Source organism: Myodes glareolus, chromosome 15, assembly GCF_982192425.1.
Source record: "Myodes glareolus chromosome 15, mMyoGla1.1, whole genome shotgun sequence".
Taxonomy (NCBI): domain Eukaryota; kingdom Metazoa; phylum Chordata; class Mammalia; order Rodentia; family Cricetidae; genus Myodes; species Myodes glareolus.
The window spans coordinates 11,609,620-11,897,977 of NC_142040.1; the positions used below are offsets into that span (position 1 = coordinate 11,609,620).

At 38.7% G+C, this 288,358-nt stretch overlaps 1 protein-coding gene and 1 pseudogene across 18 annotated transcripts; both read left to right on the forward strand.

The window, feature by feature from the left end:
• The first annotated feature begins 26,166 nt into the window (after window positions 1-26,166).
• On the forward strand, window positions 26,167-174,610 carry Mef2c (myocyte enhancer factor 2C). 17 transcript variants are annotated; one of them, XM_085676883.2, is made up of 12 exons: window positions 30,204-30,307; window positions 30,951-30,995; window positions 83,548-83,743; window positions 99,921-100,124; window positions 133,576-133,719; window positions 141,116-141,302; window positions 143,444-143,491; window positions 160,264-160,436; window positions 161,956-161,979; window positions 162,860-162,989; window positions 163,567-163,702; window positions 169,868-174,610. In XM_085676883.2, exons 3-12 carry the CDS (start codon window positions 83,690-83,692, stop codon window positions 170,187-170,189), a joined length of 1,422 nt encoding a protein of 473 aa, XP_085533009.1. In that variant the 5' UTR covers window positions 30,204-30,307; window positions 30,951-30,995; window positions 83,548-83,689; the 3' UTR covers window positions 170,190-174,610. The 17 variants fall into 17 exon arrangements, with proteins under 17 accessions (XP_085533015.1, XP_085533009.1, XP_085533010.1 ...); XM_085676884.2 differs by having other exon boundaries at window positions 30,206-30,307; window positions 83,551-83,743; XM_085676885.2 differs by lacking the exon at window positions 30,204-30,307 and adding an exon at window positions 35,992-36,070 and having other exon boundaries at window positions 30,717-30,995; window positions 83,551-83,743.
• Window positions 174,611-215,968: 41,358 nt separating this feature from the next.
• Window positions 215,969-229,326, forward strand: LOC125414075 (uncharacterized; annotated as a pseudogene). The gene is made up of 5 exons (XR_014997096.2): window positions 215,969-216,037; window positions 216,415-216,532; window positions 220,822-220,950; window positions 222,744-222,794; window positions 226,217-229,326. The product of XR_014997096.2 is annotated as an uncharacterized LOC125414075 (transcript).
• The last annotated feature ends 59,032 nt before the right edge of the window (window positions 229,327-288,358 follow it).

A 288,358-nucleotide genomic window follows, 5' to 3' on the forward strand; every position in this document is an offset into this window, starting at 1 on the left:
AGTCTAAGTCATAAGGTATCAAAATCAACCAAGGTAGAAACAACTATCAATACTCAGGGAGGAGGTGAGCAGTAGTATTTATTATATCTAATTTTATGATCTAATACATCGCAAAGTAGAAGGAAGGCATAGAGACAGACTCCAGGACTCCAGCTGTGAATGAACAATAACATGAGAGTAAAAACACTGTGTCTAGACCACCATCTTCACACAAGAAAAGAAAATCAAAATCTCTAAATACAGTCGCGGTTTACAGTGACTGATGGATTTGGCTGTAAGTGGGATCACAAAATTGAGCTTAAACATTGGCATGGGAGGAAGGTGCATAGGGCTGGCGTCCATTTCTTTACAAGGTCAGAGTTTGCTTGATACCCATGCAGCTTTTGTTCTAAAATTGACATTTCAAAAATATTTAGGAAAAACAAAATTCTTTTCTATGGAAAAAGCCCATTGGTTTTTCATTTATCTTATTTTTATCGCTTAATTTATTTCTGTTTTAAGAGTTTTATTGTTTAAATTGTAAAACTAAAGGGATTGTAAACTCTAAGTTAGTGAGTGAAAAGATTAGTTGGACTTTTGCATGATTCAACTACTAAGTCACTCTGTAGACCATGCTGGCCTTGAACTCCAAGAGATTTGCCTACTTCCAAGTGCTGGAATTAAAGATGTGCGCCACCGCCCTCTGGCTAGAACTGTGTTGTAATGGATGCAAAATACAAGCAACTAGCTTTTACTTCGTAAAGTACAAATTAATAAAATTTTAAAAGGTAAACTTGCGTACAATAGGTCATCATGTTAAAAAATAAAAAAACGTCTCCAGTTCCTATCAAATGGTAAATATTTTAACAACCTTTTAGAACTTCTTCCAGATCCTTCCAGCTCATCAGAGGCCTTCCTCCATCTTAATAGTGAACTAAGTAACAACTTTCACAATGAAGATTTAAATCATTTTGAATTGGTTACTAAACTGAGAGTGAAGCTCACAGACAAAAACTCTTATGCACGTGTTATAATCTCCTACCAGGGAGACTCGTGCCGGGCTAAATGCTCCAAAAAGATCTCCCCAGTCAGCTGACCAACCACACAGCAGAACAGACTCACACACCACTCATTCTCAATCCATAGTAGATATAACGTGGAGAAGGGAGGATGAGTTCCAAAAGGAAAAAAAATTTAAATTTGTCAGCCTGCACATTACAAGCACAAGCATTCATGGTTTGTGAAACTTAGAAACAGCCTAATAAAAGTCAGAGGCAGCTAACTGAGTTGTTACAGTGTGACAAGAGCATGAATTCACATTGGTCTTTTCCGTTGCTTGCCAATAAGACCAACAAAACCCAAATCAAGTTCTCCTACAACAGTCAGAAATAATATGATTTTTATTGAGTTCCTGAAAAGAAAAACTAAGGAAAACTCAAAATATGTGACATTTTGTCAGCCAATTAAAATCAGCAACAGTACAAATGACAACATATGTCCAAACCCATGGCATGTACGTGTTCATCTCTACACACAAAGGCCATTGCTAAGCGGGAGAGAGCAAAGCTTTGGGTTGTTCATTCTAGGGGTAGAATAGGACCTAAATGAGCAAGACTTCTGTGTGTAATCCCTGACTCATTGATATGTGAAACTGGACTGGATCTTATACTTGCATTTGATTGTGTTGTGAGAACACAAGCCTCCAGTTAGCTTTCCATGCACCTTCTTATGACTCCATGTGCCTTGGGAGGCTGAAGTATTCTGGGCACACAAAATTAGGGCTTGCAATTTGTGTTGCAAAAGTAGAGTCAGTGTAGTCACTTTGCTGGTCTGGTGCTGAGACTATAACTCCCTTAGTCAGAAGCACAGCCTAGTGGAAAGTTTGAAGTGACAAAAGTGCTTATATACCTGAAAATTGTGTGTGTGTGTGTGTGTGTGTGTGTGCATGTGTGTATGCGTATACATGTGTGTGTGTGCCTACGTGTGTGGGCATGTGCACGCGCGTGTGTGCATGCATGTGTGTGTCTCTGTGTGCACGCACATGTGCATGTGTGATCATGTGCGTATGCATGTGTGTGTGCGTTAGTGCATGCTTGTGTGTGTATGTCTGTGTGTGTTTATTTGTCAGTTCATGGAAAAGAGGCCACGAATTTGAAAAAGAGCAAGAAGGGGTAAATGGGAGAGTTTGGAGAAAGTAAAGGGAAGGGAGGAGTGATGTGACTATATTATAATCCGAAAAAAAATCAAAGAAACAAGTTTTTAATTAAAAAGAGCAGATATAGCATCTTTCAACTTGGAAATCGGATAAGGTATTTGTTCAAACTTGGTTATGTGCTATTTACTGGAGGTTCCTGTGTGGGAAACTTTATCTCCAGTGTGATAATTTTGGAGTTGTAAGAACTTTAAAAATATAGACCTGGGACACTATAAAATCACAGGGACTACGACATTCTGTGTGCATGGTTTGGTAGGGAGAAGCTGAGGTCAGTTATCAGTTAATGCCCAAGAGAGGGTTGCTATCAAAGAATGAGTCAATTTCTCGCTGCTTTCTGGCTTCCTGCCTCACATGCATGCACTTCTTCATGTAATGGTTTTATTTCTACCTCTTTGTCCCATTGCCAAGATGCCAGAGGATCACTGTCATAATCCTTCACCCACCAAAATCATGTCCCAGATAAACATCATTATAAGGTCTGTAACAGTAGGTAATTTGTTATAGAAACACAAAACAAATACAGTAGTCTTCACAGTATTCTATCCACTACTTCTTAGCTATTATTGGGGGGCATTGTGATTGTCAGTGCAGTTCTATCTGCCAAAAATTATAATTTTTGATAGATAGTTATTCCACATAATGAAAATTTTTAGAACACAAAACAAATGTGTACCCTAGTCTGGGTTTCCAAAATTAGTATCATGCAAATATTCAGACCAGAACTTGAAACTGGTTTAAGCCAATAAGCAAACTCAGCCTTCTCCAGTTGTACATCCTCCTATTTGTACTGGCGTATGTATGCGGAGCTCTGTGTAATTTGATCACATGCCTAGCTCCAAGCAACAGCTGGTTTAATCCAAACACTTAACTGAATCATTACTTCAAATTTCCTAACTCTACCACTAATTCTACCCCATTAACTCCCTTCTTCCAAATGACCACTAGTGTTCTTCATCCCTATAAGTATGTTACTCCACAACCATTGTACTAAATTAAAACATGTTAGCTTGATACATATTAAGTTGAAGTAATACTGTGCATTTTTGATGTATTTATATCAATGATTAATAAGAAGGGTTAGAGGTGTGACTCGGGGGTACTAAGCTTGCCAGACATTTGTGAGGGCCCAGGTTTCATCCGAACATGCAAAGATAGAACTGTAAAAGCACATGAATTCCAGCCATTTTCTTTAAATATACCTAAACTAAGTGTCATGCCAACTGCAAAAGGCCCCCCTCACTTCAAGAATATCATTTTCAGGGGCCATTTCCAAGACAAATAATTATAACTTCGTGGACTGTTAACTGATTATAGGTTTGGCAAGATGGAATGTTCAATGTAACCATGTCAAATTTTATCATTTGGGGTATCATAGGAACTTTCAAAAACTTTTTCCTTAAAAGACACACACAAGCAAACTCAGACAGAACCAAGATGAGACAACTGTAGCATCTGCCCCCAATGTATTGAAAGTCCAGGAGGACATTTTGAGACACTGGCCACCATCAGAGGACATTAAGAGTAGTTAATTACACACAAAACAGATTTTTAAAAGGCAGGGGAACAAAATAAATGTTCATTTTTTTTCTAGAAATTACATCTTCAAGGAAAGCCTTTTTATCTTCCTGGAAAAATTTCTTCTAATAAACTAAGAAGAAACAGAAAGAATTATATCAGTATTTTGCAAACCTTAAGGGATACATGTACAGAAGCAGTGAATATTAACATCTGACATCACAAATAATATTAGATGTATGTATGAAAATATCATAATTAAAACCAATTTTTATAATTAATAAGTGCTAATAGAAATTACAAAAAGGGAATCAATATCTTTCCTACTCTGCCACAAATTAATATGATCAAGTTTTCAACATCTTAATTACCACTGAAAGATACAGCAGAAAACAAAGGAGCTTCTTCAGCAGCTTCACAGAAATACATCAATATGAAATACCCAACAGCATCAAAAATGCTCTTTTCTCGGCAAATAAATAAAAAATAAATATATGCCTGTAGACTAAAGTAAAAGAGGCAAACCAACCAATCATAAGATATAGACCATATTTGTGTTCTGCTTTAAGTAGTAGAAAATATTTTTAAAAAATTTTAACAAAAGTAAATGTGAAATGCCGGGTCACATAGTTGAAAATACAAAGATATAATGACTTTTTAGATATAACCAACTTTTTAGATATGGTTAATTTTATAATTAAAAGGTATTAATCATTAAAAGGTTGCCTACCAAATTATTAACTGATGAAAATATTTTATATTTGAGATCAGCATCCAAACAACTTACAGTGACTATAGACTACTAAACAGAGAATAAGGAAGCAAAATGTGAGCTGGTAGTTGATAAAGATAGATGATATATCTGACTCAAGGTTGTTACGCCAGTACCTCTAATGGCTAGTGGTCTTGGGATTGTCGTAGCAAAAGGGTAAAGTTATTCCTGTGTAAATCAATACATGACAAATTGAGAAGGCCTTTGAGGAATCAGAAGTCATAAGTGCATACTTTTCTGAATGAAAACAATTCTTTCAGACATTTTTATATAAAATTTTACTAAATATTGAATATGGATTCCCTTAAAAGAAGCCCCCCTTTCTCCACACAGAACAATGACTGCTAAGTAAGATTAGGCCTTCTTGAGAGAAAACAGATTAACCAGTAAAGTAGGTGGGGCCAATAAAAGACACAGACACCTAAAAAGATAATTTTAAAAATTGTGTTGACAAATATGGCTGCTAGGTGTCTTTATTTTCTATAAGGCCTGATTTATGAGAAATCTAATAGAGAATATGCATGTTATAAAACAGTGTCCTTGAAATATTATTTGTATAATTCAATTTTCCATTCTTGATAGTTTTTTGGTATTACCTTCACTTTCAACTCACACATTTTAGTTTGAGTATTGAGCCTAGGGAGAAAGATCTTTGGAAATATTCACAAATGTTTTGGGGCAGGGGAAGTGACTTAGTGGATAGAATGCTTGTCCAGCAAAAATGAGGTCCAAAGTTTGGATCCCTGGAACGTATTTAAATGCCAGGATACAAGGCAGCCCCCTCTGTCATTTAGAGGCAGAGGTCGGACTCCTGTAACACTGTTGACCCAGACTTGTCATAACTGACCATCTTCATTTGCGAATTGTCCAGCCTCAGGAAGTATAGTGAAAAACATCAAGGAAGACGAAGTCATGGCTTTGGACCTCCACAAACACGCGCACATGCACTCCACACAAGACATAAGTGAAAACTTAAAGGAGAAAATTTTCTTAAAGTCAAATAATTTATTAAAAAGTATGTTTTCTCCATGTTTTGCAGTGAGAGGGGCCTCTGAGCAGTTTTTTCAAACTTTTTTCAAAAACAAAATTCTCTTCTGATCCTGTCCACCTGAAAGGACATGACCAAGTACAAAAAGGTTCTGAAAAGATGACTTAAGTCACTAATTTTATAACATGTTTCATGATTCTTCTATATATAAGAAGCCCTCAAATGTAAGTTGACAGATTGTTTTAAATCTATGCAAAGTTCAGATGTGAATAAAAGTTTGCAATTACTTGGCATGTGATAAGAAGATATTAAAATTATTAATAAGACATAGTGTATTACTTTCACTGAATGCCTAAACGGCCATGGAGATTTGAACCTTGATGCATCGTTTGAGAGCAGAATCAGCTATGGAGGAGGTAAGTGGTCAGTATCTTTGTAGACTGATTACATATATGGAATTCTTTGCAAAGGATGTATTACAGAAATTGTAACTGAACTTCTCCAAATATTTATCACCATAGCTAGAACTTTCATTAGAGTATCTTTTTGGTATAGTAGTGTTCATAATGGTCACTTTAAAATCTGCTACCCAGGCATATAAAGCAGTATTACGATGTCTTTCCATCAACAATATTAAAAACATTCATCTCTGGTAAATATTATAAAGAAGTTTCACTGTAATGCTGATCTAAATACTAAAGTAAATGGAAGAAATACTGTTTTATGAAAGATTACCAATGATTTAAAATCTTTACAAAGGGGTATTTTAACTTCTGATAAAAAAAAGAATCTTTGAAATTTTAACAATATCCTGATAATGTTTCTTAAAATCTAACTAAATAGAGTGTGCTGAGGAGTTCCATCCAGAGAAAACATTCATCTGGCGATGGATGGAGATAGAGACAGAGACCCACATTGGAGCACTGGACTTAGCTCCCAAGGTCCAAATGAGGAGCAGAAGGAGGGAGGACATGAAGGAAGTCAGTATCACGAGGGGTACGTACACCCACTGAGACAGTGGGTCTGATCTAATGGGAGCTCACCAAGGCCGGCTGGATTGGGAGTGTTGAAGTATGTGATCAAAATGGACACTCTGAACGTGGCTGGCAATGAAGGCTGACTGAGAAGCCAAGGACAATGGCACTGGATTTTTTTTTATTCTACTGCATGGACTGACTTTGTGGAAGCCTGATTTGTTTGGATGCTCACCTTTATAGACTTGGATGGAGTGGGGAGGACCTTGGCCTTCCCACGGGGCAGGGAACCCTGACTGCTCTTAAGGCTAGAGAGGGAGCGGGAGGTGGAGAGGGGGAGGGAAAAGGGAGGCGGGGAGGAGTTGGAAATTTTTAATAAATAGATAAATAAATTCAACTAAATAAACATCATTTCTCTATTACGCAGTAATGGTTTTTGTCATGGTTCCTGGTAGTTGACAATGCATTATATGACATGAACTAGAACTGTACTGTCCAATATTATAGTTGCTAGTCATGTGGACTCAGCAATTGCAATAAAATACATGCAAAATTTGCTTCCTCTATTCTATAGCCAGAAGTCGCCGATGATCACAGTATTAAAAAGTGAAGACACAAAGGATTTAAAGCATTGCTGAAATTTCTATTGATCAGCATTAGTTAATATTAGTGAGATCACTACCAATGGACAGAAACTCTGAAATGTGGGCTATTTTTCTCTAAATCTCCTTGTTGTTAATATTGAAGTCTAGGAACACATACGTTAAAACTGCATGCATAGCATCTTAGTGTCGGCCCCTTTTCTCTTCTCTGTCTGTGAATGAATCTCAAAACATTCCTTCTTTTCTAGAAAATGAAACATTCCCTCTCCTCAGACAGTCTTCGATGGTTTGTTCACCACAGTGATCTAGGCTAACTTTTTCTGCCTCACACTTTATGCACTCTTATTCTGCAGCTAGTCTGTGTCAGACATCAATACCTCTGACCTCAGACTTTGTACTTGTAAATTTTTTCACTAGAACAAAAACTAACATAGTTGTTTCATAAGTTCAAAATTCTTTAGGTCTCTTCAAAATTCCAGCAACTTCTTTATGCTAACATAACTGTTCCTGTATTTTTAATTTAGAAAGGTGAATTTTGTTACATTTAAAAACATAAAAATATAAAAATGTATAAAGAGTATATTTTGATATAATTTTATGATAAACTGAACACCACTATGAAAATAGTGTGGAAAACTCAACCATAAGGGCTAAAATGGATGTGTTTAAATGGAACTCTTGAAAGCCATGAATAAAAAATAGCATATCTGTATTTAAAGAATTACATAAGTCATATAGTTTATCTATAAGATAACAGATTCTATAATTATATTTCATTTTAAATTTTAAGTATTTTCATGAAAATTATAGTACAATGCATAATATTATATATAATTATATGTACATAAATATAACTAAATAAATATCAGAGTCTAGTTGTATAGTTATATCATATTAGAAGCAATATTATTTTAAAAACAGATAGTGCTTGTTTTAATTTTGGTGATTATTTTAAATATATATACCCGCAATTTTTAAGAGACTGAAATCCATACAAAGAAATGGTTAGTAGAAGGTTCATCTTCTTTTCAGGTATTTTAGCAATGACTCTTTCTCCAGACTAACAATGTACTTATTATTGTAGAAATAAATTTCCCCATTAGATTTCACAGCTCTTAAGAAATTAGCACACTACATTGTCTACAGACATATTTGCAAGGAAAGAGAGGAAGGTGGGGGCACTGGAGGAAAAGGAAGGAGAGAGGCAAGGAGGAACGAAGGAAGGAGGGAGGGCAGAGAAGGGAAGTAGAGACCTAACTTCCCAATCTTTCTCCACATAGGTAGTTGGCTCCTGGTCACTGCACTTACTTTCAAGATTCTTTGATGGAGTTAAATACATAACCTCATTTTGCTCACTTGCTCATTTTTCAAGCAAGGCTGAAGCCAAATAAGCAGCTGTTAGCATTCAGCAGCAAAGCCCTGTTGCAGACTTTGTTCATCTTGAACATTTAAGAATGTTTCATTCCACTTTGGTTACTGCTCCTGACACAAGGCCTTTGAATCAAGGCTTAACAAATACTAATGGGTCATGGAGAAGTTTGAAATGCAGCTCATTAAGATTCTGAGGAGCTGTGTTGTACGTCAGAATGAGGCCTGATGAAGAGGTTGGTACTAAACACATAATTTTATGAAATATGAGGAAACATAAGGGGTTTGTTATGACGCACATAACAATCAAGGACCTGTTTCTTTTTAGCAAGCTCCTAAAAAGTCCCACCCGTATAATTATTAAATAAAAACACTCACTTATTCAATACTCAGCTAGCTTTTAAACTCTGAATAAGAGAAGTACACAGTGAGAGAGGTACTTACATGGTTTCCTTGGATACTGGATGATGCCATTCAGGTCTATGTTTTATCTGAAAGTGGTGCCCTGCAGAGAAATGAGGCTTGTTGAGTGGCTGTTTATACATAGTAAGTAAATAGGAACCTTGTTTATTTTACAAAGCATTTTTTATTTTGACCCAGATTTTTTTTTTTTTATCGTCGCACCCAAGCCTTGTAAACAGCAATAGCATGGTAGAACAGGTACTTTACCCAACTCCCATTAGCGGCACTAAAGAAATCATGATTTTCAAAGTGGAAGCTCCGAAGCGTTTGTCCAAACATGCTCCTCCTTAGCGTGCTTCCTACAGCTGGACTGTTATGTTTGTGCCAGATAAATCTGTGAACACTGCCTGTCTTTTCCTTACAGCAGGATTTACTCTAAGCCCTGAAGCAGAAATGAGTCAAGAAATTTACCTACCAACAAATGGGAAATGTCCTTACCTTAACTAATCAGGAAAGAATCGCAGCCATGGTGAGCTTCACACATGAAGGGTGTCTACAGGCCTGCATTTCCATTCAAAGTGGTGTGGTGGCATCCTTGGTTCCCAGTACTTTAACTGCCATGACCATCTAGTTTGACTCCAAGTCTCCTGGAGCCACATGCTTTCTAACTTGGGAGGGTGATTAATCCTGCCTCTGTGATAAGTTTTAACCTTCTAATATTTCTTTGGACTGAGGAGAGAAAATGACCTGTAGTAAAGAATGGCAACTAACTTTAGTGCTTAACACAGCTTAATAATCTGAAATGAAGTGAGCGTGTGCTATGTTTCCATTAAAAAGTTTCTAGCCACAATTAATTGAACAAAACCTTGTCTTGTTCCAAGATTATTCTTGGAAATGTAATTTTAAAGCCTGTGTGAAATGAGGAAAGTTAACTTTTTTTATACCATATGAAAGCAATTTCATTTTTTAGGAATGATTTTGGATAGACTTCCGATTGGATATTTTCCATTGGAACTAACAGTGTATAAGGTTGCGGTGGGGGAGAGCAGTTCTGTGTTCTTTTGCCAGCACTGACAAAGGTCTGGTTGTCAATGATACCTTTACAGCTAAATTTACCCCAGAGTGACATGAACAGGTGCTCTTGGGCCTGCCAGACACTTGTGCAGAGGGATCACGCATCTCACCGCTTGACGACCAAGGGGGCAAAGCCTCCGTCTTCATAGAAAAGGAGAGGAGGCAAACACAGCCCAAACTGGGGGGTTTCTCTTCAAAGCCAGCTGGTCTGGCTTTATTCTACAGGAATTTTTTTACCTGCCAGAGTTTGGACAACAAAGCCCTCAGCAGGTGCTGAAGGGCACAACTTCCTGGGGAAGCAGAACGGCACTGGTGAGTTTTGATTGCCAAAATATAATTTTTCTAATCTCTAAAAGTTGGTTCTGTTATCTTAGAGCAGACACTGCTAAGGTACCTGTGTTCACAAAGCTGGTGAGAGCTCTGAAATCAGACCCAACTTAACCAACTGGAGGTTTGCTTGGTACACACAAACAGCTGTTAACATTTGATGATTTTTGAAATTATAAAATGATAATTTTGTAAAAGAATAATTTATAGTTTCAATATTTCTCTCTGATTACTATTCTGAATGTGTGAAGACAGCGAGTGCATCACACATGCTACATGAGGCTACATCATAGCACTTTAGTTTCGTTTTAATCTACTTCTCATAATCTTCTTTGAATAAAATGTAAGTTTCCAAAAATTTTCCAAAATCAAATTGTTAAGTGGTACATGTTCTTCTCAAAAAACCCCATGTGTTATTATTTAAATGTGTGCACATCATAGGAATATGATTGGAATATAGAGCTAGTTTTATTTAATATACAGTTAAATCAACTAAGTGAACAGAAAAATTAATAATTAAAAGGAACAACATTTTTCATTATTTTAGAAGGATTTTCTTATAAGAATAAAATCTTTAGAATAGATGATCAAGAGAATAATACAGAGAGTTTTACATCATTTATTTCCAAAATTAGAACATTTATATATTTTGGTTATTTTTTATTTTGTGAATTCAAAAGTTGGGTAAAAATATTTTTTCAGAACAGGATTTTAATTAATGCAAAAGAAGAAAAAATGAGACCACATGTTAGGACATATTTTTAAAAAGTGATTCTATTTCAAGGACTCATTCTTTTAACTATGCTTCACAGCATTTCTCTACAAATTGTTGTATTATAGCAAATTGAAAACATTTATTTAAGCAAGGAAGCAGCTCAAAGCTAGGGACTATACATAGCAAACATATGAAACCATTTTAATAAGTAAATTCCATATTCACAAGCAACATGGGCTAATGAATGTAAAAGACACAACAGCATACATTGATCAAGAATGCTATAAATTATTATGCATTAGAATCAATTTTCTGGGCTGTGGGGGGTAGGATTGGTACTTAAGAAGAGAAAAGCTTCTACAAATATAAATTACTAAGACTATGAAGCAAATGTTTTATTCTGATGGTGCCATAAATAATTTTCAATCTACATGTTTAATACATATTTGTAAAGTGGGAAAAATATAAAAACTGGCTTTTGTTAATGATTATCTTATCTAAAACATTTTTAAATCAAATATAGTTTGGACATGATATAAAGTTATAAATACTTTTTAAACAGGCATGATTTCCCTTTAAAAATATAAAAAATAGTTTTAAATTACCAGAAATGGACTACGTAACCAAAAACCAAATACTTAAAAAAATAGTCTCACCTAAAAACATTTCTTGAATACATATTTTTTAGAAATTAAAACTCAAGTTTCCTTTAATTTTAATTTAATTTTAATTTAACTACCAAGTATTACATACGGACTATTCTTCTGGTTACCACAGCATATTTTTATTTAGGTGGACAGTATTTTGTGAGCTGCTGCCACAGGGCCTTTGTTGTAGTTTGTTGTTGATTCTGACACAGGACTCACTAGATCCATTGAATTTTTAAAAAATCTTCCCCAGCCTCTTAAAGGAGACATGTGAAACGAGCTCATTTTCCTGGTTTGTTAAATGCTATGTTTTTAAAGAACCAAAGCACTTGATTTTGAAGGTGAAAACTATTACAACTCATACACGACATAGGTCTGCTTCAGAATTGCACTTAATAAGTTTTCATGTGCATTAGAATTGGATAAATTTACCCCATTGTCAATAACAAACACTCAAACAGGAATAAAGAAAAAAAAAGTCTGCCAAACAACTGTTTATGTCTTTCTATGGGTAGAACAAGCTATTTAAAAAATGTTTGATAGAGTTTGACTACCCAAACTATCTAAAACTTATCCTTTCCATTGTACCAGGAATTCAGGCTTTGAAAATTCCATGTTTTCTTTGAATTATGGAAGCCATCCATACGTCTCTACTACCATGCAGTGATATGTGTGTCCTTCCTAACAAATCTTCAACACTAGGTCACAAAAAAGTGCCAACTCTTTTAATGTATCTGAATCAGTTCCTTTCGCAAACCTTAGCGACAAATGTTGGATTGAAATGACAGTGACTCATACCTGCCCTATGCATTTAAGGGATTCCTTGAAATACATCTTCATAATGTAAAAGATAATTATTTCAGTGGGGGAAAATTAATCATTCACCTGCTTGAGTGGCTACTCAAAAGGCTTTTTTGTTCATTTTCTGTATTTATAAGAAGGATACTGGTTCTCCCAGTAATTAACAGTAATTAGTAAACTGCATGATGACTGACCATCTACTTAAGTAAAAGAGTTTGCTTGTAAGTATTTAAAGAAACAAAAAAAATATTTTCGCAGCTTTATATGTATCTCCTCATTGACCAGACACCTGACTGGCAGCTGTCTTCTGTCCATGGGCCAGATGTAACTCAGTAAAGATAAAAACGGCATATTACTCATCCCTGTTGATAATACCTGGTGCCAGGAAGTTTGCAAATCCAAATACCTGGACTATAGACAGGAAAAATAGAAGAGGATCACCCCTCTGCCTAGCAGTCTGCTTCCATCACAGGTTTATTTTCAATTCCTTCCTACTTGCCGAATTTCTCTTCATGTCTATACATGTTTTACATGTGGAGAAAGTTAATTTCCTTAAAGGAACTTTCAAAGGTGTGAACACACGGATCAAAACACTAAGCACTCAGTCAATGCTATCCCCCTATCAAAGATAGGTGTCTCTCCTTGAATCACATTCATTTTGAGCTCAATAAGTAAGTTCATAAAAGTCACAAGAGGAAGGCTTTGAAGCTCCAATTTCTCATTTTAAAAAAATTCCATAAAATAATAGAATTGAAACTAACTCAGTCTCAGTGTGAGTAAGTGAACACAAATTTGGACTTGTCTCTCAGTTCCATGTTCAGTTTTCTTTGACTTCAAAAATGTGGACAATCAAACTACCAAACCAAAAGAATCACATGGGAAAATTATGTGAGTTTAGCTACTTTCTAGTCTTTTTTCAGTAAGTAAAAATATCTATACAGAAATGTATATATGTATAGTTTACGAAAGTATGGTACAATATGCTATAAAAGCATTAAGAACATTAATGCATTGAAATATGCCCATTTTGAGCTTTTTTAGAATCTTTTCATCATTCAAATGGATTTGCAAACTAGAAATGCCAATATATTTGAAATAAAAGAATTTTTAAAATCACAATCATAGGCTTTAGAAAATTAATATAGAAATCAAAAGTTTAGTCTGGTCTTTCTGAAAGATTGGAGAAGAATTAAAAATACTAAATATACTATAATATAAGCATATGTATAGTACACAATGCAGTATACTAAAAAACTGATTCAGCAGTTAACTAATATGTGTGTAAGTGCTAATTAACAAACCATAGTGTAGATCAATGGCTTCATCGTCACAATCTCAGAGGTCACACTATTCAATAACATTTTATTAATGTAAGTATTTGACATCAAGTCAAATAGTATTGAGTATATCAACTACTATTGATATATTTGTTGATAATCCCATACAAGAAACTGGCCCAATCAAGATTTAAAAATGTAAATATTCAAACAAATACTCATTTTCTGCCCTCTAGAAAGGAAATTGTTTAAGTTAAGCAATACTTTTTGATACTAAGGAATGTATCTTATCCTTGAACTTTAAACCAGTATTCACAGGTAGGAAGTGGAGCTTTAACACATAGACAGACAAATTACTGAAACAAAATTGGGGGAAACATAAAATATAGATATCAGATATGGATAAAAACGGTGGTTACTATTTCTCTCCAAACGATTATTTTAGAGTAATCAATAGTTCAAATGGGGCCATTTAAACTAAATTTTATATCTTTATAAATTATATATATATATAAATGTTATTTGCTTGTCTTATTACGTTAATCAACAGATCACTTAGCAATATTCAATAACAGCATATAAATCAATTGCAAAAAAATTATTCCACAAACAACATCCACTTTAAGTTACTATTGAAAACAGGGGCATCGAAAGAAACTACACAAAATTGTATCTTGCATCTCAAAGCAGTTTTTACGGAAGTGAATTGTCCCTTGTCTGTTTCGAAAGGATAACAAGTATTTCTCTCTAGAGCTGATGAATATGGTTCAAAGAACACCAGGACGGAAGTGGCAGATCAGAGTCCTCGGCTCTGTTTCACTGCTATGTACTTTTGTGACTGAAAAGAAGTCACTTAATCTCTGTGACACAAGTAAATGGATTAGGGCTTTAGGGTTAGTTACACACAAACCCCAAGGAAAGAACGTACAGCTAGCCAGGAGAGTATTCTCTCTGCTTCACGGGAGGTGTCCCTAAAGGACTATGGGCCATTGTGGAAATCTTAGCTACAATGGCATGTCCTGTCTTCTCCATGTAAGTACTCCTAATAAAGGAAATCCCAGACCAGCATTGAGCTGCAAAGTTAAAGGGCAAAATGAAATCATTCTGCAGAGCATTACTGAGTAAAGCACCTACGAGGGTGCCCTTTGTTACATAACGTGAGAGGTCACATCCTCAACACCACTACTACATGGAGCTCTGAACTTCAGTGTGCATGCTCACAGCAGAATTGGATGGAAATCCAATGGATATTTAACATTTTTAGTTTCATGAAATGGAAGGAACTATTTAAATTAAAAAAATAGTTCTATATAAATGCTATAAGTGAACATAATGCTTAATATGTAAGACAAAAACAAAGAATAAGACATTGCAGCAAGAAACAGGGGCATCAAAGAAGTCCCATTCTGAAGTGCTGAAGATGTCTGAGCTCAAGGGAAACGAGTGGCAGCAGCTAGATACGGAGGGAGGTTGGGAAGATGAATGGCACCAGTTACGTATGAAGGAAGATTGATGACCAACCTGTTGCAGAAGTTGGTGATGTTCTGAAGGTCTTTTGTGGTTTCTGGACAGGCAGAGTTAATTACCAAAATCACAAGAGCATCTGAAAGTCGTCTTACTGAGAGACCCTGTGTACTCAGTCACTGGAGACAAGTGCCCGTCTCATTTTCAGGAAAAAAGAACCTGGCAGTAGCCAGAGCATACACCCCTGCGTGCTGCTCATCGGTAATGCTAAATATCCCTAAATTAGATGCCCACTTCACAGTTTTTGAGGGCCCCATTTTCCATTAAAGAAAAGATTAGTTTTTTCATTTGGATATATTAAAAAGTAGACTGAACCCAAGTAAATTGGATCCTCATTTGATACCAAGAGGTCAGCCTTGAAAACATTATACAGACTGAGATAGGTGATAATTAGAAATGTGATGTGTATGTGTGTGCGTGCACATATGTGCACATGCATATGTGTGTGTGTTCGTGTGTGCATGCTGAACATGTGTGTGTACATATATTCATGCAACAATAATTAAAGAAAAAGAGGCTATGAATTTGAGAAAGGTATTCATGGGAAGGCTGGAGAAAAAGAAGAGGGGAAATGAAGTGATTATGTTTCAGAAAATAACAACTATATACATAGATACACACACTAGTAGATACATAGATAGAAAAAAGAAAATGAGGTTCCTGTACTGCTTAATTGGCTTCTTAGTGAGCAATTTACAATGAGCATTGTATGTGTAGAATGTCTTTTTGCTTGCTTACAGTTTGAACCAAATTGGGTGTTTTGAGGCAGGCTCTTGCTAAGCAGTCCTGACTGGCCTCAAACTCCAAGTAATACTCTTGCCTCAGTCTTGCAAATGCTTGGATTATAGGCAAATCCCATCATACCTGATTTTTGAGGATACTTTTAAAATGAAGATTTCTTAACTGGGCACAACAGTTCCCAGTTACAAACCCAGCACCCTGGAGGCCGAGACAGACCTCCGTCAATGTATGAGGGCAATCTGTTCTACAGCAAGCTTCAGCCCAGGCAGGGCTACACAATGAGACTCTGTCTCAAGTTTTGTGCTTTTAAAAGAAAGAAAGGAAGAAAGAAAGGGAAGGAGGGAGGGAGGGAGGGAGGGAGGGAGGAAGGAAGGAAGGAAGGAAGGAAGGAAGGAAGGAAGGAAGGAAGGAAGGAAGGAAAAGAAAAAAAGAAAGATTAAATAAATTCTAAAAGGCAGTTTTCTTAGAGAGTGGATTCATGGACCAGGATTGGTTCAGACAGTCAAGTTTCAACCCTTGCTGATTCTGAGGCCCTTGAACAAAGCTGTCATCTGAGATGGTCATATCCTCTTAACCTTCTCTAGTGCAATGTTAGTTCTCATGTTCCAAAGCAGCAAGAAAATCATGCATGGTGATCCCATGTACTTAGAGACCAACAGGAACATATGGCTATAGCTATAAACATAACTTTTGTTTTTAATCATTGTCTAATAAGTTAAGCATATAAGCATATAGTGCTTAAGTAGTTGATTCATTTTTTTTTACTTGAATTGGCCAATGATAACTGTCCCCCAAATTAGCAAAGCCTTGGTTTTACTCAAGACCCGAAATAATTCAGATTTAAGTATGACCAAGTGACTTCTGCTGATTTTTTAAGAAAGTTATTTTGGGAAAATAGGATAGACAGTGATTACTCTAAGTATGCATGTATGTATCCACTAACTATAAGAATATTCAGTTAATCATTGCTGATCTGGAGAAACTACAGGTTTAATTCTCCTCTGGGTGAGTTGTTTTATAGCCCTAGGCTACAGAGACCAGACTCTCACAACTATGTGAAGTTGAGTTAGGAGTGTATGGATGGTGAATATAAATCTTTCACAGATAATAGTTTCACAAGCATGGTTTTTGTTCATTGCGAGTCATCAGTATAGTTATGAATAACAAAAATGATCATATTATTTATATGATTTATATATAAAATTTTTATTTGTAATTTATAAGCTCTTTGTAGTGGCAATTCATTCTGTGGTGATTTTTAAAATAATGCAAAAAATTGCAAGTATTATCCCACAGTTCTAAAAGAAGCATCTGATTTTACACAGAAAAAAATGATCAGCTGTTAACATGAGAGCAACTTTATTGTATAGACAGCTGAAAGGGATCACCAACAGAAAGTGAAGGATGGAGTAAGAAAGATCAAAGGGATAAGTGGGACAGGGTGGAAAGAGAAGAAAAGGTAGAGAATATGGAAATTATCAGTTGACCATCTATTGCTAAAGACGTCAAAAGGAACAAGAAAGCTGCGAAAAGTTCTCAAGTAGTGCTCAGAAACATTTTCTTCAAACATTCCCTTGCATGTCTGGAATTCTTCAGAAAGATGAATATTGCTATTGCTACAAAACCCGTTCATGTGACATAGCTCTCCATCGTTACAGAATGTGAGCATGCAAAGTTGCAAAGTATATGTTCTTGCTTCCTCTGTAGATATAGAAAGAGATCTGTGATTTTTGTAGAGGAGATAGGGAAAAGGTAGCACAAACTTTGTCCTCTGAACCGACAACACTCCCAAACACCATGTCCTCCATTCAAGAAGAAATACATACTATCTTATAGAGGGTTCTTAAAATTCCTCCAAGACATTACATTACATAATTTTGCTTCTGGTGGCTTTTAATATAAGGGAATGCACGTGAGGAAAGCTGAAGGATAACATAGACACTAAGGCACGAGAGACACGAGTGTTTGTTCAGTGGGTGTAAAACTCATATGCAAAGATAAAATGAGGCCAAAGCAACAGGTAGAGGAATTTGCAGAATCTGGGGGGAAGCACATGAATTTCCAAGGAACTGACAAAGAACTCGTCTTCCAACCCAACATTTTCAGAAGCAATAAAATTTCTTCAAGTCAGAGCCAGCCTTCCCATGCACTTTCCCCTACTTCTGTGTGTACAATTAAGTGCCTGGCAGTGGGTGGGACTTGAGGCGTACAGAAAGCTTGCCCTAAAAACACCTCTAGAAACACAGCAGGAAACTTATGGACTCTGCTAGAGAGTCTTTCACATTAAAAAGAAAAAAAGAACAAAACAAATTTTTTCTCTTAAAAGTTTAAAAATATTTATGTAAAGAGGTTGCAGACGTCGAGGGGGTGTAGTGGATAAGGCAGGGAAGCTGCAGACTCTCATAAAAGGCCATCTGTGAGAATTCTGGGGCTTAAGGGGATGCTGCGGAATGGAAGGACCTTGTAAGTCACATCAGTAGAAGGCCAAGAGGAAATAGAGGCCCTCACGAAGGAGCTGTTATTGATTTTCAAACTGCTGCTGGCGAGCCAAGGTGAAAGAAGGGCAAGGTGAAGGTAGGTGAAGGGAAGGACGTTAGGCGAAGACAAGTCTCAGTGACATCACAAAGCTGCCTGCACACAGGTGAGATCCCTGACTCCTAGGGAGACCAAAGCTTAGACAGATGAAAGTCACTCGTCCTATGTACTTAGGCTCAGACTCATAAGTTTAAATGTTAATAAGCAATAAGCAATTTACAAGATTTCTGAGATAATCAAAGTATATAATCATGGATCCTTACTCTAGACAAATACCATCACTTCCAAGTATCTAATAAAATCCAGTATGAATACAAATGAAAACTCTCTGTGAAAATTAATTTCTCCAGAACATAGACAAATATGTTATCACCCAGAAAGTATAAAGTATCTTGGTATAATACATTTTTTATTTTACTCAACATAGTAGCATGGATATGTTTTACTTTAAATATTTAATTATAAAATAACTTTTTGAAGTATGAAATGAGAGAAAAGAATACCTGCTTTAAAATACCATTAAGTAACTGATAGCAATGTGCTTTTCAGAGGCTTGTGGAACAGGAGCGCTTGAAACTGAAATAAAAAAGTGTTTACTGAGGAATTCCTGTAGCCTAGGCAGAAGTATAACTTCATATCCTTCCCTCAGCAAACTGACTGCTGGGGGTCCTGGCCTCTTCTCGGGACCCTGTGATGGAATCTCCAGTCCACTTACCTTTTTCTGCCTTTGGCACACCTCCCATAATATGCAATCATTAACCAGCAGCACCGACCTGTAAACATTTTCAGATTTGGCCGGTGCCCCACATCAAAGCTTTGTCCCCAAAGGCTGTGCATTTCTATCAGGAATGTGCATGAAACTATAATTTTCTAGCTGTAGTTAATGTCTGTTTATTGTCCAAATATCAAATATTTGGGGCTTAATAATCAAATCTTAGTTTCCACCTTGTTTACTACCTGTGGTTTGGATTAACTACTTTTTAATTTTTATTTCTGTATTTGTTTACTTTTACATCCCAACCATCGTTTCCTTTCCGACCTCTCTTCCTAGTCCCCCCACACACACACCTCCCTTCTTCCTCCACCATCCACTCCTCCTCTGTTTCTTTTCAGAAAAGGGTAGGCTTCCCGTAGATATCAACTTGTTATGTCATATCGAGTCACAATAAATCTAGGTACATCGTCTCCTATCAAGGCTGAGTGAGGCAATCAAGTATAAGGAAAGGGTCCCAGTTGCAGGTAACAGAGACAGAGACAGACACTGTTCTCACTGATAGAAGTCCCACAAGAAGACCAAGAGACACAGACAGCTGTAACATATGTGCCCAGGTCATGGTCATATAGGCTCCCTGGTTGTCAGTTCAGTCTCTGTGAGCCCCAGTGAGCCCGGGTTATTGGATTCTGTAGGTTTTCTTTGGATTTACCTTTAACAAAAAGCGTTCAGACTTAACAATGAAGACTCTCCAGCACCAAGATGCTTCTTAGAATTACTAAGCAAATATCCAAGGCAACATTCAATAGCTTCAAGCAAAAACATCTGTGAGGGGCTAGTGCCCTGGTACAACCTCTGTGAAGTAGGTAACCTGCAAGTAAACATAATTTTCTGAAATTTATTCCAGTTGTATGAGTCCAACTATAAAGGTGTATCAAAGCTAAGAACAGAGTTTTGGGAATGAATTAAGTCTGATTTTGTGTCCTTTGATGTTTGTGGGCTATCTGGGCAAACAAAGTCATCTAAGCTTTCGTTTTTAATATCTATAAAATGGAAATAATAACAAAAGCCCTTTAAGAAGTTGTTGCTTGGATAAAAGGAATAATGTTCATAAACTAATTAGTACAAATTTAAAAATAGCAAGTGGCCATGAAATATGAAATACTTTGAATTGTCTTATTTGTTTATATATTCTAAGAATGCTGATATTTTGCATATATATCACAAGTATTACGCTTAGATTATAAACACAATTGATTTTAAAGATTTAAACATAAATTTAGCAAAGTAATATGTAATCATGTTCATTGGTTTGTGTCTTTGGCTCAATGAATAACCCAACAAGCAGACTGCTTTTAATTACTGGTTTAAGTTTTATTTTCTTCCTTTTGTTTGTATTTTAGTTTTCATTCTCACCCTATTCAAAATAATTTAGAAAAATTTCACCCCAAACAATGTGAATTTTCTTTCTCTTTGGAAAGTTAGAATATTAACATAATTATGGATGTACTTATTTTAAATCTTTACAGAATTATCATATATTGAAAACATAGTTTTATATATTTCTTTCCATCTTAACCAATAATTTTAATCTGCTTTACTTAAATTTTTAGACTATAAGTAAGATATTTTAAAATAATGACCACTATTCCCTCCTCTCTAGACACTTTTCTGTGATCTTAATAACTAATGTTGCGATGAACACCACGTATAAAGTCTTTCAGTTCCTGAGCCTGTATTCCATTCCAGACTTTACTAAAAGTCCAAAGTGACTATGGCTTCTGTTTTTCATGTTCCATTGCCCTATAATGCAGTACTAATATCTACCACACATGCAACAGAACACCGACTCGATCAAACGTTCCATGAGTTCCCCTTTCCCAGGAGGCCTGAGCCCAGCCCAGCCCAGTTGCCATAGATGGCCATCAGACATTTGGAATGACATCAGGAGACAATCTGAGCAGGCACTGCCCTAAAGAATTCTGCTAGCAGGAGACTGGAGATATCAATGTCTTCTTGGCCGACAACTGCATTCCAAAGGTCAGCTGAGGTGAAGGGAGGATGGACTTGGAGTGTCCAGTGCCTTTTCAGCAGCCAGGCAGATACTAAGCAGAAAGCAGTCCAGATGAGGGCTAAATGTAGCCTAGAGACCACACACCTGTGAAAAAGTCAACATGACCCAGTAAAACAGAATTTTATGTCTAAAGAGGTTTCCACTTCTTCAGAGGTAAAATTCAAGACCTGTTCTTTTCCTGAATCAATCCTCTTGTCTCTGATGACCTACTTCTTTTTTGATGACAGCCACAGTGGAGGTGAATAGGAAACGTAGTCCTGGGGAAGAAGAAATTGTTCACACAGAATTGCACAATTTGTTTCTCATTCCTGGTGCTTATTGCATAGAGGATTCTCATTCCTAGCAGCAATGCATGGAGAATATCACACTAAACTCAACATTTTATGTGTAAGGAAGCTCAAAATGATCAATTCCCGTACAGTACGGGCAGTTGGCTTTGGGCTACACTCTCCTCGGGATCTCATCATCTACAGCGAGGCTGAGACCTTCTGTTTCATCTACAAAGAACTGAGGTATTTCTTGTAGGGCTTTGGATTTCAAGTAGCATGAGAAGAATTCTATCTAACATGAGCAAATGGTAAATAGAGAAGAGAAACAGATGATGACTCAACTGTGGATCAATCCAACATTCAAAAGAATTATTATTTTAAAATTAGTTCCCATTTGTAAATTTGCTGATACAAACAAAAAACACTTTGATTAAGGGTTAATTGCCATTAATGTGCAGAATTAATATCAAAACTAATCTCAACTAACAGCAAAAAAAATGTAGAGAGCAAGTGCAGCAAAATAAATCACCTCACTCCTTACCGAAGCACAAAGTGATGCTCAGCCTAAAATGCCATAGCACCTGCTGCTCATTTACACACCCTACGTAGCAATCCTTGTGATTTCATTCTGCTTATGTCATTAACATTTCTGAGCAAACCCCATCTTGTGAAATCAGGGAATTCAATTTCTTACCAAATTTGAGGAAGATTATACTTTGTTAGCAAGTCTCACCTCAGATAACATCTTTTTCTTGGACTTTAATATTCCTTCTTATCTCTTATTCTAAAAGTACAATGCCAGTTCTGCCTAAGTTTTAAGCATAAGTAGGCAGAGTACTAAATCCCAATTGCTCTCTTTGAAAAAGCATTATGTGCTTCCTAGATAACATCAGTAATACAGTTTAGGTTTGGGATGCAGCATCATTCTTTATTCCTCAAGCAGCTCATTCTTTATTCAATGGAATTTTCTCTGGGATAAATCCTCAGAAGTATTCTCTCTTGTAAAAGGATAATTCTGCCTAAAATCTGTCAAGACACCTTTGTGTATAGGCAGTTTGCTGGGCCTAGCCAGTCATGGTGTACTAGCCAGTAGCAAGGATCCTGGGCTCTATCAGAGACTTGAGCTTCTTTCTAAATTTACAGATATGGATCACTGAGTTAGCCTCTCTGTTGTTGACTTGCCTTCCTTACTAAAAAACAACAAAACGACGTATGCGTTAGGTGTTTCCCAGAATCTTTCTCAACATAACAGACATTAAAACTCAGACTTGAAAACTATTTTGCACTATGTAATAGCATAGTGCAGAATGTCTTAAAATCTGGCTGGTTTCAAACACAAAATATTTTGTTTTGTTTGTTTTTGAGACAGGATTGCTCTATGTGGCCCTAGCTGTTCTGGAACTCCCTCTGTAAACCAGGTTGGCCTCGAGCTCAGAGATTTGCCTGCCTCTGCCTCCCAGGTGCGGGGATTAACTGCATGCACTCCCACCGTCCAGCAAGCAGACCGTTTTTAAAGCCTGTAGTCTAGTTAAAAACTTTGCTGCAGTGCTCTCAGTATGACTCCATGTAGGAGTGGTAAACACAAATATATCCCTGCCTCCAAGTTTCCACTGAGCACGTGGACCATCAAGCAGTTAAAATATGGATACTGTTGAGTTTTCATAAACTTGAAAAGCCACATGTGTCTAGCAGCTACCCTATTCAGAGCAGTCCTCAAGAAGGGGACACACACGTTTACCCTTTAGAGGTATACAGACAGTGAGCTCCAAAGCCTTTGATGTGCTCTTCCTACCATACTGTACAGCACCCTAGACAAAGGCCATCATCAGAGTCTCCATTTCCCAACGGTTGTTTTTGTAGAACACCCCAACACTGATTCCAAGTGGTAACATATGAAAGTTGTGCAAGGAAAAGGAAGTTTTCTTGTTTGGGTATGCTGTTCATTTACTTTAGCATTCCACTTCTCTCTCTACTTGGTGAGCTTTACTATGCCAAGAAGCATATATCCACAGAGGTAGCTTAACCGCTGAAGTTAGTGGTTGGCTTTTAGGTTTCTTTTTTCTTTTTCTTTTTTTCTTTTCTTTTCTTTTCTTTCTTTTTCTTTTTTTTTTAAAATACTTCTGTAGATCCCAAGTGCTTAGGGTTTAAATCCAATTCTGGGCCCTGATCTTTTCTTATTGGTCTATTAGATTTGTTAAAAAAAAAAAAAATCCGGGACGCTATAGGACAGGGAGGCTGGACCTGTCCAAAGCCCCTATTTCTCTCCCAGGATTGCAAAATGCTTGATGCGCATCGGGTAACCAGAAACGTCGACCTCGTGCCAGCACTTTGTGCTCTGTGGGGGCGGTGGGCTCCTTTTGCTGAACCTCGGTGACTATGGAGATCAGACAGGGCTCATCTCCAGCTCCTTGGAAGAAATATTCTTGGGATCCTAAAATCCAGATCAGCGGAGAAACTCCACCAGCGCCGCCACCACACGTTTCCAAAGCACACCCACTGTCTTGGCGCCCTCCTCCATTCCTCGAGCCCTTCATGCTCCATCTTTATCAGCAAGCCACCGGTCTCTTTCCTCCTAGCCGAGACAACTCCTCTCAGCCGAACGCAGGCCGGCACACCCCTTCCTGTCCCGGGCACAGACAGCACGCCCAACCCCCTGCGCAGCCAGGCCCAGCAGGTCCGTCGGAGGGCCCGGCCTCCTACGCCCAGTCCGTGGCGCACTCACGTGGCACACTCGCGCACCCCCCTCCACACACACACCCTAGCAGCCTGGCTGCTCTGGAAACGCGCGGGGCAAAGAGTCCCCACCCCCTCAGCTCCGTCGGCCACGAGAAAAGTGGGTGGGAGGAAGTAGCGACCCGCGAGAAAGAGCAGATAGGAGAGAAAGCCAAGTCGGAGGGGAGGACCAGCAGTAACTGGGTGGTGTTGCGGCTGTTGCGCCTCTCCAGTCCGCCCAGCCAGCGGGTCCGCTTTCAACACAAATCAGCCAGAGGGATTGCTGCTCCCTGCAATCAATAACTCAGTCGAGTGAGCTGCTGAAACCAGAGGCGTCCCTCGTCTGCTCTTTAAGGGGCCCTGCGGCAGACTGAATCCCAGCCCTCTGCTTTCCAAACAAAGAAGTGGGTACCAAAATGCCGGGCGAAATTTTTAACCCCAAACTTTCACCGCATCCCCTGTTAGGGATCTTGTAAAATGAAAGAGCACAGACCTAGTGAAAACTCTAGAAGAAACGGTTAAAAGGGGAAGTGTGCAGACTCACTCCTTAAATTTCAGGTCTCTTGTGATATTTCAAGAAATGGAGTAGAACCAGTGTTTCAATAAGTATTTAACAATGGCGAGAGTAAACGTAAAGTCCCGTTAAATTTAGCTGTCTCTGTGGATTCTTTCGGATGAGCCACAAACTTAGAAGTAAATTACCTAGCAAGCCTTATTTGGGCTTACTGATAGAAGAAATGTATCTCACTTTGTAGAGAGAGTTCGGGTGTTTTGTTTGTCTGCGTATCTTTCAGATTTTGTTTCGTGAAGGGCAGAGTGGCAAGGTCCTGGGAGATGTATCATGATCCCCACTTAATATACATTACAGGCGAGCAGAGCTGAGAGAAAGCAACTAGCCAGAGAACTTGGCACTGTCTGAGAACCGGAGCAAGTTGAGATTTAGGCATTAATGGGCCTGGGTTTAAAGGCCACAAATTCAATGAGCACAACCCTCAAACAAATCCTGCCCAAATTCTTCATTTCTATAGCTGCCTCTGACACGATATGATCAAAATAAACCATGTGATGGCAACCCAGAAGAATAGTTTTCTAAATGACTCCTCACTGTGTGCTCAGATACATGGGAAAAGGCCCTTGCGATCTGCTGCGTCATAGTTGGTCCTTTGGGGGGACTGCTCCTGTTCTGAACCCAAGGAAAGAATCATAGGTGTACCACAGTCATGGAAAGCTAGTCTGAGACAGAGTACAGTATAGCTAAACACGACTTGGAAGAATAGGTATTGTTGCTATAGAATCCATGCACAGGACTGAACCCACCTCAGTAATCTCAAAGCATTTGGCATGGCCCTTCAGGCAACGCCTAGAATGAACCTTTTCACCAACTTAGATGTTATTACAAGTAACTCCCAGTTTGATAGACTTTGTTAGCATGAGAAATGGTGGCTTTTTATTTTACTTTTGTTCTTGTGATTCTTCATCAGATATAAAATGAAAGGTACAGACATGAAGAGAAATATAGACTCACTGTCTATGAGAAGAGGCATATAACAAACCCTTGCCTGGTAAACCAAAACCTTCCTGTGTTCCAGATCCTATGTCACACTCAGTGCGCATGCTGGATGGTCTGCTTGGGTAAAGCTGTCCTAGTGAATTTGTGAAATGTAGAAGTGTGCCATCATTTTATTTAAAAAAAAAATCATGGGTACTATCACAGTGGATCGTTTAAATTCTTTTCTAGCTAATGTAAATTATTTGAGTTTAAAATAATAAGTTTCATTACTTTAGAAGTTTTTAAATCATACCTACCTGAATCCACTTTAATGTCAGCTTTAAAGAAAATAACTTTTTCCTATACTTCCACGTTTTTAAGGTGCCAAAACAAGAGTTGCAAGCTGTGAAGTAAGCACTAAGGAGATGAAGCGGAACATGGACTGCAAGGCTGTGGCAGTGAAGACGGTGTAGGTGGTGAGTGTTCGCGTTCATCCTTTACCACAAACTTCCCATAGAAGTCAAAGCACCAGTGTCTGCATGTTAAAGTATTTAAAATACTGGCACACACGGCAGTGATGCAGTTGACCATTCTCGTCCTCAAAGTATCAGCATGCTGCCTAAGCCCATGTCAGCATCTGAGGCCCACCTTTGCAAGTCTCTACTACAACTAATCTGTTTCCTGGCAGTTACACACACCATCACAGGACAACTACAAAGAGGTTAAAATAGGTTTTGTGTTGTAGAATTTAAATCTTACCATGCTTCTCTGATTTTTTCTAAACCTTCATGTTCAATGATATTTGTGTTGAAAGTATTCTGGCTGAAGAACAAATACTGTACACTTGAATAATCTTAAGGGGTAGATTAATCTATATCCTTTCTTCATCTCAGGGTAGGTTGCTGTGGCAACCGCCCCAGCTCACTTTAAAATAATTTTTTAAAGCTCACTTCAAGAGCTACACCCAGCGTGGGCCAGGCTTAAAAGCAGGCAGACCCAGTGCACAGGGCGCTCGTAGACTGAGTGCTGCTTTAATGTAGGGAAGCAGAAGAAAAGAGGGTGGAGTAAGATGGCACAGACCAGAAATTGGAATGTTAGCTTTTTCTAGAGCTGAAACAATCGCCATGCTCTATGTAACTTTAGTTGTTTCAATGTATTGTTAAATAAATCCTTGGAGAGGTAGCTAATGTGTATTTATATTTACTATAAAGCACTTATAATAATTAATGTAAGGAATATTGGTGATTACACACACACACACACATACACACACACACACACACACACAAACACACACAGAGAGAGAGAGAGAAAGGGTTCAACAGCACACCAATCCCAGCTATCATTTCACTCTTTTTTCTTAAAAGAAAGTTGCCTTTTATTAACTAAACAAATCCCTATATTCCCACTGATATAAATGATATAATAATTCTTTTTTTTCAAGCACAGAACTAAATTGGAGAGCACATATAACCGCACAAACAGAGGTCTAGAAAGGATTTATCTATTAGTAAGACAGTTTTTGTATTTTCTGGTTAGATATCAAGCCATAAGCAAAGACCTGGTGCGTGCTGGGGATGTTGGTGTTCAGTCACTGAGACTCAGCACAGACACAAATCCTGAAATTGGATGATAGAATTCTGAGTCTCCCAGTACCTAGACCAACCTACTTCCTATACAAGAAAGTATTCTGGTCCTCACCAAGTCCCATTAGGGAACAGGAAACCCCAGTTAGAGTAAATTTATGTAAATAAATTATGCAAGGCTGAGGTGATTTAAAGACAAATACAAAATACCCTCTGGATCAACCACCTCATGGATTACTGCTAACTAATTTTAAAGCCCAGGTAACCGTCTACTGCTTATTTCCATCAACTTCTTCCCTTCCCCTAGAGTTACACAGGCTTATGTGAAGGTAACTAATGCTAGTTTTAACGTAGGTCACACATAGTTAAGAAGCTAAATATACTTCTTAAATATAAGGGGGGAGATATTATATTTTAAAAGGCAAACTGTAATGCCTTCCAGACCTAAAGTTTCAAATCATCCTCACTTTCAGCTTAGCATTCTTTTGAATGTTTACCCTATTGTTGATAAATATGAATTTGTTATAATGTTTATTACTAAATAACTCTTTGACATGCAAAGGGGTCGAATAAAAGTTTCATTTTGAAGGAAAATAAATCTAAAACTGAAATATACTGTGAAATACCCTCTATAATGAACTACAATAACATAATTGAAATTCATGTATTAACTGTATCTGCTTTTTCCTGTAACATAGGCCATTTCAGTTCATTACATTAATTTAAAGTACTATGTAGTAAGTTCCCATGGTCCTTCATATGGTTTGTTCAGTAAGAATCTTTGGAAACCTCAGAAATGATCTAAATTTTCATTTACATCACCCTATCTAGATCCCCCTCTGTATTCAGCATCCTCAAACATCAGAGGCTCTACCTGTAAAGAGGCTTTACATACTCACGATAGTCACACACTTGCTATGTGAATGGCAAGCACAGCATAGTATAGGTACTAATTTGCAAAAACAGCAAACAAACAAAAAGCCACTATGTTCCACTTTGTGACAGTTTGTCATGCTTTCCTGGGATAAAAGTAGCTCTACTAATTAATAGTCACACTGTAAGGAGCCATACACTTGAAGAGAGTTCAGATGGAGCTTAGCTTGCCTATAAAGTCAACTTCTGCTTTCAAGCGTTGCCTTTGTGGGTGTCTAGATGTTGAAGTCCACTCTTGGAGAGAACCTAGAGGCTTCAAACAGCCTGCACAATGAGACAAGAGGCCTTTGGAGCCACATTGTCCTCCTGCAGTTAAAACAGTCCTCTGCAGGCCTGCTGAAGAAGTTACCAGGAAATGCAGCCTCCTAGGGTTAAACACACAGTCTTGAAAGGACGGTTTTTTGAAAGGAGGGTTTTTGGTTGTTCATTTTTTTTTGTTGTTGTTGTCTGTTTTGGATTGTTTTTTTTTTGTTTTTTTGTTTTGTTTTGCTTTGTGGGACTTTTTTTTTTTTTGAAAAAACACCTTTAGTTAGCTAGCTATTTCACCGAGGTACCGTTGTATATCTTGTATTTTCTGTGTTATGGTCCTCTGTGAGCTTTCTCTTCCTCCAGGCATAATATTAAAAAAAATTAAATTGTTTTGAATGTTTTAAAAATCTACACTACCCCGGCATGCAATCTTATCTTGTCTTGTTTGTTTGTTTGCTTTGGGGTGTGTGTGTGTGTGTGTGTGTGTGTGTGTGTGTGTGTATGTGTGTGTGTGTGTGTATGTGTGTGTGTGTGTGTGTGTGTGTATGTGTGTGTGTGTGTGTGTGTGTGTGTGTGTGTGACACCAGTGGATATATTTCATCTTCAGCCTTTTGAGTGTGGTGTAGTTGACTAGGGTAGGGACGAACCCAATTCCTTTTTTCCTAAGTATCAGTTGTTTGTTAACCTATGTTTTCGCTATGGAAAAACATTGAGCAGCCTTAACCCTTAACATAAGTATTCTTATCAGTCTCCTGCTACTTCCTGTGCAGCTGAAACTCTTCAGGATAAGTGAAGTCATCCGCTATCAGCCAGGGTAGCCTAATGCATTTGGGAAGTTGGTTTGGTTTACATGTTAATGACCTGGATAAAGTCCAGTGAGGTGTGGAGGAGACGCTTGAGGGAAGGAGAGGGGGTTGTCCGAGGAAGCTGTCCCCCTCGGTAAATATTTCCAGACTGATTCGAAAGTTCATGGCCCTGCGATAAAGTCGAGATTTCAAATACTTGTAATTATTTTATTACTAATATCGGAGAATCCTTTCGGCTCACTTTCTAGCCTACCTCTCCGGGTCTCAAGACCAAAAGCTTTGTACAGTCTGGGAGGGCAGGAAGCGCACACTGGGATCGAGACTTGCAGACATCCTGGATCGTGGCTTTTACGCGTGAGTAACGGAGGCGCGCGCGGACCAGAGCAAGAATGAAGTGGCTACCGCGAATCCAAAGCGGGGAGGGGGGAGTCACTAGAGCAGCTCTTAGGGTCGCGCTCCTATTGGTCAGAGGAAAGATCTCGACTTCAGAAGGACTTTCCTGCTGGCTGGCTCGCAGTCTCCCGGGGGAGCAAGCGCGCGCGGCAGTCTAGCGTCCCCTGCAAGCGTCCTCCGCGCGTCGGGGACAGAGGAAGGGAGCCGCCGCTCCCCGTGTTGTCTTCCCTTTCATGCAATAAAGAATTGTCATTAGGTTTGCGTATGGCATGTGCCATTACCCCACCGTAAAACTAAAATTAGCAAAATGTCAGGAATGGAAAGATTGATTCACCAAGATGCAATTATCATTTAAAAGTGCTTGATTGAGGTACTGATGTTCAGTGATTTATTCTGCATACCATATACATAATTAAAGTAGTGTAGTGGAGTAATTTATCAATCTAGTTGAGACTGGAGGGGTGAGGAGGGAGCTGCAGTATGTTTGTTTTATTAAAATGCTGCGAGGTCTAGTCCCGCCCCCCTTTTGCAAGAGTGAAACTGATGATTTCCCCAGCTCGCGAGGAGAGGCAACGGTTTGGGCTCGTAGGGATAGAGAAACGGAAAGGAAAAGGCAGCGCAGGCAAAGGCAAGAATAAAATGAAATGGGGAGGGGTGCGCACTGGCGCGTACGTGCTGCTTAGAACCCCAGCCCCGTGTGCTCGGTGTTGCTTGCCACCCCCGCGTCCCCTCCCAGTATCCTTACATTCCCCCCCATTCCCTCTCCACCCCCCCCCCCCTCGCTCTTTTACGCGACGTTTCTAAGCCTGTGTGCTGCTCTCCTTTTTCCATTCGTCTTCTGTCACTTCCTTCCTGGATGCAGTTTTCTGGACGAGTCTGGCTACTTTTAATCCCACCGGCCCCAGAGAACCACTTTCTCCTCCTCCTCCTTCGCTTCCTCCACCTTCCTCCTCCTCTTTCTCCTCCTTCTCTTCCAGCGGCTTCAGTGCACGCGCGAATGCGCGATCCCGTGCGCGCCTCCCCCTCGCCCCCCCCACCCCGCGCGCATACACGCACACTTCGTCTCCAGCTCTCTGCTCGCTCGGCTCGCAGTCACAGACACTTGAGCACACGCGTACACCCAGACATCTTCGGGCTGCTATTGGATTGACTTTGAAGGTTCTGTGTGGGTCGCCGTGCCTGCAGCTTTGAATCAGGTGGAGAAGCACTGCAAGGCTGGATGAAGTAAAGATTATCGTTATTTTTTTCTCTTTCTCTCTTCCTCTTTTAAGAAAGGAAAATATTCCAAGGACTAATCTGGTCGAGTCTTCCTTCATGTAAGTACCTCTGACATTTCTCGAAAAGAATAGAAATAGCCTGGGTATTGTCTCTGAAATCTGCACCAGCCTCCTCCAAGCAGTGGGTCTATCCCAACTCCGTTTTGCAAGGCTTAAGTTGAGGCTTGTTGTGCATTCTTTTCTTTAGATTCTATGATTTCCTTGTGTGGCTGAAAGTAACTTTTTAGATAGTAGTATCTGTTTGCCATCCGTTATTGAAATCACATCTGACTCGTTCCTGTCAAATCAGTTTGTTTAAAGTTTCATGAAGTTAGTTCACGTCATTAGTTTGCTTGATAGGGTGGAGAACGTGGAGCCTGGTGGATTTTAGAATTTCACAGACTGTTCTGTGACCTTGAAGTAGAAGTCTTCAAATTTAGCTGTTAGTTCTCTGTGGAAAGATGTTCCTGTGAGTTGCCCCCAAGATTGCTTTTCCCTGAGTTTGGATTCTGAGCCACTAGATCCTCTCGGGATGGCTTTAAGCTCCAGCAGGGCTGCCTGCCAGAGGCCACCTTTGTGCATCCTCTTGCCTCACCAAAGTGCTGGCTTGAGAAAGCTTAATTGGTGGGGACCAGAAGCAGTGCCCTGGCCATGGTAGTCTACGCATTTCACAGTTCGTGTTTGGATTTCAGCATGTGCACTGCTGTTTAGATCAAGGAAATATTAAGCTATTTAAAAACAAACAGAACTGAGTCCCTTAGCCCGCCTTCTGTTTGGACTTCGGATGAAAGTTACCAAACTAAGTGACAAAGTTAGCCATAAAGGAAGTCTACAGAGACGGACACATTGCTTATTGTATTATTATGTATTATGCAAGTGTTTGAGTTCAATGCTAATGTTGTTTCCTCTCCAGAGCAAGGCCACTAATTCTTAAGGGAAATTTCATACCTGAACCATTTTGTACTATTCTAGATGTACAGTCATTTTTTGTGGAAAGCCTTTTCCTCACATTTTTGAAACAGATGTCCTATAAAAAATACTTTGTATGTAAATGCCGACCCTGTAAGTAGAATCAGTCTCTCTGCCGGTTCTGTAACTGGTCCTCAGTGGAGAATTCATTGCTTTGACACAAAGTGTGCTTTACTATTGTTAATCTGATAGTAACTCTAACAGGAACTGTCTTAGGAAATACTTGATGACTGCACACGCTTTCTACACGCTGTAAAGAAAACTCTCGTTGCCTTTCCATGCCAGTCCAGAAGAGTGGATAGGCTCTCTGTCAGTGGCACCTTGCAATGAAGTTGTGGTTACAAAGTAAAGATATTTATGTGGGGAATAATAATTCCCCTCCCCGGAGACTTGCTAAGACATGAAATGTGGCCACCTGTGAGTCAAGCTTAACCTTGTAGTCATACCAATTTTAGCCTTAAGTGGTTCAGCAATTTTCAATTTACAGCTAAACTATCTCATTTAATTTTTAAAATAATGTCAGTTTGGGCTAGTCTTAAGAAGCAGTTCAGCATGTATCAGTTTGGTACAAGTGGAGTTTTGTGCCCCAATTGATTCAATTACAGAAAATGCAGGCAATAAACTTCATTATCATCCTCTAGTATAAGGATGAAATTAATCATTAAGTTTAGAAGTAGTCCCAAAGCAAGTGCATGGTAGGTAAAATGAGATGTCCCTATGTCCTATCTTAGGAAAAAAATTCCTTAAGTCAATGAGTTTTATACTACATGAAGAGTAAGATATTTAATCATGAATCAGATTCCAATCTTGATTCTAAAAGTATTCATAAAAACATACTTTGCACATAATTTTTTGTTTAAAATTTGATTCCCCAGTCAAGTAAAATGGACAATAGCTGAAAGTTATCTTTGCTTCATGCTGTGCTGAACTTTATTTTTTTAAAAAAATGCTATTCTTACTAATATGATTTACACAGCTTTGGAATGTGTTGTGCAGTTCTCATATGCCTTATTAAAAATAGTATTTTACTTCATTCATTAATTATGCTATTTACATCTTGGTTGTGGTGCATGTGAACGTATCAGAGGATAATATTAAGGCATGCCATTTATTTCATCTGAATGTTTTTTGATATTTGTTGATGTAACAAATGGCCATATCATAATAAGAAACAACTTTCCTCCCTTTAAAGTTAACCATGGATCTTAACTTTCCGGGGCACAGACACTAAATAACCAGAGGAAACTTCACTCACAAAGACTTGTTGTAACTTGTCTTATTTTTTTCTTTATAAACAGGCTTATTTTACAAAATTTTGGGGGAATTTATTCATTCCTTTAAGAAAGTAACTAATGATTCCTGAAAATTGATTCCTAAAACCAGTATATTCTATAGCTTTCAAATACCTTTCAGTTTTCTCCTTGGCCTTCACCTTACTCAATGAATAAGCTGAATTGCATACAATTATGCCTTTCTAATAAATTATTCATTGTATAGAAATTTCTTTAATAGAGAACTATACTATATCACTCTTTGGTAAAGGTTAGAATTATCTTTTAAAACTTTCCTTTGTTTATTTCTGTATATTTTGTGGTCTTTATTTCCCAACTTTATGCAATATATTTTAGCCTATGAAATCTCAGAAATTGACAAAAATGGGGAAATAGCTTTACAGTAATAACTGTACTACATAACAAAAAATAGTTATTAAGCACAGAACCAAGGTTTTCACGGCATGATTCAAAGCAACGTGGAGAAATTTAATGTGCAGTTAAGGTTCGCAAAGTGGACTGCAAAAGGATTACTAATTAATTGTTAACTTTTAAAATAACATCTTTTAAGAAAATGTTTCTCTAATGAATGTCTCGCTTAGAGCAGCATACGTATTTCTTTCATATGTATAGAGTAATGGTTTGAACCAAATGAGAGGTTTTCGTTTCTGTCTCTGATGCTTAGCCAGTATGCTACATGGGGAAGAAGAGCTGACTCTGACCTCATTCTCAGTACTATACCTATATCCCATGGACACATGAATGTCCCTGCATCTTCACTGAGATCTGTTACCTTTGAGAAATCCAGTCAGATTACAGAGCAAGTCACAAAACCGAAGCATCAACAGGGTACACCTTACAAAAGGCAGATTACACAGTTCACGTGCTATTCTGATAGGGCAGAGATAAAAGCCGATTGCTGAGGAATGGCAAGACACTCTGATTCCAAGTGATTGCTAGATAAGTATGCCACAGCCCTGTTGCTTCGTCATTATAAAGAGCAATTCAAACAGTGGAAAATTCGGTTTTTAAGTAATAGGCTTTCAATAGTGCAGTAAAAGGAAGTATGTTCCTTTACGTGCTTTTTTGTTGCTTAAATTTTAATTTCCATCAATTCTCTATGAACAGGCACCAAGTTGTCTTGGTTGTGTGAAGGTTACCATAAAGCTTAAATGCATTAGACTATTTCAGAAGAGTTGTGCAGAATGTAAAGCGGAATTGGCTAGAAATAAAATATCCTCATGGTACTGAATAATTGATCAGAATATACATAATTGTCAATATCCAGTATGTTTGTTGTTCTGTTACCAAGTATATTTTTAATCAAAATGAATAGTTATATAGTTATGAACCAATACATCCAAAATGTATCTTTATGGGTGTTTATTGGTGAAATAATATATATGTATATATGTCTATTTTATAAATGTTATATAAACATCATTCTTTATGACAAAATATAATGGCTTGAGATTTTGTTAGAATATAATTTTGTTTTACCTGTAGCATTTTTAAAACTCAAACTTCATACACATCCAATACTTCAGTAATTTCTTCTTTCTTCTAAAATTGAAGTCCTTTTACCCTTCTGATGCCTCCTAGTGTCTCACACAATAAAACACTAATGAGTCATCCATAAGTGTAAACATTGCATTTTCATTGCCTACATATTCCGTGATACATAAAATTAATATTTATGTGTTTAATTTTCTGTGCATTACTATAATAAGATCGGATGCTGTAGTGAATGAGATGTTTCATCTGTGGACTTGTGACACATATTGGTTTACTTTGACTTTAACAACATTTTGCTAAGTGCAATAAGTTTATACCTTCAGTTACAAGTCATATAACCTTTCCTTATATTCACTCTATTATTGCACATGAAAAAAAATAGTAGATCATCCATTTTGTGGACCTGAAAATTATATAGCTGAGTTCATCATCAAAAAGACGATAAAAGGATAGTAAAAGAATTCATCCTTTCATTAAGAAAAAACTCCCTCAAGAGATCCCAACTTTTGTGAACTCCATGTATTCACATGTGAATTTCTATGTGAATGCTGCATCGGAAAGATTTTAAAAAATAAGAGTAAAGATTAGTACACAAACTTCCACAAATGTGGAGTATTGTTTCTTTTAAAATAGAAAAAAAAAAACACGTTGTTAGGGAATAAATGACTCTGTGTGATGGAAGGGAGGCTAATTAGGACATAATTTCTCATGGCTCACAAAGTGCTTTCATGAGACAGATAGTAGTAGACATCAACTTCAGAGCAAGTTTTCTGTCCTTAGTATCAGAGCAAAGACTAGCGGTATTCTTGCATAACTATGACTTCTGGCAGCTCTGATTCTATCTAAGACAAATGGTATTTGAATTTGTGATTTTTTTTCCTTTAATATGGTTAAGAAAGGAGCCATTCCCCTTATAGTTCTAAACTCAAGTTCAAAAGCTTGTAGCATCTGTGGGCCTGCTCCTTAGCTGTCACAGTGCATGTGTACAACCATATTCACTAGTACACTGTTTGGAGGACCAAAGTGTAAATACTAGATCTGAGCTTAGTTAATTCTGTACACACACACACACACACACACACACTCATGAGAGAGAGAGAGAGAGAGAGAGAGAGAGAGAGAGAGAGAGAGAAGAGGGAGGTGGGGAAGGGAGAGGGAGTTCTGCTTTAAAAATACACAGAATATTAGCAAATTTTGCTTATGGATTATTTTGTGTTAGTTAGTGATACAGTGTTATTACAATTCTTTGCTTGTTGGAAAATGTTCAAAGAATGTAAGGGGGTGTTCTCCTTTCATTTAAGGAAGCAAACATCTAGGAAGGGGTGGGCCTTTCCCACAGGAGCCGAATTGCTTCCCTTGGAGAATTGAAGTGAACATGCGGTATGTAAGAGAATGGCGCGTGAGAAACAGAATGATTTGTAAAGATTTGTTCTAGTTAGTGAGCAAAGAAAACCATCAAGATTCTTCTTCCCTGTAAACCAGCTCCTGTTGCTGGTTTAATGTCCAGTGCTTCAGCATAGAGGACCATGAAACAACAAAATTGACATTTCCAGTGTTCATGCCCACAACTCTGAAGTACACTCAGATAATTTTGACAACTACCATATTGTGCACTAGTAGGACATAAAAATAAAGGGCGCTGAGACATCTATTCCCGAGCCCCACTGACAGAGTATATAGATAGCACCAGCGTGCCTTTATTCTTTTTGTCTGTTAAGAAAAATGTTTATGCCAAATAATACCGTAGTAAAATGTAAGAATATTGAAAGATAATATGACATAATATTATTTTACACTTCCTTGCTCTCACTGTGCAGAAAAAGGCACATTCATACTGAGGAAGGAATTTATGCTACCTGATACATAAATCTACAGTTTAGATTCCTTGGCAAAACAAGTGACATTTGCTCTCAGTGTTAAATATCTGCTGTACATTGCTGCTTTATTCCAGAAATCCAATTTCAGGATTTATTTTATTTTTAAAATAAAACCATTGTAAAATGATTCAGAGTACATGTGAATATAATTTTCTGAGGACATTGTACATGAAATCAGTGATATGGCAAGCAATAAATTCAGTAAACTTATTTTAAAGAAAATCTGTAGGAATCAGTATTCTTTAATAACATGCACATTGGAGAGACTTTATTAATTCTTAATGTAGAAAATTTGAAATGAATGAAGCAGTGGTGTTCATCCTGCTTACTGAATGACAGTGCGAATCTTCAGTAATGGTTTAAATAAAGTTCCTTCAACTTGTTTTAGCGTCTGAAGGAAGCGACCTTTGAAGCAGTCCCTAGTGGGAGCCTTCTCTCCCCAGATTGCATCCTGAGCATCACGGATTGTCTTCCTGCATCCTGTGATAGATAACATACATATGAAGACATTGTACTTTGTTTTAGGATATTGTGGGCTTGTAGCATGTTGAATTTTAAGTGTTAGGCATGGTCCTTTGTTAGAGGATGTGAAGTGCTTAAAAGAAACAAGCCTAAAACTATGTTTAAAAAAAATGTATCTGTAGTATTTTCAGCAAGTTAAAATGGTAACAACAGAAAGCAGCCATTTCCCAAACCCCAAATATTGATGCCTTTCACTTACGTATGCTTAGTTTTTATGAAATTAGACAATAGATTTGTTAATATAAGTAACTAGGAGAGAATAAGGAAATTTTCCTGGTAAGTAATAAATTTGACTTTCATTTCTTATCTCCTAATTAATTGTTGACCTTGTGTAAGGTATATAACAAACTATTCTAGAAAGCAGATGTTATTTTTTTCATGCAACAAGATGGATTGGGATCTCTTAATAATAATAATTTTAAAGGTGTGGTTATTTAGCTGAAATATTCAGTGGAACATTTTATTTTTAGAAATCATGGTCACACAAGGAAGGCTTTATAGGACCAAGTACCTAATTGCAGTCAAAGATCTCTTTAATGAATGAACACACACAGAAGAACACATATTTTAAGAATATAATGGCCCTGTATTTCTTTAAATTGCCACACTTTTTATATCAGTACAAAACATATGTGTCTAAGCAGATGTTTTAGGTTATATCCATCGTGTAGGTGAGTCAGTAAATGTACAATTTGACTTAAATGCCTTTGTGGGAAGGTAGTTTGAGGAGTTTAAAAAGAAAAAAAAATGTAAGCCTCCAGTTACTATAGTTTCAGCTCTTTCTTTTTTAAAAACAGTAATTACACTCAGGATAAAGAAGGGAAAATAAACTCTTTTAATTCTTTTTCACATCCACACAGTTCCTGAGGTAGAGCTGGTATATTTTTGTTCTTGTGTATGCAGGGCAGGTACTGGCAACCAGGCTAAAAAATGAAAACTTTCTGGCTGCAGACCAGGTACAGTGCACAGCGCCACACGATAAGCTCCCCTCCTCTGTCTCGGAGTGATTTCAGCCCTAAGTCATGTCCTTTTCCTCTAGCGTAGGCTGACGGCAGAGGGCCTCCTTCCTGAGCAGGGGCTTTGGGAAAGGACAGGCGCAAGGTTTCCCTGCTTCATCTTGCGAACTCTGCCTCTTAAAACACTAAAATGTGAACTGCAAAGTGGATTCAGTATGCTTCTTTTCTGTTCCCATATAGCAGTTCAGAATGCATAAAACAATAAATGTACGTTAGAAAATGGAACTGCCTCCTTACTCCCTGCTTACATACTATTTGCAGGCCTGATCAGAAACCTGTGGGAGTTTTTGTTGTTGTACAAAGAAAAATATAATGTTTAGTTTCAGTGAAGCTTATGCCTGAGATTGCTGATAGGCCAGATCATTTTGTGATTCAAACTAACATCAAAGATTTTATTTCTGCTCATGTCAGGAAATAACAATTCTTCACCACAATATGTGATGCTGCTGTGATTTTTATTGATAAGCATTAACCTTTTTAATAATTATTAGATCAAAATACAGAGTACAAGAGGGAAAATATGTATAGGTAATTTTACTAATATCGTGTTAAGTTAAGTTGATTTCTAAATTTCTGTGTTTATAATCCTCTCCCTTGAAACTGGTCTGAAATGTCTACTTCTCTTTGGCACATAAAGTAACAAATGTTTAAAAGTAGCTTTTAATTGCCAGTTCCACTTTGAATGCTTTACCAATGGGCTTCTTTTCTTTAAAACCTATTAAAAATAATTTCTAGCTGCCAGAGTAGTGAATTCTCATTTGTGAGAAGTGGAGTCTGATTATTGCCAGCACACCTTTCTAAAACAAGCCTTCACCTTTGGAAATATATTAAATGAGACCCTTCAGGAGAAAGTGGTGCTGCATAATAGATATTTGTTCCACTTTTATTTTTAAGCTAAGTTATTGCTTTCACAATGTTCTAACAGGGTATAAATCTTAATTTAGTCAGTAACAAACTAAACCAATAATAATTATCTAAATAACATTGACTGAACATTTCAGTAAGGAAATATAACTTTATGTTCCTTTAAAAATAGATAAATCGAATTATTTTCATTTCAGTTAAATATCAAGAGCAACTATTTTTCTCTTAATATCAATGCATACATGTTTTAAACAAAGTGTTAAAAGATTTACGTAATAGATCTTTTCAGAAAACCAAGAAGAATCTGATGAGACTATCTGTGGGCCAAGCCCTCTAACAAAAGAGAAAAAAAAGATTGAAATTTGATGCATATATTATGAATATAAACAGGAGTAAAAATGATACTTATTGTGTTAAGAATTAGACATCCCATTGAAAATTGTGTGAACCTTTCACTTTGCTTTAAGTTAAAATATAATAGGAGATTTCTTTGTTTTCTTAGGATAGTCCCAAATGTTATGAAAGTTTAAATCACCTCCCCTGATAAACATTGTTCACCCACTGTCAAGTTTCAAGTTTGGAGATTTTAAAGTGAACTATCTTGCAAGCTATTCTTGATTTTAATGCCAGAACCTCTTTAGAGTTGCTTCTAACAGGTAGTCTGGTCAAGCATTTTAGAGATTTTAAGCTATGTTAACCAAGAACTTCGTCAAGGTGTCTGATTTCTATCCATATTTGAGGAGACTTTCTAAGCGGTGGTCTTTTTGTAAAGGTTTCTGTGATCAAGGACATAGAATCTACATTGTAGATCCTCTCCGCTTCTTTTTTAACTGTTTAAGTTAACAAAGGAAATAAGTTAACACCTGAAACAATTCTACAGTTCTTACAATTGTTTCATTTGTTACAATTCTTACATTTGCTAAATTTATAAATGTATAAATCCGGATCTAATTCCATCTGGATTATCTTCCTTCGCTAGGCGAAAGTAGCAAGCATGGTTGCTTGAAAAAGCCAAAGTGTGCAGGATCTGACTTACCGGATTTATTGGAAGCCCAATAAGTTTGTTTAGGTTAGTGGTTAAGGAACTAGTTACCTACATTTTTCTCTCACACTTGTACTTTTCTCTCTTTTTATGAAGTAAAAACAATTTCCATAGAGATGCGCATAGATTTTCAAGGGCCTGCCTAAGTTTGTCAGTTCCCAGGGCTGGTTGCTTGTGGCTCATTGGTCCAAACAGATCGACAATGTCTCTTGATCTGGCCAGAGTGAGAGAGAGCACTGTGAGCCGTCTCCTTCTTTTCTTTCATCTAATAACTTAAGAAACAGTCTTAAGACTTCCTCACTTGACCCTTCTTTCCATTTTTTTAAATATTTATTATTTTTGGACCCTGTCTGATCTTCCTTATCGAAAAAATAAGTCTTTTGGTATTGTGGAAGCCCGTGCACTTTGAACTTGCATTGACTACCCATGTGTGACTGTAAAACAGGTTCAGGTGTTAACTTATTTCCTTATACTTGAAGTATTGGTGTGGTTCATACACTGGTGTGGTTCATACACTGGTGAGCTTCAACATAGGACAATATTATGTTACAAGAGAGCTCCATGTACTGAGCTTGAAAAAAGTAAGGACTACAGGAGAGTATCTCTGTCAGAAACTACTGTGGTTTTAAAGTCAGTGGACGGCACGTTCACAACAACAATGAACACTTTCTTAAGCTCTCAGAAGAGGCTATATTTATGTATAAGCTAAAACAATTTAACTGCTTCTGTGAGACTCTATGAAGTCTTAGGTTAGATCTCAGGTGTGTGTGCATGTGTGCACACGTGTGTTGATGAAGTAGAAAGTGGAGGTGAATGAGAGCGGATTAAATCGGAGGCACAAAGCATCAGAGAAATGATGATGAACCTGAAAGAAAGAGAAAATCATTTAAGCGAACACAAAGCATTTAAAGAACCTATTGCAATGCTTATTTGCTGTTCCGTAATTACACACGCACGCCACTACATACATTGTGCGCCTCTAAACTGTGGCACATGATGATGAAGAGCTACAGCCCCAGCAGGGTTAAAAGTCTGTCTGGCAGGTCACTGGCTGTAGTTGAAAGCAGGTTATCTCACCTCCAGAAAAGCCCAGGTCAGCATCTGTAAAATGGGAGCAATAACATCTAGCTCCTGAAGGGTCTCTGAAGGCCCTGTGCACAGAAACATTATGCAGACATATAATGAATGCCCAGTAATTATTAAATTGCTGCAGTACCACTCTATTTTAACAATTTTATATCCAACTAATGAAGATCTCTCAGAAATGCTCGGATGAATAGTTTTTTTGTTTGTTTGTTTTGTTTTTTACTTTTTTTCCCCTGAAATATCTTTATATTATTGAGTTATTGTCAGGTCAAATGTTTTGTCTGGACTCTATGTTGGGTCAACTTTAAGGACTATTAAATAAAATATACCTCTTCCTCCAGGAAAACCAGAATCTTCACAGATCAGATGTTATTTTCAGAACTTAAAATGGGACCACAGGAATAAAAGTAACTTCATCCTTGACTGTTACAGGGCATTTATTGCAAGTTTTGACTTTAATAGACTATTGCTTAATAGTAATAGTTTCAATAGGATTTCAATCCAGAAAAGGTGGCTGATGCACAGAGTTGAAGGTGCTCTGTGCAAACAGGCTCTATGAACTTTGTAGTTTTCTGTTTGTCTAAGCCAGCACTTGCCTTTAGGGCTCTACCAGCATTTGTTTACCTTGCTTTATAATTTGACTGTATGTGGTATGGTAATAGAATTCTTTACAAAGAATAAAGAAGTGGTATTGAAGTCATCTTCATGTTCCTTCACAAGCATGCTCACATATAGTATGTATCACATATAACCTGGTGAATAAATGTTTGCTCAGAAAGATAAAATGTACTTTTATTTGACTAGTTAAAAATAAGTAAATACATTTCTACTATTCTTATTTCCTTGAGTGACTATTAATTCTGATTACAGTTTACGTACTTTAAGGCAATGAACAAATGAACTTAATTTAGGTATTTTCACTCATGTGAGAAGAAATATAAAGCGCAGAAAATGCAGAATTTTACCAAGGACTTGAGCATTTGACATATAAAAGATACATTTAGGAAATTTTGATAAATCTCAGAATATTTCTGGTGCAAGAAACTACTTGCTCTCTTTTGTTGTTTCAGTATTCACTTATTTTCTCAAAAAAAAAATCTTATTTTGATGGTAGATACTGTTGACAAAGCCTTCCCAGCGTATACAGCCAGGGGAGTTACGTCTGCTTGAAACAGTTCTCCCACGTTTGAATAATGACCCTCTGGTGTGCACCTTGCATTTCAGCTTTCTTTCCTAACCTTGTTTTAATGCCTGGATAAAAGAGTGCTCAGCGCAAGGAGGACTTGCAGAGTGGACTTCCCTGTGGTAAAACAGCATGGACAGCTCCCAACACTGCAATCAAGGGCGCTTCTAAAAGCTTTAATTTAAAAATAATAATAATAATAATAAGTCTGCATGAAGATGATGGAGCCCTCTAAGGCATATGGGCTTAGAGAATTATTCCCATCTGCACCCCCTCCCCCTGCTTAGTAGCCCTTTCCAGGGTTATGATTACTGGAAAATGGCTGTTAATCACCAGGATTTTTTTTTGACTGCAGCTGCTTCAGTCAGACTCCTAATCTATTAAACAACTTTGTCTCCAGTTTAAAATTTGCATTGTATACTGTATAGAATAAATTTTCATTGTAATCAGAGCATCCAAGAGAACTTCCAGATATGATTTATTGCTAGCGATGCATTTGTTTGTATGTGTGGAGTTCTCTTCTGCCATTGAGCCAACTGTTTAAACAATACTGGGGTTGATCAGCGTAAGATGAATATTACAGCATTATCAAGTGTAAGCACCACTTACGATAGTCACATTTACTGAATATTTGAGTTCAGGCATCCTTGGCACTTGACAGTATAATACGCACACAATTTAAAAACTTAACTCAGATATTAAAATTTTCACTTGAACCTGAAAGGCTTTTTGAAGTTCAATGTTCCTGTAACAAACCACTATGTGTCTTTTGCAACCCTTGTGCTTATTACATTTAACATAATTTTAATAAATAATTCAATGCCAGAGTCAATATTTAGTACTACGAAAGGACGAAACAGCACTAATTTATAAAGGATCCTTTTTAAAGCACATTTGTACACGCAAAATTGACAGGCTACAAGAAGTGGTTGGACGATGTTCATCATGTTGGAAAGAATGTTTCAATTAAAGTTGAGCACTTTCTCTTCCAGGTCTTTTTTTCTCCGTTTTTTATTTGCTGTGCCAAGGTATCCATGTGCGTTTTTCCTCTGTCATCTGGCTGGCTCCCAGCAGATGCACACAATCTGTCCCGCTGTCACACACAGGGCTCGCTTTATGAGAAGAATGTGTCAGAACATGCCACTAGAGTCACTTTTGCAGGGTTTTTTAAAGAGTAACTGAGAATATATGCATTGCCCTAGTTTTATTGTACTCATCCCTTAAGATTTCTAAGAAACTTTTAGACTAGACTAAAGGCTTTCTTCCAGACATTTTTAACCAAATATTTACTTTCTATTAAAAAGAAAATCGTAGAAGTCCACAAATATCTTTAATGATTAAATGTAAGAGGATATATTAATAGGAATGTTTCAAATAAACCAAAGATGATTTTGGCAAAATTATCAAATTTCCAATTATGTTATTTCCTGCATAATGAAATACAAATCTACTCACATACTAGACTTGGATCTACAATTCTAATAAGTAATAGCTTTGTTTAAATTATTCTTTGATAGAATAATAAAGAGACAGTCATAAATACCAACTGTTTAATCTAACAGATAACATCATTAAATTAATCTCAAGTGGTTAAACTATCAAATAAATTCGCAACTTTAGAGAGACTCATCTTGCAAAGACCGTTGCAATATTTTGTTTTATATACACTCACATTTCAAATATATAATAAGCAATCTTTTTCTGAGTACAGCTCTTGTTCACTAAGGTTTTTTGCCTTCTCCTCTTATAAAAAAAAATTCAGGTTTGTGTTGTCTTTACTGAAAATAGTTTCTCTACCTTTATATAAATTCTTAAAACTTGAGTAATGGGCATTGCGTACATTCCTAAATTAATGAACTTAATTATATAACAGGATTTTAAGTTTTATGTGTATATGCTACATATACATCCTTATGCAAATAATTTCTGGACATATTTACATTTTTAAAGAGTTTGCAATACTAAGTATATTTCATAATTAAACACTCAAAAATAACTTGAATGCTAACTTTAAGTTATTAAAATAATTTCTGACTTGAGTAACAACTCAAATCTCAGGGAAATCAAACTTTAAAATTATATGACCTAAAAGTATAGATTAAAACTGTATAGAGGAATGATAATATAGATAAGTGTTGATAAAATACATATTTAGAAAAGCTAGCTCTAGGTCTTTTGCACAGGAAATTTTAGAAAGTACACTTCAGGTGTACTGTGTCAGAAGTCTTGTATATCACAAAACTGATTCCATTCCATAGATAACTCATGCAGTATAAACTACAATGTTTTAAAACAGTTTTGCATATTTTAACAAGAAAATAACTTCCAGTTGGAACTCATTGGCACTGCTGTTGCAGCATATAAATTAATTACTAAATTATCTCTGTAGAATTAAACTACACAACTGTTACATTTTCTCAATTCTTAAAGTAAAAGGAATCCTAGTGTAACATATTTAAAATGATGATGTGTGCAAGTCTATCCTAATTTGATTGTATAATGTTTTTGATGAGCAAGCACATAGATTTGAGGTGAATCATAAAAGCCGGGCACAGTGACACGTGCATGCTATTCAGAGGTGAGGCAAAGGATCTCAATTTCAAGGTCAGCCTGGGCTACAGAGCAAGACCCTGTCACGTGAGTCATTTGGTTTTCCCTTCTAACATTTTAATGTAGCCATAGTTGTACATATCACATAATCTCTAACTAATTTGTGGGCGCTTGCATTTGGGGGGTTTTGGTGGCCCTGATATTTATGTCGGTACAGAGAGCTGAAAATCACAGGAAGCTAATGAGACGACTTACACTGAGTCCTACTGTCCTTTCTCTCCACCTGTTGACAGTGGGGTGGAACCTGAGGCTAGACCAGCCTGACGCCCTGCTGCTGGTGCTGAGGAAGGGGTTGTGTAGACACAGGCTAACTACAATCTTTATTGTTGGTACAGTCTGAAAAACAAAATTATTTCAAGACCAAACTCCATGTGCAAATTTAGTCATACTGAATTGTTAATCCTAAAACCTTCTACACATCACGCACTGCATAGAAACAATCTTAAATGTCATTAAGGAGAAAAAGTTTACTCCTTTTAACATGATTCACAGGAGTTGAATATTCACAAATAGGTTTTGCCTTGTGAAATACGGGATTTTCCAAAAGAGATAAGCCTTCCTTTGAAAAATTAATGCCTTCCTTATAAAGAAGTAATCCGATTTCTAATCTTACTTGATTTTTAAAAACTAAAGCAAGTATACTTTCCAATGTAAATTTCTTTCTGGTTACTGGGGGAGATGAGCTTTGGAAGCATTTCATCTTAAAAACACTTAGTGTTTTGTGAGTTGCTTCAAATTCCAACAAGGATGAGTCCTCAACCTTCAAGAAGGATGTGAAGATGGTCTTTCCAGTGAGGATAGGGATACCTTTCTTTGTGGTTAAGATGTGATACTTCATTTGCATTTGCTTAGTCATGTGTCTTTTTAGAGCAAAGATAGATCATTTTATGAAACTGTCCCCAAAATATGTATTATTCATAGAGTAAGAAAGTTATCAAAGTCTCTCCCATTGCATACATGCGTCAAAGACTCTTGCTCCACGGCTAATGGTGCGCTGGACAGCAGTGACCAAAGGCTTTCCACTCAGCTCTCTTTCGAGAACGTCAAGACAGTTGCATTTTTTTTCCATCTGCACTGACATATGTTGCCCAGTTGGTTTTCAATACTTGTTGGCTTGGTTGTATGAAGTAGGACTGATCTATAAATATAACTGATACTTTCAACTGTGACTTAGGAATTCTGCCTCTACTTTTCTCCACTGTCCCTACCCAACAGTTAATAACTCTAATAACTCGGGTAACATTCAGGATATGTGTCAACAGTTTGCATTGTTAATTTACGAGAACCGTGTATTGCAGTTGTTGTTGGCAGTAAATATAGTAGCTAACAATTTTGGAGACCTTACTCATAGGAACTGTGATAAGATCTTAAAACGTTGTAAATTTATTAGCTTATTTATTCCTCAAAACTTAATACATTCTACTATATTGTACATTTATCATATTCAGGTGAAGAAATGGAGACGAAACCATTCTAAATAACTTGCTTAAAATTACCCAGTAAGGGCAACGCAAGAACCTCCACCCCACATGGTCTCCAGTGCCTATTCTCTTCCACACTGAGCTAAGATCCTACACACATCATATCTGTTAGGTAACAAGGAAGGACTCAACTATTCCTTCTGAATTTTCCATGACTGGTTACAGAAAAGTATTCAGTAATTTGAGAATAACAGAATACATATGTTTGTGTTCTTTCTGAACAGAAGAGAGATGAGCATTAGTTGGATGTATCGTTCTATATTGTTAACTTAAAGGGAGAAAATTACTGAATATTTGATAGGCCTCTTTTTGCAAGCAGTATCATATTACTGTTTGTAAAGTGCACTTTCCAGTTACAGTATGAAGCTAGGTAAAGTGTGAGCAGGCAGCTTTTCATCATTGTCTGTTGATTTCTATTTGGTTTTCATCCATTGGGCTGTTTCCTTTTTAACCTTCACTTGCAGAAATTACTGTAATCTATATAGTTTTTATTTAGGGATTTGAGTTAATAGACAAAGTTTTACTGGATTTTAGATGAGCTTCAGGAATCATTTAGCTAATTTAATTAGTGCAGTGCATATTCTGGAAAGTTCAAGTTCAAGCATACCTTCAAAGTTTTTCTTTGTAGTTCAAAATCCTGAAACCAGTGTTAGAATTGAGACAAAGTGATGGCTTAAGATAGGCGTTGCTATATATAAAAGCTAATGCATATACTTTATTCATCAAATGTGGCTTTTAGATTTTAAAAAAAGTATTTCTGGGCTCAATAAAGGAGCTTTAACAATGGAAAGGGAGGCTGTTTAGATTTTGTTTTGTTTTGTTTTTCATTGTTAGGGAACAGTATTAATTTTCTTTCCTCTCACAGTTTCTTTGTAAAGTATTGTCATAGTTTTGAATGGAAGTGAGGACAGAGCCTGGTAGAGGTCAAGTGGCACTCAGATATCTTGAAATTATCAAATGTATGAGCATGGGACTCATAATTGATTGCTACCACACTTTTAATGCCATGTGTTGCCTGCCTGATTCCCACATCTCCCATTAGCAACTAAATTTGATTCTGCTTTGTTTCTGTATAGAAGAGAAAGAATTGCCTGTTTGGATTACCATGAAAACACCAAATAACTTATGTCCTTGTATTTTAGGACGCTATTATTAGAAATGTCTTTTGGCTATTGTGTATTATTTGAGAATAACTTGCTACAGGAATAAATAGCCCCCTCCATCACTCCGGTGCCTGCTGACAAGAGGAACTCGGCCTTCTGTGTGATACTGCCTCTCTGGTCAGCACTCACTCTTTATAACAAAACCACTAAAGCATGTAGTTGCCTCTGTTTTCTAGCACAATTTGGGGTATATGATTTGACTTCATCTTTTTTAGGACTTCCCAACTATAATAGACACTCTTAAGTTGCCATGGAGCATCAAATCTATTTTTGTAATTTATTTGAATTCTAAATATATAGAAAATAGGTATTTATTATAAATGTCTTACATTATTTGGAACTTGAGGAGATAGCCATGATGTTGGACAATTTTATAAAAGATAATTATGTTATTAGTAATAGTTTCAGAAGCAGACTGAGATATGTGTTAATACTGCCTTTTTAAAGGTGTTTTCATAATGTTTAATTGTTCAGGGACTAAAACCAACAATTTCTCACAAACAGAGTCATTCAAAATATGTGTGACAGAGTTAGTCTTGGACGTATGTTAATTAACAAAGGCAGAACATTGAGTTTTTCTTGTATCGTTCATTTAAGTAATAGGGTTTCAACCTGTACTAGATGAGAAGCTTTTCAAACACGTGATACTCAGATCCCACCTCCAGATTTGGATTAAGCTGAGCTGCCATCTGGGCATTGTGGGTTTGGAAAGCTGCTTGGGTGCTTTTCATGTAAAGACTGGCTTAAGAATTCCTAGTTAAAGGATAAATGTGGATTTTAAGCAAAGGCATGCAACGCTCTCCATTCTGAGATTTACATAAAAAAAATAAACATGGTCGTTTGGGCTCTGCCCTTAAAATTGTATTCTTCAGCACTTGCTCGTAAATGCCAACTTTGAACGTCTTGGTCAGTCTGTGCTTTCAGAGGTTAGTGGGGTATTAGAGACACAGATGTGGCTGATGACAACTCTGTCCCTGAGAAAGCCAATCTCATGAGCAAATGAAAATGCCAAGTGAAATTATAAACTTGATGTGCTCAACACTGTAGTACAGGTTACATGAAAAGTGAAGTCAGTGCTGATGTGATGAAGTGTTTTTTCTCTCAGGGTCTTCAGTAGAGAAAGAGACACCGAATGTGAGATTTAAAAGATGAAACCAAGACCTGGCGGTATTCTAGAAAAGGGAGTTTGGGCAGCTAGTGCCCGCTGAGAAAGCAAAGGATTTCTTGTGGTTTTTATGGAAGGCCATATTCTCAATTATTCTTTTCCATTTTGAAAAACTGCTCGAGCCTTGCCTAGGACTTTGGTTTCATTTGAAATTTCAGGGAACTAATGAAACTGTGAAGAAGGACCAGAAGTAGGACAAGCTAGGCTAATCCCCTTTCCATTCTCTGGTATGCCACAAAACCTCCCTGTTGGGGATCTGGAGCTAAGTTGGAGGACTGGCTCCTCGCCTCCCACTCATGCCCTATTTCCTAGACACAGCTGAAAGGAAGGATGCCGAGCCTGGTCCTCCTCTGCAATCCCTGCGTCGTCAAAGGATATAGAACAGGTTATGAATAAGAGAGAGGAGCACCAACAGAGAGATGCCCCAAGGATTCTTTATAGAAAAAAAACTCAACTTTTATCTCATACAAAAGTAATTTAAAGAAAAAAAAAACTTCAGCCAACATTTTCCTTTTTCTTTTTTATTCTAAAGAAATAAATACAGTACTTGAAAGATATGTTATCTTTGGGGAAAGGAATCTTGTGTAATTTAAAAGAACACAATTGAAAATATGCTGATGGAAGGGAGTATGTCCTTTTATAAAGTTAATTCAATTTCTTAATGCTAGATATTCTTTTTAATTTTTTGAGATTATAATGTAATTTTATAATTCTCTCTTTCCTTTCCTCTCTCTGGAACCTCTCATGTGTATGCTCTTGTTTTTAAAATTCTTGGCCTCTTTTTCTTTCACTATTGAGATGTATTATATCTTATATTACTATTAGTCTGCTACATATTCCTAGATATATAAATACACTGTGCACTTTGGCATTGGATAATCAGTTGGTGTGCTCCTCACTAGGGAAGATCTTTTCTCTTGCTCTCAGCATCCCTTAGTTGCCTCAGGTCCTTTGCATAGAGTTGAGACCTTGTGAGCTTCCCCCTTCAATGTTAGCGTGTCTATGATGTCATCCCGGTTCAGAATAGATTTGTGCAGGGATAATGGGAAGATATCATGGTTGGGAATAAATCTTTAACAGCAAACTGTGGATTTAAAAGATACATCGAATCTGATTAACTGGACTTGCTTAACACATATTACCAAATATAAATACAAAGTATGTAAGTACACACATGTAGACATATAAACACAATAATGTTGTATAGGTCAAATGAAAAGACTTCACAACAATGTTATCACAGAATGTTTTATTGTGTTATAATGTTACCACAAAGCAGACCTGTTTGGAGTTAAGACGGGTTGCTATATACAGTGGAGCAAAATCCCAGCTTTTGGTTCCATCTACTACAAAATATCACCACCACACACAAGATACAAAATACCCATTATATAAATCCAGTTACAACTGGGAGAGAAGTGAGGAGTTCGGTAGCACCCACTGATGGCTGCATTTCTCCGAGACTGTAGTAGAGAATTAAACTACCTTTAAAAGACTGAGAACATTTTATGTTTTGTTTTGGTTTTTTTTTTTGGAGAATATAAAATGTAGTGAATTTGATCTCAGGTAGATGATACATTAATATCATATTTGTAATCAGGAAGTCATCACCTTGAACAAATTAAGTATACAGCCTGAAATCAAATTACTGTATTATTAGAGATTTACAAGTCAGTAAATATCCTAAGATAAGTTTTATTTTTTTAATATTGTTGGAAATCCCCCAAAAGATTCAATATGATCCAAGTGAAAACAATTCATTTTGAAGAGACTGACAGGTCCTGTTTCTTGCTGGGTGGCAAGGGGCATACTCATCAGGACTCTACGGAGAAAGTCAGCGCTTTCCATCCTTGTCACTTCAGAATCCGTGACACTGTCCAGGTGGACTGGATATCTCATCACATACAAAAGCTGAAAAACTCTTCCAGGTGCATCAGCTCACAAATGAAGAGACTACTGGCTTTCTCAGTTCTGGGGAGATACTGCAAAACCATGCCAGCCATCAGCTGCTGTCTTCTTAATCAAGGGTCATGCTAAAGATTTCAGAGCCAGTTTCATGTTTGGCTACCTGGAAAATTTCTTAGGAATCATCAGATCCAGGGCTGGAGAGATAGCTCAGCTGTTGAAAGCTCTGGCTAATCTTCTAGAGTACCCAGGTGTGATTCCCAGCACCTGCATGGCAGTTACATGGCTATAACTCAAGTGGAGTGGGTCTGACTCTCTCATACAGACATTCCTGAAGACTAGACACCAATGTGCATTAAAAGAAAAAAGCACTATCAGGAACTACAAGTCTGAATGCATTGATCTGAGATAAGTCTATGAATCAGTATTTTTTTTTAATGTGACAAATTAGAATACAAAGGCAGAGTTAAATTCTTTGTTAATAGATCTTTCAAGATCTCTAAAATGTTGAAGCATCTTTGAACCATAAAATGAAATACGTTTGGGACAATAGTATTACTTCCCTTTAACTGTAGAATTTGGAAGAAAATAAAATGAGATCTTAATTTATAACAGGAGAATTAGCCGTTCCATAGACTTTTCCCTTCCCAAGTTTATGAGACCAGCTGCACCATTCTAGATTCTAAATTATTGGCATTTCTGAAGATGAAGTAACAGGGGAAGTGATGAACTTTATAAATAGACTGCCTAAAATATTTGCCATGAGGGGTCAAGATGTAGGCGAAGCTGGAAAAAGACTTTAGCTTGGGGATTAGCCAGAGGCCAACAGTTGTTAAATTCTCTAAATTTCCTTAAGAAAGAGAGTAAGAATCCCTTTAAAAACATTTGTTTTTCTCTCCATTGTATAGTCAATGAAACTGAGAAGCAGGATGGGAGTGGAATAAAAAAAAAAAAGATACTTTTAGAGCCAAAATTTGATCGTCCCGACCACAGCAGATTGGAAAGTCCACCTCAATTGTAATCGTGCAGGGATGCCCTGGATCATCTTGATGACACGCACATGGTGAGACTCACATCTCCAGATCATGGCTGTTGGCTCTGTTGTGCAGACCTGTTCTGCTGTCTGAATCTGACTGTCCAGCCTGGCTGCACAGACATGGCCCGGGGCTGTGTCTGGAAGGTATGCTGTAGACTAAGGCATTTGAAAAATACAAACAAAACATCCTGTGTTTTGGCAGTTTCTAAAAACAAAACAACAAAGCACATTTCATTTTGCTTTCTGATGCTGGAGTAACGGGAAAGGATCTGGGGAACAGATCGTGTAGCACAATGACTAACAGGCAACGTTGCTGTCTAGAGCAAGGCTAGTGCAAACCCATGTCCTCCCCAAAGGAAGAAACAGAGACACCTAGGGACTCGTAGCTCATTCGTGTACTCACCTGCCATATGATCTGATGGGTTGGTTCTTTCTCCAGCTATAAGAATAGGGAAGACAGTCAGGAGGCTCTCCATTCATCCCGCAGGAGCTTCACAGCGTCAGTGTTGGATCCACTATTAAAAGCAAGGTTTCTCATTTATGTAAGAGTAACTGTTTCCCTGTTTCCTACCTACAAAACTCATTTCACTGGTATTTTTTGCTGTCGCTATAGTTTTGCAGTGGCTATCGTGAAAAACCCATTTCTGTTACATAAAGGAAATTCTTGGTTTTTTTTTCTACTTGCAGAAGGAATTTAACAAAATGTTAAGACCTATATGATTTTTAAAAAACTTTATCATAACATTGACTTGCAGAACGTTATTGTTGGACTTATTCCTAAAGAAACAAATTCCTTTACAGCTGAGGGCCTTGTTTATAAATACCCATTAGCTAATATATCTGCGGCGTATCTCTCAAGAGAACATCTCTTTGATGTATATGATTGATTATCAGTGAAGTTTCTATTATTGGCTTTTCATGAAATAAGGTGTCTGTGGTTGCATAACCTGCTGTTTGCTGGGGCTGAAGAGAGTAAGCGGCAGCCTTGCGGTAGAGAAAACTGAAGTTGCCGTTACTTAGCACAGGATGTGCAAACAGTGTTATCCTCTGGTTTTCTTATATGCCAGTTCTGAATTCTTAAAAATCAGAAATTTAAAAGCCTGTTCTGTACTGAATGAAGAGCCATGAGTGCACATTCAAGCCGGGTCTTCGGATTCTTTGTGTGACTTACGTTGTCATTTTAGTGTCTATAGTGTGTAGTATGGACTGGACTGGACCACTGTGTACTAAGCAATGCAGTCACAGCCCAAATGATGAATATATTGTGTCATACAATGTTTTACAATTAATGTAGTATACGTGGAATTTATTTTTCTTGGAGACAGTTTTTAAATGGATGATATGATTTCACATGTGCACCATAGAAACCTCATGTACACCTCAGATAAAAGCTCAAAACATAATAGGGAGCCATACTAGTTCATTAATATAAGTAGCTGAATGTATGGTTCAGATTTGCTTTTATTGATGCTATTAGTCAGAGATCTCTGACACAAGTGAGTGGCTGGAAAGAGAACAGTTTCTAGATTTCCAAAGCACACTCTGTGGACCCCAAACTTCAGAGCACCGATCTCTTAATATCAAACTCCCACCAGAGCATTCTGCCTGGTGCACAGGTAATGCCTACTGGAGTCTTAGGATGGCTACTATGGAATTCGAGTTCTCTTAGTTGATAATGTTTTTACACTAAGCTTTTTGTGTTTCTTAGAGCAGACGTACAGTGGTCATTACTCTAAATGTTTATTAGTTTTCCTTAGTTGACTTGTCAGACATGTGATGAAAAGACTTTTCTTCAACATCTAACTGAAAAGCTAAAGAAGAAATGCAAAGGGGACCAGTGAAGGGATGAGCATGTGCCTGGGAAGGGTGGAACTTACTTACCTGCTCTCAGGTAACTTCAGCATCCTTCTCTGCTGTACTCTGCAGCCTTAGCTGTGTGCCAAGTAATTTCCTGACCTAGTCCTCCAAAATGTCCCAGGTAGATTTTGAGATTCATTGCCCATAGTCCACAAATTTAAACTCTGCCATGCACATGGTAGATACACAATAAATGAGGGAGCAAGTACATTGCAACCCCATCTTTCTAAGCTCTGTGGGGTTTTATCCATACTGGTCTCCAGAACTGTGTAGAAAGGTGATGTGGCTGCATGGGCATATCACTGTGAAATGAACTGAATGAGAGAAAAACAGGTTTAAGAGGAACTTTGATTTAGAAATGCTTGCAGGGGGTTAGAAAGTGATTTGTGTATGGGTGAAGTGACTTGTGTAAGTAGAGCAGTGGATGGAAGACTGAGATCCTGACTTGCCAGGGACCAATATGTATATGTTGAGTTGACTTGAGTTAGGTGTTCGTGTGTTGGATTTTATTATCAGGAAATGTCTCCATTTGCTGAAATTAAACAAATAAAAAAAAACAATGTTTTGTTGAATAGGTTATGAGTCTAACAGCAGCACTTCGTGAGTTTAACCAAAGTGCTCTTATTAGTGTTTGATTAACTTATTTTTAATGAATCTTTATGACTTTTTTCTTTGCACTATATTGCTTGAACCATTTGAACATGCTCTCAACCACTTCACAGGAAATCTGAAAGAAAGGAATAAAAATACATATGATGGGAAGTGCATTCTCATATACTGAGGTTTAAGTATTCATCACCCCAAAATATTTTATTCTTTTGTATTGAAAAATCATCCATGAACAGCTAATAGAAAAACCAAAAATTATTTAAAAGAAATACATAATTTTTATAACTGCTACCACTTCCTTAAGAATGGAGATGATGTTTATCTAAAACATGAAGTAATTTCTGAAGGAAATAAAATATTTTCCAATTACTAAACTTGAAGACTGGACATACCTTAAATTCTTTTAAAGTCTTCTATATTGTATTTTCAAACATTGATTAAAAATGGATCCTAAGTCTGAGGAAGGGTTTGTTTTACTTTGTCTGGTCTTCAGGGTTCCTCAGCTATGACAACCCCGGGGCCACAGTTCTCCCCAGGAGTCTCCCACCCTTCTCAGTTCCTTCCTGCTCCTTGAGCCGCTTGGGGGAGTGGTTCATAAGCTATTCTAGAATGCCTCAGTCCGTTCACATGGATACTAAAATTAGAATCAATCTCAGTTTTCTATAGCACAAAAGCAAAGCCCTGAAGACAGTTGTGATTCATTGCGCTCCCTTTTCATATCACAGTAGAAATAATGTCAAGTTCTGTAGCTTCAGTAACCACGATACTTAAGGATTGAGTGAAATGGTCTATATACCGTAGCGCTATAAAAGGAAAAGGCAGTTTAATGAACATTGTTCTTAACCCCTATTGTATTGCCAGCTCATTCAGCTTGGGGATTACACCTTATTCATCTTTGTTTTCTCTCCCATCTAAATGGGCCTGTTATAATAGTTGTTCTGTAATTGTTGAGTTAAGTTGAAGCAAATGAATGAAGGATAATAACTGTCCTAATTCAAAAGAGAGAGGCCTGGAAGAGCAATTGAAATCCTTCTGTTATGAGCCTTTTCCCTGTGGAGCTGGATTTCCCACATCTAACTTTGGCAAGACTTTGTGTACACGTACACCTATTATATGGTGCTTACTGACCTATAACTAGTATTAAAATTAGTATTTAAAGTGTCTTTATCAGCTCTTTGGAGTACAGAGGTTGCGTTATATTCATTTTTCTATTCAGGATATACAAACTGGTAGGTTAATAATCTCTCCGCTAATAAACTATCTTTTGCGCCAGCTCTAAACGCGTGGCAGGCTGAACAATTTTTCTCGTAACTGCTCTGCGAACTTGTAGCAATAAAGACCATGGTGTACCCTTAAAAATCGCTCATAGACTACAACAAAATGTGGCTCTTCTCTGATTACAAAAAGCTGCTAAATCACTTGTAATCACATGGTAGATATTGCTTCTACACGCGTCTTGAATAATGATTTTGCCTTTCTTTCTCGGAATTTCTTCTACTTAAAAACTGTAAGTTATCATGACTCTTGTTTATGTCACGAGTAGAAGTCATGAGATTATAGATGATGGATAGATAGATAGATAGATGGATAGATAGATAGATAGATGGATGGATGGATGGATGGATAGATAGATAGATAGATGATAGATGGATGGATGGATGGATGGATAGATAGATAGATAGATAGATAGATAGATAGATAGATAGATGATAGATGGATGGATGGATGGATGGATGGATGGATAGATAGATGGATGGATGGATGGATGGATGGATGGATGGATAGATAGATAGATAGACAGACAGACAGATAGATTCATTTGGAAACATGGTCTATGTTATTGGCCCCACTGGGAGTTTAAACTTTGTCAAATCTTTTCATGTAAGTTGCTTTTTATGTTTTGTGTTGATTATCGAAATTAAGGAATTCCAGTACAAAGAAGGAAGGCTTGTATCTCTTGTCAACCCTTTTTGTAAATCGTGCCCTCTGTGTATTCCACAGTTAGCATCCGCAGATGGTGAGAAGAAAGCTCAAAATGATAATTAAATCTGGAAGTCTTACTCTTCATGAGAAATCTTCGTGACACATTTGTTTTAATGATGTTGTTCCCTAAAATTATCATCACTTGTAATTTTCATAAATTTCATTTATTCAGGCAGTTTCCAGTTACCTGCTCTCATTTATATACTAACTTACTACTGTTTTGAAAGTGTTGCCTTGTGTATCTAGGTATTATGTAACTAACAGAATATTTCTTCTTATTAGTTCTAATGGGAGATAAGTTAGTTACCACATCAACGAAAATGAGTTCAGTAAGTGTCTCTTGTTCACCAGGAACAAGTCCAGCCCAGAAACAGTATCAGTAGATACTGCTGTCAGCTACTTGAGAACAGCATACACACTCTTATTATCACTTGGGAAATTCAATGATTAGATTAAAGTCTTTGTTTAAAATTTTTTCTTGTTGTATAGTACACTTATTTCAGATAATGGATAATATAGCCAAAATCCAGTGCTCAAATAGACTGAATATTCCCTCAAACTATCTTGTGCAGAAAAGGACTTTAAAGCATGATAGTACTTTCTTTAACCAGTCCGTTCATGATCTGTATCTCAACTTCCATCTCTGCTACTGATACATTTAGACTTGTGTTTTTCTTGTATTTTTTAATAGAAGTAGATTTAAAATTACAATTCTGAAAAAAAATTATTATTCTGTATAGAAAAGAAATAAAGTGTAAGGTTAAAGGACATGAATTTTAACTGTTAACCAGTATTGAACATATACTTTGGTATACAGATCTAAAATTGTTTTAGTCATAATTTTATATCTAATATAATAATGATGTAAGCTATTTTTATCTTTAATATTTTAATGCTCAGAATGTAGAACATTCCATATATATGAATGCCCATACTTCACTTTCAGTGATTTAATTCCTACTCGTTATTATGGAAGGTTACAACTTAAAGTGCAAATGTATTTTGATAACTTGCTTTTATTAAAAATACTTAAAGCATTTATGGATTGTGTCTGATTGTATTGATTGCATTATAAAGCTTCAATTAATAATCATCTCAGTACATTTGGATGTAATGAATACTTTAGCCTATTTGATATACTTAAAATAGATTCCATAATCTCAAGTACTTGTGGCAAATATTATATTCTATTCACATAAATGTAAATATCTCAAATTATTTTACTGTATGAAATATGAAAGTTTATGTTTCTAAATATTGATGTTTTATGCTTTAAAGTTGCCAGCTTTAGATGGAAACGTTTTTAAAAATTATGGCTCATAGAAATGCTTCATATATTTAAACAATAATGATTAACAGGTGGAGTCCACAAATAGAAAATTTTAACCAATCCTGGAGATAGATGTTTACACCAAGAAAATTCACGTAATCTGTAAAACCCAGCATAGGCTGTTCCACAGAGTGAAGTTATGGAGCCTTTACTGAGTACCGAATGAGGCTGATTGGCATCAGTAGGAGATAAAACAAAGCCATGGAACATCATAGCAAAAAAAGAAAAAAGAGAGAGACAAAAGAAACACATTCTTCCTGGACAAATTTTTAGTTCTTCCTTGTACATACAAGATCTTTGCTTGTATGTGCGAAGGCTGCTCCGCCACTCAGCTTTTCAACGCTCTTTTTGTTTCTGAGATTCTGTTCATTTTATTTTATGTGTATAGGTGTAGGTGTTTTGACTGTGTTTGTATCTATGGACCGCATGCATTCTGTGCACTCAGGGCCCAGAAGAGGTATCAGATACTCCGAAACTGGAGTTACAGTTGAGAGCTTCTGTGTGGGTACCGGAACTCAGTCAGGGTCCTCGGGAAGAGCCGCCAATGCTCTCGACAGCCGAGCTGCGTCTCCAGCACTGTTCCCATATCCTTGTCTTTCTCTCCGGGTGCGTTCATAATCAGCCAATAGTTTTTTATTAAGATGTTGGAATTTTTTTATCATGACAAGAACAGTAGGCACTGGAATAAACCATTAGTTTCCAACTCTAGAGATTCATGTTTCCCATGACCAAGAAGAAAGAGAAATTCTCTTTGCCAGAGTTGCCTCATCTGTAAATTGAACATGATGGTGTACAACAAGGTCTTACAGGGATTAAATGGGTCCATATGCACAGAGCCCCTCACTGTGTACAAGGATGGCTAAACTTGCTACCCTTTAATGGTCAGAAACTGGAAACATCTCAAAATTACCAGAATAATACTATATTATCTTAAGAACCAAAAGCATTAAAGTTTTATGCTTTTATTTTATATTTCCAAAAAGTACTTATAGTGGATTCAAATGATTTCAATTAAAATCATTAAAGATGGTACTAGGAAATAGATTTATTTATTTCTGGCAGTTTCTGAGTTTTGAAATGTTGATCCATAGTGAGCAATTGTTTTCAGTTGTATTTATTTTTATTTTATGTATATGGATGTTTCGGTTGCATGTATGTCTTTGTAATACATGATACCTGTTATCTGTGGAGGCCGGAAGAGGGGGTTGATCCTTTAGAACTGAATTTATGAGTGGTTGTGAAACCATCATATGGATGCTGAGGATTGAACCTCGGTCCTCTTGAAGAACAACAAGTGATCATAACTGCTGAGCCATCTCTCTAGCCCCAATAGTAAGAAATTTCTTGAAGGAAATTGTAATCTGTCTCCCTGAAGCATCAGATAAAACTTGAAAGGGAGGGGCCAGTCTCGAAACTTACTGACACAATGTTAAATATTTAGGCATTTATTAAGTAATGTTAGTGTATTTATTTTTATAGACTGGGCCTTGGAAAACATTTTGTATTAGTCTATCTAATAACCATGTTAGAATATTTGCTATGGGTATATGATCCCATGATGTATGTATTTTTACCAAACAATTCCTTTTTAATTATATTGATTTTTATTGAGCTCTACATTTTTCTCTGCTTCCCTCCCTGCCTCTCCCCTATCCTTCTACCCTCTCCCAAGGTCCTCATGCTCCCAATTTATTTTGGAGATCTTGTTTTTCTCTCATTAGATTATATCTATGTATGTCTTTCTTAGGGTCCTCATTATTGTCTAGGTTCTCTGGGATTGTGATTTGTAGACTGGTTTTCTTAGATTTATGTTTAAAAACCACTTATGAGTGAGTACATGTGATAATTGTCTTTCTGGGTCTGGGTTACCTCACTCACATAATGTTTTCTAGCTCCATCCATCTACCTTCAAAATTCAAGATGTCGTTATTTTTTTCTGCTGTGTAGTACTCTGTTGGTAAATGTACCACATTTTCCTTATCCATTCTTTGGTTGAGGGGCATTTAGGTTGCTTCCATGTTCTGGCTATGACAAACAATGTTGCTATGAACATAGTTGAGCACATGTTCTTGTGGCACAATTTTCAATATGATACAAGGGAGTGGCAAAGTCCATGGATGGTGTCTTGGTGAATGTGAATCTTAAGCTTTAGATTAAACATGCGGATTTATGAATACATTTTATGTTCGAAGTAGTTGATTTTGAAATAAGCAGTTTGAAAATCCTTTATGTTTATCATGATCACCTTAATAAAAGGTACTTTATGGCACGGAATAACATTCGTCAGTTAAGGAAGTCTAACACTCCCTCATGGCTCACATAGAATTCTATATAACTGGTTCACTGATGTGGAGATTCTCTTAGGAACGTCTCACATATATTGGCACAGCGAACAGGATTTTTATACCAAGTAATGCCAGTTTTTAGTCAAAATCTAATCTTTGGGTTTTTCATCAGCTTGCTCCCCTCATCAGCGTATGAAGGATGTATTTTCAATGTCGGAAAGCATGTGTGCCATCATTCTAAATGACCGTCTGGCAGTAGCGGGTGTCCCTACTGTGAAGGAAAACGAAGCTGGCTTTTCCTTTACAAGGTACTTTGCGTTCACTTAAGGTTACTCTGCATTCCAGAGTGTAAGAGCTGTTACATAAGTAGAAAGCTACACTCTGCTAAATATGTAGAGATGACTTCTTTTGTAGTGAGATAGATTTGGTACTCTCTGGAGGGCAAAGAAGGGAGTCATGAGGTTGTGGCCTGCCTGAGTGACATTTCTCTATCCTGCCTTTAAAAGCACATGTTTGGCCCCCAAACACAGGTCATTAGCTTTAAATCAGACAGATCATGTCAACCACCTTTTGGAAATGTCTTATGAATGACAAATTATTCTATCTTCATAAAAGTTTTGATAATAAAGGAATAAAAATCTTACATAAAGTATTCAGTGTGGACTTCAGTTGCCTCACTCTCTGACTCATATGAATCAATAGCTTTAATTTTATAAAATGGGATTTATTGGTATGGTAAGTTCTTAACCATATATGTTGTGTACGAAATTTATTTGAATCAAATTTTTGTAATTTAGACAACCTTTGTGTGTATTGAAACCAGATTTGAGAAACTCTTTTGGAGTGCTTGTGTGAGCTAATATTATCAAAACAAAGTGTACGTGTAGCTGGCAAGCAGAGCAGAAGTAGTGATCTGAAGTGAGGCACAGATGCTACCTGATCATGTCTTCTAACTAACTAGATTTCTCCAGAGCCTGCTCAAGTTCTAACTAGAGGTCCTGAGATTACTTTTGAAACACGTTTGTTTTAGAAATGAGTTGCCAAGTGAGAGAAAGAAAAATGGTAACAGAGGAAGTTGGCATGGAGAATTGTTGCTGCACTCAGCTCCTTTGATCTTTTTCTAAATATAGTTTTAAAATGCTGTCCAGGTCAGCTGATGTCAGCAGGCGCCTTTCACAACTGAGTCCCTTCTCAGTCATTCCAGCCACAGTTTAAATGAATGTGTGTGGTACCAAGCAGCTGTATTACAACAGCAAATCAGGAGTTAAAGTTGCCAGTCCTCCAAATATTTTTTAACATTGTGCTAATCTCAAGCCAGGACTATGCTGGTATTTTAGGGCTGGGGCAGTGAATTTTTAATAGCGATGTCTCTTACTATCATGTCTTATTATAATGTACTAGAATATCATTTATTCTTTGATGGAGTGATTTATTCCATTTAAATATAAGCCCTGCAAAGGAGATGTGTTCATCTATTTTCCCTCTAAGAACATAAATATGTCTGTTATACTCTAGTCAGTAAATGAATTCAGAAGCCAATATGCCTACATGTTCAAATTTCTTCTGTAAATGATGAATAATATTGATAAATGAAAATTACAAATCTGCAATAGAGCCTAACTATTGAATACTGAATCATTCTGTTACTAACTCTGCGTTGCAATGACATTTTCTAGATTTATAAAAAAAAAGTCATTCCCATATTTTAAAATATTTTGTGTCTTTGCAGCAATGTAAGCAAATATGAATTTGAGGAAAGGTTCACAATGCAGCCACATATAATTCCCCTTAGGAATCGAAATGCCTTTCTCAAAAATAGTTCAATCTTTAAAATGTAGTATTTAAAATTTTGCTTTCCTGCCAGACTACGTACAGTCCACATGCTTGCTTCAATCAAAATAGAAAATCAGTGGAAAGGAATTCTTCCATCCGTATTTTTAAAAAACACCTTCATTCACCTTGATTGTCAGTGCACATTACGAAGCTGGTCATTATGCAGGAAAGACAGGAAGGCAGCTCTAACTCACGTGACTGACACACACCAAATGTGGCCATTAATACAAGTTGGCAGTGACCTTGGAGGCAGAACAAGCAGCCTCCTTGCAGAAATAAACTGTATTTTGAACGATATTTCTCCCATGTTGAGGTCTTCTTAGAACTTTACTGATTAATTTTCTTTAGTTCCCACACAAACATTTATAAAGTTATCCCCATACTGATTTTCTTCTCTCCTTGTTGCCTCATCTGACGGCTCACTGGAGGACACTCTTGCTCTCGTTTTTCTATCTCGTGGGGAAGTGTCATTTGTATTTGGTGACACTTTCCAAAGAATAGAGTTATAGATCTACAGCCAAATATTTTTTTATGCCCTTCATAATCAAAATTCCAAAGATTAGAAAGCACACATGAGAAAGGCATAGACAAATAATTTAATAAAACAATTACTGTTAAAAGGTTAATGTTTACCTGATAAAAATTCCTAACACCAAGGACTGGGGAGATGGTTCAGTCAGTGAAGTTCTTGCTTCCCTAGTTTGACAACCTGAGTTTGAGCCACAGGCCGCATGGAGACGAACTCAGGCTTATAATCCCAGCACTGGGAAGCACAGGTAGACAGAGCCTAGAGCCTGCTATCAGCAAACTATTTTAATTGGGTGGGAGGAGGCTCCAGGCCAGTAGTGATCATCTCTCAAAAGTGGGGTGCATTTTTCTGAGCGTAATGCATGCATGCACACTCACATGATCACACAAATCTTGATAATTTATCACTCCAGGATTTACGTTATATGTAATATGTTTTCTCAAACTTCTGAAATATTTGCAGTAAAATATCTAAATACATCCTTTTGTGCTTCAGATGAATATATCACATAGGCCTAGAATTGTGATGCATAAAAGACTTGGACAATAATGTGATCTTTTTAAATCTACTATAACACACAAGTTAATCATAGGTCAGTGCTGAAAGACCTACATCATAAATGTTGGTTTAAGTAAAAAGACTGAGCAAATTAGGGTTCCTTCCAGTTGTTCGTACATCCTATTTCTATACTGGAAATGACCAGTGACTATGAAGGGGGAATGTGTCACACTAGTGTGGGTCCATGTAAAAGCTACTCCTTCCTGAGTCATGGGGGTTGTTTAGTATTTTGAACCAGCTGTTGACAATAACATTTACAGGTGCCACTGCATTGGAGCATAAGATAATTGTTCATTCCAAATATTGGCACGCTTTCAAAATTAATCAATTGGTACAATTAAAGCAGAGTCACTGGCCACTGACATATTTTAGTATTCCATGTATCAGAGTGATGCTTGCAATTAATGGGTCATTTCAGGCGCACCATGTGGATTATTTTCACAGAGTACCTTTGAGAATTATTTGTTAAGAGAGAGACAGAAGTAGATCAGCTCAGATCCCTACAGCTCTTGTTTAAAGTCCTCTGTGAAGACAGGCTGAACTGTTTTCCTATGCTTCAACTGCTATGACACACGCTGAATAGAAGGTTGGAGATATTTTATCCCTGGATATGAATTGCAAGTGAATGGCGATGACTATATAACCTATAACTCTAACCCTATGGCTAGAGTGATGGTGCATGACTGTAATTCCAGGAGACTAAAGCAAGAGAAGGCCAGCTTGGCTTGCATACTGATTTTGAGGCTAGCCTGTACTACAAGGCATGACCCTGCCTTTAAATGGATGCCCAGAAGGAGACACTGCTACCGATAACACTTTAAAACCATGTACCACAAAAATAAAAGAGTTGACTTGAATAGGCTGTATTGTGTTCAGGAATTCCATTTAAACCATAGAAAAAGCTGAATTTGCTTGGATATTTTGGTATGTTCTGTTTTGAATCCAATTTCAAAACTACGTTTAAAAAAAAAACCCAAAACTAAATAGAAAACCCCTCTGATCTACTGAGAACCAAGCTTTTGAGTTTTCCTCTCAGACAGAAGCACAGATTATAGGTTCACTTGAATTTGAGATCCATCACTTTTAACTGACTGAGACCTCTGACACGCAGGCTTTAAGTACAACGTCAGAATACACATCCTGACTTGGAGCAGCATAACAGAAGGAAGGGCCAAGAACTCATTAGGTTTCCTCACCTCAAGAGCCAGATTTTAGTATCTCTGGGGTGAAAAGTTGGACAGGTTGCGTATTGTCTCCATGCTTCCAGTTCTTCAACAGAAAATGCTAAATAGTATGAGGTGGCCGTACGAATTTATCCAGATATCATATCTAATTATAATAGTAGAAAGTGTCCTGAGGATATGATCATTCAGTGTGAACACTACAGCAAGGATGAAGAAGAATTGTTTCAGAGAAATAAACTGTCAAGCACAAATTAGGATAAAAATGACAAAATTGTATTCTTCCTTCTTGCCTGTGTTTTTAATCTGAATTTGGATTTCTTAACATAATAGTCTAGTGCAGAAAGTCCTGGCTATTTGGCAATAGATCATAAGTTATGATATCTTTACTTAGACACATGCATATTACCTAGTTACTATCTTGCAACTTGTAATAAAGAGATTAAGTGTTGTAAAACATTAAATTCCCAAACTGAATTTTGAAATTAAGGAAATCACAACTTTAATATAATTGAGTACCAGATTTCTGCCTGATAATTGATTTTCTTGCAATGTGTCAATAGAATTCAAGAAATAGAAACTGTTTTCTTTTTTAGCTTAATTCTAAAGTATAGGGTTTCACTGGGGGGAGAAGGTTATTAAAGTTAATTGGTATATACATTTGCAGTATTTTTAAGGGGTAGGGAACCTGCTTCTGTTTAGGTGTGTGAGCACAGAATAAATTTAGAAGCTTAGGAAATGGCAAAGGGCTAATCAAACAAGAAACTCAAATGAAAATCCTTTTCTTATTATAAGGACTCTCTCTCTCTCACACACACACACACACACACACACATACACACACACACCACGGAAAACAAACTGGAGAGCTTTTGCAAAATAATGTGTCTAAATTTTAATAAGCTGAGATCAGTGTCTCAGCACCACATGAACTGGAAGCTTGTGAAATACTGGTATATGCTCTATCTCCATCATTCTCTCTCCTAGGTAGGGCAGGTGAAGGACATCATGTGTTTTGAACAATGGCCACAGTGAGCATCGCCGTGTGTACACTCCTGTTCAGATGCCTCACTGTCAGAAATCTACACTCCAGTAATTTCAATACTTCTGGAAAAAGAATCTCTAATAATGCAGGAATTTTTATCACTTATTTCCATGCTATTTTTTTAATTTCAAGGTATTTTGTCCCATAATTCTATGCAGTTCATACAATTCTACTGTGCCATGATGCAGCGATAGTATGAGGTCATTTCACTGCCTTAAAAGGTGAAAAGCAAGTCAAGTAAACTTGACTTATTGGGTTCAATGGAATTTGTAACTTGGAATATCACCTTTTTCTAAAATGATTACTATTACTTAGACTTCCATACACAATATGAAAATTTTATCTAGACACATGACATTCTGATAAACACGTAGCTACACAGATATTTTCTGTTTTATCTCACTGTTTCATCCTCCTGAGAGTTTTTCCAACACATTTAATGAAAACTAAAATTCTGACAAAAAAATCGTCACTGTATTTCCCACTTCTTTATTTACTGTAATTTCACAGCTTATTCTGTATTCATAAATTCTCGAAAAGGATTTTTCTCATTGTGTATCTTTTACTTTATTTTTTATGTGATTGATGTCTGAAATTGCACTCAATTGCTATCCACTATCTTTTATTATAAGATAGTCATTGATCACTAGCTCTCATCTGAATATAATAAAAATATTTAAATATCATTGTCACTCAGTTACACAACATCAGGAAACATGAAGTCACATAGTCCTTCATGTATTCCTCTCTCTCTCTCTCTCTCTCTCTCTCTCTCTCTCTCTCTTTCTGTCTCTCTCTCAGTGAAGCTGAGACAAATAGTTTTCATTAATAAGTTTTTCATCAAAACTGGTGATTAGCCAAGGTTTCCCAATATCCTAGGTTCCGAGTCCAGGCACAATTAGAGCTATGAAGATCCTGGCTGCAGAAAAGATGCACTTTAAGAGAACAGACTTTGGGATTTAAGTGTATTACAGGATGCCCTTAGAAAACTTAGTGTGGAGCTTAAAAGATGGCAAAGAGACCAGAGGAAACTATAGATTAGATCAGAAGCCTTACAAAGAAAGGAGCTGTTGGGTTTCTGGGGTTGGAACTGAATGGAAGTGGAAATAAAACAGAATTGTGAGAAAGGGAAGAATTAGCATGCAGAAGGTGCGTATTCTAAGACATAGTAAAGGCTTGAACTCAGGTGAAAACAGGAAACTGGAGATACTTTTTATAACTGTACTTAGTTTTACCCAAAGCACCAACAACGCAAAGTGTTTTCCTCTTCATCATGGACGGGAAATAAGCACAGGTAGCGCAAGAACTGTGAATTCCGTGAGAGCAAAAACCTCTGTCCGTTCAATCTTTCGTGGACCACACAGAACAATCCCTACAACATAATTACTCTAAATATAGCACTGAATTAAGGAATGACTAAAGTGTTGCTTTAATTTTTCTTCACCTTTATTCCTCAGTACCACGAACTTGTGTTCGTGGTGACATGAAATCTATTGTGTGACCAGTGCGCAGAAGCAAGAGGCACTGTGAATTGAGGAGCGCATGCAGTTCCTCCTGGGCAGGTTAGGTTAAGGTCATCTAGTTGTTGAAAGTTTTGCTATTACTGCTATTGCAAGTCTACAAGCTACCGACTAAAGTTTAGTAGTTAACTATCATAGTGTATCTTTTTTTCAATAAAATGAAAGATGAGCCAGTCAGTAGCTCTCTTTTTTTCTAAAACTAAAATCCAGTTTGTGATTTCCATCCTAAGAACTCAGAGCACGAGCACAAAATGAATACAGAATCATTTGATAATAATAATTACTAGGTGGGAAGACTTTATTAATAATAAAGTATAGAGGAAAAGTAATAGATATAATCTCAGTTTTAAAGATTTTGTTCTGGATGACAACTTCATTCATCAGTGGGGAAAAGACCTCTCAACCACACAAATTTTAGCGGGAGTTACAGAAATAGTGAAATCAGTACTTTAAGGGATAACTTTAAATGACTAAAGAATCCCATGCAATTAGAGTGTCTTGAAAGATGGATTGGAGAAGTTGGCTGAAAACGAGCCTGGCAAGGGTAACGAGGCAAAATTAAAATAGGTGAGATAATCAATAGTGCTTTAAGTGAGTCCGGGGAGTGTTTTGAGGCAGTGCCTTGTTGTGTAGCCTCAGCTGGCCTGAGACTTCATGCCTCCACCCCCTGAAATGCTGGAATTACAGGCATGCACCACCACACCCAGCCTGAACATCTTTCCTTTATGACTATGTATATTTTTGGATTATCAAACTAAAGGCAAGTACATAATTTGAAAGGAAGAACATTGACAATGGGGGAGAAGAAAGTGAAATAAGGAAAGGATTAAGAGAATAGATGGAATTTATTCCAGTCTTCAAGTGCAGGAAAGAAAGACATGTCTGCCAAATATTGCTCTCTGTGCAGGGGGATAGAGAAGAGGAGTGAAGGCAAAGTATTCTTTGAGGGATTAGCTGAAGGGAAGAATTTCCTGGGTCAGAGCTGTGAAATATCAAAATAGTTTGCTGAGGAAGATTGTGTTGCTCCTTTTCCGGAAGGTCTTAAAAATAGGAGAGGTAGAATCTTTGTGAAATGATTGCTGTACGGCATCATCTGAAGGCGGGGAAGATGATATGACTGAGTCCGGCAGCAGTCAGTTTTAATACCCAGCGTGTCTCTCACCTTGGCTAGGAAATACAAGTATATAATTGTATTTCCACTGTGAAGAAAGGACACCCTTCCCTAATTCTTTTTCTTGCTAGGCAAATTTTTCTTTTTTGTGAAGATCCATTTTAAGAAAAGAGAAAAACTAGAGCCTCTCTTCAAACTCTCCCTGGTAATTTAGGAAATATTGGTATCAACTAATTTTTACAAAGGAATCGATGTTACTGTATTTGTTATTTCTCTAGTTTATGACACAGAGAAGATAAACCCTCTATATAATCTTAAATCTTAGAGTCCTCAAGGATGTGGACAATTAGCGATTATGCCAACTAGTTACTTAATGATGATGTACATTTTCCTCGTGTCTCAGGTAATTAACACTTGTCAGTGTTTCCCCTTCTGAAACACTTCAGTTACTAGATGTCCCCATAGGCCAGGCAGCTGATGCAAAATTATTATATTGAAAGGCATTGTCTGCCAGCTGGACCTAGAAATGTAAAGATCTCTTGTTTATTGAAAGTTCTCCTAGAGCACACGGAACAAAGAGGCAACCATTTTGATCTCTCAGTTGACAACTACATTAAGTTCAGCCTTGGATGTAATATACTAGTATCACCTATAGAGTTTTCCAATGGCCTTGATACATTGTTGCCTTTAATTTTTACAATAACATGTGTAAATATATGAAGGGAAAATAAAAAGTAGTCCTATCACCTACCTGTACAAATAGCAAAAAGGCTGATACATGCTGAAAATATAAAGACTCTTGCTTCGCCTTGAAAACACAAGGCTATAAACCTGTAACTCACCAAACTGATTTTACAATAATTTAAGATCATAGTGCCAAATATACCAACTGTTTTCAGTTAATGTTTATAACAGATATGTGCATCATAAAGCTGAGAGCCGTAAAATTACATCTAAAATAGCGTTATTGTAAATGTGCTAGAAATACCTAACTAGATTCCAGAGTTCTCAAACCCATAGAATTGAAGAAATGAACAAATGTATAAATTCTGAGATAGTGACTCCCCTGCAAAGAGGAGTATTTTAGCAATGATTGGAAGAGATGAAGACAAAGGAAACGCACAGACAGCTGAAGGAAAAGCAGGGTAAGCATTAAGTGGTCAGGCATCAGGCAGAGGAATGTGAGAGTTGATTAAATCAGATGTGATTTAGAAGTCCACTCTAGGTGCTCTATAGGAAAACCAGATATCTGCTCAAGCCTTGGAGACATGATGTCTCTCATAATCCTTGGAATTCTCATCATCATCAGAAGTCATAAAACTCTTCCATTCCATTATCAAGATGTCTCATCATTCTAGATTTTCTTCTGTGCCAGATGTTTGCTCATTTGTGTATCTTTACCTGTCTGTGGTGGTGAGCAGCCTCCTTCATCTGTCCACATGGACACATCCAATGCTGCTGACCTTGTGATTCCTAATAACGAAAGAAAATATTGAACTCAAATGTCATTCTGTTTCCCTGCTGGTATGTGAGTAAACTCATTTTTGTTATCAAGAAAAAAGAATATCAGTTGAATTTAAGAACATCACACCTTCTGTGCTGACTTTAACTTTATGAATACTCTTGACCGCTAGGCATGGTAGCTTGTCTTTAATCCCAGCATTTGAGAGGCAGATGCCGGTGGGTCTCTTTGAGATGGAGGCCAGTCTGGTCCACATAGCGAGTTTCAGTTCATCCACAACTACCTTGAAAATTGCTTTTCCAACTGGACAGGGAAGAAGCAATCATAGGACCAAACTAGTCCCTCAGAATGTGGTTGACAGTTGTTTGGCTGGTACAGACTGAGTGACGACTGGCAGCGGCACTGGGATTTGTCTCTACTGCATGTACTGGCTTTTTGGGATCCTATTCTCTTTGAATGTATACCTTGCTCAGCCTAGATGTAATAGGGAAGGCCTTGGACTGCCACAAAGTAAAGTGCCTTACCCTCTCTTAGGATTGGAGGGGGGTGGGATGAGAGGGTGTGTGGAGAGAATGGGAGGAGGAGAGGGAGTGGGAATTTGGATTGGTATTTTTAAAAAATATATATATTAAAAATTTTTAAAAAAATAAAGAAAAGAAAGTTGTTTTTGCAACGTGATGAAGTGGAGTATAGCTCCAGCATTGACTCCAAGACTAGATTTTATATATGAACTGAAATTAAACTTTAAATGCTGTGTGGAACTCTACAAAATGCTCAGCCTCTCCGCCCTCCTGTTTTTTTGCCTGTAAAATGCAAATAGTGCTGACTCTGTAGGCTGCTGTGAGCATCATAATTCCCGTGAGCCTTAGCGCCTTAACATTTGGAAGTTCCTCAGCTGTTGCCTATTTATTAAAACTTTGAAATGTGATTAGTTGCCTCAAGTACAGGCTGCAACCTTGGTCTTAACTACCTTTGATACCTGAGACAGAAGTGAACAAACATTTAGTAGGAAAATAAAGTAAGAAAATAGAGATTTGTCCAGAAATGAAACCTTACTGGCAACTTATTGTTTTCTACTCTTTTAAGAGGTCATCCCAGCCTCATGTTTTACACTGTTTTTTTTTTTTTAAATTTGTGCCATTTGGGAACTTGAAAAGCATCTAAGAAATTGAACTTGTTGTCTTGTGTGCCTTGTAGAAAACGATACTTGAAGTTGCTGCCTGCCTAAGAGGCATGTCGCTAGTGGTTAGGAGAAGCCTAGGGAGCGCTACATAGCCCTTCCTTCTCCAAAAACTACAGCTTTGTGTTCAGTTCTTCAAGGGTTACAAACTAATTACAATCTTTGATTGCTCAATATCCATTTATACATTTGGTTTAAATAATCAGCTATTTCCTGTACGTATCTCAAAAATGTGCTTTTTAAAAAAAAAAAAACTAGCAAGAATGATTCTCCATTCTTTTTGCATTTCTTCATTATGATAAAGATTCCTATGCTGGCCTCCAGCTCAGTACCATTTTTCAGTGTGAGCGATTCACCTTCAGAGGGAGAAGCTTGCCTCTTTATGTAGAGACAGTATTATCAGAAGCTCTCCCAAACAAATTGGGAAATGCTCCATATTCTGGGATTCAGGACAGAGAAATTAGGCATGACATAGAGCTACTAGACAGCTGTCTTTAGGTTCACTTTAGGAAGAGTGTGTAAACTTATTGAGATCTCTAGGGAGAGTCATGAACTTGCTTATACCTATGAGTGTTTTCTTCTGAATTCCAAATTAGAGAGAATCATCAGGCTGAAATAACAGCTCAATTTAGTAATTTCTGATCTCTACTAACAGATTTTTTTTTTCTCTAGGAGAAGTACTGTAATACTTTCCAGTTGCTGTTATCTGCCAAGGATGGCTTGAGCTATCCTTGAAAACGGCCTGGGACAGAATGTGTAGACACGCAGAGATAAGGAGCCTCCTGCCAGGCCTTGGGCTCCAGGGGCTGTCTCCTCGCAGTTCTGGCCAGGCGCCCTTCCTTCCCTGTGTGCTTGCACTATCCCTGCCTGCGTATTATACAGGAAGCATTTGGCTTGTCTGAGAACACCTCTATTCCTAGCTCTTTGACAGTTTCACTCACCGCATCCCCTCAGTTCTAAACATGTGGAAAAGGAGATAACGAAAGGTGTTGAAATGAAAACCTGGAGCGGGAATGCTTCAAGTCAGAGACAAACTCTTTTGCATGTCTACTTTGTATGCAGTCGTGACCGGGTTTTGAGCGCAATGTAAGTGTACACCAAAGGTCCATTTTAGTAACTAGGGAGGAGAAGGAAAACACAGTATAAATAGTGGTTAGCATTAAGCATAAAGTTAAATGTTTTAAGTTTTTCCTATAAAAAACATTATTTTATCATGGGGGAGAAAAATACAGGTTTTGTCACTTAAGAACTTCTCTAAGTTTGTGATTCTTCTTAGGCCCTTGATCTTACAATAAGTGTCAATTTAGGTTATATGACAAGGTGTATAACTTTGGTTGAAACTCATCATAGTCTTGAGATAAGAAAGTAGCCTTTAATAAGCATCGAGTTTGTGCAACTACCTCCAAAAATTGAGGTGGAGGGCAGTAAAAATGTCTGCCTCATTTTTTGTACAGTCACACTACAAAGGGAAAATTTGTATTCATCTGCTACAATAATGTAGTTCTTTCTTGGGCATCTCTGTGTCACTCTTCTTGAAATGAAAGTGAATCAATTTTCCTTCACTCCATACTTATCAAGTTAGTCACAATTCTTCCATTTGTTTTTTTTTCCTTTCCATTAAAATGCTTTGATTTAAAAAGTAGTGGAAATTCAATTTGTCTTTTCATTTGTAGTTGGAAATTAATCTGTTTGGCTTTAGGCTATATAACATCTCTCATTAGAGGGGCGACCCAAAGATACATGAGTATTTTCAGTGCAGGAGACTCTAGGATTTTAAGATATTACTGAGAACTTAATCAAAACTCCACTGATTGCATCCATGGTAGGTCTTTTGAAAGAAAAATGAATCAACTCAGCAAATGACTAAGTTATACCGGTGATTGTTAAGCCTGTTTACTCACAAAAGAAACAATTGTATTCAGTGTTGTGATTGGCATTTGCAGAAACCTGGAGCATATTGTCATACTGTTCGTTGTGCTATCTATACTTACACCTGGAAAATAGCCAGATGCTTCCAGGAAGGGTTTCAACCGGTTGGCAGTGTTCTCATAAAACAACTGCATATTGAGGACTTCACTGATGATATCAATTTAGAGTCCATTGACTTCACAGTTTTCTTGTTGCTTTAAAGTAGTATATGTTTTTTTTTAAATGCTATTTCACAGTCATAAAAAAGAAGTTTACACAAAGAAGTTATTATACTTAATTTCATTAAAATAAATTTTATAAGTGAGTATGGCTCTATTTTATGTGACAGAATGAATAAATTATTGTTTCCACCATTTAGATGAGATACCAAAGTTCAGGAGACTGTAACTTGACAGTTTGCAACACCTGTGACAGGAAAGGAAGAGTGTGCTCCTTGTCACATACACCTCACTCCAAGTGGTTTACATCTTCCTGTGTCTTCTAAAGTAAGAGCATCCTAGTAGCCTATGCAACAACTCACCCAAGCCTACTGTACTGTACTGTACTGTATGGTAATACTTCCTCCATAGGAGCTCTCTATCTAAGTCATCATGATTGTTGGGTTTGTGCATTGATGCTTGCCCCACTAGATATAAGTATAAGCTTCATGGAGCCCATATGCTCTTTGCCGCATTCCCAGTGATATCCTGGGCATTGTTGAGCTATCATTATTTATGCCTATTGGTCTCTGTTGACAGGGCCCACAGGTACAGGTCCATTCTATCTTGACTAAGGTCAGAGAACTGGACCTTAGTTCCGTTCCTTCAAGGTTATTATCTGTTTCTTCCTCAAACGAAGGTCCCACCTTGATTTAGATCAGAGAGTTCTGCTCATTCAAGGTTATTATCCACAGGCTAATTAGGTGTGGCTAATATTCAGACCTGGTATTTCAGGTAGTAAGAAGTAGATCTGTTTCTACCTCAAACAAGAGTCTAAGGGCCCAACTAAGTTCCTACTCCCTTTGGGAGATAACAATGGATTCCACCCAGGGAGTGGTTTGCCTACAGAATGTTTTGGTCTAGGGCGTGAGCGTGACTTGTCTTGCTCTGGCAACAGGAAGTTTAACTAAGTCTGTAGCCTGCAGTCCGTACTTGTGTCCTGTTAACGCAGTTTGTGTCCTACTCTGACCTTTGGGTTTGGGGTATTTTAAGCAAATGAAAATTAAATGTGGACGATTTCAGTATTCACTGGAACTCCCTACTGATACTATCGTATGTTTCACTCACGTCTTCATTCTCTTTACTTGTTTTTCTAATCCCCATGCCCCTACTCTGGCAAGTGGTATCCTTGTCAAAGCTGGTCTCCAACACTCTGTGACTAACAACCAGATATTTGCATGTATTCTTAAGCACTATGATTTTGATCCATCTATCCCATGCATAATAACAATTAAACTAGAATTTAATTTTTTTCATGCAGTCCAAGCTAAAAGTCTAGTTTAAAATGTGCTATCAGAATGTACCACATGTGTTATGGCAGTCAGCCTTCTCCAGATCTCTGGCGGAGGGCTGGAACTGCATCTTCTTGCAAGGTTTCTACTGCCTGCTGTACCTTAATCTCATTCCTAAAGTCTGCTGGCGCCCTTGCTGACCACCAAACCTGACGAAAGCTCTGAAGTGTTAAATGCGTTTGTTACACAGCACCGGCGTGTTCTGCAGTGCAGAGAGTCTGGTTGTCCTGGAGCTTTGCACAGATAAAGGAAGGATACAGCTCTGTGAGGAATGCAGTAACTACAAAGTACATCCTGAAGGCCATTTAGCTCACAATGAAGGTCTGTGTTTTAAAATAGCTCTATAACAAAGTAACTACAGAGTTTTGGCAAGAGCTCCAACTATTTATAGAACTGAGTAAGGCGTGGTAAATACTGCCACGGTACCCAGCTCTCCCTCGCCATAACCCCAAACTTAGAAGAAGTACTGTAATTATATTTTTCTACTTTGAAAAAAAAAATCATAGTAGCCATTATCAGTTTAACCATACGGAAGCTTGGGCTGAGATTTCTTTTTTAAATGCATAGTTTTGATTTTCAGCAGCTGCACTGGGTCTTTAATCATATATTATCTTTATGAAGCCTTTTTCTAACATATGTTAATTGGCTGTTTTCTGTGACAAATTATGAGCTCTTACTTTGATGAGGTTCAATTGCAATCATGTTGGAGTCGAGTACGTCAAGTTCCCACCCCTGCTGGCTCCTCAAACCACTACAAACATCCGCGCGTCACTGCAGTGCTGAGTAATGGCAGGATTGGGGCTGGCTGATTTTGCTACAGATTTTTTTTTTCCACAGGATATTTTCAGCTTCTTTGTACTAAATCTGTTGCAGGGTTTGCCCTTTTTAGCAGACACATGCTCTAAAATTAACATCAAATCTTATTGGAGATTACTGTAATAGAGTGAAGAATATTTCATAGTACTGCACCCCAGAGTCTGTTTTGCTTCACTGAAATTTCAGAACATTTATTGCACTTTTTAAGTCAGTCAGTTGTAAATGTGACTGATATTTTCTACATCATCAGCATTTTGTAACAGACATTTTGAATGTTCCTCTTTTGAAGAAAGTAAGCTATATAAGGGACAGTGAGGTAGCTATTTGGCTATTTATAAAGAAATTGTTCTTACACGCTCTTTTCAGTGTTGATAACTATACTGGAATCTTGAAATTTGTGTTGTACATTAGCTTTCTTTTTTTCTTCAGCATTATTTCTGTCAGTCAAGTAATAAAAACAACGACATGTTCATCAAGGCTGACGTCCTGTAAGATGTATACCAGCCATCTCAGCTCTCTGTCCTACTGTCAGCTTAATGTACGATTCAGAGGAGCAGAACTGTTCTGATCCATCTGCTCTGAGAACTGTGACAGATAGCGTGGATCAAATACCAACAGATGATCAGTGATAGCTATAATTAGAACAGATACAAAATTGCAGTGCATTTGTCTTGAAATTAGTCAAGGTAATTGATTAAGGTCTTCGGTGCGTGCATCAAACTTCAGTGGTATTGAGATTAATTTCACTGTTTCTGCCTCAACATCTCGCATAAAGAGCTCTCGAGAAATTGCAGTTCTCCAAACCAAAGCCAAAGGTTGATTTCCATATAAGCCATATAGGAGTTTAGATAAGATGAGCCAGATGTTAACAGAGCCAGATGTGAGTAGGCACTGCTCTCCTCTCCTTGGGAGGCTGTTTTTAATCAGCTATTTCCCTGGGGTAATGCACAGCCAATGAGCTCTAAATCCTGAGGCTACCTGCGTTCACAGGAAGGACTGGGAACATCATTACAGGGCTTACAACTGAGCATATGTGAAAAAATTAGAGCAGAAATTAAGGGGAAGAAAGGTTAACTTCATAAATGTTACTTTGCTATTGCTTAAAAAAAAAAGAACAGAAATAAAAAAGATAATTTTAAATGTTTAAAAATAGAGTCAACCCCTACTTCCAAATACAGATACAAATAAAAAGCTTCTATTGGCTAATGTTAGCCAGACCTGTATAAAGGTGTGTGTTACTTTGAAAATGTGCGTGGGGAGTCATCTTAAGCACAAGTAAATAATCTCAAAGTGTCACTGTTGTTCATGCCATCACGTCTAGAGAGGTTGGCTTCGCAAGCCCTGTGTGGTCCTGCAGTGGGAGTGCGAAGACAATCTGTACACTCTGTCTTGAGCCAGCTTACACAAGGAAATTTAGTTCCACTTGATAAGACACATACTTAATTGGCTTTAAGAAAATAAACCAAGGTAAAGAACAATGTGTAAATGAAACAGGGAGCTTGGCACTTGGCTGTAAGGAAGCCCGCAAGCCATGTGGTTTAATTGGGGCCAGTTGGGATCATTTAATGATTGCTGTCAGAAGATCAGATGTAATAGAAGACCACAGTGGGGTAGAGTTAAACAAATTGTCATCAGGCATTTCAGATGAACAAAACCTTAATTAGGTTGATTAGGATGCTGTAAAGGACATGAAGCGACAGAGAGAAATTGATGAATCACTGGATTCCATATTGAGCCATATATAATATTGTCACAAGTATCATCTATATTTTAAGGAACCTTTATGGCAGTTTGAAAACCACACATATTCACCTGTAAATTTTAATAATTATCTAGGTTTAATTACAAATTAAAAATAGGAGACATTCAGTTTAAATACCAGATGATTTATTAAGTATTTTTTACTTAAAATTCAAGATGAACGTCAGCTGGAGAGTAATATATCTTCCCATTGTAAAGGCATCTTTAAGAGTTGAATTGTTTGAAAAAGTAATAGCAGTAGAAAATTATTTTTCAAGGACACAATTTTGATTATTTAATGTAATGTGTGGCTAAGGAGTGGAACATGATCTTCACTGTCATGTTTCATTCATGTTACAATTACTGGTCTTTTACTGGCAAGATTACCCAGGTATCTTAAAACACACTCATTGTTTTATCTGTTTTTAAAAGACTAACTTGTGTTCTTCCACATGCTGTGCATTTGTACACACACACACACACACTAATAAATCTGAAAAATGTGTTCAACACATACAAGCTTCCAAGAGGAAAACATTTATAGCACATTTTCATTTTAATCATTAAATACAATAAACTAAAGATTGAGAAAAATAACATTTTTCCTAAGAGAACATAAGGTGCTTTGGAATTTGATTTTTACCCTAATAAGATGGAAATGTATGTTAGCAACATGTAGCACGTCAGGCGGAACTGGCTTTGGAGACTGACAACTTAGTTTCACTGCTGGTGGAGTATGGTGCTTCTCTTGCTTTGTTCAGTAACAGCAGCAAAGCAGTCCAGCTGCCTGTGCTTAAGAGGGGCAGCGCTGGAGAGGAGAACCCAGTGTGTGATGCTACATGGTAGCTCTCACACAGCTCTACCTTCCTTGCCAGAGCCCTAAGTGGCTTTCAGAGTTTAGGGAAACAAAGACATGGTAGAAGCCTGCTGCGTTAATTACATAATCTGTCTGATATGGAAATACTAAAAGCTGTCATGTCGTTGAAAAGTATGAGGGTTTTTTTTGACATATTTAGACCATTCGGAATTTATTTTGGCTTGGAGAATGCAGGATGCCATTTTAACTACAGTAGGGGAAAATGTCCAAGGCAGAATATGGCATGGATAATTGTGACAGGGAAGCTGTGTTTCCTTATGTTTGTTAAATTGTTTGTAATGCTGTGCAGTTGTCTGGAGGTATGTTGCTCCTAAATTCTGGCGTTGTGTAAATATGCTGATTTACGTAAGGGCTAACAGCAGGTTAGGCCCCCGTATTAAATTAATTGCAGGGGTTTTCAAAGCGAGCTCAGTTTTAGCCTTATTATATTTCTGACATACATTTCATCTCCTTTCGTCCTTGGGGAAAGATACTGAAGTAGGACTAGAAGCTCCCACATGGAGTCTCCAGCAGCTGTGGTCACGGGGAAATGGATGCAGGTTCCCTAGTTAGTGCTACACTTGCAGCCTGAAGCTCTTCCAGGGCTGATCTTAAGAGAACGTCTCAGGTCTGTATGACACTGGACATTTATTTTCCTTCACTGAACACTTGTTGTTAGCAATGTAAATGAAATACTATGGGAAGTGAGATCTCCACGCTGTGTGTATGGAGATGACATTGCTACTAGCCTTAATCCAAACATGTACATGAAAACCAACTTACAAGTGTAGGTGATCCATGTTCCTGGCACTGCTACACACCCTACACTTTTATAGTGTCGTATTTAATGGGGCTAGAACCATTTTGCACATAAAAACGTGTTTTCCCAGTTTGAGGTAGGACATGAAAACTCGGTGTGCAGGATTTGATCATCGCGCTGCAGTTACCTGGTGTCGAAGTCCCCCCAGTTTCTTAAATCACAGATTAATTCAGCTTTCACTTCCGTGTAACGTATTCTCATTCTATGAGGTTCTGTACAGCATGATAAAGGTTACCAAGGTTTAACCAGGGCTGAAAGTTTGTTTCTGTCTATGCAAAATAAGAGAAAAAGTCCTCAGCACTAGTTATTAAAAATAACTAGTAAATACCTCAGATGAGAGGTACAGACGTTGATAAAAGAGAGTTCACTTAAGCAAGTGGTAATGACTAGTTCTACAGCTTCCCTGATGCTAAGATAGAGCCTGGGACTACAAAAGTAACATTTGATTCTTCCCTCCTTCCCCTAATGGCAAGGAGAGTGACTTGGCGCTTTGAGAGTTTATCCAAAGGAAACACTTAGGAAGCTGGAACTGAGTCCTGAGACAGAAGGAAGAGTTGAGTACACATGTAAGGGAGGGAACATTCCAGACAGAAGGAATTGCAAATACCCGGTGGTAGGAAGGACAGAGAAGTAAGAACTTGTTTTATTTGAAGCCAACTGTATTTGCTATTTTTATGTGTAATACTGTCAGTGACTCTTGAAGACGATTCAGAATTGATCATATTGATACTAAATGCGATCAGTTGAGAAATGAATGTTTGGCACAGTGGTATTTATCTAGAGAAAAAAAACAGCCTTTCTGTACTCTCAGGAGGATGTGCTTCAGCTATGTGGCTTTAAAATTAACTGCACTCTGTTCTTTAAAATATATGGGGAACTTAGAGAAAAATAGAGTAATTTTCAGGACCAAAGAAATACTTCTCATCACACACTCAAGCATTGCTAAGAATAATAATTGGGTTATTTCATTTGAAGCTCTTAAGGGAAAATAGGTACGTTCTGCTAGTTCTTTTTAACCAAAGTATAATTGTACGCCTCATATGTCTTTCAAAACAAATCATAAAGTAGAAAGTTTAATGTATCTAAACGCAAGGAATGAGCAAAACTTCCCACTTGAAATGGTAGTGGATCACTGAATCACTTGAATCAGTAACAAACACAGGCTCGCAGAGACAGGGCATGCATTACTCTCGCCTCTTGTTATACATGGGCCTTTCGTTGACTTAACAATGCTATTTCTTGTGTAACACAGTGTGCATAATTTACAGCCTTAAGTTTTACAAAACAAGGTCTTCAGATGGTGAGGCAAATGTGAGTCAGTGGAAATGGTACTTGCCAATCTGAATAAAAGAAATCCAGAATTCTTTCCTTGCAAATTGACCTTGCATATTCTAATGTTTTAGCCTTGTCCATAGGCTGTTTTGGTTAAGTGACTGCACTGTACTTATTGGAACAAAAATACATGCTTTGCAAAGGTAATTTTAGCAGCAGAGAATTAATTTCTTCCCACATCTTTTAATGTGGCATGGGAGTCTCACTCTACGATCAAAACACATAACTGAAGGTTATGTTTAATTTCTAAATCAAAGTGTTGTGGGAAGGCGATTGAAATTTGATGATGACTCAGATCCAGTTGCTATGTGGTTTTCTTCCTACAGAAACTTTAGGGTAGACTGCCATTTCTATGTTAGAAAGAGCCAAGCAGTGATGAGATTAAAATAGTTTCACCATAGACTGAAAGTTTGTGTGAGTTTCTTTGATTGCTAATTGGATCTTTTTTAAGGTGCCTTGAGAGTCTCAGTAACATGAATTATTTTCTTACTCCCTGATTTTTCTTTTTAGGTGTGGGACTAAATAAATTATGAATGCATATTACCAACAAACATTGTTTACTACCATCCTGATTCATTTAGTTCCCCCAAAGTGGTAATTCTTGTGTTTTGTTTCTTTCTTTGTGTAGAAATCTTTATTTGCTTCAAAGTGTAAATTCAAAGTCTGTGGCGACATTTACCAACTAATATAATTTGATAGACATGGTAGATGGCACTGGGTGTGTATCTGCTTTCCCCATGTCTGCTTAGTCTATTTATTTTCTCATATTAATTTCTTAAGGCAGTCACAACGAAACATTGGCCTAGAACTGGAATGCCTTTTTCTCAGGTGTTGGAAAGACAGAAATTAGACACTTTGTACCTCTGCTCTGCCTTTCCCTTGCTGTCTTTTATCTGAGCCACCCCAAAGCCCAAATGTGGGGTGTGCTGCATACCAGCCTGCTCTGCTCAGAGAAGGAAGTGGAGAGTTTTGGTTCCCATTTTACACTTGAGGAGCAGTTTAGGGAAGGAAGCACCTTTGCACCTTTTATTGTTTGCGGTCGCTGACATCACATCCTTCCCTGCCCAGTCTGTGCGTGTTTCCTGCCATTCTGTCAAGATTCTGCTGTTACTGGGAGGGATTTGCTGAAGGGAAGGAGGGAGGAAGGGAAGAGGGCAAGACAGAGTGGGAGAAGGAAGAAGGGGGAGGTGCATGTCAATCAAGCCAGCTAGTTTGAAAATGAGGGGGCCTGCAGGAGAAGTACTCTCTGCGAGGGTCTCAGACCACTCTGCCTTCATCTGTCTGCTTACAGCAATCTCCAAGTGAACAGAAGCCTGCCGAACCGAAGTTCCCCTTTTTAGTAAGCAGATGGATTTTACCTTTTTGTTTAAGCTGGCAAAAGAGGAAAAAGTGCAACCTGTAGCTCCATAGAGTGTTCTTTTTCTTTCCTTCTTGTTCAAAGTTTTGGCGTTTCTTTGTAACTATCATTTTCCAAGAGCAGTTCCTTCGTGAGAAAGCTGTAGGGTCCAGAATAAACCTGAGACTGATTGTATGGAATGAAAGTTCTCGCTGTGACTGAAATGCTGCTCTATGTAGTTAAATTATTAATATTCTTTTTTCACATACCTGTGAGACAAACAAACAGGTTACTGTGGTAATAATCATCTTTTTTTTTCTCTAGCCCTCCTGACAATTAATACTAGAAACAACCATGCAGTACGTTTTTATGTAAAAGTCAGGTTAATAAATAGTTATACTAAAAAAGAAAAGCTAAAAAAGTTGTGTGCTGGTGCTGACCTTCCTAGTTCTTTGGATTTTAACTGATAGCCTTGAAATGTGGAGACATCTTCCACAAATTGCCACATCACTGCTGTCTTGCTGTTCTGCATGTGGACTTTATACAGTGCTGCATTTTAAGAATGCTCAGAAAGCAACACTGCAGTTAGCAAGTTGAATATTGTCCTTCTACAGCAAGCAAACTAAAAGTTGAGTTAGGTTTAAATTTCCATCTTTCTCCATACCTGGCATATTTCAAAAAGGAGCCGATTTTCAGTGGAATGTTCACCAACCATATGTGTGTAGCCATGCCTATGGAAGCATGTTAGTACATTTGTAGATGTATTTCTGAAAGAATATTCCCCATTGTGTTTTAAGAATAAAAGCAAACAAACAAACAAACACATCACTTGGCTGTTTCTAAACAGCGTCTTCCACGTTGAAAAGTGCTGGGTGGTGATGTGGAGGGGTGAGGGGTGGCTTTTGCATTTGGTGGTCAGGAGCACAGCCTGTCTCTAAGGAGAGTCTTTGTCAGGAGTGTCTCCCCACACGCTTGGTTGTAAGTGTTTTGAATCAAGGTCTGTAGCCGCTGACCTCCTCTCCCTCGTGCCTCTGCACTCTAATCTGTTTGCCCTGACCTTCCACCTAAAGTGAGTAAGCGCTTAGGCAAGCGCAGCCCAGTAAGCCGATAGCAACCCTGGCCTCTGCTAAGAGAAGGGAAGGGGGATGTGCCCATAGGGCTTGTACTGGGGTTCATGGATAGTTTTTTTCTGTGGTGGAGAAAGCCTGATTGTCTCTTTGGGGTCTTGCACATGCATGAGAAATACCATTCTGGACTGCTGCTTTCTTCTTGGGTAAGACAATAGGGAATGCACAAAAGGTTTCCAGCTGTGTGATCTATAGGGCCATTTCTAGGACTAAATGGGTGGACTGTTCAGTAGTGTTGAAAGGCTGATGTATTGTGCTTTGGAGGTTCGTCGTGGATGTGATCTTGGTGTCTTACAGCAGTGTTTTTAGGTTGTGGGCATTTCATACAGTCAATATGTGTTTGTATAAATTTCAAAACGTTAGAACTGCTGCTAACGTTGAAAACTGTGACTGGAGCCATCATCTTTGATAAGCACAGGCTGATCGTGGTGTTACTCACATGTGTATGCCAAGAGGCTGAAGTGAGCTGCCATTCAGTACAAAGACACTGGGCAAAGGAGAGTGGATAGTCTCAGTGATTAAGCAGTGCTTAATCCACCAGAACTAATTATATCTTAATAGCCTCCGCAATTAGATAATTACCTAAACTTATATTTTTAAAAATGTACTTAAGGTGACGAAGAATAAAGAAATTTAAAGGCAGCTGAGGATCAGACCAAGTATCTAACAGCCTTTTCTGCCCCACGAACCTTGAACTAGAGCCAAATAACCTATTAAGTAGCCAGGACAGTGGTTTAGCGTTACATAATACATGTGGGAATTTTTCAGGTCTGCTGTCACAGACGAACCAGCGTCAACAGAGAAGTTCTGAGCAGTGTGGAAAGTAGTCGTAGCCACTGACATGAGAGGAGACAAAATAACTGAAGCCGCCGCTTGCAAATGAAGCAAGCATTGTGGGATGCTTCCTAGTTAACTTCCATTTCAGAGCAATTCACTTTCATTATGTGCAAATATTTTTAGTCATCATTTTAAACAGAGTAAAATATAGACTTTTAATATTCTGTGCTCTTTGGGTTTGCCATGTAATTGATAATCATTATTTTAATTTTAATTCATGACCTAGAGCTCTCTGGTATATAATATCAAGCTTCTGTAATTTTTGTCTGACTCCCTAAGGAGATATGATATGTCTCTTTTAAACATTTAAATTTAGAGGGCTGATGGTCTATTATTAAAAAGTATATAGTTACAAATGAGATAATAATCTTAATTTTTGCACCGCTTATTTCTTTTCAGTAACCATCATTTTTGAGTATTGTTTTAATGGACAGTTTAAAGGTTTCCCAGAGGAAATGCTCTCACTGCTAAGCGACGCTTGAACATAAGATGAAACATCCCACATTACTTTTCCTGTGTTCTCTGTAGCAATCTTCTTAAAATAAGATTAAAGGATTTAGTTTTAAATTAGTTGACATTTACATATATCAAAGAGCACTTTCATAATTGTCCATCCTATTTGCATAACTAGGGACGTTATCACCTCTGCTGTCAAAACATGAGATTGTTTTCCATTCAGAAATGAATTAGATGCCCTACTTAGCATACACAGGTATATAAAGGTTCATTAACTCTCTGATTTAGGTAATTTTTCATAACAGAGGGGTGAAAATTGTCACCTAATTTCATTAAAAATATTAAGAAGCTCTTTACAAAAAATACTGTTCATTTCAAGTGTTGGGTTTTAAAACACAGTTTTCATCATTTAAATGACTTCTTAAATTACTTATGAGCTTGTTTTAATTATAAAAGCAATCCACCCCTGTGTATATGCTCCTGTGTGTGATGTGTCATGTGCTTTAAGAAATAGTTATTTTCATTTGTTTTATTGTTTTGCTCTGGGGCAGCCTATTTCCTTGCAGAAGTTGTGTTAGTTCTTAGGACACTGACTTGCTGTGGAACTACTGTTTAGTGGCCTGCGTGGAACTACTGTTTAGTGGCCTGTGTGGAACTCCTGTTTACTGGCTTTCATTTTTGTTCAGCAGGAACGAATGCAAGGATTTGGGAACTGAGCTGTGCACGTGCTGAAGAAGGAAACGTGTTTGAAGGAAACAGGAAAGAGAAAGAAAAGGAAGGAAAAAATACATAATTTCAGGGACGAGAGAGAGAAGAAACACGGGGACTATGGGGAGAAAAAAGATTCAGATCACGAGGATTATGGATGAGCGTAACAGACAGGTGAGTGGGAAGCGTCCCTTTGTGTCCTTCCCTAGTATTCAAGCTACTAGAAACTTCTTGAACTTATTAACATCCATCAACAGAAGCTCTGTGAGCCCGTGAATCCAGTTTAAGTGTTGAGATTTTCATCTCTTGCCAACAGCAGAGAAAAGAAAAATCACATTAATCATTAGAAGTATGTTTTAAAGATTTGTGATTGTTCACTTTGCACAGCCTTAAGATGTAAATAAAAGTTGTATTTGTATGACAAGAATAGCTTAGTAAGTGTAGAATTGCGACACTGCACACGTCATCAACCAAAGCTATTCTTACATTCACGGGAACTAGTCCTTTTGTGATCATCCGCTTTACAGCTTGTAGTATTGCCTAAATGTCCTCTCTGCAGAGTGGCTTGCTTTCTGTTCATCACAAAGGAGAGACTGAAGTCAACTTCAAACATTTCCAGACACTTCTGACAACAACAACAACAAAAATCCCCACAGGACATATTAGCTGCATAAAGCATATAGACAAGAACATCCTGTTAACTCGTATTTTCTCTAAATTCTGAATTTTATAAACATGGTACTCTCGTGTTTTTTTTTTCTACAACTCCAGTGATATGTCTGTAAGACACAGTCTGTTCTGAAGACTTCCTATACATGCATCATGAGTGCCTGCAGTATGACTTTTCCCTTATGCTGGAAAGAGGGCTTGGGCTTTGTGAGGGTAGCCAGGCCGTTTGGACACAACGCTCTGTTGAATATTAGGTGACCATCCTTGAGAGGAATTGTAGTACTCCTGGACACCCACAATAGCATTCCCACAATGGAACTTCTTCCTTGGCACTAAGAGAGGAGAGACTCAGTCCCCTAACACACACACCCCACTCCCCTGCTGCCCATTTCCGGTCCGGAGTAGGTTCAACATGCTCCCGAATAATAACCCTCACTTTCTGTTAGGTCCCTGTTTACCCTCCTGTAATTTGAGAATAAATTCACTTTTAAAACACAATATTGCATGGACTTATAGATTATAATGAATAGAAATCATTTTTTATTATGTCATATGTATAGATGGCCTCTTTATAAAAAGCCAGTGAGCTTCCAAGAACTAGGAAGATTTTTCTATTTTTTTAAAATTATACTTTTTCCTAAACTAGAATATCTTCTAAGGTTCACAGGACTTGAATTGCTTTGAACTTAACATTGATTTAAATGATGAAACATATAAAATTCATGAGGGAATCTAGCAATGTTTTCATACAGATTGTCTATTATTGTAGGCCAAGACAAAAGGCAATATCCATGTTTGAATTAAACCCCAATTTTGTATTTGTTCATAGCTTGAAACTGAAATTAAGGCTGCGGTATTGAACATCACATATCATTGACTGTGGGGATCTTGTTATTTGGACCACAGTCCGTTTTGGTTATAGGGGAAAAAAAGCCATGAATTAGCATTTGTAGTTTATTAAGAATATGATCTACTTTCAGCTTCGTGCGCTTCCTTCTATCTCTTTTTACTTATAAAGAAGAACAACTGTGGGGTTGCCTTGTGTGGGCTTTTACTATTCTTCTTAAGGAAAGAAAACATCCAGAGAGATACAAGAATTATCACATTCTATTCTTGAGAGAACAAGTTAAAATATTTCCATAAAGTTGTATTGATCTATGCTTGTTGATACTCTTACCTATAATAGAAGTCATAATATTTTTAGGAAGGGGAAAGGTATTTAAATTCAGCTTAGTTTGGTTTTTTTTAGAACGTACTACGGATTGATTTCCTCATGTTATTCTGTAGGATTAGGAGTCAACATATTATTTTCCACAATCTGTGTGTACAACAGACCTTTTAATTCAACACTGTTGAAATAAATGAATAAAAATGGCATCACTGTGTTCTAAGCTATGTTTCAGTGGTTGTATAAGATGACTATTGACGACATTAAAGAGCTGTCATTCATGGTAATGTTGGTCTTGCTCAGCTCTCATTTTCTGTGAGAGTGGTCAAAAGAGCCACTTGGAAAAGGGCATAAAGTATGTAGGTCACTTCTGATAATGAAAACCAGCAAATGTGCAGAAGAGCCCCTAACCTGTGCTCCCTTTAAATTGTGTGTTCACATGTTGAAAAGAAAAATGTCAGCAGCTTTGCTCTTTCTGAAGCTGCGCCACTGGGGTGGCCTCGTAGGACCTCGCACGGAGGCTCACTGCTGTTTCTTCTTGAAAGCAGGGAGCACTGTTCTTTCTGCCTTTGCGTTTGTGTATTTGACCACATACAGAATAGTGTGGGCTTCTGCAGGAAAAGAAATGCTAACCCAAAGTGAGCCTTGAAATACCACAGAAATTATTAGTACATTGTGCTTCAGAAAGATGAAGCTGTCTTAAGACAGAGACCATTTACGCTGAGTTCTGCCTTTCCTGTTTCTTTTACAAGTAGCCAACAACTAAAACTCCAAACCCGACTTAGAGATGGAAAATAGTGTAATAAGGCTAGAAATTGAAAAAGAACAAAAGTTCAAAATCTTTTTGTACTTTACATTTTTCAGTTTCCAATTTTATAAAGTCAATTTCTTAACTTTCATCAAGTTTCTCAAGTTAATACGTACAACAAACTCATGAATTGCCCATTTATCTTACAGATACATTCAGACAGCTTGGTGAAAGTCATCACCAATTAGTTTTCGAGGATGGCATGTAAATTATTCCATTTAATCTTTAGTAATCCTATTTTTATAGTAGGATGTTATTTATTTATTAAGTCAAGAAGTTTAATTGAACTGCACTCTTCCCAAAAGAAAATATTCACTTGAGAATAGCAGTCTCATCCAGGGATGGGCAACATGTTCTGTAAATAACCAGGACCCCAATACTACCTGATTGTTTGTATTATGAGCTTATGCCATCTCTGATTCAGCCTTGGAGCTCTTCTTTGGTGCTTTGAGTGTAGTCATAGACAATATCTAAATGGATATGTGTGTAGATTCAGTAAGAAGATATTACTGACAAAACAAAGGCAGGCTAGATTTGTCTAGGGGGCCATAGTTTGTAGACTTGGGGTAGACTGAAATGGACATGAACTATGGAAATATGGAACATAGATGTCACTTCTGGGCTGAGACTGGACGTGACAGAGGGTTAGGAAAGAGCAGCTCAGGTGCTTTATTTACCACTCAGCCTTGGAATATGGCCTCTCCACGCAGGTGCAAAATATGGGAGCTACACCATTCTAGAGGGACCAGGATTTCTAAGGCTTGAGATAGGAAAAGGCTTGGCTGAGGATTCAGAACACACTTAGCAGGACCTGAGCCTGGTGTGTGACTTTAGAGTCATGAGGGGCTCCACACTGTGGAACATCCCGAACAGCTTAGAGAATCCTCTTCAGTTCAGGATAACTGACCAAGATTCTACAATGAAGAGCAGAAAATGTGCAAGATCCAGTCTCAAATTCCTCATATTCAAAACAAAACACACATCTTTCAATGATGTCATGATGCATCTATCATAACTAAATGGTTAAAAGAGCAAGACTTAACTTCATGTCTTTTTCTAGTCATATCGTATTGCATCCTATAACATATGATAGACAGGAGTCCAACTCTTAGCGATATACAAACCTGTTTCTAGTCTTCTAGTCTCAGCTTTACACTTAGTAATATAATTTCCAATTACAGTAGCTTAATAGATACTATAGTATATTACACACACTAAAATAGGATAACTCCCCGGCAGATTATGGAGCCTCTCTGAACTTAATGAGTAGAATGAGGATTAACTAATGGTAGCCAGCATGTCCCAGTGCTAAGATATGAAGTGATGTATTTGAGGTGTCTAGGATGCAAAGTGATCAATAAATTCACACATTTGCTCCTCCCATTATGACTCAAGTTCTCTAAGTCATTCTTTCTTACAGCCATTATGATTCCCATCTAAACAGCTCTTGTGCTGTATAACATATGAAAGAAAAGTTGCTGCGTCGTCACTCCAAGGGAGCTCCACCATAAAAGAATGTCAGGGGTGGAGTGGAAGAGAGTAGAGCAAGAACGCAAAGGGCTCCCCCCTGCTGAGAGCCGCTAGCCAGCCTTCCAGAGCAATGTCGCTGCTGCAGACAGTATGCTCTGTGGGCAGGGAAGGAAGAGCACACAAGACTCGCACAATTCAGGTCTTATGACTAGGTGGGTGGAAGTCGTTTCCTAAATCCTGTGCATGTGGTAACACAATTTTTAAGTGTGTGCTGCTGGCTGAATAGTTTTTAAAACACTTTTCACCATTTTTATCACTTCTGCCTTCAAGCTTATGGTAACCTGGATTTCAAACTCTCCCTCTTCCTTTTTCCTCTTTGAACCTTTGATTCTCACTGATTAGGCAGCCATATAGTCTTGGTCTTTTTCATATGTTACACATTTTGAATTTAGTGTTTGAAACAATTGGAATTTTAATTAGTTTTTATATGATTCATTTTTACAAACAAAATATAATTGGAAATCTGTCCCATCAGGAAGAACAATGTATAGAAACACAGAATGCTAAGTAAGCCTAACCCTGTTTGCTCATATTTTTGTACTGAAGTTTTTAGATTTCCTACTTTGAAAGGGTTAAAATAAATAAATTCCAATACTTTTGTGCAACTTGTTATTAAAAGACATCTAAATACATGAATAACTACAAGACGGAAGTATTTGCACATAGCACATCTAGGGCCTAAAATAGTAAGTTTGTATAAATGTATTTAAATACCTCAAGTTTCATTTGCTTCCTTTGGATCTGGCGCTTTGTTTTTTGCCATCAAAGAACATTCCACATAATTATCAGTGCAATAACTTGAATGCATATTAAAGACAGTCAGCATCATTCCCCTTTAATAAGAAAGGAGAATCCTCTTACAAAGTAAAATGACTCAGGGTTCATAAATTTTCTAGCATCCCTTCTTCTTGGGCTTCTGGCTGTTTCTTCCCTGACCCATGCTACATGCAGTGAGCTGGGGAAGGCCTGCAGAAGTGTATTCAGTGTGGATACTGCCTCTGGTCATGTGTACAAAATGACTTTTTTTTTTCTTTTTTCAGCTATATTTGGTATATTTTTCACTGAACTGAACAATAAAAATTGTGACAATTCCCTCAGGTAACAAAAAAGGAAAGAAGGAAGGAAGAAAACAAAATAAAGAAAATAAAACCTGCCTTTAACTATTTTCTGCTCTTAAAAATTTTTTTTAACTCAAGTGTCACAGGACTTTTAGTGTGACTTCACTTTTGAGATGGCCTTCAGAATATGAGCGAAAAACCAAAAAGGACTGTCTACAATTCTAAATTTGGAGATTATATCTATTTACCTAAATAAAGCTTGCTGAAATTATGATAGATTCGCTCTTCAAATGTAGAGAACCACATAGTTGAGAAATGTAAATTAATTGCTTTGGCAAAGGTTCTTAGTGACTTCTGTAGTCTGTCTTGGAGAGTAGAGGTGACAGTCCCGTTGTAACGCACTTCCTCCCATGTCACCAGAAACAGCATTTTCATCCTTGCCAGTGTTAGCTGAGACAGTGCAACTGAGATACTCTTCTTCAGTGAGGTCTCCTCACCCTGCTCAGAGCTTGTGAATAGGAGCACCAATGAAAAGAAAAACTTGATTTTTTTTTTCTGTTTCAGACCAAGTAAGTTTGTATATGCCTCATAAGGATGATTATTTTCTTTTTTTTCTTAATAAAATATTTTAACAGATCATAATCTTCCCTGAACTTGTATAAAAAATTATGCTCAGGTCACTCTGTGTAAATGAAAGGAGGGCACATCCTGGCTGTTTTAAGAAAGGTATTGATCAGATCCAAGTTTAGGCTGCACTGAGGCTGACTGCGGGAACTTCCCCTGTGCATCCTTATTCTTTCGCTAGTTATCTCAAAATAATGAAGGAAGCAAATCTTTTATTAGATTGTCCCAACTGTTGTCTATACTTTCTTAAATTTTGTAGAAAATCCAAGAGAGGCTAAATTCTCAACTGAAAAATGTTCTCCATGTGAGAAATAAGTGCTTTCTCTACGTGCCAGGGTTGTTCATTGTCTCATATCTAGTTTCTGTATCTGACGTCATTTCTATTCAGAGGGAAACATCTTAAAAGTTGTAAGACTAACTTAGTGCACCTCAGATATTCCAAGGTTTTTGTAGAAAGCTGGCCGTGAATGGCCTGTTGGTCTCTGCGAACACATGCTCACACCATTTCTTTTCCAAGTCACCTCTTGCTTAGCACATGCACACACCAAATGTGACGTAGTTTTACTGAGAAACCAACGCTAGGAAAATGGACATTGCAAATAGACCCCATAAACTAAGGAAGTTTTTCTGAGCTGTGAATTAAAAAGAAAAATTGGTAAACATTTTAAAAGTCATGTCCTTTGCAGACAAAACTCCGTTTGGCAGCATAATTTATTCATTTAAAATGGAATTCTTTCAGCCTTTTGGTGAGAGCATTATTCTAAAGTTTATAACCCATTGTACTTTATGAAAAATATTTATAAGCTATTGTTTTTTTGTCAAAAGTAATGGCTACAGCAAAAAATAAAATAAATCACAAAATTAAACAGAAGATTAAAAATTCCCCATTTGTAGTGTGTATTTGTGTTGCTCTTGAAATATGTTAGACCATTTAATGGGAATAAGAGAAACCAATTTAGATGTTTGGAAATTCGACTTTTAATTTTAATTTGGAACAGTTTAGCATAAGAAATCACTAACATTTAAATAACATTTCAACAAATGTAAGTGTTTGGAAACTACAGCTGAGGCGGCCCCCTGCCTTCTGTGTTGCAGGGATTGATTTGGAAGGCCCTCAGGGAGAAAATATTGGACTTGGGAGGTAAAACTGAAGCCATTGTGGGAAGGAAGAAGTTACTCTCTTCCTGTTATGACAGGAAAGCATAGACAAATGTGCTTCCTGAGTTTGCTCAGCAGGGAATGAAGGAGTCTGTGACCTTTAACTTACGCACATTTTGGCTCTGTTGAACTAGTAAACATGCTTTTGTGCCCCTTCCCCCAATATTAATCTGGATTATTTGATTCTTCTCCCCTTCAAATTATGTCTGTTCAATAGACAAAGCACAGCACATCAGCCTGTAACTGCTGCTGGAGGTGTGCTGACTAAAGGGCAGCTCTGTAAGGAACCCTTCGGACCCGGACAGCACATGTCTAAAGTACTGAATGATAGTATTCTTTCCTATAATATAGCATTGCTATATCTTGCAATTGGTCACTCTTTTAAGCCCTGCCAAACTGAATGATTGATACTGCCTTCCCTTTCCTTACATAAACAAATGTATCAGAAGCCCTCAGAAACAACTTTTAAAGCCTACGGTCTTCAATGGGCGCTTGGTTATTTGTGATATAATCTCCTATTTATTATCCCCCACAAAATACCAGTGCAAAAGATTTAAATTTTTATTTTGAGATCGTGGGTGTTGACTTAGGGTAACGGGCTGATAGAGTCTTCTATTATGTACACTGAGCCCTGTATTTTAATTGGTTTATTGTGTTGGAAAAGTTAGGGACCACTGCTAAAAATCCTGTGGAAATGCTGGTGTCTTTCACCGAAACAGGCTCAGTTTGCTGGAGGCTAAGGAGGACAATGGTCTCCTTTGCAACAGAACACACTGCTGTCTCATCATCGCAAGTGGTGCTGGAGGGTTGGAAGCACATGGTAGCAGTCTGCTTAAAAGAAGCCCTCGCTGCTCTTTAAAGAGCCTTTCATTAGGATGGCAGGCCCGGGCATTGTATAAAGGAGCACTTGTCTGGAGCACAAGTCTGCAATGGCATTGCTTCCTCCCACTGAGAGTAATCATCAGGCCGAGAGCTCGGAGCCCTTCTAATGACAGACTGAATTAAACAAAATAAAACTAAAGAGGAATACTCAGAACAGTTGTGCCATTACTTAGTGACAGGAGCAAGGGAGGGCAAAATGGAGCATTTAGAAGGCCGTTGCCCTTTTTTCAATTAGAGATTGTCGTTACAGACTCTCGACTCCATCCCTAACCCGTTAAACACATGGGAAGACCCAGTGGCTCATGGATTATTACAGAGCACATTGTCTCTATGAACTCATTGTCACTCATTACTCATTCATCTCCCTCAACTTAGGAAAGTGGAGACTATCTTGGTGCAGACGAGGGATGAAACTGTTGAGGTCTGCAATACTTTCATATAAAGAAGTTATATTAATAATTTGGAATATGGGAAAATGTAAAAACATTAAAAATAGAGTTAATCAGGTATTTCCTAATGTATTCTAAAATAAACAACAATTACTTTATTACTTTATGAGTTAAAAATATGACTGCAGGATAGAGTTGTGCAGCAGTAGAATGCTTACCCGTTTACAGAAAGCTCTGGTTTTGATGTCAGCCCTGGGAAAAAGAGGGCAGGAAGGAAGGGATGAAAGAAAGAAGGAAGGGAGGGAGAAAGGACGGAAAAAAGGATGGAAGAAAGGAAGGAAAGAAGAAAAGAAAGAAGGGAGGGGAGAGAAAAAGTTGGGGAGAGGGAAGGAGTGGAGGAGGATGGGTGGGAAGGAGAGTGGGTGGGTAAAATTGACTTCATTCATTGAATAAAAAATAGTTTCATCAGGATTAGGCCTCAAGTACTGTGATTTCAGAATCTGTACAAAGTTAGTGTTGCATCCCTTTGAGATAGTCTGAAACTCAAGGTTTGGGCCTTTGAAATTCTTAGGTGTGTGGTAGTTATTGTTTGCAAAGTTCTGTCTCTTTCATTCCTTCAGAACTTTTTCCTGTAAGGTACAAGGACTCCCTGTGTTAACACAGAGCTAAGCTCTTGGGAGATGTCTCAGAATGTGAAGGTATGTGGGACACGTGCATGGAAGGAAAAGATCACACAGCATCCTCTCCAAGGACAATACTCCAGGCTCATTTCCCTGCCATGGAGGAAAATACACAGACCGGTCCTCTGCTTTTAAAACTTGGTGTTTAAACTGCCTGTGTAGCGATGTCTATGTGGAAACCGGAGTTCCATTATTTTTATTTTAGCTGTGAGCAGAGATATATTTGCTGCCAGCCAAAGTACTTCCCATTTTGGGAAACTGAAACATCTATAAATACAGAACTAGTATGTGCCTACTCATGCTTGTATGTGGTTCTCACCAGCTTTTGTGGGAATGGCTCGAGTGTCTAAGAGCAGCCATGGCTACTGAACCACACAAAGGCATTTCTGGTTTATTGGTGGAACCAGAAACCACCGGTTCTCAATTTAATATTGGTAGCATTATTTGATTTATTTTAACTTAGGAAGCTACCTTTATATGCATGTGCTCTTCGTTCGAGTTCTGTTCTCAGAAGAGTGTCTGATGATCAATCAAAACAATAAAAATGGTGCATTTACACACTCCGCTGACACTCGGCTGAACCCAGGCCATGAGGAGCTCCTGCCTAGAAGAGGGAAACATGATGAGAAGCACACACTGTGTATGGAAAAGTGTCATTGCTAGCTCATCCAGGGACGTGCTGTATTGTTTTACATAAGGCCACTTTCCTCTGTATCTGTAGTATCCACGCGAGAAAGGGAGATAAGAAGCTGCCTACTACAGCCTACTGGACATACTATTAAATGTTGTCAAACAGCCTTTGACCCTTTTTAAAAAAATTCACCAACGCCAATGTTCTTGTCTAAAACAATTACATGTTATAGACTGTGCTCCAATTTCATCAACAAACTGAAACAGAATATGACGCCAATTCAAGTTTTCTATTTGGCTCAGTTTCAGGGAATGTAGATTTTCACTGTAAGTTAGAATGACAAAAGCATAGAACTATGTGAACGTGTCCCCTGTTGGTGGTAAGCTTACTTTTAATTTACTGTATGAGAGCTTATTTTAAAAACTCCATTGTATAAAGAATACATGAACAGTTCCTCCATGCATTTAGCCATTCATCCAATAAATACTAGTTATAATTTTTGTACTTTAAATTACAATGAGGAATGGAAGATGTCTCCATCCTTCAAGGAAAACAAGGAAGCAGATGAATAGAGGTATAAGTGAATAGAGGTAGCAAAAGTGGATGGATCCTAACCACAAAATCCCAGTGACGTTTTACTTCATGGTTTATGGAAGTTATAAGTGATAATTATAATGAACTGATAAGCTTAGGTTTCTACAGTATAAGAGCTACAGAGGGTGAAACTACAATACTTGTTTTGAACATTATTGCAAATCACTCAGATTGTTCTCTACACAAAAGTTGACACCTCCTAGGCATAGAGTGTGAAGCCATGAAATCTGCAGAAGGGTTGTAGACCAGGTTCTTGGTCAGCCTGGAGATACACTGTTTGAACACCAACGTTAAGCTGTACTAGAACAAGATCAAGAATGAGGGCATTAAATTGGGTGCTGCTCTTCTCTCTCATTACTGCACATTCTCTTGGGTGGGTAATATCCAGCAGTGCTTTCCTTCCTAGAACAAGTCAAGATGCCCTTTCTTTATCATCTGGGCACGAGACTTCTGACCTGGGAAAATGTTCAGTATTTGGCTTCTGGCATTCTGAGTGTAGAAAATTTAAAAGTAGCAAATATCTTCAATGGCTTTTCCTCCAGAACTAGTTGCAGATCCCTACATCAACCTCCTCATCGTTCTATCAATGGCCTGATTTTGTCAACATCTGCTTAGAGTATAACTTATAGCACAAGATATAGTCACCAAAGATTACGCCAACAGGTTAGTAAAGATAATTTATTCCCACTGTGGGAAGTTATAAACTTAGATCCTGTCCCAAAAGTCATCTATCATGTTTTTCAAAAGCGATTGTTTAAAAAAAAATTTATGAATGAAAATTTCAGAATCACCTGTTTGATTTAGTTCATTTGTAACTCCACTTCTTAAAGTCTGTAGAAGCTCTGCCATGTATAGACTTGGCTCTGCTTTCTGCATTTATGTTACATGCAGATCTAATTATCATGCCTTCCATTTTTCACCTAAAGCCTTATTAAACATAGTTCCTAGGATAAAAAAGTGATTGAATTCCACAACTCTTTTCTAGTGACTCCTTCACACGTAGTGTTCGTTAATCAATAAATCTTTTCAGTATAATTCTTCAGCTAGACAGCGATTCTCAAATGCACAAATACATATTTCTTAAAAGTCAGAACTCATAAGAAGGTGCAAAGAATGTTTACTTGACAAAGACAGTCGCTCAAAGCCCTAGATCCTCCTCTGCATGTGTGGATAGGAGGAAATAAATATGTCTGTGTATGTGTGTATGCATGTATGTGTGTGCACATGCTCATGCATGGGAAGGCTCTAAGTCTATTCTCTGTGTCTTCCTTAGTCATCCCCATTTCTTAATACCAAGTCTCCCACTGAACCTGTAGCTCACTGATTGGTTAGGCTCTCTGGCCAGTAAGCTCACTGATTGGTTAGGCTCTCTGGCCAGAAAGCTCACTGATTGGTTAGGCTCTCTAGGCAGTAAGCTCCAGGGACCCACCTGATTCTATGCCCCTGTCCCTGGCCAGAAATGAGTACCACATCTGCCTTTATGTGGGTACTGGGAACCACACTTGGGTCCTTATATTTGCACAGTGGGCAATTTATGGACTGAGTCATCTCTCCCCATCTTTTAATCCTCTTTATTTTTCTTTCTGTGTCTACGACCATAAATATAAACATGTATCTTCACACATCTTTTACCCTTCATGATGCATCATCAAGGCACAGAGTCAAAAACACTTTTCATTGAACTTTTCTTGAAGTATGGAGAATCTATACATATGTATTCTGTTATGGGAATTCTCCGCTTTCCATAATATAAATTTCAAAATAGAAAAAAATCATAATTGCTTTCTCTCAAGATTCATGACAGTAACTTGTTAGAATATTTACATATTTATAAGTCCAGAATCTCTTATCTCTAAGAGGTTAAATTGCCAAAAGCCAAGTAAAGGAAGTATCACTTTTAACGAAAAACTATACTGAGGCAGTCAACAGTATTTAAAATAGAGTTTTTCTATTCTGTAATCTACCATTCAGCAACCACACACTGTAGCCACAAGTTAGTTGTGTGGACGCTGCTCTAAGTCTTGGGAGCTGAAAAGTCAGCAAAAAGGACAAACCCATAAGCAATCAGCTCTATGGTTTAGAATGCTTTGGAAAACAAAAACTTGTACACGTTATTGGAGGAACCAGTACATGACAGTACACACTTGTAATCACAAAAATTGGAAGGCTGGCATAAGAGGGGTCAGTGCCAACACAGAGAGACCATGCCTCATTGATCAACTGAGAAATCATATAGCACTGGAAAACTCAACTGAGGAAGGAAAGATTTTTATCTGAATATGGCATTGAAAGCAGCCTAGACAGGACGATTTCAGCTAAACTTTGCAGTGCGCTGGGAGGTTGCCAGTGGCCATAAGGAAAGGGAGATGTCACAGCACCGCTAACAGTATTAACCAATTACAACGTGAGAAATAATTTCAGGAGCGTAAACCTTATTTTGTAATTATCTCAGTTGGTTTAATATCTGTCAGTTTGCTTTTTCACTCTAGAGAAATTTGGCCTGAAAACCAAAGCAAAATGGAAACAACTAGATACTAACGCCACTCCAAATCATCAGGCATGAGAAGAAATAGAAATTTATTGTTTAAATTATGTATTTTGTTCTTAAGGGAAAAAATTCCCTTAAACATTGAAGCAGTTGGTGATTTTCTTCTCCAGTCATAGAAATGGCATGAACTAAAGGAATACTGTTTTATGTAATAGAAATGATAACATCCAACACAAATGTATGACATGGAGATAACTAACTAATACTCAATAGTTATTGGACATGTAGAAAAGGCTTCAGCAAAAACTGTCTCTGACAAAATTTTCAAAATTTCTTTACAAGTGGATTATATAAAGCTGCAATATTTTGCAGCTATATATATATATGTACATATATTACAATATATATACTGCAGTTTATATTACTCCTTTATTTCAGATTCCAATTTCAAATTCTCATTTCCCCTTGATAAAGTTGTCTTAAAATATATGATATCTATACATATGCTAGGACTTAAAACTTAGGATTACTATAAAATCTAGTGTTGAAATATCTTCATAAATCATGATCATTGAATGTGGAGCTATTCTAAGATTCAATAGGAAAATAAAATTGCCAAAGCTTACAGTGTAGTTCTTCTTGTCATGCAAATGCATTTATTAAATCTCCTTAATTTTGAAAACTAGATGTTGAACGACAGTGCCCACTTAGATAACATTGTCTTTATTCTTCCCGATGCATCCCGATTGATGGAAACACTTGGAAAGAGCATCTTTACTTAACTGCTGTAAAATCAGCATTCTGTATCACCTAAGGTCAAAATATGCTATTGAAATAGAAATATGGACTTGTCCCCATTACAAACTATTGTCAGGTTATGAAAAATGTAATCATTACAATGCATTATTATATTTAAGTATAAAGGCTCTGAATTGCAATCTTTGTCATTGAGTGGCATATTTTAAATGAAGAGTAATATCTCAGATCTCTTTGGAAAGCTTAATGCTTAAAAACAATTTTATCTAGCTATGAACAATGGGAAAAGGCATTATAAAATACATTTTGAGTATGCAAGAAGAATATGAACATAATACAGAATTAAATTTAGAGCAACTAAGAGTAGATTTTAAAGATGTTTTCTTAACTACTTTAATACAGTCATCATTTCAGATTGCACTTTTAATGAAAAGAAGCTGTATGCACTAACTTTTTTTTGACAGGTATTATTAAATAAGTATGCATTATCCAGCACCTATTTTGTTACACAAAAGTTGAGAAGCATTTGAGAGTAAACACAAATAGTGGTTTTAGTGATATTTCTGTCTTAAATATACTATAGTAATTATTTTATAATATGCCAAATTCTGAGATTTGAGTACAACAGAAACCATACTGTGCTGAAACATCCTACCTACACTATGTGGTCATGAAGTCTGATTAAAAGTGATTCCATATATGTGAAACTATTTTATATCATGCTTCTGTATTTAATATATTTTAGCCTGTTTCATTGAATAAAACACAAATATGGAGATAAATCCATGCCTGAAATTGCATCTCTAATAAATGTTAAAATATATTTTAATAGATCACTATAATTAATGATTTATACTTAGTAATCAGTTCCAGTAGAAAAGTCTCCTGCCCATCCTAGTGTCAGTCATAACTCATCCAAATAAACCAGAATAAAATTTCCTAAAGGAATATAATAATCATGCTGGGCGGTGGTGGCTCATGCCTTTAGTGTCAGCACTCGGGAGGCAGAGCAGACAGATCTCTGTGAGTTCAAGGTTAGCCTGGTCTACAAGAGCTAATTCCAGGACAAACACCAAAACTACAGAGAAACCTTGTCTTGAAAAAACAAACAAACAGAAAAGTAATATAATAATCAGATATAAAAATAGAATGCTAGGTTATTCTATAAGATGCAACTTAGAAAAATGACAAAGAAATTGATGGTAAAGCATTGATCGTTACTGTGGAGCAAAATTGCCCAAGTTAAAATGTAGATAGCATCAAAGTAGAGACTGGCTTCCTTGTGTGGGCTGTGGTAAAGTGCTTTGTATTCCAAATAGTCAGCCAACACAGATAGCACAGCAAGGTCCTGGAAGGGCAACATTCCCAACCAGCTTCAGTCTAGGGGTTCTTCACAGCACCAGGAAACGGATGTTCTCAGTGGTAGGCATTCTGTGCTTAGGACGAGATGAGAAATTCGGAAGAAAGAAATGCTAGAGAGAGTGCTGAAACTGGGCTTTGCAGGTTTTGAGAGTCCTGGGATGTTTTGACACTTCCACACTGGTGAATATGCATTGGTTTCCTGGAGACAAAGAGAAAAAGAAAGGGATTGGAACGTAGGTTTGGGAGTTGCGAACAAATGGAAGTCAAAAGTGAGCTGACTTGCGCAAGACCCATTGCATTAAAAATAAAGCCAAATAAACTGTCAGAGACACCCAAAGTGTGATCTTGAAAAACCTAGTTCCAAAAAATTATATCTGCTTGTGAAATAAATAAATGAGAAAACGAGCATGTGGAATTGTCAGCCATAGAACTGGGAAGCAACTTGTCGCCTAAAGGTTCCTCAGTCTTTGATACTCTACCCTGCCTACTACCAAATCAAACTGTAGTTTTTTCTGGGAATGATATACTATATATACTTGCTTGGAAACACTGGGCCATATATGAGTTTATGATATATGATGTGCATGCCTTCAGGTGGGTTAGTCGGCAGGACAAGCTGAAGTTTAAAGAACACTGACATGTTAGAGTGAAATACATGCTTTCACATCTGATGGGATTGGCAAGTAAAAAAACGTAGACAACTGGAAACCGGAGCCGGTGGAGATAGTTCCTGAGGGAAAGGAGTGTGGGGCGAGGTGCTGCAGAACGGGATAAATTGAGGAGGCAGTGACTTTAAACGGGGACACATCAGCAGGGCAGGAAGCCGCTAGGTGACGTGATAAGAACATGAATGATGGAGCCGCCTGGGAAAAAGACAAGTGTGAACTTGACAGGTATTTGTAGGGAAGGAATTATGGACCTGTTCGTAGATTAGACTAGAAGAAGACAAGGTCAAAGGCAAAGTTACCGACCTGAGAGAAAAAAATAGGAAACAGAAAGAGTGGCACTGAAATTCTGTGTATTTCCCGAGCACAGCTGAGTTCTGGAGGGTGAGGGCTCTGCCTGTAAGTTACACCCACAAGCCTCCAAGTGTTCTCAATTAGGTGGCACAAGACTAAACAATTTGATGTGTGTGTTGTTTTCACATGAATCTAAAATACCAAGTTTATAATGCCATGCACAATCTTCAAATGATTAAAAAAACAAATCAACTTCTAGATTTATAATTGAGAAAATTGTTAACCATGCTGAAGTTACAGTCTTTAGATACTCAAAGAAACAAAATTGTTTCTTCCATCATGTTCGTTTAAACGCCCTGTGCTAAATCTTGTATCTACAGTTTACCATTCTCCCACTAGCTAGAAATCACACCTTTTTTTGAATTCTAGGCAGAAATCACTTTTAGATTATTTGCTTTGTCTTTGAACGTGTTCGTGCCCAAGGTTCTGGCAATTCTACACCATTGTTTTACAAAAGAAAAAAAAAAGGTAGTGTGAAAACATACAACACACACGCATAAGTGTTTTGCCTTTAAAAACTACTTTCTTTTTCCAGGTGACATTTACAAAGAGGAAATTTGGACTGATGAAGAAGGCGTACGAGCTGAGCGTGCTGTGTGACTGCGAGATCGCCCTCATCATCTTCAACAGCACCAACAAGCTGTTCCAGTATGCCAGCACCGACATGGACAAGGTGCTGCTCAAGTACACGGAGTACAATGAGCCGCACGAGAGCCGGACGAACTCAGACATCGTGGAGGTGAGCATGCAAGCCGCGAGCGTGTGATTCTGCAGAGCCCTGGGGTGTGGGCCTGGCCCAGGATCTTCTGTTCCTATGTTCCTACTCCTGTACAGAGCCTCAGGACTTTTTCCCCAGCTATGACTACACCTCCCTGGTTAACTCCTCCCGAAATGAAAGATAAAGTGGCAAAATGATGAGTGAGCCATGTAGGGTTAGAAATCAAGTTCCTGGGTTAAATCAGTGGGCTGCTTCTTTCATGAGTGGGCAACATCCTCCACTGGTGTATCTGAACACCAGAGTTGGGAACTGTGATCAGATGATATGTCATCCAAAGAGTAAACTCTTACATACTGACAATTTACTTTAAGCATGTAATAGTTTTCCTACAGAACCAAAGTATTTTTTCAAGTGAATGCGTTCTAACTGTATAATCTTTAATATGACACTTATTTCTAACTCATTCTTTTAAAGGCTATCTCACTGAGAAAGTAAAAAACAACTAGTAGAAAAAGGTTGTTTTTTCACTGGGTGTGGTGGCCCTGAGGAGACATAGGCAGGGGAATCTCTGTGAGTTAGAGGCCAGCCTGGTCTACAAAGTGAGTTCCAGGACTACCAGGGCTTTTACACAGAGAAACCCTGTCTCTAATCCCCCCAAAATGTTTTCCCTCAAAATGATATCATTATAGCACTGAAAACTGTAAATATACACAGAGACAGAAATCAATTGAAAATATATTTACAAGTATTGGGTCAGTATTGCATCTAGGTCAGATTTAAAACACTGTTTGAATACAACAGAAAGAGTATGTGCTTGGAAAACTCTAAAACATTTAGATGAGTAAAGTGCTGTATAATTTTTAGGAAAATTTTAAAGTATTTTCGACACATATCCATTTTAAATGCTGTTACCTTCCGAGCAAAGAATAACTCCTCAACTAAGACAGAAGGAGCATTGCTCCTATCTGCCTGCAGCTTTTGCATCTCTTGTCTGGTCTTCATTTCCTGGTTTGTATCTGCATTTGCAGAACTGAACAGAACTAAATGCTTTAGAAGCCTGTGCTTCACAATTGATTTGCCAGAGTGCAAGTCATTCTCACTGTTTGATAGACTGCTGCAAAGAAGCCCAGCACTGGTCAAGCAATGGGGCACATGTCCTTAATCCCTAGCTCTCCGGAGACAGAAACAGGAGGATCTCTATGAGTTAAAGTCCAGCCTGGTATACGAAGAGTTTTAGGATGTTCAGGCCACAGAGAGAAACCCTGTCTTAAATAAAACAAAGCAAACCAAAACAAAGAAATTCAACACTAATTCTGGATCAAATAAACAAGTCTCCCATATCACCTTCTTTTTATTATACCCACCTCTAATGATTAATTATTTAAGACTAATTCTCATTTCTTTGCTTTTATTTGAAGCTCTCAAAAGCATTGAATTTATTGGTTTTAAATTTTCCCTTGGTAAATTGCCCCGATAAGACCAAACACAATTTCAGTGGGAAAAGTTCAGTGGAACTTATGGTGGTGTGTGGTGAAGATACTCTGCCCTTGTTGCTTTTCTTTGACTAGTGATGTGAGCCATACACTTTCTTGAATCCTCAGATTTAAGATTGGTACTGAAATTTTCCTCCCTTTAGAAGAGTTTTTTATACCTACGTATAAACTGGAAAATGAAAACCAAGCATAAAAGAACTGGTTAGTTGTGAAGCTCCAAGGGCTTCTTTGTATGTGAACTTCATGCACAAAAGCCTGTCTCATACTACAACTATAATATGATATGTTCCAAGATAGCAAACAGAGTTAAAATATGACATTGGACTTGATGTCTTTGGACTAGACAGTTCTTCATATAATGTGGAGCAATAGAATTTTCCTGGATAGACTAGAAAAATATGTTGACTTTTAAATTCTGCTTTCGTGAGTTTATAATCGAGAAGATTCATGTGCTGAGTTTTGCGGAGGAGTGTGCTGCATGACTTGGGTGACTTGCAGTTTGGCACCCCATATGATATTTTCATAGTGCTGTATGGAGGGGCATCTGAGAGTTAGATTTCTTTAAAGGCTGTGATATGAACACTGGGTCAAGAGTCTGAGATTTGCAGGATCACACTACGTGGCAAGTTGGCTCTTTCTCGAGCTGAAGGTTTCTCATCTCAAGAAAAAAAATGAAGGGGCCTGAGGATTGCAGTTCAGTGGTAGAGCTTCTCCTAAGTATGGGAGACTCTGGGTCTCATTTCCAGTCCTACAGAAATAGTTTGAAAATTATTTGCAACAATATAATTTCTGAAAGAATCATTCAAGCTCTCATTTCATGATCTTGTATGAGATATAAGCAGAATAAAGCTCTGAATTGCTCTAAGCTTATAGTACTCCAGCAAAATCAAGAGTCAGAGGCTCAGTATTTTGGGTGAATACAACACGTAAATATAACACATTATAAGTGTGTCCTGATGGGCTATCTCAGTAACACTCATTCTTCATGGTTTGGCCTTGCTGTATTTTAGAAATGGCAGGTGGGGGAGAGGATTTTTAAGGCAGAGCCTCTAACTGATAAAGTTTTATATCACTCTCACATATACCACTTTTCACAGCATTGGGCCTTGAAATCAGAACACTTGAGATAAGAGAGTCAAGTAGAGAGTGTATATAACGTGTCCCCTCAAATAAGTAGGTACGGCAGGATTCAAACCTTCATAGTAGCGCATCACTTAGAGTGCAGTCGGAAGAAGTCACGTTTACAACAGGTCTAACATAAAGTTTCCAATGAAGATAGTTTACTACTCCTGGGTGAAATTTTGAATCCTATTTATTTTAATTTAATGGAATACATTTAACTGGGTAAGTTTAATGAGGAGCATAATATGTTCCATGAAGGGTCATTAGTTTTACATTTCCCATTTGGACCATTGCTTCTCGCCCTTAACCCTCTACAAACAGTTTACTCCCAGGCAGGAAAGGTTGGGGAGAGCTAGAGAATAGAACGGTGTCTACCGTGGAGACCGACGTGCAGATTCCTGGGCCACGCTAGAGCAGGGTTAGAGGGTCACAGGAAAGTGTGCAGTGCGTGGGTGTTGAAAAGAGATTTCTCCTTTTAGCAAAAAGCCCTGTGTAATTACCATGTCTTTGCCTGATAATTAGCACCGCTGTTACAATGGCGCAGAGACATACAAAGGCTTAGCAGATAGACTGAGATAGTTTTCCCCCATTGTATCATAATGCAGCTTGAATATCTGTTTAGATACACTATATAAATATGCCAGATTTAGTAAATGTGTTAAAAATTGTAATCCATTGTTTAAAAGGGAAACAAAAACAGCTATTGTATTTAAAATACTTCCTTTGAAGAAAGTCCATTTTATTTGGCTCTGTAATACAAAACTAAATCTTTGCCCAAGTGCTGGCTTACGAGGCTCTGAAGTTCAGGTGGTATAAAGAACTGCCCATCATCACTGGTCCCATGATGGAAGAAACTCTGGAAGTTTCTCTTGGGCTGTATTAATGAAGAAGTATTTGTTAAATACCCAAGAATGACCTGAAGAATACAGATCCTACAGGATTAGTGCCCAGCAAGGTGATGCCTGCATTCTGAACAGAATCAGGCAGGCGTTCTTGTTAAATAGGTAAAGCCTATATACAGAAACTGGCTTGGGAACAATCAGAAGGCAAAAGAGCAATGCCCCAGAAATACCGCATAAACTGCTGAAAGGAAAGTGCATACTAGCAGTTCAACAGTGCTACATGACAGCACATGCCTTCTGGAGGAATATTGCAAGTGGTCCTTGGACTAATGGTAACCACTATATCCATTTCATTATTATGAAACATAGCATGAAGCCCAAGAGTGAGTGTAGTTAGCTCCTGTACTTAGCCAACAAATGGCCTCCTGGCACTCCGCTATTCTGTGGAAGGGCCATCCAGTCTGGGTCAAATGTCCAACTAATGTGTATAAAGAGGAGAAAAATGCAAGGTCCTTCACTTCTCCCTTGGAAATACAGAAAGGAATACAACACCTATTAGATAAGAAACCCTAGTATCATAGCTGTGTCAGTAGTACATATTGGCTTTTATTTTTAGTTGCAAGAATGATCAATGAGTCTCCCCTTCTTTCTCTCTCTCTCTCTCTCTCTCTCTCTCTCTCTCTCTCTCTCTGTGTGTGTGTGTGTGTGTGTGTGTATGTGTGAAAAAGAGAAAGAGAGAGGGGGGAGGGAGGGAGGGAGGAGAACTTACCTAAAAGTTTATTTTCTGTCACCTGAGTCCTTCTTGGATTTAAAGACATTGCTGCATTAAGTTTTTCTTTGCCCACTAAGTGCAGTAATGGCTAAGGCCTAAATTAGGACTTGCAAAGCCTTAAAATAGCTTTTAACCTTTGCTGCCTCATAGTCCTGCTGGAAGGTTAAACACAGTCTAACTGCTCTTGCAGAGTAGGCTAGATATTGCTGAGTTCAATTTCTGTTGAAGAATAATTGCAGAAAGAGGTAGAACTGGACCTCTTTATAGGTCAGTATTACAAAATTAGAGGTTGGGTGCAAGATATGAAAACTACCTATTTATTTGACCCTCTAATATAGCCAAACCAATATAGTTCATAATTGCAGAATATAGATCTATAAGCTTCCATGTACCTTGAGTTAATATTACACACGAGTACTTAGCAAAAAACGCACTCACGGACTTGTTCAGTAGTTTCTGGATTACCATTCCTTCAATCATTTACCCAGCAAAGATTTGCTGAATTCCTGCTATGTACTACATGCCAGGGAATGCCTGAAGTGCAAATATAACCAAAGCAGCTGGAGAACTCTTCGTTCTTAAAGTGGCTCACAAAGCCATGTGGCCCTGCCATTGCCCTTCTGCCTTTGCTTGTCACCCAGCTGACCTTATCCTGATGTGTTGCATCCTGTGCTTCAGACACACAACACATATTCCCCTACACACAAATTCTCTACACTCTTGTTTGCTTTGTCATTGTGGTTTTGTTCTAGGTCTTTGACTTTTACTTATCCTTGCTTTAAGTAAAGTCCCAAATTGTGAGCCATTAGAGGTTACCCTTGTATTAAGTGCTTTCCTTGTAGTCTAGTCATCTTATGTTCAGTCTTCCACCTCCACCTCAGAGGGCTATTGGGATAATTACCTACTTAATGCTTACACACTAGATTTGAAACTTGTTGAGGGACAGGGATTGCAACTAGTTACTCGGCATCAACCAACCAGCGTTCATAAGGTGTGAAGAGTAGTGAAGGTTCAGAATGCATTTAATGGAATAAGCAGACAGGAAATAAACACACATTGCCTAGTCATTGCCAGAGAATAATATTACTCATTTAAATTGAAAAAACAGTATTTTCATATTCCAGTGAAAAGGTTTATGACAGAGACAATTAGTCACAATTAGTCACAAATGCAGGGAACAACTGACCAGAGAGTACCAAGCCCCAACTGATAACATCTACAACAAAATCAAACCCGTAGGAGACATCACAGAAGATGAAGATGGCTAGAGTCAGAGGACCAAGACATCTGCGATGAGCTTGTGTCCTCTACATGTGACAGGGAAGCTGAACGCATGGAATCGCAATACTACAGTTGCTTAAATAACACCTGAAGAGTGTCAGTGATTGATATGTCAGAAGGAATGGGGGATTTCACACAAAGCCCAGCCCGTACGTGAAGAGCAATCCACAATTAATGACTTTTGAAAGAGGGAGAATCAGTCTTCCTGAAGAATGAGCCCTCAAGTGTGTTATCCAGTATGAAATGTTCAGCTCTAAAAATGTATACATACAAGCAAGAAGAGATGAGTTCAGTAGGCTGTATTTATTCACACATGTGTGTATATGTGTGTAATAATAATTAAAGGGAAAGATGCCATAAATTTTATAACGGGGAGTGACATAGAATGAGTTGGAGGGAGGAAAAGAATAATATAAATACAGTACTCAAATATTTCTAAGTTTTTTTTAAAAACACTATCTAGCTCTGTCACCCCACTCTATCAACCTCTAGCCACATGGGGCTCTTCACGTTAAGTGAAACAAAACTCACTGAATGTTTTGATTCAGTTCCTCAACAGCAGTAGCCACATCCCTGTGCTTTGTGGCCATATGTGGGCTAGTGGCTACTGCATTGAGCAGGGAGGACCCTGACCCATTGGTTATCACAAAAGGTCAGTGAGACCACACTGGTCTGAAGTGAACTATAAAGACGGACTGTTTAACTAGCTGTACCCTCAAACTAACCCCAAGATGGAGTCTTCAATTCCTCATAATCTTATTCTTCAACATGAAGCGTGAGGGGTGCATGTCAGGAGAGCAAGTGATGTAGAGTTCCAGCGCTATAGTTTTAGAATGCAGGGTGCAAGCATCCTTCTACAAAAGACACCGGTTTGGAGCTCAGTACTTGGTAAAACTAGACACACATCTTACCTCAGACCAGTAACCACAGTCAATCAGTAACCTCACTGATTAGTCTGATTAGTAAACACCTGAGAATAGTCTAGACTGTAGGGGAGCGCCAACCATGTGGTTGGGGTTGTGGTGTGGGGTTATTCTTTAGCTTTATCTTTAAGACAAGGAGGTGGTAGTTCTTTCATGTTATCATTTTAAATTTGCTTAATGCAGCATTGGACTACTGCTCAACTTTGTACTTAGCAATTTCCATCGAAAAAGTCTTCTTTATGGAATAAATACAAAGAGCTATTCTTTATTTACATTACACATATTTCCTAGATTTATGACAAAACATATTTGAAATAGTTCATGTAGCTAATGACTCAAGAAACCTTGGCTGCAGTGTGTAAAATCAAGGGAAGGCTTGTTTTCAATAGATTACTTGAATTAGCAAAATATTAGCATATCCCATCAATATTTAAACCTTCTATGTTGAACTTTCCAAAAACACAGAGATAAACTAAATTTTGTAAGAATATTTTGTATTTTAATTTTTGTGTGTGTCTCTTTAAAGACTTTACTGACCTGAAAATTATATTTGGGTTTGTCTTACCTAATAAGAGAGACTACAATTTCAAATGAACTCTTATTTCTCATAAGTCTACTACAATGGTTTTTGTTTGTTTGTGTGTTTGTTTGGCTTATTGGTTGCTTGGCTGGTTGGTTGGCTGGTTAGTTGGTTGGTTGGTTGGTTGGTTGGTTGGTTGGTTGGTTGGCTTTTCAAGACAGGGTTTCTCTATGTATCCCTGACTGTCCTGTAACTCACTGGACCAGGCTGGCTTCCAACTGACAGAGATCCTCCTGTCTCTTCCTTCCGAGTGCTGGGATTAAAGGTATGCGCCACCACCGTGCGACTGACTACAATGATTTTTTTATACCAAATCTGAAAAGCGGCTCCTTTTCTAAAATAGTACCTTTGTTTCATTTTCATATGTTTTATGAACATAAAAATCTGCTTTGCATCTCATTTATTAAGAAAATGATTTTTGAACAGAAGTGTGCATGTTACATTGCTTAACTTCTGTGCATAAGGCAGCAAGACTGGGTTTCCTCTGCTCTCTTACGTCACAGCTTTACAGCATCAGTAGCAGCAGCCATCAGAGAATCAAGAATAGTCAGAGCAGAAAGGGTGGTCCATTTGAAAGCACAGCCTCTGCGAGACGAACTTCTTCATCAGCATTAGTCATCGGGACTCTTTCAGCTGAACTCCCTTGAACTGTGGCAAAACAAAGCCGTCATATTGAACTGTGTATTTTTAACATGCTTCCCGTTGATACTGATCTTTGTGAACACTGTCTTCTGAATGGAGTTAGAAATTTTAACTGGGCATCATTTCTCCTTTGTAATTTTAGTGGTTAGGGTCATGTTATACAATAGAATCTCAGCAGAGTGTCAGTAATATTTCTTTACACTGATAGTCAACAAAACTAATTCTTCAAGAAAGAGAGTTGGCTTTTCTAGTCAGTGCCTTTGTAGACGCCCATTATGCCTCAGCAGGAAAACCACACTTAGGGCAAGCAGGGCATTTAGGCATTGCCCTGTGTCCCCTTCCTCACTGAATAGTCATTTGGTAGTGGATTCTTAAAGCAGACGAAGAGGTTCCTTGGCCCAAGTCCAAACTAGTTGGGGAAATGTAATGTGACTGGTTGGGGGGTTTCAGAAGGGCAGGTGACATCTCTCCATCTCTCCCACTGCTTTCATTGTCCTCATGGCTGTAAGAATCCTTAGGACAGTCTGGAAAAGATAATGAAACCCCATCATTAAAAGGACTGCAATTTTCCCAAGAATCAATAAAAAGTTATGTTAAAAAGGAACTGTGCTTACATCAGTGGTGCGTGCACACACGACAGAGAGATGGCAGCCTACGTTATCAGAGACACTGTATCTTACCAGTAGCTTCCGACTCGCCACATCTTTCAGTCACACCTCACTGGAGTTCCCAGTGTGTTTCGTGTTACCCTGAAATTCAGCCACTTCAGAGGGACTGAATAAGGAAAGGAAACTTTCTGTCAATTATCTCTAAAGGTCATAGAGTTAATGACTAACTGGGAGGTTAATTAGATTCTGAAAGCCTCTTCATATCAATTAAATCTCTTATCTTTATGTTTTAGTAAATAGACTCAGTGACTACTTGGGGCTACTGCTCTAAGGGAGGAAGCATTATAAACAGTAACTGCAAATGAGTATTTGTTTATTTTCATAAAAATTGCTACCAAAGACTAGCTATACGAGTTAATAATGGTAACTCCTCAATTTCTGAATCATGTGCCATATTTGTCAAAAGAATGTGCAAATCTCCCCTTATTTGGAAACAAATGCCATGCCTATAATAGCAAGAAGACCATTTCATGGAGGGGAAAACTGAGATTATAGTGACCCTAGGAGTAGCTACTAATTGAAAAACAATCCATGTTACTCTCAAATGCTATATGTAGTTCGTTTTTATTTGCTTTGTGTGTGTGTGTATTGATGATAATAATGGAGTCCAACCCCAGAATCTTGGTTTTTCTAGAAAGTACCCTCCTACTGGAGGAGGAGGGGCCTGGAGAGATGGCTCAGTGGCAAAGAGCACTGCCTGCTCTTCCAAAGGTCCTGAGTTCAATTCCCAGCAACCACATGGTGGCTCACATTTATCTGTAATGAGATCTGGCGCCCTCTTGAGGAAGAGACCTGGTCAGTCATCCTCATCAACTTAAGATCAACCAATATGGACAAGTTCGACTGAGTTGCCATATACGAGCTCCCCATGCATGCTTCAGCATTGCCAAGGCAAACATTTCATTCAGTTTCACTCTCCTCTGTTCTAATGTGTACACTTTTAAGTAAATTCTACGTTTAACATCTATGATATGATGATAACTGGAGCCATTTCTGTCATTAATGTGAATCGTCCTAGATAGAACCAGATTTTAGATGAGCTGAAATAGGTCAGCAATGAGCATTAGATGAAGCCACTAATCTTATATACTTGTATACAATGACATTAAATGAAAGCTCAGATCTTCCATCTTTTTGTTTGGATGTACTTCCAAGTACTCAAGAATCATAAGTAATTAGTGACCTTATACATAACCATGTATCATCAAGACTTCCTATGGACAGTAAGAAGTGTACTAGTGAGCTACACTTGTCCATTGAGATAGCTGGGATTATGGTGACCGAACACAAAGACACCAGTGGCTACTTCTCCTTAACTGTGGTTGTTCTGAGTTTGTGTCATATAAAGAAACAGAAGCTGGATGGTCACATTTTTTATTCTGGACCATTTTTTAAAAATTTCATCTTTTGATTTTAATTTTCAGAAGTAGAAATTCTAAATCCCCCAAAATTGGGATTAACGATAAAAGTTTAAAACTAATTTCAAGGGGATGTAGTTCAGTGTTAGACTATATGTCTACCATGAATGAGGTGACAAGGTAGTGGGTTTGATCCCCGGCACCCAAAAACACTGTTGTAGTAAGCTAAAATACTCATTGTCAGACTGGAGACAAATAATATAACCTCTAGGCTGCAGCCGCCTCCCTTGAGTTAGTATTCTTCCCACTGTGTTCTCCCTGTGCCTGTCATTTGGATTGTGGGTTGTAAAAAATTTCAGAGCACATTGTAAACTGTTCAGTTATAAAACTTGGTTGTTCTTTGAGAGTCAAGGAAAAAGTTTAGGGAATAAAAAAATACAACAAACAATGAGTTCTTAGCTTGAAGAAACATAATATTTTATGCTAATAATACAACATCTAGCATAAAGAGCTATTTCATAAAAATCAGACATTTAAACAAAACCAATGTATTGTTTATTTTTTTCAAGTATTTAAAAATAGAAATGCAAGACACGGTGCAATAAAATGATTGTGGGAAATAAAGTGATTGTGACATGTTCGCTGTCCCACCCCAGAACTGATAGTCTAGGTAAACAAAGCACATACAAGCGCTCGCTGTTTCACTCAGCAGATAATGGTGAAGCTGAAGTCCACTTGCCAAGCATTTGACTGGCTACGGGAGAGGCAGTTGTGACTACAGCGAAGCCCAGTGACCTGAACTGTAGGGAAGCATTACTACAAATAGGGTGGACTAGCTGAGGGGAAGAAATTACGACTGTGAGCACATGAAAGTGTGTTAGAGTGAATATTACGAAAAGTTTATGTTTTTAAAAAGTGAATGTTAAAGGTTTTTAATTGTGTGTTTCTGGAATGGTGATTGTGTGTGTGTGTGTGTGTGTGTGTGTGTGTGTGTGATGAATTCCATGGAACTGGAGTTACAGGAAGTTCTGAGCTACCAGATGTGGCTGCTGGAAAGCAAATATGAGTCCCTACAAAGCAGTGTATGCTCTTAACGGCTGGCTGAGCTGTCTTTCCAGCCCTTGCGGTAGATTTTAGATGAAAATGTGACCTTGAATGATAAGTAGAATGATAAGTTGATGTGCTGTATGTCATTTATTCCCATGTAAAATAAAAGTGAGACTGATGATTTATAAACATTAGATATATATTTAACTATTAAGTGAATACCTAAATGCAATGACATAGAGACATAAAATATATTTGTACACCACGTTTATCTATGGTATGGATATGTAAGGGTTTGATTTCCCATTTTGGTTAGAATTTTAAATATGGAATTTCTCTGTAAACAGGTGGTTACCATTTTAGAAAAGTATCATAGAGCACATTAGCAAACTGCAATATGTATCTGTCTGAAGTTGGATTAAGAAGTTCGGCTTTACATTGTATCCCACACCCTTGTTTTAACTTGACAGAGGAGTCCCCACCCCTAATTTTAAAATAGGATACTTTGGCTGAGGGGCTGGAAAATTGTTTCATACTTGTGTAGCATTCCTATAACTTAATCACTCCTCAGCTTTTTCTCTTAGTTTAATCATTGGAGAATGTTCTTTGTTTCTATACTCACTGCTCCACATAGTAACAGCTTGTTGTATTATGGTCTGTTAGCCAGAGGGTAGGTTTATTTTTAAAACCCTGAACTCTGAATTTCTCTTTATTTTCCAAGATTGAAAGCAGCTGAAATGCCTAGAGTTGCAGGTTGAAGGCTGCTTCACAATATGTGGGGTGAGGCTCTGTTCCCTCTTCCGTGTGTGTGTGTGCGTGTGTGTGTGTGTGTGTGTGTGTGTGTGTGTTTAAATTTTTTCCCTAACAAATGTCTTCTAACTGGCAGTTGTCTAAAAATAGAAAACTGCTTAACTAAAAATAGCCTGGCTCTCTGTCGTGCCAAAGAAAATGGAGAGGAATAGGCGTGGAATAGAAGGCTGAGTAATCCAGTTCTATTCATTCAGAGAAACCTTTGGGAACACAGGCCATGCTAAAGTGCCCTCCAGAAACCACAGGCCGGCTCTCTCTTCGAACTCCGAGGTGCCAGTAAACAGTTTAGCCCGGGGATACTTTTTTTCCCCTTCATAGATTGTAAACATTTTCTGAAAGACAAGGCTTTGTTTCACAGAACCTGACATGCTGCCAGAAGTAACTTTTTTAAGGTCTTAAAAAATTCATAATTGTAAGTTTTTTAAAAAGAAAAAAAAGATTCTTAAAGGAAAATGTTGTAAAATAATGTACATCGTGTAATAATTAACAGGAAACTCTGTTATAATAAAAACCCTACTTACTGCTTGCAATTAAACTCCAAACTTGAAAAGTTTCACGGAAAGCAATGGCCTCTGTGGCTCACTGTGGCTGGAGAGCAGCTGACGCACTTTGCTTTAGTCCCTTGGTGTAGGACACTCTTGGAGGACCATGTCCCCTGACAGAGCCTATTTAATCACTTTCTTAGAGTTAGCTTCACCCAAGCAGATTTCTTTTTCATTCCAGTTTTAAAATGGAATAAAACCACCTCAAAAAAATAACATCTTTAGAAGATGGCTTTCTGCCTTCAGAAATGGCATTCTGAGTAAGCTGTTTTTTAAAACAAATATACAGACTGTTTTTGCTGTGGTGATGCCTACACACACACACACACACACACACACAAACACACACACACACACCATTTTCTTTTGCTTAAGTAATCTGAATAACCAGGGCAAACAGCAACAGGGTGTGGAAATGTCAGCACAGGTCAGGGGTGGTGTGGCTCTGAGCATTGTTGTTTTCAGTTCCTGTAATGCTGCTAAGACTCCTGAGACAAAGGATGCTAACTAATGGAAAGAGCCTTAAATCATTGCTAGAAGAATCAGGGTCCTTGTATCTGTGTACATCGACTCTTCTGGTCTCCTTCCGTCTTGTAAAGCATTTTGTCGTTTTGCATGTTGGCCCCCTACCGCTCTTTGTAATGGATGCAGACCACAAGTGATTCCTTTATGCAGCATACAGGGTGTAATTGTGTCTGTGTGGTGTATTAGTAATTACCAAGCTGAATTCCCATATTGTATCTTTACTGCAGGCATGGAAAAAATAGGACATACAATCCTGCACAGCCATTTTCAACCTAGATAGTGAGCCACTCAGAGCTGTATCCTAGGGACAAAGGCTTTTCCATCGATACTTTAAAACAAAATTGTCATTGTTAGTCATTGTGCTACGCAGGGCAAATTCAACTTTGGCGATGATTATCTTTGACATTATAGTATTCATTTTTTTATTATTCAACAAAGTCTTTGCAATGTGGAAAATATTGTCTTTTTAATTGTTGACATAAAAGATTTAATACTGCTAGATATTATAACGATATTAGCTACATTCACTGTAATAGAGTGCCTGAGCCTCTATGCACAGTAGCTTCTGTGACATTCACAAACATCATAAAATATAATTGTGTTAGCTGCATTTTCCCCTTAAACAGTCATATTTTCATATATAATTTATCAATCTTGACTCAAACATTGTTAAACCAGAAAGAGCTGACAACAAATTTTTGTTACAGTAAACAGATATGAATTAATTATTAATTTCTTTGCTATAAAATTTGCATCCATCCTTTATGTATTATGTAGGTGTTATCGATTTGACTGCCTCCTAATCTGTAGGGACTTGAAACAACTTTAGGACTATATCTATAACAGAAGTCAAAACAAAACAAGCAGGTTGGTTTAAACAACGGAAATTCCACTTCTGTGTGCAGATGCTTATAAAGAAAATAGAGTACTGTTATCTGCAGTAATTAAAAAAAGCAATATGACCATTTTTATTAGGGATAATCATTAAATTGGATTTATTTTGTGGATCATTAATGTATTTGGGATTTTAATTATATTTTACTCTCAAATCTAAAAATGACATTTTGTTGTATATGTTTAAATTTTTACTTTTGGCTGTAGATATTTTTATTCAAGCAGTAATTATTAGAGTCAGAGCAAGCTCAGAAATCAGCCATACAAGGAGAGAGACATTTGTGCAGCATAGTCCATGACTCCACAAAACCACCTCGCTAATACTGAAAATATATACCGGACTCAATGGCCAAACACTAGAGAAAGAGCTGTGGACTGTTTGGAGGGCAGCACAGCATGCGTGAGAGCATCAGTTGGGAAACCAGCCTGCGTTCTTAGCTTCTCTCTGCAGCTCTGTGTCCCTGAGAAGACTGTTAGTGTCCTGGATCCCAAAGTCCTTGTTTGCAAATGAGATTAATAATGATAATTCACTCATGACTCCTATGATGTTTGGAAGTATGAGCATTTTTAATACTTGGAACAGGTGTCTGGCTCGTAGTAAAGTTTATGATAGTCACGACAGTAATGTCAATGATGTATGTGATAAACCAATACCTAGTAGGAAGCAGAATATTCAGTCCTAAAAATGTCATGGATTTTAATTGTAGACCCAAGAAAAGTAGACTTCAGAAAGGAGCTATAAACTGATGAAGAAGTTGTAAGGAAGACTTTTCAAAAGATGGGTGGTCCAGTGCATCATGGGAAGAGGGAAGTCAGACAAAGGATTAGCATACAGTGCATGCAGTGTTCACATCCAGGAAGAGACCAGAATGCGGTTGTAAGGGAGAGGAGTCAGACACAAGGAGCACTAAGTGTTTCATGTGGAGCTACAGGTGATGAAAATAGGTCTGGAAAAGACACCGTGGACTCAAGAAAGAGAATAACATAAAAAAAACTTAAGGAAGGTTTCACTAAAATTAACTATCTCAAAATAGAAACGGTAGAATTATTTTTAAAAAGTGCTAAACTAGTTTAATCTGCATAAATAATATGTGTAGACATGTTAGAAAATCTAAAACCTTTTCCTGTATGTGTATACCACAAGCTGTTTCAGTCACCCTGTAAATATCTATGATTGTACATAATACATTTTAATGCATATGACTTCAATTTGCAATGATAATGTACAATGCATTTCTCTGAAATCTATTTATCATATTTAGTAGAGAAAAATTATAGCGACTACAGGTCACATATTTCTAAGTTCTTTAAGCATCGTACATTAAATTGGAGATATTGGAATTTCCTAGAAGAGGATGTGCAATTTTAATGACCACACAAACAGATCAGGACCCCATACATACTGTCAAAAACGAGAAGCCTTAAGCTTTCTGTATTATGGGAAGTCTGCAGTCTGAAAGCCCAGCGTTCTCACTACTACACTGGGTGGCATAAGATGAGAGGTGAGACACACAAACCAGTCTTCTATACTTGCATAAACTGTGACCTTGGCATGTTTCAAAATCTCCACTGAAATTTTGCTTTCTAAATCATGACTTCAAATTTGGTCTTTCTGGGTAATTAACAAGTAATATACATGGTTGTTAGCATATGCAGGGTGCATGATCTTCAGACATGCTGTACCATTTCTTTACTTGCTGCTCCTCTTTAGTCATGTCAACTTAGGCAATTTTTAAAATCTCTCTCTCTCTCTCTCTCTCTCTCTCACACACACACACACACACACACACACACACACAGACACACACACATGCACACACACACACAACTGAAATCTGCAGTGTATTTTGTTTTTATATCCTAAAGTTGTCCTCTTGTGAACGAATGTAGTTCAGTGGTAGCCTACCCCACCACACTGTGTTCAAGGACCTGAGCTGAATTCACGGCACAGGAAATGAAGTCATTCTGAGAAGTACTATAGATGGATAAATGTTATGTAATACAATTCCTCAGGCAGACAGCTTACTGACTTTTAAACTAGGATAATACATACAAAAGAAAAACTAATTCTGTTAAAGAACATCATAATAATGTTGCAAAAGAAATGAGTAGAACTCCATCAAACGAAATGCCTAGACCCGTTTCTGTTAGCGAACTTTATTAAAGTTACAATCCAAGCCCTGGTTTGCCTTTCTAATTATGTGCACCAAGGAAGAGGACTGTCATTCTGGAGTGAGAGGGGGTGGAAGGCAAGAAGACTGAGCTTTAAAAGACCGGGAAAGTGATTGGCAAAGCTGACACATAGTACCCCTCTTATGCTGTTGATTCCTTTCTGATTCAAAAATAATTAATCTCATTCAAATACTATCCAGGCAATGGTGCTTAGTGTGGTGATCCTGCTAATGATAAAAATACATGTGTACCCTGATTGCTTCTGGTGAAACTCTAAAGTGTCTCTATGCCAGCTCCCTCCATATTTTGATGGGAGTATGATACATGCTGCTGGAAATGAACCAAGCATGTGCTAATGTATTATACATTTGGCTCAGTTCCAGGACAGCAGGTGTTTTAAATATTCCAGTCACACACTCACAATATATATTGCCAGTAGAGGAAAAGTAGTTTTTCTAAATCACTGATGTTAGTTCTGAACCACGCCTATCTTGTGCCATAAGGACAACATAGATAGACAGCTCTGGGGGAAGGGCCTTTCTCTGATTGGAGGTGCAGCAAACAAGTAGTTCTGAAGTCTACACTTGACCACCGGCTCTGAGGTAAAGACACTAGTTATTCAATCATCAGAAAACAACAAGTTCTTGAAACCCAGAGAAACGATTCAACACTTTCCATAACCGAGTTCCTGCAAATAGGAGAAATTCTACTTATATTAGAGAAAATAGTAGTAAATTGTCTGATAATAAATCGGTAGGTTGTGATTAGGGGAAGAAATCTGTGTGTCATTAGAATCCACCATTCAGTTTGCAAACAACCTAACATGAAACAACCTGGCTTTCCTGGGGTTCTAATTACTAAATTGAACTATTTCCTTTAGAGGAAAAAAGGGCAATAATAGCAATATGGAAATACGCTGGGTGGTGGTGGTGCATGCCTTTAATCCCAACACTCTGGGGACATAGGAAATGCATCTACAGAGAAATAATTTAAGAGATTATTAAGTTTTATCTTCCTGCTGCATCCACATATGTGCATCTAAACGCGCGCACACACACACGCACGCACACGCACGCACGCACGCGCACACACACACACACACACACACACACACACAGCTCCTGCTGTTTTCATAAATGGATAAAACCTGCAGCTCTAAGCAATTGAACTCAGGTACGCAACTTCCATTTCACTAAGCACAAGTTCCTGTGTCAGATCAACAAACTTTCATTGATCTTTGTCTAACCATTTGGCTTCAGCAATAAAATGATGCAAGGCTTGAAAAAAGGTTTCTGAGTTCCCCCGACCACCTGCCTTAACCTCATGCTCCATTTCAGTATAGACAGGATCTCTTTGATGATTAGTCAATAATGCACATTACCTCATGGAAACAGGCTTTGAACCCTGTTCTACTTCCTCTTTTAATGGTGCTGTTTCCCCTCATCTTTCAGCAGTGATCTTTAAAAAGAAGTGAGATACTATTCAAAGCAACGGTGATGGCAGGCTGAGGCATTTCGAAACCGTTAAGTGGTTAATATTATTTATCCACCAGAAAGCTGCTGTTAAAGCCATGCAGAACTCCGAGCATGCTCACTGTAAACTCCTTTAACTATTATACAGCGTGGTTTCATTTCAGTTTTCACGAAATCCGGTTTCCCGTCAGAGAGGCTTGAGTATTCCTTGCTGTGGAAGCCTCCAGAGAGAAGAGGGGAGCTCACAACTGTGAGACAGTCGGTGACTGTGGGTGGCATTTCTCTGCTGAGTCAGGTCCCCAGGCTTTACCAACAGTGCAGATTCTCTGACAGGATGCAAAAGCCCAAGTCTGTCCTTCTTGAAGTTCTGTAATTTTCCCCTTTCCCTTGCAACTTTGGGAAATTTTCCCTTAAGATCGTATATTTTTTTTTGTCCTGCCTTCCTCTTAACTGTTGAAAGAAAATTGAAAACTTTTACACCCAATTCCTTTACTTTTCCCATCATCCAGCCTAGAAGGTAAAGCAGTACTATCTGCATTTGTGTGAAAATGAGGAAAAGGAACATCTTATGTCACTGTGACTAGGAAATGAACTGTTAGGATGCATGCAAGATTTCTCCAAGACACACAGCCTTGCACAGAGATCAACAATTGTTTGTTCATAAAAGTATGCAATTTTCTCTTCACCAATTCTCTCAAACCAGGAAAAGGGGCAAATTTAAAATCACCTGTCCAGGCAAACTGAAGCAGAGAACTAAGCAGTTAGATTAATCAGTACAGTATACTTTCTCCCAAAATAAATCATTAAAACCTGTTTTTCTTGACAACTGAGACTGGGAGTTGTTCCTAGGAGTGTCATAATCATTACAGTAGACCTGCGCTTAGATGTACCCAGAAGTTCAGCCTGTGTCATAAAACAGAATCCCTCCAGCCTTAGGAGCTGAGAGAAATGCAACTGTCTTTCTTTCCCTTCCTTTTACACTTCATTTTAATGAGAACTATGTTACAGAGATGCAATAGAAGGGGCTGTCATATATCCACTGGCCATGGTAGTATTGACAGGAAATATCCCACATAAGAGTACTTGTCAGAAAAAAAAAAATTTATTAAAGGTATTTCCTTCTGTGGAAAAAAATTATCAGACAAATTGGTCAAAAGGTATATACAAAGAAAATTCACATTTTTTTGTGTGTTTGGTGGAAGGATTCAACCTAGGGCCTTGCATGTCTTAGAGGTACACTCTACCTTTGAGCTACATTCCCAGCCCCTAGGTAATCTTTCCTATTAGACAAGCTTGCATAAACATCAGAGTTCTAAAAAAATTAATAATAATAACCACTCAATTTTAGGAAGGAAACACTTCAGTTCACCTGTAGTTCATAAACTGGATTATGTGCTAACCAATCCAAAATTTGAGGGAGTTCCTAAACCAAATTATGCCTATTTATTGGCATCCATAGCATAGCAACCATAATAGATATATGGTTGTATATATTTTAAAAAAATCCATTCAAGGTTTAGTCTTGACACAGATAAGTACTCCATAAATGATTTGTTTTATTGATAATATTTAGATAAAGTATTAAAATTAATATTTTGATAGTGAAAGAAGACTGGTTTAATTTCCTCTTTATGTCATAGAAGCAGATATAATTTTATAATTACCTGGTAAAGTATGTGGAAGAAATGATTGTGCAAATGAAAATTTCTAGATTCATCAATAGACTTACAAAAATCACTGAAACTTCATAAGTTATGAAAATTGTAATGTGCATCTTAAAAGTCAGATTGCAGAGTATTTCCATGGACAGGGCGTAAGATTCCTGAAGCCATCGTCTCTAAAACAGACAGTCAAAGCCTGCAAGGACAGAAACCTGATTCTCAGAGACTCTTCAGAGAAGGCCTTCTGGGGCCAGAGGACAGACTGCTTCATGGAGCTCCATGGGGCTCCCGCTTTCTTGCTCTGATTTAGACAACAGATGCTAGTGAAGGTCAGGATGAACAGCTCTGAGGATGGCTTGTGACAGAGCTGTGTTAGATCGTCCAGCGCAAAGCTAACCCCACGTAAGCCAGCAGACAGACTAAGCAGCACTTAGTGGGCTCGCTTGTGTTGCCTTCCGTGTTTCTCAAAACTTCTCCCTTGACACAGTCATCCATTCTTTCCTTTTCTCCACCCCAGAAAATGGTTGATGTGTATCAACCATCATCTTCTCTGTAATCTCCGTTGTTGCTATTCCACTTCTTCAACGGTGTCTCTCTGCAGCTTTCTTCTATAAATTCCGCAGTGTTCTTTCTAAATTTTGTAGCACTGTTTTAAGATGAAGGTAACTGAATAGAAACTTAGTTTTACTGTCTGTGTAAAAGTATGAATTATGGAAGGACAACTTTGTGAACTGTGACTTGTCTAAAGTTTTGTAACCTTTCGAGTGATATGCATATAAGATATATATATATATATGTAGATACACACACATATGTATGTGTATATATATATATATAAAGAGAGAGAGAATAATCTTTAGCTAAAGGAAATAGATTGAAATAAATTTTATTTCAATTATTAACTAATTAATTTGAAAATAAAAAGTTAGAAAAATTTAAAATTTCAACTTGTTCATTAATTAATAGCAGTCATTAGTCTATTTAGGTCTTGCTCAGGATATATTGGTAATACCACCAGGCTTTATAAAACACCTTTTAATAAAATGTGTTTCTATTTGTAAGTATTTAATCTAAAAGAGAAGATTCCAGTTTCTACAAGGAATACACTAGATGTTTTCAGATTCTTTCGTTCTATAATTACATCATATTTATTCTAATCCTTATTCTCAATTTATAATTGTCTGTGCTAATAAAACCTGGCTCTCTACACTAATACTGTAAAAATAACAGGAACTAGAGCCTGAATCTTAGAGACGGGAGCCACCAAATAACAAATGATCCAGCCAACCTCAGGGCAAGTCCCTGTGGAAAGCTGCGCTGAGGGTCCTCACTCAGAAACACTACTGGCACTTTTGATGCTGGCGCTAGAAGCACTGTGCAGATATTTAACTCATACCAGATGGAAATCACTGTGTTGTTGTGAAGGCAAGTAGTGACCCTTTTATTAATGAACTCTTAAAATCTGCATTAATTCATAAAAATCTATGGGACCAAGTCTTTCTCAGGTACTAGGAATACTCAGTGAAAAGGTGCAGCTGTGCCCTCAGGAAGCTGGGTCTGGAACATAAACTGAGGCAGGAAAAGCGGTGGTAGGATCACAGGGAGAAGGTGGAGGCAGCAAGGGAGACGGTGCTGATGCGCTTTTTGTAAGCGCAGCCCATGCTCTAAGAGGGAGGCTGAGGCTAAGCGTCTGTCTGGGGGATTTGGAGCATATTTATTTTTAAGCACCTTTTATTTACTTGATGCCCCTTGATCACTAAATAACAGAGCCCTATAATGCGTCCTTCCACTAGACACCTACTCGAGACCATTGAACATAAAATCCAGCACTTATTCTTGATCCACATAATAGATTTGTGGTAATGAGATAAAGCCGGAGGGTGCAGGCTTCACTCTGAGTTTCCTGCGAGTTCAGACACTGTGGTTTAAAATGTGCTTGGAGAGACACGAGGTAGAAGCCAGTATAAACTTATGGCAGGAAAGAAAGAAGGAGCGTTCTATCTTTTCTGCTTGCTTTTCAGAGGCCTGGTGTATAGGAAATCCCTGTTGCCTAATATGGGAGTGGATAAATGGAGTTCTGTTCATTCACCTACTGACAACAACCCTAGACACCTAGGTCACTATTTCCAGGTCAATGCTCTAAGCCTAAATCTGTGCACAGCCTTTTCCTCAGATCTGAGCTTCTCCAGTTTTTTTTGTTTGTTTGTTTTCTGCTCACTAAGAAATGTCGCTGTGGTTTCCTGCTCATAGGCAAGTCTGCTGGAGTCCAACATGCTCTATCTGTCTGCCTCATTAACTGGCCGGCCTAATCAAAAAGCAGCGGCTGTTACCAAAAGTTAGACAGTGTCTTAGCCAATAAGATGAGAAAACTAACGTTATATGAACAAAGTTCTGGGAGATGTCTTGTGTTGGAAATAATGATGATCGTGATGATGGTGGTGGTCATGATGATGATAGGGCTGCAGATTGGCTTGCTGGCTTTTGACACATAGCATGACCGCCTCTGCAAGGAAAGTTCTTTGCTGAATTAAGGAGCAAAGCTGGGCTTCTAGCCACCAGCTTCTTCTGAGCCTGTCTGAGACTCCTGCTGCATGTTGTCAGGCTGTCCTTAGCAGTTTCCTTCTGTAGAACGCCTGTCCAGAAGAGTTAGCTGATCTGTGGCAACATCCTACTGTCAGATCCTCAGCTAATGGCCAAGAACAGACAGCCCTCTAGAGACTTCCTGTCTGCATTAATCTTACAATCTAAAAACAACACAAAAAAATAAATAAGAACAATAATAGAGATAGCACACAGATATGAAATAAATGTTAATTATACAATTGTAGAGAAACATAAAAAAGTATTAACTATTTTTCCAGGGCCCCGATAAGGCTAATCAAGCTGTATCCCTTGCTCTCCACTAACCCCAGGCTCCTCTGTTCTTCCCTTTTCCTTTCTATATTTTAAATTTTGCATGAGAATAGATAGGGGATCCTGGAGATCTGTGGTGGCTATTGCTAGAGGTAAAAGGAATGAATACCCTGCATTCAAATCTAATAAGTTTCCCTGTGTGTTTTCAGGTCCCATCGTAATTCACTTTAAATAAGTACCACTGTTACTGAAGCCTTAGATCCCATTATCCTTTTATTAACAATACTATTTGTTGAATGATATCCATGTACTGGACACAATCACGTTTCACAGATACTGTGACTTGTTCTCATACGTGCTAACTTACTTCCTTGGGTATCCATAGAGACTGGTTCACAGGCTATCCTGACACCATCCCTGTGACACTACCTATTCCTCAGAAAATAGAAAAGGAACGAGAAAGGACCTTAGTTCCTTTCTAACATGTCAGGAAAGGGAGTGGAAAGCATTGCCAGTCTATACGGAGAGTTGTTAATGCTAGTCTCAGGGATGCTCTATTTCAGACTCAGAATTAGGACATAGAGAGTTTTCAGGCCCGGGAGTGGTGGTGCATAAGAGGCCGTTTTCCACCTTTGCCATCAAATCACTGCAAAATAACCAAAAAGTAAACAAAATTCAGTAGAGACTGGACTGTGACCAGTGGATGGCAGTGGGCTGGTTTACGAAGTGGAGGTGATCAGGTGGTAGGGGGAGAGGTTGAAGATACAGTTAGTGAAGTCTGTCTTCAGAATCTAGAGTTGGCCTTAGAGTGCTCCATGCCTGCCAGTTAAGAACTCAAGAAATGGGAAAGAACTTGGGGAATAAGTCATTTCTGTCTCAGTTACTGGCTCATGTTGGGCCTGGAACTGGAGACATGAAAACTATATTTTGGATGAAGGGCAAAGAGAGGAACTTCCCATTGGTAGGGAAAATGTGCCAAGGTCAAGCCCATTAGGGCTCTTAATTCTCTTCAGTCTTCAGAGGGCCCAGTGGAAGAGCATTTTTGGCAAGGATATAATGTAGCTTCTAAATTTTGGGAGTCGCTGATTGCCTTAGAAATAAAGTTTTATATGTCTCCTTCTGATGTAGTAACAAGCGAATCCAATCCATTGCTAGCCTCAAATCTTTGTCGTTGTTGGTTGTTGCTTCATAAAAAAAAAATAAAAATAAAAAAAAAAACCTGTGTATCCTCTGCCTTTTGAAAAGCCAACAGTAGACTAGAGATCCAACCAACAGAGAGTTTCCTGTGTACACCAAGGGCAGCACTTTGTTCCTGAAGAAACCTAAAATAAGGATACAAAGATACCTGTTGCAATACTTTGGTTCTTCAAAAATATTTTTGTTCTCCATGTTGTAATTTCAGGTAGCAGTAGCCCCCAAAACCTCAGGAGCAAGAAAGATACAAGCACTAGGGGTAGCACTTCTAAGGTGGCTATGGTCTCCAGGGCAGGGAGAGCAAGGACATCGCAGACAGGGACGAATAGCGCCGATCAGGACTGTCTGACAACTTCCTACAGACTTGGGGAATTACAGGAAGACGTCCCCTTGGTCAAAGCACGGTACTCTGGAAGAGAGGGGAAACAGGCCAGAAAAGCAGGTGGAGAGTCTGCTCCACAAGCTTGTGTGTAACATGACTGTTGGCTGCCAACTTGCTTCGTAAAGAGAACAATCATGCAATTAGATTTTCATTTTAATTTGACCCTGCCAGACACATAAAGGAGGCTGGTGTGGAAAGTGGGCTCAAAAACCCAACAGACTGAGAACATGAGACAGAAGAGCAAGGTGGAGGACAGCTGGGAGGGGGTGATGAAAATGAGGATGATTTCCGGGCTTCTGGCTACAGTAAGTTACAATATTTCCTGACAGAGGGCTAGAATAAGGGGTAAACTAGAATCAAGGAACAAAATGAGAATAGAAATAAACAGAGATCCTTCTAACCCCTGTAGAAATTGGGGCACATCGTGATGGTGACAGCTTTGCACTGCCACGGAAGAGAGTGTAGGAGATAGGCCATTCTTGTTTCAAATGATGTCATGCATTGACCATACTTACGAATGAAAGACTAGACAAGAAACGACTCGGAAACAAAAGTCACAGTTCGTCCTTAGTGTAATTACTGAAGCTAGCGTATGCATCGACTTTTGTTAATAGGTTTATAGGAGACGACACACTGAGGAATTATTTTTAAAGCTCCAGTGCCTCTGGATTCAGACTTTTCCCCTGTAACAGATTTGCAGCGGAAGTGCCACAGTCGAAAAGATTCAGATATGGAGTCACATTCACGTTTCATGCGCTCACAAAACCTGCTTCCTGATCTTTGTTAATTTATTCCTTTCCTCTCTTTCTCAGTGCTGTTGAATTCATGCTGGCTTGCTTTTCTTTCCCTTCCCTTTTTGAGAGATCATCAACTTCAGCTATTTTTCAGATTCATCTTGAATTTGACTGACTTTATGAAAATATCAGGCCCACATTATACTTGCCGTTTAATATTTAGCTTTAGGTTGATCTCCGATTCAGATGTCACATGGCTGAAGTGTGTCTGACTTCCCAGCTCAGTGCTATTCTACACCAAACCCGTGACGCCTGGACACCAGAAGACCCATGAGGACTCTAAAATGCTCCCCTGTCCTAAGGAAGTCTGGATCATCTTATTGGCTCTGGAATCACTCATATTTGCAAATTCTCCCCCAGGTTAAGGTGCTTCTAAAATAAGATTAATCCTGAGCCTAGAAGAGTAGGGTGTTCCCCTAGAACAGCTTCCAACACTTCTGGGGAAGCAGAGGCGAACTGTGCCCAGGACTGAAGGAGCATGCTGACTGAGCATGTGTGTATTCACACATTCATAGACCTTCTCCCATGCTCTTTCCTAGGATGTGTTTGTTTAGCTTTGTTTATGGTTTACATTCTGCTTAAAAAGCCTCTCCCTTTTCCCCTTTTCTACCATGAATTTCATTTTCCCTTTCCTTTTGCCTTAAGAGAGATTGCCTCCTCACAACTTCTTCACAGTCTTTGAAGCATCGTCACCTCTCATGAGGTTTAAATGTCAATCAAACCACCAATTTTTAAGCAATGGGATAAAGGATGAAACACCTGAGCTGCAAGAAACTACAAATTATGAATTATGAACAGTTTTGTATTGTTTTCTGCCTTAAAACCTATACGCTTCAAAAATAGTAAATTTGTAATGATTACGTTAAAATAATGAGATGCCGAGTGTTAAAAGTAATATGAAGCAGTAAATAAAAGAGTAAAAACAGGGAAATTCCCATAAAGAAACCATTGCACTAAGACTGATCTTTTTCCTCCTGTTACTTGGATGTTCTTTTCTTTTCTTTTTTTTTACATTTAAGCCTGTCCTTTATGCGCCAAACATCTAATAAGGTCTTGCCACGTCCCAGGTTCCATGCTACATCCTGGCAATCCAGCCTGACAAGTAAACAGCCCTGTGCTATAAGAAGCTCCCAAGAGTAGCAAGAAACATGTAGTAATTTGAACCATATATTCAGAAAACCGATTCACATCTGGAGGACCAGAGGCAACACCCAAGACAGAGTAGCAGCTGGCAAGTGTACATTAAGTGGTCTGGATCCCACTGCTGGCCCCACCTCACAGCCAGGCAGCTTCAGTCCAGTTGAGAAAGTTCAGCAAACGTTGCCACTGACGAGGAAATGCGTGTCCCTTTCATCTCCACACCGTTTGCTGAGTTGAGCACCTAAAGGTTGTCAGACTGTTGCATGCAAAATTCCAAAGAAAATACAGGGAAAGCTTTTGTTAAGGGCCCTGTGATGCACCCAAGGGGGCAGACACATAAATGATAAATAGTGAGTGACTGGGGCTATAACAGAAAATGTGTGAAATCGGTGGGATGCGAGAAGTTCAAAGCTGACACGGTGGCACGTCAGCTGCACTTCGGAGGAGGACTAGGGACCACTTGACTTACTCCTAGAGCCCAGCTCTAACATGCTTATGGCTCTGACATGCTTATGCACTACGGTTCTCCACCTTCTGGGAGGCAGGAGGCGAGTCACAGGACCCTGGGCTCATGCTCACTGCAGTCTAAGTGACGTTAGGAGTTGTCATATCTAAATGCTTACATGAAATTATCTGTGATCATTAGAAAGCATGGGATGATATTTATCAATACTTATTTAATTGATAAATTAAAAACCATTCAAGTCCTTAAATAATGTCTCCTATATTACTATAAAACAGTTTACTGGAAAAATCCTTCAACTCCAGTATTTTTTAAGCTTTACTGTATTTATTTTTCAATTGTATGTATTAGGAGACAGGAGAGAGAAGCAGAGACTGTAGGCTCCAGCAGAGGCCAGTGGCACAGATCCTGGGGATCTAGAGTTACAGGTGGTTGTGAGCCACCCAACTCGGGTGCCGAGAACCCAACCCAGGCCCTGTGGAAAAGCAGTACACACTCCTGCCTTCTGAGTCATCTCTCTAGTCCCTCTAATGCTACCTTTTAAGGAAAGTTTGGTCCCTTAATCTGTCTAAGTTCAGCTCCCAGAGAGCCGACACCCTCTTCTGGCTCCATGGGCACTGCATCCCCATGTTCAGACCCACACACAGAAATATACCTGTCAACATAATCAAAAATAAAATCCACAATGGTCTCCATTTGTTATAAAAGTCAGCTGCATTTTATTGTTTTCCTTTATTTTTGAGATTGTAATGCATCATTTCCCCTTTTCCTTTCCTCCTTCTAACCCCTCCTTGTTCTTTCAACATCACCACTGCTTATCTATGTATATAAATGTACTGCCCATTTGTAGATATAAATTGTCTGGTCTGTGTACTGTTGCTTGTCTGTGTGTATTCAGAGCTGACCACTTAGTACTGGATGACCAGCTGGTGTGCTCTTCCCTGTGGAAGTCTCCTACTCCCGGTCTTCCGCTGTCTGTGTTTTGTAGTGTAGCATTGAGGCCCCATGGACATTTCCCCATCTACTCTGACAGGTCTCTTGTTTGTGCCCTTGTTCAGCTCAGGATCAGGCTGTCAGGTTGGTGAGACTTTATAGGTGTTACTTCTGACATTCCTAGGATCACACTTGCCTAGAAAACTCCTTGATCCTCTGGCCCTCATCATCCTTAGGTCCCCTTTTCTCAAATGTTTCCTGAGACTTAGGTGAAGGAGTTGTTTTATAAATTATCCAGTGGTACTGAACCCTACAACTCTGCATTTTTATTCAGAGATATATCTTTAATGATGGGTGGTAGCTGCACTTACCTGTAGGTATAAGAATAAAATTTAGAATGTAGTAAGGAATGACGCTATCTAGCAAAGTGTTGTTAGTAGATTCTTTACCAAGGTCACTAATCCTTGGAATTTAGGTTTCTATTACCAGGTATGATTTCCCTGCTACTAAGTGGACCTTAAGAGACAGTCTTGGTTGCCACAAACATGTAAGTGCCACTTATTGCACCTTTATTCACATCTTACCATGATGGTCACTGTCATGGTTTGTGGACGTCGCAGTCGTACAGGACTAGAGTGCTTCCTCTCTTGGCAGCTTGCTCAGTGTTTTCGGAAACCACAGAAGTTAAATCCTAGAAAACAGGCTTTCAGGTTAGGTCTGCCTTGAATTACTGGAGTGTTTTGTTCTAAGTGTGCGCTGTCTTTAGTAATAGGGCCTTGCTTTCAATCTATGGGAGGCAACCAAGGGCTACATCAGTAGTCTATAATGGACAACCTTGACCAACCATATGAAAGGAAGTTTCTCACATATGGTACTGGGGGTTTTGTTAGCCTATGACTCTTATGAGGAGCGTTGTCAGCCCAAGTGGCATAACTTCCTTTGAGGTGTGTGTGTGTGTGTGTGTAAAAATAATGAAAAAAGCTATCAATTTGAGAGGGGTACATGGGAAGGGTGGGAGGAAGAGCACAAGAGGAAGGAAAAACGAAGAAAGTGTAACTCTATTTTAATTAAAAATTTACTTAAAAATTAAAATAACAGAAAAAATAAAATCTTAAAACAAAACAAAAACCACTGAAATGTGTAGTTCCTTGCACGCGCACGCACACACACACACGCACACACACACACCTTTCACCAGTAGAAGAAAAGACATGCTTAGAATTAATGTTAATCTCGATGTAAACAGTGTGATAGTTTTCTATTTTCAACTTTTAAAGATTTTCATCACAAGTAATTTGTTATGATTTAATTTTTCATGTATATAGTTCACTCATCTGATTAAGACTGAAGTGCTGATTATACTAAATTCACAGTATATCGACGTGTCTTTTATTTCTGGAGTAAGAACAAAAGAGAATTGTGGAATACATAAATGTGGCACAGATGATGCTTACAGTTTTGATTATTAAAACTTGTAGAGAAATTTCTTGGCACTTAGTCATCCCCTGCCCAAGAGCTCTGTTAGAAATCATAACATAATTATATATTGTATATTAGTGTGTCCCGATTTAGACATTGTAACTTGGACTTTATAGACCTAACTCCAGGTTTCAAGGAGCATCTTAGGGTAGCCCTTCCCAGACGACAACGTGTCCTGAGCCTGGAGTCCCTTCACCCAGCCTTCATTTCATTTACAACTAAATGATTCCTGTGAGTAAGCCTGCTGAACTTGTTTTCACCTGGCCCAGAGGACTTAAAATCAGAAGAAAGAATGCTGCCTTTCCTAAGTCAATGAATTTTCTTCCTTGGTTTTTGTGTGAACGCAATATCCATGCAACTAACAGCAATAATGCCTGCATGTGTTCTTGACACATGAACACCCTAAAGTCGGGGAAGCACCCGTTATGGAAGAAAGCGTGATTATTTGGATTTTAACAAAGGTTAATGAGAGTAATTTGGGGGTTTTCACAAAAGGGTTTTAAATTTCAGCTGTATAGTTAGGCACAGATAAAAATTAGAAGACAATGAAAACATACGTTATTCAGGACTGAAACTGCAGACGGAGAGGAAATTGGCTGGTTTGAGCTCTTGCTATGAGATTGTAGTTCTTTGAAAGGAATGTTGAATCCTACTTAAATAGCCTTAAGATGAGATATATAGCTTCATAGAATTGAAAAGGGCCAATGATTTAGGTACCTCTTTTGTACTAAGAAGAGATGGTTTTTAAAAAGAAAACTAAGAATTAAAACAATGCATAGCTAAGTCAGTTTAAATCATTGCGTAGGGAAGAGATTGTCACGTTGATAACATAATGCATAAGACAAGAAATACAGCTCCATGTGGCATTCTTTTTCATTTATATTCCTTTCAGTAATGAAATAGAATCTGTTACCCTACATCTATTTCATTAGAATTTTTGAAGCACCTGTCATCGATCACCGGTTTATACATATTTCAGGTTTTCCTGGTGAACACATGCAATGATGCAGGTCCATATGTCCACATATCTGGGCGTAGAGATGCCACATAATTGTTGGATTACCTGCCTGGACTTCTCCCATGTATTGTTTGGGGATGTCACCTTCTGTCAGTCTAATTACTTCTCTGGGAGCGGCTGCTCTCCGCTCACTGTGTGACAATCACGACTTTGTGAGTATACCCCAGAAGCCTCTGCAGTCGGTTCATCTATCCCAGAAGTGTCACTCTTGTGTGGCAAGCTGGTTTCAGTATCCAGGCTCCGTGAAGACTTGCGGAGGTCTCTCGGGGGATGGGGGCGGAGTCTCTTTAGATGTAGTAAGGAGTTGGAGTTGGTGTTTTTGGTAGATACCTCGCCTTCTCTTGGCACACAGGAAAAGATTTCTTCATAATATCATCTGAGGAACACCGTACATACATACAGGTCCCGTCTACGACTTCTGTCTCTGTTAAAGCATGGCTGTCGGAATGCCTACATTACCTGACCAAAGACATTTATAAAAAGATCAGAGACACTCTCGAGGCCAATGGCAGAGAGTTTGATTCTGCTGGAAAAGTCCTATAGGAATACGCTTTGAATCCATTTAGTAAGCCCTTTCGTTCATATTGACTATTCATTACTGTGAATAGACAGACTTGGCTGGGGCTAACAGTAGTTCCTTTGTCATCATTAAACAGCTGTAGATTTTCATATAATAAAGATAAAACCATTTCTCTAGTTCTGCATTCACACTATGGTATTCAAGTTTGTGCCACCACTTCCATTTTCCAAGCTTTATAATTCCACCATAATCATTTGTTCTTGGCAGAAATATGTTATGCAAGCACTCAGCTGAGGATAATATTTTTGAACAATTTTTCCAGTGTTCTGGTTATGTGATTATGAACATTTAGAGCTTGATATTAATTTACTCTCAGATTTTGTGTTTCTAGGTCTCAAAAAGCCCTTTTTTGAAAATCACACAATTTAGCTTAAATCATTACTTCCATACCAGTCATGTTTATTGCAAGATAATGTTATCAGACACAAGAAGAATCTATTGGGAGAAAATCAGCTGCTGGTTTCCCCCTGTTCGTTGCATATCCATGCTGCCAACTTTGTCTGCCTTAGTAATTCACATCATGCTTCAGGTACAAAGTGACTAGGGATTCTTTTGTTTCCTTAATCCATAAATCAAGTTTTTGTTGACCATCAGACTCTTCAACTCCTGACTAAAAGTTGATAGCATAGCTTAGTTGGTAGAGGTCTTGCCTCCCAAGGACAAAGCCCTGGGTTTTATCCACAACACAGTATAGACCAAGAATGATAACACATGCCTGTAATCTTAGCACCTGGAAGGTAGAGGCAGAAGAATCAAAAGTCCAAGGTCATTTCAGCTATATAACAAGTTCAATGTCAGCCCGGACTACGTAAAATTTCGTCTGAAAAAAGAAATTGATGTTTAGGAATTGTTGTCATCCTGAAATTTTCCCCCAAACCTAATTGATTAAATTTTCAACCTAATATTTACAAGTGTTGAGTGAACTGCTGAAGTTGAACTTGAGTCCAACAGGGAAGGTCCTATTTCTCATTTCTTAAAAGCAAAAAACTTCAACAAGGAAAAGTCAGTCACTCCTCTTTGTCTCCAAGTAATGACCAAAACTTTAGCTGCTATGGTTGACAGTACTTGTTTGAGATCTGTCATAATGTTTCCTAAGTTCTTCATGAATCACTTATGAGACAGAATGAGTTAATATTTGTAGAGGTATTTTTGATAAAATATAAGCAATGTTTGAATTTTTATAAGCCACAGTATCTACCCACCCAAAGCTTTGGGAGAATATTTAGCACGCATGTATGTGCCAGATGGATTGTAATGACAGTTGATAGGCCTCTTCTAACCCTTGCGTTCTGTTGTCAGAAATCTGCATATCAAAACAACAATACTTTTTACAATAAATTTATTGTGTAAAACACACATTGAAAAAAATCTACTGCCTATTAAAACTCTAAATTAACATCACATGAGGCTTTAAGCTAAAGGCTTTCATAAGACTATCTTAACATGCTTAATACAATATAAATAAGTAATTTTTGGAAGCTACTAGATATTTTCTTTATCTTATCTACTTTTCTCCATAATAAATGAATTTTTAAAACTGTGTATGTGAGTTTTTGTGTATGTTCTATGTGTTTTGTGTGTCTGATGTTAAATGCTTGTAAGTGTGGGTATGTGAAGATGTACATGTGGGTGTGGATGCATGTGGTGCATGAGCACATCAAAGGCACAGGTTGATATCAGATCTCCTTTCTGGACAATGCCCCATCTTTAATATTGGTGGCAGGGCCTCTCACTGAAGCTGAAGCTCCTTATTCAAGATAGATTAGCTGGCCAATTAACTCCAGGGATCTGCCTTCTCTATCCTCTGTCCCAGGGTGAGGGGTTGTGGGTACACACCATCAAGCCCAGCTCTTTTACATTAGTTTGGCTTAGAAGAACTTTGTCCTCCTGCTTGTGCGGCAATGAGATATTTCTCCAGTCCTGTAAGTGAATTCTGAACAACAACAACGACACACACACACACACACACACACAGAATGTAATGCAGGATACTCTGTTTCCTTAAAAGCTCAAGAAGCTGTAGAGGCCAAAGCAAAAACACACAATAATTCATACCACAAGTAGAATGTTTGTTTGGTTAATATAGTACTAACAAAGGAGTTTTAAATGTAAGACATTAGTAAACGAATTATTATCCCCGTGTTTTGTGATGTCCATTCTAGTGTTATTGTAGAAATTCATGATGAGTTCTTGTTCTAGACCAAAATCTATAGTTGTAAACTCATGAGAGGGGGGCAGGTGGCCCCACCAATTAAAAATTATCCAAGATTGCAAATGTATAATTTACCACCTAATGTCAAAATATTCATTTTAATATTCAAACATCTTACCACATAATAAACTGTAACCATATGTTTATTATATTATACCACTATAACATTAATAAATATTTACAGATCTGCACTATATCCTAGATGTATGAGAAATTCTAGTTCTCAGTTTCATTTTAAGTACAAGTCTTCAATGCCTCAGGAATTAATTTTAGGTAACATTGTTGAACACTGATAAAAATCAATGGATTTGAATTTTTAAACTGGACATTCCCTTGGAAAATGACATCATTTATTTTCCCCAAATGCATCAATTAGGGATGGATTGTTATCTTGATTTTCAGGCCCTTGACTGGGTGCTTCAGTTTTTGCTTTTTATTATGTCTGAGTTCTGTATTTAACATGGATTGGCGCTGTAGGACTTCCCATTAGTGAGAGACAGATAACTGTGCATCACTTTGTAACCAACCTTTGTAATACCAAGAAAAATAAGAAATAGCGTGTGTAAGTCTCTTAATTATTAACATGTCAAGGTATATGATTAATCAAAAGTTTTATGATCTTCAAAAACCACAATGTTATTTTTGTCCACTGGGTTTTATGTAGTTTCATGAAAAACCATGTTTTTTAAAAAAGAATAAAATTCAGAACTCCTGACTCATACTTTTCCAAATGGCTATGCTGTTTTATTAGTATTTATTCCTTAGTGACAGCTGAAACTAGAGCAGACGACGTCGGGAGACAGGAGGCTGGCACTAAGCCACCGGCTTCGCTCTCGTGTCAGAAGACTCTCAGGCTGATCCCTAGTCAGCTGAAACCGGACGTCTTTGCTGTTTGATAACCAGACTTGGTTGCCTATATAATCCTGTATTTCTAACTCAGCCCAGGATAATGAAGTCCTAAGTTGCTTAGCCATCCCAACGTTGTTTCTAGCTCCTGTTTGGAAAGATAATTTCTCAATATTGAAAATTTCAATACAGAATCTCACACTTACACAGAACTCTAACAAGCAAAGATAATTCTTCCAAATGAGCTTCTTCCTTGTAAGTGCTTCGTGATTAGCTGGCTTCCCTTATGCCCTTTTGCTGTCGAGTGCCAGGGGTGGAAAGGAAAAATAATGTCAACCGCAACGCTAAATCCAGAAACAGTGTTTGCAACCTTTCTTCCTTTTTCATCTCAAAATCTGAATTCATTGTGCAACATCCTGACTGCTTATATTTCTGTGGGAAAAGATGATTATATTGCATTGCACTTTGCACATTGGGTTGGGTTGTAATTGTTTTTCATTATATATTTCTGTCTTAACTCCATATCAAGAGATTTCACCTTCTTTGTTTATTGACCGAATTTAGCTGCAAACATAGTGGTTACTTGTTCCTTTTTTAAACTATTAATGAACACCCTGTTGAAATGATTCAATCTCTCCTTGTGATTTCTTTTCAAAGCTATAGTATAACATATATAATAATCTTAAATGCTAGACAGATTGACTTTATATAATATCCCTAAATGTCTCTTACAACCTTTGTCGAGGTTTGAACTTTCCACATTATGTATTTCAGACATTGAGAAAGAAGGGCCTTAATGGCTGTGACAGCCCAGATCCCGATGCGGACGATTCAGTAGGTCACAGCCCTGAGTCTGAGGACAAGTACAGGAAAATTAATGAAGATATTGATCTAATGATCAGCAGGCAAAGATTGTGTGTAAGTACTCAAAGCACCCTTCATTTTTTTTTTACTCTTGATATTTCTCTGAACCTGGCAGGCATTGAACAAGAAGGAAAACAAAGGCTCTGAAAGCCCTGATCCTGACTCCTCTTATGCACTCACCCCACGCACTGAAGAAAAATACAAAAAAATTAATGAAGAATTTGATAATATGATCAAGAGTCATAAAATTCCTGTAAGTACCAAAAGTAGATGGCTGATCTGCTGGTAACCGCTACAGTAACATACCTTAACCCTCTCGGTGATGGCTTGCTGTAAGAAGCATTGCAAAGTCAGACAGATAAAATGGCCATCTCATCCCACGGGCAGTGCGTTTAGAAAGCAACCCCTATGGGATACTGAAATTACATTATCTCAAAGAGTTGCCATGGAGAAGTTCACTCCGAGGTAGAAGAGTTCACAGGAGAAAGAGAGAAATCTATGTGACATGCCCTAAATTTGAACAGCCTTTGCAACATGAAGGAAGTTCTCACACAGATCACAGTACAGGAAAACAACACAAGAATTGCCTTCTACACACGTTTTGTATGCAGAGACCAGATACATGAGTATCATGACCTAAGTAAAGGCTGGTTTCTGAATGACACATCGGCCCCTCCCCATGCACATGAAATTCGACAACAGCACTGAAGGGCTAAAGCTAATGAGCTGCAGGAAGCAGAGTGCATGAAACCTAACGGTAAGACTTCAACGTCTGTGTGATTTTAAAGCTTTTGTTAGAATGGTATCTGCTTTGCCCACACCAGCGTTTTCCATGCTTTAACTTTTGGCTAAATGTTGTCTTAACTGATTCAGAAATTTTCTAACAATCAATGCCTTGCCAGATAGTTAAGAAAAATAGCTGTGCATGTATAATTTTGTTTGTTCAGATGTATAGGGAAAAATGACTATTGTTAGATTTGTTTATCAATCAAGCACTATTAATTCTGTAGCATAAAAGGATTATACTCAAGGCTCTCATGCTATGACTAATGTTAGTACCTGAATCCTAATTTGTATACAAGCTTTTCAGTACCTAATTAATTTTTTTCAGAAAAGTATATATCTGGTAAGTTAGTAAAGTAGCTCAAACCTGAGTATTAAAAACAGATCTGCAGTGAAAATGGACTTTGTTGATTAAACATATAGATATTTGAGGTGAAAAGCTGTAAACATATCCAGACTATAATCGCAGAGTAACTGATGCCTTGCCATAGTCAGCACCGACTCAGCCTTTGCCTCTTTGAATGAACCCTTTAAAATTTATTTACAAAATTGTGCTTAGTAGAAACTCTGTCTTTATGACTCCTTACTTTTCCTTTTACTACATGAAATATTATCAGCAATACAGCTGCTTTTTTAAGTTTTAATTTTGAGATTATAATGTAATTACATCATTTCTCCCTTCCCTTTCCTTCCTCAAAGCCCTCCCATATACCCTCCTAGTCTTACAGGTCTTGCTACTTTCCAGTACTCCACACATGTTCACAGTGCTTTACCCATCAAGGAAATCCATATGTGCTTGATAAGTGTATGCAAAATTCTCCAATGGTAAAATGTCCCTCCAAGTTTATTTCACCCAGAAAAGTGAAATAAGCAGGTTCTCTGGGTCAACATCCAGTTCTTCGAGCCTGAGTTTCTTTGACTCTTTATAGAAAAGACTGGTTTGATGCTGTGTGCACAAAAGTTTAAATGTAGGACCATAGGCAGTGCCTTCAGTACTGAGGTCAAAAGCATCATCTGCACGGATCAGAAAAAGGCAAATACCTGCCAGATTGCTGATAATTTTCAGCAAAGCTGAGCCTAAATATGGAGAAAAAATGAACCCCCAAAGTTTTAGAGGAGGGTATTCATGGATCAGTTTCCCCACATGTAAAGGGAAAGATGATGCAATACCTAAATACCCCCAATTTTTTTTATCCTGTCATGTGAAACGCCCAAAAATCAAGATACATAACTTGTTAAGAGGTGCAAGAATGTGTTGCAGAAGGTAAAATCCACATGAGAGTCTATGGGCAGAGCCCTACAGAGGAGCCACAGGCCTCTAGCTGGGCCATGGAGTCTTCATGTCTTACTGAGTGGCTCAGTTTCTACAAGGAAAAGCCCAGTTTCACACATTGTTCTCAGTGGCTGGAAGTCCATACTGCTGAACATTTCCACAGCTACTGAAACATCTACAGCAAGGCAAGGACACTCTGCCCAACTCTTAAAAGCATTACAAGACTGTTTCCCTATTTCAAAGGACCAGTGGGTAGCATTTCCCTTTCAAAACAGAAAATTTAATACTGAAGTCACCTGTTGGAGTAATATAATTTATGCCCATATCCCTCAATTACACGAAATAATTCATGGGTGATTTGGAATCCTGTTGACCAGCTTCTCCTCCTGCTGGGTTTGCTACAGCTCATGCTGGGAGTCATGACAAGCAAAACAGCTCCAATAGAGGACCCGAGGATTAGCAGAATGCCTGAAGGAATGAGCGGTAAAAGCAAACTTGTTTTAGAGGGAATGAGAAGAGAGAAAATGGAAAGAAATGAGCATATTTTCTCCCGAGTGACGTATGGTGATGAGAGAGACTTGATGTTGTACTTAGAGTCAACAACAGAATTAATGTGAAAATCAGTTGAAATGATTTATACGCAAAGTAAAAATACTTGAAAAAAAGGAAAAGATTGAACACAGAGGTCTGATGGGGAGGAGGAAGAGGATGGGGAAACTAACAGAGAGGATGAAGTCACCGTAGGGTGCGAAGTGAATAGAGAAAAGTTAGGTGGGGTGACTGCGTATCACCCGTACTTATTTGAATACAGGGAAAGTGAGGGCAGATGCTCAGACAGTGATGAAAGTCTGCACACTGAGGATATACAGGAAATGAACAGATGCATGCTGTACCTACTAGGAAGTCATGAAAAAATTGGGATATGGGCAGTTGCTAGTCCTTGGCCATTAGACTTGTCTATTATTATTTTCTCTACTAGGAGATCTGAAGCTTGCTAATCAGAGTTCAATTAGTAGCAAAGCAACAACAAAACAGAGCATTCAGCTCAGCTGTTCACATGAATAAAAGCAGGCCCATTAACTAAAATAAATATCTTATCAAAGATTACTATTTGATTTTTATCAGAATTTTCTGGGTGGAGTTTTTGAGGAGATTAAGAGTTCAGATGCCCTCCTTCCTGGATATCACACATCAAGAGCCATGTCTACTCTTCAGAGACAGTAGCCTCAAACTGAGCAATCATCTTCTCTGCATCACTTAGGACAAGGACAGCCTGCTTGCTGTTACTCTAAGTCCTTCACATTCCTAAAGCAGCAGCTCAGCTCCCTCTTCTTCAAGTCCTAAGTTAGAAAGACAAGCCTCCCCACAGCACTTTGATCACCCAAATTCCACTTTCCAAAACTGAGTATTCTAAACTTTTAGAGGATGCCATGGCATAACTACCTTTAGGGGGCTTCTGTTCTTGAACCCACAAGTTTTAATATAAATCTTTTAAAGGTTCCTAATTTTGAAAAGTCAAGAAGGAAAAGAATAAGGCAAATTTCTTCAAAACATTTGGGTTACGTTATCCTCTACGTTACTTCCCAAGTATTCAGAAATGCTCATTATCTTTATCTGTGCAATCATCTCTTCACACGGATAAGGAAATCAGGGCCAAGGAGTACTAAATGGCTCCCTGGTTAATTGGCAACTCATTATACAACTGGGCTGCAGCTGAGATTTCTTTGGAAAAGGCTAATCTTGATTTGCTAAGATATCATATCCGTGTGGTCATGTTAAGCTTGTAATCTACTTTCAAATTGCTGTTGATAGTTCCTGACATGACTTCAAGCAATGAAACAAACAACAGAGTGCACCAGTGATGCTGGTGTCTGTTGTGAGTTCAAAACTGTTCAGGTATGCTCTGATATTGGGATATGTCTGACTTCCACTTAGCCAATCCTAAATGGTTGTATAGTGACCCTCTTCAAGTTGTTATGGTCCAATGTGCTAGAAACTCAGTAATTCTTCAGGCTGATGCTTAGAAGGGAAAAGGAGTTTGGTGACTTTCACTGAACTAGTTGGTAAAATACCTCAGTTCATTGCATAATTATTACCTACCTCCTGTTTGTGAATGTGCCTATAATATCTTGGGGGAAGAGAGATAAGCTTGGCCCTCTAGTGAGGCAATGTCAATATTCTATTCAATATGAGGAGAGACTGAGTTCTGTAAGCGATGCTTAGGGACCTAGTGAAAGTGGAATATTTATAAGTAGGAACAATAAGCACATATTAAAAAATTTGAAATCAAAAGCAGTTTTAAAAGTATGGACTTTTGCATAATATGGAAGAAGGGAGTCTTAAAAATTCATTTTCCCAAGGTTTCAGTTTTATAAGTTTGTTAATCATGTGGCCCCTAGTTGGTAGTTTACTAATACCCAATATGTGTAAATAATATGATCTCTGACTACAAAATTTCACTTTCTCCAAAATACTAATCTGTACTGCATAGTGATCTAGGATCAAAACCAGAATCAATCACTAGTTCGATGGCACTGGACCATTTTCTCAATCTTACTGTTTCGAAAAAGAAAGACATTATGAACAATGAAGGAATAATGACAGGGCTAAATTGCATCAAGTATGGAAATTATACACCCTAGTGCTTATCAACAGAACATATGTAGGAACTGGTAATCTTATGCTTTTAATATTAATACAGTATATTCAAAAATCTCCTTTACAAAGAAACATTCAAACATGTAATAAGAAGAGTACATTTTGAATTGTTTAGAGTAACAAACCTTGTGTACTTTGATGAACTGGACCATTTCTAACCAACATCGAAATCTTTTTAGTTGTAAGAGACGAGAAAGACATCTAAGATGGGCGTAAGAAGCAAGCAAGATGACAGATAAATAGAATAGTTAAGGTGGACATCCTAGAGAAGGCAGGTCTTTGAGAAGAAATTTATATGTGGCACTGGAATTAACCGTGATATTTGGTCAATAATGAGAAATTTGGACAAGAGTGGGCTAACAACCATGAGATAGTAGAGGTTGGTAAATGCCAAAACTTGGAGAATATCTAGGCCTTTTGAAGAAGTGAAACTTTTACTTTAAGTAAAACGGGCACACTGGTGGGGGCAAGCAGAGGGATGCCGGGGGCGAGCAGAGGGATGTTGTGGGACAAGCAGAGGGATGCGCAGGGGGGCAGGGGGCGAACAGAGGCAGAGGGATGCTGTCATATAAGGTGTGTTTCAAAGAGTCAGAATCCTGATGGTTGTGTGTTAAAAGTAAAAAGCAGGAAGATGAGGCCCAGCACCATTTGATGTGTCAAGAAGCAACTGCAGGAATCACCTTAGTGGTGCTGGGTACGAGGGAGTTCGCACGTCCACCCAGAATTCCAAATTGTGCTCACCCCAAATCTGAAGAACTAATATCATGATCTAAGGTCAAAGCCAGAAACAAGTGCCAAACCCAAGAGTATAGCTGAAGATTACAAAATAGACTACACACACAGATAGACAGAATTAAAGGAAGCATGAGAGAGAACTGAGGTATGTTAGGATTTGGAACCAACAAGCAGTTACCTGCAGGCCTAATGCAAGCGGAGCAGGAAATCACGTCAGCAGGGCAAGAGAGCCACTCAAAGGTATGTCATCCTATGGCCGAAAGCAGCCCGCAATACAGCTGCGGCCTAGTGAGAAGGATGCTTCTTCAAAACAGGCACTGGCCCTCTACTCCACTCTGGGCTGTTGTTGCTGCTGCTGCCACCGCCTACACCAGTGGCCAGAAAGCCTGGTTGATTTATCTTGAGCCCAGGGCAGAGAGAAAAAGATTCGATGGTTATGGCTGCTGAGCACTATTATTGTACTGTCTTCACAGGTGACTTCTGTTCTCATTTGGCATGTCAGCAAAGGGACATGTTACCACTCTACAGACATTTATGCCTTGCAACTACATTAATATGTTTTCTTGCTTAACAGCGCTTTGGATATTTGGGTACATGTCCATGCTCTGATATATTACCATGCATTTGTATTCCACTGTCATAGAGTTTGTCCAAAAATCATTTTCTGTTAGCTTGTATGCAACCCACAAATGACCTAAAAGGCAGATTATTATGATGTCGCTTGAGCATTTTTATTTCCCCTAAAAACAGTGAAAAAAACAATTCATTTGAAAGAAAGTTGTGAAACATTTGCTTTCCTCAGCATTCGTATTATAAAGACGATGAGAACATAAACATCAGCAGAGAACTCACTGTAGATGTCAGCAACACAAGCAGATGCAGGCCAGCCAGTCGAGCAGACAGAGATAGTCGATGTTAGCTCTAAAGAAAAAAACTGGTAAAGCTGAAAGCAATAACAGCAAACCAGCTGAGCCAGGAGTAAACGTGCGTGTAAGCTTGGACAACTTCTTACTGAAAACCTCAGAGGGCTTGTATGTATCCTTGTGTGTATACACACTTGAGTAATATTTCGTTATAAATGCTGTGTGCCTTGGTACCATGAGCCCTCTGGCATGTCTTTGAACACTATTTTCATTTGTAATGCTGACAAAAGGAGAAAGACAAGAGTGTTTACAACTACGACGAGTTCCTGCAAGCAGAAACAGAAACATAATTTTGCTTAAATTGCCAAAATAATAGCTGAAAATCAATAATTGGAACCTGGATCACTCTAATTAGACAACCGCACAGCTTCAGCCTACTAAATATTTGCCAACTCTCTCATTTGAGATATAGATCTTGCCATGTGGCAAGGGTAGTACCTATACAGGAAAATGTGAAACTTTGCATATTTTCTGAGCTATTCCTTTAAAATGCGAGCTAGTGAATGATACACACTTTTCTGAAACCTGTACCTTAAAACGCCTATTATCTTTTGAGTGCTATTAAAAGGCAGACTTTTAAAAATAATAATTAAACTATATGTGCTATTCACAGGCCTGAAGATGATTTTATATCATTAAACTTCTGCATAAAAATGCTTCAATAAGCAATTAAACCAAAGGATCTGGTTTGCATTTTAATCCCCCCTTTTCTCTGGGAAGTCTTCACAGTCATGTACCTTTGATCTTACAGTCATTTCTGGCACCAGATTCAGATATCACAAATGAATAATTATTGCTTCATAGAATGGAATTCAAAGACAATGGAGTCTAATGAAATGGGGCTTTGTTTCACACAGAAGTGAAACGTTTTCTAAGAGTTGCAAAGAAAGAGTTCTAAGCACGGTGCAGCAATCTATTTATGATTATACATCCTGAGATCCCTTCTTGATGGTAATCTACACATTGCGCAGTTTGGAATCTGGCATTTTCCTTGGAGAAATCACTGTTGTCTGCTACTTGAATGCCCTGTTGGTATCTCTCCATCGTACTTACGTGCTCTCCCGTTTCTGCCCCACAGGCTGTTCCTCCTCCCAACTTTGAAATGCCGGTTTCCATCCCAGTGTCGAGCCATAACAGTTTGGTATACAGCAACCCTGTCAGCTCACTGGGAAACCCCAACCTTCTGCCACTGGCCCACCCTTCTCTGCAGAGGAATAGTATGTCTCCTGGTGTAACACATAGACCTCCAAGTGCAGGTAACACAGGTATGTCCTTCACAGGACATAATGTAACAAGTTGTTGGAGGGTCCTCCTCTAGCCAGAGCTTTCTTACCTAGGTGGTGACTTTGGTCTCTCATTTACATCCTTTCCTCACTTAACAGCCACCTTTGACCAGACTGTGGAAAAGCACAGTCACTGTGCTGTGACCCAGTCTAAGCACTTCAGAGCATCTTTCAAAATATTTCGTAACCCATACTTCATTTTTTTGACTGTCAAAGAACTCCTCCAGTGGCTACATTTTAACCACATGCTTTCTCAAACAGTGTGTCAAATATCTAGTCTACATTTGTTACTTGTCTCATCTGCGTAAAGTATCATTTTCTCTCTTCTGCCTATGGAAAAGTCACCCCTATGTGAAACCATTCTCTGCTCTCCAATTGCATCTGTCTATATGTGTAATTGTCTGGATCAAGCGTTTTTTGAGACAACTTATCCCAGAATGAGTATAAGGTAGGGAAGAACTGTGTGGCCCACTGGCACGACTTGTGAGGGGTGTGAAATATCAGCTCAGCTGAGTCAGAAATTCCATCAAGAGCACGTCACATACTCAGGGACACTCACCACAGATGTGCCTCAGTGTTATTAAAGATCCTCAATTCACAACGACCTAGAGGCATGAAATTACTGCTCAGGAAAAAAAAAGAGCCATTCTTAGTATGTGAATCTGGCTAAATATATTATGATGTACTGTATTGAATATGTCCTTTTCTCCACTGGACTTCAAGCATCTTGAAAGGAAGAAAATGCCCCTTTGATTTCTGAAACTCACAGTGGGAGCTAAGTCAGTGTGTACTGGTATAACTAAGCCATTCTTTCATAGTTCCAGAAGCAGCATCAAAAATAATTGTATTTCTAATCTCGTGCAACAGTGTATTGTGTATTTATATTCTGGTTTTAAGGCAGCACTCCACAGGGTACTTTCAATAACTAAGGTACATTTAACTGTGCTTAGAGCAGCTTATTTATGTAAGAACTTTTCCTCAAGAAGACATTATAAATCATGAGCCAGGGAAGGGTGGACAAAAGACTTCACTGTGCCATTCTCTTTTTTAGAATATGGTTGAAATTTTATTAGAAATTTTAATAGCTATATAAATTCCTTTCAGATCATATTTAGATGTATTTGAATGTCTTATTTGATAACTCATGTTCATTTATTGTTTCAAATTTCACACTTTGTCTTCAAAATTATATTTGGTGGGAAATAGCAACAGTTTTCTAAAATATCGTAATCATCTTTTCTGATTCTGAAACCTGGAGCCAAGTAATAGCAATAAAGTACCACTAAGAAACAACTAAGAAATCTCAATAAAATGGGATTGCCGCTATTTTTCTAGATCTTGCATTTTAAAATTTTTAAAATAATAATTATATTCAGTCTTACTGAAAGTCCACAACTGTCATTAAGAAACATAGTCATTTATTTATTTGTTAATTTTGATGGAGGCATGCAAGTGTCAGTGTCCATGTGTGGCCATAGGATGATAGTGTGCAGAGATTTGTTCTCAGCCATTGTGTGGGTCCAGGAGACGGAACACAGGCCATCGTGCTTGGTAGGGGAACTACCATACCTGCTGAACCATCTTGCCAGCCCAAGGTTTTATATTGTCTCTTAAATTAACAAATTAGCATATTTTTAAACCTATTGCAAAGAATGCTTATTTATCATGCCATTAAGTAAAATTCAACTGGAAATATTCGTCAACTTATGAGCAAATAAAATTTCTAGTCAATAAATATTGCACTAAATTAATTTTATAAAATATATTTAGAAAGAAACCAGACATCAGACAGATAGATATCAAGGCATAGAGTGGAAATGAAGTGGGGTTTTCTTTTTATTTACTGTTAAGTACCTCTTTAGGAGAAAACTAGAATTGAAGATAATAATGCAGAGACTATATTCACAGGCTGTAGTTTTCTAGTGTAATCATTCCTAGAGAAATGTCAGTGAGTGAATGTATTTTTAACATTTGAGCACAGCATGTCACAATAAAACAAATGTCAGCACTCCGATGTAGGTAAAACTATTTAAGATTGCCTCTCAGGGGAGGACAAGGGCTGAGTACTGAAGGCACTGTGCTCGGTTCCCTTCCACCTTTTGATCTTCCTCTTTACTCCATAGGTGGTCTGATGGGTGGAGACCTCACATCCGGTGCAGGCACCAGCGCAGGTAAGCACAGACCTCAGCTCTGGAGCAAGCATGTGGCATTGGCCACAGTCTGTGGGTGGTTTCCAGGAAACGCTAAAGCTCCTTCTGAAGGAGGATGGTTGAACACTATACAAAGGAACTATGGATTAACTGGAGTCTTCGTTGGTACAGCTTTAGCCAAGGCAAAGCAGTCATCAACCTGAACTGTCATGTTCTTTGTTAATGAAGACAATGTACTTATATCACTTCTGCAGTTAGAAAAGACTAAGAAAAAAAATAAAATAACTTCATCCAGTCTGCAGACGATTGTAGATTCTGATCCAGTCACCTCAGTCCCTGATACCACTCTTAGACTATGTTGCCATGGAAAACCTTTAAATATATTTCACCACTTAAAAATATCCTCAACAGTGACTAGTTGTCTCATAATCACATTTCCTCAGGTTACTAAATTAGTTTACAATATTGAAATTATGAAGATGTTGCTTTACTTTTCAATGAAGATAAATAATATATCACAGTACTTTTAAATGCCAACTCTAGTTTACTATCGGTGTAAAAAGTAGCCTTGGTGATTTCTACAGCTGGAACATGCTATCAATTTAAAATAGGAGTCAGGCGTGAATGACACAAGGTTATATTTGAAGTGTCAAAAAAATCAAGTTTTATTGAAATAGACATGGACAGCCTAATTAAAACAGTGTACTCAGGTCAAATATAATAGCCTGCTAATTATAAGAAAGAAGATAAGGAAAATTGGCATACAAAAACATTTTTATACATACATCTATTGGAGGTGGTGTCTCTTCTGTGTACTGAGTTTTTATTACTTCAGTGAGTGATGCAGAAAGACCAGAACTACATGGAGAGTGGATAGAAAGGAGGGATAACTGTAGTTCCCTACCTTAAAAATTTCAAAGGTTAGGTGGAGCCAAACTAGTAAGTAGATTCAATAGTATTTTTTTAGAAAATGAATTTGTCATACTTGTTTTTGGGTTTTTCTGCAGAAAATACTTCGCAGTTAGTAACATCAAAATTCAAGAACCAGAAAAAGTCCAGACAGGTGTTTCCTAGATCGAAGTCCTAGCGCACACTGGTTAGAGTCAGTGGTGGAGCTGGTAGGATAGTCACAAGGACCAAGTCATAACCTAAGAAAAGTAGTATAGATGTTATGTCTTAGCTAGTATTTCACTATGCCACCTTGATTACTATTAAAGAAACAGTCAGTCGTAGGAGTAAATATTAAGAAAAAATGTGTTTTTCTTTATGTTTTGTAAATGGGGGGGAGTCTTACTAAAGTTTGATGCAAATGGTCTCTTGTTACTATTTAATAGCAGTGATGCTTTAGAATCCAATGTTGAACATAAGAAGTGTTTGATTATTCAGTTCTGCTATTATTATTCATTGCCTGACAGCAATTTAATCATTCTCCAAGAATAAAGGAGATATTCAGTCTTCTAAATATAAAAGGTTGCCATATACAGAGTATAGAACCACTGGAAAAAAAATCTTAGGAGTTCAACCAACTCATCCTACCACCTCAGAACGTATGCCACAGGCACATGACGCCTTTTATCTAGAAATAGAAGATATTAGGCTGGCAATATGGCACAGTGGGCAAGTGTTTGTCAGGCTGGGGACACAGCTCAGAGAGTAAGTACTTGCCATTGGTTCCTGGCAGTCTGAGCATCGAGGCATCTGCGATCATGTGTTCCTGCGGAGGATCTGAAGCAGAAAGAGGGCAGCATCCTAACGCACCTGGACCAGCTAGCCCAGCATACACAGCAAATACCAGGAAACCCTGTTTCAAACATGTGGAAGGCACAGCCCAGTTCTCCAGGTTGTTTCCCACACATTGAGTGTGGCGCTGACCCCATGCCTAAGCATCCATACATATATGCATTACACTAACACAGAGATGGAAAGAGAAGGAACAAAAGGGAAAAAGATGACTGCACCTTTCTACTAGATTTCATTTCCATGTATGTCAGAGTCACACATCTATAATTTTTATAATTTCTACACTGTGTATTAAAGTTGCTTAGCCTTATTTTTAAATAGAGAAGCAGCCCTTTCTGACCCTGGTCCCAAGGAGCACCTGTTACAGATGCCATTTAGTCTTGAGCACAGCCACGTACTGCTTGTAAGCTCGCTCATCTTAGCCTTCCTTTTCATGCCAACCGGTATCACATGTCAAGGCTGAATATATCTGTGCTGATGTCAGAGAGTCACATAGCACCAAGGAAAAGCAAGGCCAGCCAGAAAGTCTCTACATTCTCAATGAGGAAAACTAAAGCAAACTTACCAAAAGATATCTTCCAAATAGTTAACATTGTCATTTGAAACTAAAGGTCTCAGAATTAGAGCCTTTTACGCCAAATGCCAAGATTGCACCCAAATTAAACACTTGAAGCCTTTGTTCTTTGCTTTTCAAAATCAAATCATCTCAGCTAGTTACACACACACCAAACAAACAAACAAACAAAGACAACAAAAAAAAGTTTCACTAGGCAAGGCAGTAACATTTATTGTGACTTACTGTGTGACTTAAAAATACAATCAAATAGAAAAGCATTCTCTTTCTCAGTTCATCTTGGTTTCCCACCTAGTGCGAGAACTATTATATGGTCATCTGGTGAGCACTTACTCCTACTATCTCTGTCTCCATGGTACTTCCTAGGCTAACCTCTCTCCCTCCACAACTATCCTAGCAGCTTGAATCAGACTCACAGTGGTTCCCCAGACTGTTTCCAGAGCTTCCTTACCCATCTTTCTGTTCCACATCACATTCCCTGATAGTCTCCCTGTGGCTGCTCAGTCTTTCTTCAAGCCTCACACTAATTACATGTCATCATTTACATAAAACTCAGTAATAAGTCCCAAGCTCCTTCACAATCAATCATGAGCCTCTTCCCTGTGGTCGATCCTACTCTCCAGGCTTCCACTCATCCTGTCATTGCCCTCAAAAGCATCTTGTGCTCCAACTTTAGTAATACCAAACATTTGAATAGTTTACAATACACATTTTTTACAAAATAAAAAAGGGAACTCAACCAACCTTATAACTGTCTTTGAAAGTAAATGCTCCCATTGTGCCATCTCTACATATGGGTAAACTGAGGCATGGAGAAGCTATTTAATGAACTAAAGTAGAACCCAAGAAGTCTGTCTCCAGAGTCTGTGCTTCTAACTGTCTCGCTATACTGTCCCTTTCAGGACAGTGTCTAGCCCTCCTCCCCTCCTGCCTGTAGATGCCTAGCCCTTCTTTCTCTCCACTGTTTTCTGCTCCAGAGCATTCTGTCTTTGTTTAGAGTCCAGATCAGCCATTTAGAGTCCTGCACCTTCCCTCTGTGCTCCCAGGGCAGCCTGTACTGACATTAAATCATTAAATGTCCCTTTGCACCGTGATTACAGTCTCTGGGCACATCTCTTCTGGACACTGCCATTTGGAGCAGACCAGACATAGTTTGTGTCTCAGCTCCACACATAAAAGCACACAGCAGGCGTTCAGTAAGTGTTTGTTCTCTGAATAAAACACCCATCTCTGAGATATAAAGCTTTTAATAGTAATAATAAAGCTTTAATAAACTAAAAAGTGAGAGTATTTAAAAACTGTAATTTTAAATGCAAAAACACTTGTTCTGTACTTTTCAAAGAAAATGTATTCATTTCAGACTGTATAGAGTGAATGTCTAGTTGATAAAAATGGTTGAGTACTGTTGACTGATAAAACAGGGTTTTTCTACATTCTTTAATACAGTTTTTTAAAAACTAAATTGCTGATATATAGCAGAAAGTGAAAATGAGAGCTGGTATCTCATACCTTCACAAATCACTACTTAGAACAATGAACCCCTTATCATCACTTAGATTGAAATAATTACCAAGAGGAAGGCAAGCTGTACCCAAGAAGTAATGAAAGGTGCTTGTGCACTCGGTATGAGGGTTATATACAGCAAGTCATTAGAATGCATTAGTAACGGTGACAATTCTAACCAGTTCTCATCCACGACTCATCCCTTTCCTCTCAACAAACAAAAGGAGACATCGCTGCTTTTAAAATTACATTTTGTCATGTCTCTGTACATTAAAGCTTTTAACATCTTAATCTACATGGTTATTGATGATTGTAAAATCAAGTTCAATTTAGCTTTTGTTGTAATCATTACATCTAATGGAAATAACCATTAACACAGCAGTACCTTGTGCCGCTGGATCAGGCACTATCAAAAGAATAACTTCTGATTTTACTTTGTTAATATACTTACCTCTTACAGAGCAGAAGGCACACATATTTACTGATTCATGGTTAAGATTTAATCACAGTAAGAGGGAGAACTTTAGAAATCATTTTGAAAAATTAAGGAAATTTGACAATCTGCATAGCTATTTGAGAATAAGACATATTTGAGAGGAAGATTTATGCATATTGGTTAATAATTTTAATTGGCATTCATTGTAAATTACATATCATTTTATATAAAAAGAAACCAACAGCTGTTTCTTTATTTTGATTGTCAATTGTTTACTATTTTATGCATTTGGTTGTCAAGCATTGCCACTTCTGGAATGCTTAATTTACATCAGCTAAATAGGTGGAGCCATGCGGTTTGCTCTGTGCTCCCATGGATCCACACTGGCAGGCAAATTAGAGGACCTGCTTTCTAGGCATAGACAGACCTAGCCAGACCTTCGCTCATGACTCAGCACCTTAAACTGAGTCCTTATACTCCAGCTAAGATACAATTAGCATCACAATCCATTTGCAGGAAATGTTTTATGATCGCTGTGATCACATCATCACAAAACTTTACACTTTTTAAAATTCAGGTAGCGATGAAATGAAAAACACAGCATACTACAGTAGAGAACCAAGTCAGAAGAGGCAAGGAGTGCACTGCTTAAATGCTTGTACAACTCTTATTCAATAATTTAAAAAAAAAATGGTGAAGTAACTAAAGTTTCAATTTATAAAGATGACTTAATATGTTTACATTTTGCTTTTAAAAAGTTCAAATTTCAGCATTCCAGAAAGGAAATATACCAGTTGATTGCTTTCAAATAAGAAAACTAATTTTAGTATAAAAATAAAATTTGCATGTCACTTTGTTTTGAGGGTTGAGGTGGATGTACTGCATTCCCCCTGCATTCCCCAGCCAGATCTTTATATGTCAAAAATATTATTAGCTAAGATATGAGGACAACTATGCTAATTCTTGGGTTCTGCTATGAAAGTATAATTCTATTAGTCTAGTATTGTTCAGAAGAAAGAAAGAAAGGAAGGAAGGAAGAGAAAGAAACTCTAATTCATTTTCAGTTTTACCTTAGAAGTTCCCAAAGCATAATAAAGATCCTATAGCCTTACTTTATTATTTTCTAGGAAACCAAACAGCAAATGATATTTTTAACTTAAACCAAGGTTACCAAGATTTATTAAAGGGGAAAAAGATAGTCTTTTAATTGGCTCTTGTAGAGCACATGGTCCACAATCGCCATCATGTAAATCAGTTTCCCTTTCCGTGTACAATCTGGCAGATTACAGCCGAAGCAGAACCCTACCCACTTCTCTAGGGGATGAGGCTAGTCTGGGGAAGGCAGCTCTAAAGTACGACTTAAGGGGACATGCCACGAGCTTGACCCACCTTCAGCACCTGGGCTCCACCTTAACTCCTAAGGACATTGATGTCCAGAGAGAAAAAAGGAAAAGCTCAGGGTATAACTAGAGCAGTGATTCTCAACCTTTCTAACTCTGCAACCTTTAAATACAGTTCTCCAGGTTGTGATGGCCCCAACCATAAAATTATTTTTTTGCTACTTCATAACTGTAATTTTGCTACTGTTATGGATTATAATGTAAATATCGGATACGTCGATGGTCTTAGGCAACGCCTGTGAAAGGGTTGTTTGACGCCCAGAAGGGTTGCAGCCCACAGGTTGAGAACCACTGTCCGAAAGAGTCTTCAGGCAGCTGTTGGAGCCTTTCTCAATCGTTAGTTCTGACTCCACAAACTGTGCTTGTTTATTTGTTTGTGATGGTTTTACTGTTGCCCATGCAAGTCTAGAACTTACGCACTCAAGTGTTTGCCACTGCTGGTCTTTCTGAGTAGCTGGGGCTGCAGGCGTGGATCTCCACTGCACTCCGCTTTCACCCTTCCTGAGTAGCTGGGGCTGCAGGTGTGGATCTCCACTGCACTCCGCTTTCACCCTTCCTGAGTAGCTGGGGCTGCAGGTGTGGATCTCCACTGCACTCCGCTTTCACGCTTCCTTAGTCACCGCCCAGCAATCATGTGTAGTAAAGCCATGTGAAAATTTCTATCTTCATTCATATCCTACAAATTTGCTATAAGAATGGGGACTGCTAATAAAACTTGGATATTTTTAATTTTAAGTTTAAACAGTTAATATGTCGCTCCCACACACAGCATCAGTTTTCCTCGAAATCTGAGACCCCGTTTGTCCTAAGGGCCTTTTTAGTTTCCGCTACACTACTACCCCCTGGTTCTCTCTGACATCTGATTTTGACATCATAATAAGATTTTTAAAACTCTTTCCTCGCCATAGCCTACCTTTCATTTTTGTAAATTGTACTGCAACTATTTATTTACTGTGTGTGTTAGGGGTATGCCATGGCACTTGTCTGAGTATCAGAGGACAACCTGAAACCGTTGAGTCTCTTCTTCCCTAATGTCGGTCCCAGGGACTGAACTTAGGTGAGCAAGCTTAGCAGCAAGCACCTTTATCCACCGCACTGTCTCACCAGCCCGTCACTTAAGACTTTATTTGTAGATAGCACAGGAATAAAAAGATGGACGACCATGAGGAACATGAAGTCACACATAAGCAGACAGCAGTTGCTGAAGGAGGGATGGCATTCGAAGGACCTCCCTTGAATCAGCTGCTTACCTCCTGTGAACCGTCCCATTTGAGACTGTGGGGCTGCTGGCCAAGAACATGCGTTTCTATTTTTAGATAATTTTTGTCAATAACTTAAATTTTGGAATTAGACTTACATAATATATTTCCACTGAATTCCAATTCAGTGAGTATGTGATCACACCAGTTCCTGTTTGGAAGATAGTAGTTGTTTTAAAGACTAAGGACTGGGGATACTAAAATCTTGAGCAGCAGTTTCAGTTTGTATACAGAAGTGTCCGTGAGCGCTAAGGATTCACAAGCTTTATTTATTAATGCACTGCTTCCATTGTTTGAACTCAGTCTTGAAGTGTTTGACTGTCTTCCTCAACACCGTGTCCTTCCTTTACAGTTTCTCACCCACATCATGCCAAAGAACAGATTCTGTTTTTTTTTTCTGAACTGGGAGAAGAAAAACCTGGACTCCCACAGCTATTACAGCATTAGAAGCGTATTTGTCTATGCCTAATTTACATATTCAAACATGATACTACTAATTTACATAGCGAGCATGAAACAACAATTTCTTGTTAGACGAGAATTAAGTCTAATGAAAACAATAAAGTCATGGAGCAAAGTTTTTGCCTTTGGAATTACTTGCTTTGACAAAATATGCCATTGGCACTCATTGAAAATAATAAAATAACCCAGAGAATATCTGATACCCAAGCTCCTTCAGAGTGGCCCTTCTTGTCTTTAAAAGGTGTGAAGTTTTATTGTACAGGATTGGCGGAGGAATCGCAGGGGAGAGTCGGTCCAGATCACCTAGCATAGTTACACCCTGCAGAGTAAGTGCTTGTTCATGAATGGTGGATCTTGTTAGTGCTGCAGTTATTATATCCTTGGTTTTCTAACCAAGAAAAAAGTGTGGCTTGATTCTGCTCCGGTAGTATTAACTAACTGTCAGCTCTAGCACCATGGCAGTCCTCACAGACGTCGGATCTAGGCTGCCCTTTGGGCTGTGAGGGAGGCAAGTGTGCTCAGAAATCTGAGGCAGCATGTGAGCACAGCAAGCCCCGCCCGACACTTCTCACTTTGAACATTATGAACTTCGTATGTGTTCAAAGCAGTTGTGTAAATGTTAAAACCACAAGTCATTATTCCTTCTCTTCTGTCACGTTCTCCCTAATTTATACTGTCTCAATATTTTTGTTTAGAAAAATGACTGAAAGAATGAGCGATTGTGTCAATAATGAAGACACCCCCTCATTTTTATCAAAGAGACAGCCCCAAAAATCTCAAGAAGTGAACAATTAAGTGAGTCATAAATCTATCATTCACGGTTAAATGGAGTTTTTATTTTAAGATAGTAAAGTTTGATGCCATTTTTATGGTGTCATTAAAAACTGTCCTTTAAGTAAGTCAGTACCCAAAGCTTGCAGATGCGAAGAGCCTATGTGTGTGGAAAAATCGGATTGTCCTCCTCTTCCCTCCTTGTGAATGAGGACTTTTTCAGAGATGGGGAAAAGCACAAAGCACACTAAATTTCAAACATCTGGTCTTTGTAGCAATGTAGTGGAGGCCTGTCTTTGGATGTGTATCAAAGCTCTCACATTTGCTGCCTGGGTGATTGCAGAAGCCCTCCTTAGCTTCAGTTTCCTCATTCATGAAACATTGGGTGACAAAGTGTGGCTCACGTGATGGTGAGGACAAAGGAGAGAGCAAAGGCTGCTCTTGGACGCCCTTGCCTTGGGGAAGCTGCTTCCTACAAGTATAAGCCCTGTGCTTCTGCTTCGCGGTGGGGCAAACAGCACATGCTCTCTGAAAGCCAGTAACTGCTTGACTCATAAGCCGTACATTTACAGAAGGTGTGAAGCACACAGTCCCACGCGAGGGACCAGGCTCAGTCAATAATGTTTGTCACCCACTCGTGTGCAGCTGAGGCAGATCCCCAGAACCTATGTAAAGGTCAGGCTTGGTAGCGCATGCTCGTAACCCCAGTGTTTGTTTGGGAGACAGAGACAGGAGGATACAAGGGCATTCCCGGCGACCTACAGGTTCAAATAGAAACAAAGACAGAAACCAGAAGGCAGCCTCTGCCCTCTCCACATACACACCCGAAAACAAGCAACAGTCGACAAACATCAAAATCAATCCGCCTGTATGTGAAACCATTGAGACTCTGCCTATCTGTGGACTCAATGAAACAGAGACAAGTCTGTTAGAAATATCCGCTGCCCCCAAGGAGGTACATCCCAGACTAGTCTCCTAACATTACAGAGAGAACAAGGCCTCACTGGGGTTTCCTCACATTCCTGGGTTACATCCACTGAGATGCCCTGGATTCTGAGAATAGGAATCTGTAATCTGGAGTCTTCAGTAGGCCAAGAACCAAAGATCTGATTTAATCCATCTACAGTAGGCATGCTGAAAATGTCATCATTGCCAGACTTCTGACCCAAAATGTCACATGGTTGCCTCTTCTCTTAGAACCATCCATAAAAAAATGAACTCTTTTTTTGAAACAAAACAAAAACCATTATTTTGATTTACAACAGTTGAAAAGCACATTTTTTTTTTCAAATTCTTAACTGTGTTTCAGGCATGCGATGCAGGGTTATATAAAACTGCAATCTAGGAAGTCAGAACATATCTAGAAAGATGTGCGCAGGTTTGAGACATAAAATAATACCTTTGCTTAAAGAGCTAACTTGTAGTCTTAAAATTTTTTAAAAGTCAAATGCAAAATTAGTTGATGAGGGTGACAGTGTTTATATAAATATGGCAGTTCCTATTTAACAAGGCAATGTATGGAAAGTATTTTCAAAATGGTTCTAATAAAAGAAAAAATTAAGGAGTTATGGGCACAGCTCAGTGGAAAAGCATGTGCTTAGCATATGGAAGGTCTTGGGTTCAATCATCAGCATAAAAAAAAATTAAAATTACAAGAAGTCTAAGTGGGAAAAACACTTAGCTGAAGTAAAAGCAACAAATCAATACATGAACCGTTTAGCTCAGTCTTCATCTTAATGTCTTCCTGTGGCCATGTGCCCCAAACTGTCCCAGATCAGATGACACTAACAAATCTCCACACAAAGCAATTCTCACACACCTGTAAGTTAGAAACTGTTTTCAAAACAACTAATAGATACCATAAAATACTAGAAACTCTTCTGTTGTGTTAAAAAGACTCTAATAGAAGCTTGTCTTTTTAATTGATGGTAAACAAGTAAATAACTTTACTCTTGATTTAAATTTTATAATATCATATGTTGAAGTACGTCTAATCGCCTACCCCAAACAGTCCCTGCAGTAGCTGTTCTAAATCCATCGTATCATCGTCCTCAGACACACTATCTGGGAGACGAGTAATATGCTTGACACATCACCATTCTGTACCTTTTTATATAAACTGTCATCCAAACTAATCTTAGTATACCTAATTTTGCCTTGCCTTATTTTGACTTTGCTTAATTTTAGTTTACTTAATTTTAATTAATTTAATTTTGCTTAATTTAGTTTGAGGTGCTAATGAGTGGACCCAGGGCTTCTCCAGTCCCAGGCGAGAGCCCAATAACTAGGCCACACTGCCCAGCGTCATTCTTGCTATTTGCGATGCCCAGTAATGGGGTCTTCAGATTTCCACGTCACCATTAGCTCAGGAGAAGCTGGGAGTCACCTGTCTTTTCTCTCACAGTTTTCTGCCTTTACACTCTTTGATTTTAGGATGAGACAGTGTGTGAAGGCCGTTAGAACCTAGAACAGAGTTTTCAGAGAAGCATGCAGCGTGCACTTAGGACCTGGACACGGTGCTTCAGTTCACATTATGTTTCTACAAGTGATGGCTTTTTTGATGTTAAGCAAGTTTCTAGGCCTCCCTGTTATTTTCCTTTTATCATGCACCATAATGAGATACTTTTAGTATCTCACAGAGTTATTCTTGTGAGGATTAAAGGTCTTTTCTGTCCATGTTCAATATCAGCTCCTGGCACTGCTGTGGAGGCTGGGAGGGGAGGCTGAGATAATGTACATGCTTGGTGTCACCTGATTGGCAGCTAATGCTGCAAGGTATATGGTATTGTTTTATGTTGAGAAGGCAACAGCTCTACCCAGTGAAGGAACTTTGATAAATGAACCGTTAGAACCTAAGTTGATCTGCTTTGGCCTCCTTTCTGCCCACCTCCTGACTGTCAATAGAATCTCTACTGTGTCATCTAGACCTCATTTAGAATGTTCTGTGAGGTGTACGCATCTTTACTAGCTTCCATTGTAGCAGCCTAGGCATTTGTTTCCTAACAAACCATGTTAACAGTGCTAACCACTCAGGAGCTTCCCTTAGCTAATCCTGCTTTTCCAAATACTGAAAACTCTATATTATAAAACAGCCAATATTTTACCTTCATGGAACACTTTCATTCTCAAATAGTCAGGGTTCATTAAACTTCACTGTTTTGTTCTGCTGTCTCTGAAACGTCTTTCTTAATTTTCAGACAAAACCCAGTTTACACTTAGTGGGCACTGCCCACCATTTTTTAAAATTAAATTTCACTTAAGTACATTTTTGAGAGTTATATTAAGAGACCCCATGACAATAAACATTTGTCAGTATGAGAGCATTGGAGTTTTGTTTCACTAGGGGTTATTTCCCCCTTATTCGGTCCTCTCACGAGTAGCACATTGCTATGTGCTATAAAATGATTGACAGGTAAGAGAAGCTAAAAAGTGGGTTCAGTTAATGCCTGTAAACAAATTTAATAGATGGACCGTTACATGGTTTCTGGGCTGATACAATTTATTTTACTGGCATACTTGGCCTTCAAAATATAATGTTGATCCAAATATAAGAGTTTTGCAGGTAGTATAAAGAGGAGAGACTCTTGGTGTTTAAATTTAAAGTAATTCCTTCCATTTTCAGTCATCGCCTCGTGTTCCCCCGTAGCTCATCTCTTAGTGCCATTTCTGACTAATTCCTAGTCCTCTAGCTTACTCTGATTCTTTAGTGTGTGAAGCACTGTACGAACGAGCAGCCACATAGTGTCACTGCCTCTAATTACAGTGACAATTTCCAGAAGAGTCAGTTCAGACTGGACAGACGTTGTCTGAAAGGCATCATGAAAGAGTTACCACTGTAGCTGATTCTTAAAAGACAAATTAGAATTAAAGAGAAGAATGAACACTGCCAGTCACTGAACTAACAGAGCAAGGACTCAGGCATAGTCAGAGCATGTGAGCCATCTGTGGCCATTGGGATTAGGTTAGACAGTGGGGGGTCAACTCTACACAGTTCTGGGAGACAGGCAGGGCACGGCCCCAACTGTGCTACAGAGTATATGGGAAAAGAATAGGACAGAAAGGGCAGCTCCGGATGATACCCCCAGGTGTGTTGGCCAACATCACACATTTACACAAAAGTTTGCATACAGCCCAAACCTTTCTGAAGCTCAATTTAGGACATGAAGAGGAATCCTTCAGCTAGAGAGTAAAAGAATAGGTGGAGGATTTTGAAGACTAAGTCAAATGAGAATTGAAGCCTGTATAAGAATGATGGCAATAAACAAATGCATCCAGGCATTTTTTTCGAGAAAATTGGAAAAGATTTGGTGTCTTGTATAAAATAGAAATAAAGGAACCAAAAGGTCAAAGTTGACAATTTGGAAGACAAGACTGTCTTGCAATAATTAGCCCCAGATCCTACGATTGATTTCAGCTTTGTGCTTAATGTTATGTGCTTTTATTTTTAAACGAAAGGTTAAAGAAAAAACAAATGAGAGACTTGTAATATCTAAATGTTCAAATAAAAGAAAGGCGTAGAGCTGTGGACTCCCAGAGTGCATGCTCAGTTGGGCTCTGTGCGCACGGCCAAGTGCCTGCCTCGTAACTGTCCAGCTAGGAGTGTGCCCTCTGAATTTACAACTTCCTAAAATAGGAACGAGTAAAAAGAAAGGAAGTAGAAAACGCAGAACAATGTTTTTAAGTTAACTGTGGGGAAAACTTAACACCGTATTTCAAATCTTGATTTATTTATATACTTGCAGCAATGGAGGGAGATCTGTTATTCTTAACTTAAGTTACATCATGAAAACTTAAATTGTTTTATAAGAAACAATATTTTCATCAAACTATAAAAACTTCACTGGGCTCTAAAGTTGGTCTGTACCTCATTTTCCTATAATCTATAATTAGGAAATCCATTTGCCATACTTTATAATTTTTGTCCTTTTAAGTGGTCAGAAGAATGTGACATCTGCATACAGTCACGTCTAAATTGATAATCGTTCGAGCGGAGTATAATTTTAAAACATAGCATCAAGAAAGTTGAATCTGTATATTAGAAGGTTGTTGAGAGGTGGTGTTTCCCACCTCCTGGGCCCCTGAATTTAAATGTGACCATGCTCTCTGGTGAATTTATCTTAAGGTGGGACAACAGCTTCCACACAGGCTAAAGCATTCTGAGTGAGGAGGAGGCTGTGGTTTCCCAGCCAACTTAAATGCAGGCTCTTCCTAGCCATAAACCACACACATGTATTCATCATTGATTTCCAAATGATAGGTTTCAGTATCACTGGTCTAGGGTCCACAGTCTCACATTCCTGAATCTATATTATGCCAAAAGAATAACAATTTGGTGGCTGGAAACAGAAATGGTTATTATACGGCTCCAAAATGCTAGCTGGCACAATATGCTAAAAATAGCAGAAATTTACTCATAAAAAAATTGAATTTATTTGTTCATAAAAATAACTTTATGCTCTAAAAATATAAATGTAAAAAATGTCATCATAGTCGAAAATATTTTGTAATCCATGTGTAAACACCTTAAAGAATATGTAACTAATCTTCTAAAGTGGTGTAATTTCCAAATAACAGGAGATATTTCAAGAGAGAGACAAAGAGCACTTTTTAATTCAGTGTTTGACTTCTGAGGTGTTTACTGAGTGAAGAACCATGTATGTGTGTTCCCTTCTTCCCTCCCCACCACTGCCTCAAGTTGCTGTTTTAAAATGTGGGCAGAAAGACGTAGGTTTTTTTGGAATGTCTCTGAGTTCACCATAGGAAATGTTTCTGAAGAGACTGTTTTGGGCCTCTGTGAAGCCGCTCCATTTTCTCACACAGCCCCATGTTTGTTGTATCTCAGGACAGCACATTTCACGAGGCGGTTTTACTTCCTTTTAGCAGAATTACTCCTCCATGCAAACCAGCATCGCCTTCTACCCAGGCAGGGTTTTAGTTTCTTCTCATCTGTTCAGGCTTCGTTGCACTGCTTAACTGACAGTTCTTCTTCTTCTTTTGAAATTACTAGGCTAATTTTCCATTTGATTGTTTATTTAAAGCAGATCTCACTCAGGGTTAGCATGTACGTGGCACACGTAACTTAGTGTTTCTGTCTCAACTTCAGTGAATGGGAATGCATGCTGAAATATCTTGGTTTTCACATTGCCTTTTCATCTAGGAGACTGTACAGTTCAATCTAAGGCCCTGTACAGAATAATGATCCTGGAGACTGTACAGTTCAATCTAAGACCCTATACAGAATAATAATCCTGAGACTGTACAGTTCAATCTAAAGCCCTATACAGAATAATGATCCAGAAGACTGTTCAGTTCAATCTAAAGCCCTATACAAAATAATAATCCTGAGACTGTACAGTTCAATCTAAGGCCCTATACAGAATAATAATCCAGCAGACACATTAAATACACTTTTGCATCTTTTTTCTTAGGAATCTAATTTATTTATTTTTCTCCTAGTGAGAAAAGGTAAATGTATTATTTCATATAAGAACTTTTACTACCAAATGCTGTCCAAATTAACCATAACAGATAATTGGATTTTGACATTTTTAGCCAGCTATAATTTAGCATCTTTTCTTGATGTTTTATTATAGAAGATTAATTTATATTCAAATTCAGTGCAAATTTTTAAAGGAACTACTTGGTAGTTGACAAATGTACCGGGGGTATTTCATTTGTTTTATTTTATTTTAGCCCCAAGTAATTTGTTAATTTTTATCCAAAATCCAATTGCAAGATTTAATCTTGAAGTTTTCATATATTCAGCCTATTTACTTATTCATGAAACAAAACAGGTAAATGAATTGGATATCAAGAACAAATGTGTTTTGTATCATATGTTCCAACTAGGTTTTTATCTAAAAAGTATTCCCAGGGGGATGATTTGAGAAGAAAGGAGCCAATATGGAAAGAACAAGAGACAGTGAATATACCAAGGTCTATTGTATACATGTTTGAGCATGTCAAATGAAACCATTACTTCGTACAATTAATAATCACTGAGTAAAAGTTCTGAGTCTTCTTGAAATAGTCCTGTGCTTTCCCTTTCCAATGCCTTGTCTCTCCCTGAATCCATTGCAGTAGTCTCAAGAAAGATCCACACACCAGGGCTTTCCCAAGCCCAGGCTTTCCAGTGACTGGACTCTGACCACTCAGGGGCCAGTTCTATCTCTGTCCTCAAACTCTGGGTGGTCTCCATTTCTACCACATTAACAGAGAGTTTGAGACTACCACAGACCAACTTCCAGATCCTCCACGGAGCACTCCCTTTTCATTGGCTCCTTTGTAAGCAGATTCCTCTGAGTTTTCCTAAGGATGGTAAAATCCTTCCTCAGCCCTCCCCCTACCCACTCACCCAAGTCACAGGCTTAGCTACTTCTTCTCTTTTGTTGAAAAGCAAATTAGTTTCTGAATCTACATTAGGCAAAAAAACAAAAACAAAGTTGACTAATGTATAATCTGTATTATTCTCCAGGCATCTTGCCCTAGGTAGTCTTGTTTGTACACACGTGTGGATTGTTTTACTACAAAGGAATTTCAGAGTCTTCCAAGGCTGTAGCCTTGTCTTTGCCTTCTCACAGAGTAGCACTTGGTCTCCTCCTTTGAAGGGTAATAGATACTTGTCTTTTGGGAAGATGACAATAACCGAAGTTTAACTGCCTCCTGAAAGCCACCCCCGGAAAACAACTGACTGGTTTTCTAGAGGGTATTATTGAATCCGGCAGTGGGCTTCTCCTACTCTCCATTAAGAAAGCAGCAGATAGCTGTTTGAGCCCACTCTTCCTTCAGGCTGCCTTTCCACCCGTGTCCTTAGCTGTTTCTATCAGGAGTCGTGTGTTTCAAATGAGGGAAAAAGAAGCTTTGAAATGCCCATTTTGTTAGTAGGAAGCAAAATATCAGGTCCTAAATGAACCCAATGTCTTCACAATTAGTGTCTTTTCCTGTGTCTGAATGACTCAGCACTCAGGCATCACAGCTTCAGCGCCCGAGGACTGTCACTTGAAGATTTTCATGAGCAGGAAACAGTGCGAGGCTTCAGGCTGTGTGCTGAACTTGGTGAGAAGGGTAAACCAGATGCAAGAAAGGCAGTGGAGAGCTTTCCTTTAGAGCTGAAGGAGAGTGAACAGCAAGATGTGTATGCAGCTTCCCCTCCCCTCCTCCCGCCTGCCCTAGAAATTACAGCTTGCTGCCTTGTCCCTTCTTCATCGAAGGATGCACAGCCACACAGAATAAAACCCAAACCAACCAAAAGAGTGAGTCACTCCAGCCCCGCCTCCGCCAAACTCGTCAATTAAAGTGCAGGACCAATTCTGTGCTTTTCTTAGATCCTGAACTGGCTGTCTGACTTTCTTCCGGGGGTGGGGGGTGGGAACTTAATAGGGGAAAAAAAGCGTATGATATGCAGATTTCTGATCAAGCTAACAAAGATTCGTTCTCTTCTCACAGAAAAAGTTTTTAATATTCTTTCAGAGCCATATGAAACAATTAACTGGGTTGCTGCCTTTCACGCAGAGGTTAAATCAGTCAGCCTTCAAGCTCTTGTGTGTTCATATAGATGTCTCACAGTTAAACTTTCCCTTTTATTCTCATACAGGCTGTGCTTGATTCTAGATTTCTCCCTGAGTTCTGTCACTGCTTTGTATTAACAGGGAACGGATATGGCAACCCCCGAAACTCACCAGGTCTGCTGGTCTCACCTGGTAACTTGAACAAGAACATTCAAGCCAAATCTCCTCCCCCTATGAATCTAGGGATGAACAACCGTAAACCAGATCTCCGAGTTCTTATTCCACCAGGGAGCAAGAACACGATGCCATCAGTGGTAATGCACAACTCTGTCCTTAATATGTGTTGATGATAGCTTATCCGGATGTGTTTTGCTATTTTAGTATTTGTCTACATATGAATTTCTTATGTCATCCCAGAAAATTAGCTCTATTGACTATTTTTTATTCCTATTGATGGGACTGTAGTAATGATTTTGCATTTTCGTGTTCTATATTAAAAGAATCCAATAAATTCCTTTTCAGGATTATATTTCTAGAATAAGAAAAAACATTCTTCCTAAGGCTCTCCATTTATAGTTAGAAAAACAGTTCTACCACTGATCAAATCATATCCCATAGGATGAGTAATTACGAAGTGCTTCATAAAAGTATCTTCACATTGTTGAGCTATTTATATTCCCAGAATGCTGACAGGGAAAAATACTTTTCCTGATTCCTAAATGAAATTTCTTATATTAATTGGAAATCCCTTTCTTATGTATCACTTCTTTAATATCTAATACACCACATGCTTTGTATGGTCTCAGTTCATATTTGACTATATGTTCTTTATGAAAATTACTAACTCTCAAAAGCAAGTTGTATTAAACCACCGACATCTGAGAATCAACGTTACATTTTATATCAAAAAGGTTGTGACATAATTTTAAGGGTAAATGTAGAATTATAAAATATAGACTTAAACATACGTAAAATTCTCATGCTGTATCATTTTCTTGTTCATAAGATTCATGCTTAAGATGGAAAAAATATTGTAGTATCAGGCCCAAGTTCAAAAACAAAGATTAGAGAGAGAGAGAGAGAGAGAGAGAGAGAGAGAGAGAGAGAGATAATAAATAAAGTGTTCTCCAAATCAGCAGCACTTACCAGTGAGAAATTTATAGCAAAGATTTAGTAGGCAGATTTAAATTATTCTACAAATATTTCTTTCTTTCTGTTCTTTAGAATTCTCTGCTCTGTGACATGCTTAGGAGTAAAATAGTCCTATGAACTGATTGGTTTATTATTATATTCATTTTGAGTATCTAAGCAAAATCAAATAATATGCGACATTCCCTTTAGATAAGACTGGGTCTAATAAATAAAACCTCCCACGGTGATGCAGTCAGTGTGGGCCAGGCATGGCAAACAGTGACTCTCAGTAAATTTATTCCACATCCCTTAAAACTGATGCATTCCCATGGATTCTGCAAGTGGCAGACCGTGTCTCTTTCTGGTTGTCAGGTGTGACACCCTCTTCCCCCTAGCAAGTAGGGTTTAAGATATGATGCTTATATTTTTTTTATCAAAATATGGTGGTGAAATAATGACCATGGAGACAGCGATGTGTGCTTTACACCCAGCTATAAAGACATACTGCCTTCACATTCGGAACCAGCACCTCGCTAGGGAAACAAAGGATGCCTTTGTTAAAGGTTGCCTTTGGAATCTGCTGTGTAAAACTGCTTAAATTGTTGTGTCTATCATGGGGTGCTTCTCCTTTTGCTGAAAAGATTTTCACAGTGATAAATATTTACAGACACTAATTAATAAACTCCTTCCCCATGCTCTCAGTCTGAGGATGTGGACCTGCTGTTGGTAAGTGGTAAGAATGCTTCTTTGGAGGGCATGTTCAGGGAGAAAGGAAAACTACTTTAGTGTAAGGTGCTAGCTGTGATCAAAAGGAAAAACTTTCAAGCTGGCCTTGCTGAATGAGAATAATGATTAGCTTTAACATCTCGAGTTTTTAGGGTCACTGACAAGTGGAAAAGAACACCTGATTTTTGTGGGTCTTTTCCCATGTCCCACCTTTTAACTAGAGGCCATGTTTTTAATATTTTAAGACTAAACTTTCTCTAAAATCCAAACCCAAAATATTTCTTTAGGTCATAAACCATAAAATGCTTATTTTTCAAGATTTAAAATACCATTATTCTAAGCAAATTCATCTTTACCTCCTTGTTCTAAGGAGTTAATTACAGGCATTAGCTACTTTGCCATCTATGCAAGGAAGTTTAGAAACTGAAGAAAGTGGTCAGAGCACCACCTGCTGGTCAGAATACAGCATGAACCCATATCTGTCAGCTCAGCTGTATATAGAACTGATCATAAAACCCATCATGGTTGATTTTAATTTTTTAATTTGCATTTGAATAAAAATTGAAACAATAGCAGTACAGTATACATATTTCATCAGTTCTCAACATAGTCTGTTTTTACCCATAATAAAGCTATGGTACTTGTTACTAGTTCAGTTGCCTAGGAGATACTGATGTAATGGGTTACTATGGCAACAGCTGGTCTCTTGAAGGATTGTAAATGATAGGGTTGGCAGAGTTCATAGAGACACATGTTAAATGATTAATTTCATGAGCTTTTTACCAACTTATTTCTTTATGTGAAAAACTAATACTGAACCTAATATTTTTAACTTTTTTAAAATTTGCCATCAATAATGTCCTTTTATTTACTTTAAAAGAATCAAAGGATAAATAACTCCCAGTCGGCTCAGTCATTGGCTACCCCAGTGGTTTCCGTAGCAACACCTACTTTACCAGGACAAGGAATGGGAGGATATCCATCAGCCATTTCAACAACATATGGTACTGGTGAGTAGCTTTGCTATGTGCAAATATTACAGTAAACACTTCTTTAAAAAGCATATTTTAAAAGTTAGTTTCTGTACCCTGTAGGGAGCTTATGTGGTGCCTGTGTCCACAGTGCACTGCACCATTACCTATGCTCTGCTTAGGCAAAGTGATCGTCTATACGTACTCTTTCTTTAAGTCTCTGAAAGTTTTATTTGCCCAAAGTGAATTCAAATGTCAAGGAAATTGAGCTACTATTTCTTTAGTGTTCTAGAAAGCTCTCTTTATGGAGATTTTTAAATGAAAAAAATTCTAAATCATAAAACATGTGCATACTTTATACTTTAAACAAAGTGAGTATAATAAGCTATAATTGCAGGATCTATTCCTTTTAACCTTTGGTGAAATCCTTACTTGGGTGAATAATATTTTTCTTTCTAAATTAAAATTATCCCTGGTGTTTTATTTTCTTCTCTTCTCAAATCAAAACCTTTGACTCAAGCATGTTTTAGAAATGGAAAATGTTTAATTTTGTTTACCATTTGACAGTTTCCAAATTAAGTGTTTTCCTTGCTGCCACCCTCATTTCTTCCTCCAGAGTACTCTCTGAGTAGTGCCGACCTGTCATCTCTGTCCGGCTTCAACACTGCCAGTGCGCTTCACCTTGGCTCCGTCACTGGCTGGCAACAGCAGCACCTCCATAGCATGCCACCATCTGCCCTCAGTCAGTTGGGGTAAGCAATACTTGTGTCTTTCTATCATAACTAAAGACTGTGTTTTGAAATGATAAAGGCCTGTCTTTAACTTTGTACTTGCATATCCATTAAAGCACATAAAATCTGATTTCTGTGAAAGACACTTTCAGATCACATGTCTCAAGTAGTTTAGGTATTCTTTCATGTGTTTTTTATGGGAATGGGGAGCACTAATAGATGTAGTCTTTCCTTAATGTGCGAGACTCTGTTTCCTTCTAATGTTGCCAGGGATGAAGCTTTGGATTAGATTTTTTTAAGGTTACTTTTTTGAACACTTTAAAAGTATTTATAGTTATTATTCTTTACATTTTTGAGCTGAGGTTCTCACTTAACACAAACTACATAATTTCCTCTAATATGAGCCTAATGTTTATAAAATCAACTGTTTAATTTCTATGCAGACTTTAAATATGTATAGTATTCATTCACAGTATAGTTGTCTAGTTATATCCATTGTATTAAAATATATGTGCAAATACTAATTACACATGCAATACTAATTACTGAATTTGAGTATAAAAATAACTTTTGTTGTTCTCTAGTCAAAGTATGTATCTTTCTGCCCCCTTGTGGTAGCTTTGAGATGCATCTTTGTCATGGAAATGCCTTATGTCATTCATCTGTGGAGAAACCCGAAGTATAAAATGCCCTGAATCTACAATTCACACTCTATCTTATGACAGCTAAATCAGACACCTCACTTTAATTTGAAATAATAATTGCAGAATTCAGTTAATCTTAAAAAACAAATAGGACATAACTACTTCAAGATGATTTAAGAAACATCCTACATATCCACCTCTCTTTCAGTTTTCTACTGAGCTATTTTAGTTATGAGATAGTAATATTAGTTAACTAGTTTTACATCTGAATGCCTAAGAAAGTCACTAATTGGTACTATAGCTTCATTGTTCTTGCCTTCTCCTCTCCACTCTCCCACTGAACTTCAATGGGTACTGATGTAACATAGATCAGAGTTCTAACACACCCCTCAATGAGTACTGATATAACATAGATCAGAGGTCTAACACATCCCTCAGTGGGTACTGATATAACATAGATCAGAGTTCTAACACACCATTCAATGGGTACTGATATAACATAGGTCATGGTTCTAACACACTATTCAAGAGTCTTTTGCTATGGCCACTCCACTGAGAAGTCACTCTCGTTGGAAATCTAGCCTTCCATGTGCACAATAAAGCAAATTCCCATGGCATTGGCTGTGCCTTCTTCAAAGAGTGCTGCCATTGAAGATGTATGAAATGTTGGTCAACAATGTTCTTTTTCATATATTTAAATTTTCTGTCCAGTACTAATTATGCAAGTAGATTATAATTGCAATGACTTTTTCTAGAAATCATCACTAAGTGCAGAATACCATCCAGACAATTTTGCGTATATCTGCACAGCATTGTACTAACCTACTTCTCAATAAGAAGAACTGTTCATTTCTGATTTTTCACAAAAGTCATCCATCGTGGCACCAAATTCATACCCCCCCCCACACACACAAGATATTATTCATGTCAGAAAGCCTTGTAATGATCAGTCAGATGGCTCAGTGGCTAAAGGTGCTTGTCACAAAGCCTCGTTAACAACCTTGACAACCTGACTTTGATTACTGGGACCCACAGCTGGAAAGAGAACCAAGGTATACAAGCACTTGCACCCACAGACACGGAATAAGTACAGAATACAATTTGAAGCCATGTCATTTCATTTGAATGCCCCTTTTTTAGCTTGTGGATAACACCAGATCATTTCTAATTATGAGGGCATACACATATTTATTCCTTTGACCATACACAGAACTGGAAAACCTGTTATGTGGGAAAATATAATTCTATATGACCTTTAAGTGAGAAGGGAATGAGTGATACCCCAAGACTAAAGGAAAACTGAGTTCCAGCAACCAACGGTCCACCCCCCCCTTTCTTTCAAAACTAAGTCTTCTTGTGCATAATTTGAACTTCGTCTTTGAGCTATTGTTGCCCTTAATCACTGCCCTTCTACCTCAAACTGATAGAACAACCAATCATTACATCTTTATAGTCAGCACCACCACCCGCCTTTCTCCTCCTCCTCCATTACCTTCTCGCTCATCCTATTTCACAGTAGTTATTCATAAGCTATCTTCAGATAGGCTGACTCATTCTTACACACTGTTTCGTAGAAAACCCCCACTTACAATGCTTATGTAAAATAAAGTATATAATTCGTTAGAGCAGCGACTCTCAACCTGTGGGTCAAAACTCCTTTGAGGGGTCGTGTATCAGACATTCTGTATATCAGATAGTTACATTATGATTCATAACAGGAGCAAACTTGCAATTACGGAGTAACAACGAAAATATTTTATGGTTGGGGGGATCACCACATCACGAGGAGCTGTAGTAAAGGGTTGCAACATCAGGAAGGTTGAGAACTACTTTATGGTTGGGGGGTCACCACAACATGTACAGAGTCAGAGCAGCAGGGAGGTTGAGAACCACTGATTAGAAAATGAAGCAATTAAAAGGACTGATATGTTTTCAAGTGAAAGGATCTCACAGATTTGTGCTTAGGGCTCATTATTTAGGTAGGTACTGTATTTTAAGCAAAGAATGGAACAGATTTTAGCTGCAACAAAGTGAATCCTAAAATGGCTACTGTAATTCTCTCACAAAATTGCCAAGTATAATAGAACTCTCCCTATTTGTCCACAAGAACAAAATGTCTGCCTTGCCCTTTACAGCATTGTCTACAGGGCTAGGCTTGAGACTCTGAGTAGTATCTATTTTATATAATGAAGTTAGACAAAAGGCATGCACTAATTTTATGTAGGAAGAGACATTCCTGGTGAGGGGATTCATCATTTTAGAGCCCAACCCTTGACTTTTAGGTACTCTTTCGATTGCTGTCTAGAAAATGACAGCCTGTTTTCTGGAAGTCAGTCCACTCAATGTCTTTATTATGAGAATACTCAATACATAATGAAAGAGGGAGAAAGGGAGATTGAATAGAGATTACTTTCAAAAGTTAGGCTTTATGGCTGTGTGGTTCCAGTCTTAGTCTGGTCTACATAGTAAGTCCCTGTCAATCAGGGCTACATAGTAAAACCCAGTCTCAAACAAAAGAAAAAAGAAAGAAAGAGAAAAAGCAAAGAAAATAAAAAGATGAGGCTCGGGGGCTGGAGAGATGGTGGTTCGGCAGCTGAGAGCGTTTACTGGTCTTGCAGAAGACCCAGGACACCCATGGCAGGTGATTTACAGCTTCCTGTAAGTCTAGCTCCAGAAATATCCAACACCCTTTTCTGGCTTCCCCACACCTGCACACATATGCACAGACTCACACAGAGACAGACACATAAATAAAAATAAATGAATCTTTAAAAACAATTAGGCTCAGCTGAGTCTGATGTGCACACCGATAGTCCCAGCACCTAGGAGACCGAGACAGAAGGACTAGAAGTTTGAGACCAGCCTCCAATGAGACTGTCTCATGGAGAGGAGGAAAAGGTAAATGAAACAGGAAAACCTAATTTTCTCTAGGTGGTGGAGTGAGAGGAACTTACAAAAAAAAACTATCCATATTTTATTTCTCAATAATTTGGAGGAAGGGAAGTTTGCTCTACTTAAAATGGTGTGGAGTGGATCGAACTAGTGCAGAGGACCTTGCAAGGTACCCTACACACCTGGCCCCCGCCCACCCCTCCTCCTACCTCTTTCTTACCCTCTGACACCTGTAGCATCTCACAGCTGTCTATGTCTATATTTTGCTCTCAAGAACAGACTATCCTATATATAGTTAAATGAGGTGGGCACTGCTTTTTCTTGTTGAGAAAGTACTTCTTTGGCAGCAGAGGTTAGCCACTCTATGCTGCATTCTGCACTACAGGGAAATGAAATTGAGATGAAGAGACCATTTATATCTCTTTGCTGTAGATTTAGTCCCCGCAGTGACCCAGCTCGGAATAAATTTGTGTATATGTTTAGTGGCAAATGAAATCCCATCACCGGATAAATGGTTCTGGTTAAAGAAAAGAATTGCCAAAAGTTGCTTGACCTGCAGGATGCAGCTACACCTCCCCACAGCCAATGATAATGGGAACTGAAGCAAATAAAAGGATAGTTCAGCTTTCAGATGTCATTAGAAAGCATCATTTTGTTCATAATACTCTTGATATATATATATATATACATATATATTAACTATGTGACCAATTTTTTAGAAATTTCCCATTGTTACTATGTTTAGAGAAATGCAAGTTAAATGTCAATGAGTGAAGAAAAGTATTTATTGATGTGCTGTGTCATTTCCAGTCTCCTAATTGACATCCGTTATTAAGCACTTGTATGATCCACAGCAGAAGCATTTAATTAAATGTTAGTGAAAAGATTTTTCTTACCCAGAGCCAGGAAAACTCTTTCTTCCAGAAATCAAAAGAGGATTTCCTCGAACATCAAAATGAATCATTAAGTAACTTTGAACCAGCATAAAATAATCCACCATTATGGGGCCTTTGAAATACAGGTGTTTTCCTGCCCCCATCTCAATATATTCATGATTTAAAATAATTAAATATTTTGGGAAATTAGAGAACTAAATAAACTAAAACAACAAGTTTCAGGTAAATAGTTGCACAAATAAACAGACATAAAACCCATGTATACTATGATTGGGCTCCTGGTCTGAGTGCTCAGACTGCCAAAGAATGAAGGGCTCATTAAAACAGCAAAGAATTCCCTTTATATTGTCCTCCATGTTAGCTCATCTATTAATAACAGGAAAGTAATTCCTTGCCAGTAGGTGGTGCTTTTGTATAAAACATTACTCAAAGATAAACTCATTCCTGACTAATTTTATATCTCTGTGCCTCCTAATCTTCCACCACATCTCCCAAAAGGCCAGCCCCAAGATATTCCTGTTTTCTCTGAAATATACTCATATTGTTTCCCTGCTTAGAAGACACATATAGTTCTTCCCATTAGGAAGCAGCAAGCTTACACACATGAATAGGTAGGTTACTTTTGGCTAAATTCGTGTGTCTGTACAGATAATCATTTTCTGTGAGAATCCCTCAGTTAAATAGACTCCTGTACTTTTTTGACAGTGTAGTTGGCTCAGCTAGGCTCTGGCTGTGGATGTCAATGCAATCAGAATACAGGAACAACAACAAAAACATCTTAAAGTTGATGCAAGGTGACCACAGTTTTCCCTGATCAAAGTCACTGATTGCCAAGCTCCACTTAAAGGCTTAATGCTTCTCTCTCTCCAGAATATCGTGTCTAAAGTCTTCCAGAACACACTCTTGAAATCAGTGAGGATTAGAAGCATAGTAATGGAATACTCCTTCCCTCTTTGCCACATCATTTTCTTAAGGAACACCAGATTCACCAAATAACATGAGTTATAAATAGAGGACTGTGTTCCTAAGGACCCTGTCATCACTACTGCTTAGCCAGAGTATGGCTAGAGGAATCAGGAACTGCATATAAGGCCTTCACCCCACACAACTACAGAAGATAGAGTTCAGTTATGCATCAGTTTTAGTGAGATGTTTTTAAACTGATATTTAAATTTTCTGTAGACACTGTTCGGTCCTCTTTCCCTCCTTCACCCTCCCATATATATAAAACACTTGAAATGTTCTGTTCATTTCAAATTCAAACTGTTCCCTTCCCCTTAGTACTGTGTTAACTCTACTTATATGGGCATATGAAATGAAAGGAGAGAAAGCTTAAAATAATTTTCAATGAAGGAATTAGTAAACCAAGAGAGGCTGGCCTAAATCCAAGCACCATCCCCCAAGGCTTAGAAAATGAAAGATTGGAATCGTACAGGGAAAATTCCATGAACGTAGAATGACTTTTGTATCATGTCTTAAACCTTTATGAAAAGGTAATCAATATGGTTTTGGAGTCTCTTGGGGCCTATCGATCATTTACGAGGTCTGGGTCTGTTAGGTAGAGCGTTTCCCACGAGCCAGAGGCTTTCTCAACCGACCTCTCTAGGCAGTGACACCCCTCGGTTCTGAGCTGCACTTGTCTCTGGGCGTGCACTAGAGTGTATGCGAGTCGTTACGCTGCTGTGTTTATAATGTGAGTTCCTGGGGCCTGCAGGCCTCCTCCATCTGTAACTGGGTTTCCTTTCCTCCTACAGAGCTTGCACTAGCACTCATTTATCTCAGAGTTCAAATCTCTCCCTGCCTTCTACTCAAAGCCTCAACATCAAGTCAGAACCTGTTTCTCCTCCTAGAGACCGTACCACCACACCTTCGAGATACCCACAACACACGCGCCACGAGGCGGGGAGGTCTCCTGTTGACAGTCTGAGCAGCTGCAGCAGTTCCTACGATGGGAGCGACCGAGAGGATCACCGGAACGAATTCCACTCCCCCATTGGACTCACCAGACCTTCGCCGGACGAAAGGGAAAGTCCCTCAGTCAAGCGCATGCGACTCTCTGAAGGATGGGCAACATGATCACATTATTACTTAATAGTTTTTTTTTTTCTTGCAGTGTGTGTGTGTGTGCTATACCTTAATGGGGAAGGGGGGTCGATATGCATTATATGTGCCGTGTGTGGAAAAAAAAAAAACCGTCAGGTACTCTGTTTTGTAAAAGTACTTTTAAATTGCCTCAGTGATACAGTATAGAGATAACCAGAGATGCTGAGATAAGCTTAGCACTCAAGTTGTACAACAGAACACTTGTACAAAATAGATTTTAAGGCTAACTTCTCTTCACTGTTGTGCTCCTTTGCAAAATGTATGTTACAATAGATAGTGTCATGTTGCAGGTTCAACGTTATTTACATGTAAATAGACAAAAGGAAACATTTGCCAAAAGCGGCAGATCTTTACTGAAAGAGAGCAGCTGTTATGCAACATATAGAAAAATGTATAGAAGTCTGGACAGACCCGGAAAGGGGTGGCCACTGGTTAATGTTAGGAACATGCCCGGTCACCTAATGTCCCGAGCACGCTCACAAACCTGCAGGCATATCATTGGCGTATGGCACTCATTCAAAAGGATCAGAAACCATTCAAAGAGGACCATACCTACTTTAAAAGAAAAGAAAAGAAAAGAAAAAAAGCAAAAACAAAAAAAAATAAATAAAAACAAAAAAGTGTGGCGTTTGAGAGCTAACATATTTAATTAAATAAATAAATCTGGGTCTGCATCTCTTATTAAATAAAAAATATAAAAATATGTACAATACATTTTGCTTATTTTCATATAAAAGGTAAGAAAGAGTTTGCAAAGCATTTGTGGCTTTTTGTAGTTTACTTAAGCCAAAATGTGTTTTTTCCCCTCAATAGCTTCGCTAATATTTTAAACAGTCCTGTAAAAACCCACAGAGGACTTTTTGTATAGAAAGCACTACCCTAAGCCATGAGGAACTCCATGCTTTGCTAACCAAGATAACTGTTTTCTCTTTGTAGAAGTTTTGTTTTTGAAATGTGTATTTCTAATTATATAAAATATTAAGAATCTTTTAAAAATCTGTGAAATTAACATGCTTGTGTATAGCTTTCTAATATATATAATATTATGGTAATGGCAGAAGTTTTGTTTTCTTAATAGTGGGAGGGGGGTATATTTGTGCAGTTGCACACTTGAGTAACTATTTTCTTTCTGATTTCTTTTACTCTGCATACATTTTATAAGTTCAAGGTCAGCTGTCAAAAGGATAACCTGTGGGGTTAGAACATAATACATTGCAACATCCTAAATAATTTTTAAAATGTCAACAAATTATTGGGTCAACTGACATCCATTGTATATACTAATTGGTTTCTTTCAAACTATTTTTGTTTTGTTTTTTTGCATTTTATCAAAAGCAGGGCCCCTTTCTGATCTCTCCATTTCACCACGCATCTTGGAATTCAGTAAGTTCATATCCTAACTTGCCCATATTCTAAATTGACATAGTTCATGTTCAGCTTTGAATTTGATGTTTCTTAGAAGTATTCCCATAGTCAGAAACTGTGTGGGGTCACATGTTCTGCAAGCTGGGCCCTAGGAATAAGACATGAGGGTTTTTTTGTTTTGTTTTGTTTTGGTTTTTTTGTGGATAAGTTACAGATCTCTGTAGAAGAAAAATGTGGAAAAGTGGGTGCTAGAAAGGAAGGTAACAGTGGAGGGACAGTTGCTTGTCGTCCACCCTCATGATTTTAACTGACTCATAACAATCTTGTCAGCAGCGTAGGACTGTTGGACAACCTGGTGTGTTAGGACCCCCAATGTCACTTCTGCATAAAGCATGTATGTCATCTATTTTTCCTTCAATAAAGAGATTTAATAGCCATTTCAAGAAATCCCATTTTAAAAAAACTTTCTTTATGTCCCTTTTTTATTTTAAATAACTTAACTCTTGTCTAATATTCATGTGTAAGGGATTAATTTTCAGACCCTTTAAAAGTGAGTGCCATAGTGTTGAAGTGATATTTCAGGCTAGGAAGTGGTTTCCTTCTCTGGAACAGGCAGACGAGTCAGTTCATCTCCAGTCACCAGTACTGACATGCAGAGCGAAGAATATGGTGATCTCAGTTCTGCTAGATCATGTGTAGGACGTGTTCATCCAGTTTTTTTTATTTCCTTTTCCCTGAATAGTTACTATGTGTTTCTCACTGTAAAAGGCTGCCGCTGGGTGGCAGAAGCCAAAAGACCTTTAACGAGGCTATATTTTTCTTAACTTGATCTGCAATCCATAATTAGACCACGATGCACCTTTGGTTGTATCTATATAGGATGCTAGCCTGCCTTGTACTAATGTTTTATATATTAAAAACAAAATAAAGATATTGATCATTTCATATATATCCCACTACTAAAGGTATCCATGGAACATGAAGACTAGTATTTATGCAGAAGAAAAACAGGAAATTAACCCCTACGAATATGGTTATCTATACACCTGTTTGCATGTTCGCGTATGTACACAAACATGCAGTTGAAGTGAAAAAGAAAATCAGTCATTATTTCACTCTAGACTTGATTCCATCCTGACGACTCATGTTTATAACTTAATATGTATTAAATATGCAAGCATATCACAAATGTTCTCTGTCATTTCAAAATGCATTTGTTTATCAGTATCAATAGAATCTTGCCAGTGGGTGGGAAAGGGTCATATAAAAATATGAAGAAATAGCCATATTAAATTTTTACCTGCCATTTGCCTCCGCAACAAAGCAAACTTGAGTTTCTAATGCTAAAGATAGAATAAGCTAATGCACCAGCAGGGGCATCTGCTATTTATAGCAGCTCTGACAATAGGTTTTTACAAACTCAAGAAGAACAGACTCACTTGAAAACGGACCCCAGTCACCTCCTTCCCACTACTGAATTCAAAGCAGTAGCAGATAGCGAAGGGATAATCTAAGAATTTTTAAACATGATTTTATGAGAAGCACAATCATTATTGTGACCGGTAACATTCTCTGAACAGTCACACCTGTCTGTCTCTACCCTCCTGCCTTTCTGTAACTCACCGCTTGCTGTATTTGAAAACCAAGTACGGTTTTGAATCACAGAAAGTCCTTTGTATCCAGGAGTCCGGGGCAGAGCTCTGAAGGTCTATTATTTCACATTACCTGGCCTAGAGTAGCATTCTAGACAACACTCATCATTGCAAGTAGGAGAACTGTAAGTGGCATTTTCCATGGCTGCAAGTATTGTTATACCTAATCCTATTTGAAAAGAATTTCGGTCACAGTAAGCTGAAAACCTGTAGCGGTGCCGCAGGGCGTGCGAGCTGAGCACCTGTAGACTGTTCGCACTGACGTGTGGAGGCTGTTTATTTCAACCTTTTTTAAAATTGTGGTTTTTAGTAAAATGGCTTATTTTTTCCCAAAGGTGGAGTTTAACGTTTTGTAATGATGAATATGAAAATGCCTGTCATCTTTAGATCATTTAAAGGTTAACTAAAGTGAGAATTGCAAAACCAATCCCAATACACTTTTTAAAAGCATGTCTGCCCTCTCTCACCTCTGTTTTTTGACATACATACCCTTTACCTTAGAGATATCATTTGCTCCCTCGATCCCTTTCGCTTGTTTTCTCCCCAGAGAGTAAATGCTTTGTATTTCTTTTCTTAAAAAAAAAAAAATTTTTTTTGAAGAAGAAGCCACTTGAACCTTAAATAAAGGCTGTTGCCCAAGCACGGCACACTTCATCTGTTCTCATGTGCGCCATCTGCTATGGTGTCGTCACTTGTATGGCGTTAATTTCCTGCCACTACAGATCTTTGAAGATTGCTTGACTACTGGTGTTTGTTAGAATGCTCCAGACTACAGATGTAATTAAGGCTTTTCTCACTATGTTTTAACCAAAGATGTGGAGCAATCCAAGCCACATATCTTCGCCATTAAATTTGTCCATTTTGGTTATTTTCATAATCGGGTATTGCATTTTGCCTTCCCTGTTCATACCTCAAATTGATTCATACCTCAGTTTAATCCAAGGAGGTTGGCTAAGTGATGGATCCTGCTGTGGTTTGGATGCAGCAGCAGACTCGGAGCAGACAGACCCGGGTCACTGTAGGCATAGGACTTGGATTGCTTCAGATGGTTTGCTGTATCAGTTTCTTTCTTTTTCCTTTTCTGAGGACTTGTTTCCATTCAACGAGAGTAATTACAATGGCTTGTAAATGAGGGCATACAAGCATTTGCAACAAGTATCCAAATAGAGGCTCACAGCGGCATAAGCTGGACTTTGTCGCCACTAGATGACAAGATGTTATACCGAAGTTCAACCACATCTGTGTATCTCAAGGGACTTAAATTCAGCTGTCTGTAGTGAATTAAAGTGGGGAATTTTCAAAAGTTTCTCCTGCTGGAAATAAGGTATAATTTGTATTTTGCAGACAATTCAGTAAAGTTACTGGCTTTCTTAGTGATGAAGTCTCTGTGGTGCGTTCTTTTAATTGATGTTTTGCTGTTCAAATTTATTCCACTTTATTATGTATTTTTAAAGCAACTTATCCCCAAGCACAAATGAGTTTCTCAGTTTTCAGCTCAAAATATACGAAAAGATGGATATGTGTGGGAAGGTGTGAATTGAGTAACAGTTCTTAAGATAAGGGAGTATTCAGTCAGTGTGCGAAGTTGAAGCTTTTTACTGACTGGAACAACTTCTTTCTCCAAGCGTCTCCAAAAAGATCTTGATTTATCTGGTGACAGAATTTCCCAGGGTCCTTATGAAAGGCGTTACCAGGAAATAAATTATCGTTTTAATTAAAATGTATAGAAAGTATTTTTCAGAAGCCTTCCTTTTTTTGTCAAAAGAGCTTTTCTAAAAGTTGGAAATATAGGCTTATATCTAAGTATTTGAGTAAACCAGTGGAATCATACATTCTTGAAACTACAAATTATATGCATTACCATAATTCAATGATAATTCTAATATGAGTGTTCTTAGAAGATCAATATGAGTCCATGTAGCAACTGAAAGGGGGAAAGGGCTCGCTGCCAGGCAATTAGACACTTTGGACCTTTGCATTAACAGTGATTCTTGATCTGAAAAATGGAAGAAAGGTGCCTCGTGGACATTCTGCACATGACTTCAAAATGAGCATTACTCTCTTTAATTGAGTTTCAGCAAACATTTATTCAGCAATAATTGTCTGTGGCTCTTGTGGTAGCTTCCAGGATGCAGGAAGATGGGGTCCCTGCTTTCAGAACCTAATGGGAGGCAGAAAGTGTTTTCAGAGGAAGCTTGGAGAGAAATGCTTTGACCATCTTCAGAGGAAGGCGGAGACAGATCCAGAGTGTAGAAGCTTTAAAATCTGGTTAGCTAGTGAAGCCTTGCCTTTCCCCTGGAAAGGTGGGCAGGATTAAGAAAGGCTCAGAAAGATCAAGCATGCTGACTTCATAGCCCATTATCCCGCCCTGTGTTGACAGTATTGCTCTGTTCTCACCATCTTGGAACATAATAATGTTACCTGTGAGCTTGTGTTCTGTGGGCAAAGTGCAGTGGGACAGTAGACTATGTGTGTACACCGAAGACACACACAGGAAAAGGGGGAAGGCTTCGCACTGATCCCTTTAGCAAAAGATAGCATTTCTTGCTTCTGTGGCAAGGAGCCCCACTTTGTCACTTCCCTCTGGGCTCTGCAGCCTGATTCCAGCCCCAGGTGAGGATGTTCCACAAAGCAGCAGTAAACGCGAAAACACTCAGCTGAGAGCAGAATACAAACACACAAGGATTGTAGACCGCTCTATTTTGGCTAAGGGAAGCCATGAGAAAAAAAAAAAAAAACAGAGATGAGAAATAAGAGCAGGAGAATTACCTAAGGACTTGTTTAAATCATGTCTGGTTTTAAGGACTCAGTTAACACTAGGTGACGGTGGCACATGCCTTTGATCCCAGCACTTGGGAGGAAGAGAAAGGCAGGTGAATCTTGAGACCAGCCTGGTCAACATAGTGATTTCCAAGACAGCCAGGGCTACACAGAGAAACCCTGTCTGGAAAAAAAAAAAGTTAACTATGGATGTATCTCCCTGTGCCTCTAAATTCCAGCACTCCAAGGGGCAGAGGCAGGACGATCACTATGAGTTGGAGGTTAGCCTGTTCTACTTGGTTATTTACAGACCAGTCAGCGATAGATAAGACGCTATCTCTAAAAAGAAAAAAAAAGAGTTGATTAATTTATAAAAGAGAGTTATCAGAATGCAGAAAACGTTAGATTAATGGTTGGCTCAACATTGCACTAAGAAACATGAAAGTTTACTTATTGAACTTAAATTATTAAGATCCTGATAATCACAAATTGAAAAGCCATCTGTCTGTGACACGGTAGTGCTCAACAGGTTGACTTAGACTTATATCCATGAGAATATTATAAATATGAGTTTAAACTCAGGGTATCAGTTAGTGCAAAAGTGAGTTTGGGTTGTTCCTAGCAGAGACAATAGTGAAGCCACACCAGTAAGTAAGCTTGTTGAGAAGAAAGGAGAAGAATGGGGTAGCCTAGAAGAAGAAGTAGCAAAGAGAAGATCTGCAGAGACGAAAATCAACAGTGAAGAAGTCAAGAATGAGCAGTCAGACAAAATGGATACTGAAGCTGTCATGGTCAGAGAGGATCCAAGTAAATAATACACACACAGCTACGTCAAGGACTATATTGGAGTCGCTGAGCAAGAGGACAGAAAACAGCATCTTGCTTGCTGTAAGGAATAACTTAGACAGCCTTTTCTACAAGCTGTTGTAGGAGGCAATGGAGGCCAAAAGGGATTAGCTGGCAGGTATTACCAAATTTCGGGCAGCAAGTATGAACAAAACTCAAAAGTTTGGTAACTAAAATAAAAGCTAGCTCGAATGCCAGACATGATCACGCACACACACATTTAATCCCAGCACTCACAAGACAGAAGCAGGTGGGTCTATGTGAGTTTCATACCAGCCTGGTCTATAATAGCAAATTCCAGGCCAGTGTTGCATAGTGAAACCCTGTCTCAAAAGCAAAGAAAAAGAAAAAGATAGCTTGAGTGGTTAGCAAAGTCGAGGATCAAAGGAAGGCCTTTTAACACCGCAGATGGTGTCTACGCAATGTACAAGACAGTAGACAGAAGAGAGAACACAGGAGCCATCTTTACCGATGGCTACAAACTAGCACTGTGTGCCTCCAAAGCCCAAACGGGATGCAGTTTCTCTATCCCAATGATTTTGGAGTATCTTGGTTAAATATCGTTTCTTGTATTGACTGTCAAAACCTATCTGGCACAGAATATCTGAATCCTTATGTTTTTAAATTTAAAACATCATTTTCCAATTTCACTTGACTATTACTCTGGCATTTTCTTATGGTTACCCCTACAGACTGACTTCTAATCAAGGTATAGTGATAAAAGAAGAAAGGCAACTTCCTTCCTCATTCTGTATCTCCCATGGAATTCTAATTGTCTCTACTTTCTGAAGTAAATATCTTCCTCCCCCAAAATGGGGCTACTCTTTAATCTTCCCATTCCAGGCTCTTTTTAGGCACTTTGATTAAGAAGCAAGGGTTAAGAAAGCATATAAGAAAATGCTTGAGGTTCATAATTTGGGGCCCTCACATGCAGTTTCTGTGTTTGATGCAGCCTTGCCTGCCAGGTCAGCATCACCCTACACTTGACTAGCAGACTAGAGAAGAATCCACAGCCCTGATATGCCCATTCCTGGTAAATGACTATTGTTCTTGGCCAAATGGAAATGATGCTAATCATTACTGCAAACATCAGACCGAAAGTTGGGTAACATTGAGGAGCAGTGAGACAATCCCAGCTAAACAGAGGGTAACAAGGAGAGCCCTTGCTCAGGCACTACAAAGCCAGTGAGTGGCACAGGGCCATCATCAGATCCCACATCTGGCCCTCCCTTCCACCAAAAGAAATCAAGTCCATCCCTGGAACTGCAGCAGCAGGGGCAGCCTGGGAAAACAGAAGACTTGCTAGTGGGTAATAATACTTTAAGTTACTTATTCTCTTGACACTGGCTTTCTGTAACTCACAGGGCTCCGTCATTGACTCCCATGGCTAACGCTGAAGCTCAAGTAATAGCATTTTGGGAGCTAATCACTAAAAAGATCAGGAGCTCTATTCTTCTTTTACATAGCTCGACCCCACCCCACGGAACACTGGTGAAAGTAGCCTGACAATTCCTACAATGACTACAGTCTATTCATTTTTATTTTTTTGGGGGGGGGATACTGCATTTATTCTCAAAAAATCATTTGGTATGCCCCTGATATATTGATGTTAAAACCTAATTCTTCTGCTCATGGAGAAAGTCATGGTGTATAGGTATCAAAGCTCCCTGTAGATGGTTCTTTTTTTTAATTTTATTTATTTATTTATTAAAAATTTCCACCTCCTCCCTGCCTTCCTTTTCCTTCTCCCTCCCCACCTCCCCCTCCCTCTCTAGTCCTAAGAGCAGTCAGGGTTCCCTTTCCCGTGGGAAGTCCAAGGTCCTTCCCCCTCCATCCAGGTTTATAAAGGTGAGCATTCAAACAAACCAGGCTTCCACAAAGTCAGTCCATGCAGTAGAATCAAAACCCAGTGCCTTTGTCCTTGGCTTCTCAGTCAGCCTTTATTGCCAGCCACATTCACATGCTCCATCACTCCCAGTCCATCTGGCCTTGGTGAGCTCCCCTTAGATCAGTCCCACCATCTCAGTGGGTGGACACACCCCTCGTGGTCCTGACTTCCTTGCTCATGTTCTCCCTCCTTCTGTTCCTCATTTGGATCTTGGGAGCTAAGACCAGTGCTCCAATGTGGGTCTCTGTCTCTATCTCCATCCATCGCCAGATGAAGGTTCTATGGTGATATGCAGGATATTCATCAGTGTGGCTATGGGACAAGGCCAGCTCAGGTACCCTCTCCTCTGCTGCCCAAGGAACAATCTGGGGACCTCTCCTTGTGCATGGGAACCCCTCTAGAATCAAGTCTCTTGCAAACCCTAAAATGGCTCCCTTAATTAAGATATTTACTTCCCTGATACCATATCCACCCTTCCTCCATCCCACCCATCCCATTCCCCCAAACTTTCCAGAATCCTTCCCTTCTCCCTTCTCTCTACCCATCTCCCCTTACATCAACCCCTCCACACACTCCCATGCGCCCAAGTTTTGCCTGGCAATCTTGTCTACTTCCAATATCCAGGAGGATAACTATATGATTTTCTTTAGGTTCACATTCTTATTTAGCTTCTAGGATCACGAATTATAGACTCAATGTCCTTTAATTATGGCTAGAATCCACTTATGAGTGAGTACATACCATATTCCTCTTTTTGGGTCTGGATTGCCTTACTCAGTAAAGCGTTTTCTATTTCCATCCATTTGCATGCACAATTCAAGATGTCATTGTTTTTTACCGCTAAGTAAAACTCCAATGTGTATATGTTCCACACCTTCTTTAACCATTCTTCTATTGAGGGACACCTAGGTCGTTTCCAGGTTCTGGCAATTACAAATAGTGCAGCTATGAACATAGTTGAACAAATACTTTTGTAGTATGATAGAACATCTCTTGGGTATATTCCCAAGAGTAGAATTGCTGGATCCTGTGGGAGGTTGACTCCCAGTTTCCTGAGAAACCCTGCGGATGGTTCTAAATGCATCACGCACACAACCATTCCTAGAAATATTCTGGGTTTCTCTATTTACAAATAAAATTTCTGCTTTCATATACAAACTACGTTGTGTCCTAAAGTTTGAATGTGTGCTAATTTTATTTAGAGGATAGGGAAGGGGCCCATCTGTAAAGGATTGTTGAGATAAACTGTGATATATCTATATGTTGGAATAATCTGCAGTTTGGGGCAGGGAGATAAAACCTCTATCTGTTGATATGCAAAATTACCAAAACATCCTGCCAGATTTTTTTTTCTTTTGTTTTTCTTTTTGTATTGGAATTTGCCTCATAGATCAGGCTGACCTCAAACTCAGAGTTCCTCTGTCTTCTGCCTCTTGAGCAGGGGATTTAAAAGTGTATGCCACAATGCTTGGCAAGTTCATTTCTCAACAATGAAACAGCATCTAGAGTATGCTGCATTTTAGACAAGAAAGGGAAGAGGAAGCTACTGAATAAAGAAGAAAGGAAACTACACACAAAAAACTATATAATATTTACCAAAGTGGGGTGGGGTAAAGAGTGAGTCCAGAGAAATATTGATGATGTATACTGTTAAGTATAGCTTTTACTTTTTTAACTATATGAATATACTACTTATTTTGAGGAAAGGCTTCCAATTTGAGGGAGAAAAAAGAAAAACTGTCCCCAAATCCACAAACTATCCAATCCAGTGAAAGTCCTCACACCGGAAAGGGTTTTTATTAATTGCCATGCTTGGAGCAAAGCTCCAGAGTAATGGTTTGTTTGCCTCCTGAAATCTCAGAAGTCTTCAGTTGTCATCTGAGATTGATGGCATCCCAACATCAAGATTGGGAGTCTAATTCTTTACTAACTATACTAGCTGGCTCAAGAACGTCTGCTAAGAGCTGGAGAGAAGGCTCAGCGGTTAAGAGTATTGCCTTTTCTTCCAAAAGTCCTGAGTTCAATTCCCAGCAACCACATGGTGGCTCACAACCATCTGTAATGAGATCTGGTGCCCTCTTCTGGCCTTCAGACATACACGCAGACAGAATATTGTATACATAATAAATAAATAATTTTTTTTTAAAAAAAAGAACCTCTGTTAATCTGTCTCCTGATTAACTCACAAACATTTTCTCTGACATTTCCCAATCACCTATCAGCAGTTTTAAAACCTGGATTCGGAACTTAGCCTGTGAGGTTTAATTATTCCGACTACTTCAAGAATCTATTCATCCTATCTAGATACATACTATTAAGAATTTAAAACATGAGGCCTTAGTTAAGTTCCTTGGAACTTACAGCTGCCATTTTTATTACCACTGCAACCTGTTCCTGTCTGCAATGAATTCAGCTCTACTAACTGAACATTAAAAACATGTCATCTTCTCCAACTTCTGTATCTCTATCACCGGCTAAAATAACAGGGAGATGATGTTGCTATCTGACACTTCACAGCTCACCCTTTATGTTTCCAAAGTTTAGAAGGCTCAAAGTTGTGTTTCATTCTTACTCACTCTCCCGTCCTCCACAGGGTCCAACCTGAATTCTACACTTTGTGTGTACAAATTTTGACCTTTAAAACACGTGGAGGAACTTACTTGACCAAATCGAAAGAAACTTTATTTACTTCAGAATTCTACAACAATAAATAAACAATGTATCTGCCTTCCCTTCCTTGAAATCATCAACTGGTGATGGCATTTGTTTTGAGTGTGATCATTAACAAATGACTCATGAAAATGATTTTATCTTCCTAACAGTATGTCCTCTTCAGGGTCTACTTTAATATACGCAACAAACCTCAGACTTCATCTAATTCAATAAAACCCAGATTTTTCTTGTCTTCAGTAACACATTTTATGAACAGTTAAAAGTTGTTATTGTGAAACGTAGATTTAAAAGATGAGAGACATGATTTCTTGTGGTTCTGTTTTTATCATTTCACAAACTATAACTTTATATGCAAAAATAGAATCTAGAATTTAAAATTTATATGTGACTAGTTGCATATGTCAAAATGTAACTACTAGGGTGTTAACTGTGATTATAATTATTAAGTCACTCACTTAGTTCACATAAGAGCTATGTTGAGTTAGTGAATGGGAGTCAGATACTGTGAGAATCTACTTCATAGTTCAATGTCCTTCATGGTTCACTAAAGAACACACAAAGCTAATCTATATTCAGATATCAGAGCATGGATGCTTGTGGAGTGGGAATCTAGCAGAAGGGGCACAAAGAAACTTTCCCATTAACTTAATTGAGTATTTAAGATCTCTATATCTTTTTTAAGTCTCTATAATTTTTTTTTTAGTTAATAACATATGAGCTGGGTGGTGGTATCACAAGCCTTTAATCTCAATACTTGGGAGACAGAGGCAGGAAAATCTCTGTGAGTTCGAGGCAGCCTGGTCTATAGAGCGAGTTCCAGGACAGCCAGGGTGGTTACACAGAAACCCTGTCTCAAGACACACACACACACACACACACACACACACACACACACACACACACACACAGAGGCTGGAGAGATGACTCGGTAGTTAAGAGCACTGACTGCTGTTTCAGAGGACCTGGGTTTGAGTCCCAGCACCCACATGATGACTTGCAACCATGTAACTTTATAATTGAAAGAGAGGGCTTCGTTTCTTCTGACTTCTGTAGGCACCAGTCACATATGTGGTGAGAGGTATACATGATGACAAAATACCCGTTCACATAAAGAACAAAATTTAGAAAATAATTTTAAAACATATAATGAAGACGTAATGGATACGTGCATAAAATGTAATCAATACTGAAGATGTAAATCTTACTGTGAGACTCCACAGCATTCATTTCCAGAACCAATTCTAGAACTGTATAGAAGTTTACTCAGTTGTATCAACTTTGAGTTTGGTTAATTTGGGTGTGTGAAGGTTTTGCTTATTTGCAAGTTTTTAATAATAAAGCTCATAAAATTAAAATAGGAAATTGTATGACTTGGTAGCAAATGGATAAATGGAGACCATCATGCAAAGTAAAATAAACCACCCTAGCCTCCTCCACACCCCCAAATAATCCACCCAAGCCTCCTCCACACCCCCAAATAATCTACTCAAGCCTCCTTTACACTTCCCAAATAATCCATCCAAACCTCCTCCACATCCCCAAATAATCCAACCAAGCCTCCTACACACCCCCAAATAACCGACCCACGCCTCTTCCACATTCCCAAATAATCCACCCAAATCTCCTCCACACCCCCTAACAATCCACCCAAACCTCCCCCACACCCACCAAATAAACCACCCAAGCCTCCTCCACATCCCCAAATAATCCATCCATGCCTTGTCCACACCCCCAAAGCAGTACATTTTCTCTAGCATGTAGAAAGAAAGAAAAACGACAAAATATTAAAGGGGGAAATTACAAAGAGCATAGAAAGAGAAATATAAGAAAGAGTAATAAACAAGGTGCTTGTGCTCATAGAGCATTATAGAAATGTATAGAAATGTAATGAAACTCTTTACACAATTCCTATTCAACAATAAAAAGAAGATTCTTGTAAAAGCATTAGTTCTCTTAAATGCTTTGGAAATACTCCCATGCTACACTGTGGGTTTTTTTTTTTTACAATAAATGAAAAGTACTTCAGTTCATTCCCAGTCAAATTATCAGAAACATTACATTAATCCAGGTAAATTAATACAATTACATTGAGACTGATGGTGTCAAATAAATCAAATAAATCAACTATTTCAAGGATGATTGTTACTCCAGGACACTCAATGAGTTTTGAATATTGTACAATTGAAGCTCTTAGACCACATTCTTATAATTCTATGCAACATTATGTTTTACTTCAAAATATAAAAGAGAATGAGAAAATGAGAACTCTTGTCTTTTGACTATAGATTATCAAATAAATAAAGGAGTAGCTTATTTTTCTTCCTGGGGAAACTAAGTAAAGCTTCAAATTATGCAATACCAAAAGGGACAATTATTGCAGCCAGGTACGTTAAACCACTTTCTTACAAAATTGACCATCCATCTATCTCTCCATAAGGGTTAAATGGAGGACAGCACAAATAAAAACAAAGGGCTCAGGTGCATAATGAGTAAAATTTCACTTAGTGAAATTAGGTACAAGAGTTCTCTGCTTAAGTACTCCAAACTGCAGCAGAGTTTCACGAAGGTGTGACTCTCAGGGGGCAAGTACACATGATCAATTGAGAATAATATTCTTGAGTTAGAGGCAAGTCAACATTTAAATATTTTAATTAACTTGGTAATTATTACATCTAGTATTTTTAGAAACTATAAACATCTCTGTTCTTAAGCATTTAAATAAGTGCATGTATAGTGAGTGCTAACTAACACTAAGTATTCACACACACACATAATGTGCGTATCTCATGTTCTTGAGTCAGAATGAGATGGAAACCGTAGGAAAGATCCACTGGTTTAGGTCAATGGGCTTCCCTGTCTCAGAAAGCAAACTATGAGCAAAAGATTTCCTACCTTGAATTTTGCTCCTCTGTAGTCCTTCACCACCTCATGGCTCTGTACACCCAAGCAAGCAAGTAGTGCTTCATTCTGCAAATAAGTATTGGAGCCTAAATTACAAGATCCTCAGATTAATATTCTATTTTTAGCAGCATCAAAAATGACTCATATGGCTCCCAGTACATTTTCATGCTTAAAAGAGAGGGAAAAGGTGTGTGTGTATAGGAAAGGCATGCAATGGGTCTCATGAAGATCTTTTTATTCAGGCTTTTGTTCAGCTATCTTCTCATAGCTCACTAGCTCACTTCTACTCCTGGAATACCCTTTTCTCTCTCTCTCTCTCTCTCTAAACTGTCTCTATTTCTAGCACACACAGAAAGAGACAGCCTATTCACTTTATTCCAAAGTGTTATATACATTTCAGTAGGCTCTAGTCTTGTGCTTCTGCTTGTATCATGTAGCAAGGTCTCAAATCCTTAGTAAGTAACAATTCTTAACTGTTCATTAAGAAGATCTTAACTTGCCAGGCATAGTGGTGCAAGACTTTAATCCCAACACTCAGTAGGCAGAGGAAAGCAAAATCTGAGTGTGAGACCAGCCTGGTCGACATAGTAGACTCCTGGACAGCCAGGATTGTGTAAAGAGACCCTGTCTCAAAACACAAAAAGAAAGAAGGAAAGGAAAAGAAAAGAAAAATATCTTAACTGGATAACCATCTTTGCAAACATGAACTACAACTATTGTGGTTATCTGCTCTGGGCTCACACAAGATCACCGGGAACAACTAGCTTTGGAAGGGACAAAGGCTCACAGAGCATTACTCCTTGTTGAGAACTATTGCTTACTGATAATTTCTGCAAGCAGAAAAATCTCAATCCAGTTATATATCCTCTCCTCGTCTCACCACACACCAACACACAACTCTGAACCAATGGTCACTTAGATAACCCCGGTTAATCTTGGTGAGTCACAAACAAAACAAAGAGACTAGAGTGAGGGAGAGGAAATTGTAGGGAGGAGGGGCATTAGATAAAAGTAGTGGGGAGCTAGGAGAGTAAGGACTAAGAGTGGTCCGTCACCATTACATACACGTGGGAAGTTGTCAAATACCAGATTCAATGAATAAGAAATTATTTTTAAGAGAAATGTCTTAAATTTCTATACTGTCATTTACAAGAGGTGAACAATAGTAAAATAGAAACACAATACCATCAAAAGATTGGCATTTGAAATCTGTGTACTGGAGATATTACTCAGTTAGGAGAATACATGCCTCGCATGTGAAAAGGGGAGCAGGGAATGTAAGAGTCAGCAAATGAGAAGAGAACTGGACATGACATGCTTCTTACCTGAAGATAAAACCAGTCAATTCTACCAAAGAACTCCTACAGCTGATAAACACCTTTAGTAATGTGGCAGGATACAAGATCAACTCCAAAAAATCAGTTGCCCTCCTATACACAAAGGATATAAAGAAGCAGAGAGGGAAATCAGAGAAACATAACCTTTCACGATAGCCACAAATAGCATAAAATATCTTGCAGTAACTCTAACCAAGGAAGTGAAGGCCCTATTTGACAAGAACTTTAAGTCTTTGAAGAAAGAAATTGAGGAGAATACCAGAAAATGGAAAGATCTCCCTTGCTCTTGGATTGGGAGGATCAACATAGTAAAAATGGCAATTCTACCAAAAGCAGTCTATAGATTCAATGCAATCCCCATCAAAATCCCATCAAACTTCTTCACAGACCTTGAGAGAACAATAATCAAATTTATATGGCAAAACAAAAAACCCAGGATAGCCAAAACAATCTTATACAATAAAGGAATCTCGGGAGGCATTATCATCCCTGACTTCAAACTCTATTACAGAGCTACAGTATTGAAAACAGCTTGGTATTAGCATAAGAACAGAGAAGTCGACCTATGGAATCGAATAGAAGACCCAGATATTAACCCACAAACCTATGAACACCTGATTTTTGACATGGGAGATAAAGGTATACAATGGAAGAAGGAAAGCATCTTTAACAAATGGTGCTGGCATAACTGGATGTCAACCTGTAGAAGAATGAAAGTAGATCCATATCTATCACCAAGCACAAAAATCAAGTCCAAATGGATTAAAGACATCAACATTAATCTGACCACTTTGAACCTGATAGAAGAGAAAGTGTGAAGTAGTCTACAAGACATAGGCAAAGGAGACCACTTCCTAAGTAGAACCCCAGTATCACAGACAATAAGAGAATCAATGAATAAATGGGACCTCCTGAAGCTGAGAGGCTTCTGTAAAGAAAAGGACACTGTCAGTAAGACAAAAAGGCTACCTTCTGACTGGGAGAAGATCTTCACCAACTCCTCATCGGACAAAGGTCTGATCTCCAAAATATACAAACAGCTCAAGAAGCTAGACACTAAAACTCTAATTAACTCAATTAAAAAATGGGATACTGATCTGAACAGAGAATTCACAACAGATGAACTTCGAATGGCCAAAAGACACTTAAGGTCATGCTCAACCTCCTTAGCGATCAGGGAAATGCAAATCAAACCAACTTTGAGATACCATCTTACACCTGTCAGAATAGCTAAACTCAAAAACACCAATGATAGCCTATGCTGGAGAGGATGTGGAGTGAGGGGAACACTCATCCATTGTTGGTGGAAATGCAAACTTGTGCAGCCACTGTGGAAATCAGTGTGGCGGTTCCTCAGGAAACTGGGAGTCACCCTCCCTCAGGATCCAGCAATTCCACTCTTGGGAATATACCCAAGAGATGCCCTATCATACTACAAAAGCATTTGTTCAACTATGTTCATAGCTGCACTATTTGTAATTGCCAGAACCTGGAAACAGCCTAGGTGCTCCTCAATAGAAGAATGGTTAAAGAAAGTGTGGAACATATACACATTAGAGTTTTACTCAGCGGTAAAAAACAATGACATCTTGAATTTTGCATGCAAATGGATGGAAATAGAAAACGCTTTACTGAGTGAGGTAACCCAGACCCATAAAGAGGAATATGATATGTACTCACTCATAAGTGGATTCTAGCCATAGTTAAAGGACATTGAGTCTATAATTCGTGATCCTAGAAGCTAAATAAGAATGTGAACCTAAAGAAAATCATATAGTTATCCTCCTGGATATTGGAATTAGACAAGATTGCCAGGCAAACTTGGGTGCACGGGGCGTGGGGAGGTGGAAGTAAGGGGAGATGGAAGGAGAGAAAGGAGAGGGGGAGGATTGGGGATGGCTTGGGGGAGTGGGATGGGGGGAGGGAGGAAGGATGGATGTGGGAGTGGGGAGGTGTGCATTTCAACTAAGGGAGCCATTTGGGGGTTTGCAAGAGACTTGATTCTGGAGGGGTTCCCAGGCCCAAGGAGAGGTTCCCAGATTGTTCCCTGGGCAGCGGAGGAGAGGGTGCCTGAACTGGCCTTTGCCCATGACCATACTGATGAATGTTTTGCATATCACCATAGAATCTTCATCTGGCGATGGATGGAGATAGAGACAGAGGCACACATTGGAACACTGGACTTGAATCCCTGGGTCCGGATGGGAAGCGGATGGAGGGAGAGTGCGGGCAAGAAAGACAGGATCGGAGCGAACCTTCATCCAACGATGGATGGAGATAGAGACGGAGACCCATATTGGAGCACTGGACTGAACCCCCAAGGTCCAAATGAGGAGCAGAAGGAGGAAGAACATAAAAAAGGAAGTCAGGACCGCGAGGGGTGCGTTCACCCACTGATACAAGGGGACTGGTCTGGTGGGAGCACACCAGGGCCAGCTGGACTGGGACTGAACGAGCATGTGATAGGGCCGAATTCTCTGAATGTGGCTGACATGGGGGCTGAGTGGGAGGCCATTGACAATGGCGCTGGGTCTTGGTCTGCATGTACTGGCTTTCTGGGATCCTGGTCTGATTCGATGCTCACCTTCCTGAACCTGGAGGGAGGGAGCAGGAAGCCCTGACTGCTCTTGGGACTGGAGAAGGAGGAGGAGAGGGAGTGGGGGGAATTGGAGGGTATTGGGAGGAGGGGAGGAAGTGGAAATTTTTTATAAATAAATGAATAAATAAAAAAAATCAGTCAAAACTCCAGAATGAGTCTACAAGGAGTTCCAGAGGTCCCACCCACATTGGAAGAGCTATGGGACACTAGAGCATGGGGAAGGGGTCACTCTCCTTTGGAACATAGTGACAGGTCGTTCATTCCCACATCATTAACTGAACTTAGTATTATTAAAAAAAAAATTCTTTAAAAGAGGATATGAAGCCGAGAGGTGGTGGCACACACCTTTAATCCCAGCACTCAGGAGGCAGATGCAGGCAGATCTTTGTGAGTTCGAGGCCAGCCCGGGCTACAAGAGCTAATTCCAGGACAGGCTCCAAAGCTACAGAAAAACCCTGTCTCAAAAAAAAAAAGAAAGAAAGAAAGAAAAAGAAAAAAAAGATATGAAAACTTAGTCACTTAGGAAACAGAGGCAGGTGAATTTCTATTATTTCAAGGCCAACCTAGTCTACAAAATAAGTTTCAGGCTAGTAAGAGCCACATAGTGAGATCCTATCTCAAAAAAATAAATAAATAAAAAGGAAGTTGATGAAGAAATGGGACAGGAACACTACGAAGAGGGAGGTATTGGTAGATGAACATGATCATTAAACATTACATAAATGTATTAAACTTTCAAAGAATAAAGTCTCTTTTGATTTCACATGAGAAATGTAACAACCACCTTTTGGACACCTTGCTATCTTGGACTCTGCTACACAAAGCAAAATTAATAAGTCAACAGGACCTTCTTCACACAGTCTCTCCTAAATGTATGGACCGAGCTCGCTGGTGAGTTAGCCATCTTCACAGTTGGAGTACACGCACTGGGAAGTAGCAGCTGTTTACAGTCAGTGAAAGACTGGCAAAGCCTGTTTAGGACCCATCACCACCATGAGGTGCACTGTCCTTCCTTCAGTCCACAGTTCTAAAGACCAGATGAGATGTATTTTTACTGATTCTTCATCTTAAGTCAATGGCCTTAAGCATCTGGCCTTCTCAACAACAGGCTGTCAAAAATAAAGATAGTACTATTTGGGGACAGCAAACTGAAAAAGAAGAAAGAAATTGATTACTGGTAAGATAGTCCACATCTGCAGAGAGATGGTACCTGACAGGGCACCACACCCACCAGCATGTACTGAGGTAACACAGAATTGATGCTGATGCCATAGTTACTGACAAAAGTTGGTCCCTGTCATCTTGGTTAATGATAAAGAACAGATGAGGGATCATAGGTGCCTATTCTATAACTTCAGACTCTGTCCCCGCTCCTGAGTAAGGATCTCCATTCCTTGAGTTAACAGCACCTATGCCCTGCCCTCATGGGCGCAGGCCCCAGAGAAGCTACCCAAAATCAAGCTTTCTTTATTTTGTTTCCTGCTGCATCCTAAACTGCTAGAATGGAACAGAGTAAATTTTCACCAAGTAAGGCCTTCAATCAGTCAGCCAGCGACAGGCATGAACTAAAATGCACTGTAGCCGTTGAGACCTTTTGAGCGGTTTTAAAATAAGTCTTCTGCAGGCATCCACTCCCCAGATTAAACCTCCAATTACAAAAGAAGGAGCAGAAGTAAACTTGCATATCCTGAGCATCCATCAGGGTGGAGTGGATCTACCTCTATGAGCCATCTTAATGTCAAAAAAGTCAAGTAATCACATCCTAGATTAGGATGTGTAGTCTTGGTTGTTGTCAACAAGTTTGAGCAACGTCAAATGATCTGACCTTCAGACAAGGTGAAAATAGGCTCACATTTTTGGGCCTCCACAATATAGTAAAATAGTTCCAAAATAAACAGCTCTATACCTTTGAAAGGTTATAACTTCTGAAAAGATAGATCATTTTCAACAGTTTCATTTCTAAAAGAGAAGCAAGTAATATATTTTGAATATGAACAGTGCTTGTAAAGATTTCTGTTATTTTCTTTACTTCCTTGCATAATTTAAAGTTTTATATTCAAAACTGAAAACTAATTTTAAATTATGGTAATATTATCTGAATTTGAACAAGCTCCTTGACTTTTACTGGAAACTAAAACTTCAGTTCAGCCTAATTAGCAAACTAGTATTATGCTTTCATTTATACTCAAGTTCAATAATTTCAAACGTTATAGTATTCATGTTTATATGTGCTGAAATAAAATAAAATCGAAATGATCAAATTTTGCTATTCTTCTGGTTATACTGCAAGCATCAGGATATAAGGCTAGAATTTCACATCTCTATTCTTTGAGAGACTAATAATGGCCCACCTCTATTAATTTGTATAATATTTCTAAATAGGCTTATATATACCAATATATATGTAGGTTAACCTACATAAGGATTTACTCATATTTCAAGAATTTTTTAGTTATGTTTAGATTTATTTATGTTTATTTATTTATCTTATTTTATGTGTATGAGTGTTTGGGTGGCATGTACATGCACAGAGTGTATGAATGCTGCTACCATTGAAGGGCAGAAGAGAATGACGATCCAGAAACTGCAGCTATAGATGGTTGTGAGACACTATGTGGGTACTGGGAAGTGAACCTAGGTCCTCTGCAGGAACGAGTGCTCTGAGCTGCTGAGACGTCTCCCCAGGCCTCTGTCTCTTACTCTTGGCACAATAAATTAAGTCTTCCACAGCCATGATTCTCCTCTAATGCTTTGCACATAACTCAAATGATTTAGGTGTCAGGGGTTCTAATTTATTTGCCAATCCCAGTTCTTGTATGCTACACCTCATTTCATCTAGTTCCCTCTGTGACCTCTCTGAGGGAGTCTTTGCTGTTCGAATAATGCTTGTCTACCATGGCTGTAAGAACTCAAATATACAAGCAAAATACAGTCACAGTTCTTAAGTTGGCTTTTAAAAAAGAGCTAACATGTTCAAGTGTCTGAAATGGAAGGCCAGCTACTAGCTAGCTACTTTGCACAATTGTAATTATTGCTGCACATACATCTAAGGATTAACTAAGAACAGGAAACTGTAAATGTGTATCCTTGGGTGTTTATTTGTAGTTTTCATTTCTATTTCTAGATCGATATCCTCCAATGAAGAATTTCAAGGATTTTAAATAAGGGTCTACTAAGTTTCTTATTTTTTCGTCACAAAATATATTTATTCAAGATAGAGGGCCAAACTAATGCAAAATGTTGAGGAAGCTTTTGCAACTTTCTCAGGTAACTGTGTATGTAAATGTCTTTAGACTTCAATTGTATGTGTTTCTTCACTGAAGAAGATGATAACTGAACTGTAGAAAATGATGCTTTCAGTCATTAGGACCAAAAGCTATGACTGAAGGCTTGCTGGCACAACCTGTGGTCTCTGTACTAAACAGATACTTTCTAAGCCCTGAAAACAGAACAACGGTATTTTATGTGCTTTAGAAAATAAATAATTTTTCTAAAGTGTAGCTATTGTTGTCAAGGCATTTTCAAATTAAAATGTCATGAAGACATACAAATACCATCTGTTGTGGTAAATAACCAAGTTGCCAGTTCCCATAGTACATATTCAACCAGACACCGCTGCTGGCCCATTCCAATCTTCTGCTATCTGAATCCAGCAATCACTGTGGTGACAATATTGTCATAAAGAATACCATAAAAGTGGTATGCTTAGTAAAAAGGAAATATAGTATGAGAAACAAAAAAAAGATCAAAGCCACAAGAATTGAGGGATTTTTATATAAACTTCTAAAAACCATGTTGCTTATCCCATTTAAATGTGGAGTGGTTTTTTGAGAAAATTATATAAGTCCAAGGAAATATTGCCTACTATTTGATAATGACTATGTTTTTTTACATTTTAGATTTTACGTTTTGATTCTCATCTAATTGGCTTCTTTTTTAATTTAGCATTAATAAATGCATTTTAAATTGCAGCAGTATTGACTTAGACATTAATAAAGCAATATATTCCTGAAATGGAATGTTGGGTTTACCTTGGGAACTTTTTTCTTGTTGTTTCTTTGAGACAGGGTCTCTCCGTGTCGCCCGGGTTGTCCTGGAGCTTGCTATGTAGACCAGATTGACTTTGAACTCAGAGACCTGCTTTCCTCTTCCTCTGCCTCTGTCTCTGCCTCCCAGTGCTGGGATTGAGGGCCTACACTATCACATTTGACCTGACAACAGTAATTTACCAATTGGAGACCTACAGGTTATTTCAAATGCAACTTGCAGTCTGAAACCATTAGGGCCACCTCCTGTATCCTTTCTGCTCAAAGTAAATATCAGGGTTTCCTTCTTTCAAGGAAAAAAATGTCAAAAGGAAGACAGGGAGGTGTCTACTGGCACTCACTCTCCAAAGACCCAATAGCAAATCCCTTGGCTTCCGGTTTCTGGAGCTCACAACAATGTAGACTGATGTCCTGTATTTTTTCTCTACCATTGTTTCTAAAGTCATTTATGTGCACGTTGGCACAAATGGTGGCACAGAAACAGATGAGTCCTTTTGTTATTGTCTTGAACCTACATTTCTTGCCTATTGAAGACTTAGGACCACTACCATTACAGTTCCTGACCAAAGTTCAATAGTATTCTGACAAAAATTAAAGAGGGGAAAGTGTGAAAGTTAATGTTTGGACAACTGGTATAAAAACTATGGATTCAATATGGCAGAAGGTGGAAGAAAGTGGCAACCTCCCCTGCAAATGCAATGTGCTTGGTGAAAGGTTGTTCCATGTGGGCCTGCCACAGGCAGTCTACTCTAAAAACCTAACCATCAAGTGCCAGATAAAGAGTCCCCAAATGCCAAGAAACACAGCAAGAGGTAAAGGGATTCGATTTTAAAAACTTCCATCTTGTGGCAGTTTTATGAAAAGAATCTACATAGAAATCAAGGGTTAATAATGAGAACACACAAATTACTGCAGAAAATGAGTCTAGTGATAATAATTGTTCAAGAAAACACACATGTCACTTGCCTATGAATGATAAGTTAGTTCTAGTGACTAACGAATAATTCACATTCACAACCTTTGGGCCAACCCTGTTGTCACTATTTCTCAAGTCAGAATAAAGAGACAGATTAGCAACCGAACAGACTCCAGACTGACCTGTCCCCTACAAGCTATTTCTTCAGTGTCATGCTGAGACCTGCACCAAGCGTTCTTTCTCTTCCTGTTGCTTGCACTTCTTGATAGCTCCTTGATTTCCAGCAACACAAGAAACTGCAAGAATGAACAAGTAAAGGAGGAGGATCAAGATAAGGAGAAAGGGATGCGAAAGAGGAAAAAGAATAAGAGAGATCAACATGTGAGAAAGTGACCCCTCTCCAGATGTTGAATGTCCTAAAGAAATTTTTACTCAATTTTAGAAGCGGCTAAGGAGTCTCACTAATTAGAATATAAAGAAAATCCTTTTATTGGCTCTAGAGGGGTTCCCAGATGTCCACGGGGATGTCCCAAGCTAGGTCCTTGTGCAGTAGAGGAGAGGGTGCCTGACCTGGCCTTGTCCCATAGTACACTGATGAATATCTTGAATATCACCATAGAACCTTCGTCCAGCGATGGATGGAGGTAGAGAGAGAGACCCACATTGGAGCACTGTCCTGAGCACCAAAGGTCCAGTTGAAGAGCAGAAGGAGGGTGAAGATGAGCAAGGAAGTCAGGACCGCAAAGGGTTGGTTCACCCACTGAGACAGTGTGCCTGTGCTAATGGAAGCTCATCAAACTGAGCTGGTCTGGGACTGAATGAGCATGTGATCAAAATGGACTCTCTGAATGTGGCTGACAATGGGGGCTGACTGAGAAGTCAATGATAATGGCACTGGGAGTTGTCGCTACTGGATGTACTGGGTTTTTGGATCCTAGTCTGTTTGGATGCACACCTTCCTAGACCTGGATGGAGGGCAAAGGGCCTTGGACTTCACACAGGGCATGGTATCCTGTCCTCTCTTAGGACTGGAGGGGAAAGGGAGAGGGTGAGGGCAGGAGCAGGAGGGAAATGGGAGGAGAGGAGAAAGTGGAAATTTTGAAAGGTATTATTTATAAAGCAATAAAAATTTTAAAAAAAGAAAAAAATAAAATCCTTTTAGTTGCTTAATGTTAACTCCTTAACGTTTGTGAAATAAATGAGCAAATTAAGCAGTGCTTTGGCAATCTGATTAAAGGAACGTTGACTTCAGAAATAATAATGATTTTTTTAAGTTTAAATTTGATGTATATGTTTTTGCCTATATATGTGGAGCATATGTGTGCAGGAGTTTAGAGAAGTCAGAAGAGGTCAGATTATTAGACCTAGAGTTACAGATGGTTGTGAACTGCCACGCTGAACCTGAGCGTGGGTCCCTGCAAGGGCATGAAGTGCTTGTAACCCCCGAGCCGTCTCTCTGGCCGACTTCAAAAGTAATTTCATCTTCTCTATTTGGTCTGGAAATACAATAGGAAACCTTGCCATTGCTTTACAATTTGGCAAATTTCTCTAGAAAACAGACAAAGCAAATCTTTTATTTTTAGTTTGATGCTGTGTCAAATAAACACTGACTATTAAGGGTTGAATACAGGGGTTTTTCCATTTTAAGCATGTACTTCACCACTGAGCCATAGTCTCAGACAGGTCATATACTTTTCTTCACATTATTGAAGAATCAAGAAAACCCAGATACAAGAAGGCTTAAGAAATGAGAAGACAGTTAAAAGAAATAGAGAAGTTGGGTGGTGGCGGCACAGGTCTTTAATCCCACTTGGGGAACAGGCAGATCACTGACAGTTTAATGCCTGCCTGATCTACAGAGTGAGTTTCAGAAGAGGCTCGCTCCAAAGCTACAAAGAAACCCTGTCTTTAAAAAATATAGAGAAAAGAAAAAAGAGATAGAAATAGAGAGATGGATGGATGGATGGATGGAGAGAAACATAGAAAGGTCTAAGTGTTCTACAGTTAAATTTTCCCTAGATGCAGAAGATTTTAAATTATTATTTGACAATCTCTGAGCCTTGGGAGGTGTGTTTGATATAGATGTCCCATGTGGGCAGAGAGCTCACAGTTGCTTATTTTCAGCAATTTGAACAGTTAAGAGTCTCTCTATTAACCTCTACCCATACAATAAGAAATTTCCCTGACTATTAATGAAGCAGCACAAGTTTATAGATACACATGCCACATGAAACTTTTGTGTGCTTAATATGGAGTGTGGAAGCCAGAAAACTAGAAATGTGGGAAAAGAGAGGTAGGAATTTGTTAACCATGACTGAAGGTGTGTAAAGAAACCTTTTGAAAGTCTGCTAATTTATAAGTTAATTTTCCTTTTATTCTTAAATGTCTGACCACCTTTCATTGTTTGTTTGTTTGTTTGAAATGTAGTCTCTGACTAAATAACCTGACTGTTCTGGGACTCACTATGTAGACCAGGCTTTCTTCAAACTGGTAGATCTACCTGTTTTTGTCTCATAAGTGCTAAGATTAAAGGCATGTACTACCATGCCCAGCCTAAGTGTGACCATCTTAAATAGTCTTTCTGGTGTATTTTCACATAGAAATAGATATTGCCATACTACAATAGAATATGAGATAACAAAACAATTGTATGTTCCTGTTTTAAATTACATTGCATTTCCTTTGTGCGTGCTTTGTAATTGTATGTCATTGCCGACTGCATTTTATTAGAGTGTGTTTTGCTTGGATTAAAAGTGATTGCCAGAGGGGCCAGGGAGCTACCTCAGCAGTAAACACTGGCTACTCTTCCAAAGGACCTAGGTTCAATTCCCAATAAACACAAAGGGTCCACAACTGTCTATAACTCCAATTCCAGGCCATCTGACCCCTTTCTGTCGCGCCTTAGTGGCCACCAGGCATGAATTGATGCCCAGACAAACATGCAGGCAAAACACCCATACACACAAAATTTTAAAAAGAAAGAACTTGGCATGATTGCAGAGAGATGGCTCGGTGAGTAAAGTGCTTTCTGTACACGATAAGGACTTGAACTCAGATCCCCGAGCATCCACATAAATGTCAGGTAGCAATGCAACATGCACCACCTGTAATATCAGCTCTTGTAGTGTTGACAGGCAGGTCCCAGAGGCTTAATGGCCAGTCAGCCAGTTCCTGAATAAGTGAGCTCCACCTTCAGTGATAGATCTTGTCTTCAAAAAATAGAGAGAGAAAAATGAAGATACCGAAGTTACCTTTTCACCTCCAGAGACCCAGTGCGCTTTGAGAGCTCTCACACTCAAGTGCACATGTGCGTAAGCACACACACACACACACATAAGTAATTGCCATGATAAATACATCATAGTGGTGTTTTTAGAATGCTGATTTTGAATATTATGCTATTTTCTACTTTAACTTGATAACTTTATATCTCTACTCTTACTATAAAAAAATCTTCAAAACAAAACAAAACTAACAAAACCATAGTTTTCAAGGAAGACCTTCATTGTAATGGTACACATTGCTCTGAATGTTTGACAGCCAGGGGCAATGGTGTTCAAGTTGACAAACCATTCTCAATTGAAAATATCTCTTGACTTTTGTTTTTAGATTTTCTATATGCACAAAGATTTATTTTATTTTGTTTTTATGACTTTAAAAATAATACCAGTCAAAATTCTCACTTCCTAAATTTCACTAGTTATATTTTAGAGAGAGAACCAGAAAAAAAAATATCTGAAGTGAAACTCAAGAGAGAAATTGCTCAGGAAACAGATTCTGAGCATAGAGTTTTCCTGTGAAGGAGAATGTTCTAAGTCATTTTAAAACATTTGATATAATCTCTGAATGTCCTTTGAGGGGAAATCTAATTAGTGAAAGCAAATAAAATTCAAAACCTACGTTAAAAAAAATATCTCTTGATGGGTGGTGGTGGTTTACACCTTTAATCCCAGCATGGAGAAACAGATCTCTGTGAATTCATGGCCAGACTGGTCTACCAGTGAGTTCCAGGACAGCCAGAGATACACAGAGAAACCTGTTGAGAACATAGCATGAAGGTCCTTGTGCCCTCAGATCTCCAGAGAAACTAAAAATGTTAAGCATACAGGATTGTCTTCCAATGGAAAAGATGAAGATTCTGTTCTTCCATCCAGAAAACTGAGAAACAGAAATAATTGACTGCCTGGTGATCTGTGTTCTCTGTTGGGCCAGGCCATATCAAGATTTTACAATCAAGACAGGAGGTGACTTGTAATCCAAATGTCCTCTGATAGCCAGAGGCTCCCCCAAACTCCCACAACGAGGACCAGAGGTGGTCATAGCCCAGTTAAACTCCACGCTTTCTAAATGACTAAGACTAGGCCATACCCTTAGGCCCTTCAGCTGTACAGGTAGCTGTCTCTAGAACCCATCTTCTTAGAGGAAATGACATCTACCCTGAGCTGAGTTTCAATGTTATTATACTTCCTTGTGCAGTGGGGATTGTATTACTTTGTTATTAATTTGAAACTTTGTTTCAAATTGTGCTGGGCTTAAATACATTGAGAATAAACTGCCTGCTATTAGACTCCTCAAAGTCTGGTCCAGATTGACAAAGTCAGTCTGCACTGGGTTTTCATTCTTATCTCTTTGTGGGGTTCACTTCCCTGTATGACACCTGCAGGGACCTCCTCAACAACCCTGTCTTGAAAAGAAAAGGAAAAGAAAATTAAAAGAAAAGAGAAAGAAAATATGAAAATATCTCTTGAGGTTCAAAAATACAATTATGTGAGAATAAGTAGACAATTGAAGTTAATTTCTCCCGTGTTCACAAGGACAAAATGAATGGAAAGAAGAAAAGGGGGCAACAAGAAGTTGATGAAAAGTGAATCAGGAGCCCAGAATCCCAGGAAGAGGCAGGCGAATCTCTGTGAATTTGAGGCCAGCCTAATCTACAAAACTAGTGCGAGGGCAGTCAGAACTGTTACACACAGAGAAACCCTGTCTCAAAAGACCAAAAGAGGAAAGAAAGAAAGAAAGAAAGAAAAGAAAGAAGGAAACTAAGAAGCATGAGAGAGAAAAAAAGAAGGCATGGAGAAAGAATCCAAATATATTGTTGGAAACGATTTTATTCAAATTAAGTATGTAGTCACCAGATGAATACTTTGCATATTTCAACACATTTACTTAAAATTTAAATTTTTACTTTATTATCATGCCATGGTGTATAACTAGAGGATGGACACTTTTTAATGTTATCTCTTTTGTCTTAAATTTAAAAGTCTCCACATAAAAACTAACCAGATTCATCTTCAAAATAAAATCTGACTAAACTATTTTAAGACTCACTCTCAGCCCAAACTAACTTGGAATTTGTCTGTGCCGCCCAGGCCATCCTTCGACTTAGAGCTGCTCTACTGGGTTTGCCTCTGCAGCCTCCTGACTCAGGGTTATAAGCATAAACCAGAAAACTCAGGGTTGTGTTGTTGCTCCTCCTCCTCCCCTTTCTTCTTTGCCTTTTTCTTAAGTGTGTGTGTGTGTGTGTGTGTGTGTGTGTGTGAACATAATTGGTGTGTTGTTTTAAATGTGTATGTTTGGCATAATCAATAATTTTGAAAAAATTCTCTATATTCTTTAGTCCCTGTATTCGACTTCACTTTCTACGCCATTCTAATGCTTTCCATAATCCTAAAGTTTGACTTTTTAGAAAGAAGTCAATGAGCATGAAAAACAGTTTGAATTTCTTTTTTTGTTTTCTTTTATGAGTTGCACTGCAGAGATCTGGCTAACATGGAACTCCCTATGTAGACAAGGTTGGCCTTGAATTCCAATTCTGCTCCTGCCTCCTGAGTGCTAGGATTAAAGGTGTGCACTACCACGCTCAGCTTAAATATCTTCTAAAGGCATGAAAGCATGAAACTGACATTATTAATAGTATCTAGGGGAACCAGTTTGCAAGATCAACTGTCAAGATCTTTGGCTTCGATGCAAATAAAGACCGGTGCCAAGGTTTCCAACACTGATGGTTAGCTCCATCCAGTACACTCATAGCATCTGGCCTCATTTATTAACTGATGGCTTCTTTTTTTAATGGACAACCGTGAATTCCCGGTTTACTGCACGGAGTTGTCCTCACTTGAGCTTCCACTCAGAAGTGCCGTAGCTGTGTTCACTGCGAGTTCTCTACTGTGCCTCTGGTTTAAAGTTGGCGGGATTGTAGGAACCATCCTGCCACTCAGGAATTGGAGGCAGGAGGATCAGGAGGAGTTCAAGACTAGCTGCTACATGAAGAAAGAAGAATAGCTTGGACTGCATGACAGAAAAGGAGAGGCTCCTAAATTAGTGTGTGAAACTTACTGAGAAAAAAGCCAAGACAAAACGCATTTAGTCTGATGCTTAGGGCTTAAAAGTTATTAAATAAAAGACAAATGCTTTGCTTAGTTCATGAGCCAGGTACCTTTCTGATGACTACTTTATACTAACTGAAATAAAAATAATCAAAGCAGTTTTTTCCTAACAGTATGAGTATACAGATAGGTGAACTCTCTGTTATGCACTGTTTTGTGGTTCTTTAAAATTAAGACCTAATGAAAAAAAATAGTGTTTTAGAGATTGGGAACAAGATATAATTGAGGGAAATCACCTAGAGTAGATGGTCAGCAGGGCATAACCACTCCCTCAGGCTCACAGGGCTGATGGCCAGTGGTCTCAGATCCTCACCTTCCTTGAGACCTCTTTTTGGCCAGGGTCCATTAGTGAGGAAGAGAGAAAACCTAGGCGTCCTAGCTCCTGAGCTCTTTTGGAGTTTGGACCCAAACCTCAAGTCCCTCCCAACGGAGGGCGGGACATCCTAAATATGTCTTGGAACCTCACAGTGGAGCAATCTTTCTTCAAATTTCCCTCGGAGGTACCCAAAAGATGGGCTGTCTGTCAAAGAGAGGGAATGCCGAAGGAGGAAGAAGGAAGGTCGATGTGGCTGGCGCCAAAGAGAGGGTTCTACACTGGCCACTTCTCTGAAACAGTCTCTCTCTCTCTCTCTCTCTCTCTCTCTCTCTCTCTCTCTCTCCCTCCCTCCCTCCCTCCCTCCCTCCCTCCCTCCCTCCCTTCCTCATCCCTCCCTCTCTCTGTCTCATTCTTGCTCCCTTTCTCCATCCCTTTCTCTCTCTCCCCCTTGTCTTCTGGCTGTTAAAGTCCCAATGACTGTATGAAGTCCTTGACATTTTCTCCCTCAATCAAAAGTTTAAGATCCAGAATCTAAGCCAATGAGGATTTGACTCCCAAGACGCACTAGGGAGCAACCAAAGAAACTGTTTTGCTCAGATCCTCGTCGTCGTTTCAGGTAGAATAAGGGTAAAGTATAAAACTGGCTGCAATTTTTATTCTCCCCAGGTTTTGGTGGAGGACCCGCCCCCTCCGTCTGCAGTTTGAGTCATTGCGGGAATGCCGGCGGGAGGAGGGGAGAGTAAAAGTCCTGAGAAAATAGAGCAAGGGGCTTTCCAGGATATATATGCATATATATGTACATATGTATTAACTTAAATAGTCCAAATGTGTTTCTTTCTAAATCTCCCCGCACAAAAAAAAAAAAATCTGTAACTCAAGTCCAAAATAGGAAAGAAAGAAATCAATAGCTGAGAGTCAGAATAAGGCAGTGCCAGCGTTCTGAGCCAGGCGCGGGTGTCAGCATCTGGCTTGAAGTAGCCAACACACTTTCCCAAGGTTTAGTGATCCTGCGACTGCCACAGATCTCTAGGGAAGTTCATTATTTACTGCCCTGGACATCGGAATTCCCCCCTCCCCCGGCACAGTTTCCAACTAACACGTTTGGAACCTTCAAAGAATAGGTAGGATGAACAGGTGCCCTGTTTTATGGCGTTGGAAGTTAAATATCCAGACCTTTCTAAATCTCTCTAGACTGGAGGGATTCTTAGTACGATCTTTCAGAAAGGCAGTCCCTTAAACAGCAGTGCCGCGGTTTGCTACGTGTTGCAAATTGAGAGACCAACCCTATAGCCTCCTTTCTAGCATGGCTCTCTAGTGCCAGGGTATAGCAACCCGGATCAGAGGATCACTGCGAACGAAAGCTCATAACTGACTGCTGTGGACCATTATTTGGTCGATACCACCCGACTGTCTCCAGAAAGGCCGGTAGTAGCGTCAGCATGAGTGGTCTGTTCCAGTCTAAGAAGGACTCTGTGGGGCCAGCTGACTCAGGGCCGCCCTTGCCAAGTTCTAACTTAGAGTGAAAGGGGTACTCACTTAGCCTTGGGTCGAGGGCATAGAAAGGGCAGCCTAGTAGGCACTAGAAATCCCCAAGGTCTTCAGAGCCAAGGCCCAGGGGACTCCATTTTGTAGGCTAGCAAGTAGGACCTGGGCATCGTTGGTTCTCAATTTTTAGTTACCCAGCCTTAAGTGTTACCAATACAGTGAAACCCAACCTATGTGCCTCAAGTGGTTCCTAGAGCGATTCCAGTCCCTTTCCTTCTTTGGGCACAGAGGTTGAAACGGCAGGAATTTCAAACTATCTGTGCTTGGGAGCCTCAGGATTTTTGTTGTCGTTGTTTGATTCTGTAGTCATATAGGTTTTTCTACTATGGGGTTGTAGGACTTCTGGGTACTGTTGGTACTATTGACAGAAAGGTCCGTCTATATGTTTTAAAATCGAGTTGATTATTGCTTAATTTACTGATGATTTCTTTTTACAGTTCGGTTTTATCTACTGGTATTTGTGGTTTGTTGTAACGTAGATTTGACCGTGGAACTTTCCCGCGATGTTCCGCTTCGCAGCTCTCAATCCTTCCTTGATCCGCAGGGAAATACAGCTCTTTGAAACTGTTCGGTGTCTGTGGGTTCATCTTTCTTGTCTTGTCGGGGTGCAGAACTGCCAGTCGCTAGGAAAAGCTATACACACTCTGGCCTTTCCCTGGAGCGCCCATCCTCCAGGGTGAGGGAGTGCCTGATCGCCGCCGGAGTTCAGCCCCTCCTCCACCGTTTCCGTTGCTGGTGTCCCAAACACCAACAACCTGGAGGACTGAAGTTCCGCTCCTCTGGTCTGTGCAACTCGGTCAAAGCAGAGAGAAGTTTAGAGAAAAACAGTGCTGTCCAGTCTCACCTAATCCTCGGCTATTCTCTTCCCTCTCCAGCGGTCAAACTGTAAACTCTTCATCAGAGCTGTCCCCTGGCTGGTTCGTGATTGTTCCCAAACAGGGCCCTAAACAAGATTCAAGGGCAGCAGTACTAGTGCGCTCCAGACCTCTTCAGTACCTGAGGTGTGAAAATGTTCCCAAGAAGCAAGAGTCATCGCCTAGGAAGAGTAACCTCTTCACACCCTGGTCTTTATCCTATTGAACATGACTTGCTTACCCCACGGAACTTTCCAGGTTCCTAGCGCCTTGGAAAGACCACTAATACTTCATACTTCAGCCTGGGGAGAAAGAATGCCCAAGGAAGAAAACCTGGGGCATCCCCCAAAACTCCGCAAGTCGGGGAGAGAAATGAGCTCCACAGCAAAACCTCAAGTGGGGTCAGAGCATGGGGGCTTTAAGCTCTGCGACTGGGAGACTCCGGCTTGATTTTCAGGGATGGGGGGGCAAGCCACCTTCTGCCTTCTGTTGCAGTCTGAGGAATAGGAAATCCAAAATGGAAAGTTCGTTTATTTAGGGTGTTTTTTTTTTTAACAGAGTTCAATCTGAATTACCGAGGATCATGGTTTGCTTTTAACTTGTGTGGTGCCAGGACAATCTTTTTTCAAAATAACTTCGGCAGTAGTTGCCTAGCTGATGAAATACGTGGAGAGAGAGAAACCGATCACTGTGAAAAGTATTTTTAAGTCAGTTTGGTGTTTCAGTCTCTCCCATCTTGTCCAGTCCTGCTTGATTGAGGGATCCGAACTTAGGGAAAACAACAACAACAACCAAATGTCGTTCCTTCTTCTCCTTTCTCTTGTTGCACCAGTTAAGCTTTTCAGAGTAGTCTCTGAAAGCAAGAACTGACGTAGTGAACTTTCTCTAACAGGAGCTTTGAAATCATCTCTGTTTTTCTCTAGGTTCAGAAACCAAAGTTTTTAATATTCGCTTTCTACACCCCTTCTCCATACATTCTATCGTTTGCCTTAAGAACGGTGAAGGCTTGAGTGTGTGCCTGCATGTATGTATGCGTGGGTGTAAATTGTATTCACTTAAATTTTAGATGCTTCAGAAGAGCTAATATCCATGTTCTACATCCCTTGCTGACATCTCTTTGCCCTTAAATCGTGCACTTGTGTTGCCCGCTGACGTTAGATTGGGAGGAATTCGGAGCAGCAATTCGGTTTTCTTTTCTATACAGGCTGGCGCGACGGCTCACTCGCGTTGCATATCCTCTGTTGTCCACTAGAGGTCACTGGCCCCTCGTGGCTCGCCTCTCGACCTGCAGTCTCTGACTCCTAGAGCTCAAATTAGCCTCGCGTTAATTAACACCCGAGTCCATCAAGGCGGGTTCCTTCGTACAGTACTTGCAGCAGGGCTTATATAGACAACTCACACTCAGCCAAAGCAAACTTCCCCAAACCCAACACTTCCAGCATGTCTAATCTGGGAGGCAGGCGCCAGAGTAACCCGGGGCAAGGTATAGTGTCATCATACTTTAACTTTCGTTGGGTGGGGCTTGCTGAGTTGCTGTGGTGAAGAAGGCGTTTTTCGAGAACGCAGATTCTACTGGGCCGGCTTTACTCCGCTGTCTCAGGCTGGGTAGCGTGTTTCTGGCCCCGCCAGCATTCTGGTCCTTAGGGAGACTTCTTCCAGCGCTTGTCGCTATGCAGAAGATGGTGGCGGGTGTACACTGTTCTAGGCGCACACGAATGTACAGAGAGGAGATTTATTTAGGACGTAGAGTACAAAGACATTCCGAAAGGTCTTTGAAATTGGTAGAAGAAAGAAATATATGCGACGGCGTTTCTCGTATCTTTTGACAGAGAACGAGAAGAGGCGGGTAATGATTGGGATGCATACCACAAATCGACCCTGGTTTCAGTGTGTGAGCGAGAGGGTCTGAAGTGTCCTGGGAAATTTTCTGGCTCTTGCTGCCTGGGCATTGTTTTTTTTTGCTTTTTGAGATCCTCAGGAAATCTTAGGGCTAGATCTAAAGTATTTTCTAACCAAAGTTCCCAAAGATTTCTTTCTATGGCCGGGGTGGGGTGGGGGACTAAGTCATAGCTCCAGGCCTCAACGAAATTCTTAAGAACAGCTCGCAATGAAGCTCGGGCGTACTCCAGCGTGTCTCTCCAACTTAGTAAATTTGTAAATCGCTACGACATGCTTCTTTGCCATGTTGTTCTAGTAGGTGGGTCACCTCTTAATGTTCTTAATTCCTTCGGGATAAAATATTGGAAATCTTAATTCAGATCTGTTATCTCACTTGATATCTTTTGTGGTGCCGGAGAGAAGGTATGGGGAGGCGGTCTGTGAACACCCTTGTAGCTTGGGGATTGGACTTTCTTCTCTGGTTCCCCAAAGACCTGGCCATTCGACCTGTGAGAGAGTGGGTTGGCGAGTGGTCACTCACTGAACTACCTTTCTGCAAACTACTGAGGCATGGGCGGTCAGGAAGCGATGTGCGCGTTTGTGGTGGGAATGGGGCCTCTGTTGGACTCGTTCATAATGATCAGTACGTTAATGAAGCATTGTGCCGCTTTCAGGGGAAAGGGGAGCTCCAGTTTGGTTACTGACTACATCTACGTGCTAGGCCGTGAGCATCAACAAAGTGCACATCAATAGTATCGGGGGTAGGCAGGAGGAGGCAGATTAGAGATCTCGGGAGATGTCCCACAACTGATGAAAAGTCCACTTTTCTTGAAAATGGGAGGGGGCGCTCCCGAAGTTTGCCGAAGCTGGAACACCCAGGGACTTCGAACACTGCCTGAGTGAATATTCCGGGGTTTTGAAAAAAACATTTTATGCTTTACAACCCTAAATTTGGGGGAGGAGGGCCCTTGAAACATGTCCCTCCAAGATCCAGTTCAACCTTAATCACGAAAGAGAACCCACCTACAGTCCAAACTTTGTTCAGCCACCGCCTGCTCTTGGCGACCCTGCTAGTGTCCCAGAACAGGCTCTGCAACCCGACCCAACTCCGGGGCGAACACAGGTGTCAGCTTGAGCTGGAATTATGTAATGGATTTGGCGGCCTGGGCTCTTACCAAAGGGAATTAGAGAGCGTGAGGCTTTCTCTTTTCTTTTCCTTTTGACTACATCTGGTATCAGGTGTACCGGATCTGTGGCAGCAGGTGTGATTTGAAGGAAAAGAACAAGCGAAATGGCGGCCAAGGTCAAAGTGCTTTGGAAAGCTGGCAACGAGCCTGGCATCTCCTCAGCCGCTCACCTGAGGACGGCTCACTGCTCCGGAGGCCTGGATTCCAAGCAGGGAAAGCAAAAACCGGGCTGCCCTCCCTTTTGTAGAAGCTGGGAGGGTACTATCCTGATGCCTTTTGTTAGTCTTTTGATCACCTCAGCGTGGCTGAGTGTGAGAATAAATGCAAAATCATATACATACACACTCACTCACTCACACACACACACACATATGAAAATCACACATATGTATATATGCTAATATATACATATATATGGCTAGTGACAAAGAGCCCCCTCCTTTAAGAGTAATAAAACTTTTGACAAGCCGCGCAGAGGGCGGGTATCTAAATTTAAACCCAAGAGCCCATTCAAGACCTTTTCTCAGAGCCAAGGCCACAGGAACACTCCCTACGTGGAATTCATTTCGCCAGTTTTGGTAACTGTAGAAGGGAAACTTCAAACAGCGCCAACCTGCATTTCATTAGACAGAAAGGAAAGAGACTTTAAGAATAATGACCTCGGCTCAACAATTGTCAATGTCCTTTCCGACGCCGCATTGTTGCCATCCTGGAATTTGACAGCTACAGATATCGGAAGCCTTGGATAACTAAAGGAACCATTTGAGCCTTTAAAAAGTCACGTGCTGAATTTGGGGAGTGGTCTTAATGTTTTAATGATAAAACAGAATAGGTTTTGAGAGATGAATATGAAGTCTAAATTTGAATTTTCTTCCTGATTCCTGAAAGGCGTATTCATTCAAGGTGACCAAAAAGAAAGTTTAAAAATGAACACAAAGAAAACTATAACTGAGGCTCTGTAGTGGTCAGGCCAGAGGTGAGCTGTGGATCCTGGCTCCTTAACTCAGACTGGTGAATTTAGACAAGAACTTACAGGCTAGAAATACTTGAGTCCAAGTTACACAAATGAAGCTCCATCTCTGTAGACTATTGCCCATTTACAGAGTTCCTTGAAATCTGCCACCCTCTCTATGTTGTTATTTATATGACCCCAGAATGCCCTTAAGCTTCTGTGATAATTATAGGAAGAACTAGCCACAATGACTACCTACAAACAGCATTTTTTCAGTCTGTGAGAGATAGCCAGGAAAAATATAAACATAACTGGGGGTGCGAATGGACCCATTAATATATCATAATCAATGTTGTATGGTGGTGCATTTTCTTGCCTTCCATTTATTGCAAAGGTGTTGGTTTTTTTTACAGGAACAGTCACTGAAAAAAAGAATCATGCTGCTACTGCTGTTTTGGGTGACACATGTGAGCTTTTTACATGAATCCCTATTGTAGATCTTCTAGACCAGCCATACCTTGAGAGAATAGTCCAGCATAAAGCTGCCTCCTCCCTGACAGAACTTGGAGACAGAAATCCTCCTCTTCTCCCCAGAATCAGGTCACATTTCCAAGTTCCTCATTAAAGTCACTCTCACAGTGCCAGCAGCACAAACCAAGTAGTAGCTTGGAGCTTTACTGATTTCCTCATGAAAAGTTCCACACCTTGCAGAAAAGGGGGGGATGTGTGTCTTTGGGGTATCAGTGGCTATCTGTCATCTACTTAAAGATTCCTGGGCTCATTTTGTAAGTTCGTATGAGCAAATCTGACAATAGAGATAAATTTAAAAAGGAAAACCAGAGTGCAATTTATGAAGTTATCTGTCTCAAGTATAAAGGGAAGTTTATACAAGCTGCTGAGATCTTCTTCCACCCAGCGTTGTGCTTTCTCTAAGTATCAGACATCTGAACTCTTAAACTGTGATTGGCACACCCTTCTCCTCTGACAGTGTCTCATAATTTCAGACAGAGATAGCCAAACATCTAAAAATAGTATCCAACAAGCAAGGTTGCTTAATCATTGTTCAGCTGTTCAATGCTAAAGAACGAGACAGGTCCTGTCCCTGCCGTACCATTATCACTGTTCTTTAGTCCGAGTGCTGCCCCGATGAGTGCTGCCCTGATGCAAACACTGTCTTCAGAATGTGTGGCTGGTGCACTGAGATGGAGACCTTTTATCCTGAGACAGTCCCTATCAGTGCAGCTTTGTAAGTTTGGGAACAGCTTTGTGGCCAAGACATTGGTTCTTGGCACAGTGATTCAATGGTGCAGGTTGGCCTCTGGTCTTTGAGCTTTACATTTCCTATTGCTGCTCTCCGGGAGAGACTTGAAAATCCCAATCAGGTTGGTGAAATTTTTAATATAGTTCATAGGCAGTGTGTTCTGTTCAAAGAAAATGTTTTTATTTGCTTTTAACTAATATAATTCCTCAAAGAACACCTTCATTTTCCATTTTACTTCAAAGCCATGGTAGTCATAAATTGGCAACATCCTATCATTGTTATCCTAAAATAAGATCTAGCAGATAAATGAGTTCTTATGCCAGATGTTAAACAAGCTAATGTCGGGTAGGTATATAACAATACAACAGTAGTAGACTCTCAACTAAGTAAGCAAAATCCACAGTGCGGGGAACCGTTTGGTAGTCTTGCTGCAATGGGAGAAGGGAGATGGTTACCACGACACCATTGCTATTATTGAAATTAAAGAGCTTTGGGAGAATAAAATTGCTAATAAAAGGCTTCTCCTCCATCCCCCTCATGATTCCCCTCGTCCCCCCTCTGACATCTTATGACATGCTATTTAGATGTATGTAAGTAGAATTACGTGGAACCTAGTGGCCTACTGTACAAGGTCGCATCTACAGGTCAGTAAGGAAATGAAGATGGGGGTGATCTCACTATATTTAGGGGATTGTTGTCTGAGAAAACACATTCACGTGTTTTGATATCGATGTTTAAACTTTTCCTCTTTAGGAATGCGTCACAATTTTTCAAACCAACCGCGCTCACCCTCTGGGGTACCGCCGTGTTAGTGCGTTAAAGGCGGCCATGAAATCATTGCATGGGGCTGGTTTAATGCGTTTAACAGAGAACTAATGGGTTGTCTGTGTCAGAAAGCATGCTCCCATTTCTAATCCCGTCACGTACTGAAGCTGGTTTTGTGCGAATCTGTGGCTTCCACCTTCATCGATCCTGGACGCTCCTACTCAGGAAAACCTTGCCAAACGCTTCTCTGACCGCTGCCAAAATATCCTGCTTTCTGCCCTCCTCATTTTCAGCCCATTTTCGTCATACTTAACAATAATAAATGATCCCAGCGGTTTAAAACCTCAGTTGAAACGATTCGGTGAGCTTCTGCCTTTTTTCTTACTTTGAAATGTAATCTCAAACAACTCAGTATGTTTAACTTGCTCCGCTCTCCAAGCTGGAGAAGACCTGAGCTACTTTTGTGCTGGATTTTACATTCTTTTTTTGCCCAGGGTGTGCGTTGTGAGCATATATACATATGTGCTCGTGCGTGAGCACGAACACACTCGCGCGCGCCCGCGCACGCACACACACACACACACACACACACACACACACACAGAGAGAGAGAGAGAGAGAGAGAGAGAGAGAGAGAGAGAGAGAGAGAACTCCGCAAGAAAAAAAGAAGCAGGGACGCCCTGTGAATAACGGAGACTTGGGGCTCAGTCTTAACCCCTGCACAGGGAATCGAGGATTGGGGTGCAGGCGGGTGAACGAGCCCACCTACAGTCGCCTCTCTGGCCAGGGAGCCGACAGCCAGAGTGAGGTCGCAGGATGCCCCGCGGGCCCCTGTACTTGTCTGACACACAAGATGACGAGGCTCCCGGGCTGAACTAAAAGTTCCGGCTCGCTTGAAGGCCCTGCTCCGCCACCTTGCCCAAGCGAGGCGCTGGCTGGCGGAGCCGCCTCCAGGGCTGGCTGGACTGGGTGGAAGCCCTCGCAGGGGGTCCTGCGGCACTAGCTTTTGTACTGCCCCTCCTAGGCCAGTTGGGAGCTGACGTACCGGCTCCCCAGAGACGCTGGGGGCGTCGCACTGCAGCTGGGTGGGGAGCAATTTATTCCTGGCGGTCACATCCCACCCCATCTTCTGTTACTCCACCCTACCCCTCCCATTCCTCCACCTCTACCTCCTCCTCTTCTACCAACGCCCGCACTATCTTCTGATTCCCCTGGTCTTCACCCTCCACTCTCCCTCTCTCCCTTTCTTTTTCTCTCTCCCTTCCCCATCCCCCACTCTTCCACGTCCCTCCCCCTCCTCTGAAAAACCAAGCTTTTACCTCTAAAAGTCACAAGATGAAAGAGAGGGAGAAAGAGAGAGAGAGAGAGAGAGAGAGAGAGAGAGAGAGAGAGGCCTGCGGTGACTGGAAGACAGGAGGGAATCTGGTACTTCTGAGAGTGGAAACTTGATGCCTCTGGGCCAAGATTTGTCAGGGCCTCGCCTAAGGTGAGTACTCTGGGGGCCCAGGAGTTCCCACTTGGAAGGGTCCAAACCCCGCCCAAACCTGAAAGACCGCCGTAGTCTAACAGCGGTTAAAACTGGGGTGGGGCAAGGGTCGGGGAAGGGCTACGGCATAAGGGTCCCAGGCCAAATGGGTGCTGTACGCCTGCCTCGTAGCTCCTAGCTCAGGCTCTTGCCCGAGGCTGCTTCCCAGCCCGCGTGGGGAATCCGCGACGGCTGCGCCTTGCAGCGTCTTCTCCCTGCGCCAACCTTCCCGCAGCTGCCCTCCTTACACAGCCGCGTTCAAGGGCCGTTCTGGCGTCAGGAAGTAAGGAAGCGTGCGTCTCTCAAACCAGGAAAGGGGAAAGTTTGGCAAGGCGGGCACTCTCTGGTTCTACTGTTCCCTCGAACCTAACCTAAGATTCCTAGGTGGTGCAGAATATTATTTTCCCTTTTAAAAAGAATGACTTTAACGAAAATTCCTGTGTAGTCAAAAAGATTATTGGATACCATGACTGATCAGCTGCTGCTGACCTACCAATAAGCGTTTTTAAATACACACGTACATTCTTGCGTGCCCCCCTACACGCAAACACACTCGGGGGGCTCTGAGTAATGAGTAAGAGAGCTCTAAGTTAGCAAGAATTAAGAGGGAATCTAAAGGGCTTTTAAATGTTCTGTATGTATGCTCCATTTGTGTGCAGCTGGGGGATGGCGCTGAAGAAGCCCTCGTTGGCCGGGCATTTTCTCTGTGCCTGTGTGTTGCGTGTGTTGTCAGCTGGCTCTGGTTTCTAAGCACTGAGTGTTGCCAAAGGCTGGGGCCAGCATCCACCATCCACCTCGGCACCCTAGCGGCAGAACTGGACTCATTTGTTTGGTGCAGAGCGCCGAGGACCTGGAAGAGACCGCAGAGTAGTTAGGTCGGCCCCCTGCCATCTAATACACCTGCGGCAGATGGCTCAAGTGGTAGGACGGTTTTGTTTGCCAGGATGAAGAAGGGAGGGGGAGGGGGAGGAAATTCAGCCTCGCCCCACTCAAAAGAAGAGCCGTAAAGAGCCAGAGAAACGAAAGAAGCCTAGTCCATACCATCAACGTTGCCCCCTCCCCTGAGTTATCCTGGGTAGTTAGTGACCTTGATACCTGGTCCCAACAGATAACGTGGCAGAATTTTACAAATGTATTTTTGATGAAATGCTTGCTCTTCACACACACACACACACACACCTCCAAGTAGACACAGGTGTCCTTGAAGCTCCTTTCCAAGAAGCTGAAGGAAACACCACTCAGCATCCAGAAAACATCTCCTCTTCCCAAGCTCTTCATTCACTCAGACTGCTAACTTCCACAGAAAGGCTCCCTCCGCAGACAGTCAACTAGCTGGGGTCAGAAGGCTTCAAATGTATCCACCTCTTTCTCACATAGAGTGATGTTCCTTTCGGATCAGCATTCTCATCCTCGCATCCTTTCTCTTCCGTGCTCCTCAACAAGCGGGGAAAGAAGCGAGCACAGGGAGCCTGGTGACTGTAGAGCACAGACAGATGTGACAAAGAACACAGACCCAGTCTATTAAGCCCAGTCTGTTCTCAATTGTTTAATTCTACACTGAACCCGAGAGTGAAGAGAGAACTCTATCAGGGGACACCAAAGCACACAGGAGACTTGCTTCCACCCTAGCTCTGCACACATCGCTATACCTGTACACATCTATGTTTTCATAGCAAATATTTTCATCGTTCTTATGAAATAAATTATTATGTTGATCTAATTTTCTGTCCTAAATCAAGTTAATTTCTTTTGCCCAGGGTATATTACCTTCATGGGGCTGGCTGTTGTGTAAATGCAGAGAAATTCCACCATTTTGAAGGACACATTCTATTTTTTTCTGTATTTTTCATATTAAGGCCAAATAATATTTAGAGTTGTACCAGAGACAATTAAACAAGAATTCATTCTAGTTATGATTTGGGGGGTCACAAATAAGACACAACCTAAAACCCTCACACAGAAAGGGGGAAAAACAAACAAACAAAAAACCCACTGCCATTTTCCAAGGTGCTTCCAATACCTGAAGAGCCCTGTGAACTGGATTGTGTTGCCTGCATGCTTATGGGCATCACATAATTTAATTGTTCTGCAACCATTTTCCTTCCCTATGAGGTTTTCATTTTTCAAGGAGAAACTTCAACATACAGCAAGCTATAATGCTCATTGGGAAGAATATAAGAATAGCGCTGTCTTTTATTCAGTGTTAGTAAGATGAGTTTATGCACAAAACATACAAATTGCTAAGGTGAGTCCATATATTACCAAACTTAATCTTATCCACTTGCAGAAAAATTAGAACAAGGAAGTTGCAATTATAAAAATGAGGTAAGGCTTCTTAAACTTCTCAGAGATTTTTTTTTATTTAATAAAAAAGGAAATTGAAAGACAGCTATTTTAAAACCTGCTTTTAGGAACACTAGGAACATCCTGTTTCATTTAAAGAAGAAAGAAATTGGCAAACTTTTACAGCTCTGCAGAATAGACAATAACTTAGCCTGACCAAAGCTTCTTCCCCACCCTGTCCTTTTTCTGATTTAAACATGTAGACCCTAGTTCCAACCAGTGTTCTAAAGCTAAGAATGAGCATTTTCAATATGAACTCTTGACCTTTGAATTAACAGGTGAATTTATTTTTTTTTAAACACCTGGGATTTGTTTATAGGTGACATTTTAAACTGAAACCTTGAAGACTCCAACTAGTTCAAATGCTTGTGTTTTAAGGGGGAGGAATCTGCCTTCATATTTGAACAGGTTAGTCCTGAATCACAGTAAGGTTTCAGAGGCCCCTGATGGCCCAGAATCTGGCACGTGTAAAGGAAACATGTAGAAAAGAGAGGATGCTGGATCCCCTCCCTCCTCTACTCGCTCCTGGGACCACCTACATCACATGTTTTCATATGAAATGCCTATTTGGTTTTACAGAAAAGACTCATGAGACAAAATCTAGAATACACAAATTGTGCTCAGATACACTTTTTATAAAATAGACATACTTTAACATATCTATTTTTAAATACTCTGTTTCTCTGTCTCTGTCTCTGTCTGTCTCTGTCTCTGTCTGTCTGTCTGTCTCTCTCTCTCTCTCTCTCTGTGTGTGTGTGTGTGTGTGTGTGTGTGTGTGTGTGTGTCTAGCCTTAGGTCTCAAAAGCATCACCATCATTCTAACTTTTCCTTAACTTGAGGAATTAATAAGATTATAATTCTTCAAGAAAAAAGAGAGAGTAAACGTCTTCTGAATGCAGTGCCCTGAGGTAACGGTAACAAAGCCTTCCAGTACCCAGAAGGACTTGACCATTTTACAGGCCTAAGGCGCCAGGCATTTTTAAAGATACACTCTTCAAATGGCGCTGAAATAGGTGTGGTGGTGAAAAAGACTATATTATAAGCCCAAGCCCAAGTCAATTAGGATTTCGACATTTGCTTGGGTCTCATAAAACCAAAGGACTGTGGTCAGCTGCATTTGCAGGTCCCTAGAGTTCCAGAAAGAAAGGACTTTGGGCTTGTGGGTATGTGTATCGCCTGTGTGATCAAGCCCCTTCTGGAGGCCCCTAGAAAGTCCTTTAGAAATTACAGTTTTGCCTTTCTTGGAGCATCAATGGCTAGAGAGGTCCCAAGAGCCTTGAACACAAAGCTCTTGAAGCTCCCCAAGACCAGAGAACCAGGTTCTCCAGGTCAGGGCCGCCCCGACGGCCCAAGCGCGGTGCTGAAGGGGCCAGTAGGTGTCGCTGTTTCCCTGCTGGCAGGAGTCTGGAGCCCGACGTTGGCCCCTAGCACCACTGAGCTTTCGGCCCAGGATGCTCTCCCAGCCTCCTCTGAGATTCAGGGTTGTGATGGTCCCTCATTTGTTTCCCCCTAAACTCTGCCCTGGCTCACCTGGCCATGGCCGCCGTAGTCGACCTAAGGAATTATCTATGGAGGGAGAAAGGAGAGACGAATTTGGTGGAGTCAAAAAGTCGCCCCAACGGAATAGGCTGAAAGCCTTCTTCATCCGCCACCCACGTCCCCTTCTTTCCCTTCACAAGCCGAGGGTGGCGGAGGGCGGGGGCTTTCCGGAGCACCCTGGTAAAACCCAAAATTAAAGAATTCAGGCATGGTTCTACTTTGACTTTGAAAGTAAACAAGAGGTTCAAAACTAGCTTCACGGGAACTAGACACAGAGAGAGTTTTTATATCCTTGTCTCAAAAGACAAGGAAGGAAGGAGGTGGGGGAGGGTCAGAACCCTAAGCCTGGACCCTGAGCTACCTATGATTTTTGACCACATGTCTGTAAGCAGAATGTCGGGTGAACGCATAGGCCATCCCTTGCTCTGGCCCAGAAAGGAAAATTTGAAATACACTTGTCTCCTCTGCTTTCCTCCCCCAAAGCATTGCTTACGAAGTGTTAATCTCCTCTGGATAAGGTTAGCTCATCTTTGGTATCTGTGTTAAGATTCTAGGTATTGAGAATTCTGCTCCTTTCTCTGGCGTCCTGTGGGCCCCTGGCTTTGGCTCAATATGCAGCGTAAGCGATTATTAATCAGAGGCGTTCTTTTTTGTGTCTTTCAAAAGGGGGTAGCATTTGGCTTGCAGATTCCAAGAGAGACACTTAACAATGGTTATATCCTATAGATGGCTGGAGGTTTTATTACAATCCGGATTTCTCTGCATAGGGACCTCACTTCTCTGATTAGAAGATGGCAGGGGAAGATGGCATGAAACACCCTAAATTCAGTCTTGTGCAGTCGCAAGGGGTATGGTGAAAATGGAACTAGCTCTGTATTTAATTTGAGTCTAAAAAGAATATCTTCAGTCAAGAGTTAGCTGTATTTTTTTAAGGACCCATACTGCTGTGGTTCGTGTGAAAATAAAACACTCATAAAGAGGAATACCATAACAAACAGAAAAGTAGAAAACAGGAAAAAATATTCTCACTTATAGTCCCAAGAACATTGGGGTAATTTTGTTGTGCTGGCTAAGCTGAGGCATCGTCTCTCAGGATGCAAACGCAAGAGGCTGCGTATTCAAAGAGAGGCTGAATTTTTAGCCAGAGTTGGCAAATATCTTCATTAAATGCCACAACCTTTGCTATGTTTCATAAAATTGGCTCCTTCCTTTAAAGTCTTATGTCTGTTATGCAATTTTAAATAATCATTTTTTATCGAGACAGCAGATTTATCTCTGGAGGTGGGGTAGGACGGACACGTGTCTAATTGTAGGTTGTGAAGTTCAGTGAGGTGGTATTTTTAGCTTGAAATGCTCGAATTTATATATTTGGATATTTCTTCCGGTCTCATCCTTTCCGTTTTTCCCTCTGTTTCACTCAACCCTTTCTCCCATTTTCCGCTCCTTCTTGCCTGTCTTCTTGCTCCCCTCTACAGCGCCTCTCGCCCTTTCCTTTCACTTCTATTTCTCGCCTTTTTTCTTTCTCTTTCCCGCTCCCTTTCTTGTATAATTTATTGTCTGATTCTATCAGTCAAGTTAATATGAAACTAGCGAGAGGAGGCCCATCACTCTTATCTGGCCCTCTCCCTGAGGCGCATAAGAGACTTTAGGTGTTGTAGCTGCCAGGTTATGGAGCAGCGCGGTGCTCTAGGTGCAGAGCATTCCGCTTGTGGAGGAGTTGGGGTCCGCCTGAGGTTGCGGGGCTTATTCAAATACCGCCCGCTGCTGCTGTGATTCGCGGGGACCCGGCCTCCATATGGTAATGTAGGGCGTGGGGGGGTGGGTGGAGGGAGGCGCAGAGGGGAGGGGAGGAGAAGATGGGGGGTGAGGGCGGGAGGGAGGGGGCTCCGACACCGCGCGCTCTGCTGCCGTGCTGGGACAGAGCACCCGGACCGGCGGCAGCAGCGACAGCGGCGCTACCCACCCTCAACTGCAACACCCTTCGATCCTGGAAACCACCAAGCCGTGGGCCCTCGGGGTAAGCCACAGCGCGCACACCGCAGTGTTGGTGAAGCCAAAGAGGGAGATTAGAAACAGAAAAGATTACAGAGAGATCAGAGATAAGAGGAGTACCTCTCTCTGTCCCTTGTCACACAGCGCGCGTGCACATGCATCTGTACACACATGCATGCTCAGACAGCAATACATTCCACATTCCTTGCTACTTCCAACTAAATACATGCACCGACACTCTATGCCCTGCAGCGTGGCCAGTGTGTTTGTCCTGATCCTGCATAAAAGCGGGCAGGTATGTGCCAAGAAGCCCAGGCAAGAACAAACAGCCACACACAATTGAATTGCAGCCAAACTCAGACATTCAGCTTGCTGAATTGATTCATTCGACCTGGTGCCTCCCACCTCAGCCGGAATTCTGTAACTAGTTACGGAATTCTGCAATTATACATAAAACGTGCTGAAATTTTACCTCAGGAAACGTAATCTTGCTATATATGGTAAGGTAAGGGTGAACCCGGAGGATGGCTGTGTTTCCATTTTTTAATGTTTTACGCATAGCCATCTGACCACTTTTTATTGGGTGACATATCATATGAGCTTGGAAAAACTGTAGCCAGAGGTAAGCTGGAAAATGCCATAAGAATTAAGGGGGCTGAAAATGGATGCTAGACGGTCCAACATGAAAGATGGCATACAGTGTAGGTTTGAAATGGGAGGAATTACTTGTGAATATTTATACACAAAAACCACTGGGGAGGTCTGAGTCTTGCCTTGAGTATCTGTACAGGTAAGTCATTCATAGGAAAACTAATTACCTGTGCATGTACTCGGACTTGTTTAATTGAAAAAGCTGCATGTGTGCACATTTTCTGTTCTTTGTGGTTATACAATTATGGATTGGGTCTTTTTCTTTTACATGATAGCTTTAGGGAATGTTAATATATGATTTAAATATACATATATTCAATAGTTATTGTGCTGAAGAGTTATACTGCCAGGAAAGAAAAATCCTTTCCTATAAACAAGATTGCTAATGCTTGAAATCCAACTCAAGGCCTATATGTGATAAGGCACACCAACTGGATTAATATAGTTAGCTGTTTTGTTTGTGTGTTTTTACTTCAAAGTCTGGAATTAAGGATGCTTTGCAATCAAGATAATGTGTTTCCATCCATATTGAGATAAACTAAAACTCAGTACATTTTAAATACTGCAGACACAACACAACACACAACATGGTTGAAAATGTCTTCCTTGCAGAAGGCTGTCCATTGCTGTGTCTATACATTTTAAAATAGATTTTTTTACATGAAATGCTAGAAAGCAATAGGTGATGAATGCCGCATTCCCTCAGTTAATCAGCACAATTCCTTAGAAATCTGGAATCCCTTCACTCACACGTACTTTTCTCAAATGTATTGGCTCCAACCTGTGTTTCTACTAATATGAAGTTAATCAGACAATCAAACTTTGAGCCTCTAAACGGTAGGCATTATAGTCAATGGAGGGGTATGTAAAGAAAGAAAAAAGAAATGTGTTTCTTTTATGATCGAACTAGGCTATTCTCCAGGTGGTATTGCATACATAACACATATGCATACTTGTAATCTTAAGTAAACAAAAGAAGGAAGGCAATTGTGTATATAATCTAGCTGGAGATAGCAGCAGACACTAGCCAAAAAAAAAAAAAGACAGAAAGGACAACAGAAGCAGATAGACATATAAAGTAGGAAGAAAAAAGGGGGGAGGGGAATCAACAAAACTGCAGAACCAGAAATTTTCAAGGAATTTTTTGAAAATGCAAATATATCTTTACATATGCATCAGTATTAAAAATAATACAGGCTGGACCCAAGAGGAGCAGGAGGAGGAGGAAGAGGAGGAGGAAAGGTGGAGGAGTGAAGGAGGAGGAGAAGGAGGAGGAGAAGGAGGAGGAGGAGGAAAGAATGGAGGCGCCGCGGAGCCCTGATTATGCATGGGCCGGAGCTGCCTCCTCTAACCTGTTCTCGGTGCAGGGCAGCCGGCGGTCCTCAGCCGCCCACAGAACAGGAGCCGAAACAACCGTTCCCGAAGGCTACAGCGTTTATTTTTCTCTTTTGGGGGATTTTGGCGGTTGTTTCAGGGGCTAGCCAACTGGCCCCTTTAATTAAAAGCTTCAATAAAAGGCGATCGCTCCAGGAATGCACCCGCTCCTCTTCGCGCAGGATTTGCATATTTTTTTAATGCCCTAATTTCCTTGATGTATGTAAATGTAGCCGGACGTAGAGGGAGACAGGGAGCTGACGTCAATGGACGTGACCTCGCAGCTAAACCTTGAACGTGAAGCCGGGCTGGGGGAAAACACGGAGCGGCAACCGGTGGAGCCCGAAAGCCTGTGTGGCTGTATCTATCGGTGGCCGAGCCCGAGCGGAGGTGCCACGGGCGCCCTTGCCAGTCCCAGGGGAGGACAAGCCGCTGCCTCATTTCTGCCCGCGGCAGTTGCCCATCTCGCCTGCCTTCCCTCCATAGACACAGACTCTAGTTCTGCGCCTTCAGCCCCACCAAATACAAGTTCTTTTCTTTCCCCAGGAAAAAAAGAGAAACAAACAGACTCACAGACACACACACACCTAAAACAACAAACCAAAAGCAACAGATAACAAACAAAACGAATCCCAAGTGTTTTAAAACAACGCCTGGGTCGCTTGTCAGAAGGAAGATTGACAATGGAACAGTCTTTTTCTTCTTCTTCTCTCCACAAGAAGAGAAAAGGGAGACAACAGACACCAGCAAAGCACTCCTAAAACACGCTGTGCTTGCTACACAGATTCCCAGTAGGGAAAGGTAAATTGCCCAGCCAAATGGTGAGGGCTTCTCTTTTTGGTACCTGTTTACCTGTGAACAAATTATGCGTGTCAGCTTCATTAATAGCAAGCAGTGCCAGGAGCGAGTATTTTACTGTAGTGGGAGTGACGTGTGTGTGTGTGTGTGTGTGTGTGTGTGTGTGTGTGTTGTGTTGTGTATTGGAAGGAGCTTAGGCTGGTAAGCACAGAGGGAGGCGACGTGGGGCAAAGATCACTCTTATTTGGCGAGTTCTCCGGCCAAGGCTGCGGGGCTGGGGCTCGCGTTTCCCCCTCTGAAGAGATAAACCTAAAAGGCTTCCCCTGGACAGCCTGGCCCTTCCTGTGGCATTGTTTGAAGACGGGGACTTGAGGTGGGAGCCATCCCCTTGGCTGCGGCTGGGCTGGGATTAGGCCTGGTGTTTACTTCTAAGAGCTCAGCAGCTTCTGCGTGGAGGCGGCTGGCGCTGGGAGACCGGGAGGTCGCTGGCACCTCCCAGGGCACACTGGCCCCCGCCTGCGACCGCCACCCGCTCGGAGCCGCGAGGGTTGGGTCCTCGGCCGCAGCAGAGCTAAGGACACAAACCTGCCAGCAGGCTAGGAAGAGGCGCTAGAGGCCGCGGTCTCAGCCTCCCAAGGCTGCCGTTTCGGATTCCACCTCGCAGCCCAGCTTTGTTTTCCTGACCTGCTCGCCGCCACTGGGCCGCGTGCCTGCGAGGGGAGTGTGTGCGTGTGCGTGTGCGCGGGGGCGTGCGTGTGCGCGGAGGCTGCGTGCGCGCGCGGCGGGCGGGGAGCCTCCCGCCAAGGACACGCTTGGCTGGCTGTCCTCCGGCTGCGCTAGGCGGGAAAGCTGGGGGCCGCCGGCGGGACAGGGCGTCCGCGACTCTCAGGACAGCCTTCCTTCTCCTCCCCGGGCCACTTAGACAGACCCGCGGCCGTCGAAATTTTCCAGATCACCACCCCCTCCTCGCCCGGGGTCGCACAGGCTCTAACTACGGCCCCGGGCTCTTAGGTATCCGCGCCAAGGCTGCCTCCAGCTCCTGGCGCGCAAATAGGCCCGAGGGAGCACACGGCCCTCTTCGGGACAGATTCCTGCACCGCCTCCCCCTCCTCCCACGCGCCCGCACCCCTGACAGCCTCCTGCTGGTGTTGCAGGATACCCACCTACCCTGAAAGCCCTCACCTTTCTCTTTACACACTTCCAACCCCTCCTCCTGCACCTCTGCACCTCAGCCTTTACACACACACACACACACACACACACACACACACACACACACAAGCTTTTCTTTCTTCACAACCTCCATCGTGCATGCCTGGTACCTTTTCAATAAAACTGGAATTTAGAAAAGAGAAATCCTTATAATGTATTCCTTGCCTTTAGCGAAACACACTAACAATCAGAATGGGAAGGGGGCTTGAACCAATAGACTTTTCATAAGAAAAAAAAGAAAGAAACTCTGCAAGTCAAAAGGTCATTTTTCAAGTTTGTAAATAAAATTGCAAAGGGGACCCCGAAAGAAAGGAAAGAGAAACAGGAAAAAGGATGAAGGAAGGCAGAAAGGCCCACAAGTTAATAAAATGGTCCACTGGGAAAACAAGACAGGGATTCTTTTTAAAATGTGTCTAAGAAACCAAGAGGAGAAAAGCTGGGGTAAAGAGAAAAACGAAGAAAATAAAAGGTAGAAAAGACAAAATAAGTTTCCAAAGAAATGTGTGCTTTGCATCCTACAATAGGAAAATGTAACCATTGCCCCTCCTTGAGACGAGACATTTCTAATTTGTTCCGTCTGTCAGAAGGGGACTATGAGAGGTTTGGGTGCAAATTCATTATCTCTGGCAACGCAGAACGTAGTGTAGGGACTGAAAAAGACCGTGGCAATGGATGAACAATAGGGCTTCAGTTCATCAGTAACAAAAGCAGTGGGGAAATTGGTTGAGTTTCAGAGCACGTCCTCCTCGGCAGAGGGGGCTGGACTAGACCTTGGACAGCCCCCCCAAAAACTTGCCGAGCCTCGCACACACCACTTCACTCTGCACTCCGAGGCTCAGGGAGCAAGTCCTTGGAGTGGGGGGGAAAGTTGGCTTTTTCCCCCTCCTTGGTCTTTTGCGCCCTTCTCTCTCCCTCAGAAGAGAAGAGCACCGTAAACTATTTTAAACGCAATCGAGGAAGAATCGCCCACCATGTGGAATTGAGCGGCAGTTTTAAATGTGCTGATCTGAAAAAAAAAATTTTTTTTTCCCTTCTTTTTTGGAGACGCCTAAAGGAGCCTGCTTGTGTGCTGTGGCCATGTTCTGCTGTGACTGGATCTTGTCTTCTGCCTGGAGCCTCAATTTCAGTCCGACTGGATTTTGGGAACAACACTGCCTGGCACAAGGACATCAAGTGAGTATCTTGGCTGCGTGAAGGCTGCAAGTCCAGGTTGCGCTAGGCCCTCTTGCCGGTAGTTGTCCGGTACCCACACCAAGACTCGGCCAAGGGCCGCTCCGATGGCCAGTCCGGAGCTTTGCTTTAGCTAATTGATTGTGTGTCTCCGTTGCCAAACCTGTTGATCTTGTGAGTTGTCCGAGCCAGGACTGTTAATTATCCTTCGGGCTGACCCCTAATCGCAGAAAGATGCCAGGAAAAATTCGCACAGGGAAAAGAAATTTTGTATGTAAATTTGTGGTGTCTGTAGCCGGTCTTCTCTTAGATGTAGTGCTAAATACAATTGTGTTTTGCGTTATTGAATTCTGGGATCTCATTTTGAATAATTTGCCTATTTTGAATCGCCCCAAAGTTTCAGTTACCGGGCACAGAAGCCACTGTTTGATTAGATCCTGGTGTAAAACTTGTATAATAGCTAACTATATATGGGAAATTTTCTCCTTTTTGTCGCTGCTTTCTGAATTTTGGAGAGGAGAGACGACTATACAGGGCTAGCTTTACCCGAAATGCAACCTTTATGGTTAGTTACTGGAACTTGGAGCGCTTCTGCTTCAGACACCTCTGGAATCCAAGCGAAGACTGCCCTTCGTTTGCTTAGAGCCCCAAATCAAGTGAAGGCAAGACCTTTCGGAGTATATGCAGAAAATCCTGAGCGAGGAGAACCATAGCAGTGCATTTTTGCATTAAGATCTGCGGTGTTTTCCTCTTGCAAATGGGCCGACGGTGATTGAATAGAGTACTGTCTGAAGGGGTCAGGGCAATTCAGTGGAATCGATCAGAAGTTAGACCTCAGGCCTGTCAAGTCACGGCCACGGCCGTGGGGTGGGGGTGGGGGTGGGGGTTTAGAGCTGTGACTGCCTTGGGCCTTCAAGGATGAAGTCAGACCGTTTTCTCCCTCTCTTGGTGCCCACACCTGCCCACCACCTCTGTCTCCACCTTGGCACCAGTAACTAGGGCGATGGCAGAAAAGAGCCACTGTAGTCAGCAGAATTGAACAGGTGCAGTACTTTCTTTTCGCGAAAAACAACAGCTCCACCCCTATAGTCCAAAATAATAGTAAGCACCAAAAAATCAGTTTTAAAAACCCAATCTATTTTCGGGAGTATGTAAGACTTCCTAATATTGGATTGTGGGGGTGGGGGAAGGGTATAAAATCCACCACTTTACAGCAATCAGGTTTTACATTATTCATTGATTTACTGAAGGAAAGAGCCAATCAGGAGCCATAGATATGAATGCTCATCTCACTGTGCTGTGTGGCCTTACAGTAAACTATTTGCATCTTTTTAATGGATTAGACATTTATCCTGGGATTCCCATTGTCTGGAAGGCCAGGAAATTCAGTCCCTTAAACATTTAGAAAATAAGACTTTGTTCCAGACTTAAAATCCTTGCATGGTGGGGCTCTCTCTTCTCTTTTGTATGGCAGGTTACAAGGTTCAAATCCCTAATGTTTCTTAAGTCTCTCTTCTTTCCAAGCTAAAAATAAAAGGAGAAAGAAAAATTAATTTCCCAAACCCCTCTAGATTCTGCACATTTTGCATTCCCATTATCATGCATGTCTCCATTTAAATGCAAATTAGCATATTTAACCCTGTAGGTGCTAAAGCCCAAGAAACACAGTACTGGTGTTTTATATAATCTTTTGGTATTTTAAGGAACCACAGCAATTGTAATACTTTAAGATAATCTATATATGACATATATATGTATATAGACTATGATCATTTGTTTTATTGCCTGTTTTTCAGATGAGACTTCAAAGAAGCATAGAATGAATAGACTATTCAATCAAACAAAGGTAATTTAAGATTTTTTTACTTGATAAAATATGACTGATGTACAAAGCCAAAATAGTGTATTGTTTACTGGCGGACAGCTCTGTAGTGTAATACATATTTCCCCTTGCAACAGAGAGAATTCCAGAAACATCTAAGTTTCAGTATGTTCAGTTGTTTCTCTTACAGGAGCCTTTGTGAATATGTATTAATATAAACATATATGTATATGCATAAAGCATAATACACATATAGCCTGCAACAACCTATAAGAAAGAAGCTCATATTCAGAAGAAAGAGTAAGATACTTTTATTGTAATGCAAGTAGTGTAAGTACATTATTTGAACCATGGACATTGCTGTAAAAAAATGGCTTTTTATAAAGACAATAGTAGTATTGACTGTACTAATAGACCACAGTTTGCACACCTATAATTCTTACAAACCAAATATTTAAAAAGGGTTAGTGTTAGACTAGTTCTTTATGTATTCTGCATTAATGTAAATGGGATTTAGAGATGTTCTAAATATTGATCGTAAACCAAATGCATTTGAATTAATTAAATAGACTAATTCTGACTCAAATATGGAGAAATAATAACTTTTTATTTTTAACCAGCAGAGACTGTTTATTCCCAAGCAAACCAGGATGCTTTGAGTCATGTTTCAGAAATTTGAAGAACTATAAAAAGATCAGAACAAGCGTGATAGTCACATCCTAATCTACTAGCTACTAATGTAAATTCATTAGAGAATGGGCAGGAAGGCCCTTTGAATTCATATATCCTTCAGTACACTGATTTTCAAGTGAATATTCTGTAGCTCAGCAGATAGCTTTTTAAAAGCAAAAATACCTGACTTAAAAGTGTGTTGTTGAGAGCTTCTCTTCACATGTGACATTGCTAGAATTCCTTGGAGCTGTGTGATTGTAACATATTGGGAGGTGTATATGATAATACATATAAGAAACCATGTTGTAAACCTTTGCAGTATTATAAATAATCAGGCACTCAGGTTTAATCTTAGTGTATTTAATTTTCTTCTGAGAGTCGAGGTTGATACAAAAATAAAATATTTAATTGGCAGCATGGTTAATAAACAGACGGCCCATAATCCTCATCTTGGCTCATTTCACTTATTGGGGTTCCCATGATGAATCTGTTTTGAATACAAAGCATGGAGACCAGGCTTAGAGTAAGTTGTCATGACTACATAGCCTTTCCTGAGAAGACGCTATTTGAAGACAGCATCCTCTGCAGTTTCTAATGGCAGAAGCATCCAAACATTCAGTGTGTTAACTCTCATTGTAGATGCTGTTTCTAAAAATCACATTTTATTGTTAAGTATGGGAATATAGTCATAATAATTTTCAAACTAAAAAAATTGAGAGTAATACCCACCCACCCACAGATCAATATATAGCTTGCCCTAGACACATGTGAAGCAAAGGGGATCCTAAAAACATTCTTGATTTCTTGGGCTTTGACTTGAAGAGTTGAGTAGATTTGATCATTTGCTTGCTTTATGTAATACCTCCCAGATCACTAATTGCCCTGCTGCTAGTTCTTGGAAAGCAAGGCCATAGTGCTCCTTAATCTTCCAAGCTTCCAAGCTCATTAGGACTTTACACAATGTCAGAAGTGGCATGTGCTTCTGTTTATGTTGTGACCATATGGTTTAAGAAGGAAGAAAAATTCCATGAATGTGTTTTCAAAATTGGAATTGTAGTTGACATGTGCATTTTATTTCTGACTTCTTGTTAATGATTTGATAAGAAATATAGATAAGTTCTTTACACATCTTAATCTTTTCTAAATAACCAGTAAAAGAATACTTAAGATAAAAGTAAACAAATTAATCTAAAGATAAATTGGAACCTCTGATACTCAGCTATATCGTAATTGGTGTGATATTATGTCTAAAACTCTTCACTGGATATTTTTCGTGCACAAAAAACTTGTCAGTCTCTTTTACAGGGTTTATATTTGTGTGCTCTGTATGTGGTTGAATAAGTATGTTCTCATTCACATCTTAAATGAATAAATTAGTGAACTGAGAAAAATGTATGTTCCAAAAATTGTAAATCTAAAAATATTTAGTCTTTGTAGAAAATGGATGCATCATGGAGTTGAGAGTATGGTGACCCCCTGGTGATTTGTGCAATGGATAATAAGAATTATTAATTCTCTTTTAGTAAGTAACTGAAAGAAAAGCAACACCACAAAAAATAATTAGTAATTTTGAATTATACTTCACAATGTTATCTACTGAGGAAATGCCTCCTACATAGATTACCACGGATATTTTGTAAAGAGGCATCTGAATGTTAGGTATTACAGATGTGTTAGAGAGATCATCTATTATAAAGGATAGAAAAGAAAAGACCCCTTTGAAGTGATTTTAAAGTCACATTTAAAAACTTCTAAGGCCATGAATGAAGCCAATTAATTTATTAAATTCTGTTTCTAGATAGGGAGAAATATGAGTGGGTGGGGCAAGGGCAGGTGAACTGGTACCATGCTCTTCACATCCAGCTGTTTTATCTGCATTTTCAGGAGACAATAATTTTGTCCTAATTTCATGAGCAAGTCTAGTGCATATTTTTCTGGTATGAAATCTGATGTTTAAAACAGTAGACAAAGGCTCAGCATTTTTTACTACAACAGAGTTGTGTACATTAAAAACTATTGCTGCAATGTTTACCTGTCCTACATTCTAACGTGCACACCCTTTATATGCAGTCATTACAAAAAAAATATGACGCTCGTCTGCTTAGGTTGTTCCGTTTGAACTTCCAGAATATGTTGCCCTATCATCATGGTACGCAGATAGAAATATGACTGAGCTGTGAAGCCATTAAAAAACACAACACCAACGCAAATTGTCAATGTAATCACACATCAACTCACTGGGTGTTACAGTGCTGAGTCCCAGTTCCAGAAACGAGGCCCTGCTTTAAGCAATAGTAAAGTGCCTTCCATTCGCCTGCCTATGCAATCTGCCAGAAGAGAAATGCAGGCAAAGACGTCCCCCAGATCTGAAATGCTTTTATCTGTCCTTAGAGAGAGATTTCCTCCAGTCTTTGTATATTAGAACGATCTACACTAGCGCCGAAGAGGTAAAAGGCCGTGGGTTGCTTTTCCAGGAACAGTCGGTAGAGCTAGTGGATGAAATGATGATTGAGAAAATAGGGCTTGTTGCAAAACTGCCGCTGCGTCGTCACCACCGCTGCTGCAGCCGCCGCTGCAGCCTCCTCTACTCCTGGCAGCAGGCTGGGGCAGTAGGCTGATCACTGATGCATATCAATAACCATGTACTTGAGATTTCTCATGACATCATCATTACCTTGGTCTCCAGCGGTCTCAAACCTTTGACCTTGCCGGGCTGGTCCACAATTTGGCAGTGAAAGCCCTTCCAATGATGGCCCTTTTCTCCTTCTTTCAGACCGGGGGCAGCAGTACGCCAGCAAGACAGCATCTTCTTCCCAGCCTAGAAGTCTTGAGAAATCGAGGATCTCCCCCTAAAACATTCACATACAAGATATGTGCAATCAAGCTGCCAGCACTTGGTAAAAGCTCATGATGCCTAACCCAATGATCCGGAGCAGATCTTTGAATCAGCTGTCACTTCTATAGAATGGGATTTCCCCCCTCTTCCTCTTTAACCAGCGCTGGAAAACTGCCGATGGCTTTACACATCTCAGTAGAGGAAGGCTAAAGAATCTTACGTGAGAACGAAGCAATTTACAATGCAAATAGAGGCCTGTGAAGGGCTGGACGCTGCTGCTCAGTGGAACAGCTTGCTACACCTTAGTCGCTGGTTCTTACTTTCTGATATTAATAGATGAATTGTTGGCTAACGCGGCTGGAGATTACTTGCTGGAAGGGAAAAAAGTTTGGAATAAACTCTGAATGCAACAGATCTTATCTGGATGTTTTAGCCGCAGACACTAAGACAAAAACCAGGTCATGTTTGCATGAAAGGAGGAATCTTAAATGCGGCAAATATCCTGGAGGACTACACTTGTCTAAATCCAGAGTGGATCGGGATCTGGAGTCCAGCCAGAGGAAGACAGCCTTGTGAGGGAAGTGAGTTGTTATCTTTGGTTATCTAGCTGTATGAGTGTATTGGTCTTCATAAAGCTAGATAACCGAAAGTAAAAACTCCTTCAAGATCACCGAGAGCTGCCAAGAATGAAAGACTACAACCAAGAGACAGTAAAAACGAGAAAGGTCAGGAATGCTTATTGAATCTAACTTTTTTGTGCTTATGATTAAAAGTGGGATGCAAGGAAATTAAGGGACACACATTCTGAAATTGAAAGGGCCAGGTTTTGAGAGGGGCCGTACACTTAGAGGAGAATTGTGTTGTGTTTTTATGAGTGAAGATGCATGTACTTCTCTATATTGTTCTATTTTTGAAACAAACGTTTACACATGAGAATGTTTTTCTTAGAAAGCTGTTATAGTGATGCCTGATACCTCGTTTAAAAATGATTTCATAATTATGTAGATTTGGGCAGTTCCCTTTTGAGGCCCCTCCCTCAAGTTTGAAGTTTGTGCTTGGAAACTTTCTATGTATTTGGAGTTGTACATTAAATTCTATGAAGTTAGACTTTCAGTAAAGCTTATACTGGAAGGTTAATAATTTATATCTCTTGAGGCCTTAGAGCTAGCAGGGAAAACGGGGGGGGGGGCGTCTGATTTTTATTCTTCTATTCAAAATACAAGGACAGATGCTTCTCTGTTCCGAGAGGGTTTCCTTGAGGAAGCTACTGAAGCAGAAAGACATGATGGAGACGAGATCGCCTCCCCTCTTGTCAAAGTGTTAAAAAAATGTTCTGTCTTACTCTGCGCCTAGCATTGGAAATGAAAGTGACATTTACGCCACAACCCACGTGTGCGCCTCCTCTCTTTTTGTTTAAGGATGATCAGGTCTATCCAGGAAACAGCTCTGGCATCCCAAACTGAAATAATTAGGACGTATATAGACCTGACAAAAATGGAAAGGGGGTGGGGAATCTGAGGGTCTGTCTTGCCTAATTGATTCCGCTAAACGGAAAGCAGGAGATGTGAACGGCAGGACGCTCCGATTCCCACGCTCGGGGGCAAGTGGTAAAGCCTGGTCGGCAGCCTATGACAGACAGCCCTGTTGGGGGGCAGGGGTATGGAAAAAAAACATCAAGCGCATACACCACACTCATCTCCATCGCTGAAGAAAGTAAAGGCATTTCCCACCCACAGCCATCTGCAGCCTCCCAAATGGCAGCACCAACTGGCTGATGGTTGTTACGTACTGTTTCTGTTAGTTTTTCAACCACTGTTTAATCTGGCCATGATTAAATTTGGCTTTCTCCTTGGGTTGAAATTTTCATGATCTAAGGAAAGAAAGTGGGAAGGGATGCCAAGAAAGTCTGTCAGAGAAATCCTCAGCCTGTGGCTAGGGCCTTGTGGTTACGTTTTGACTTCTGTTTGGGCTGTGTTATATTTTAAAGTCAGTCTCATAGCACTCATTATGACTTTGTCGAGTTGTTTACTTCTTTCTGTGACACACAGGAACTTGGCCTACTTATGCTAATCTACATCCTGGAAATGAAGCTGTGAAGCCATCAGCTTGTAGAAAGTTGATCACAATCACAATGTGTTTAAAACTAGTTTTAGAAGTTGATCACAATCACAATGTGTTTAAAACTAGTTTTAGGACAGTCTTAGCACAATTTGTTCTACACAGCATTTTCTTTTCTTTCTTCCTCTTCTTTACCTAAAAATTACTACTCCTACCATAAACTTTGAGGTTTTGGAGAAGTCTATTATAATCCTTCTCTGAAATTCCTTATATTTTGTTACATGTTATCAGGCAAACATTTTTATAGGCGTTTGCACATAAATACAATCATTGCAATAAAAAATGTCTAAAATTGCCTGTTATCTTCCATATGGCCTAAATTAGTGATACTTCCAAATACATAATTTTTCTTCAGAGACAGTGCATTTTTTTCTTTATTGCTTCAACTTTTTATAAGATTGAGATTGGAAAAGTCTGTAAAACCCCTGTTAGCTTAAAGCTGAGACTTTAATAACGCAATTTCTCAGTTTGGCTGCTGAACACGTGCCAAAGTTTTACTATGGTAGAGACTGTTGAGGAGACTCATGTTTATTTACCTTTGCAGCGCTGTTTGTGCAAGTAAGCTTTCATTGTAAAGTGCCTGTGTTCCTTTCATTTGCCCCGTGTCCAGGGGTGCTATTTACCTAGAACCATTGTCTACTACAATTAACATTTACATTACAAAGTGTGTGGTTTTCTTTCTCAAGGAGGTTCAATTAAGGCAATAAGGTGTTTGCTGGGGAAACCTATTGTTTACTCAAAGCACTCAATGGAGTCAAATTACTGAAGTTTTTGTCTACATCTCGGTCGTTTATGTAAATATGTTAACTATAACATCTAAGGAAAATAAACAATATTAAAATTATGTCTTTGCCATTGTCATACCAAACTTGCTTTGTATCATACTAATGCTGCATAACTTATCGATCAATAAAAATACATTTCAATGTTATTTTCATTTTATTTTTTGCTGTTCCACTCCTCTTGCTGCAACATGTCCCAAATTTTCTTTTTTCTATTACACATCAAACTTCTGACATTTTGTTTTATTTTCATGTGTTGAAGGGCGTTCCATATCTGAGCATGAGTCTCAAGGGTGTCCCCGGTACTCTCTACAATGGCCTTCTCATCAGGTGATATTTCTTTGAAATCTGGAATATTCTGCAGGCATGCACATTTAAGTCAAAAGAAGTGTAAATATCAGTTAAGTAGTTCTTTGAAAGCTAGTTTTACCATTGGCAGGAACCGGATCAGGTTTATTTAGCATACCCCTGCATTGTAAACCAGTTGGAGTGAAGTTGCGGCCTGCGTGAGTATGCAAGTTAACTAGTGGGAACCAAGGCAGCCTTTGTGAACGACGAGCAGCAGATTGCTGTGCAAGGCCAATGTTAAAAAGGCAGCTGAATTTAACACCATCTGGAAGAAAAGATCCCTTCACGACTTTCTCACACCGTCAGACAAAACTAGTGTCTCTTGTTCCGAGCCCTTGTCTATGCAGCCATACAATACTGAGTCATTATACTTTTGCTGAGAGAAAATTTGAGAACACAATATGGGTAACCAGTGAATGACCAAGTTTCATTGTGCCCGTCTAAGTCGATTGAAATCTACGTCTAGAGCTATGAATGGTTGCATTGTTTTCCTCACCAGGGCTGTACTAAATGTCAGCACAGTGTAAAGAAAAACTTGAAGTCTGCAAATAACTTACCAGATCTCAATTATAATATTTTCCCACACTAGAACTAATATCATTGCAAGGGGGCTGCATTGCAGAAAATACAAAAAGAAATGAGAGGAAATCAAAGAGTTCATTACAAAGTTATTTTATCTAGATGAACATTTTAATTTTCGGTTGCGAAATTTAGGATGCAGGCCTAGTTGTAGAGTGGAATTCATTACTTGGATGCAGAAGTTACAAAAATGCTTCTTGTGGAATTAAAATAGATTAAAAACAAATTTCCACCTCTACCTGAAACTCTAATTATGCACAAATGGTCTCCACTTGGATTTTATTGCTATAGTTCTGCTTAGAATTGTCAGTGTGACTCTACCTTAAATTTTGCTTTGAGTTTTAGCATCCTGTTCTGTCAGAGTTTGCCACCATGACTGACACTGTAAACAAACACCATAGAAGTATATGTCCCAAAACGCACGGGAGTAGACTGGTGGATTCTAGAGCCCTCAAAATAGGTTTCCTCTTTGTAGTTGCCAGCTTGTTTTTGTACACACATATCAATCACCTATCTTCAAGGTTAATGTTTGCGCGTTCTATTTGATTGTAAACAGTTTGAAAAGGGTAACACAACAATTCAGAAAGAGGAAAAGAAGTCAATTGTGTATATTTTATTAAGATGTCTATTTTAAATATAATTGACTTTGCCATTTTGTTATTGTGTCACCAAGTGTCACATAGTTCTTAATGTGTAAGCGCAAAACAATGAGTAATTGCTGTTTTGCTGAGAATACATCTGAGTTGCCAATGTCGAAGGTATCACTTTGTGTGTTCTTAAATAGGAACATTAACTGCCATTTTTTGACATTTATAATCTTTTCATGAAATTCTTAGCAAGAGGATGATAAAATGATACCTTTAAAAATAAATAGAAAGCTATAAGCAACTTATTCTTGTCTTATTTTGTGATACTAGAAATTAGTAATAAAAAGTCAATAATCAACTAATAAAAGATATAACAATAAACACATATAAAAATCCAACACAACAGCAAAAATGGAAATAGAATAGAAGTTAAAACACAGATACATAGAAAGACTTTTAAAATATCTTGACAAAATATGTATGGGTATAATATTAGTGTCTTTCTCTCACTGAAGTTACTATGAACTTGAATAATAATGAGGTAACTGCATAATTTACATTCAAAATGCAATATTTTTAAAAAATAGCTCTTCAAGTCTTCTTAAAGAATTAAATTTTGTCTTAGTAGTGCTCTTTATGCTTATTTAAAAAATTAAAATGTTTTCTTACTTGGAAAAATATAAAATTCTAATTCAATTTTGCTTTGTTTGATGAAATTTAAAAGTCATTTAAATAATGAGATGAGGTTGAGTAGATTTCAGGTTCAAAACTGCTCTATTCACTGACTGCACAGACATTTTATGGCAGGTCATGATTTTTAGGATTTTGATTTTTAAAAAGGATTTATGTATTTATTTATTTATTTATTTATTCTTGCAGTGTCTAGATAAAGTAATAGAGAGATTTCTTACTGGTTAAGAGCACTTGTTGCTTTTCCAGAGGACCTGGGTTCAATTCCCAGCACCCACATGGCAGTTCACAACCGTTTGTAATTCCAGTTCCACCAAATCTGATGCTTTCTTCTGGCTTCCTTGGGAACCAGGCACAGACATGGTTCTCAGACAGGCATGCAAACAAGCACACAAGCAAAACCACCATTCACACAACATAAAGTAAAGTGACTGCATACTAAATGAAAGAGTTGTTTCTACCTAGGTATTTTTCTATGGGCAACCCGTGGAGATGCCATTGTGACTTAAGAATATTGATACCCATGATACACACATACACACACAATTATGTATATAAATATATATATATATAAATATAATTTTTGACACAAGGTTTCTCTGTGTTGCTCTAGCTGTCCTGTAACTCACTCTGCAGACTAGGTTGACCTAGAATTCAGACATCCACCTGCCTCTGCCTCCTGGCATTAGAGGCATGTACTACCATACATGGAGGTAATTTTGTATCTTTCTGTGGGTTATATTTTTCCTAAATTTGCTAAAGTAAATACCTTGTTATGTTGCATTGGGGTAGATGGTTTCTGGGTGGTGATGGTAGGATGGACAACAAAGAACAAGTGTCCCTGTGATGAAGAATCAGAATTCCAGTTGTTGAGTAAAAGATATTTGTAATACTGGGTCAATTGTCTTAACAGTGCTTTGAGACTCTTAAATAGATCTTACAGCAATGGAGCATATAAGGCAGTTCTTCAGTGTCTCTGGATTAATGGATGGCTTTGTTATCCTGTTATTCTGTATCCCCCCCCCCCCCCCAGTTAAACAAACTATTGCAGAAATTCATCCCTATTTGCCTAGAGAACCTATCCTATTTCATCCCTTCTGGGAATTATTCGACTTTCCTGTGGAATTAATCCTAAAATGGTAAATGAAAATGCAAGTACACAGTTATGATTGCTGCTAAGGAATAGCTGTCTGCTCTCAAATAGAGTCTCGGGCGGGAGTTAGTGTGCTTCCTTAGAAAGGTGATGGCCATCTTTTGAGGTAGAAACAAGAGGCTTTCTGCTTTGCAGCCAACTGCCAGACCACGGGGGGTAGAGTTTAAAAAGTGCAGATAATCGACTTTATTCAGAGAAATAGGGAGTTCTGAGAGCCATATGAGTTCAAAGAGAAGCACATCCCTGTGCTTGCTGGTTTGACTTGGTTTTAGCGAGGCGTCTGCACAACGCAGTCTAGAGATCTAAAAATAGCCAGGCTTCGCCTTGCAAGGTGCTTGGTGTGGGTGGTGTGCAGAGCAGACGGCAGGCTGTGACTGGCTGCAGAAGTGGCTGGGCCAGGCAGTGGCAGTGGCTGAGGCTGCGGGTCTGCCGCTGGGCATCACAAGGCCGGCCAGCGCCGGCCAACAGCCGGAGTCCTCCCTCAGTTGAGGCGGCTCGCGGCGGGCGACAGAAAGCGGGCGTCTGATTGGTGTTTCCCGGGAGACCGACTGCCAGAGCTGGGGGAGCTGGTGCGCCGGCGCGCGCGCTCCCGGCTGGCGCGCGCTGGAGAAGCTAGGGGCGCGCGGCGGCGCGGGTGCAGGGTTGGGGGCCTCCCGGGTTGGTGGAGCTCACGTGCTCGCGCTTGGCTACGGGAGGCTGAGGGCCCCTCAAGGCCGCGTCGGCCAGGCAGCCCCTCCTCTGCCCAGAGCGCTGAGTGCATCCAGGAGTGCTGTTGAATGTGCTTTGCCTATCCCTAGGCCGGGTACCAGTGACCTGGCCTGCCGGTGCCTCTGCAGTCAGCTTTGCTCAGGGATCCCCGAGCTTGCAGACGGGGTGGCCTTGAGGGTTAGTCTCGTTTGGACAACGATTTCTGGCAGACGGGTTAGGGTTTCTCTTCCGAGTTTTTCTAGCCCTGCCTTTTTTTTTTTTCTTCCTGAAATAGTTCAGGTTTAGTGATGTTGTCCCCTCCTCCTCCTCCTCCTCATACCCCCCCCCCCTTTAAGATAGTGAGTTGCTGCTAACAGAAAAGAATCCCCCACCCCACAGCAGGAAAATTCCTAGTGTGGAGCGTTCTTGAACTTGGGTCCACCCACTTGGTCTCCAGAAGTAGCACCCACCTCTACTCCTATGGTCCACTGAAGTTCGTGGATCTTCACTCCATCAGATTTGCTGGAACTATTAATCTTCTTGTTGGATGGATACAGTAGAACTTGTTCAGAGATTAGTTCAAAAAAAAAAGAAAGAAAGAAAGAAAGAAAGATCTGGGTCTTAAGCACTTACTAAAGCCAGTTAATAACATCATGCATGGACATTTAAACTTGTTGTAAGTTGCAGACAGGATTAACGGGAAGTCACGCTGTGCACAGCTAATGATACCATCTTAATTCTAACTGGCCTAAATCCACCTCCTCTGGCTCATGTCCGCGTCTTAGTAAAGAGGGGAGCCTTGGATAAGTGAGCTGGGCAGAAACTTCAGTAGCATCTTTAGCTCTTACTTTAGCCATTATCCTGGGAGGCTATGATGGGTCTTGCAGGGCATGATCACCAGGAGGAAGTCCTTGCGTCATAGTGTGCACAGACGTGTGACGGTAACGACACTCTCTGAAGGGTATTGGCCAACATGTAGGGCTTTCTTATTTATTTATTTATTTATTTATTTGTTTGTTTGTTTGTTTATTTATTAAGATGGGAAGGGTGTTGGATGCTCAGGAAGTCTTTCAGTTTCCAAAGCTGGTGGCTTTCTAATTGCTGGTCAATTTGTATTGCTAAGGCCGGTTACTTTTTGGTCTACTTTGAAAAAAAAAAGTATTACTAACAACCTCTTGTCATAAGTTTCAAACTGATCGCTGTTTTAAAGGAGTTTGTGACTATTTTATGACAGGGCCAATTAGAAATAACCCTGGGAAGATGTTTCAAAAATGTTGTATTATTAAAACCCCTAACAATATCCATTCTGACTCTGTTACTGAGTAGCTTTCTGGCAGATTTCTTGTGTTTGTGCATTTCTTTTAACAGTTGTTTTCTTGGGAAACCAAGTTATCAGGACAATGTTAACTGCAGCTTAGATCTGAGCCTTTTTTTTTTTTTAAATTTAAACCCATACATGACAAGGTTAAAATGTTTATGTCTTTTATCATTAATAGCTAGTGCGAGATTGAAAATAACTTTAGTTACTGATCAGTGTAAAAACTGATGAAAACCTGCAAATTGATTGCTAAGGAATCACTTGAGATGAAGGTTGTGTGGAAAATATCAAAACAGCAAACTAACAATACTTTCTATTCATTAAGTTATAAGAAACAAATTGCAGAATATGAATCATAATATTTCTTAAATCTTTGTCTTTTAAAGAAAAAATTTTCATCAACAAGTATGCGAATAAAATTTATTAGAATATATGAATTGCTGACATATATGATAAGAAACATTTTCACTGAATAAATATCTCAAACAGTGTGTATATTTATCAAGCCCATTCTAATGAAAAAAACTAATCTATAATCTATTTGAAATTAATGCCTCCATGAAGACAATAACAGATTTAATATCATTGAAATTCAGATTCTACCAACTAGCTTCCTGTGAAGGCTAAATTTCTTGTATAGTAATAATAAAAGTGTACTTAGTCCTCATTTTTAATTCAGTGAGTATTATGAAAGAACCTGAAACAGTTGCATGAATATAACAGTGTTGAGGAAGAGTCACATGATACACTTAGGCCTTATATTTTCAAAAGCAGATATTTTATAGACATTAGTTGTTTAAAATTATTTTAACTTATTACATTATCCTTAAAATACGTGATGTACATGTAGTGTTAAATTATCACTGGCTGGTACCAGGCATCTGAAGTTGACAATGTAGAACAATGTGTGAGAGAGCTGGAAAGCTGCTTAGGAACTTGAAATATGAAGCCATGGCCATTCCTAATTGATGGCAAGTTGGTTTGAAAAGAATAAGAAAAAAAAATGTTTGTTGTTTGTAGCCTACTATGGCTTGGAATTCAATATGTAGTCTAGTTTGCCGGAAACAGAAATCCTCCTGACTCAGCCTCTGAAGTGACAGGATTACATGTGTAAATCACAATTCCCAAATAAAAAAACAAACTAACAAATAAACAAAAAACAAGATCTTTTTCCTTAAAGTTTGTGGTGGATGCCCCTTGAATGTTATTAATAGTGAAACCATCTAAACAGCCAAGAAATAGGAATTAACAAATTAATATTTGTTATATATTGACTTACTAAATGACTTCACAATTTCTGCTCATTTATGTTAATACAAGAAATAAGTAGCTCAGTTATTCTAGAATCATATTAGAAATTGCTGTGTAGCTGACGTTTTCCTGCGGAAGACTTATGTTCAATTATAGCCTGAAGTCTCAGCTTGCAGATATGACAAGGGATTCCAGTGACTCAAACAGCAGGGTACAAATACTGTATCTATTTCTACCAATTTGTCTCAGATGAACTAGCTGCTAAGGAAGAATCCATATCAGGACTGAGTTAACTGGAAGTGTGCTTCCTCTCCAATAGGTAATCCTGTCTCCATTAGTATGCTATAATCATGGGCAGGAAAGAGGACTTGAATTTCTGCCCTTAAAGACTTTAGTGTTGTGGTCTATGCTACTACTCTGGAATATATGAAATGAAAAATATTTGTGTACCAATTACTATTGACTAAATTATTTTCTTACCACTGGAAATTGAAATTTGACTTTGTTTGTTAAAAGTTAATACTCAACTAGCTCTATTTCATTACAGATTGTCTAATTTAATTTTGATTTTTTCCAATTGCATTTTATATAATAAAAAGCTCTCCTGCAGAAGGTGCAACTTGAAATGGGGAAATATTTATGCTTTTATTGTTACAAGTGATCAAATGCTGCAGTGCTAGATATTAGACTATCCCGTGTGCCACTACATTATTAACTTAATGTAATGCTCGGAGTCATTACCACATTCATGGGTGTCTTTCTGATATCTCTCCAGTCCACTGGATTTTGAAGTGTGATTATGTAAATTTTCTACTGATAAATAAATGACTATAATTGTACTTGAAATACCACTCAAATTCTTAAGACCATAGATTCTAAATAATATATTATGCATTCCTTAATTATTTATCAAGACTAATTCAAAATAACTGTAGGGCAAAGCATACATTTATTTTTAAAAAGCCATCCCCTTCCCCAATTTTTTCAGATTAAAAAGTATACCAGATGGCGAAAACGAGGGGGACGAGAAAAGGTTGATGAGTGGAGTAAGCTTATTCTTCAAGACGACGTGTTTGCCTTCCCAGTAATACTCTTACCTTGCTATTATTTTTATAGTGTGTGACCTTAATGCCATTTTCATAAGAGTATTTTGGTAGTAAGAAGAGAAAACATTTTAAAATGAGGGTACCAGAAAATTTCTCATCATTATATGACTAAGGAAAAGGGGGAAATTAGGAAATAAAAGAATTTTACCCATGGTTATTTTTGATTGTTCTTTTATGATCACAATGAGGAAATTGTAAAATTTGAGTAAGAGTTCTATCAGTCAAATGGGACTAAATTTCAAGTATGGCTTTCTTTCATTTAATTTTGAATACAGAAAATCGCATTAATTGAACGATGTCTTTTCATTGTTCAACATTGCTAGGCTGTTTTCAGAAGTCTGGTGGCACTGTACCTTTAAATAAAGCGTGTGTGTGTTTTACCTACATAAATCCTAATTGCAGAGTCTACTCTAATCACTATGTAGAAATCACTTGAAGCCTTAAGTTCATGAGCTACACACTTTTCTTTTTTATTCTGCAGACCCACACCTTATCTGGTTGCTAATGAAATACAGGAGATTGATTGCAGAAAATCTTCAAGGGAATATTTGCTGTAGCACATATAGTAAGCTCCATTTGGGGCATTAGCATTTAGCCATTTTATGCAAATTTAGAGAAAATGACTCATGTATATGATTTAATATGCATCAGCGATAACTCATACCACCCTTATAAGAAAAAAGAAATTAAAAATTCATTAGAAAACTAGAGCAGTGTCACTCCATGGTTAAGGCATTATTAAAGCATATTTCAATGTTTTGCTTACACTAGGGTTCCCACCATGGAGCCACCATTTCATGACAAAGGCCGTAGAGGAGAAAACATTCAACTTAAAATGTCTGCTGGCACACATCGCTGGATTTGTGTGTCACTAAACAATGAGCGAGCATAGCCCTGAATACCAACTATTTAATTAGCACTTTTGGAAGCCATGCATAGAAAATAGCTCATTTACATGCATCTGCTTAGCGATTAGTACCATAAAAAGCCACCATTTTTTTTGTTGTTGTTTAATATTGCGAGCATTTTACCATTCGGCCATGAAAAAAAATCAAAACATATGTTATTATTTTCAAATCCTGAAATTCAGATACTTAATTAAAAAAGGCAAAAGTCTTCATATTTCTTTTCAAGATATATTTAAATTACTTAACCTTAAGTGTACCATAAAAGGCTCGATACAAGTAATAATTAAGAACTTCAAAGGGCAACAGAAAGCCTCTAAGAGTCAGTCCTTGGTTTAATTAAAGGCTATTATTGGAAAGCTCTTAAATATACAGTTATGTCTAATGACAAATAATGACTAGTAAAAGCAGGATTTGAAAGTTATGAATATCTTATTCTAAATAATACTGATATACTCTAGAAAGTATTTTTATTATTCCATTTGAAAGCAAACGACATACATTTCCTGCAAAATCAAACTGATAACACTAACAGCCTGTGTGTTTAAGATGCTTTTCATTAATTCTTGAGTCTACATGTACCTGTCATTATTACAAACTAATTGTATGCTTTTTAAAAATCATTTCTGCCAACTTAGATACCTTTAAGAGGGCATGATTTTCTAATACAGTGGGGTATTTATGAAGGCACATATACAAATGTGCAAGGATGCATTAATAACAAGATGGGCTTTCTTCAGCCGTTTTGGAAGATGGTATTCTCTTTTGAATGCAAATTGGTATTTACTATTACCATAATAAATTGCTTTAGGGTTTTGTATTATTTACCACATTTTTGTCAGATAGAAAAAAAGAAATGATTCTAAATAAACCATGTATAAACTAGGAATGCACATTTATGTAAATTTTGTTTTATTCTAAGGATTTATATTTATACTTATTGGACTACTTAGCTTTATGTATTTTTTTTGTATGAGAAATGCTTACAAAATTGTATACAATTTATGGATGATGCATGAATGGTGTATTTGTAGAATTTTTGTTTTTTCTTTTCTTTTCTTTTCTTTTTTTAAAGATAGTATCTCACTATGTAGCCTAGCCTGAATTTACTGTGTGTACCAGGCTGGCCTTGAACTTAGAGAAATCCACCTGTCTCTGCCATCTGAGTGCTGGAGTTCAGGGCTTAAGCCGTCATGCCTGTCCGAATAATGCATTCTTCAGTGAACTTTGAAAGTATGTTTCGCTGATCCTGTTTGTTAATTATCTTTCATAATTAACTTGTAAGCACATCTATAATTTTAAAATCATCTATTTATTATGCATGCAAAATTTTACTTTTATGGGTAATTTGTTCTTTTGCAGATGTGACACTATTTTCTCTGCTCACCCATGAGCCAGTGAATACCATGGGATGTATGAACTTAAAGAAAGATTGTTATATCTTAACAATCCATTAAATATATGGATATGTATTTATATATCTATTGCGAGCTAGCTGGAATATATCTATATATATACACACACACACACATATATATGTATGTATGTGTGTGTGTGTATTCCATTGTGAAAAGTGTGTTCCTTATGTGCCTTTATATGGCATGCTGTTTATCTATCTATCTATCTATCTATCTATCTATCTATCTATCTATCTATCCGTCTAGTTTGGTTTTTAATTTATTAGATTTTTTTTAAAAAAATATGCCAATCCAAGTTCCCACAATAGGGTTTATCTGTGTAGTACTGACTGTTCTGAAACTTACTGTGTAGACAAGGTTGGCTCTGAACTTGGGGACCTGCCTGCCTCTGCCTCCTGATTGCTGTGATTAAAGGCATATGCCATCACCACCAGGGTAATAGCATGCTGTTTGATTTTATTTCACTTCAGTTACCTATAATATTCTCCTCAAGCCAGCAGCCACTGCTGTTTTTGAAACAAGGTTCCCCAGGTTAGTTTGGGATTCATTCGAGAAGGACCTAAGCTTGCAGTTGTCCTGGCTGAGTCTCTCAGTGCTGGAGCTTCAGCTGTGGACCTGTGGACCAGTACACCCAGCTAAAATCACCTTTGTCTTTTCTTTCCTGACTATTCTTTCAACGGTCCTTCCTAAAACAGTGTTCAGGATAAACATAAACTTTTAAGGGTGTGGAACCTACTTATCATGCATAGTGGCAAATATTGTGTATCTGGAACAGCAATGACAAACAGTGCATGTTCCTGTTCATAAATGAATTTAATTTTAATAAAAGCCTGCTCTTGTTGAAATAACTCTTGCCATATTGGCTAAGGGTTGACTTGGAGAGAACTGATCCTCCAACAGAGAGGTCTCATGAAGCTGCCCACCTGCTGAGACTGTACTTCCTAGCGAAAATAGTTCCGTGGAAATAACTTCTAAGCAACCTTTACAATCTATTTGTAGAACATGGTTTGAGATCCCTTGCTACAAATGAGGAACAGTCAGTGACTATAGGATGAGGGCAGTTTAATTAACTGGACAACTTGAAACCGAATCTTAAAAATCTACCAACAAGTCAGGTGATGGTGGCACACACCCTTAATCCCTGCACTCAGGTGACAGAAGCAGGAGGATCTGAGTTCTAGGCCAGTCTGGTCTACAAAGCAAGTTCTAGGACAGCCAGGAATACACAAAGAAAGCTGTCTCAAAAACAAACACTTATCTAAACACATTTCAAACAAAATATTTTGGATTTAATTTTCTGCTTTATTTCACCTTGATTAAAATATCAAATCCACTGAAGTACACTGCTCATGAAAATGACGGAAATGCTTATAAATTTAACTTCTGTCCAGAGAAATAAATGAAGGCCAGCATCCTTCAGATCTATCCTCCTTGACGAAATTAGTGTTTTCTTTCAGTAGCACTGAAAACAATCTCAGAACCTTTTCACACACTCAGCAAGAGCCCTACCAAAGAGCTATTCCTCCAGAGCTTAGTGTGCACATTCTTAGGTGTGGGTACAGGTGTGTAAGGGTTCACGTGAGGCCTGAGTCTGACACTGGGTTCCTTTTTATGACACTTTTCACCTCATGTTGAACAAGGTCTGTCAGGTCAATGCACAGCTAACACATTCAGCTGGTCTAGCTAAGTAGATTGCTTGAAGAGTCTTTTTTCCAAGCTCTGAGATTGCAGGCAAGGCCTGCATGTGTGACCAGCCTTTACACAGGCTCAGAAGGGCTGATGTGAACTCCTGTCCCCAGAGTTGTGTGACACTGTGCTGAGCTGTGTCCCAAGCCCCTAAGACCAGTTTTGAAAGCTTCGTTGGTTACCTTAGGACACTAGAAAGTATGATAAAGATACACTGGTAAATGGTACTCCTATGATTTAACAAATTGTCTTCCTGAGTACCTAACCTGTACTCAGACAACTACATGGAGAGTTTAAATCATTGATTCTATTTTCATGCAGAAAATACTTTGTATAGAGACAGCAAAGACTGACTTCTCACACTTTTACAGAATAGGCTTTTAAATTAACTGCAGAGAGACTGGAAAGATGGCTCAGCAGTTTAGAACTCTGGCTGCTCTTCTAGAGGACCCAGGTTCAATTCCCAGTGCTCACATTGTGGCTAACATTCATGGGATCTCACAGAGGTTCCAGGAGACTTCTTCTAGTCTCCAAAGAACTAGGCATATATATGACACACATATTTAGCAAGCAAAACACCAATACAACAAAATATTTTTAAAAATTAAAACAAAAATTCAAGAGAAAAATGGGATACTTAATTCAATGAAATGTTAATTTAGGTTTGTATTCTACCTAGTGGCTCTATGGCTTTTTGAAAACAGGTAGTTGGTTATTGTGTTAAGAAGCAGCACCCAGGGAACTGGAAAGATCTTAGTGGTTAAGAGCACTGACTGCTTTTCTAGAAGACTTGGGTACAATTCCCAGTACTCATATGCTGTAACTCTAGTTCTTGGAGATCTGACACTCTCACAGAGATATCCATGCAAGCAAAACATCAATAAAATAAACAATTTTGTGGTTGTTGTTTTTGAGACTGGCTTTCTCTACGTAGCTTTGGTGTCTGTTCTGGAATTTGCTCTGTAGACCAGGCTGGCCTCGAACTCAAAGCTCTGCTTGCCTCTGCCTCCTGAATGCTAGGATTAAAAACAGGATCCATCATTGCCTGGCTAAAATAAACAAATATTTTAAGATAGTTTTCAGAAGAAAAAAACCCTTATATGTTCACAATATTGAGTTGTAGACCAATCATCAGAAACCAGAGCTGATTCCAATTCATATACAATTAAGAGTACATGTTCTTGACTTGAGTTAAATATTTGACTACTAAATTTTCAATGTTATCAACATACTATTTTAAACTATGAATGGCCTTTTTCAAATGTAATTATTTCTGCTTTTGTGCCAAAAGAGACCAGATGATAATCTGGGGTATGTAATGGGACTTCCAATTTATGTGTTTTGATCATCATGACTAACTTTGAACTCTGGTAAAATTTGGACTGATACTGTCATTATACTTTATCATACAGCAGAGTAGAAAATTCAGATGAGGTGTTCTGTTTGTATCAATTCATGATTTGAGTTTATAAATTTTATATATTTATTTACAGACATGGTCTCACCATGCAGCCCTTGCTAGCCTGAAACTCGCTCTATAGAGCAGACTGCTCTTCATCTCATAGAGCTTGGCCACCCACTGCCTCTCCATGCTTTTTGACTTTTAATGACAGAAAAATCTCCAACACACAGGTGTCCATACTGCTCCTTCTTACAATAAAGGTAAAGCTAAATCTATGAGCTGGTTAGTATTTATGGAGCAATATATAAGCATATAAAATGCTAGAGGATGTTTGTGTGGTTGCGAATATAGGGTTGAGAGACAGATAGCTTGGAATGAGGACCACAGGAAAAGGACAAGAGGTGAATAGAATAAGTGAGTTATAAGAATTTAAGCTCTGGTTAAAGAAATAAGATTAATAAACAAGAAAAAATAGTCAACACATGCTTAAAATTACAAAATTACTAATACTATAGAAATCACAGTAAATATAAATCAACATAGAAATGTGATATCAGCAGCTTTAGGTTAGAATAAGAAAAGAGTTATGGAATTAAGAGAGAGAGAAAGAGGAGCATTATAGCACAGAGGAAAAAAAAGATTGGTGATGACCTAGATGCATGAATAATAAGTAGGGCATATTTTTAAGAGAGAAAAGGGAAAATGACTTTATACTTAGTAATGGTGATTAATGTTTGTAGACAGGTGGGATAAGCAAAATTATTAAAATTTTGAAACATATCATTGGAGATAGACATGATAATAGAAATTATGTTTTGTCATTTCAAGTTTTTTTTTTAATTTTATTCAGTGTTAGAGACAGAACCCATGGCCTCAGTTATGCTAGGCAATTATTCTACCATTTCTCTCCACACCTATACCTAGGAATTAGTATTTTTGCTTGATATATTCAACAAATATTTATTGAGGATATACTATATTTAAAATACGTGGTTACCACTGGAAATACATCCAGACTAAATTAATTATTATTTAACATTTTGAAATATATATTACAGTGGGAAGTTAGACTTAAAACAAACAACTGCACAAGTGACTAACTCTATATGCAAATTCAACAATGGAGAAGTACAGAAACAAGTCGGCAGTGGGAGACATGATTGAAAGCTGCCGTGAGACAATGGTCTTGTACCCCATCAAGATTTGCTACTTGTATTAGTTTAATAAAATGCTGATTGGTCAGTGGTCAGGCAGGAAGTATAGGTGGGGCTACCAGAATAGGAGAATTCTGGGAAGAGAAAAGGCTCAGTCTGCAGTTGTCTCCTAGACCAATAGGAAGCAAGATGAAAATGCCTCACTGATAAAAGGTACCAAGCCATGTGCTAACACAGACAAGAATTAGGGGTTAATGCAAGATGTAAGAATTAGTTAATAATAAGCCAGAGATAATAGGCCAACAAGTTTATAATTAATGTAGGCCTCTGTGTGTTTCTTTGGGACTAATCAGCTGTGGGACTAGGCAGGACAGAAACCTCTGTCAACAGAAAATTTTGATTTAGAAATAATGCTTGAAAAGTGAAATTGAAGGAAGAGTGGAAGATGATTTAGTGAAGGAGAAGAGGTCATCAAGATTTGCAGATAGAGAAACAACACGTGTCAAGTCCCCCATGCAGGAGGAGTGCAAAGTTAGTGTGAATAGGGTAAGGAAATAGACATCAGAGCAAGATGCTCTGGAAAAGGCTGGTGTCAAAGACAGACATTGTTTGCAGTTTCGTCATTTACTTAAGTGTGATAGAAGAGCACCAAATGGGTCAACGCTAAGAGGGGGTGTACTTGGATTTACATCTCCAAGGAATTCTGTCTTTATGACGGGGTGAAGTAACAACTCATGAATCTGTGGTTCAATTGAGAAAAATAGCATTTTTAAAGAAGGCTTCTCTTTTCAGTTTTCAAGTGGATCAAAGTGAGCCACCAGTTAGAGATTTTGAACATTCTGGACAGGTGATGGTTTTTGAAATTGGGAAGAAAACAAGATATGTGTTTAATACATATAAAAAAAGAACAATGCTGTAGGAAGTCTTACATCCAGCGGTTACCCACCCACTGGGGCTGGCCTCTTATACTATATAAACCCTGTAGAGCATGTGTCCGCTCTCTTTCCAGTTGCTGGATTTGGTTTCTGTCTCCTTCAAGCAGAGGATTCTGATTTGTGAGCTTACCCCTAAATAAATAACCATCTATTTCTTAATTCTGAGCTAGTGTGGGATTTTTTTAATCATCCTTCCACATTTTAGATTTAAGTGTCTTTATGTGTGTGTGTATATATGTCTTCATTTATGGTGAAACTAGATGTAGTCAATGAGAGGGGGAAAAAGAAGCTTAAAGAAAAGGTAGAGGAGGAAAAGGAGGCAAATAGAATACACATAGCAGAGGTGTAAAAGGAAGAACTGCAGGGGCAGAGGGTAGTAACAGGTGGGAACAGGGGCACAGACGAGAGGAATAGGGGAAGAGAATCAGCAGCAAATACATATGATATGCCATAATGTCATTAAACTATTACTTTATATCGTAATTTAAAGACCTACTTATAATGTTTTTCTTTAGTGTGGTAGCATTCCAGTACTGTAACAGATACTTGAGATTCATAAACTTAAAAACAAAATATTAGTTGGCTCACAGTTTTGGAGGGTTCAGTCTGTGCTCAGAAGAACTTATTCCTTTTGGGTTTGTGGCAAGGCAGCATTGAGCAGCAGAGCAAGCTGCTTGCCTATTGGTTATATAGATCCTAAAGAATTAGAGGAAACTTGTGTCTCAACACCCGCTAGGGTTTACTTCCTCATAGCCTAAAGCTTGTCAATATACCACACTTCCTAAGGTCTCCACTGCCTTACAACGGTGCCACATTGAAGACTATAGACATCTCCAACACATGGGTCTTGAGAGGGCATGTCAAATCCAGTTTCACAGCACTTGGTTACTTTAATGACTTTAGTGGCTATAAGAAGTAAGTAGACTAGAGAGGAAAACTGACTCATTTCAGAAGTCCCGAGTTTATAGTAGTAAGAAAGCTAATAAGAAAAATATGGAAATATTTACTTCACCTATATACTTCGTGAATAACATTCTAGGTAGGTAATAAACCATGGAATTTGCATTAATATGTGTGTATACATATGCATATACATACATATATCGATGTGAAGGAAATTTGTCAGGCTAAGGGAAAATGATGACAGATGGACACCTTAAAAAGAATAATAATTATTGAAATGGTGAAACTATAGGTCAAAATAAAAATTTTTCATCGTTTGGAAAAAAATACAAAAAGAAAGATGTGGAAAGATAGTTTTAAAGATCAAGCACTTGCTATACAAGCATGAGAACCTGCGTTCAGATCCTCAGAACATACGTGATCATAATTACAGCACTGAGGAGGCAGAGACAGAAAGATCCCTAATGCTTAGTGGCCAAACAGTCTAGCTAAATCTGTTATTTCTAGGTTCAGTGAAAGACTTGGTCATTGATCATGTGACAATAAGTATAGTAGGGGAAGGTACCTGATGTCCTTCTCTGGCCTCTGCATGTACAAGCTTGCACTCCCATACTTATGTGTGTGTACCATACCCACACACTCCCCTACATACAAAAAAAGTATAGAAGCCACTGTAGAAGACACCCAAGTTAACCTCCAGCCTCCATATACATGTGTATATGCACATGGATATGCATTTACATAAATGTGCACACATGAATATGTATACACATAAACCACACAAAACACATACACATGAAGGCAAAAAGCTGATAAGAAAGTGGATGTTTAAGTGGGTATAAACAGAGATTAGTGATTGGATTCACATAACAAAGTATATGGATTTTTCTAGGGAAGCAAAAATAGGTAGCAAACAATAGCAAAGGCCTGATTCTGAAAGTTTTGGAAGGAATAGCAGGTGTCACCCATGGATTAACTTACATTTGGAAACCCAGTCATTCTCAATAACTTTCTATTTAAGGCAACTTACATTTCAGCAGTTTTTTTTTCACTTACGGAAACAAGTGAAGTCCTTTAAACATAGCTATAATTTTTATACTTAGAATATGTGATGAACTGAGCACAATGTAGCAAGCCAATAAACCTAGCTTTCAAAACCAAGGCTGGAAGATTGCAAGTTCTACATCAGCCTGGACTACCTGGCGAGATTATATGTCCAAAAATAGAAAGAGAGAAATGACTAGGCACATGTTCATATAATTCTAAAAACAGTTAGAAGCTAAACCATGTTCTATGAGTATTAACTAAAATGATTATCAAGTTATCCAAATATGCTCAAGTTCATAGAAATATTTCTCAGAGAAAAGCCAATTTTTATATCTAGTGAATATTCAGAGCAGTTGGCACTGAATATTCACATTTGGCACTCATTTGGCTCTATAAATTTCAGTCCTGATTAAGAATTTATATTATATAGAGAAAAAACTGTCCAACAAACAGATAAAAGAAAGCATTGAGATAGTTTGTTAGGACAAATAAAGCGCACATGGGGAGCTGTGGTGCTTGTGAACAGCCAGACAAACTTGGGGAAATAAGCTTCCAAGTGGCACCTCAATACATGAACTTAAAAGAATTGCTTTTGTTTCTTCAGTTTGTAGCTCATGCTGGCCTCAAAATGAGTATCCTCCCCCTCAGCCTCCTGTTTCCCAGGATTAATAACATGTATCACTATGTCCAGCTATTACTTGCATGCTTGAACTTTATAAGAGATGCATATACTTATGTAAGAGTACTGAAAATTTTATTTAATAGAAACAAACTTTCTGTCACTTTTGGTTCACTTGAAAGTGCCATGTAAGACAGAAATGCAACTACTCAACTTTGTCTTCACTTCTATAATGACATATCAAAGTCAAGCAAAAAAATACAGGAACCAATCTCTTGCCTGCATATCTTGTCCATGAACTTTAGCATTCAGTTTTTTTCAAACAATTTTTAAAATAAGATGATATTTTGGTGAATGCTTTTGTGTTGTACCATGATAAAATATTAAGAAAACGGAACTACCACTAATATTAGCTGCTTAATCAGAGATTTATATTTATGTTTAAAAAATTGTAAATTGTTGTGTGTGAGCAGGATGTATGGGTAGAGGTGTTACACAGGGCAAATGTGGAGGTCATAAGACAACTGTGTGGAGTCTGTGCCCTCCACCCACCTTCACGTGGACTCTGAAGAGTAAACTTAGACTGCTGGGCTTGTGGGGAAAGTACTTCTCTATTGAGCCATCTTGTTGACTCCCAAAATTTAATTTTTGTAATACTAGTGCTGCTGTTGATAGGGGGCAGAGTTATTTGCAAGCAATAATTGATGTTAGAAATAAAGAATTTTAGGTTCACCTTTATGAAAGTAATAAGTCAGAAGCAAAAGATTAGGATTATTATTAGTGACAACAGTTTACTTTTAGTTATAAAATTGACAGTGATTGTTCTTTTATACAACTACTTAATGCTGATATTTGTATGTTGATATGTTATGAAAATTTTATTCTATTAAGTACATTTTACTTTTCTAGGCTTTTCTTAATTGCCTATACCATAGTGTTCATTACTGACATTATTTTTTCTGAATACAAGTTCTTGGTGTAATTTTTAGAATTCACATTCAAACTTAAAACTATTGTTTAACAAATTTAATCTCTCACTTAAAAATAGATGCGCAAAAATACGCTATTTGAAGCTCAAAGTTGGACAGAGATAACATGACAAAAATAAGCTTGCCAGTTCCTTTAGTTCCCCTTTTCAGGGGTGTCTTAATGACTGCCTATTGCTGTGAAGAGAGACACCATGACCAAGATAACTTATTATAAAAAAGCACTTAATTAGAGTCTTTCTTACGGTTTCAGAAGCTTAGTCCATTATCATCATGGTGGAAGGTAAGAAAGTCTGGCCCTCGACAATAGCTAAGAGTTTACATCTGATCCATAGGACAGTGTGTGTGTGTGTGTGTGTGTGTGTGTGTGTGTGTGTGTGTGTGTGTGTGTGTGAGAGAGAGAGAGAGAGAGAGAGAGAGAGAGAGAGAGAGAGAGAGAGAGAGAGGGGTGGGGGGGCTGTCTTGGGATTTTTGAAACCTTAAAACTCACCTGTAGTGATACATTTCTTCTGACAAGGCCACACATCCTAATCCTTTTCAAAACAGTCCACAAACTTGAATGTTACCAAGCATTCAAACATATGACCCTATGGGGGCTGTTTTCATTCAAATCACCACAAGGGGCAACTTGTAACACAATTAATAAAAACCTGGAGACAGATCTTGGGGTTCAACCTGAATGTCAGAAAAGCAAAGCAGCAGCCACTGACTCTTACCTCTATCTCTCTCCAAAATGGCAGTCCTGCCTCCAGGAATCTCAAAATGAGACTGTGTCTGAGAGTTGTCTCCTCCCATCTTATATTCCTCTCTAGGGCTGGGGTTAAAGGTGTGCACCACTACTGCCTGGTTTCTATGGCAAACTAGTGGGGCTACTGGGATTAAAGGTGTGTATCACTGCTGCCTTGTCTGTAAGGCAGAGTAGTGGGGCTGTTTTACTCTCTGATATTCAGGCAAGCTTTATTTATGAAAATACAGATGAAATTAACTGCATTTCCTTACCAACTTCCTCCATTCCCCTACATTTTCTTGAGCTCTGGAAAGGGTTGTAATCTTGAAGTTGAAATCACTTGCTTATATGAAAGATTCTCAATCCATAGCTGTATTGGGCTTTGAAACATTTTTCTGCTATTTCATATCTTTATGTACCTATGATATCAAAGGTATGCCAAGGCTGAATTCAAGCATAAATCATGTGTACTTCAGAATCATTGGACGTATCTTTGGTGAAAGCCAGGCCCAAATTAATATTGTTAATTTGTGAGAAATTCATCTTAGGAGATCTAAGGAAAGTTTTGAGTAGCTTCTCTCACAGAGAACTCATAATAATGTCTTAGCCATAGCCTTTCCCTCTGAAATCCTCATGCACTTCACCAACTTTCAAAATGTCAAGCTAACTAGCTGTTTTCCACTCTAAATGAGATAATACCCAATTCTTAGTTTCTCCTATAATCAGCAACTCCAAAAAAGCAAAAACAAACTTCTAAACACTATGAGCAGTTAAGAAGCTCAGAACAGCAGAGTGTGGCACACAGCATATGCCTTTAATCCCAGCACTCAGGAGGCAGAGGCAGACAGATCTCTGAGTTTGAGGCCAGCCTGGCTTGTATATTTAGCTCCATGATGCCCAGGACTACATAGACAGATCCTGTAAGACACATCTTATGTATTATAACATAGTAGAATGGAGGTGGAGAATTATGTAGTTAGGTAAGATTAGAACCATTTCCAAAGCTCAAGAAAAATAAAACATTTTATATCAAATATAGTGTTGATCAATGCTGAGCCTGAGGATTGAGTTTCAGATGGGATGGGCCACATAGTTCTTTTTCAAAACTGCCAATTCGTGCAACTGTTCTAGAGCTGACAAAAATAAGAGAGGTAAAAAGAAAAAATTACTACCGAAGAGTTTCACAGAATCCCAATGAAATTTTGTGTTTTATTTTGGCCTCATTTCTCAGAGGGAGAAACTGAGGCAAGGAGAGGCAAAGAAAGTATAGTGGAGGAAGAAAAAAGAAAAGACGATGGGAAATAGAATACCAAGTTCAGAATAAGCTTATGACCAAGTCAGCAAACAAAAGGTTCATTTTAAGAATATTATAGTTTACTTGGCTACCTCATTATTTAAGGAAACTATCAAGTCAGTAAAACCTCAACCTTATTAAATCATACTTTATCAAGTTAGCAGATTATTTAAGGCAGAAACAGGATATCATTGAATGGAGAGGTGTGGAGAGAAATTAATGTCTATAAAATAAACAGACCATTTCTTTTTAGAATCAGATGCTGTGGTATATTTAGGTGTAATTTATAAGCACACATTTGCTATTTCAAATTTACATATTTAGAAATTTACATTTATAACTATTTCAACACTTACTTGAATATCTTAATAAAAAGAATCGTTTTTATATGTCAGATTTTATCTCTAACTGCATGGAAAGGAAAATGCATTCAAATAATGTTTACTGTCTGATGTTATGGCTATCTAAACATATTAATTCTAGCGTAAATAAGTGACAATTTTCTTTACCTTCTGTTTAAGTGTGTGTGTGGAGAAGTGTCTTTGATGATAAAAAGAAAGTTAAAATTAACGTAACCCATGTTTGGTATGCAAGCATTACTTCAATCACGTATACATTACCATTCCCCCCTTTAAGCCTCTGAATTTAAACACAAAAATAAATTATTAGTTCTGCGTGCTCTGCAGAATAGCTGAGGAGGCTGTGTTGCTGTGGCTTGACGTTGCCTAGGTGCACGGAAGGCAGACTGACTAGGGAGGAACTGTGAATGAGGGCTGTTGCTATTTTGTATTTGGGAATAATTCCTTTGCCCTCCGAGCTTTCCACCTTCACAGTTGTTTCTCTTTCCACGTTCTTCCTCCTTGAGCAATTTCTGCTCCTCCACTCAGAACTGAAAGTAAGTAATTCCTGAGGTGAAAATGGTTCTATTGTTCAGCGTCTGTCTCAGTTTAGTCCCATCGCTGTTACCAAATACTTTATATGGGTATTGTAAGTAGCTGTTTCCCCGGACCGCTTCTGGTTATGGAAGGTGAAAGGTACAAGGTCTAGGGACAACTATTCTAGCCCCGATGTTGTCTCTGGTGTCCTTGTGTGCAGTGTGGAAAGGCACCTCCAGGATCCTCTTCTATAAGGGCCTTGTTCTCATTCATGATGGCAGAGCTCTTATAATTTAATCATTTCCTCCAATGCTGCTTCTCCTTACACTGCTGCACTGGAGATTAAATTCCACACTGAATTTTACAGGGATGCTCATTGTAACCACTGCAGTATCTTATTTCTTAAAACATAATGTCGCTTTAAAGAATAGAATTGTTTCATTTAATAAATATTCACTGACTGTTTTGCATACTCCTTCGACATTAACTAGCTTAATCCTCAGTAATCTATGAGGTAGACTTATAATTGTGGAATTTAAAAATTCAATTCAAACTTACCACAGGGATTTGGAGGACATATTCAAGTAGAAATGTTTACATCTGAGTGTGACAAATTTGGTGAAGAAATGTGAACTCTTGAGTTTCTGTAAGTGTTCCTAAAATTGAAATATTATCACTTTTGCTATCAATAATATCAAAATTTTATAATTAACATTTAAATATATTGAAAGCAAATTTTCACACTTTTAAAATAACATAGTGTGATTCCGCTTCTAAAGTTTCCTCTACTGGGGCATTCCTTTCCATTTTAAACAATGCTTTTCAGAGAAGAAATTATTTTGAAGAATAGAAACAATGTTCATTCTTCTTAAATGGTGCTATGAAGCAGTGAGAATATATTTCAAGGGTATCATGAGTTGTTTTTATTTTATATTTATTTACTTTTTGAATATATGACAATACTTAAATGTGAAATACATTATCTTTATGACTACTGAGCAATACTATATCAGATTCTCTAAAAACACTTATAAATCTATAAAAAATTAGAGGATTATAATTTACATAATACATAATTGATTAAAATTTCTATCAAACTTTTATACAGGATGCAGAATTGCTAAGAAAATTGCAAATACTAAAAGCAACAAGGAGAAGTGGTGTAGGAGAGTCTTCTTTCTATGTGTTGCTTTCATTGGTTGAATAAAGAAAACTGCCTTGACCTTTTGATAGGGCAGCCCTTAGGTGGGCAGAGTAGACAGAACAGAATGCTGGGAAGAAGGGAAGTGTGGTAGATGCCATGCTTCTCCTGCTCAAGATGGACTGGTTAGACTCATGAGGGTAAGCCACAGTCAAGTGGTGATACACATTAATGGCGATGGGTTAAACAAATATGTAAGAGTTAGCCAATAAGAGGTTAGAACTAATGGGACAGGCAGTGTTTAAATTAATACGATTTGTGTGTTGTTATTTCGGGATATAAGCTAGCTGGGCAGCGCGGGACACAGTACGCTGCTCCTCCTTACTACAGAGTGGCGCCCAACGGAGGAGAAAGTGGTAACAAGAATAGGCTAATTTTAATTAGGGAATGTCCAATTTGAATGTGAATTGCAACAATTGTTTATGTTTCTCAAATCTCACATGACGAATTGTCTGACTAGAAATACGATAACTTGGGCAATGGTGATGCAAACCTTTAATCCTGGCACTTGGGAGGCAGAGGCAGGTGAATCTCTGTGAGTTCGAGGCCAACCTGGTCTACTTGGTCTACAGAGCAAGTTCTAGGATAGGTTCCAAAGCTATAGAGAAACCTTGTCTTGAAATAATAAAAATAAAAAAATAAAAAACAAACAAACAAGAAATATGGCAACTCTAAAGCTTTTTATTACTCAAAAGCTCCAGCTGCCTTCTCAGAGAAGCCTGAGCAAAGGGTACCCCACTGCGTTTCTTAAATCATGAACAATAGAAATAGCTATGCCTAAAATAGTAATTCTCAGGCTTGACTTTGCATTAGAATCAGTTAAGAAACTTCTAGAAATAATCAGTGTTTGAGCTCATGTCCCACAGTTTCTGATTTAGATAGGATCTAGGCAGTAACAAATAAACAAAGCAATATAAATAAAACATACACATAAAATATCTACAGAGTTCAACCAACAACTCATGCAATTCAATCATTCACTAGAAAACGTCCATACTATTATTTATATCACACAATTCTGTTTTATAAATGGGTTTCTGCCCTTAGACATTAAAAGTTCAGTGTTTGATAAAATTTGAACTTGGGTGCTGTAGTCAATCTGGGTTTGAATCATTATACTTAGAATTAAAAATGTTTCATAAAATCTATTACACCAAACTTGATAATGCATATAACTTTATCCAATGAAAGTGAACCAATAAATTAGAGGTTAACTACTGCTTTCTACTCTAGCAATAATTAAAATAAGTCAGATTTAAAAAATTGTTCAACTCAACTTGTTATTATTAATTTAAATAATTGAATCGTATTCAAGGAGAGATTTCGTTAATTTGTTGATATTCTGACATTAATGCCTGACAGCCAACAGCAGCTCTATTTTCCAGAACAAATTCTACACACATGATTTCAGCTTCTTCCCTTGCTCAAAGGCCTAAACTCAGAAATACCTTCTTCTGTTCTGCTGCCTCATTTTGCCATTCATAAGTCTAGTTTAAGCACTCAATTTTATTACTCTGATGCCTACCAAATCAGTGTTTAACAAAAGCAGAATTCTATTTACTTCCCCCTTTTAGCCCCACTTACCATGAAATATCATAAATAAGAAAAACAAAAATTAAAATCCTGTTACTGTACGTTGGTAGTTAGGAAAAGCTTATAGGCCCATTTATTTTGTCTAAAGTAACTCCAAATTGGTGGTCAAGGAGATGGTTCAGAGATTAAAGTGCTCACTGCACAAGTGTAAGGACTTGAGTTCAGATCCCCAGGGCTGGGAAATGAGTAACAGAGACAAGAGATCTCAGAGGTTCATGGACCAGTTAATCTACCCATGATGGTGAGTTCTAGGCTCGCTGAAAGGCTTGCCTCAAAAAACAAAGTAGAGAGTGATAAAAGACACCCAGTGTTGACTTTGGACTCTGAATGAGCACATGTGTGTGCACTACATCCCACAATGCATATACCACACACAAGCATGCCTGCTATAAATTTGGACCTTTTAAAATAATTTATGCAAAATTGAGCTCAAAATGATGGTCTCTTTTTCCAAAGAAATTTAGAAAATATGTCTGAAACCTACTTTTAACACATCAAAAATTCAAAATAAGCAAATCTGTAGCCTTGTTACCTAGAAATTCCTTGAGAGGCAGCTTTCAACTTTTGGTTTTAAATAAACATTATGTTATTACCTATAAGTCAGTTCACAGTTTTTGGAACACATTCCAGGAATGGAGTCTTGAGAGAATTCTGAGTGCCTGTGAGAAAACTCTAAGAAAACAAAACAAGAGTCTTGTGACCTCCACTTTTTGAAAACAGAATTGTTCTTGGAATGTGTTTCTGTGCTCCTCCCAGGTGTATTCAAGAGGAGTGAGTTCACTTCAGCTGCTGTTATTCGCATGCCTCGATGGAAAAGCAGGTTTATGCGATGTGTGTCTTCTACTTGTGATTGAATTACTTACACATATGATTTTTCTTAACTCTCAGAGTATAAGTTGTCAGATGCTCTGAATAAAGTTGGCTTGTGCATGAGACTTTAGTCTCATGTTTTAGGCCCTGCTCTCCCAGGTTCATGCTGTTAACTAGAACAATAAACACCCAATCACTATGATAGATTTACTGCAATGCAAGGAAGCTGCTTTTCAAGTGATCGATAGAAGAGTTATGATATTTCAAAGATATTTTTGTGATTTATTATCAGTCTACCCTTCTCTATACAGCTGGGTACCAGCCAATCACATTTTAGATATCATAACATAATTTGGATACATACCAAATACAATCTAGGCAGAATAGAGTGATGACTGATATATTTGACAGAGATGAACTTAGGTGTTGAAGTGGGCTTTTTCTTGGACTTAAATGAAATGTTGAACTCTGTGACAACAGAATATGAGATGGAAGTAATCCATAACTGAAGCAGCATTAGAAGTAATGCATCCTCTGTATCACTGCTAAGTGTCTTCCTTTTTAATTTAATTAATTTTTTAAAAAAGAAAACAAGCTATCTTTTTTATTTTACATATCATTCCCAGTTCCCACTCCCTCCCCCTCCTTCCATTTCCTCAAACTACCCCCTCACCCTACTCCTCATCGACTCCTCAGTGAGGGGTAAGATACATTGCTATGGGGAAGATTCAAGGCCCTCCCTACTATATCTAGGCTGAGCAAGGTATCCATCCAAAGACAATAGGTTTCCAAAATCCCAGTACAATCAGTAGGAATAAATTCTAGTGCCAGTGGTCCTGTAGTCTGCCCCAGTCATACAACTGTCTCCCACATTCTGAGGGTCTAGTTTAGTTCTATGCTGGCTCCTTCCCTGTCCAACTACAGTTGGTGAGCTTCCATTAGCTCAGGTAAACTGTTTCAGTGAGTGTTCCCATCATGGTCTTGACTGCTTTGCTTATATTCTCACTCCTCCACTTTTCAACTGGATACTTGGGAACTCAGCCCAGTGCTCTGTTGCAGCTCTCTGCTTCTGTTTCCATCAGTTGCTGGATGAAGGTTTTATAGTGACATTTAAGGTATTCATCAGTCTGACTATAGCGCAAGTTCAGTTTGGGTACCCTCTCCTCATTACTTAGGGCCTTAGCTGGGGTCGTCTTCGTGGATTTCTGGAAATTTCTCTATTGCCAGGTTTCTTGCTAGCCCCATAATAGCTCCCTCAATCAAAATATCTTTCTTTGTTCTCATCTTTATCCTTCCTCCATCTCGACTATCCCTTTCCTTCAAGTTCTCCTCCCTCTCCCATTTCCCCTCCTCTTGCCTTCTGCCCTCCCTTCTCCCCCCAACCCCATGCTCCCAATTTTGTCAGGTGATCTTGTCTATTTACTTTTTCCAGGTGGATCTATGTATGTTTTTTTAGAGTTCACCTTGTTGCTTAGCTTCTCTAGGATCATGGACTATAAGCTTGTTATCCTTTGCTTTACAACTGGTATCCACTTATGAGTGAGTACACACAATATTCATCTTTCTGGATTACCTCATCAGGATGTTTTTTTTTCTAGTTCTATCCATTTGCATGCAAATTTCAAGATGTCACTGATTTTTTGTTTTGTTTTTCTGCTGAGTAAACAAATTGTCTCCATTGTGTAAATGTACCACGTTTTCTTTATCCATTCTTTGGTTGAGGGACATCTAAGTTGTTTCCAGGTTTATTATAAATGATGCTACTATGAACATAGTTGAACAAATGTCCCTGTAGTACGTTTGAATAACCTTTGGGTATATGTCCAATAGTAGTATTGCTTGGTCCTGAGGTAGATTAATGCCCAATTTTCTAAGAAACCACCATATTGATTTCGAGTGGTTGTACAAGTTTGCATTCCTACAAGCAATGGATGAGTATTCCCCTTACTTCACATTCTCTCCAGCATAAGCTATCATTGGTGTTTTTGATCTTAGCCATTCTGACCGGTGTAAGATGATATCTCAGAGTTGTTTTGATTTGCATTTCTCTGATAGCTAAGGATGTTGAACATTTCCTTAAATATCTTTCTGCCATTTAAGACTCTTCTGTTGAGAATTCCTTGTTTAGCTCTTTAATTGGATTATTTGGAATTTTGATGTCTAATTTCTTGAGTTCTTTATGCATTTTGGAGATCAGCCCTCTGTCTGAAGTGGGTTGGTGAAGATCTTTTCCCATTCAGTAGGCTGCATTTTTGTCTTATTGACCATGTCCTTTGGTTTATAGAAGCTTCTCAGTTTCAGCGGGTCCCATTTCTTTATTGTTACTCTTAATGTCTTAGCTACTGGTGTTATATTTAGGAAGTGGTCTCCTTTGCCCATGTGTTGCAGACTACTTCCCATTTTCTCTTCTATCAATTCAGTGTGGTCAGATTTATATTGAGATCTTTAATCCATTTGGACTTGAGTTTTGTGAATGGAGACAGATATGAATCTATTTGCGCTTTTCTACATGTTGACATCTGGTTATGCCAGCACCATTTGTTGAAGACACTTTCTTTTTTTCATTGTATAATGTTAAAATTATGCCAAAAGCAATCTATAGATTCAATGTAATCCCGATTAAAATCCAAACACAATTTTTCACAGACTTTGAAAGAACAAAAATCAAACCTATATGGAAAATAAAAAAAAACATGATAGCCAAAACAATCCTATACAATAATAGAATTTCTGGAGACATCACCATCCCTAATATAAAGCTCTATTATAGAACTGTAGTAATGAAAACAGTTTGGTATCAGCATCAAAACAGACAGACTGACCAATAAAATTGAATTGAAGACCCGGATATTAATCCACACACCTATGAACACCTGATTTTTGACAAAGAGGCTAAGTTTCTTCTGAAATAAGTGCTTTAAGAATCTGAGCATAATCAGATGCAATGGCACATATTTTTAATTCCAGCACTCAGACAGTAGAGGCAGGCAGTTCTCGAAGTTTGAGGCCAGACTGGTGTACACACTACATAGTTAGCTTTAGGCTAGCCAGTACTACGTAGAGAAATCCTATTTAGAAAAAAAAGAAAGAATCTGAACATATCAACACTTGAGCAACAAAGCTGTATTAATGATTTAAAAAGCCTTGACATGAGAGCAAATTTTTTCCTAACAAGTCAGAACATAACCAGAAAGCAAATAACAAGCATGGTTTGAACTTTCAGTTTAAAATATGGCCAAAGAAGCCAAAAACTTTCTACAGTAGCCTAAAACAATCTCTTGTTTTTCATAGTGATAGTGTTAGTATTATGGGGATTAGACATCAAATTGAATTGTGCAGATTATGAAATTCATGCAGGAGTTTCATTCACAGCCTAGCCAAGTCTGTCACACCTAAATGAGTGTCACTTGGAAGATATGGGTCTATGAACATTTAACATAGGCACTGTTGATGGAAATAGCTTATCTTTTCAGGTCTCAGGAGACTATTCTCCCCTGTGTTTGGAAACCCATGTACACCTTTACCAGGTACAGGTCCTTGCAGAGGAAGAGCTGCACCTCATTCCTCAAGATGCACCTCAAGCATGATTTTTTTTATAACTAGACCCAATAGTCGGATCCTACCTCTGTGCCACGTAGTTCCAAATACAAAGTCTTGCTCAGAAGAAATAATTTGTGTGCAAAATGCCTGAATATTGACAATACATGACAGAATGAATTTTAAATATATTGGACCATAAAGAATGTAATATAATATAATTTCAACCCATATCCACTGATCGATATGGGAGCACTTACCAAAGGTTCTCAGTTTAATGTATTAGCTGTGTAGCTAAAGAGAGGGAACAGTTTCCTTGTTTGGTTGAATAAAGGTTAGATTCAGTGATAGCCTATATATGCTGAGTGAAGACGCCAGAACTCCTTGGAATAATAGAATCCTGGAGGTATGGAGTTGGGACATTGGAGTGTATTTATCATACATGTCATGTGTGACCACTACATACATCTCCTGTGCCAGCCTAGACACTCTACAGTAAGGGAAGCAGAAACTTTCTTGAAGAGCTCTGTATTGACTGCCCTCTTTAGACCAAATGGCAGCATTTATTTTCCCAAAGCAGAAAGGTCCTACTTAGACATGCAGCAGAAACTAAGTATTAATTAAAATGTTTTCACCTCCAGGGATATTTAAGAAAAGGGGATTCGTCTCGGGCACAGAATTTCAAGCTGTGTATGTATTCAAACAATATATGTTTGACTATTTATTCTTTCCAGTTTGAGAAATGAGTAGATCATTGGGGCTGGTAAAATAAAGTACTACTGGTTATATTAAAAAAACAAAACAAAACAAAACAAAAAACCTTATTTCTTCCCACTTTTGGGAAGTAGAACTTTAAGATCAGTGTGTAAGATGCTTGGTTTCTCCTCAGGTTCCTGTCTTCAGCGTTTCTCGGTCCATCTCTCCCTCTTCCTTCATAAAGATTTTCCATCTAGCTTGGCTGCTTTCTTCTCATCTTACAAGAACTGTATTAAGGCCTACACATGGTCCTAATCACCCTTTTGAAAAACCGTATCTTAAAATACAGATTTATTGCAAAGTACTAGGACTTCATATATGAGTTTGAGGTAGTACGAGCCTGTAACATCTATACTGATTTATGAGAAACTGACTATGGTTTTATCAAATGATGAAAGACTTTGGATAAATTATAATTGGAAGAAAAGTAAGACGTACATAAATGCCCAATTAAGAATAGTCACAAAGTATAAAGATAATTATGTCCTTCCTGAAAGTTCATGAAAAATCATTTGGTGCAGAGGACATTCAATAATTAGGTGGGTAAGTGTATACACCCCTATGTGGATACTAGAAGGCAGTACAAGCAATAACTAATAAAATAAATATAAACAAATAAATTCTAAGATAAAATATTAATAGATAAACACTATAAATTATAAAAATTATAAATATCGTAAACTATAAAAATGAATAATAAAATTGAACAAATAATAATAAATAAAAATCGATTGAAAGAGTCCGTATAACAGAGAACTACACTCTTAATGAGCTTAAACTCTTCCTTATTCAAAGGCTCAGCTGCCGACCACTGATATCTCTTGCTCCATGTGTCAACATCAGATAACAGCAGGAGCCTATGGAGAGTCAGTAAGCCTTGTTCTATTGGTCAGTGACTGAATACGACTATCAAGGGTTCGGTACAGTTTAGAACTCACTGGATTAGAAATACGTTCTGCAATAGATTTACTTCTCCCGCCTACGCCAATCTTCATTCCTCTGAATACCTTGATGGTATTCATAATCATAGCATCCTGTTCATATATTTTTTATTTTATGCATATGAGCATTTCACCTACACATATGTGCACCAAATGCGTGCTAGTGCTTGAGGAGATAGGGAAGATGGCATTCTCCACCCTTCTCTGGATTCTCTGAAACTGGAGTTAAGAATTATTGAAAGCCACCGTGTGGGTGCTTGGAATTGAACCCAGGTTCTCTGTAAGAGCAATAAGTGTTCTCAACCATTGAGCTATCTCTCCATCGCTGTACATTTCTCTGTATGCAGAAGAATTTCAGAGATAGGCTCATGTCCAGGACTCTAATAGTCTTCTCATGTATACTATCACCCAGAAATAACTGGCCTTCTACAGGCGCAGTTCAGACCTGGCACAGCGTACATGCCTTTAAAAAGTGCTTGGGAAGCAGAGGCAAGGGGATCTCTGCTAGCTTAAGGCCAGACTTTTCTATACAGTTAGCATCAGGCCAGTCAAGGTTACACAGTTAGACTTCCATCTTGAAACAAAATAAAACAAAACAAAAAACAAAGGAAAATGAGCTTTAGACCTTAGTAAAAACGACTCCCTAAAGGGCTGATGCTTTACTTTGGAGGACATAGTACAGGACTTCATGCAGAGATCAAAATAAGGTGTTTTATCTTATGCAACAAAATTATATACACCTAGGAATCCAGAGGTAGAGGAGTAGCTTTTCTCTTTTTAAAACTTAGTTATTTTTATTAATTCTTTGAGGATTTCACACAATATATACAATATATTGTGATCATATTGTTCATATTTGTTTCCCATTCATTCCCTGAACTCCTCGCAAAACCACCCTCTTCTCTATCCCTTTGATTTTCATGTTCTCTCTCTGTCTCTGTCTCTGTCTCTGTCTCTCTCTCTCTCTCTCTCCTGTCTATGTCTCTGTCTCTCTGTTTCTCTCTGTCTATGTCTCTGTCTCTGTCTCTCTCTCGACAATAGCTCACCAAGTCCGTTTTGTGGTGCTCATACGCTCAAATGTCTGGGTCCACTTGAGGGGGACCGTGGTCCACCAGGAGCCACAACCGTAAAGGAAACGAATTCTTCCTCTCCCAGAAGCCATCACCAGCTGTCGCTCCTCAGTTACAGGCAGAAACTCATGAGACCCTCCGCCTTCCATACTGGAATTCTGATTGGCTTGTGCAGGTTGTGTGCCGGCAACCACAGCTGCTTTGGGTCTATGAGTACAAGATGGCCCATCATTTTCAGTCATTCTGGTAAGTGTGTCGTTACAGTTTATTGTGGTTTTCACTCGCGTTTCTTTAATGATTAATGAGACCACAAGCACAATCAAGCTAATGGCACATCTATCACCTTAGAAAATGTCCTTTATGTGTGCTTCTTTTCCATTCACCTATCATTTTGTCTTTGGAAAAGTATGATTGTTAAAATCTTTTGCTTATTTTTTTTTTAAAAAATTAGATTGTTCTGTTAAGGAGTTTTGAATTATTTAATCGGAGTGCAGGTTCTTAACCAGATGTATGATTGTAAATATTTTCTCCTAGCTTGTGGCTTTTACTTTCATCATTTCAACTGTAACTTAACACTTTCATATTTATCTGTTTTTATTTTATGTGTAAGGTTGTTTTGCCTGCACATGGGTCTGTGCACTCATGTGTGAACAGTGCTTGTGGGACCAGAAAAGGATGTTGAGTCTGCTGGAATGGGAGTTACAGAAGGGTTGTTAGTCCCCATGTGGGTGCTGAGAATCAACCCTGGGCCTTCTGCGAGAACAAGTGTTCTTTATGTCTACTCCATCTCTTTGGCTTCTCAGGCATATCTTTTGAAGGATGAAATCCCTCTATGCAGGTATCCAGATCATCAATTCTTTGATTAGTGGATTATGCTTTCATGTATGAAACATCATTATGTAACTCAATATCAGTATATTTCTTAAAGTTTTTATAACTTTAGTCCTATATTTGAGCTTGTCTATGTTTGATTTTCTTTTAGAAGTTGTATATGGTATAAGGTATGAATTGAAGCTTAAATTCTTTTTTGTGTTTAACAATTAACATTCCCAGTACTATTTGTTAATATTTAACACTTATTCATGTTGAACTTTATTTTTCAAAATAAATCATGTTGTTTTAGGATACTGGAACAACCTGATTGTCTCTTGAATTATGATCTGGATATCTAAAAAATTAGTAATATTTTTGCCCAAATAGTCACAGCCTATTGCATAAATAGTATCCAAATGGGACCATCAAAACAACAGCATTATATAATAATATTAATTTTCTATAAAGAAATGAAAATTATATTTACTCAATACCAGATGATGAAATATTTCAGAAAAAATGATATTTCCTCAATGTGCTTATGTAGTAGATCTTGATTTGAGTACATTCAAGAATATGAATTTTGGTGTTTCTGGGAGGGAGATGCTTAATATTATATTAAGTGTTAATATATACTTAAATATGAAAAATTAATAGCTGTCAATTTGTGATTTTCTAAAAAGAGTTGAATTTATTTTATTGTGTGTATGAGTCTTTGCTTGTATATATTTGTATATGCACTCTATGTATACCTGGTGCTGAAATTAGCCAGAAGAGGGCTAGATCCCCTAGAACTGGATATGTGAACCACCATGTGGGTGCTGGGAACATGATAACCTTCAGTCTTAATTATAGAGTCATCTCTCTGGCCTAAATTTGTATTCTTAAAAGTAGTTCTAAGTATAGAGGCTGGAGTGATAGATAATTTAGATCTGATACAACCAGCTAAAAGTATAAGATTTAAATTAATGCAGAAACCCAAACTCATTACAGTGAACCAGTGAAAGAAAGCCCACAAGAGGATATTATGCTTCCCCAGAAACTTACTTATCACATTGCTTTTCTTTTCAATGATTTTTAGTCTATGACATGGATGAAGTGATAAAGTTAAATACAAAAGGGTTGGAATCTCTTGATGATCTGCAATTTTTGTTATGATTATTACTTTGATTGTATAGGTGTTTTGCCTGCATGTTCATCTATGCACCACATATGTGTAGGGCCTTCAGAAGTCAGAAGATGGTGTAGAATTCCCTGGGACTGGAGTTATAGACAGGTGTGAGAATACCTGTGCATATTGAAAATGGAAACTGGGTCCTCTGGAAGAATAGCCAATTTTTAAAACCACTAAGCCATCTCTCCAGGTCTAGTCTATAATTTCACGTCTTCAGTCTCAACCTTATTAAAAATAGATTTTGTCTTGATATCTTGAACACAGAATTAATAAAGTATAAAATTTTCTGCTTCTAAACAACTATGGTATCTGCATCCTCTTTTTGAATAATCCCATGTTTAGAACATGTGAATTAATGAGTACTCAGCTAGTTATGAGAGACAACAAGCTAATAGTTAAAAACTGCAACACACTCACAGCCATTCTAAGTTTGAACATATATAAAACAATTGAACTGATTTTGCAACTTATCTAACATTCATTTGCTGTCTTATATCAAAGAGAGAAAAATCTACTCATACTGACCTCTAGTGATGCCTGAAGTGTCAAGATACAGGTAGAGAACCTAGCATGAATCCCAAACTGCATTTCAGATCAAAGACCAAAGGTGGGGTTGGTAAATGGACTTCTCAGAAATAGAAACCATTCTAAAGGTGATGCTTTGACTGTTAGTCTTTCTCATGTCAAAAAATATAAAACTAACATTTTTTGTATTGCTTCTGCCCAAAGAAGACCCTAAAGACAGAATGTCACCATTAACCTTACTCTGTGTTCTACAGAGCATTTTTAAAAGCAGGTAAAAAACATATCATGGGCACAAAAATGATTGAGGCTCTGAAAAGATTGGAAGAATGTTATTGTTATTTCTTTTTAAAAATAAGCAGATACTAAAAATTTCATCCACAATATTATTCTGAAATTATTTTTGCATAGAGAGATTTCTGGAGTACACAGGGCTGATGTACAGCTCATTGCAGTTTTGGGTCTGTGTGCTACTTTCTTTTATATTGTGACTTGAAACTTTACCTACTTTCCTACAATTTAACAACTTAATTTTAAGTAAAACACTTCATTCTAGAATGACTTTAATTTAGACAGTTGAATTATTCAGTATATTTTATTTATATATTCTTTCATAACATCTGGAACACACTGTGAATTATAAGAAGATACTTTTCCAAAATTATAAAATATCTACATTTTATTACTTTTCTCATTAACTTTGCTTATATAATCAAGAAGCAAACAAATTAGCAGTTTGTAATAAAGTGACAGCGATCAAGATACCACCTTCCAAACTACCAGAAAGTTCATTTCCAAATCTTTTTATTTGTCCAAGGGACAATTAAAAATAAAGTTTATCTTTGATATAAATGCACCTCAGGTTGTGCCATTTAAGTGCGAACACAGGATGTTGTTGTACATTTCCATGTAGCTGAAATAATTGCCCGCTGTGTTGACCAGATGTCAGTGTGGAAAGCTGCAGTAAATATCTATATCATATAAAGAGAATCGAAAAAAGGGAAGACCAACTGAAAAAAGCTGACACAGCCCCCAAATACTCTTCATGCACAGCCTCATTTAATTTTCAGGATTATCTCTAAGCAATAAAACAACTTATGGAGCTCTCAGAGCTGAACAGTGATCACAACTGACACTGTCCGTTTCTCATCAAAGTTGCGAGGTTCCCACTCTGCTGAACTGCCTCTTACGCACGTATCAGTTCACAGTCACTCGTTAGTTAGATGGAAAAGCGGAAGCTTTATTTGAGTAGAATTCTAATACCACGGAATATATTGACTACTCAGGAAAAGTTACATATCTCTTAAAATATTTTAAAATTATTTTGTTAGTTTAGGTGAGCATACAGGGCAATGAGTTTCATTATTGCATTTCTAACTATAAGTGGTATGATACTTTGTTGCCATTTGTTCTGGCTTCTACTGTCTTATGTCCCACTCTGCCTGGTTCCCGTCCTTCCTCCAGACAGTTCCTTCCTTCGGCTTTCTTTGCACATGAATTCCACCATCATCTTCTTCTCTCCCCTAAGATCTTTTTAGCCCCCTTCTTGATCTCCTTTCTAGTTTCACAGCACTGCCCACATAACTTTGTAAACACACACACATCTGTAATTTAAAATTTAGGTTCTGTTTACAACAGAAAATGGGGTATTTGTCTTTCTGAATCTGAATTATTTTATTTAACATAATAATATCCAACTACTTCCATTTTCTGTGAATACAATGATTTCATTTTATTACGACTGTGTAAGTTCCACTGTGCATGTGTATCACTCTCTGATCCTAGTGTTACTGACACACTTGGCCATATTCAGTCATGGGTGCTGGGGATTTGAACTCAGGTCATCATGTTTGTGTGGTAGGGACTCTACTGATGGACCCATCTCTCAAATCTCTAGAGATTTTTAAATGTATTACATAAACACATAGATGTTTTCACTAATTCTTAATATGTCAATATTACTTTAAAATTTACTTTTTTTTCATTAGATTGCCTTGGAACTCACTATGTAGTCCAGTTTGACTTAGATTTTCACAGAAATTCTAGTTAGGCAGTGGTGACACACTCCTTTAATCCCAGCACGTGGAAGGGCAGAGGCAGGTGGATCTCTGTGAGTTTGATATTACGTTGGTCTACAAAGCGAATTCTAGGACAGTCAGAGACACAGAGAAACGCTGTCTTGAAAAGAAAATGAACTCACAGGAATCCCAAGTGTGGGGATTGATTTTAAGGCATTTGTCCTCACAGTCAGTTAAAAATTTACATTTCTATGTTATAAAGTTTTTGTTTCATTGTGACTTTCATTCTTCTTCTTCTTTTTTTTTTTAAATTAAATCATGGCTTGGCCAATTAGTTCTAGCTTCTTATTGGCTCTTACATTAATTTAATCAATTACTATTTATCTGTGTATCGCCACGTGGCAGTGGCTTATCAGCAAAGTTTCAGCATGTCTGACTCTGGCAGTGGCTCTATAGTGTCCCTCTGACTCCACCCTTCTTTCTCCCAGCATTCAGCTTAGCTTTCCCTGTCTAGCTAAGTTCTGCTCTGTTATAGGTCCAAAGCAGATTCTTTATTCATTAATGATAATTACAGCATAGAGAGGGGACTCCCACATCACCCCCCCTTTTCTGCTTAATTAAAAGAAGGTTTTAACTTTAACATAGTAAAATTATATATAACCAAACAAGCAAACAAATTCAAACAAGAATTACAGTTACAATATTTATATCTACTTTATCTTTTATCATAACTATGAAAAACTAAAACTATGAATTCTAAACTCCATCAAAGATTTCAGAAGGATAATATTACCTAGGTAAACAGGAAGTGCATTGTAAGCACTCTAGAATTGACCATGATCATCTCACTGCCTGCACAGTCACCCGAAGTTCTTTTGTACCGCTGGAGCATCCATCTTCAGCATACAGACCCATAGTATGCAGCAGACTTTTCCACGAAGCAGGAAATTTCAAAGACAATTCTGCCTATATTGGCAGTTTGTCAGTCACTTTTTTCTGTGTCCTACAGAATGTTTAGCAGACTCTTTCATGAAGCAGGAACCTCAAAGAACCATCTCACCTTTAGGCAACTTCAGCAGTCACTTCTCTGTGGGTCCTGAATGTCCAGTTTTTCAAGCAGTACAGGCAAGAGCAGTTTCTTATCCAAATGGCTAACCAACTCCATAAGGAGCCTCTTCAATGCCCATCTTCCTCTTGAAGTAATTGGTGCTTCCAGGAGCAGATGTGTCTCACTGTCATTTTAAGCTCTTAAAACATTTTAAATGTCATATTCCATAGGCTATGAAAAGTTTGAAGAATGCCTATTCATATGAAATACATCTCTGTACATCTAGAAAACCTAACTAACATGACTACAGGTGACTAATATAGATAATTATCTATTGATCCACATTTCTTAACTATACATTAAATTTTTAAATGAGCTGCACAAACACAATACCTTAATTGAGATCAGAAATACATATACACAGTATAACAAAATTAACCTTAAATTTGTATCAATAAACCAAGATCTATACCAATGCAAATCTCCATAGCATATCCCCATTTAAATGTAAAAGAACATTTATAAACATTATTTGGGAATACTGGCATAGTTATTCTCCAAACTACTTTCTGCTGGTTATTGAGCAAAGTAATTTTTTCCCCTTATTTTTAAAATTTATTTTTATTGAACTCTAAATTTTTCTCTGCTCCCCTCCCTGACATTCCGCTTCCCCTTTCAACTCTTCCCTAAGGTCCCTATGCTCCAATTTACTCAGGAGATCTTGTCTTTTTCTACTTTCTACTTCCTATGTAGATTAGATCTATGTAAGTCTCTTTTAGTGTCCTCATTGTTGTCTAAGCTCTCTGGGACTGTGGTTTCTAGGCTGCTTTTCTTTGTTTTATATTTACAAACCTCCCATGAGTATATGTGAATATTGTCTTTCTGTGTCTGGGTTACCTCACTCAAAATAATGTTTTCTAGCTCCATCCATTTTCCTGCAAAATTCAAGATGCCATTATTTTTTCTGTTGTATAGTACTCCATTGTGTAAATGTACCACGTGCTCCTTATCCATTCTTCGGTCGAGGGGCATTTAGGCTGTTTCCAGGTTCTGGCTATGACAAACAATGTTACTATGAACGTAGTTGAGCACATGTCCTTCTGGCACAATTGAACATCCTTTGGATATATACCCAAAAGTGGTATTACTGGGTTTTGAGGAAGGTTGTTTCCTAATTTTCTGAGAAATCACCACACTGACATCCAAAGGGATTATACCAGCTTGCATTCCCACCAGCAATGCAGAAGTGTTCCCTTTTCCCCACAACCTCTCCACCATAAGTTGTCATCAGTGTTTTTGATCTTGGCCATTCTTACAGGTGTAAGATGGAATCTCAGAGTTGTTTTGATTTGCATTTCTCTGATGACTAAGGATGTTGTACATTTCCTTAAGTGTCTTTCAGCCATTTTACATTCCTCTGTTTAGAGTTCTCTGTTTAGGCCTGTACTCCATTTTTTTTTATTGGATTATGGTTTTTTTGTCGGGCGGTGGTGGCACCTGCCTTTAATCTCAGCACTAGGGAGGCAGAGGCAGGCGGATCTCTGTGAGTTCGAGGTCAACCTGGTCTACAAGAGCTAGTTCCAGGACAGGCTTCAAAGCTACAGAGAAACCTCATCTCAAAAATAGAAAAAATTTAAGATTTTCATTCTTTTCTCTAAAATTTATACTACTTTATTAGCTATTAATAATTTAATAAATAAAATACTTAATAATAATTTGGTATTATTTTTAGATATGAATGAATTTATGAGGCTAAATATTTAGAAAAACAAGGAATTTTTATGAAATGAAATCATTCAGGAGCTGAATTATCTGTAAATTTGTATACATGCTTGGCAATTTTAGTCTCTTGTTTGTTTTATATTCTCTTTATTGAGGGTCTCTGAAATGCGAAAAAAATTGGGAGCTTTTATATTTAACTCAGTAATAACAATAAACTAAATCATTGTAGGTAGACTTAAATTCAAGAAAAATTTCATAAGGGTTGCGACAGGATTTTGGGCCTTTGTGTGCAATTGTGTATTTACCTATTATATTTTTTGAAGAATTCCTGTACAAATTTTAGGAGTAAAATTTCAGCATAGTTTCAGCTGTATGTTGATGAGGGATATACAGCTCAGTACTTTATTACTCACATCGGGTACTGGTAACTGGCATTGGACAAAGCTCCCAGATGTTACAATTCTTTTTCTAGTAGTAGTATTGAGAGAACTTCTAATTCAGTCATTTGACTGTAAAATCCATCAGTAGAATCTCTCCACGTTGTGGACACCCTGAGAATAGATTAGCCTTATGACTATGACCTCATGGAGAAATGGTGGAGAGCCGTGTTCGTTTTCTGTGAAGTTTCATGGACACACAACTAGAACCAAAGAGGGATCTTGGTTCTTTGGGTAAGTGGTTACAGAATCCATACCTATCTTGGATACCAAATCCATAGTTCACTTCTTTTCCATAAAATGGTGTACTTTTCTCATCCTATGCAATACATTAGTCATCTCTAATCCATTATAAAACACAATATATTGTAGATGACATAGGTGTTGATCTGTATTATTTAAGGAACAACTGACTGTTTCCAAAGCTTAGGGTCAGTATTAAGTGAGCAACACAATGGACTGACAGTCGTAGATTATATCCATTCTGGCCAATTTAGTGCAAACAATACTGGAAGAATCTGGAAGAGAGGATACACTATCTCAAGCTCTTTAGAGTTATACACTATCTTTGTTACAGTCAGGGTTAAATAGAGTATACAGTACTATTTGTTTTGTTTTTGTTTTTGTTTTTGTTTTTTTTTTTTAGAATGAACTCAAATTTCTTTTGGTATATAAAGAACTTCATAATATCTGCTCAGTTTTGGGTGTTTTGAAGAGTTCAAAAAGAAGAGAATAGATTAAATAACTTGGGGCTTCATTGACACAATTAAAAGGACTAGATTTTTGGTGGAAAGTTATGGATACAGCAATCCTAACATTTCTGCTTTTGAATCCAGGTCAATGAGACTGTGGTTGCTAATGCAATTGTGGAGTTAATCTCATGAGCACATTCTCAAAGGTCTTTTCATGGGTGAAGGTAGACAATTTAGCATTTTCAGATAAAGACAAACATTTGTTAGTAACCATGAGCAATTCTTTTATTAGAAGAAAAATTCTTTTACTAAATACTATTTTTAAATAATTGTATTGAATTTACAATTGATTCTACAAAATTAGGCTTTTAAAAAATGCTTATCTTTGACTAGGCAGTGTTGGCACACATCTTTAATCCCAGCACTCAAGATGTAGGTGAAGCTCTGTGAGTTCAAGGCCAGCCTGGATTACAGAGCAAGTTTCATAACAGTAAGGACTATACAGAGAAGAGAAAACCTGATTTAAACAAAAACAATAGCAAAAAAAAAGAAAAGAAAGGAAAATGCTCATCTTCAGTCATCCCTTTCATTACTAATGATTTTTTTTAACTGAAAAAATGCAATGTATGTTACAGACAACCTATCCTTATCATATGTGATTTTTTTCCTAGACAATTTGCTTTCTTTCCTTGGGGAGATTTCAGGTCACAAGTTTTTCAATTGATACTGAAGAACTAACTGATAAATATAAATCACTTAGGTAAAATTTGATTATTTTCTGAGTTCATCTGATGATTTGGTCCAAATAGAAGTGCTAATTTTCCAACCCATACTTTAGGGTACTTTAAATTTCTTTCCTCATAGAAATAACTTTGGACCTTTATATTTGTAATGACATTTTTCACACATTTATTTTTTAAAGAAAATGATTTCTCATTTCTTCATGCCAATGAACTAAATAAGATCTGTAATTAAAATCAAAGTTAAAAAAGAGAGTGGATTTCGAAGGAAGTATTTATTTTCCCAAAACAAAAATAGTATTGAGATACTGACAAATACCTACTCCTTAAGATATGTCCCCAGTTCTCCCAACCTGACCTGCGGGGACCCAGGGAACCTGTAGGAGACAGGTGGGAGGGATGTTGAGATCGTTTTATTTGAAGGTGAATTAACAAGGCCTGAACAGAAAGCAGTGCTCTGAGGGCTCAGCCAAGGTTTTTGCATGAAGAAGCAGCAAGAAAATATGAGATGCATAAAGACTCTGCACAGGAGCTTTAGAGCTGTGATAAAATATAAAATGTCTTTAACCCCTTTGCTGTTCTTGCAAACGCCTGCAATTCAAGAATTTTATTATTCTGGGGCTAACGTATTTTAAACCTCAATAACTGAATGTTTCCTTTGGGATACCTTCAGGCAAACTGTATATTGATTTTCTCAGAATGCACTGTATTTTTCATTAGTACCAAGGTTTGGTGGATATCTAGTCATTTGTTCACCAAATTCCTCTGAAAATTAAAATGGACCACTCTATTTTGGCTGCAGAGCCTTCAGTGCATGGTGGGTTTTCCTTCCCCCATGCAACTCTACATGCTATTGAACAGTCATCTTGTCCAGATCATGTCATACCAAATCATGATCTTAACTTGGTCCATCATTTCCTGCTAAACACTATTCCCTTTAGGCCATTTGATTTTCATGACTTACTGGACATAGTCAAGACTAAGAATGGTTTTCTGACCTTCCTCTGACCTTTAAGCTATAAAGTTACACATTTAATATATGATACAAATAAAAATAAGATCTTCTATATTTAAACCTTCATTTGAATTCCCTAGGAAAGTTAGGTTATCAAAAAATAAAAAGCAATCACATTGCCTCTGTTCCACATTCACTGTTTCATACTTTCATACTTTCGAAGATGATAGATAACTGATTCTCATAGCTGAAAGAAAAATTGCTCCCTACATGACTTTGTTGTGATTCCAGTCTCATCCTTTATGAACCACTTCTAGTTGAGGAGAGCTCCACTTTACCTTCCAGTGTTCACTGCTCAGCTAGTAGGGTACATATACAAGAGGCCCTGTTGTCCAGGAATCTTACACATTATTTCCTTTATCACATGATATTGAGATGGTTTATATTCCATCAGCTACCTTTTTCCTCTCCAACAAAGAAACAATTTGACGTATTTAATTCATTCATCATGTGGTTTGCTATTCATATTTTATTCTCCCAACAACCTTCCATGTAAGTGGATAGCAGTGTATCAGCATTATAAACAAGAATCTGCCAAAGTTGCATGCAATGGTTTAATTGTTAATTCAATAATTTTAGAAGTCTTTAGGTAAATTCCCTGGAAATGTCAAGCACTCATTATGATGTGGTGGTGTAAATAGGAATGGCCCCCATAGGCTCATATATTTGAATACTTGGTCATTAGGGACTGGAGCTACTTGACAGGAATTAGAAGGTGTGGCCTTATTAGAGAAAGTGTACCATTGCAGATGGCCTTTGGAGTTTTCAAATGCTCAAGCTAGACCTAGTAATCGCTGTCTTCCTGCTGCCTGCCAATCTGGATATCCAGCTCTGAGCTACCTTTCCAGCACCATGGCTGCCTGCTTGTTACCATGCCTCCTGTCATGATGATAATGGACTAAACTTCTGAAGCTGTAAGCCAGTTCCAATTAAATGCTTCCCTTTAAGAGTTGCCACAATCATGGTATCTCTTCACAGCAATAGAACATTGACGAAGACAGATTTCAGAGTACTAATCTCTAGGGAATGAGGTAGGAGTCATTTTAAACACACACTGTGCCACATTTCCTGTTGTGTCCTCAAGAGTTTTGAATTTTTTCTTTGAGCAGAGAACTTTTCTAATCATGGAAGAGTCAAAAGTGACTATTACTGGAATCAACCTTCCAGTTCCAGAACATATGTCTTCTTAAGGAAGAAGGTGAGAGTAGTCAAAGCAAATGGAACCGACAAAATGAATGTGAATTCAGGCAATTGGTAAAGATTAAATACAATAAAACAGAGTGATAACAAAGGCAGATGTAACATGTCTTTCTTTGGCCTGCCAGATTCTGAATTATGTAACGAAAACTTTTTATTAACTATAAAAGTTTGGGCTTACCATAGGCTTGTTCCTAAAATACTCTTAACACTTAAATTAACCTGTTTATATTAATCAACATTCTGCCATATGGCTCATTACCTCTCCTCAGTATCATAAGTCCAACTTCTTCCTCATTTGGCTGGCGAAACTCTCACTTCCGATTCTTTCCCAGAGTTCCTTTCTCTGCCTGTAAGTCCCAACTATCCTCTTCCTACTTAGTTTGTTCATTAAGCTTTTTATTAAACCAATCAGAAGGTGCCCTAGGCAAGTAAGGAAGGAAAGAAACATATCTTTACACAGTATGCAGAAGATTATCCTAACAAACACTGATCTAAGAGTATTGAGAATTACCTTAACTCAATTGATGACTTCACTAGAGGAGTGAGATTTGAAATGACCTTTAAGATCAAGGAGTCTCATTAAGGGCCCAGTGTCGATGGTGTGGTGGAAGCCAGTGGCCTTGAACCAGATCATTGGATCAGTTACAAGTAACGCTGTCTGGACAAAGAGTATTCTGCGTGACACACCATGACAGACCGCAGCTTTCACAGCACGACTTTCTTTTTAATTTTTATTTTCTGTTTTTTTTTTTGGGTGGGGGGAGAGGTTACAAGGGTAGATGTAGATATGGAAGGACTGAGAAATGGCAGGGCTTGGAGTGTATGATGTGAAAATCACAAAGAGTCAATAAGAAAATTTGCAGAAAAGAGAAAGGATCTTGGTTTGTGTAGGAGATGAGAGGAAATCAAGTTGTCAGAGAGCAGAAGCAAAGCATCCTCAGCACTGTAACACAAGAGCCTTCTCTTGGGCTAAACTGATAGGTAAGACAAACATGGAGTTTCGGGGTCCAGAGGACCAGGATCAGTATTAACTCATAGTGGACTATTGTAAGCTTTGGGATGAAATATTCTTTAAAAATCCACATGAGAAGGAAATAGCAGAAGATATTAATTTAATGAAATATTGAGCACTCTTGTGTATTAGATTCTGAGTTAGGTAGAGGTAGATGAATAAGGCATGCTATAACGACATAGTACCATATAATATAGTCCTGTCAGGCAAATTGTGGGTTAAAACTACTTCCTATAAGATGTATGAAAAATCAACTACTATCAAAAGCTATCCTTAAGTCTGAAAATACACCTCCACATGGTTTTCAGTCAGGACTGCAATGTCTTGTCTAGTGTTTACTGTGATTGAAATCAAGTATAGTGAAAGAAGTTAAGTTTTATATAATGGATAATTATCAAGAATGGATTTATTAGCTTTATTAATACTTATTATTTCTCTTTTATTGCAAATAAATTCAATTCCCCCTCTACTCCTCCAAGTTTCTCCCCAATCTCTCTCCCATCCAAACCCACCCATTTTCTGTCTCTCAATAAAAAATAAACAGACCTATAAGGCATAACAATAAAATAGAACAAAACAAAAATGAACACATTGGAATAGGAAAAAACAGAAAAAAAGCCCAAGAAGAGCACAAGAAACAGACAAAGACTCAGAGACACACTTGTTTTCACACTAAGGAATCTCATAAATACACTAACTTGGAAGTCACAAAGGACCCATAAAAAGAGAGAAAAAAAGCATAAAAATATATAAATTAAACAAAATAAAGCAAAAATAAATATTAAAAAATAAGATTAAAAAATAAAGACCCTGACATGACATTATGAGAAAAGGAATGTCCAAAGATGCCCTTGAATTCATTTTCTGTTGGCCATATACTGTGGGCATGAAGCCTGTTGTAGTAGGAGGCTGCTTGTTTGTTTCCAGCTGCCCAGACCTTAAATAACTACACAGAAACTGTATTAATTAAATCATTGCTTGGCCTATTAGCTTTAGCTTCTTACTGGTTAGCTCTTACATCCTAAACTAGCCCATCTTCATTAATCTGTGTATCTCTATGTGTCTGTGGCTTACCGTGTAAAGTTCCATCCCCAGCATCTGTCTTTGGCTGGGCTACATGGCGTTTCTGACTCTGCCTTTTTTCTCCCAGCATTCACTTTAGTTTTCCCTGCCTAGCTAAGCTCTACCCTATCACAGGCCTAAAACAGCTTCTTTATTAACCAATGATATTGACAGCATACAGAGGGGAATCCCACACAAGGCTTATCCTTAAGAGGGGTTTATTTACCCAGTAAGACTCCCTTGGAGAGAACTAAACTGGAGATAGCTTCTGGATTAGGGATGGGGGCATGTGTCCTCTTCTTCTTCCAGATCAGACACATGCAGGCCCTGTGCATGCTGCCTCAGTCACTTTGAGCTCATATGATCTTATATGCTGTTGATTTTGGGGTCCTTTCTTGTTTCCCCAATATTCTCCATCCATTCTGGCTCTTATACTCTCTGCTTCCTCTTCTGAAGGATTTCCTGAGCCATGTTTCTGGAATGGGATTTAATGCAATCATCTCATTTAGGGCTGTATGTTCCAAGGTCTCTCACTCTTTAAGTAGTGTCTGACTGTGGATCTCTGTCTTTTTTCCCGTCTGGTACAGAAGGAAGCTTCTCTGATGATTACTGAGAAAGGTACTTGTCTATGAGTATAGCAAAACGTCAACAGATCCATTTTATCGCTACATTTTGAATCAGTAGTATTTGCTTTTCCCCTAGGTTTCTGAGCTATCTGGTCTCAAGTTCTTGGTTACCCAAGCAGCGTTGGGTATAAGTTCCATTTCCTGCATTAGACATTCAGTCAAATCAGATATTTGTTGGATACTCCCATGTAGCACAATTAATAAATAAAAAAAGGTAGATATTGGAGTTCAACCTAAAGGTCAGAAGAACAAAACAGCCAGCCACTGGCGCATACCTCTGCCTCAATCTCATTCTGAGACTCCTGGAGGCAGAATCAAATCTACTCTTCTATCCTATCATATCTATTCCCATAACCTTTGTGCACCATTACCTTAACCTATCTCTTAGGTAGGACACCATTGTAGATCAAAGGGTTTGTAACTGTGTTGGTGTTTATGTTTCTCCTTTAATAGTATGGAGAGTACCTTTCTATACCAAAGATTGTAGCAGGTAGAGTGAATGCTCCATGTAGGCACCAGCCTGACTTCTCCATGTGCAATGAATTGTGTATGTGTGATCTTCAGCAATGAACTTGCTGTTAATTTTGTCAACAGCCTAGATTGTTTGGGGATTCATATTGGACCCACATGGCCAGCAACTCAATTTAATGTACCCAATCCCAGTACTGGAAGATGCAGTTGTTGAACAGAGATGGTTGGTTGGGGAAGGACTCTGTCTTCCCCACTATTTAACAATTTAATTTAGATCACCTTCAAATGTGTATAAATGTTGAGAAGATTCAACTCCAACATATATTAGATTAGATTTCCATATTGACCCACAAATGGCCCTTAAGGTAGCTGGTTGTTAACCTTAAGGTAACTATTTCCTCCCTTGTTCCCTTCTTCTCTCCCTCTCTCCACTTGGTCCTCTCCCCATCTGCCCAAAACTATCTATTCTATTTTATTCTCCTAGGGAGATCCATCTGTCCCCTAGTCCCTTACTCTGTACCCAATATCTGTAAATTTATGGATTGTAGCTTGGTTATCAATGATAATCAAGTAATATTCACATGTAAGTGAATACATACCATGTTTGTATTTCTGAGTTTGGGCTACCTTACTTATGATAAATTTTTCTAGATTTCTAGTTCCATCAATTTACTGGTGAATTTCATGATTTTATTTTTTAATGGCTAATTAATACTCAATTGTGTAAGTGTATCACATTTTTTTAATCCATTCTGCTGATGTTTCTAATTTCTGACTATTATGACTAAGGAACAGAGAATGGCCGAGTAACTGTCTCTGTGGTATGATGAGGTATCCTTGGGTGGATATTCAAATATAAACCATCAAAACTGATGAGAATAAATGTCAAGCAAGACAAGTTGCAAAGAAGACTGAGACAAAGCAAGCAGCCTAAAACAAAGTAGAAGCCAGCGGAGGTGCCTGGAAGAGAAACAGACTAGTTGAGTCATAGGAAAGGATGGTTTCCACCCTGCTGAGTCATCTGAAAGGAGTATAGACCAGCTGAGCCACCTGTAAGAGACACTCTCCAACCCTCTGAGCTGCCTGCAGGTTGTGCAGTGGGCTACAGGTTTTCCAGATTTTGTGAGGTGTCACCAATGCCTGGAGTGATCTTTGGTGACATAGAGATCTTTCTGATTCTGCATCCTGAGTACTAGGATTAAAGGAATGTGCCACCACTGCCCAGCAACATAATTATTTTTTTTATCTCCCTTCTCTCTTTATATTATTTTTTGCCATTGCTCTAAAGTTCATGTCTGACTTGCTTCCCAATAAATTCAGCAATGCAAATGATAGTTTTGTGACAGTATGTATTTTCCAATAGAAATGATATTTTAATATGTTTATTAACCTTTAATGAAAGTTAGTCTTTATGTGTAGAAATGGGGCTTTGTAGATGCTGTTTTTCTTCCAAAAGCCTCCTCTCTTAATCCTCTTCCCTTTGTAAAGATTGAAGAGGTAATGCCCACACCTAGAACATAAATATGATATTGCTGCACCCCAGATATTGATTAAATCTCTTTCCTTTTCATTAAAAATGAAATTGATTAAGAACCTTTGAATAATTTTGTGAAGATCTCATATTTAGAAAGATTGTGGTTTTTCAGTACAATAACACTAGCTACTTTAAGGTCTCTGGATTTTGGTAGACATATCATGATTTTCTTCTGTGCATCTTTAGAGCTTTAGTTATCTGGTTCTTTGTCTTATAATTTCTGTTCAAATCCCGGGTCAGGATTCAGTTATTGCTGTATATTCCTTGTGAAAAACAAGCTTTTTTTCTCTGTGTGTGCTTTTAAAATATACTACTTTATTAGTTCTTTGGGCATCTCATCCATGCATAATGTGTTTGACAGAAAGTCTTGGTAACTTCAGCAGTTTCCCGGCTACACAGCTTGTCTACTCCAGGAGCAGAAGTGTTTGGCTGGAATTGCTGGTCTTTAGGAAAAAAAACAAAAACAAAAAATTTTAGGTTTTAGATTTTGGATTTATAGAAACATTGTGAGAATAATGCAGGGAGTTTCTACAAACACCTTTCCCCTATTATTAACATATATTGGTATTTTATATTGATCAGTAGTAATAGAGATACATTAATATTCACTAAATTCTATTCATTAGTTGATTCTATTCCCATTTGCCTTGTCCTTTTTCTGTTCCAGGACCTTTATTAGGGGAGAGGCGGAGGGAGAATTTATAATTTGATCATGTTTTGGTTTTTGTACATTAGTTTGTTGTTCTGGTGGTTCCAACTTTTTCCTTTCATCTGGCTCCTGTGTCCTGTGTTTCTTAGTTCTCATCACTTCAGTCTTCTTCATACTTAAATTATATCCATCATGATCCTGTAGGAAGGCTGTTTGGTTGTTCCAGCTGCTTTCCCCCCTTAAAAATAACCACATAGAAACTATATTATAAAATCACTGCTTGGCCCATTAGCTCTAGCTTCTTATTGGCTAACTCTTACATATTAATTTAACCATTTTTATTAATCAGTGCATCACCATGAGTTCATGACCTACCAGCAAAGTTTCAGTGCATCTGTCTCCAGATGCTCCATGGCTTATCTTTGACTCCTTCTTCTTTTTCCCAGCATTCAGTTTAGTTTTCCCTGCCTAACTCTGTTCCCCTATAGCTCTGCTATAGGCCCAAAGCAGTTTTTTTTATTCATTAATGGTAATCACAACATACAGAGAAAAATCCCACATCATCATAAGTTCATGATTAAGTCACTATGCCAAGTCATTTTCATTCCTCTTATTAGAAAATAGTACTAGAAACCACGACGTGGGCACTATTTGTGTTCATTCCTACTGAGACGTCATTGTATTTAGTCCTTAGCTGATGAAGCGTGTGTGAGTATATGCATGTGTGTATGTATGAACTTCTATATACTTATCTATAGGTATTTTTAGAGCAAAACCATCTGCGTGTGCATTAAACTAAGCAGAAATATATTCAATTTTTTCCTTTTGAGCCACAGCCACACAGATCATCCTGACTTTCTTTCTTTCCTTGTCTGTTATATCCTTCAAAGTATTTGCACCTGTGTATTTAATACTTTCAGCCCTAAGTACGTATATAATTAACTGCATTTTCTGCAGTTAGAGTGCAGGGGTTGTGTCCTAATCATTCTCCCTTTTGTCTTATAGACTCTGCTAATTTCCAAAGCTGCTTAGACTAGCGCATCATTTCCCTATCCTCTTCTAGGAGGTTACTTTGTTTGTTGGCAATAGTTACAGTTTATTTTGGCACTGTCTGTCCTCTTTCCAAATCTTTTCTTTTTCTTTTTTGTTTACTTGCATGAATGTCTGTGTGAGCTTATTAGATCCACTGGAACTGGAGTTACAGAAACTGTGAGCTGCTATGTGGGTGCTGAGAAATGTATCTGTGTCCTGTAAAAGAGGAGCCAGAATTCTTAATTGCTGAGCCATCTCTCCAGCTCCTAGCTGTGTGTGTGTGTGTATGGATTCTTTCCTATATTTCAATGTTCTATGGATTTTTGACAAGTGCTAATTATCATGAATTCACCATTATGATCGTGTCCACACTCTAAATTCCATCTTTCCACTTGATAAACTCTCCCCTCTGGGCTCAAATCCAAACCAATAACTTATTTATCATTGTTTTTTCTTTTCTATGATGTCATACAAATAGAAAACACTGCAATAACCGCTTCTGACTGGCTTCTTTGTAGAAGCCCAAAAATGTGAGCCTACTTGTCTGAAGGTCAGAGAGCTTGAGGCTGCTCAGGGTTGTTGACAACTGTAGCTACATACCCTGACCTAGGGTGCGGTTGCTTGGTGTTTTGAAGGTTGGAATGGCCCATGGAGGTGTAATTTCTCCACCTTGATCAAAGGTTGGGGAGTTTGAGCATACCTCCACTTCTTCTCTTGAATTGGGAGGTTTGACCTAGGGAGTCGCTGCTTTCAGGATACTTTGTCTGGGGTGGGTCCACTGCCTAAACAACAGAATGCTTTCTCATTAATTAATGGCTTGATGTCTCAAAGCATTGATACAAGTACCTGCTCTAGTAGTCCTTTATATCATGTTAAAGCAGTCTTTTACCTTCTACCCCCTTTCTGTATTGGGGTATAAAAATGTATGGAAAATTAAGCATGGGCAGACTCAGTACTAAGAACTCAGAAGTCAGAGCTCAGTATGCAGGAGACAAAGTTGCCATCTTGGTACTATCCTATGTCTCTGTGATTCTTTCTTATCTCTGTTTCTCCTATCTAACATTTCTAATCCTCATGCCCCTACCCTGGAATGTAAGAACCCTCTGTGGTTAGGACTACGGCTGTAGTCACCCCCAAAAGGTGGCTTCTGACCTACGGTAGCTCAGTGTGGCATGGCTTGCAGTACTTCTTTACTTTGCACTTCAGATCTTTTTATATATTTGCATAGTGTTAGTTTTTAATCAAATAAGATACTAATATATATTTCACTGGTGATGGAATTACTGTATATGAACTGTATGAACAGCCACAAACCACCTCTAATCCCAGCACACCGGAGGCAGAGGCAGGCAGATCTCTGAGTCTGAGGTCTGCCTGGTCTATAGAGTGAATTCCAGGACAGCCAGGGCGACACAACAGAGAGAAAGCCTGTCTCAAAAAATTAAAAACCACATCCCACAATCCCCTTGCTGAAAAAAAAAGAACCCTTTGATCATCTGGCTCAATTAGCATGAATAGTCACAAACAAAGAAGAGAGCTCTGGAAGGTAATTGGTCATCCTCCTGAGGAGGAATACACACACATTTTATTTTAGTAATGCTCTTTGTGAGAGCAACATGAAGCACAGAGACACATATTCTTATTACTTTAACACAAAAAGTATAGATTTGCTTATAAATGTATAACTATTTGCAAACATTATAAAAATTAGCATATTTTAAAAATTATTTACATTACTGATACATTTTTTATGTTTCCATGTAATCTTCAAAATTATAATTTTGTATGCTTTTAGTTTATTTTTGAAACAAAACAAAATGAAACTTGTCAGTTACAATCTCATGACTCATAAGCAAAGGAAACATCTTAGGTGTATTTCCTATCAGGCTCTGAATGACTTCTAAAGCTTTATGTCTTTTAATTTCATTTATCATTATGATATTTTATGTTAAGAAACTTTACAAGCAAATTTCAAAAAATAATTGTTGTGCAAACATTTAGATGCCTCTAAATGTTGATGTTTCCTTTTCCACTATTGTAAAAAATTGCATGATAATATTTTAACGGTAACTGTATAAACAAAATTTTCTAAATATTTCAATTAATTTTCTTCAAAGAAATTCCTAAAAGAAGAAATAAAATACAAATCTTTTATCAGTTAGAGATAATTTCATGTGTAAGAAGCAATAACCCTCAACTAAAATCAAATAATAAGTATTTTATGAACTGGTTAAAATAATAATGATAAAATTTATAGTATCACAAGAAGGAAACACAGTGTTAGAATTTAGAACTGTTTCATTCACTGAGGTGGCATAATGATGACTCCTTGTCCTCCTGAGGACTTTTCATTCTCAGTGTCTCCCATTTGCTATTAGGTTTGTGTCCTCATTGGTTGCAATGCTACTATTTTCTGAGCATCTATACCATTATCTAGGGCACCAAAGGCAGTGAACTCTCATATTCATCAATTTAAAAAATTATTATCATCATTATTTAACATTATTATTACATAAGATCTACTCTTTCAACAACGTTCCAGCATAGAGTACATTAATATTAGCTATGGTCATCATTGTATCAAGTGTGTTTTCATCTAGAGGAAGTTGCTACCATTTGATCTTTTTTTTCCAATTTCATTCTTTCTGAATATTCCTTATTGAATTTTTTTCCATTTCTAAAGTTGTATGGTTCATATTTTTTCTCTAGATCCCTTTACACTGTAAACAGGTATATCTAATTTGCATTTTGTTTTCTTCCCCAATTTTGCCATTAGTATGTTAATTTAACACCACATCATCCCACAATGGCAGCAGGAGCAGAGCTCTATCTTTGTCAAAATGGAAGATAGCTTTTAGAAGTCTAGTGATACAAAGTTTGACTATCCATTATGAACCAAACAGTTTCATGTGTTGGTGAAAACAAAAAAGAAAGAAAATTTTATTTTAGTGAAAAGACAATGTAAGGGATGGTATATAATGTCCATTACTTTTATAAACAAAAATGAAATTGAGCTATGAAATACAGCGATGGACATTGCTGTTTTATAAGAAACCTTTCTTCTTTGGAGCAGAGAAGTCTCACAGTAGATGAGTTTTTATAGGGATCTGAAAAGGGCAGGCAGCTAACTATAGGGAGAATGCCTGGAAATGCTTGGTGAGCTGGAAGAACAGCAGGGAGCCAGCATGTCTGCACACCCTAAGCAAGGCCAGAATGAGGAGGGAGGGGAGCATGCTCCACACTCCCTTCTCAGGTTGGCCAGGGCTTTGAGGTTCCCTTTTCGGTTCCTTTTCTTTCCCATTCTTGTAGACCTGGTACACCAGTGAAAAATTCTCAGTTTTCATTCTCCTGATAATGACTGTAGCTATTCTTCCCTCCCTCTCTTTCTCCCCCTTCATTTTCTCCCTACCTTCCCCCTCCTTTCCCTTCTCCCTCCATCTCACTCTGTCTGTCAGTTTCTCTGTCTCCCTTTCTTTCTTTCATTTTTTTTTTTTTGGTGTTGCTTGGTGTTGCAATTGACTCTAGGACCTAATATTTCCGAGATAAGCAATTTGTCACTGTACTAAATTCCAACATTTAAACTTCATTTCTGAAGAAAAGTTTGACTAAGTATAGATTCCTGGATTGATGGCTTTTATTTCGTATATTAAAAAGAACACTGTACCACTTCACTTTGACTTCTGCAATTCCTGATGAATAAATTCTCTGTCATTGTAACAGAAGTGAACTAATTTTTTCTGCTTTGGGTACTGTATCTTTTCCCTCTAGTCATTATTGGGATTGCATCGTAACTCTTAGTTTTAACAATTTGATTATCCTGTGTTTGGGGTTAGATTTCCTTGAATTTATCATGTCAGGGCTTTGCTCAGGTTTTTGAATTTGTAGGTTTATGTGTTATATTTGGGGAAGTTTTAATTTATACATGTGTGTGCACACATGCTCATGTATACACACAGACACACCAGAGACATCTTTAAAGGTCCCACAGTCTTTAAAATATACTTAAAAAGTATCTTCACTTTTTTATTCCAATGAAATAAAAAAGCAAGTTAAGTACTTTTTATTCCAAGAAGGAGGAGTCACAGCTGTAATAAGAGACAAGCAAAAAACAATACCCAGTAGTATAGCTGAGTTTCATCCCCTATGATCTTCTGGGCCCCAAAGAGGTTGGGCTGTTCTCATCTCCAGCTCTGCCAACCACAGCACATATAGCTCATCTCATAGGCCCAGCTCCACTTCACACTTGCTCCCGTCCTTGGTAGTCATCCCAAGATCCTGGTATTTTTAATACCTTGGAGTCTCTACTGCAACTGAAGTTGCACCTTTACCAGTGGCTTCCTGGCCTTGTTGCAGGAACTCAAGCCGTGCCAGTCTTGCTTCTTTCTATCACCTCTTCAGTCTTGCAGTTTTCATGCTTCCAAAGCCACTACTATGTGGAATACTCTTAAGCATTGCCATGTTCAGTTGTTAGCTTGAGATACAGTCTTGTCCCCAACCCTGTATTCACTAGGTCACATCTTTTGTGTGCTGACTCGGAGGAAACACCTCCATGAAGATTTTGTTTTAATGATGCTGGTCTCTTATTAATCACAACTGATTTTTCAGTCCCAGATAACTAGCATCAATCTCCCCTGTATGTAAAGCAAAGATTTTACTAGTGTTGGCCCCTTGATATACACAATTGTTTCTTCAGCCTCAACTGACCTGAAATGATAGATTCTTAATTAAAATATATCATTTGATTAGTCCTATTAGTATTTGCTTCCCACAAAAATCTTCATAAGATAGGCCTCTAACATCTAATTTCTCCAATACTTAGGTATTCCCCCAGAACAGTCTATTAAGAATTGAGCTCTCAATGACTTTTCTAGTTCAACATTCCAAATACTTCGAAATCCTCCCCAAAACAAGATGACCAGGCTTGTCACATCCATAGCCCATTCTCTGCTACCAATTTCTGTTTTAATTTGCTTATCTGTTACTATAATAAAGTGCTGACCAAAAATAAGTTAAGGGAGGAAAACATTTATTTGGCTTATACTTCCATGCCACAGTCCTTCATTAAAGGAAGTTAGACAGGAATTCAAGGCTGTAATCTGGAGAACTGAAGTAGAGACCTTGGAGGCATGTTATTTACTGCCTTGCTCTCCATGGCTTTTTTCAGCTAGTTTCTTGTACAACCTAGGACCATCTCCCCACCAGATGTGGCACTGATTACATTAGGCTAGGCATTCTCAATATTTAATGAAAATAAAACATTTCACAGATAGAATGAGTCCTACTAACATTCTGCTATACTCATAGATCAGTACCGTATTAAGCCATCATTAGAAAAGCTTTCTTCTGCAGCAGATGGGAACAAATATAGAGACCCACAGACAAATGTTATGCAGAGAATGAGAGAGACTTTACAACAATTAGTCTTAATGGGAATGTCTTCATCAAAATCTTCCTCTCAGGGCTCAGGGAATTTCTCCAAAGAGGAATCAGATAGAGTGTAAGAGCCAGAGCAGATGGAAGACACCAAGGAAAGAAGTCTTTCTGAAGCCACATGCTCTAAGATCATAAAAACTCACAGAGACTGAGGCAGCAAGCACAGGGCCATAAATAGCTTAAAGTATCTTGGGGTAAGTCTAGCCAAGGAAGTGAATGATCTATTTGACAAGAACTTTAAGTCTTTGAAGAAAGAAATTGATGAGGATACCTCAAAATGGAAGGATCTCCCATGCTCTTGGATTGGGAGGATAAACATAGTAAAAATGGAAATTCTACCAAAAGCAATCTATAGATTCAATGCAATCCCTATCAAAATCTCAACAAAATTTTTCAAAGACATTCAGAGAACAATAATCAACTTTATATGGAAAAACAAAAACCCAGGATAGCCCAAACATTCCTGTACAATAAAAGTACTTCTGGAGACATTACCATCCCTGATGTCAAACTCTATTACAGAGCTACAGTAATGAAAACAGCTTGGTATTGGCATAAAAACAGAGATGTTGACCAATGGAATCAAATAGAAGACCTGAATATTAATCCTCAAACCTATGAACACCTGATTTTCGACAAGGGAGCTAAAATTATGCAATGGAACAAAGAAAGCATCTTTAACAAATGGTGCTGGCATAACTGGATATCAACCTGTAGAAGAATGAAAATAGATCCCGATCTATCACCATGCGCAAAACTCAAGTCCAAACGGATTAAAGACCTCAATATAAATCTGACCACACTGAACCTAATAGAAGAGAAAGTGGGAAGTAGTCTGAAACACATGGGCACAGGAGACCACTTCCTACGTATAACCCCAGTAGCACAGAAAATAAGAGCAACAATGAATAAATGGAACCTCCTGAAACTGAGAAGCTTCTGTAATGCAAAGGACACTGTCATTAAGACAAAAAGGTCACCTACTGAATGGGAGAAGATCTTCACCAACCCCACATCAGACAAAGGTCTGTTCTTCAAAATATATAAAGAACTTAAGAAACTAGACATTAAAACTCTAATTAACCCAATTAAAAAATGGGGTACTGAACTGAATACAGAATTCTAAACAGAAGAAGTCCAAATGGCCAAAAAACACTTAAGGTCATGCTCAACCTTCTTAGCAATCAGGAAAATGCAAATCAAAACAACTTTGAGATACCATTTGACACCAGTCAGAATGGCTAAAATCAAAAACACCAATGATAGCCTATGCTGGAGAGGATGTGGAGTAAGGGGAACACTCACCCATTGTGGGTGGGAATGCAAACTTGTGTAACCACTCTGGAAATCAGTGTGGCAGTTTCTCAGGAAACTGGGAGTCAACCTCCTTCAGGACCCAGCAATTCCACTCTTGGGAATATACCCAAGAGATGCCCTATCATACTACAAAAGCATTTGTTCAACTATGTTCATAGCAGTACTACTATTTGTAATAGCCAGAACCTGTAAACAACCTAGGTGCCCCTCAATAGAAGAATGGATAAAGAAGGTGTGGTACATAATACACTTTAGAGTTCTACTTAGCAGTAAAAAACAATGACATCTTGAATTTTTCATGCAAATGGATGGAAATAGAAAACACTTTACTGAGTAAGATAACCCAGACCCAAAAAAATAAATATGGTATATGCTCACTCATTAGTGGACTCTAGCCATAAGCAAAGGACATAGAGCCTATAATTAGTGATCATAGAGAAGCTAAATAATAAGGTGTACCCAAAGAAAAACATATATTTATCCTCCTGGATATTGGAAATAGACAAGATCGCTGGGCAAAAGTTGGGAACACGGGGGTGGGGGGGTGGGGGGGAAGGGGAGGTGGATAGAGAGAGGGGAGAAGGGAAGCATTGGGGAGAGCTTGGGGGAATGGGATGGTTGAGATAGAGGAAGGGTGGATATGCGAGCAGGGAAGAAAATATCTTAATTAAGGGAGCCATTTTAGGGCTGGCAAGTAAGACTTATTTTTCAACTGACCTTGGTGAACTCTCATTAGATCATTCCCCTTGTGTCAGTGGGTGATCGCACCCCTCGCGGTCCTGATTTCCTTTTTCATGTTCTTCCTCCTTCTGCTCCTCATTTGTACCTTGGGGGGCTCAGTCCGGTGCTCCAATGTGGGTCTCCGTCTGTATCGCCATCCATCATCGGATGAAGGTTTATCTGGTCTTGCCTTCTTTGCTCATGTTCTCTTTTCTTCTGCTTCTCGTTTGGACCTAGGGAGTTAAGTCCAGTGTTCCAATGTGGGTCTCTGTCTCTATCTCCATCCATCGCCAGATGAAGGTTCTATGGTGATAAGCAAAATATTCATCAGTATGGTTATGGGCCAAGGCCGGTTCAGGAACCCTCTCCTCTGTCCAGAGAACAATCTGGGGATCTCTCCTTGGACCTGGGATCCCATTTATAATCAAGTCTCTTGTAAACCCTAAAATGACTCCCTTAGTTGAGATATATTCTTCCCTGATCCCATATCCATCCTTCCTCCCGCCCCCCCCCTTCCCAGTCCCCCGAGCTTTCCCCATTCCTCCCCTACTCCCTTCTCTCTAACCCTCTCCCCTTCCAATAACCCTCCCCCTCCCCCCCATGCACCCGAGGTTACCTGGGACTCTTGTCAATTTCCAATCTCTAGGAGGATAACTACATGATTTTCTTCAGGTTCGCCTTCTTATTTAGCTTCTCTAGGATCACAAATAATAGGCTCAAAGACCTTTAATTATGGCTAGAATCCACTTATGAGTGAATACATACCATATTCCTCTTTTGGGTCTGGCTTACCTCACTCAACGAGCACATGTTCCAACCAGATTCTCTGAATGTGGCCGGATTCTCTGAATGTGGCTGGCCCGGAGTCTTTCTGAAAAGCCATTGACAATGACACTGGGACTTGTTTCCTCTGCATATACTGGATTTTTGGGATCCAGTCTGTTTGGATACTCACCTTCCTGGACCTGGAGGGAGAGGGGAGGAACTTGAACTTCCCACAGGGCAGGAAACCCTGACTGCTCTTAGGGATGAAGAGGGAGGAGGAGAGGGAGTGGGGGGAGTGGGAAGGTGTTGGGAGGAGGGGCAGAAATGGAAACTTTTATAATTTAATAAACTTTGAAAAAGATAAAATAAAAAATGAAAAAAAAGACTTATTTTTCAAAAAGAAAGCTTTCGGTTTGGTTTGCTCAAGACCTCCAAGTTCTGTGTCTGAAATAGTTAGTGTCTTCAGCAATAGGTTCTTACCTTCAAGTACTGGAAGCAACAAATGGCAATGACAATAGCCTATTTTGTTTTGTAAGTCTTTTGGACTCCCTTAAGGGAACATTATTATTCAAATTTGCATGACTTTGCTTAAATTATTTAAATATGTACACATACACATACATATATGCACACCTGTGTTTTATGGCCTTTTTGTCATCCTTGGTCTTATTCATTCTTCCACTTTCCTTCTCTCTCAGTATCAACTCCCCCCTTCCCTAGATAAAGTCCTCTTGCATGTTTTGCCTATCTTCCCTTCCATGGCACCCATGTTCTGCTCTTCCCCTTCTAAACTTCTTTCTCCTACAACCTCTACTGTCTCCCTTTACTTTTCTAATTTCTGTTGTTCAAGATGGCAGACTCCCATCTAAGTACTTTGAGTAAAACCTCAGCTGTTCTGTAGGATTTTATGCTGTTACAGTTGTTGTATTTTTAATTTATTTAGAAACCTCTCTTCTGCCTTGCATAGTGGGTTCATCAAGTTATATTCCTATTAAGTAGCTAGTCACAACCGAATCCTCTCTGCCTTAGTCTATTCAGGGTCCTTGAAGAGACTGTTACACCCTCTGTGGCTTTATCAACAGTATAGTTTGACTTTTCAGAGATTTTTAATCTGGAAAATCATGGATCAATTCAATAAATTTAGTGTCTGGTGAGTACTTTTCTTCTGGATCATAAACATGCCCTCTTTCTTTTGTTCTCACATTGTAGAAGGGACAAAGGAGCCCCGAGGTCTCTTTCATAAGGACACCATCCCATTTAGTGTTTCACTCTCATAACTAGCAATATCCCAATACTTTCTGATATTGTTACCTTAGTGATAAAGATTTCAGTATATGAGTTTTAGAAGGATATCTCATCTTTTTCTGTTAAGAGTCTGGCTATTCTATTTTTGCTGTTTCCATTGTTTAATAAATACTATAACTACCCAGAGAATTTTGTCTTTTTACCACTCTCTTATACCTACATGTAATCTAAAGGCTATTAGAAGTCATTTTTCATTTTTAATTTAAAACAGATTTTTTTCATACACATATTCTAACTACCCTAATCCAACTCTTTCTAGATCCTCCCGACTTCTCCACTCATGCAAATCCACGCCC

Excerpts from the sequence above, each read along its gene's own strand:
- Mef2c (XM_087896765.1), top strand. The coding sequence starts at position 83,690 with ATGGGGAGAAAAAAGATTCAGATCACGAGGATTATGGATGAGCGTAAC. Across the intron at positions 143,492-160,263 it reads CGGTGCAGGCACCAGCGCAG|GGAACGGATATGGCAACCCC; the intron begins GTAAGCACAGAC and ends TTGTATTAACAG. Across the intron at positions 160,437-162,859 it reads AGAACACGATGCCATCAGTG|AATCAAAGGATAAATAACTC; the intron begins GTAATGCACAAC and ends TTACTTTAAAAG.